This window comes from Grus americana, chromosome 6 (assembly GCF_028858705.1).
Source record: "Grus americana isolate bGruAme1 chromosome 6, bGruAme1.mat, whole genome shotgun sequence".
NCBI classification, from domain to species: domain Eukaryota; kingdom Metazoa; phylum Chordata; class Aves; order Gruiformes; family Gruidae; genus Grus; species Grus americana.
In genome coordinates this window covers 37,209,342-37,453,134 of record NC_072857.1, presented here as the reverse complement: position 1 = coordinate 37,453,134, position 243,793 = coordinate 37,209,342, and the positions used below count along the sequence as shown (strand labels likewise).

At 43.4% G+C, this 243,793-nt stretch overlaps 1 protein-coding gene across 50 annotated transcripts; it reads right to left on the bottom strand.

The window, feature by feature from the left end:
- Window positions 1-1,455: 1,455 nt before the first annotated feature.
- On the bottom strand, window positions 1,456-228,268 carry MAP2 (microtubule associated protein 2). 50 transcript variants are annotated; one of them, XM_054829437.1, is made up of 19 exons: window positions 228,152-228,268; window positions 227,925-227,986; window positions 181,152-181,207; window positions 171,099-171,157; window positions 134,350-134,415; window positions 71,006-71,291; window positions 51,073-51,186; window positions 49,233-49,310; window positions 39,597-39,854; window positions 33,456-37,256; window positions 33,003-33,209; window positions 32,477-32,611; window positions 28,192-28,253; window positions 23,485-23,638; window positions 20,933-21,276; window positions 8,341-8,433; window positions 6,718-6,799; window positions 6,111-6,223; window positions 1,456-5,619 (listed from the first exon to the last, which is right to left on the bottom strand). In XM_054829437.1, exons 6-19 carry the CDS (start codon window positions 71,265-71,267, stop codon window positions 5,404-5,406), a joined length of 5,919 nt encoding a protein of 1,972 aa, XP_054685412.1. In that variant the 5' UTR covers window positions 71,268-71,291; window positions 134,350-134,415; window positions 171,099-171,157; window positions 181,152-181,207; window positions 227,925-227,986; window positions 228,152-228,268; the 3' UTR covers window positions 1,456-5,403. The 50 variants fall into 50 exon arrangements, with proteins under 50 accessions (XP_054685412.1, XP_054685414.1, XP_054685406.1 ...); XM_054829439.1 differs by lacking the exons at window positions 227,925-227,986; window positions 228,152-228,268 and adding exons at window positions 101,333-101,392; window positions 227,392-227,543; XM_054829431.1 differs by lacking the exon at window positions 171,099-171,157.
- Between the last annotated feature and the right edge of the window lie 15,525 nt (window positions 228,269-243,793).

Sequence of the window (243,793 nt, the reverse complement as noted above, 5' to 3'; positions counted from 1 at the left end):
CTTTTAGCAGATGATACATTAGTTCTGCCTTGTGCCTAAGCACCCTTAGGAGGGTGCTTCTAATGGATAATTAACACTACTTAATTATTCCTCCAGGTAGTCTGACTGCATTTATTTATGAATATTGCAGCGTTATGTGAAAAGTCCAGCTTGCTCAAGGGCTGGGAAACTTAAAGCAGTCTACTCAGTTGTATCTCCCTCCTACTGCTCAGGCTCCCAGCCACGTTCAGAGGATTCTTCTTCTGTGAGCAACTCCCACTGCTGCTATCCAACTCTACAGAATATGCAAAGCTCACACAGTAGCTGATTCTGAAGCTCTCATTTCACCTGTGTCATTGCACACGGCACAGGCTTGAAACCCCTCCAGGGCTGGCATGGAGGCATCAGAAGCAGCCTTGCTTGAGCAGGTCTAGAGCGGGCAGTGCAAGGGCAGGAAAGCCTGAGGGATGAAGCTTCCGTTTCCCCACACCACAGCCCCCTGCTGAGAAGACACCTGGTCCACACAGGTGGTTTGGGCCAGCACACAAACATTTTCTGGAGTAGTTCTTTGTTCCACCTGCAACACAGAGCCACACTTCTAAGGACCCACCAAGAGATCCAAAATAACAAACTACTTCGGGCTGTTACCCATTAGTTTTTGGGACGACCCCAAGAGCTCATAAGCTGTGGGTTATCCCACAGCTTCCCATTACCTTTGGTCGTCCTCAGCAGGCTGCAGGGAGCCGATCACGCTCATCCGTCGCTGCCGGCCGGGCTGAGCCCCTCACAGAGGGCTGAGAGCGCGCCCTACGGCTATGAGGGGCGAGAGCGCCGCGCCGATCCCCTCACGAGGCCAAACTAACAACTGCTCGGCGACCGTTAACGCCCCCGCGGTATTTATAGCCTGCCGGAGCGCGCGCCCCCCTGCGGGGCCGCGAGGCAGCCGTTGGTCGCGCGAGCTGTGCCGGGCGGCAGCAGCCGTTTCCCTGATGAGGGACGCTCTGGGGAATGGGGTGGCAGCGCCCAGCCCCGCCGCCCCTCACAGCATCGGGACCGTCAAGGGCAGCGGCTCCTGCCCGGCGGGGAGCGAAGAAGGGATGGAGGGCGCCCTGTGGCTCAGCCAAGCAGAAGAAAGCGGTGGAGCCACGACGCAAAACCGTGGCAAGTCCCCACCAGTGCCGGGCCCAGCTCTGTGATAAAGGAATGGCTCTGGCCATGGGCGACACCTTCACACACCTCTGTGCTGAAATATTACCCTGCAGAAGCCGACGCTAGCTGTAAAAACTGATTCTTTTGGCAAGAAATAGCAGGGATTAGCTGAGAAGTATGACTTAATCTGCTCTGACTTCTCCTGGCAAACCTGACTATGCAATACCAGCAGGTGTGTGGTATTTTTTCCAGGGGTGGGGCAGTGATGCATGGTGGTTGAATGCGGGAGGAGCTGTATCACAAACAGTGCAAACAAGACACAAGCAATTAGATGACAAGCGATTTTATTTTGCAAAACAATCACTATACAGCAACAAATACAATTGCAAATCGGATTGAAAAACATGAACTACCTACCACCAGCCATTCAAGAAATGCCTCTTTTAGGGTAACAGGCTCTAGAATTATCAGAAAAAACACAGGTTTGTAACAGCAGACTCTATTCCTTGACATTCCAGCATACAGCATGTTTATTTGTTGGCTTTTTCTCTTTGCTAAAGTTGAAGTGGCTTTTACACGCTTGACTTTTCCAAGTGTGAAACTAATTTACCTTCCTGCAGTGGGAATTGCTGGAGTTGCAGAGGGAGTTGCTTTAGCAATCTGGCTAGCGAGTGAATTCGACACACACCTACGCTAGAAATCTACCTGCGTCGATTTTCACAGCAAATGTGATCTACTCTTCAAGGCATTTGCCTTTGAAGGGACATTTGTACTTGGGTTTATGAACAGTATTTGGTCCAGCATGGAAAAAACTTCTGCTCACATGTGGCAGTCCACACAGGATGCCTTTTGACTCCCTTTGGGTCGTGTATATAGGCAAACATAGATTTGTAAGCAGTCACGATGAGGTTACTACTGTACCTTAGCAGAGCATTGAATGGATAACACCATTTACTGCTGTACAGTGAAAATACACATAAGCCCTTGTGGGCACACAATTTCCCTCATCATCAGTATTAGTTTTCCCTTCACTGTTGCTGGACAGAGGTTTACTCAACTTTGATTTCTTTCAGCTTGTGGTTACATAGAACTCTGCGGATGGGGCAGAAGCACTTTTGTCTCTACAACTTGATGTATTATTAATTTGGGGCTCTCCCCTAGCTATCTAAACAAGGTTTCACCATTCCTTTTGTCTGGGTTATCTCTGCTTTGTTACAGAGTTGGGTCTCAGGCACCCAACACACCTGCTGGCTCAACATGCCTGTGGAAAAGAAACACAACGGATGCAGTTTCCAGGGAGCTGGCTGTATCTTCTTTAGTGGGCATTACATATTTACAAAACCGTTGTTTTTAAAACCAACGCGCTTCTTGAGAAGTTAAGATTAATATGAGCTTTTTCAGTGAACATCTAGAGTCATGTAACATAACTTTTTTTTATTATTTAACAGCACAAAACTCTTGATTTCTTTTCATCTAACTCCACAGCATTCTAGGATTCTTTCTATGGAAGGATGATTACGATTACAAAGGTCTTTGCTTGAATCAAGACAAGAAAGCTCATTTTAATGCATGAAATAAATGACTTGGTATGTTACACCACTCTAACTTTGGACTCATAGGTAGATTAACTAAGCTTCATTTTCTAGAGTATGTCAATTTTAAAAGCAGAATAAAAAAAAAAACTTGAGTCACAGGTTAACACTGTTCTCACTAGCTGGTGTTCAGCTTCAGAGAAGCTGAGGTTCAGTAGTACCATAGACTCTCTCCCACATTGGCAAAAGGCATTTAAAAAAAAAAAAAACCACTGCAAGGCTAATTTATATTAATCAATAGTATGTTCAGAGTAACGTGATATAAATACTGTCTTTTTTTTTCTATTGTTTTTCTAGAAAAATGGGAAGAGGCTTTTAATGCACCTCTCTTGACAGTGTTTCCATGTGAATTCTTAGGATTACTCTAAGCAAAAGTGTAACACAAGGCAGAAATCAGAATCCTCCAGATGCACTTATCACGGTTCTAAAATCACTGTCCTTTGTATAAAACAACCGACTTACAAACAGTATTAGGTACTTTATAGTGTGAAAAAGCTTTTTGCAGAGGTGAAATGTCATGTGTGTGGCTGTTAGGAGTTCACCTTCAGTAAAATTTTTAGAGATGGAACCATTTTGTTTTGTCTTTCTACTGCTGGGACAGCTTAGCCAAAATCCCCCTTTGGTCCACTGAATATTTACTGTCTAGTGACTGTGTGTTTGCTACCTGAATTTAATGATGGGGAATCCTGTGCTATTAATTATTAGAATCCTTCTCCACAGACATAAAAAACTTCTCTATGAGTCTTTTCAGATCAAACCCCAACACACACACGCACACATACAAATTAAGAAGGAAAAAGAACAGATCAAAAGCTTCCAACACACAATGTTAACCTAATACATGTATCAAGTATAGCTCAACTGACAGTGCAAAGTTTAGTTAAGAGATTTCAAAAGGAAAAGATCAAAGAATCTGCAAGAATGTAAACTGGTCATTTCATAATGTCTACTGTACATATAGTATCAGCAGATTATTATCCGCTGATGAGTAATACTACCATATTACCTTCAGTGTTCTCTTAATGTCCGTAAGATAGTGTCAGAGTTTTTCACAGGTAACTCTGTTAGATTGGTTGTTTATGTATCTCTGCCCTTTATCTTTTTTATGCACATGTTTTCTTATACTTTTTATAATCAATATAATCCCATTTTGCTCAGACTTTAAGATGCCCTATTTATTGATGAATCGGTATGGCAACCCAGTGTAGGGAGCTCATTTTATTTATTCTTGTACTATAATTCACAGGCATCTCTGTTACGTTTATCACTGTTATCTGGGTGCCTGAGCGTATACATAAGACATCACTGAAGGAGTGGAAATAACGTCTTAATACTTTTTTCTGTGTTTCAACTTTAGCAAAAGAAAAAAATAAATAAATCTAACATTCACTGTTACTACAGGAGTTTAAGAAAGAAAGAAAGAAAAAGAAAGAAAGAAAGAAAGAAAGAAAGAACCAAACTACTACGGATTTTTTTAAAAATCCAGACTCCAAACTCAGCCATCTTTGGAGACCCTTTTACAAACGTCTGGACCCCACAAAAATCATACCTATGTGAAGAAAGGGAGGGAAGGGAAGCGGGAAGGAATCCTTTTTCTAGCATCACAGAAGAGACTTGCATCTGGCACTAAAACAGGGTCACGGCTTTTAGTTGTTACAGAAAGCAACTTCATGCTAAAATTTTCATCTTTTTTAAATGTATTCTTATGAATAGGGAAAAAAAACCCCGCTAACATCTACTTTTACATACCTAAAATTGCAACACCAAAGGGTGCAATAGACACAGATACTGTGAATAAAGAAGTAGAATATTCAAGTATATGAGGAGGGCGTATCACAAATGGCCACAGAGAAATATATATATCTATAATACTGTATCAAACAGATGGAAAGGATGTGAAACCAGTGGTGCGTACACAAATCTAGCCGCTTAACCAACTTTCTAATCAGACACAAGTCTGTTGGGGTGGAAGTGCTTGCTTTCAACAGCTTTTTTACGTCACTTCCCCAACCACGGTTCAAATGTTTTCAACTACTATTTTTAGTTATTAGTTAAATAATTTAGTGGCTTTTCAGCTATACACTGACATAATTAACGAGGTCCAAAAAAATGTTAATAACTTAATTCAACTTTTGTTCTACTCATTTATACAAAATAACACTTTTTTTTTTTTCATTAAACTTGAATTTCTCTATATGCCCTTCCTTCTGTTAAGCAGACTGTTAATTTAACCTGTAATAACTTACAATGGGCAACTTTTATTTTTTTATTTCCTCATCTATCAACAGAACAGCGAAATGAGCAACTTGGGATATTAACAAGGCTCTTCAGAAAGAGGTGGATGGCCTTCAGGCACATGAAAGGTAAAAATGCATTTTATCATAGTACGGTACTCCATGCAAGACAGAGCAGAGCAACAATAATTGTCCAATGTAACATATTGCAGTTGTATACCCATATAAAGCCAGTGTCCTCCTGTTGTAAATGGAAATCAGGCCAATTTCTGCATCTATTTAATTTTTTGTTGTTGTTGGTTTTTTTAACTGTATGGTAACTACAAGTCTTGGGATGTGACTTAGTTTTAGACATGGTAAAGAATGAATGTAACACCTGCTCTGAGCCCATTCCTGCCAAGAGCCCATGCCTAAATATTATTACTTCATACAACGCGAAATGAGCAAATTCATAAGCCCTGCTTAGCGAGGGCTGCTGTGACATCTTCAGCGAGGGTAGCAAGCTGGGGCGATTCAAGCAGGTTGATGCTTCCAGAGGACGAGACGTTGCTGAGTCTGCGTGGGGAAGCCACGCTGGACCTGCCTGGTGACTGCGTGATGATCTCAGCCCCGTGATCGACACGGGCTTTAGCATGCTCTCTGAAGTTTAGCTTCTGGCTGTCAATCTGCTCCAGGAAAGCAAAGAATTTATTGCATTATATATTCACCAAATTATCTCTTTATAGATCATCATTTGGGTCTCATTTTGTTTACTCTTAAGAACTCTTAGAAGGAGTGAAGGTTCTTCACTCCTTAGAATAATTGAAACTGAAGATTTTTTTCACCTTGTTTAATATACATTGGCTTACTATGTTACACTCTCTTACTACTTCTGTGTCTGATGGATGCAGTAATGAGCAGTACCATTGTTCCTAGCTGTATGAATTTAATAGATGTTTTATGAGCATTGCAATTTGTTTCTGAAATCTGTTTTTTCAAATGCTTGCGGAGTAATCTTACTTTCAAGATGTCTTCCTCCTGTTTCACAAAGCAGTCCTCTGGGATACTCATACTACAAACTTACTAGATCATACCTATGCTGCACAATGATCCCAAACAAGATTTGTCTTTAGGGATAAGTAGTAGGTAGCCTTTTCTCTGACGGCTGTCCCCTTACCTTGACGTTACCACCGCCAGGTACATGGTGGGCATTTTCCAGTGAACCAACTTTAGCCTGAGCTTTTTCTTTGAAATCCAGTTTCACGCTCTCAATTTTCACACGCCCACCTCCTACACAGACAAAGGAAATACAGATTGAGAGACTGGAATGACTCAGGAGAAAGTCTGACCTGACACACAGGGGTGCACTCACGTTACTTCCCTTTTAGTTGAGATCTAATGGTTTTACAGAAGCACAGAATACCACACTGCATGTTCAGTAAAATATAAAATCCTCAACACGCATTCAAATTGTAAGCACGTGCTGCAGCCCTACTGATTTTCATGGGATTTAAGCACATGCTTAAGCATTTTGCTGACTTCAGTACCTTATCAAACTGACATTATGCCACAGCAGCATCCTTCTGCATTTTTAATTGACTCTCTAAACTACGAGGTCCCATACCTTTATGTCTGTATATCTTTAGTTAAGAATATTAGTTTTACTAATAAAATATTTACTTTCTCTTGGACTATAAAAGAGAATGGTATGGTCCATGATTTCTCCTTCACGTAACAGAATTAGGTCTTTGCTTTGTCCCACATCCCAGAAATTCCTACAATACCTGGCTTATGGTGGATATTCTTGAGCGAGCCACACTTCGAAGTCACATGACTCAAGTCGATCTTCTTGGTTACAATTTGTACCTATCAAAAGCACACACACAAAAAAATTACAGGAATGAAAAGAATTAAAAAAAAAAAAGCCAAGCCCTGCAGAGGAAGAGCCCAAGCCTCTACAAACCACTGGAAAAGGAGAGATGGTTAGTAGAAAACAGACCACACCACAAAGGAGGAAACACCTGGATTAATACAGCAAGCTTCCTTCCCACCTAGGGAAATGCCAGAGCTGGGTTAAGCTCTACTATTAGCAAAATGAAGAGGAGGACAAAGCAGATCAGCTTGTGGGTTCTTTCTAAAATGTTTCCGAGCCTCCTTGCAGGGTAGATGCTCCGAAGCCCTGCATGCAGCAGGACCCATCCCATTTGCTTCTGCTCTTGAATGTGCATCCTGGCAACTAGGAATATTTTGGTGACTTTTTTTTCCCCCCTCTACCATCTGTTTCATATTTTTCTGCATCTAAATATAGTGTGCATTTCAGCTCAATCCACTATGGAGAGTCTGATGAGCCTACAAATGTGACTCCTGCAGCTGTACCTGAGCTGGCTGGTTTTCGGCCAGCCAGCTTGGTGGTGCTAACTGCAGAGCAGCAGCACTGCTCTGCCCAGCCAGGCAGCAGCACAGGGACCCTCCCTCCTCCCGCTGCTCTGTGCCCTGCTGCTGGCCACGTTGCCATGACTGTGGTGAGCCCAGCTCAGGAACAGCCACAGAGTGACATTCCTGCCTTGCTGTGCTCCCAGATGCAGCCCGCAATCACAGCACCTGTGTTATCAGGTCTTAAGAAGTTGCAGCCCCTCCAGGCCAGACAAGCGCTCCAGGATGACTGCAATGCCAGTGGTTTGCTCACATCACCAGCAATGACTTAAGCCAGCACTGGTGGCTGTACTGAAACTGTTTGGATCAGATGTGCTCACACCATCAGCTCTTCCATCTGAGGGGAGATCATTTCCATCAGAGGGGTCAGAGCTGCCTTAAGCTATCCCAGCACGACTGTTAGAACTAACGTGTGTCCAGTCATACCCTGAGCAACCTCAGTTTGTTACAATGGAATAATGCTGTGGCATTATCATTAGCACTCAGCACGCTGGCTGATCACACCCTCTTTCTCAGCTTTCTTTGTCCTTATGTTTTATTTTTCTTCTTCTTCCTGTCAGGTTAGCTAAGGACTGACACACTGGAAGATGCCCAGCTGTGAGGCTGGAGTCTCACTGTGAGATGGAGTCTCTTTCTGAAAATGACTTTCTTGGGCAATTCCCATGAAAGGCGCTGAACCATTTTGGCTCACACTGGACTCTTACTGTCAGCACCCTTCGGCATTTAGAGATGACCCTTCATTTCTCATTTCCTTTTCCTGTCCAAGTTCTGGAAATGTGTTGTGCTCTGTGGAGAAAGATCAGGAGGCCACCACTGCATACATAGGGTTCACATGACTACCAGACCAGACTCACATGTGAAACAGTAGCGAGAAGGGAAGTAGTGCTCAGAGGAAGGGAGACGGAGGGGGCTAGCTGTGCAACGAGGGTCACCACAGTGGAGATGCCTGTTCACAGGGTATCTGTACTACTTACATTTCCTCCCCCTGCAGAATGTTTGATGTTATCTCTGGAACCACACCGGGACTGAATATCGCTAAAATCGATCTTCTTGTTTAAAATCCTAACCTAAAAGGAATTGGAGGTAACTTACTATATACCATACACACACACTCCATCAGGGTGTAGGACAAGAGAGCCAGGGTAATTTTGCCTCCTGCTGTGACTCCTTCTTCTGACACTTGTATTAAAATGTGAGAAAGTAAACCACGCCAATCTCTACACTTAGTATGTTAACACAGCATATGTGAATGTACTATGCTGCTCTTTTTTCTACCTCACAAAGTGGTGGTGAAATACAAAGGGGAAAGTTTTTATACTCGGAGATAGGAGTGGTTGCTTTTCCCTGAAAAGCTCAAAGAACTTCTTGCTTGCATGGGCTGACATAGTTCTTGGACAGCCTGTCCTAGGCTCTCTTGAGTGACAGCCAGTGTTTCTGCTGAACTGGCCACAAGGAAAAGATGGAAAACCTCCTTCCCACAGCTCAGCACTCCAGTCTTTGATGCAGAAATCCCAGATCCAGCCAGCTCAGGCGTGAGTTGAAATTCTGAGGTATTTCACCCCTCCTGCCATCCAGCCATAACGGCAGCTACATTCACACAACAGACCTCAGAGTGTCCTGTGAAAAGGGACTGACAAAATTGAAGTCAGAGCTCTCTACTGCTCTCTCTCTTTACAGTTGTTTACTAACAGGCAATGCCAAAAACAACAGCATCTGGAAACCTACAGCTGCAATCACTGTTTCTTGATTTCTGGTGGTGGCCATAAAGTCACAACAACTTTCTGGTGCTAGCAGCACTGTGCTTCTCCTCTGTACTCTTTGCTTCCAACAGAACAAGTACTCACCTTTCCCTTGATGGTGCCAGCCTCCCTTACAGACGCCAGGAGCCCACGTTTTTTCTGTGTTATCTTAGCCATAGATGCACTGCAGGCATACGGCAGTGCCTGGAGGTGAACTCTGCAAAGGGCGGGCCAAGCTGTCCTGTGCTTGACCCCCATGTCAAAGCAGTTCCTCCACCTGGCAGAGCTCAGCTGCCACCAATGATTGTTTTCCTAGGGAATGATGTGCTGCAGGATGGCAGTTACCAGTAAATGGGGACAACTGGGTGCAGGGCACACCCCTGAGTGACACCACTTCCAGACTTCTTTCTAAGCAAGGGCAGGGGATTGTGCTCACTAGTGTTAGGCTTTTCAGGTGTATGGGAAGGCACTTCTGGCCAAGGATGCACCTGCTGCCTTTGCACCAGGAACTTTTACTTACTCAGAGTGCCACCCATGCAGCATATTCTTTCTCTGGGTTAAATATGAAGTCTTTATTCACATTTTATGTTGGATTTTATTTACCTCTACTTTATTAATATACAATATGAATTTACAGAAAGCCACAGAATTTTAGGCATTATCTATTCATTTTTCTAAATGGCACTTGTAGAGCCTTCACTGAGATACTACTTAGAACAGTCCTGTTAGCTGCTGTTGTAGGTAAACCTACAGTAACTGTCCGATATTGAGATAAGAGAGAGGGACAGATACACCAGGGTACCTTATTGTGGCTTCTTACCACTTCAGGAACACAAAGCAGCTGCAAACCAGTTGGAGTGGTCAGTGGGAGGAAGAACAACCCTGTGCAGTTTCTGCTTCCTGGCTTCAGGTCCTCAGGCTGCCTCAGGCTTCCTGATAAATCTGAGACAAATCAGTCTCTCTGTGCCTCACCTCTCCAAACTAGGAAAAGACTATTTGCCCCCTGCAAGGGATATCAGCTTTTGTAGCTCTTTGCTCCTGTGACATTGGATAGCGTCATGTCTAGATAACAAGTCGAATCCTCTGGCACTGAGCACCTGGAATGCACTCCTGACTTAAGCCCAGTAAACTCTGAAGAAGAAATTTTCAGAGGCACACCTTGCAGCTAATGTGAAGAACTTCTTCACAGCAAGCTGTTTTATGGGTGCCCCTCATTACATGTAACGTAACCACTACATCAGTCAAACCATTAGGATGTTAAGTGTTCTCTCACTTTAATTGGTAAAGATCTGTGGTGATGGCATGCTCAGCAATAAGGGTGATGGCGGCACCAGAAAACTCCACAACTAGTAGGTCACCTTCAGAAGGCCATCTTCAGCAGGCAAACTGATTTCTGTCTTTCTGTCTATCTGCTTAATCTGTCCAAGTAAGCCAATGTAGACTGAAACATGAAAGCAAATGCCTTTGGAGTCTTATGCTTGTGCTTTCTCTCAATATACTATTTGTTTAAAAATGTACCGCAGTACCATACAAGACAGGTGTCACATCAGTTACAGAAAGACACATCAGATGTGCAGTCAGATCTGGCTCCCAGAGAGCTTCAGGCCAGGCACAACTGGGCAAAACAGAAAGCCTTCCTAGCACTTTCTGAGCACATCTCTCTCAGCAATGGATCAGCAGCACCTCTTAGCAATGGCCACAGGGATGCATTTGCTCTGAAAATGCTGACTTAGGGGTCATGACAAGACCTCAGCACTGTGGACTGGGAGCCTGTAGCTTAAAATGGAGCCAAAGCAAGGTGGTAAGTTGAGAGGGTGCCTTTCATCAAGTGCCTAAAGGTTGATTTGCACCCGGAAGTCTGACAGTTTATGAGTCTCATGGCCCATGGACCTGGCTAGCAGATATGTAAAGGACCAATCATCTCAATTATCCTCTCTGTCTCACTGGGTGAAATGTGCCCCTGTGTAGAGAGGCCAGCAGGAGACCTATGTATCACTTATGTCCTATGCTAAGGGCTGAAGTGAGCTGAGTGATGTGGATGTGTTGTGCTGGTCATCTGGCACAGGGAGTAACTGCACTGATCCAAGTTTTCGTTGATGATCTGTTTCTCCCTTTCCTGGAATATATCAATATCCCTGCACATATTTAAATCATGACTGCCCTCTATAACTAAGCGTTCTACAAACTAACAGAGCCTTGTTTCCTATAGATTAAGGCTTTAAACTGCTTAATCCCTCCATCCTATATTCTTCAGCAAGCCCCATCCTCTCTTGCCAAGCAATTATCTCCCAAGCTTTCTCCCAGGTCTGCTAGACTGGACAAATAGAAGCCAATACACAACCGGTCAGCTGTTTGTTGTCTGTGATTGTGGAGAAGGGCTGAGTTATAACTGCCTTTACCCCAACGACAGTGTTATACTGAGTCTCTGTTTCGTACCCAGTCAACAGCTACCACCCAACTGGGAGGGACCGCCTGTGTTTCTAACCACTGTTCCCTTGCCAGCACTGGTTGAAATGGGCCAACAAGTTACAAATGAGTTGAGGAAGGCTGAGACTGCCAGCCAGACAGCATGACTGCACGAGCTTTGTTTCCTTTGAGAAATCAGACTGTAAACATGAGAGGGAGAGTACCAGAGGAGGACAGGAACTATTTAGGCTAAAGAGAAACTTTGGCTTGCAAACAAAGAATATAAACTGACTGTGAATTATTTGAAGCTGGAATCTAGAGGGAAATTTGTAACTATCAGAGCAGGGAGGCTCTGGAACGGCCTCCCAAGGGAACAAAGCTATGACAAGAAAATGGTAAACTTTTATGATGGCACTTGATGAAAGGAATTAGATGATGCAGCTGCCTGTGATAGAGACAGCATGAATACCATGACTCACCAGTAAGGTCTCCATGTTCCTTAATGTGTATGTACATCTTGCGTGGGGGTGGAGGTGTGGTAAGGACGTAGATACATGCACTTCAATTGTGCTGCACATTAAATGAAAGATCAAGCCTGCTCCTGCTCTCATTCAGGAAATGGAACATTTTAGTCTGTGGCAGAAACAGGACTGCTTTCTATTCACACTCACTAAACATCCTAACAAGATAATGTCCTGACAGACTCTCTCATAACCCTTGTGCTGACCTACCAGTCTGAAATGGGTACCTTCTGATCTGACGCTGGTTTGCCCAGGTATGCTGGGCAGGGCCTGGAAGTTAGTATTTTGATCAGGACCAAGCTGAGCTTCCTCTGCATTTGTCATATCCATGTGAAGTTAAACCACAGTGGAAAAATTAAGCCTTACAGACAATGCTGGGTTTATTCCACAAAACCACATTGCCCAAAGAAAAACTGGCTTCTGTCTGAAGCCCTGACAGTCTGACAGACCTTACCTCCTCTCTGTCCTCTGATTACTCCTCAGCAACAGTCCAGAATTGAAGCCCAGGGCAGCCTGTGTGCCAAGGTGCACACAGTATAGCCTCACTGACTCACACTACTTCTTAGGTAGGGCCCAGCAGGAATCAGACACTGTGTTCCAGTACCTTCTGGGCTGTTTGAATGCTATCTGTCAAAGTAGTGGGAGATGCAGGGCTTGAGAGACTGCTAGGAAACCAAGTGTTGAAGGTATTTTTCTCAGAGTTCATTTAGATGAGGCATATATTGATCTGCACACAGGAGGCTAAACTAACTCCCTTCCTACATACAGTGGCCCAACTGGCAATCTAAACAGGAAGGGGTTGTGGTCCAAGGGCAACATCTACACTAGACCAGAGAGGATGTTTTTTCGTTAAGCTGGATAACATGAGGAGAAGAAACAGGCTAGCAATACCTGTGAATCTCCCAGTTAGATATATGCTGCCCTAAGGCTTTTCACAGGAAGTGAATTTGGATTCCTGGATTTCAAAGTCTCTATATACAACAGTCTCCAGTCCAGGGGCCTTGGGCAGCCCCTCCTCTGTCAGTACTGCACCACTGGGTTCAAGATGAGCACAAATTTGTAGAAACACTGAGTGAAGGCAGTGAAATGCAAGAGAGAATTTAGTTCAGTTGTGCCTCATGCCTAAAGACAATATCAATGACTGAAACCTGCTTACAAAAGAATTATGTTCCACTGCTGCCTAGAATAATTCAGTTCAGCTGCTTTTTCACAAAAGGGAAAGCCCCTAACGTCGGCATCTGGGCAGAGAATCCATGAACAGCTTCCCTCCCGTGGCTTAGTACACTGGTACACACCAAAGACACTCGAAGAACAAAAATTGTGATGCTGATGAAATTACAAGCTCTGAATATAATTTCCAAGAAGCTGATGACTTATGTTCTCCCTGCCTTGCAGTTATGGCCTCTGAGAAGCTCTACCACAAACACCATGCCTAAAGCATTTAAAAACACTGTAGCTTGGCTCCACTTGCCATTTGAACGTACTGTGGGGCTGTCATATTGGAAAAAGCTCCCAGACTCCTAACAACTTATCAAAAAGGGCAGGTTCCTCCTACTTACCACAGCATCACAGTAATTTTGACACAGCTACATCCCAGGAAGTAGACATTATTTCGGTGTTTGGTCTCCTGGTTAACACAGGGACTGTGAGACAAGAATTGGTCTTGCATAGGAAGCAAGGTTAAGGTTAAAACCTGATTAGAATCAAGAGGCAGTTCTAAGTGCTTTCAAATCTATATGCTGCCCAGGACAGATGATACTACAGTTTTCATGCTCCTGGCAGAGGCTACAGGTAGAGGAAAGGGAGAGGGAATGGTATTTATTTGGCCTAGCAAAGCCCTTGAAGAGAAAGACTGCCTCAGACTTTCCACATCTACAAACACAGCCTGCGATCGTGTTCAGCCTTTGCACTCCAAATTACTGGATACACACACTACTGAAGCTGCCAGCCTACAGGCCAGTGAGATTCAAAATAAAAGACTGTGCTGGACATAGCATGGACAAAATAATGTACCATCCTCATCTTGCTCTTAGCAAAGGGTGAACAAGATAAGGTCACATTTCTGACTTCTAAGATGTACCCAGAGGCAGACACTGAGCATGTAATATTTCAGCCTGAACAGTTAAACTGTGAAACAATTACAACTGAAAATAGGTACTTTCAACGGGAAGTATCAGTAAAATAGAAGAGATGGCTTGCAACCGGCCATGTCTTTAATACTCGCTTAGGACGATGGCTGATTTACAAGCTTCTTTCTACCTATTTGCAAATCACTGTATTCATTTAATTAATAAGGTGGCCACAGTGAACCAGGCACGTCCCTATCAATAAAGGGAGAAAGGCCTACAGAGAAACACTGAGAGGTTTTACATAATTATGCTGGGAAATACAAAGTGAAACGACCACTTTCCATGCCAAAGAGTCTACAGTCCAGAGACAACAGCTGAATTTAACAGACAGCTCAAGCAAGTGCAAGTTCCACGTCAGATGAACTGTAACATGTTCTGCAATTACACTCCTCATTAAATCTGGGGAGCTGATCAAAAGAATGGTAAAAGAAATTGAAGGAGGTTCATGCACAACAAAAAAGATCCTGAGAGGTCAATTAATGCAGCTAAAACACAGGATCCTTGTTTTAGTACTCCTTTAAACAAAAAGCCAACCAAATAGATTTTGCTAAACTACAAAGTTTGATACTTAAATTTCAGAGGCAACAGTCTCTATTCACGGAAAGAGTACTAACAGCTTCGAATATCAAGTACTGAGCATCAAGTATCATAGTTTTCGAATTGGGTTCTGTGTCTTTAAGAATGGATGGGTTTTGAGTCACTATGTCTGGATTTTCTTTACTCCAGCATAATAAATTAGGCTGTTCAGTTCAAGTTTAAAAAAACCCAAAATCTTCTGTTTACCTCTTCATGCAAGCTGGCTTTCCCAAAGCTCAGCAGATATGTCCCTTAGCATCTCTTTTTATTGTTCAAATCCAAATTTCCAAGATAAAAATTATGGGGTTTATCCTTTCCTTTCCTGCCATTTCCCATCTAGCAAAATAAACTCTTTTTCTCACCTTTCTGTGCAAGACAGAACACTATTACATGACTCAACAGTTGTGATCCAGATTATGTATTGCCTGAACATTTTTCCCAGAAGAACAACCTTCCTCATTTTATTGCCAAAATCTAGACTAGTTAAGAGCTCAGCTGAAAATGCCTCCTCTGCTGAACTTGCCACTGTGATGACTCAGACTTTCACAGCAATTTATTTCCTGGTAATTTCAATCTACTCTAGAAAAAAATACAGCTTTGCCCCTTGCTATTAACAAGAGACCAACAACGTATGGTACATCATGGACAGGATTTATCTCCTCTAACATTAGCCAGCTAAGAGTTGGAACTGGTTGCTTAAGCTGCCATTGTAGTCAGTGGAAAGATACCAAATCCTCCAGAAAGTGATACTTTCAATTCTAGCTAGACAGATCGAACACACGCCATCTGACTGGCAGAAATTGGTGCGCTGCTGCTAGCTGCCTTCAAAAGAGGGAGAAGCACTGGCTTATGGCTACTGCAGTTGGTGGAAGTTTTGTTACTGGTTAGAGCCCCATCAGGCAGCTTGGGACCCTCCTGACTGTGGTTCACATTTTGTCCTTGATGAGCACAGTACAAATGTTACAGCTGGTTGAGGCACAGCAGTGATGTTACTTTGCCCCAGCCACACAGAAAGTAAATGTCAGATCTGGATAGAAAGTCCTAACTCCCTGCTGATTTCCACCAACCAAACACCCTTCCTCAAAGAAACCTTCTGAAACTTGTAGATCCTGGCAATGATTGCTTCATTTTTCTAAAATACGAGTCAGGAAGAAAGATCTTGCTTTTTATCCAGAATAATTCAAGGCTTAAGTGTACAGACTGTACTTGGGCAAGCCTTCCATTAAAGGAGTGCAGTTTGAACACAGGAGCTGCAAGATGTTATTTCTGTACAATCTGCAATGATCAACCAAAATTCTAAAATTCAGAAACTTAAAAATTAAGGTTTTGAGCTGTGACAGAGTTCTGAAGGTGTGCCTGAAACCTCTAATTTCTCTGTGTGTTTGTAGATCTGCAATTAACAAGGGATGAATTAGTTTCTAATTTTCAGGCCAGAACAAAACCCTTCAAATATCTTGCAAATCCACAACACTGGGAACATATAAAGGAAACAAAAGCAAACTGACAGAGACTAATTTATCTTACAGTTATGAACTGTTGATTTGGTAAATGCACAGACTTATTCAATGAAGGCAGCTAACAGTGCAGAAACAATTGCCTTCCAGTCTCTCATTAGCTAAGTACTTTAACAACAGCCACATTACAATGTCAATCCACATCTCTCTACACAGCTGCCTGCTGCGGCTCTGGTTGAAGAAAGCACCAAAGCTTGAACCTTATAAGCTCATTTATGTTCATTACTGTCCAGAGCAGAGACATTCTCTTAACCTGAGTCAAAGTGGTTTTGGCTCAATTATGCTGCAGATCACAACGGACTGTAGAAAAAGTGCATGATGTGTCAGAAGGAGATAGGAGACAGAATGGGACCCAGCAACAGCTCAGATTGCATGTTTTGTTAGGACTGTATTCTCCACTACCTTTTAGGACAGCCTTCATCAGCCAGTGTACCAATAGCATATGGTCTAGATCTTCAGATTAATTTTTGGGCCATCATCAGTGTTCATAACGTGGTGCAAAGACATGTGAAACAGGATGAAGAGGAGTTATAAGATGCTGTCTCAAGGGGAACTTGCTGAATACCATTTTGACCTGGAGTTCTCCCAGGAGGTGCTCGGCTCTTGTTGAGTCACCAGACCTGTCTGTCTCTGCACTGACTTTGCAACCTGGCAGGTGGTATCTGAGGCAGGGAACACTCCAGCAACCTGGGTCGAAGTTGTGATGATGGGGGTGTGTGGGAGGGTGTTGTGGGGGAATCTCTCCTGCCATCCAAACTGGTTTTGAAGCTATCAAAACATTGTGCAAAGATGATGACAGATATCCATCCAAGCTCCACCTCTGCCCAGCTCTGAGATGTCTTATCCTTCCCTGTGCTGGTCTATTTTATCATCTAATGCATGTTCTCCTTGCCAGCATTTTTGTGGTTTCTGGACAGATTCTACTGAATAGTGGTGTCATTGATCTATGCAGACTTTCGGACCCATGACTAATTGCACTTTTCTACAGTTTAGGGAAGATGGTGAAGTTCGTTCTTAATATTCCTAAAAATCTTCAAAGAACACTTCATTCTTCAACATGGCTTAGGTATTTCATTTTTCTATGTGTCATCTAACTTCTTACAAGGTGCCTAGCTGTTACTATAATTAGTGATATTTTAAACCTTATGCATGGCATTCTAGTCTGTACAGCTCCATTCACTTTGAGGAAGCTATTTGATTCACATCCACTTAAGTTCTTGCCCATGGCTGAGTGTTCATGTACACATTTTAAGATTAAATTAAAAGAAATCTAGGTTGGCTTTAACCTTGGTTGCTGGCCTATGATGGTTCATAAATACTCTGCCTCGTCAGTAATGAAAAGATTCAGTTGGTGCACTTTTGTAGTCTGATACAGTACGAACCACATCCATAGACAGAATTCCTAGAAAAAAAATCCAAACAGAGAAGAAAAACCCCATTCTTGGCATCTGAAAGAAATTTTCAACCCCTTCCCCCAGTTCCCCCATGCTTCCCTTGGGCTGTCTGAGAAATAACAGATGCAAATGGGTTACTTTTGAAAGCACAGCATTTCCTCCACAGCTGATGCGGTGTGAAAATCCATCTGAAGCCCAGCAGACGTACCCATGAGCAAGTCGCCTCTGAGCTTTGCCAAGAATGATACATTTCACTGTACTCTACTATAAAGAGAAAACCAGACAACCACCTACTGGCTGCATCACAGAGCAGAGAAGGCCTCATTTCTCCAGACTGCAGAATACCAATTAAACACATCTCAAGCCATCTATTCCTAGTAGGAGCTTAATGCAGTGCAAAGTTAGCTTGCTTCTTCCCCCAGAAGAATGCTCCTTTTTAAGCAGGCTCTTTTTTCCCCCCACCTTGTCAGGTAGAGTGATTTCTCTCCTTTTCTTTGTTTCTGTGGCTGGCAAGTCAGCTGAAGTAAAATCAGTCTGCTGTCTGATGAGTTTTTGATGAAATTCAAGGCTGAAGCACTGCATTTCTTGATTTATTTAGCATTCAGACATCCCCTGCTTCTTCATTTCTATACCTCAGCCTCTGGCAGTTTCAGAGTGCGGCTGCCTTCTCCAGGACAGCTGTAAGCTAAGAAAAGACCTTGTGCGAGGTTCAGATATGCCTCTTGTAAAAGGATAGTCTGTCTCCAAATGCCACTTTTGGGCTGCATATCTGTATTCCTTTAGTGATCTGCATGTCATGCTTATGTACTTGCCCAGATATATGCTGGCTTTTTGTCTCCTTGTTTTTTGTGTGGTTATTGCTATCAGCACTTCCAGTTCAGGTTATAAAACTTGAGCAGCTTTCTCTTTGTTTCATGTATCATCACTAAGAGCAGATAGCAGATAACAGCTCATTTCAGCCAGTGCAGTATTTGGCACCAGACATTAAAGAAGTGAGCAGACACAAGGAAATGAAATTAGCTTTCATGTGTTCCTCTCACAGACCCTATAAAATTCAACTGCAGAAATTGGAAAAGAATTAATCCTAAAACCTCTTGTCTAGACTGAGCAACTATGGCATAATGGAGACATAAAGGAAAAAACTCATGAGTCTCTCTTTGCCCAACCCGCAGCTGAGTGGCCACATACTGCTGGGAATTAAAGAATGCTCTAGCTTCAGTGACATCACATCCACTCAGCAGATTTCCCCTGTGATTTCCAAAAGAGCGGAATTCCAACTGCTGTGCCATTCTTCACCACCCAGCAAAGACTCTGCAACTCTGTAGAACTGCTACAGAAATCTAGGCACGGTGTTTACAAAGAAATACAATTTCCTGTGGCCCCCCAGTCCTGTACGGTTGTTAGAGTCCACAGAGAGTAACAGGGAGGAGGAGGATAGGCTAACATGGTGCTGGTTTCCAGCCCCATGTCCAGCAGCTGGGCTTGTTATGAGGAATGCTAATCCAGATGCAGTCTGAGCTTGTGTTCCAAGCATCCTGGAGCCCCTGTGCACCCTGACCATCTGCTACGCAATATGTCAAATGGGAGTTCAACTCCCACATGAAATAATTACACGGACACTTGTCAAAATAAAGGCAGAAGAACCTTTGCTGAGGCATTATCTTGACTTTATCTGAGTAGCTGGCTGCTGTCCAAACCCTGGAAAGCCCTGAATATGTTAATTTACCATGAAAACAGGATCAACACCGCAGAGATACCTGTTTAATATATGAACCTGGTTTTTTTCCTCTGGAAGACCTGCAGTAGTCATAGGGTTGCAATGTAAAGTTTTGATCCAAATTATTATTTTTTTACTGAGACAGCATTAAGCAAACTTCACTGTTCTGTATGTTCCACTATGTATTCCAAATCTCATACATGTATATAAAATTATCTAATCTGGAAACACTGTGCAACCCAGCTTTCTGGAATGTCTTGTTTTCAGGACAGCTGAATGGGGGAGCATGTTATTCACCATGACGTCCTGTCCCTGGAGGTACTTGAGAAGTGAACCTTTCCTAAAGCACTCACACTGCCACTGCTATAAAGCAGCGGTCTCAGGGAAGTAAAAGGGATCTGGGGGCACTGGGTGTTTTTGTCATGGAGTTGTGTCCAGAATCAGGACGAAATGCGCACAGATACTTTTTACAAAAAAACAAAAAAACCCAAACAAACCCAACATAATTGTTTACATCCACAAAATTGAGTTGTCCATATTTTTAGCATAGATGTTGGTAAGCTATATTCTTTTTTCTCATTCAGCCTCTTTGTTTCTAAATAAAATAGGATTTATTTGAGGTTATAAATGGTTTTATAACTCTTTAAATATTAATAAAATAGACCGCTTCATCCTGTAAGCTAGAACAACAGTTTTCCAAATAGAAAATTTGTCCTTTCCAAAGTTGGGTAAGTTCTGTCTGTAGTAACGGGGGATTTTGCTACCCTACACACATGTTCAGTCTTTAGCTGAAAGCAATCCTCATGACAACACGCTTCGTTGCATAACTGCAAGATAGGAAACTATCTCTTTTTTCAGCTTTTAATTGCATTAACATGTCCCTGAATTCTTGTTCTTTCAGACAGGGAGAAGAGAAAATCCTGATCTGCCTTTTTATACACTCACCTTTTCTTATTTTCTATACATTTGTATGTTTATATACATCCTCTAGTTTATAGAATTTAAGCCCTGTTCCTGTTTATTCAAACCCTGCAGCAAGAAAAAGTTAAGTCTAATATCTGTCCCCTCCCATAATCTTTATCTTGGGGTGGATTTATCAGGTTAGAGACTGCAGCCCTCATTAACATCACCCAACACAACGCACACGCCATGTAAAATGACACAGGAAAAGGTCATGGTGCTGGATATCTTGCTAACATCAATCTAGGCTGAATTTGAACTTGCTTGAATTAAAACAAACCTCTTTCATTGGTTGCTATTGATGAAGACTAACTAAGCAGCAACTGCTGTGACTCAGGCCGAAACGTATTTATGGCATGGAGTGCAAACACTTGCTTGAAGTTGTTCAGCTGATCTCAGTGAGGTACTGTTAGTTTTGAGGTGACAAGATAGTTTTCTGAAGATTGTCCTAGCCCCTGCCATTTAACATCACTTAAACAACCAATGTATATGGACAACAGAAGCAGCGTTTGCCAGGCAACTCAAAATAGGTCCATTCCCATACCTGTCCCAAAGGTGCACACATAAGACTAAATCACATACCCATGAACATAAAGAGTGGAATGCTCACCTGTCCCCCTTTAGGCTGGTATTTGATGTTATCCGTTGATCCAATTTTGGACCTGACGTTCTTGAGGTCAGGTAGAGGCTGATTAATAACTCGTAGCTGCTTCGGAGTGGCTGGAGATTTAGGAGGAGTGCGAATTATGGCAACTTTTTTCTCGGTAGGTACCAGTATGGCAGATTTGGGTGTCCCTGGAGTGTGTGGGGTTCTGGAGTAGCTGGGTGTCCCTGGAGTGCCTGGGGTACGGGAGGCATAGCTTGGTGGCGTCCCTGGAGTGATGGCAGTGGAGCCAGGAGTAGTGGGAGTAGAAGTTCCACTTTTTCCTGTTCTGCTACGAATTGGTTCTGATCCTACAGGCAAGAATAAAAAAACCAGCATTAGACCCACAGAAATACAGCTGCTCTTCCCTCTGCACCTCCCAAGACTGCATCCCTGTGTGCCAAGCAAGATAAAGCTCTAAGATGGTTGTACTAGTGCTGGAACAGCTGGATGTCTGCCTCTGTGTCTTACTTTGCTAATCAACCTGCCAGCAGTTACCTTCTTACATGTGGTTGAGCTGGTAAATTACCCACATGGTGTCTGAGCTCTCAGTTCTGTAACACAGGTGTGCTTCCCACAACACCTATATCCTGCAAAGCTCACTAAACAGGGCACGGCATCACATCGGTTTCTGTCTTGGGGAAGGACTAGAAGCACCCTTGGAATCTAACCTTTGGGACTTGATCTGACAGCCTGACTAGCCAGTAAGAATGCTGTCACCAATTTCAATGGATTTGGGTGTTAAACTAGAGAGTGGGGAAAATTCCGACTGTAACCCTGAAACTGAAGGCCCCGAGTGCCTGGGCTGCTGCTGGTCACATACCACTGCTGGTAATCTGGTGTCTGCAGCTGAACCCTGGGTGAGCATTCAGCTGATGAACAAGTCATAGCTCTGTTGTGTGGATGGGCAGATGCCCCTCACGTTCAATTGCTATTTTACATTAGTGCAGTGAAAGAACACAATTACAGAAGGCAACCTTGATTAAAAGTCACATGCTAGTTACATCTGCGTGGCAAGTTAAAAATAATAAATACTGCAACATTTTGTAGCGGCTCCATTCAGCGTTTATGGCATTGCCAGTCCTCTTCACCGAGCACAAGAACCAGTTTAGTAGTGGCATCGTGCTTTCTGCAGCCAACTCTGCTGGCAACTCTCAAACACAAATGAACAGAAGCCGAGACACCTCCATATGCTGCTTAAAGCAAAGCTTTGCTGAGAATACTCAGGGAGAGCAAGACCAAACCCAGCCCCACAGCCCGGGAACCCCAATGCCGAATGGGTGCCTGTATGTTTTCATCTTTAAAGCGTTCAGGAATTATAAATCCAATTGGAATCTCTAAAGCATCCAGTGGGATCAGTCAAAATCTTAACTGTTTATTAATCATTCTGTTTATTTAATGGTGGTGGACCAAATGCAATGCACTGCTGCCCCTTGGGTCCAGGAGAAACTCTTTGCTGTACGTGACTCATTAGACAGATTGAACATATTCCACTCTCACCTCCAGTTTCCCTGAATGTTTTCTTTTTTTTCCCAACCAACCCTAAACCAGAACCTTCTCACTATACCAACTGAGACAGAAAGGGAAGACTTTTTTTCCCAGCTCCCTGCAGCTTTGGTATATCTATTTTTCATTCCTTAGCCTTTCACCACACTGGCAAATGCTCCATGGCCTCTTACTCCTAGTCAGCTCCACTTGCAAAAGGTCTCTGTTTTACCTTTGGAGCATCACCCAAGAATTTCAAAGGACTTTTTTTGTAGAATTTAATCATCTACTTTCCCTTAAGGTGTCTTAAAAGTGGCTGAAATTGGTTTCTAAAGAGAGAAACCAGAGGAATTCCTATTGGAAAGCAGGGAGCCACATCCAGGTTCTGAGGCCTGGGCTGAATGCAAATCTATCTAAAAATTCTGGGGGTATTTGGTAAAATTCTCTCTGTCCTGTAATTTCTTTTGGCTTGTGATTTGGTAACATTGATCTTTGTAAAAGGACCTTGCTGGTTTACTATCCTAACTTCCCCCAGTGAGTCACTCCACTAGCTAACATCTCAATTCTCAGCAGTTTTTACCCTAAGATTAGAGCACAGGGAGATCATTACTGTGAAACAGCAAGTTAATGACTGTAATATTAGGTTCACTTTTCCGAGAATATTCTATATTGTCTATTTCAGGTTTGTCTCATTTTTCTTGCTGCTGTTTGTAAATGTCCTCTGTTAAGTATCTTACCCAGCTCTGAGCTCCCTGCAAAGGGATTTTCTAATATTAGTGATAAGTCTGAACAGCAGTCCTAGCTCTGGGCATTGCAGACTGTGGAAAGGGTGCATCCTGTCCCTGGTTTCAAGCCTTCGCTACTCAGCACTTGGTATCTGAACAAAAACAGTCTGTGGGGCTCTGATTTCCAACAGCATACCCCAGACCTACCATTTGCGTAAAAGGTAGGGACACATGATGCAATGTGACAAATCCAACAAGGGTGGGAGACATTCATAGCAGTAGGAGAGGGTTAATATGCAAAAAACATACGGGTGGTTCGTCGTACTGAAGAGGAAAGGGAAGCTGTGAGGGAGAGAGAATTCTCCTCCCTGTCTCGGTCTCCTGATACACCTCTTCGAGGAGGAAGGATAGAGGAAGGTCTTGGTAGAGAGGAACGCTTTTCGGGACTCTTGCTTACTCCATCCTAGTAGCAGCAAAATAAAAAAAAGGAAGGTTTAGTTTTTCAAAACTCACTCTCTTGGCTGTGATTTCTCTCAGCCTATATACAGAGGGGGAAACCTCATCCTATGGGTCTAGTTTACTACTCACAAAGGAAGCTGGGGGGATCCAGCCACCTCCCATGCTCTGCTTAGCTCCCTGGTGCCTCTTTACTGCATCAAAACACCCAACAGTCATCTTCTGAGCTACTTAAGACAGATACAGATACTCTTGGATCCAAATATGGATGGATTCCACATTTTGTTCTTAATAAGGAACAAGTGTTTTTTAGTGCTAGTGGAAAGTAAAAAATTCTCTGGAGCTCAGGTGTGAAGTTCTCATCTAAATTTACCTGCAAAGTAACTGCAGTACTGGTGCCCAGAATACACCCCACACGATATTGCCAGGTGATGCGAGATTTTTGCATTTTCAAACACTAACTTGTAATTTTTTTTTTTTACAGAGAAAACTTTTTAGCTACAGCTTATTTTTTGAGTGTAGACTGGTGTCTTCTCTTATTTCCTTGCATACTCATCTTTTTACTTTTTGAAATCAGCAGATATCTTCTTTTTACCAGAGTTAGAGCAACGGGCATGTACGTTAGATTACTTTTGAACTTATGGGATGGGCAGCCCAAGACAGTCTTGCATAAGCAGATAGTGCTCCCAAAGGCAAATATGATGATGGTCCCAACCAGTAAAAGACACACCAAGCATAGCGTTACACAGAAAATGGAGTCAATAGTGAAAATGGTTTTTAAATGGGGATAGTCATGAACTCAGCATCGAGTAGATTTGAAACACAAGTGAAATGTAAACATGGGGAAGCTAGGATGGCCTGCCAAACATCTCTTTAAATTTATACTGCAACTTCTTCAACATGGTTGCATGTATAGACTAAATTAGGTTCCTAGAACATTTGGCTTCTGCCTTTATTGCTGGTGATTAGAACTGTACCCTCCTACACTGGGGATTGAATTTGTTTTCAGAGAATATTAGCTGATTGAAAATTACGTTTTTTAAACTTGGAAGGCACATTAGTACTTCTGTTCTTTGCCGCTTACCCCTGTGCAAATGGGTGCAACTTCTTAGCAGTCAATGAAGCAGCATCCATATCATCAATAGAAAGAAGGTATATCCTTCTAGTTATAACTTATTTCACTTATGTTTCCTCTGGAGAATCTCCTTTGGTTTTTATCCATTTTGTAGCGTGACAATCAGTTTTCCTGCCACTGGATCTAAGTTATCCCACGTAAGCTTCACAGAGAATTACTCAAACCCAGTGAGGAGAGAATGTGATCCACGGAATTCACCTACACATCTCCAAGCTAACTCTCTCTACCAACTCTGCTACCTTACCTTAGCATCTGATTTTGAGTAGGGCAAGCAGTCTCTTGGGCCTGCTGAGGAGGGCCGTACATAATAACTGTCTGTATCGAGAAAAGTGGCCCTTTTAGTAGTTAATGAGCAAGCTGAGCTGGGTCTTGGAGGAAGCAATGACTTTGCTCTAGACTTTGAGGCAGGAATCTTTGACAAAGAGGCAGTCTAGTCATGAGAAAACAAACAAAAGAAAACACAACATGAAGCTGGACAAAATGAAAACACATGCAACGTGGACCAAAAAAAAAGAAAAAAAAAGCCAAGCTATGAATTAATACTTTTCCTGTGTCTGGTAATGGTGTCTATGCAGTTCTGACATGCATGAAAGTTTTAGTTCTGTGTTGTGTGACTGATTCTAGCAAGTGACTTTTTCTGCAAATGCTATTTTTGTCTTCTGTTAATAGGACAAAACTGGTGTGAGGTATGGCATTTAACTGGTACAACTGCTGGTTGGCTGCATTAGAAGCGAGTGCAAAACTACAGGAGCACCAAGAGATCCTAGTCCTTTAAAACTAAGCGTGCGTTTGAAATATATCCCTCCAGGCTACAGGCAAGAATAAACCAGTGGGAATCTTAAAAGCAAAGTTACACCAGTATTCCTAGACTTTCTCAGTGTTCAAGAAAAGGTGTCCTAATTACTCCTCATGTTGTCTTTATTAGAAAATGAGAAAAGAATGGGTTGTCAGCTCTCTACTTAAAGGCATCTGGCTTAGGCTACATATCTAGCCTACAGAAGACTGAAGCTGGTGTGCTGAATGTCACCCGGGACATCTTTGACATGATTAAGAGTTGCCGAACTGTGTAACAATTCCAGGCCTACAACACAGTTCAGTTTTCTGAACTTGAGACATAACTAAGCATGCACAGTTTGAGGCGCAAATGTTCATTCAGTGGTTTTTGCTTTTTTCAACTTACAGGTCATGCAAAATGTTTCCCCTAAAAAGACAGGTAAACCCTCACAGATTGAGATTCAAGGCACAATGTAGAGGCCCCATCCTTTTCACTCACATTGCACAGTGTCCTCCGTGAATATGTGCATCTAATGGGGATGCTAGAGATGGACAAGACTGAGACCTTTCAACGGAACAGCTGGGGAAAAGGCATAATCTTGAGCTAATGCACTGCTCCGAGATTATTAGAGTCTAGATCCCCTTGGTGTTATTCAGGGAGTGAGGCACTTTTTAGCCTTGTTGGGCCAGATTCTGCTGCTATTACCCAGATTTCAGTGACATGCTCAAGACCAGTACAGCAAGCAAAGAAACCAAATGCCTCAATCCCTGCCTGCGCTTTACCCAGAAAACTATTCTTCTTCTCTGTTAGCAATACATTACCTTTGACCTCTGTTATAATTCATGTTGCTGGAAGTGCCAGCTGCCCACAGGACAAAGATCTACGTAACCCTAAGACTCAGGGATTGCTGAAATTGGGATGCAGAAACCTCACTTTATTTCAGAGGTATTCCTAACACATGGCTCATGGTTTCAGCATCTTGCTACCGCAGGTACACAGCTCCTTCCAGCAGATGGAACTGCTCAGCCTTTCCTGAATGTGTTCTGCAAAGCAGTAGGTGAACTAGTTTGAGGATGGATAACAAAACTGACCGGATTGGATGATCTAACATTACCAGTGGAGAGGAAAAGGCTGCACTTGAAGGACAAAGCTGAGAATCAGGAAGAAACACAACAACAAAAAGGGAGAGGTCTTTATAAAAGCAGAGGTGAAGCCAAGGCACAGAAGAGAAAACATCTGAGAGATACGCGTGCGGCAACTGGAGAAGTGAGGCAACAGGGAGAGAAAGGGAGCAGGGGACAAACTTGTGATCTTTGACATAACGTAAGGGACAGGAATAAGAAAGGTGTACTGAAAGTCGATAATTTCAGAGAATTATTTTGCCGTGCTTGTACTTAGAGCACTCCATGAACACAGATGACTCTGAAAATGGGCTAGCATTGACTTCTCTTGCTTAGGTGTTGATCATTCCCCAAGACAGACAATAATAAACCATACCGTTGGCTCAGACCAGAAACCTGTCCAGATACTTCTTACTGTACTAGTAAAGAAGCTCTAGCAGTTTCTCAGTAATGAGCTGAAATGGGTCAGACCTGAAAAAACAGATGAAATCCCAGAGTCCATGGCTGAATTCAGGTCTAAATTTCACAGCTCCTCCAAAGCCTCCAATCAATTATGCTGCTATCATTATTAGCAATTTCTTATGATTCATAAATAACGTACAACACTTGAGGCCAAATTTTTTGTTCTCCAAAGAACTGATGATCTGGTTAGACAGATGAAACAAGTCAGTCGTGGAATATATTAGGAAATTTAGAGGAATCCTAAGGAATTTCTGCATTGTTAATGATGGCTAATAATGACAAAGTATTGTGCTGCAGATGCGAATTAGCATGTGTCAGTGTCCTGTAAGAGAGTTGCATAGGGGATGGTGAAAGTAGGTTGGTTTCCTAGGGATTTTGGAGTGGTGGGACAGGAGGAGTGCAGGGTCAGCACAGGAGCAGGGTGGAGAGGCACTGCAGCATTTGCTGAAGGAAACTCAACAGAGGAGAGGCAGACACAGGGAGCAGAACAGGCTGCAGAGCAGCTGAAGGTAGGGCACGTAACTGTCAGGTTAAAACAGACAGAAATCAGCAATCCAGGAAACAGCCATTCAGAAATCACCTAATTGCATATAAAATGCTATTGGCCAATAACTTCTACACAGGCATGACCTCTACAGAATGCATGGCTATGTAAGGGTGCATCAGAAGACATCCAGCAAGTCCTGGGGAGGGTTTCTGCCTGCACAGCAATCACACAAGGTGGCAGTACGGGTCGGGTGCTGCAGAAAGGGCCAAGGTACAGAGTTTATCCCGGCGGATGACCTCACTCAAAATGCTGAACAACATCCAACTCCTGCAGTTTGGAGTCTGTGTGCCCGTATGTGATGCAAACTGTCATCATCTACTACTCGGGACTGTAATTCAGAGGTTAGTCAAGAAAGGTGGTTTTAATTACCCTTTTAAATGAATAATGAATATGGCAAACAAATTCTAAATGGAACACAAATTTCAAATGGAACACAGTTACTTACTGAATTAACATAAAAAGATGTGAAATAAGGACAAAATGAGATTATAAAGATGAATGATAAGCGGATTTTACTCACTGAGAGTTTTTCCTTTGCTTGTTTAAATACACCAGGAGCCTGGTTTGTTTCACCACCTGCTGCTGAGAGACCCAAAGAAAGACTTGATAGTTAAAAACAATAATAATAAGCATTTCCACTTAGTACACTTGTTAGAACAATTAAATGCCTTAGAACTACTGTGCAAAGCAATTACCGTGTGAACTACTCTCAGTGAACTGTATGCAGAAATGTACCTGCCTTAAAAATGTCCTATATTTATCATACTTGAGGTAAAATGGTATTCAACACATTTCAAACAAATGAAAAATTTGTGTTTATGTTCTTAGAAGTCTAGAAACTACAGTAAACAGTTCAAGAAATAGTTGACAATTACTCTAATACTGAACGTCAATCCTCAGATACCTTAGCACCCTGATTTTCAAGACTGTCTTCTAAAAATCAGGGTCCTTTAAGTAATCCATAAATGAAAATTTTAAGAGAGGCCCCTGAAATCACCACTCTTCAAAATATTAGCTAACTTTGCTAATGGAAAGAGAGATTCACTGTTGAATTATCATTCTAGTTGCATCAACAAGGCCAGTGTGCTGTGGGTCAACTAAGCCTTCAGACTTTAGCAATTCAAATTATATCTGGGACATCAAGTATGTAAATCAGTAGTTCATTTATCTGATACAACATGGTTTGAGGTAAGATTTTTCTCTCTGACTTAGATTCCATCCTTATTAAAAGTTTTGGAAAGGGGCAGCTTTTCAGAAAGCAGGCTATTAGTTTCACCCCAATGCTGCTCAGGACAAAATCTGTCACACAAAAACTAAATGTGAAATCATTTGGCCAGGATGCCCTTACTAAATGCAGAAGCAGTCACAGATTACAACCTTTTGCTGTAAAGCCAACTGTTTTCCAACTGTAAACCCAATACCCAATGCATCATAGAGGACAGAAACAATTAATTTTCTCCTTTCCCTGTGCAGTTCCCAGGCATGGTGAGGAGATCCCTGGTTTTCTGCCACACTTTCCACTCTAATTCTGCCCTCTTAATATAATTTTATTGCTGGTTTTGGGGTTTGGTTTTGGTTTTTTTTTAAATTGAAGGAGCAGGAAAGAAAACTTGTGAGGAGGAAAATAATATATATAACTGCATACTTCAGTTCTTCTGAATTTGTAACAGGGGTAAGTACAGCACAGCCCTCCTGCATCACATTTTACCACATCTGTTACTGCTGGTTTTGGTCACTTTTGCGTCTCTTCTAAATAATCACAAATAGCTTCTTTCCTCCTTCCCTTGGCATTGAACCCTACCCAGCCACCACTATGAAGCGGAAAGAATAGCTGTGCTGCTTGCGCTGACTTACCCAAAAGCACCGCAACTTCTCCATCTGAACAACAGATCTCTACAGGCTCTGCTGCCAGTTTAAATACACAATAAACCTGTTTTACCTCAGGGGGTGACCCCAGAGTTGAAGACAAGGAACGGAAGCCTATCACATAGTGACTCCCACTCATAGCCAGGTAATTGTCCTGGCCGTGCCACCATAAACACTCCTCTGATGGCACAACTGCAGCGGCATCTCACAGCCACTAACAAAACACGAGTGAGATTGGGGTTTCACTCAGAGAACTACACCACTCAAGGCAAAGACTTCACAACTCTTTCCTCAGAGTTGGCCATGCAGTTTCTTTTTCAAATGGCAAGGACAAATCTCTGAAAAAGCAGTCTCTCCCTTGTGGATATGGAGCTGTAAGTTACCAGTATTTGCCAGTGACATGGCAATTTTTTTCTGGTATTGAAGGGAAATAGGGGAAAGATGTCATTTCCCGGGCCACCACACAGGAAATATGAGCAAATATTAATTTTTTTGTAGACACTTGTATTTTATGACTGGACATGTTTTGTTTTAAAGTCACAGAAAATGCAACACGAAGGTTTCAACTGACTGCAATACACTCAAAGCTGTATAGACTACACTGCCAAGGGACTTTTGGTGGGGCTCCACTGGCCAGCTATCACTAAAGCTCCAAACAGGACACACACTGGCAGTCAAAATTGGCTTCAAGAAATAGTGCTGTATTTTACATAAAAGGACAAAGGTGACAGAGACAATGTCCCTCTAAATTCCAGATCCTGGAAAGAGCTGGATGACTGGTTCAAGCTCAGGGATATGTAGGCTGACATATGGCCACCTACACTCTTAGTGTGCAGTGCTGTGTGATATCCTTTCACATGGCCTCCCCTCAAGTCCTATCAGTGAGTATAAAAAGGTGAGGTAGAAGAAAATAAGGGACAATGTGAATTTTCTGGCAACACTGGGCATGGTGAAACATTCTAAGAGATATTTTTGTTCACTTTGTGGTGTGGTTCAAGCTCCTATGCTCTAAAGCCCAAACCTCAAAGTTCAACTCACATCACTGCAAATTTTATGATCAATCTGAGCCCATTATTTTGATTGCTCTCCATCTCAGGATTTAAATGTACTGGGAGGTCATTTTTGTATTACATTTTTCACTTTGACTAATATATCTGCTTCACTAGGTGTTAGAGAGAGAGAGAAAAAGGTCTGACAGTTGCTGGGCAGCACGCATTTAAGGCAGTGGGCAGATTCCCTTATGTGAGTCTATCGGTATGACTCAGGCCTCTCTGGGATGCTACTGAGCCAGAAGAGTTCAGAGGAGTCAGTGGTAGAGTACCTGAGGGCAAGACAGCACTGACCACATGGCTACAGAAGTGTAGACAAAGTTGAGAACACTACAAAGCCGACACTTTTTCCCCCCACTTCCACCGCTTATTGAACCCCCTGGGTCTTTTCAAAGAATATGTGAATTACGGGTCCTAACTTCTGAGCTGATCAGGCTGTGCTTCAGCAAACAGCAAGAGATAGCAAGAAGAGTTGTTTTAATCCTTTTTTAAAAATTCCTCACTCTTGGGTAGCTCTGGTCCACAGTGCAAGTTAGGACAGCCCAGAGACTGCAAACTGAGGAAGAGTTATCTCTGCAACAGAGGGGCCTGGATCAGCATTTCCTTCCCTGGCTCCATTTCTTGTGAGGGGGGAAGGAAAAGCACCAGAATCCCACACAGGAGCAAGGCGATGGGACCAAATATTTAGTTCTGTTGTCCTAATGGAATACAACCAGGAGACAATACACACTTCACACAGATGAGGCACGATATTAAAGCTACCCTTGTGTAACTATCCTTTTACTGTATTTTCACTAGTCAGACCTCCATACTGAGACTGGTCTAAATTAGAACAGGAGTGACTCATTGGTGCAAAACTAGATGGGAGTGACTTCTTATGAACACTTTTGGTATTGCACTGTTTTACTATAGGATAGGTAATAAATCCTGTTCTTAATTTCTAAGCCATGAGAAGAGGCCGCTGTAGTTCTGCATTGCTGAGTATGGTGGTTCTCTTACTAGCCCTAGTTTCACTCACAAACAACTGCACTGCAGCATGCGGCTATGTTACATGACAGAAAACCTGGCCTCTTTTAGCAAAATTTTTCTTTTTTTTTTTTTAAAGATCACCAGAAAAATCAAGAAGTTCATCTTTCCACCCAGAACACACAGTAACAAGTAATATGATGAAAATGCTGAAAGTGTTCTTTTTCATCCTCTAAATTATGATACACCTATCAAGATGTAACAGGAATCATTTGTTTCATCCTTTCATCTTCCTGTACCAAATATTAAGATTTTTGCTTGGAATGCATTCGTAGTATGAGCCCAGATTTCTTCTCTCTCAGCTTCATGCTGCATGTGGCTGGATTCCCCCTGTGGATTTTGACTGTACAGCATAAACATCAGTGACAGATTGGGAAGTGTCAATGCAGATAACATCAATCAACAAAATATAAGTCTGAAACACTTCTTATTATGCATGAGAGTAAAAAAGCAAAATAATGGAAATGCATACCATGGTTTAAGCTGCCAACATTTTCCCACCAGAAAAAAAAAAAGGCATAATAAAAAAAAAAAAACCAACAAAAAACCACCGAACAAAATGATGAGTAGAGATTCCTACAACATCACACTATAAGCACGATGCCAAGTTACAACCACAGCACTTAGAAGTCCAAGCAATGACAAGCATACATGATCATGGCCTCCATTAAATAAACAAATACCGGGAAAGAAAGAAGAAAAGAAAAATGATGCAAAACACTAAAAAAGCAATACTATTTGTGAAGACTGATATTCTTGGAGGAAAAAATAAAAAATAGAGAAGCTGCTATAGCCATGAAATTTACCAAAAGAAAAAGTCTATGTTTGCCAGCCACATTGCATAACTGAACAGAACGCAGTCACCTGTCTGCTTCCGTTTAACACAGGAGAGATGAGTTGGTCTAGTATATTTGATAGCAGGTTTTAAAATGATTTTCCTGGAGGGAGAGTGGGCCTGAACTTCAGTTTTTTTAGCAAGTTCAGCTTTCTTATACACTGCTATGGACAAGAAAACACAAAAACACACAATCAGGAAAAAAACAGCAAACACTTTCATGTGACAATACATCAAGTGGCAGGCCCACTGCTCCACAACTCCAACCTGATGTGTCGCTTCTACTGGGGTGAAGAAATCCTAAGTGGAAGAGGGGGAGCACTGGTGCATTAACCTCAGATGTGTTACCCAGTGATCAGTGGGGATGCCTACAATTGAAACGGGACCGGTGGAGCAGTGAGCCTTGCACATGGCTTTTCATATAGTTGTACAATATCTCATTAAAAAGCACTACCGTTAATACTGTAAAGGTACACATCATCTACCACAGAGTAACCGGATAGTACTGTATAACAGTTAAAAAAAAAAAATTGTAATAGGGAGTGTTAAATGAACCTTTTTTCCTTCTCACTTCATCTCTGGAGAGTGTGCTAGGTTCCTTTTTAGCTATTTTCCTTTCAGGAGTAGAAATCCTGCCTCTCCCAGTTTTAAAAGGTTTCTCTTTTTTATGCTTATCAAGAGATGATCTTCGCAATTCTCTCTCTGCCTTCTCCTCTTTAGGAACAGTCTCTAACTGTTCAGTCATGATGCTCCTATCATCATCTGTAGGATCAGAGCAAATTATAACAACAAACAAAAGATTAGTGACAAATGTTAACAATACTGCGGTGGAGCAGGGAAAAAATAGTTGAAGACAGAGCAGACGGATTAATAAAAAAGGCAGACTATTTTACCATTTTTCTGAAACATGCTGAGATTACTATTACAACTATAATAATTTTGCTTTTTGATCATTATGATTTGGAAGCAAAAATATTTAACAGACAAAACAGAAAGGATAATGCACACCTTGAGTATCTGCCCAGAGACTGTCTGTGTCCATGATGGAGTCATCGATTGTTGTTTCATCTTTGTAATCATCACATGTCTCTGTCTTGTAGTCGGTGAGCAGGATTTCTTCTCTCTGGGGCGAAGCAGGAGCTTCTGGGGAGCCCTCCTTGGGCTCAACTTGAATGTCAGCCACTTCCTCAACCTCCAGCTCCTCTTCAGCCTGGGAGTCCCCTGTTTCGATGTCTTCCTGCTGAGTAGCAGCAAAGCGCACACTGTGAGAAGCAGATTCACCCTCATCAACTGTTGTCTGCACCACTGTGATAAAGTCATCCTCTACCGTCACCACTGATTCAATAATGCCTTTCAGTTCAGGCACAGCTTCTGGGCTACCCTTGGCTAGCATTTCTTCAGCAGTAGGTTTCCCAAAGTCTATTTCTGGGGGCATTTCTGACATAAGGTGCTGTTTATCCTCTTCTTTTTCTTCTTGCCCTACTTCTATCTCTTCTTCCTCATGTTCTTCCCCTTTTGCAGCCCCAGGTGTCACTTCACATGGCAGCAGCTTTTGCATTTCCGTAGGTTTCACTGCTGTATCAGGAATTTTTTCAGTTCCTTCTGCTGGCTGTGGTATGCTCTCCATCTGAATCTCAGCAGGCTCTTCTTGGAGAGGCTCAGCTTTTGGAAGCTCCACAGAAGGCTCCTTTGCTGGTAACTCTGCAGGTGTCTCTTCCCCAGCCATGGGAGGTTTTGGAGGTTCTGCTTTGATATCCTCTGGTTTCAGGGATTCTCCATTCAAACCTTCTTGGCCTTGATCATGCTCTCCACTAGATTCATAAGATTCCTCTTTATCAACTGCCTCCTGATGTACCAGATCGGGCTTAGTAACTTTTTCCTTAATTTCTGTTTCAGACAGTTTGGTGCTGTCCTTCACATAACTAGGCTCGGTCTTGGAAAGTACATCTGCATCCTTTGCTTCTCTGGACAAGATGGTCTGATCTTTCTGTTGAATGTCTTTGGGTTCAGGCTCTGCTCTTTTAACCGGGGCTTTGTCCTTCCCTGAAGGGAGAGAAACAACCTCACTGACCTTCATATCTAACTGACTCTGATACTCTTGGTCAGCTCTCCTTGCAGCCACTTCCAAATCGTGCTTTATAGCATTGTAATCTGGTTTTATTGGAGCTTCTATCTCAGCTATTTCAGGAACAACACTAAGAGTCTTCTCCTTCTCCATCAACAAAGAAATGGCATCCTTTTCTATTGCCATCTCTGAAGCTGATATTCTGTCATACATGGTATCATCGGTTACATGAACTTTGTCAGCCACTCTTTCTTCTTTCATTTCTAAGATTGCCTCAGGTCTTGTCTTCTCTGGCTCTGCACCTTCAATGGGATAGACCTCTTTAGAGTCAACTTGATCTTCACTTTTTTCTAGCACAGTATCCAGCTTCTCTTTTTTCTCCTGCTCAAAGTCCCTTGGCAGAATGGACTCGCCAGTGGCATGCTGACCCAAGTCTTTTTCACCGAGGAATTCTTCTTTCGATTTTTCAGCTGCTGCCAGCTTCACTTCTATTAAAGACAGGTCGGGAGCCAGGCCACGTCTCAGTTTTTCATCTGTGCCTTCATAAAAGGGACAAGTTTCGCTTGTCAAATTCTCACTGTCCTGAACTGGAGAAGGGAGTGGGACTGTGTACTTATTGAAAACACAGTAGCCCAAGTCTTCTAGCTGACTTTCAGCTTTTAGAGTAACGTGGTTTTCATCTGTCACAGGTGGCAGGGCTGTGCTGCTGTCTTCCACAACAGCATCGGAAGGAACTGACTTCTTCTGTGCCATTTCAGCATCTGCACTCACAGAGGCTAATCTAGATCGTGTCCCTGCTAAGTCTAACATTTCAGGCAGGTCAGGAGCCAGGACAGCCCCATTTTTGTAATATTCTTTGGCCAGGAAAGGTGATTCAACCAAGGTCTCAGGCTGGACTTTTTCTTCTGCCATTGCTTTTTCTTCTTCGATGTGCTCATCTTCCTCTCTGCTATCAATAGGGAAGCAGGGGGCCCTCTCCAATGCTGGTGTGGTTGCTGGCAAGTAGTCATCACCTTCATCCATACTTCCACTAGTGTTAGTTAGAATATCTGAAGCAAGGGGAGAAAGATCATGTGCACGACCAAAGCTAAATCCTAGAGCTATTGAATCCAAGCAGGACATGGGCAAGTTAATAGACATACTTCTCTGCTCAATTGCAGATCTCCCCCCAAGTCCTAAGCTCCTGCTCAAAGTTAGGTCATCTTTATTTTTACTGTGGAGTTCTCTCTTATCCCCATAGACTTTGGGGTCAATAGTGAACATTCTTTCCGTTGGGGAACTTGGTTCTTCAGATTTGTCTGGTGTAAAGCTCTGAGCCAGGGTACTGTACCCTATTTCATGAGCAGGCCCACTCTGCTGCTGATCCAATTCTGTCTGTAATTCTTCCTCCTCTTCCTCTTTGTCTTCAGGTATTAGACGATCTGTCTGATAAGGCTCATACACGCTCTCTTTAGCGGCACTTAGCTCATAGTAATCACTGCCTTGTTTCAGAGCATCTGCTTTGAAGGCTTCCTCTTTCAGAGCAGAGGTTTCAAAATACTTCGACATTCCCGATCGATCCTCCTCTTCTTTCATTTGATGAGGAGCTGAAACACCTGTCTTATCCTCCTTGGTATCTTTTTTAACATCTTTCTCTTGAGAAGGTTCTAGAGTAGGAGTCTTGTCAGTGGTTAAACTTGGTACCTCAGGGGCCTTCTCTGTTATTCCGGATAACTGAGTGGTAGCAGGGTGCTCTACTGTTTTCTCAAGGGTCAGTTCATGGCTTAACTTGGCTGGGGATACCTGTGTGCTTGGCTGGACCTCCTCTTCTGTGTCTACTGTTGCTGGGAGCCCACTTCGGTCCATTTCTTTTTCTGCTTTGAGAATATCGGGTGACTTTTTAGCTTCATCATCCTTTTGAAAGTCTGCTTTGTCTAGGGAAAGTGACTTAACTTCAGGTTTTGTGGTAAATTTACCATCATCTAATATTCGAGCCTCCCCTTTATCATAGAAGTCATACCTTTCTTCCTCATCACTCTCATCCTTGGTCAGGTCCTTTTCCTCCCCCCATGCAGGGATTTTCTGGGTGCTTGGTGTTTTCAGGCCATCTACAGTTACTACTGAGACTTCTTGCAGAGCTAACGTCCTGTCTCTGTGGATCTGTTCATCTTTAGTGAGATCTTTGGCAAATGGTTGGTCAGTGGGTTCCTGTTTTGTTTTGGAACTGTCTTTGAGTGGAAGCTCCTGGGGGACAGCAGGAGATGGGCCTGAAGGAAGTTCACTTTTGGCCGCTTCTGCCTTGAGTTCTGATAGCAACAGAGAACTTTCACCATGGCTGATGGCAAGATCTTGGACATCTTTAAGGTCGTCTTTCAATTTCATAGACATAGCTTGGTCGGATGATGAGGGCACATCTGCAGTCCTTTCTTCTGTTTTGCTCCCTTTAGGCAGTTCAGAGGACAAGTCCCTTTGTTCTTGAGAAGCAGGAGCCTTGGCAGCAAGTTCTGCAAAACTGGCTTCCCCTTTTTTTTGTGAATCAGTTTCCAAGACCTGTTCTGATAGAGGTGAAGGCATTTTTTCTTTGTCTTTGCTCTGTGAATCCTTTTTATCTATAGCCTCTGTTTTTGCTGGCTGTGGAACTAAGGCATCGTGTTTAGGTTGCTCACCAGTCTTACTCTCTTTCCCAGATTCATGTTGCTTTGTGTCTAATGGTTCTGCTGTGAAAGGGCGTGCGCCCTCCTGGACACGGAATTCCATCTTCGTGGCTGCAAGTAAATCTGAAGTAGTTTGTTTGGGTTTTATAGCAAAATTATTTAAAGCACTTACAGGCAGGCAGTCATGTGGCTTACAACAACATCTTGGTATGAATGATGGAAAGGAGGGAGAAAGATGCAAACATGCAGCAAGGCCATCCACCTAGAAATCTGCTTTAAAGTGTTAAACTCTACTTTCCTTTCAATACATGAGGTTTTATAGTGAAAATGTGGGTTGCACACACATAAATATGTGACCACTGAAATGAGATGATTTCACGTGACTTCATCTTCATGGTTTGCATACAACAGTAAAACCACAAGTAATCCTCGCTTCATTGGTATACTTTCTTGGACTCCGTAACTTGTGTTAGTTTTGAGTTAGTAAAGTCTGCAAGATGAAGTCCAATCAGTAGTATTTTTGAGTGTTGATGACATACGTAGTTATACATTTCTATATCTATTTTACATTTTTCCTCTACATGCAGCCTAAACTAAAGAAATAATGCGTATAAAGGTTTTGCAAGTGTCAGAAGAGGCTGTTGGGTTGGGTTTTTTTTTTAATTGCACCAACTTTTGACATTTACTCTTTGGCAAATGACAAAATTCTCACTGCTGTCATGAAACTGGTATGTGTCAACCAGCAACAGAGCTATTGATAGTCCCAGATCTTGAAGGTCTGGTCTTCAAAATGGCCAGCCATCTTCAGCTGTAACTGAAGTCAAAGAATACTTGGCATGTTTCAATGACTGTAGATCAGGCCCTAATTAAAGCTAATTTGAAGCTAAAAATGCTAATCTTATAGGCTGCCACTATATTTTTAGAGAGTAATACCTACTTAAGTTTTTTTAATACATGCTCTGTTAATCATTAATAGCTTGTTCTTTTTTAATATCCTATGGAAAACAATGATTCCTATCATATGGAAATCTTCCTATCATGGAAAATGTGAAGAGAGATACTGCAGAATGTGGCAGAAATTTCAGCCATAATCTGTAAAAAAAGTTTTATGAGTTTTTTCTAAAGCTTATTACAACAGGCATTGGGTCAAATCCATGGAGCTTTCTTTTTGCTCTGACGAATCTGAATTTTTCAGACCAATTAGTATCAAAGTATTGGTCATTCTTTAAACATTTGCATATGTTAACATTTAGTCAAAAAAGCAACTGCCATTCTAAATTCTACAGGTAGGAAAACCAGAGGTCTACCTCTACAGTAATTTTGCTCCTTTATGTTTTTGCATTTGGTGACTTACTTGCAAACTCTATGAAGTATAAAAGCACGGCCATTGAGTTGACATCATCCTCATTTCACAGAAATTAAATAGCTAGACACTGACTTTATGTATCCTACTGTGCCTCTCACTGTAGTGCAAATGAACAATACCAATGGCATCAAAATATATTCTGACTGCCAAAGGAATTTAATATTCTTTAGCTGGGTCAGCCAGAACACCACCCTCCCAAATGCAGCATTTCTTAGCCAGGTAGTGAATGGGTACATCACTACTCCATAGCATGTGTCTTTACACCTTGTTGCACTGGCTGAAGAGAAATACCATTAAAAGGAAAATCTTGAAGCCTAGTTCTTACATACTGACAGACAATTGATTGCAGTAAATATTTGGTTCAGTAAGCAGATCAGAACTTCACCCTACGCACCCAATCCTAAACTTCACTATGAAGGCAAACATCCCAGTGGAAGTGATGGAGGTTTTGCCTGACCAAGGCACTCCAGCCAGGTTAAACATTTGTAATAAGGTAAGACACACAAAAGATCAGAGTTCTGGCGATGATCGAGAGGAGGGGTGGACTGCAATGAACGGCAGGGATATGACATAAGGAGCGATAGCTTTAGGGAAGCTAAACCGGAATGCACTGAAGCACACACACAAAAAAAACCCCAAAAACCTGCACACTGCAAATGAAAACATTTCTACAGTTTAAGCCTCTTTATGTCATAGTCAAAGTCAATAAATCTACTTTTTGAAAGAAAAGCAGATGAATCTCTGCACCAAAAAGAAAAAAATATACATAGATTAGCAATGTGACTGGCAAACACATCTGAGATGAGGGGAAAAAGGCTTACGCAGAGGAATCAGCTTAGCTGCAAAGCGTATTTTATCATGGCAAAGTAAAAAAATCAGGAATCAGCCGCAGTGGTGGGAAACCATGTTGTCATACAGCACCTATGCAGGCATATTATCTGCTACACACTCTTCAAGCATAATAACAAGCGCAGTCATACTAATAAATGGGAAGAACAGGAAATGAAGCAGCCTTGGAAAGCACTGAAGAAAGCTGGAGCAGGATTCACCGGCAGCAAACACATGCAAACCTAAGGAGGACACACCTTCCTCGGCCAAGGAAGAGGATGTGTCTTTCGGGGGCGTTTCCGCCACAGCAGTTACACTCTCCCTGCTGGATGCCACACTTGGCACTTTGTCTTCACGACACACTTTGGCCTCCAAACCCGAATCCAACTGACCCTCACAGACGCCCTTTGCCTGGTCCGAAGGCTCAATAGGCCCATGCTCTTTCCCCAGTTGCTTCCCAGGAAGAGCAGCAGGTTTCGCTTCCACAGCCATCGAACTCTTTACTGGTTCTTCTTCTTGGGGATGGAAAAAGGAGGCGACATCAACACCAACAGTAAACACCAAGCACATAGCTCAACAGGACTGCTTTTGAGTAACACTTTCAGCTCTGAACATTTCAGATTTAAGTGTGTCAAAGGACTGCTAGTATCCAGCCCATTTTAGTCACTGTGGAACTGAATTTTCCTTGGGAGAAAAAACCAAACCAAACCACCTATCTCCCCCAGAGAAGCACGTTTATGCTGTAAGATGAGAGCTGAAAGTGTTTCACAGGTATACCTCTCCCAAAAATGACTATGGGTCAAATATTCATTGCAAATGGAGATGGTATTGAATGACAGATGGCCCCGACAACACCGATCCATCAATGAGCTCAAAGTACACTGAAATTTTTCTGATAAATGTGCTGTTTAATCCAGTGCAAGACATTCAGTTGACATGGAAGAACGTATGATGCATTAATTTCTGTCCACTGACCTTGGCAATACTGACTGCTAAATTCCAGCAAGTCAATCTATCACATGGACCCTGGATTTGGCAAAATATTGAGCCACACTTCCATAGTCTCAATAAGCCTTGGGCATAGCTGATAACTAATGGTTTTGCAAGAATTCAGCCAAGATTCCTACACTGAGCAGGTTGATAAACAGTTTCTCCCTTAGGCTGCCTGACGTCTGAACCCAGTACGCAAAAATCACAGACATAACACAAGGACTCTTCATTTTCTTTTCTGTTTTCCCACTAGCCTCCAGGCTCCTCACCACCAATTAAGCCAAAAAAACTAACGAGTGCAATATAACTATTTGTTCATCTGAATTTCTAAAATACATCATTCAGCCTATGGGCTGTTAGGATCAGTATAGCAGTATCAAGAGCAGTCTTTACTCATGTCATGGCAGAAGAATGATTAACAAAGTCTCTCTTCTGGCCTGTACTGCTGCCATTGCTACTCAGACAGAATATTACTGTGTTCTATTAGTATCCGTTCTAAGAAGAAGTCAGGATTAAGTGTGAAACCTTTGATTCAGCAACACACCTAAGCAGCTCACCAGCAGCCATGCTGCAGTCAAGCTGATGACCCCCCTGGGTTTAAAGCGTCTCACACTTAAGGACTTTGCTGAATCAGACTTAGAACAAAGTGTTTTTTTCAGACCTGGAAGTGGTTGTATCCAGCCTCTTGGTACTAAAGTAAAACCTCTTTACAAGGGCTTGATTTTTCTCCCGAGATCAGCCCGGTTAAAACCAGACAATCAACCATCCACTTCAGTTATGGCCATTAAGAATTAAGTTTTAAGGAACATAAACACTATCTGAGGCTGAGAAAATATCGCTATGTAAAGTACAACACATTATTAATAACATATAAAAATGTAATTAAGGTTAGATACTATATCTTAAATTAACAGAAGCGAAAAGATTCAAAATCAGAACTGGACCAATACCTGGGTGTTAGAGGGGTATTTACACATGGGCAGATTGTAAAAGCAGCCTGGTTGAACAGCAGGTGTCCAGCTACAAGAGGCCCTGACTTGAACAACTTGCTTTGCTTTTTCCACATTTACGTAGTTTTGCACATGCATCCCTTTCAATTAAAAAAATTTAATGAAAGCCTCTAATTTTACTCTGAGAAATTTCAGGTATATACCTCCATTTCCTGAGACACTTCACACAATGCCACATGATTTAAACTAATTACTCACCAGAGTAGAAAGTTATCCCTGAGTTAATGAAGGAATCCTACAGACTGCCTTTGTGCAGCAGACTCTTTTATGCCAAACAGACTGCTTGCTTACAGGCAGCAAGTAAGGAGGGTTGTTTCTTAATGTCTATCTTTTCACTGATGATCCAGTTTATTTCCCCCTTTCCCCCCACCCCGCATAGATGTTCTGAGATCTCATGGATACGTATGACCAAAAGGAAGCTGTCCATGATTTAACCAATCCAGGAGTGCTGTTAAGTGCAGCTATAGGCACCCAGCTACAGTAAGGCTACTCCTTAGCTTCAGGCAGACATGCAGACATTAACAATCTTCAGTTATTAGCGCTCATCTCTTCCTGGTGCTGTTGCAGCATTAGGCTATATTATCCTGTTAATCCTGAACAACTCTTTTTTCTTGAAATGACCCAGTGAGCAACTTCAGGTATACACCTCCATCCTCCTGAGACACAAACCTTCAGAGGATTCAGTGCTGTCTTTAACTTCAGCTCCTGTGTCCCAAGATTGAGTTACTCAAATGCTGCAAGATGAAATGTGATCTGTTTTGCCTTGGAGAAGTCAGTATTCCTGTTAGTCACTGAAATAGATTCTCCCTTGGTTCCTCAAAAGTCATTTCACTTTTATGTAACCCCCACTGATAAAATAACACTTACTGATGTGCTCAGGCTGTAGAAAAAGGGGGTACAGAAACACAGTACTTTTTTTCTCTCCTTGTTTGCAGTCAGCTGTCACAATGTGAACTGGGTGTATCCACAAAACCACTAGAGATCAAACATGATCCAATGTTGCCTGACGTCACCTGTGTATACTGGGGTAAAACTTATCTCCTTTGCCTACTGGAGAATTAAAGACCTTCCACTATTATCTTTGGTATAGACATAGGGTTTTCCCCATTGTGTTCACAACTGACTTACCTCCAGAAACAATCTTTTGGCCTACTTTGCACACTGTTCTTGGCAGCGATCCTCTGTCACAAAGAACAAATTAGCTTACGCTTCTTTTAACTAGCTGCTCTTTTTGCTTCTGCTATAAGCCAGGCCAGTAGACCGAGAGCCCCGATTTAAGCAGGGACCATGGTTTCATTGACCCCAAAGTTGCATTCATTGCTCACGCTGCGGCTTCACTTTGAGATGGAGAAACTCTGAAGGGGCATCACTTCCATGTGGGGAGAAAACACAACGAGGTTTCCCTCCCCAGAAAGCAGCAATCCCAGGCACATATATAATGGAATGGATGGCAGGTGGGTAGAGGGGAAGAGGAACAAAATGGGACCATGCTCTGTTCACCTTCATCATGGCCCAACAAGACCTCTGTGCTCTTCACTGTGGCACTGGGATGTGTACTAGAGCCAGCCCACTCCGAGCTGAACAAAGGGTGTTCATAGTACTCCTCATCCGAATTGTACGGCTCATCATCAGGCACAGACACTGAAATGGAGGGGGCCAGGTGTTTACGCCACTCCCTGCCGGCAGCAGGCCCACAGCTGGGGCAGTGCTGTAGCGGTCCCACCTTATCCTCTGCCCCTTCATCTACAAATAGACACACACAGACAAAAGCTGCAGGACAGACAGACAGAGAAAAGACAAGACAGGATGGACACATGCACCAGTGACACTAGCCGCTATGTGATACTACAGAGTGGATGAAATCAGCCAGGCGACAGGTTAACGCAGGATGGAGGGATGAGGCAGCTGTGCATTTTAACACACAGGCCACATATGCAGCATTGCCTACAGTGTTTACGAACATTGGAAACCAACTACGGAAATAAATGAATTTCAAAACTATACACTCATTGTTTAGAGGAACACATATTGTACACAAACCACAACTTGCACTGATACTCATATGTAGTGTACAGCTGACTGACTGTATTAAAAACCTCTGAAGTATCCTGACAAAGTTGTATCCCTCATAGTCATCAGGTGAAGTACTTGAAAGTGAAATTTTAAAGTCCTTTAATTAAAAAGCAAACGGGCTTACACTTTGGCCAATGGTGGGGTTTTTTTCACTGTGTCTATCTCAAATTCCCCACTTCCTTCTTTTCCCTATAAATAACATTTAAACAACCAAAGAAACCCTTCCCCAAATAGCTAGCTACCTTTTTTCCTGATAAAGGCCACATAAAGCTGCTCACAGCAATCTCTGTTAGTCCTATATTTTATGCTGTTGTGTCATATTTCTGTGGGTGAACTAGCTCCCACCTTGGTGTTTGCCAATGCTTTGGAGTGACAGCTTTATTCACCCATCACTGTAGCATCGCAGATAATCACATAATCATCTCAGGACTACACCAGCTACTGACAGCTACAGGGAGGGGGAGCTTGGGCTGGTTTTTGCAAGACAAAGAAAAATAATACTGCCCAATAAAAATGACTGGCCTGCCATCTGATTCATACAAACCTAAAGGGAGACTTGAGAGCTCGTGTAAGCTAAGGTGCCCTCTCACCATGAATAAAGCTATGAAAAACTAAACATCTAGCCCTGGAGAAAATACATTTAAGCCCATTCTCTGTGTATGACAACTGGCAGTTTGACAAACACTGCAGTCATGGGATGCCTTCAGCAGCTGCAGCTATCCCACTGGACTTCCTACTAGCTTCAAGAACAAGTCCATGCCTGGTGTCCCTGGCCTTTCTCCAGGCAATTACAACTTAAAGAGTTTCCCCAGAGCCTCCAAAACTTTCCTCTTGGATCCAAAACACAGAGTCACAAAGCGAGGTTTTAACCCTGGCTGCGTAACAGATACTAACCAGACCTCTGTGTGTGACCTGAAAACACGATGGCTCACAAATGCTGCTGTAACTACCATTACCCAAGTCTTGGAAAGCAATTTTTATTCAAACCAATTTCATCTATAAGAGCTCTAAGGTTCTTCCTGGCAAATAACAGTAAGTTTTCAGTTTCTTTCTATAGCACACCATGACAAGATAACATCTGTGTCTTTAAAAAAAGCACCCTCTGCTTTCTGCAGCAACATGGCAGCAAGTGTCCTGTAATGTAACCACACGTATTTCTTCTGCCTGGGAAAAGAATGCTGTAGTATCAACCCACTCAGGCTCAATTGCCCACAAAAAGGAAGAAAAATTATTCATCAATGGCAATATTCATAGCTCCAATGTGCATCATTGTGCTGCAAAAGAAAGATTATCCACGTTTAAGATTCTGTGACAGCCCAGTGGCTGACCAGGACTGAAGATATGCTATGTGCACATACATAAACATCGCCCGTGGAACTTCATTTAAGAGAACCGTTCTCACAATTTCTTTCAGGGCACAAAGAGCGCCTGAACCACTTTTGTTTATTGCTTCACTCTTGTAGTGGAAGCCAAACCCCAGATTCAGGGGTTTATGCATGTTTAAAAGAGGTAGGTGTGGAAAGATAAGCCAGCAACCTGCTTCTGCCAAGCAGGAAGCTCTGCAGAGCAATGCAATGGGAAATGCTAGACCCAGTGCTGTACCTGAGCTCCCCACCTTTCACTAGTACTTCAGGGCCAGCAGCAAGGTTGCAGGAAGCATCTTGATCCACTTGCAGTGCAGAACCCATGGATTTCTTCTCCACAGAAGCTTCTACAAAATTCAGTGACAGCTTTGAGGGGGCTCACAGTTTGCAAAAGGCTAGTCACAGGGGGTGAGGACACGTCTCAGGATGCAAGAGAGCAGGAATCAACTCCCTCCTAACCCTGAGGAGATTCAAAACTACAACTCCTGCTTCTTTGCAGGGTGCCCTCACACTAGTCCATGTATTACTGTGGATAAGAGCGGAAAGGCTTGATGCATTTGCCACCTCTTCTGATGGAACTGGGACATTGTCAAGAAAAGAATGGAAGGTTGATACAGTCAGAAGCAGAACGTGGAGAAGGAGGATGTGCAAAAGGGGAGGTTCTCCTTCCAGCCGTGGGTCGTATTTATCTGGGTCCCTTCAGAAGTAAAATGCATCAACAAGAGTGAGGATGAAACCCCAGGCCTTCTCTATACTGATGCAAACGAAGCTGAAAATTCCTTCTTTATAGGCTCTGAAGGGATTGTAGGCAAGCAAATATGAGCCTTGCCTCTGCTCCTTAAAACTACAGGAACTGACAACAGCAAAAATGCTTAATACAGATTATTGTGATGATGGTCCAAAACCATTAGGAGTGCAAAGTCTAGTACTGTCTGTGGCTATTACAGATTTGCATTGTTTATTTATTGGTTTTAATAAAGATATTTTCAAAATTACTGCGGATAATTTCATTAACAGGATAATGATGTCTTTAAAAGAGGATATGCTTTTATTTTGGCAACAAGAAAAATCCTTTCTTTCTTATTTTAGTCCCTTCCAATAGTTCTTTTTCATCTCAAAGCATGGGAAAAAATCCCCAATGTATTCTGAAGTCCAAGATTAAAATCACTTCTCACATAGGCTACTTCTGCCTTAGCTTCCAGGTATCTTTTGAAAATGCCTTTCAAGAAGTAATTTTCACTGTAAATAGATCCACTTTTATAGGACACTTGGTTCCTTTCAGTTTGCAAAAGATTCTTATTTGGTATACAAAGCCTAATCTAAAATGCTTATTTCAAAATGGAAGACAGTCCATCAAAGGCATCCTTCTATCTTGTAACATTTAGAAAATTTTTTTACTTGAAGACGTTATTGACCATTGTCAAAAGGTGCAGAGCACAAAAGAAATGCCAAGTTGGCAACAGAATATCACATCAGCCCTGCGTGAACAGATACAACTGATAAAATGATTAGATGGTGTTAGGGAAAAATTCATTTCCTGAGCAAAATTATGTTATTTATAGTTGAAATACATGAAATAATTTCAATAAGGCAAATTAGTTATCTTACCTTCTGCAGCAGTAAAAAGGGACAGGCTCATTTGAACGTTTTTCTGCAGCCAAATGAAAGAAACCTACATGCACTGACTCCTTTCTCTCATGAAATACACATGACCCACAAACCTCTCCGTCTTTTTTTTTTTTTTTTTAATTTGTGTTTGCTGCATGGCTGGCCACATCCACCTTTGTCATGTCTACAACAGTGATTTCCTTCCTACTATGACTGAAGGAAGTCTCTCTTGGATTCAGAGCAATGCAACGCACACTGACAAGGGCATTAGGAAAAAGAGTAGGGGGGGAAAAAAAGGAGGCCTGAGGTAGATACACACCCCAAGTGCTCGCCTTTTTTATTCAACAACTGCAGAACTGGGTTAAATTCATAAATTGTATTCTACTGAGCAGAAAGAGACAGACAGACAATGTAAAGGTGCATGAGGATGGATAGCCAGATGGTATAGGGAACTGAAGGTTTAAACAAGTACAGTAAAATTGGGTCAAACCCTACTGAGGCAAACTCTCTGAATGAGAGCTATGCCCGAATAAAAGTGACAGGTCTGGCTCACTCAAGTCAGCAAAAGCTCCACTTACCCACAGAAAGTAAGGACCACATCTTCCAACTCAGAGTGGAGCACAAGATTTTTACTACCATTAACTACACTGAATTGACAACACTGATATTTTGGGAAAACACAACATAATATACTTCTGGTGAATTTTGTTTTTAAAAAGTTCCTTCTGTTCATCAACAAACTCTACTGTGAGTTCCAGTTTCAGACCTGGACATAAACAAGAAGCTTCCAGCAGAGTGCATTAATGACTCGGCATGTCATTTCTGTCCATAGTTCTCTTACAAACCTACATTTTTAGGATTTATACAGGCCATCTGCTCTGAAAAATGAAGAGCTGAATCAAAATCTTGTCATGGAAAAATCTCTTTTGACTAACATTAAAGGAAATGATTTGAATGTTTTAGAAAACTGTGGCATTGCGTAAATCATCAAAACGTCTCCCAAACACTGACCTTTCAGTCCTTGCAACCACCCCTGCGGGGTAGGTAAGTAAGTGCTATTACATTAACTCAATTCTACATGCAAGGAAAGAGAAAAACAAGGATGTTAAGTGACTTGCTGAGTCATGGGCACAGCTGGGAACAGCACAGTCCGGTAGTTCATAATAACCTCGAGTCGTATAGTGTTTTGCCACCTTCTTGTGTTAATACAACTAGCAAAAGGGTTTCCATTTGCTTGGGGGGCAATCTACAACCTTCTGTCAATTAATCAATAAGAGTGCTTTATAAAATCCTAAAATACATGTAAATAATACTGCTCATAGAAACAGTAGGCAAAGCTAATCCTCAACTAAGGATGTATGATGTAAGAACCTCGACACTGGCCTGAAGGAGAAGCAGCAGCCCTTTATTGTGATGTGAACCCCCCCCCCAACCAAAAAGCATATGCTGAACTAGTCAAGTGAACTACATATTAAAAAATAGTGGTAAAACCCTGGTAACAATTCTAAAAGACTTTGCTAATGCCCTACTGACTTCCTTTTCAGTTAGTTTTGATTGCAATTACCTCTGGGTGATGAGTCCAGGAACTCATTGTATTATTTTTTTAATCAAACAATGTGCAAATGTTTTTTAAAAAGATCAAGAATCAATTAATCAAATTTTTTTTCTACTGGTTACTAACTGCATCCAGCAGGTATTTCCAGTACAGTGGACTGACACATGTTGTTGTTAACACAGCCTGTAATTGCATTATCTCAAAAATGACCGCAGGATGGAACATGCCTTATTGCAATGTCCTGATAAACTGAGAGTCAGGCTATGTTAGCACATGAAATAGAAACCGTCCGCTTGCAAAATTAGTAGAGGCTCTGTGTTAAAATACCAACAAAGTTTGTTCAGCAGATAAGAAATTATTTTCATGCACTTATTTAACAAAAAGAAAGAAAAAACGCTAAAAGAAAATCCAAGAAGGAAATAAATGGACACATAAAAACGCTCTTGACATGGCAGAGTTAAACTGACAGTCCCCTAGAGATTCTGAACCCAAATCCTTCCCTCGTATCCACGTGGTGTGGGTCAGTTTTAAGATATTGCTGCCTCCCTGTACTGATGGCCTCGATACAGCAGTCATCTTCCGTTGAACAAAGCACTGACACATGCTTACCATTGCGACTTCATTGGGATTTAGGCCTCTGCTTAAAATTAAGCCAATGCTTAAGTTCTTTGCTGGAGTGGATTTTAGCAGGAGGAAAATTCAGTGATCATAGGCTCCTGAAATTGAACATTCATTGTGCAGGACAGAGTAGAAATTTGCTTTGTGAGACTAGAATTTGCCTCCTACGCTCCGTGTACAGAATCCCCAATACACGTAGGCATTGCAGCATGAATTACAGGTCAAAGACCAAAGAAATGATCCAACTCTGAATCTCCTTGCTTTCATGTATTTAAGATTCCAAAAACAAAGCTAATGATAATTAAAAAAAGCAGCCAAACAAATCCAAAGAAAATAAAGATGACCCATACTGAATCACAGTTTTGATGACCACATTGGGACAGCAGACATTTTGGGTCATATTGCATATAACAGATAAAAAGGTAAGTATCACCATCTTTTTTTCTTTAATATGGATGTACTTAACATATCCTGTCAGTTACCTCTGTGCATATGTGTCTACCTCATCCACGCACTGCAGTCTGTTTGCAGATGGGGAGTTTCTGCTGGGGAATGCCTTATCTTTTCACATGAAGCTGCAGAGAGTATCTCCATTTTCTGATTCCCCCATCTTTTAGATTCAAGTCTCATCCCTCTGCTGACAGCTGAGCACTGCAACGTCCGGGAGACCCTTACCTTCCTCCAGAGCTCCAGTCTGCTCGGAAGCTGGCGACGGAGGCGGGGAAGGAGGCAGGTTGGCTGACTCTTCGACTGCTAGAAATCAAACAGTGAAAATGAGATACAGCAATTAATTCCCAGGAGACCGACGCTTGACACAAGCTGCAGTCAGCCTGTTCTGCCCAGCTGAGAGAATTATTCAATGGGAATTGTGCCTAGTGGGTTTTCAGATAGACCCTTTCAGAATACACAGATTTTTAAAGTTATAATAAAAGGATTTCTTTTTTAGGTGGTATGAATTATTTTCAAAATTCTGGTCATAGAGTACAATACAAAAATCAAGTACGAAATTATCTTTTAACCAGTACTGCCACTTAGAAAACCTTCAGTCACCCAAGGCAACAACAATAAAGCATCTGAGCATGAGAGATTTTATAAATTCACACTGACTATCAGAAACTGGCATCCAATCTCTTCAATTTACCTTGAATACATGAACAAAAAACATTCTGCATGCTTTTTTTTTTCCTGCTACTGAGTTCAAGGTTGATCACAGAATACATGCGAACATTGCTTGTCTAAATGCAAAAGACATCAGCATAGGTAACTTATGTCAGCCATGACATATCAGTGATTCAGCTGAGCAAGGCGCAGTGAATCTTAGATGCACTTAGACTAGGTTTTAGATTAATTCCCAGTCACAAAACTAGATGCTGAAAACAGATGATGGTTTTTCAATTATTTCAATTCAAGTATGATGAAATCCTAAACAAACTGCTTGTTAAATGAACTCAGCATAACCTCTGCATCTGATTTCATACCAATCACTTTGAGAAATTTTTTCTTTAAGGACAGATCCACTACCAGGGCTTAAACAATTTTAAAACAAAACAAAACAAAAAACCCTCCACAAAACCAAAACAAAACCCTAAGAAATCTGTTTTAACTGATCTTTCTTATAAATTGCACCTCTCAACAGGCAGATCTCAGTTTCTGATTCAGGGCTTTTTCCTGAGCATAGAAGGGCCAATTTCAAAGCCCCAGCAGATTTTGCCAAGCCTCCTCCTATTGATTTCCATGTGGTTTGGAAGAGACCCTTATGTGACTTGTCATTAAGATGTGCTGTCCACGAACAGGGTATTTATATCTTCAGCACAATGTAATTTTACCTGCACCTATTGAACGCTCGCTGACTACAGGAACTGTAACGCCAACCGTTGCTCACTGAAGACATACCTCTCGCAGTATTTTTAAAATGTCTTATCTAACTAGATGGAACTGAATATCCATTTCGCCTCACCCAGGCCCCAGGGAAACAATCTGTGCTTAAATATGTATGAAGTGTTTTGCAGAACTGGGGTCTTTCAGGTAAAATTGAGCCTCTCTAAAGAAGGGAATTACCAAGCAGCACATCTCCCTGCTACAGTTCAAAATAAGTTCAACGAAGCAAAAGACCTTGGGAATCAAATTTCCAACAAATATTCTAAATTACTCATTGACTTTAATTCATTCCAAAGCAGGGTCCAGCCACTGTACCGAAAAAAGCAGAGTGCCTGTAGGGGAAGATACCACAAGGCATGATTTTGATTTGATCACAATGTACAAGTGCTCAGCAGAACTTATCCCGGGGCAGGCTTGCAAGACTTGCCTTACCTCAGGACAGAGTACGGCCTTTCTCTGGCCTTTGGTGTACGTGTTTCCATCTACTGTGAAAGTGTTCTGGTGGGGAGGAAGCACCGTAGGTACCAGTGGCTGTATACTTACCTTTTATACACACAGCTGTAACTTTTTTGTAATATACGCACACAAAACATTTGCAGACACAAGGATACTTTGAACACTCTTCATCTCGTTTTACCTAAAGGTAGTGGTCCAGGCTGATCTTTGTGCTGGGCTTCTTTTTCCTGTTCGCCTTTCAGGACTGCTACAGCTTCAGCTGTTACTACTTCTACTATCCTTGCAGACACTTCTTCTGTGGCAGCAGCAAAGTTAGAAAAAACAAAGAAAAGTATACTAATGAGAACGATGTTTTAAAATTATGAAGATTAGCTTAATAAAAAATGGAGGCTGACAATCCATTTTTAGAAGGTAATCTTTTTTTCTGAAATACAACCAAATCATTAAAAATAAAATAGAAGGACCAGATATTCCAAAGATCTCAGTGGAAAATGCTGAGTATTTAGAAAAAAAAGGGCCCCAAGCCTTTACAGTAAGATGCACAAAGCATCATTATTAACTGCTCGCTCTTAGTTCTGTTAGGGACAATGCACAGCAACTGCAAAATTTTAAGATAATCATTTATTAAATGTCTAGAAATTTTTTTTGCAGGTACTGTTTTGCAAACGGGTAGAATGGCCAGCTGAGTAATGGGATTTCTTGACATTTAATATATGGAGTTAGCTGCATTCTTACATCTACTTTGGATGATAATTCCTCCTCATCAGCACACAGTTAGTATGCATCAAAGGCATTTCCCAGACAGACATCTAAGGATATGCATATGAGAGACTTGAAACAGAAGGGCCAAATACCATTTCCGTATGACTAAAACGTATACTTTGGCCTCCTCACCCCTTTTAAGACTGCAACACAAAGCTTTATTTAAACAGTAGATCTGAATACCGTGCAGAGGGATGGCAGAGGATGACATTTGTTTGGTGGGATGAGCTGTCAGGCCCTGATCTCAGACACAGGCTCAGCTCCCGGCCGCTCGCTCTCGCCGTGTTTGGCACAGGGAAGGGGGACACGTGCGGAGCTGGCTGAGGCACAGCATGCTTGACAGCTGAGCGTCCTGGGACCCGTGCTTCGCTCTTCCCCACCATCTCAATGTCGGAGAGGGGCTGAGGAACCGGGTGCTCTGGTGATCAGAGGATGGCAGTGGGACCACACGGAGTAAGTACTTCCAAAACTGAGAAATTATATCTCATCTTGGCTCTAGACCCACTCGAAGGTGCAGTGAAATGCCATCAGGCACACAACTGCATGTGGAAGTAACCAGAGAGGCTTCCTGCCCTAAGGGCACTTCAGGCACCTTTGATCGAGCAAACCAAGGCCTTAAGGGTTGGTCCAGCAGAACCATCTACAAAGGAATTTGGAGAGAAAGGTTCTGTTTTCTCAGCTGTGTATTAGCCCACTCTCCCTTACTCATTAATCAACATATTCCTTCCTCTCATAGCCAAGCTCAGTGGAAATAAACCCGTTCACTCTCCAGCTACTTCTGAGTGCTGGCTGAGAGTTGTTTCAGATGCAGGGCCTGGGGACCCGACATGGAGCCAAGCCCTAGGGAGGCAACAAGCTGCACGGCCGTGGGCCCACCAGCTCCACAGCTGGGCACGCACCTGAGAACAGAGCAAGAATATCAGTGCTGCTCCACCCCTCGCATGTAGACAGAGGTTTGTTACAGCAGACGGCAATACACCCTGCTCCTGCCAGGAGACATTGGCAGAGCCCCCATTAATCACCATCCCAAGGGCAGGAATAAAAGCTCTCTGCTCGCCCATTACCGTGTCCTTCAGGCAAGGACTGCCTGGGAAGGAGAAGTATTTTTAAATCAATGCCCTACATGTAACTTTACAGCGACCACCCTAACAAGGGATGCTGTCCATTAGATTAATAATGATGATTTCTTCTCACTGTTAGTACTCTTATGGAATTCCTTTGTACTTTTAATGTAAAGTTATTCCTCTTCATTTGTCCTTTAGAAAAGCTGATTTCTTCCTCCCAAAAGGCACAGATGTGAGTTACTTTCACAGTCATGTCTGTCTAAAACCAAAGCGCTACGTTAATCTCTCTTTTGCAGAAACTATGTAATGAGAGATTAAAAAATCCCACCCACTGGCAAAGAACATTTATAATTGTTGGTATTTATATCTTACAATTCACTTCCCTCCTGACTGGTCGCCAGGAGGGCGGTGACTGCAGTAGTTTTATTGGCTGCAGCCAATAGCAAGAGTGGATGGATGAGTATGTCAGAACTACCACCAAGCAATGACAAAAATAAGCTGATTTAAAAAACTGTTAGCCCAAGAATACATGAGTATAAACTTGCCAAGGATAAATTCAGACTAGAAATCTGAAGACTGAAGTTCTGGCAGTCTTCCACATAGCAGGAAACAACTCAACTGGTTTTGAGACGGAGCTTGATACATTTACAAAATGGACTACTTATGATATAGATGCCTGTATTAGCAGGACACTGCGTATGGCAGCTCTAGTTCTCTGTCCCTCTATTCAACAACACGCCCCTAGAATGAGACGAAACTACACTTGGTTGTTAAGCAGATCGAATCGAGCACCATAACCCCATAAATCAAGTCATGCATGAGGCTAGTCCTATGGACCAAAGAATGGGGATATTGATTTAAAGCCCATCAGTCTTCCCAGCTGCCTTCCCTGCACCTCATTTTGGGTTTTTTCAAATTTCTCCTGCTTCCACGCCTGTTGGATGCTGGGGGTGCTTCTCAGCACCTCTTGGTTCCTTCCTCTTGTGAGAAACATGGCAGAGGTACCTCCCAGACTGTCACGTGGTGTTGCCGTTGCAGAGCAGTGGACTGGACACAAACAGTCCCTCGGAATCATTACAGGTCCTGACCACTCCCTGTGTTGTGAGGCACATGCAGGCTGCAAAGCATAAGTGACGCCGGAGAAAACTGGGAGACAAACCTGTGCCTTGGCCCATCCTCTTCGTGCTGCAGCACCTTGCATGGGTGGGACGCGCGGGTAGGAAACAAACTGCTCTTCCATAAAGTGTCCTTTGATACTCGCTATATCCCTGTTCAGATTCTGCTCTTTCAGAACGGGAAATATTCTCCACATGAAATTTTAAGAAAAAGCTCCAATTAATTTTTCAGATATAGAATATGCAAATGTATACCACATTTAGTACCCTGGAGCATATCCAAAGGAAACCCACTCGGTCACCTGCTCTCCATCACTCAAGCTACTGCAAGCCTCCTCCCAGCAAGGTAACACAAATCCCTATTCAAAATAGCCTCCTTTATTACAGAATTTATACTTGCTTGCACCTGGTTCTGGCATGCAAATGGGCTCTCCAAGGCTGGAAGACAGTTCCTGCCTTCTTGGCTCTCTTCCTGATTTAATCTGCTTGGGACAAAGATTATCTTCCACAGAGAGATATGCCTAGGGGTGAAAGGTGGCCTCCCAAAAGTTGGAAATTTCAATTTCAAGCTATGCAAAATGAGTAAATAAAAATACAAATGGCCTCTGGGTTTTGGATTTGGGTTTTTGTTTGGTTGGGCTTTTTTAATCAAGAAAGACTCACTTCTGAACACTCTGTTGATGGATATTTTGGGTGACACAGGAGGCACAGACAGTTCGCCAGAAGAGCAGTGCTTTTGCTATACATGACTGCTGCGAAAGGACAGACATTTTTGTACTAATGGACACTATAAATAGCAGATCCAATGGGTAAGTCAAATCCTCACAGGGCAGCTATTGAGACTCTTCATAGTTTCCTTATGGTTCAGTTAAAGTTCAAGGAAGCCTAATGATAAAGAAGAAGAAAAAGGAGAGTTAACCAGCCTGGATGCCAGGCAAATTCTTCACAGCCTAAAAGCTCTGGGTTCATTAGAGATAGTTTTGCTTGTAGAGATTTATTTTCCCTCTCTTTAAGCACACGGACATTCTCTGACTCTACTTTGTGCCACAAAAATGGCACTAAGAAACGACAAGTAACACCAAATATATGTTTCTTAAAGGCAACAGCAATCTTAGCTTCACATGAGACTCCAGCACAATGAAGAACGGCAACGTGGCTTTCCTTTGCATTTTGTGGAGAGTAAAATGCTGTTCCTTTTTACCAAGATGTCAGCTGCTCATGATACAGGACACAGACTGAGTCTCCCAGTCCGATTTCAGGGAATGCAGTACCCAAAAATACAGGCGGTCCTTGAATGTGATGTCCCATAATGGAGAGGAGACACTGTGAAAGATCCTCAGCACGAGCTTACAAAAGCCCCCTGACAACAAGCAGGCTGAGCCAAGAGGCCAGGAGCTAACACAGAAGGATGAGGATTCTACTGCTCCCTTAAAGGTTGTCACTTCAGACCAAGCTCCAATGGGGCCGTCACGTCAAGTCTGCCCAGTTGCTACTAGTGCCATGGCTGCTCTCTGGCAGGAACAGGACTGTCCTGCTGAGAGGGCAGCCGTCTGAATTGGGCACTACACTAATTTAAACCAAAATTAAAACTCAAACCAGTAAGTACTCACTGCTCCCGGTCTCGGAAGCCAGCCCAATTCTTCTACAAAGTATGACAAACCCCAGTCTCCAGCATGCCAAATCGGGACATCTGGAGTCTCCATGCCCCACACATAACTCAGGGGCACAAACAGGAGATGCTGAACCAGCTGCTGATGGTATGGGGAGCCACAGTCTGTCTTTGCTGGATTTAGGTGGCCTCCTGCCTCCAAAAGCTGCTGCCCTGCTCATAAGCATACCCAAGGGCACAACAGCTGCCCAATCCCCACCCCAGCTTGCTCTGGCATCAACATTTAAACAGCAGTAGGTGTCATCTGGACACCTGAGACAGACCCCTTCACTGATGGATACTCACCCAGGAGCCATTAAGCAAGGTTACATGCCAGAGCATGGCTACAGCTGAGCCAAATATCTGGGATCAGACCCTGTGGAAGGTCAAGGTGTTGTGCCAAAGCCCTCCTTCATTTCTTATTGATGCTGCTGCAGTTGTCAATGGACTGCAGATGTCTCCACTGGCACCTAAATCCATTACCTACAGTACTTCGATTTCCTAGGAAACCTTTCCAGTCCATTAAGTTTTTTAGCAGACAGGTTTACCAGCCCCAGAGACAGATGTAGAGATGATGGCAAGAGTCTTTAAAAAAAGATGTCTGAGCTTTCACCAAATATTTCCAGAAAATTGTTAGAAATAATTGGCAACTATAAAGGCAAGAGAAAAAATTAGATCTGTGACACATCTCTGCAGCGGCATGTGGTGTCTGCTCCCTTTGTGCCCTTTTTCATGGTTTTTCTTCAGCCTCAGGCACTTTTTCTCTTTCTCTTCCAACCTACCATAACCTCAGGCTCAATCCGTTGAGGAGCTGTGTTTGCTATGAACACCACTTCCTAGCTGAAACTGCTCAGGCTCAGGTATTTGCCTCCAACAGCCTTCATCCAGCAGTACCTTTTATCTTCTTCTCTTTCCCTCTTACCCCTCGATGCAACACTGCATTATTATTCTGAGGATTGTTTTTGACAGCAGAAACTTCCTATGGGCAGGGCTTACAGCATCTTCCTGCCTCACAGAGATGTGCCCCGGCGCTGCCGCAGGGATCCTGCTGGCAGAGGAGCCGGGGCTGGTACGGCTCTCCCTGGGGAAGGGCTGGCTCGTCAGCTCACATAACAACGTCTGTGATTTCTCAGGCCAGAGTTGCCCCAGTCAGACCAGAGTTTGTCTCCCCAGCTCTTCTCCTTCCCCAACTGCAGCCGCCTGTGTTTCATTACTGCTGTTCAGCAGTTTGCTCAGCCCACCTATCACTTCTTCCCACCTGAGCACCCATTTCACACAGACAGGGAGAGCTCCTCCTGAAAAAGCAATTCGTGTCCCCACAATTTCTCAGGGACACTCTTCCCAGACTGGAGCAGCATCACTCCCCTCTCTTTCCAGCCGATACCACTGGCAGTGGATTTGCCGTAGCCATGCAAGATGCCATCTGGTCTCTGCAAAGCAGAACTTGTTTAAGGCATAAACAAAGTTTAACGTGCTGGAACTGCATGGCACAACAAATGCTCCAGGAGAAAACCAAAGGAAAGCGATGATAGGAAGGAGGTACAGAGAGGAGGAGACTGAAAATTGTGTCAAAACTTCACATGCATTCACAATGTCACCCCTCAGACGCCTACCAAGAAAATTAACAGTGAGCTCGGCTAAAGCAAAGGGTGATTAACACTCCTGGAGCACTGAGGCTAAAACAGGGATAAAGAAAGATGCAAACAGATGGAAAGGATAAAATAATATGTTTCATTAATTTTGCTGCATTTTAGGGAAGAAACACAGGCAGAGAACAGCAAAAGGCTTAGCTACATGTGTGCTTGCAAAATAGGGAAAACAAAGCAATTTCAGTCAAAATGTCCCTGTCAAAATCCTCAGTGGGGTGCAGAGCAGTTTCCAAGGCAACCAGCACTAATTGTTGGCACAGTGGAATCAAGTCAACAACAAAAGCACAGAGCAACCTGCGCTGCTTAGTGAGGCAAAATACCCCAAAGATATTCCTGCAGAAAGGAAAGATACAAAGCGGCTATTTGCTATCTTTAACAATTTGAAAAGCAAACAGGACCTATGGATTCCCCCCCCCCCACCCCGGGTACTGTAATTCCAGGTGCAGCAGAACTATAAACCAAATAGCTATTCGATTTGTTTAGAGGCATTAGCCAGTCCCCTAAGGACAGGTCCTGAATTCACACCCAGCTCTACTGGAAGATGGTGGGCTCTTGTTTGAGTCAAGACTGCTGAAACACCGGGGAAAAGATGACCTGGGCTTCACCCACTGATATTTCTGATGGAAAAAAACAAAGACACATCTTGGACTTCTATCACTGGAATCGTGACAACTCTAGGTACTGCCTTTTACACTTGGATTAAAAGAGAAATGCACAGCAGCAATCAAAGCAGTATGAGTAAATTATATAAAACCCAAATAATGCCAACAGATTAGTGCTTGCAATTGAAGAAAAAAGCAGTAACATAGCTTTACAGAATTCAAATATTTGCTCTCAAATGGCTTTTGTGAATGTAAATATTTTGCTGTAAGTACGTCCTTGATCTAGATGTTGGCAATATCAACAGTAATTGGCAGGAGGTATGAAGGCAAATAATGGGAACATCAGCTTTTAAATTAAATGAAACCACAACACAACTGACAAGTATCATTTCCCTAATAAACTCATTGACTTTAAGCTATCATAGCATCGACGAGGATAGTGACAGATTAATTCAGTCACCAGGATTTACCAGCTAACCAACTGAACAGGTCAGAAAAGGCTTGTATTTTGGGAAAGAAAGAGCTTTGATTGTTCAAATGCTTTGAAACTCAAAGGTATAAACACTCAGACTACCTTTGGGGAAAGACGTATTGCAGTGACTATGTGAAAACAGCATGTACAGAGGAGCTACAGCTGGATACCCAGCACAGCAGCTTCAGGCCCTGGTGCGCCCCACAGCAAACAGCTAATGCCTCTATATTTTGGGGTACTTCAGGTACTCAACAGCCCCTCCTGCCTTCTCCTTAAACTCAAGATTGTAAATCTGACTTGCCATCATCCAGCTCCTTAACATATCTGCTTTACAACAGAGTAAATCTGGTGCAAAATCAGTGTCCTGGCTAGAGCTGAGCTGTGCTGGACCGGTCATGCTCTGGTACAGATGAACAGGAGGCTGCAGGGCAGTTTGGCTGTGCACCCCTGGCTGCTCCACAGCATCAGGGGCAGCAGCAACCCAGAGCTCGGGCTGCCTGTCCTTGGAACACTCCCACACCTTCTGTGTGTACTTCACCTCCACTGCCTGACTGCATTTTCCTGATCACCTTCTACAGCGAGAGAATTGGACAGATAGTCCAAATCTCCAAGTAGCAAAATCCAAAGTGAATTCATGCTAGGAGTTAGGAGCAATTCAGAAAGCTCCAGTGAGCCTCCTCCTCCGCTCCCCAACAGCCCTGTGCCTCTACCCTGCTGTCTAGCAGTTGTAAAACAGAACACCAAGGGATCCGTCCCCACACACCCCTCACCCCCTTGAAATATCACAGTCTGTTAAAAAGGAGTCATACCAATGTCAGTACAATAAAGCAATGCTTTTAAAATGAGCCCTCATTACTGCAAATTCTTGCTCCGTGTGCATCCCCTGAGTCCTATCTTCTTAAGTCTACTGCCTGGAACAAAATATTTACTACTGTCAGCATTTCCCCAGCCAAGTCAGAGGTGGGAAAAGCTAATCAGGTCCGTTTTGTCTGATGCATTGGCAACACAATTTAAAGCTAACATGCAATATTGAAGCAAACACCACCAGACCCTCAGCCAGGGCAACACAGGCAGGTCCCACTGCCTTTCCCAGGACTTGCTGTCAGCTAAAAGCATCACTTGCACATACAAAGCAGCTATAGCTATCTTTCATTAAACATGAACTCCTTAGGACTCATGCGGTAGAAACCACTTCAAAACAAAGAAACGGATATTTAATCCTTTGAGTGTCAGTAAATACACGTAACACGTAACTCACTCTAAAAATCAATATTTGTTTTGAATTTCAGTACAAGTTAAGATTTTAAACAAATAGGCTTTTAAGAACTAATTCACTTTTAATATAAATGGGAGAATAGCCCATAGAAGTCAGTGGAGCTTCAGCCACCTACAGCAGGAGGTGACATGTCCCTTAAAGTTCATTTTTAGCTCCTTTTGAGCTGATTTTAAACACTTCTGTAAAAAGATCACAGGAAGCACCGTAAAAAGAATTCAAAGTATGCTACACAAACTGCTGAATTTAAGTTTAAAATTAACATTAACCTGTGCATGCATCATGTGGGATTTCTAGTTGTGCCTGGTCAGAAGGACTGAAGATCATTCTGTCAATGCAACAGAATTTTTGTTCATCCCATCAGGGGATATGGCGACACATAAAACGCAGCAATACCATGCCCTGCTCACCCTTGGGCTCACGCTGCCAGTCCAATCCTGCTTAACCAGCTAGCTCTGCAATGCAGCAGCAGCTGCATGGCTGATCTCTTCCCAGCTCTGCTTCCCAGCCTAGCCCTGTGCCTCTTCCAAGACAGACGTCTGCCTTCTGCTGACCATGAGGAACGGTGTTGCGTACTTACAAACGTGTGAGCATTCCCACACACAGGCAGAGTGGGACAGGTCCCACGTCACATACAAATTAACCCAGTCCTGCAGAGGTCATGACGTGGATGGGTTTTCAGAGCAGTTCTCAGCCCTGCTCAGCAGTTCTGCCATCTCTCCCCTCCTCTTGTGGCACTGCCCCAGTGGAAGGGAGCCTTGTCTCCGCTGGGTCACCGTCTCTGACCGAAACTCATACCTGGCTGCTCACACAGCCTGTTCGCGTCCACTGCCTGCCCACCCTTGGAGACTACTGGCTCATACCTCTAAGTGTGCAAAGTGATTAGGAAAGAGAAACACACACCTACTCTTGCAGAAGAAAGGTGCAAGAGATAAACATAAAAGCCCTCAGTGCACCTTCTGAACTACCTCTTACACTTTTTCTGACACACCTGTCTTCTCTGGGCACTTACACACCTGCAAGCTTTTGCAGCCACAGTGATGGGGACATCTGGGTGCTGTGGGGAGAGCTGAGACCAGGGTTTGGGTCACAGCAGCCACAGGGAGGGGTCTGCATCCAAAGGCTCTCAAGTGTACAGAAAATGAGAAGTGGCTGTGGAAATTCAAGGTCACAGAGGAGCTACACTGGATGGCTGGGATAAAGCTGGGAGTACACAGAGAGAACAAGAAAAAAAAAAAGCCAGAGGCAACGTGAGAAAAGAGAAGAAAAGAAGGAAAAGCTGACAGAGCAATTGTTTAGAATGACAATATAGTCTTAAATAGAGAGAAAGGATGACAGTGAAAGGAAAGAGAAAGCAACTCATGACAGGACCAGCTAAGGATTAGCTCCCTTTGCAGCTCACCAACGCCCTGCGCAGGCTGCGTTACCCTGGATTTGGCACATGACCTGGCTTTGGGGTAAAAAGTAATAGTCACAGCTGAAGCCTTTTTCTTCTCTAATATGTGGTGCAAGACTATGGATGAAAACAGTTTGGGTACGTCAGCAAGACTGCCACATCTACGCAGCACTGGCAGCTGATACTTCTGCTCTTCTTTATTACTGTACATCTCGCCAGATGCACGGGCTGCATGGACGGAGGACCAGACTGTAAATTAGTTTTATCATAACTGCCATAGGCTATATGGGTTGCTGTACCAAACTGATCATATATCACTATGAATTAGTCTCAAGGAAAGAAATAGGAACAAAAAAGTGGAAAACCTTGGGTTTATTTTCCCCTCCCAAAGTATAAAGTGCCTCCAAGTGAAACTGATTTCCATGAAGTATTCAATCTACTCAGTCCTGAGTGAAAATGACTCTCTGGGAAGCAGCTAACAGGTTTTCCTGCCTTGGAGATAATGGTATCTCTCAGTTATTTTTCCATATACTGCATGCAATTAAAGTATTCAAGTTTTGACCAGGTATTTTCCACACATAGGAGAATGGCTCACTCACATGATCTAGCGTACACATCTGGGGTGCGCTGAGGTTCCTGCACTTTTTGTATGTCTTGAGGAGTGCCTCAGTAATAACAACCCCCCCCTCCCCAAAACCCAACTAAGACTGCATTTCTAAACCATCACCTCAGAATGGGTTTTCCAAGCACCACTGACTTTCTCTGCAGTCGGTCTGCGAAACAGCACAGGAAAACGTAAATGTTTTGTTCAGCACCTCCCAAGTCAAAATGACACTGTCAAAACCAGCACGTAGCCCTCTCTCTTTGAGTCCTGCCTTTGATTTTCCAGATGGTGGTACAGACAGACACTGGATCATCAGTGCTCATCTGCCAGCTAATGCCAGCCGCTTGATGCTGCTTTCCATCCCTTCAGCTGGCAAAGGCAAGCAAACCTGTATTAATGATAAGGATTTAAAGTGAGCAGTTAATCTACCAGTAGCGACTCCATGAAATAGAAAAACCCAAACCAAACATCAGTACATGTTAGGATTTGCTGTCCTTACACTCAGGATATGAATATAGCATGCAAATAGATGATTTCTTTCTGTATATTGTAACCTCACAGACTAAAACAGCAGAGAAGACAAAGAGAGGGGTTTTATCCCTGGCTTTCTTCTAATCTTCGAGTTCCTCGCTCAAATTAAAACTCAGATTGCCTTAGCATTCCAATTTTAATACAGAGTAGCTCATCGGGGTTAGAGAGAGAGAGATATATATGCACTAATTTATTGGTTTGATTATCTCACACGCTTATTTTTCACTGTAGATATGCCCCAAAGTATTATTTCCTTTCCATTTCCACGAGAGCCATGCCTCAGTGAGGACAGCAGAGCGAGGTCCCCATTGCAAAGTGCTCCCAGTCTCCTCACCTACCCTGTCTCTCTTAACCTTGAGAAGCAAATGCTTAGAGGAAAAGGGAAAAAAGAAATAATCCCACTTTCCTTTGTCAGACAGCCTGGCTGTGGCTCAGAGCTGTTACAGAGAGGCAGTGCACTCCTGAATGCTAAATAAGCTCCCAGGCTACATACTTTCTCTCAGCAGAGCTTAAAAAGAGATCTCACTCCGCGCAGGGACGTGTTGGCATGGCAACACAGAAAAAAGAAATCAGCAATGCCTGGCACTCCTCGCAGGAGCAGCAGACAGTTTGTGCGACTCTCATTTTTGTAAGTGATCTGATGGCACCTACCTCCTCTCTGCCCAAGGTTAACCCCGTGCCCGGCAGCATGTGGAAGGGCAGACGTCCAGCCCGCGTGCTGGAAGAACCTGCCTCCATCACCTGGGGACGGCGGGGAGCTGTGCCTTGCGCTGGGATAACCTGTGGTCAGCCAGAGCTGGGAAGCGCACCAAGCCACACGCATCAGCTTCCGTAATGGGGAAAGGGGAGGGAGGGATTTGCAAAGCGTGGGGGTGAGTCAGTTTATGACCGCGGGTCCAGACTCTGGTGCTCCACAGCATGTGAGACCCTGAGAGCTGATAATTGCCTGTGCACAGGGTGAGGGGCCACGAAATGAGGTGGGCAATGCCCACCAGCACATGCCAGGCTGTCACCTAAGAACCTGATGCTTCCCTTTCAAGGTGACTTTGGAGAAGAGGTTGGCATTTCAGCTCTGCCTGAAACGAGAGCAGCTGTGTGTCTGCAAAACAAGGCTCTGTTTTTTGGTAATGAACCTTCCTCCAAATCTTCCTGCCCTCGGATCAAAACTGGAATGGAAAATTATATGCTGGCACAGTCCCCAGCGATACCACTTCGCAGCTGCAATCGCAAAGACCTCTGCTCACTGCCAAATATCGCCCAGTACTCCTGCATGCCCTTCCTGCTGCCATCCTGGGGATGGAGAGCATGATGGCTTCCCTTTAGATGTGACAGGGAAGAGCCATGGAAGCACTCCACCTCCACCTTTCTGCAAGGGGCAGAGCTGAGCCGAGGGCAGGAGCTGGCAGAGGGGCAGCATGTAGCCCGGCACAAGGGCTGAGCCGCCTGCCCATGTGCTGCAGCCCTCCTGTGGGACCTGTGTGCCCTTTCTCCTGGCTTTTACAAGCCTTACCTACTTTACGTAATTCATATATGCACAAGCTGTCTCCTGCCACATGCTGAAAAGGACTCCAGCATAACAGGCCATGATTTAGAATGTGGCCTCTGGACACAGCTCAGCTCATGCTAGCGCTGGAGGGTCAAAATCCTGCCCATGGAAACAGCAAAGTCTGCATTTACAGCCCCCACCAGGGCAGGCAGCCAATCATGGATGCTGGGGAGGAAGGGCAGAGGAGAAAAGACAATGGGCAAATTTTTGTCCACAAAATGGAAGACAGCAAAAATTTAACTCCAGGATGCATTCCATATTTGACGGGATATTCATCCTGCAGCAGCAATAGCTATCCCGGCTACAGCAGCCCTCCAAGAATGGCTGCAGATGTTTTCAAAAGGCAACTTCGATAAACAGCACTCATGGCGCACAGTCTGAATTACTGGTGTGGTTGGAACAACATGTTATGAAATAGATTTCCTCCATATCCCGGCCTTGTTGCTCCTTGTTGCATCTCCGAGGTTATTATCGATTACGTTTTCTGAGAACACTGACGGCACCAAGTGAGCGCTGGTTGCCAGGCCAACACACTCACAGGCGTTTTGCTCTTACTCCTTAAGGAAGCACAGCTGCTTATGCAATTCCCTCTTATGATGCTTGTACCATAACAAGAAAACACCAAAGTGAATGAAAACACCAACAGGGAGCCCAAAGAAAATAGTTGGTTGATGCCTTCTCTTGGCCAGATTCAATGCTGACGTGGCATGATGGAGCAGTTGACTCTAACAGTGTTACTGTACCTGGTTTGAGATACAGTTTTCAGAAGTGAACCTGAACCACACACTGACATTATCAGAAGAGCTTTAGGGATAAGAGAGACCGATGGCGGAACTTCCCAAAGTGTCTGACTCCCAGCCATAGGAGTCAATGGCACCTGCACACTGGCTTATCTCACCCCGCTCCCTTTCAGGCAACAATTTTTCCCTGCTTGCACTGCCCAAAACTGTGCCAGACCTTCCAGCTCCTCCCAATACATTTCAGTCACAGACTGACTGATTTCTGAAGTCCCAACAGGAGGTGGGAGGGCAGAGCCAGCCCCTCAGAGAGGTTATGGTTGGACAAAATGGGATGTATTACTGGATTTAGTGACTGATAGCGCCAGCCACAGAAAAAGCTGCAGAGACTATTCTCTGCAGCAGTTATTGAGTATTTAAAGTCAGTGAGAAGATAGCTGTGTTGGGAACACATGGGAAAAGATGGAATTTCTGTGGATTCATTCTTGGTCCTCTGCATAGAAGAGCTGAGAAGGATCTCTACAGCAAGCTTAACAGAGAATGGTAAAAACCCCATTTTTCTACAAGTGCCCCAAAGACAGCTTGCTGCCTCCACCTATGTCGTCTTCAGCAACATAATTTGAACATGTCTAAAAATATTCCAATATTGTGTCCCAGAAAATGACACTTGTATTACTCTTAACACAGAGAAGAAAAGTTTCAGAAGTCTGGTATGTTTGCCTGTATCTAAACTGGCAAAGATGATGGGGCACAGTAATTACTGTCACATTTCCTGGGCAAAGGGAGGGAGATCAAAATGCCTAATTAACAGCTTCTTTCCCATGGGAGCCATCAATGACATGGTAAGATGCATTCTTCCACCTTTGTGAAATAAACAACTGAAACAGGACAAACACAGCAATTACATTTATCTTTGAACGTCATTGATTTTGCATCCTCCTGTGCATTTTGTCCATGTTGCTCAAGACATGCTGCTTGCTGGAAATGCACATCTGATACAACGGCTGGGAGGCACCTTTGAGGAACAGGCATTCAGGGAGCTTGTGAGGGGCTCTGGTAACTCCAGGAGGGCTTGGGCAGCAGCAGGACAGCCAGTACAAACAGCCAAATGAAAGGAAAGCTCTGACAAAGCAGTCCTGTTGGAAAGAAAGACTAAAAAAGCCTCTGTACAAAGAAGGCCTGTTTGTATGTTTACTGGCAGTGCCATCTGCGTATTATCACTTGTATGGCGAGAGAGAGAGGAAGACACACAAAGGAAAAGAAGATAAAATGAGAAGTAACTAGAGGGGGGGAAAAACCATTAACACACCATGGGACCAAGTGATGACGTGGTGCAGTTTCAGCCTGGAGAGGCTGCCGTGACCCCTTGCACAGAGCTACAATCCCTGCGCCCGCACAGCTTGCCATCACAGCTCTGGTCCTGGCCCTCGTAGCCTGAGCACCCTGAGTCAGCAGAACTAAGCATCACGGTGATTTTCTAACAGTACAGTGGTGGCGAGGGCCAGGAACAAGATTCTCTTTACCTAAAGAGTGGCTACGACAAGGCAAGGCTAGGAAAGACAATGGGTACAGGCTGTTTCCTTGACACACTGCCAGGTGGCTGAAACCAGCACTATCCCTCTCTTCACCATGGCTTTTTTGCATAGCCAACCTAAAGGGACTCCGCACCTCTGCTCAAGTATTTACTGGCCATGACCAGGCAGTCATTCAGGCTGACATTCCCTGCAGCTTATTTAAATACGCTTACTTAAAGAGTAGCTGGTCACAGGAATAGATTTGTTGCAGATGCCCATTTAGTCTGACTGAACAAAGCCTAAAACAAATGGCTGAATTCGGATAAATTACATTCAGGGCTCTAACATGAATTGCCCCTTGCCACTTTTCTCCTCAGCTGTTCCCTGCAGATTGTGCTGTTCCTGCTGCCTGATTCCTCTCCTCTCTGGGGTCGTATCTGCCATCATGCAAAAGCTGTGTTGGCTCCGGATAAACGGATAAAACCGAACCTCTTTCTATTGTCCTTACCTTACCTTCAATTTTGCCTTCTTTTCCTGCTCTCCCTTTGCTCCCTCACAGCTTTCATCTCACCAGCTCTTGGCCCTTCACCTCTCCTCGTTCTCCCGCTGATGGGTCTGCTCCCCCACCCCTCAGCCCACTGCTGCCACTTCTTCATTCCTCTTCACTAGAGCTCCCCCCTCGTTCTGCTCCACTGACAGACTAACACGTACCAGTAGGGGGGTCCCCCCAGCCACCAAAAATCCCAGCCTCTCATTTATCTGTCATCAGCTCCCTCTCACCCACCTTTCCTACGATTCAAGGGCTCTGAAAAACAAGGCAGGAGCACTCAACCTGCAGTCGGTCCACTGTGCTGTGTCAGGAAGTCTGCTACAGTTTTCCGGCAGTCTCTTTGCATCTCACATGATTTGAGTACCCTGCCAATTAACAAAGGGCTCTGTTTGTCACTCTGGCAGGACGCGTTACTGTCCTTAACACTGACTGATATCAGGACAGAGCCACATCCTGAGCCTCTGGTAAGAGGATTTCAGGAAATGCTTTCCCTTCATCCGTCAAAAAAAGAATTCATGAAATAACTGTGTGAAAACCATAGCCAAACCCCCTCTGATTTTAGACCTGAATTTGGCATATAATGAAGAAAGCACTCAATCAGCTGAGTCACTGTACATAAAGACATATTGTAGAAGATGCTTCACAATGCATCTAACTGCTTTTACCCCTAATTATATAAATTTGACAGGTTAGTCATTATATTACTGAAAAGAAAAAGAAATGCATTTTAAGTGTAAAAAACCAAACCTTTGCAGCTTGATGTTCCTTGCAAGACAAATACGATGGATTGTGTTGAATTTCTGGTTCCCAGAGAACGCTGCAGCACATCTGTACTGCTCCTCAACGCTTCCTCCCAGTTAGTTGACCACTTTTCAGTAAGCAAAGGAAAGGCTGACACTCTTGTATCTCATTGTAAGTCAAACACATCCTGTGCTCTACCATGGGGTCCAATCCAAAGCTTTTCACATCAGCCCACTTCAGAGTGAGTTTCTGAAGATTACTCTATCACGCCTCCTTTGCAGCACACATCTCATGTGACGTGAAAATGTTTGGCTTGATAAGAGCTACAGATCTCATCCTCCCCTCTTAGTGCTTCCAAATCCTCACTAAAGATGCTGCGTGTGTGTGCAGGTGAGAAAGGACACGAACCGGCATGGATCAGGGAGAGCACACTGAAACTCGGTGGATCTCGGGCTGTGGGGTGCTGCAGACCACCCCAAAAGCAAGGTGTCTTCAGGAGCCCCTTGGGAGCAGCATGGGACTTGTGGCTGGCAGAGGCACAGGGCTGAGGACGGAGGGGGGCTGAGCTGGTCTGCCAGGGGCAGTCCAAGTCTAAATGCAAATATATATACACACAAATACATAATATTATATATACACAAATACATATAAAAAGGAATAGCTGCTTTACCACCCTTACTTATATCACATCCATAACAGCTTCCGACGCACTGTGCCAAAAAACCCAGCCTATTCTCTCTCACGTATCTGCTTGTGACTTCAGTGGACACCGGATCAGGCCCTGAGGCTGCCCTGTCCACAGCACCATGCACTCTCCCACGTTCCCATCGGTCCATTTGAAAGGAGGGCATTGATGTGTCTCCATAATGCAGCCATTACCAGCACGATACCGAGACAGATCAATCAAAGGCAACACAACAGCCAGATTCAGAGGCTTCCAAAATTGAGGTCAGACTCAATAACTCTTAGACAGACGCCAAGAGAGAGAGACACATATATACAGGAAGGCAAATTTTAACTGTGCAAACCTAAAAACGTCACTTGCAGTGATGGATTGGATGCGTTTTGGCAAGAACTGTTATTTCCTCCCCCATTACCACCCCTCGCCTCTGCACCAGTGTTAGCAGAAGGTGCCTTTGTCCCGGTGGCCTGACTCTAACCTTTCCCTTAACACACAGCCCTCAGATTTTACAGCACGAGCCCTGCAGATGGGTGCCCTGCTGCTTTGCTGTGCTCCGAAGGGACTATTGCACTGCTGCAGAATACCTTTCCCTACGGGAGGCCCATTTTGTGACTAACCCCCAGCTTCCAGGTCAGTCAGGTGCCAGAGAGCTTCCTTATGTGAAACGCTTCAAAATGTAACTGAGCTCTCATCAGCAGGGATGGGGCAACAGGCAGCTGCCTGGGAAATGCCCTGTCTATACTACTGCTCCGCTGTGGATGAGCTGGTTGTTGCAGTTGCTGGGGATTTATGGACTCCGACACAAATGCTGAAAAGCCAGAGGTTTTCCTAGGTTGTGGTGCTGGACTTGCACCAGGGAAAAGAAAAATCCCTGTAAATCCACTCAAACCCACAGTTTGGCTTAATTATCTCAGTCGACCTTGGCTTCCTGTGCATTTTCTCCTTAGCTGTTTGGAGTCAGTAAGCTAATGCAAATGATTAAATGATTCACATTATTGGTAATTGCATGTATCAGAGTGGCATTTTAAAACTCTACCTGATACAACACCCCACTGCAGTTAAAATTTTCAAGCAAACACAGCAAAGATGACTGAATTTGATGGCGAATGGAAATCCTGATTTCAAGATCAAACACCAAAAATCCACCTCTAAACTTTCTGCTTCACAACACATTAAGCACATCCAGCTAGTAAATACTAGCGTAAGATGGCAACGCACGCCCCGGTACCTTTCTATCACCACAGTAAGATGCCAACAGGTTTCTCCTTCAAAAAGAGAAAAATGATTAAAAATATATCTTAAGTATTCTAAGATGGTTTATGTTGCATTAATTAAATACTGGCTTAACCAGTGTGTGAGTGTGCAGTGCACAAGCTTCCAGAGAGCTAGAAATTCATGCATGAAGGGAAGCAGTTTTAGGGACTTTTCTGGTGTTCAAGGACAGAGAAAGATGCCACGAGATAAGCTATATTAAGACTCCCAAACAAAACCCGTATGTATCGACAGTAAATCTCCACACCAGAGATATTGCAATCTAAGCAGACAGTGAGAAAAAAGCAGGGGAGGAGGAAATGGGGCCACAACGTGGTGACTGAAGCAAACTTCACCCTGATCTAGGGCAGTCTTGTTCTTGGCAAGTGTATGTCCCCAGTCCCGCTGCCTCCTCTAGACTATACCGTCTCATTTTTACTTGTTCCGCTGTTTAACCCCTTGCCTCAAAAAGCAACACGAAAATACACTACTACGATGCCCACTGATGGGCAGCAGCAGTTCCCACCTCCTCTCACCCACTAGCTGCAAACTCTTCAAACATTCAAGTCTCTCTCGGACACTGACAACTGCACAGCTTGAGACAGCCTGAGAAGAGCATTTCTCTCTCCTCTTTCTAAGGAGAGGAAATTTCTCTTCATTCCCTAAAGTTATTCCCACTTCTCTATGTGTATGGGTGGGACTTGTCCAAGGTTGAGTGAAAAATCTGTGGCAAAGAAGAGAAACAGGCTCAGTCTTCCCACGGCCCACGCCAAGCCCTAAGAACTGCAGCATCTTACCTCTGTGATTCCTGTACATCTGCTCCTGCTTATTTGCTGGCTAAGCGTAGCACAAAGTTGGGTTACAGCAAAGAGACAAGACCTTGCTATCATATCCCCAAATTATCATCAACAGTGTGCTCACCTGAATGCTTACATAGGATTTCTTTTACCTTTGGCTTTCGAGTTTTGGTTATCCACCAGAAGAGACTCTTAAAATTTAAACCCATTTACTTTTAGCAGAGAGATCCATTTCCAGCACAATTGCTTATGAAATGACCGTAGGGTCCAAGAGCCTTAAAATTCTCCAGCTGCTGAGAAATTATGGATAGCATCTCCAAATGCTGTCAACAGCCAACAAAGATTGCTAGAAAGATCTCTTTAGCATGCATGGATGGATGCATTAAGGGCAGTTGTGTCTGTACAAGAAAAATTCCTCCTGCACTGTGCATTTGGGGTTTAAGGTGGGAACTATGCACAGAGAGAATTAGCATTTACTTCTAAAACAGGAAACGTGCTTTGCATATTTCATTTTGACACAGTCACACTTCCCCCCCCCCCCCAAATAAAAAGCTGAATCCTAAAATCCTAACTTAGTTTACAAATAGACAAAGCCCCAGTGAGTATCCAGTGAAATATGTCAGGGCAAGGGTGAAAAAATGCTGATGCTGAATTGTGGTATTCCCAGTCAGATTGAGCAACACATTATTCTGCAAATAGTTGGTGGTTTCAAGAAGGTGTTGTTACTTCTGAGCAACAGCAGCAGAACTCATCCTTCATGCACACACAAACGCATGCAAGAGCAACATGAGCTATCCGTGCACAACAGCTGAGTGGTTTTCTACTCCCTCCCAGTCCAGAGGAGCTGAGTGGCTGCTCTACACCAGCCTGTTCTCTCGTCTCCAGAGAGGTGACCCTGTCCCACCTACCAAGACACACTAAGGCACCATCCTGCCTTTCCTGAAGTCTTCTCGGAGCACTGCCCAGGATCCTGGGTAAGGATGCAAGCTGTGCAAACCCAGATGAAGACGCAGCCTTTGCTGTGAAGAGCTAGCGCCCTTCCAAGGCACACGCTCCTTCATGTCAGTTCCCCTGTGCCCCGGGGCACGCTTGGCTCCAGCTAGCATTTTCCCTTGGAGATCATCCTCCAGCGGTCTCTGCAGAGCCCCATGTTTCAGGGCAGGGCATCGAGGCGTGTTACCTGCGGTCTCCCTGTCCCCCGCTGACAGCTCTCCATTGATCCCGTTCTCTTTGGTCTGTGCGTACGTCCCCGGCTGCTCGTGGCTGCCCAGCCCTGGCTCCTCGTCCTCTTGGTAGGGAAATCCATTGGCGCTTCTGACCAGTCCGGCACCTGCGCCACCCTGTTCCTTAATTTCAGGTGAATGTGGGTGTGAAGAAGCCTCTGTTAGCTGACCTGAAGTCCAGTGCGGTGCCTTGGCTTCATCTTTCCTATCCTCCGCCATGGTTCCTTGCCTTCACCACTTGGCCTGTAACGACATTAGCAGGAGAGATCAGCTCCGAGCAGGTGACTATGCCCCTGGCCGGCAGGCAGCAACCGGGTGCAGCACAGGCACGTTACCAGCAGTGCTGCCAGGAAAACTCGTGTCCGGCAGATGAGAGAGGGTTTAAATGCAGAATTGTCTCTGCTTGTCTTTCCTGGGTGTAAGCAAACTGCTTTAAAATCAGAACAAACCACAAGCGGTAAAAATTATCAGTCAGGTCCTCTCTGACTCCACATGCCTTGCAATTATTAGCACCAGTTTCTTGAGGGCTGCCCTTTTGTTAACCTGATTTTAACTCATTAATTACAGTTAAATGTCGACCCACTTAATGAGAAGTGAATCGGTCGTCATAACGCAGTAACATCTTCCAGGGGTGCTAAAGGGAAGAATGCCACAACTGCTAAAGGAAAGCGAAGCTGCTATTGCAACGTTCATTGCAGTTGCAAAGAGCGGGTGCTGTTCGGGCTCAGAACCACAGGGCGATGCGTCCTCTGTGGCACGTGGATTCTGCTGCTAGCCATGACAGAAACCACGCCTGGGAACATTCACTGGGTTCCCGAACAGATGTGCTATTTGACCCTGTTTATATCCCCTCTTACTTGCTGTTTTGTGAAGATTCACACTCATTCCCTTTTGTCCAAAACAGCCCGTGAGGAACAGTTGTTTCCCACACAAGCATTTGCATTCTCTTATGACTATCAGTATTTATACATAAACAAACCTAATCATTATTTGTTGCTTCACATGTATTTCACTGCTGTTAATTAGCTCTCATTTGTCCAAGCCAGGAAAAGAACTCACTGCACAAGCCATAGGCTTTGACTATTCCTCACAGAAAAATGTAGTAGTAGCTCCTCAATCAGTAAGCCTAGGAAGACAACAAATCATAATTTGTGTTTTGATGATACGGTAACCTCTGGGTGGGGTGAAGAAAGGCTTGACCTGAACTAGCTACTTCAAAGTGAAAACCAGCAGGCCTTTTCCAAAAGCACTTGGCACCCTCTTTTTCCTGGGAGAAAAAGCACCACCACATCTAAAAGAAATCAGCTGAACAGAGTCAACCAGCCACGTATTGCAGAAGCTGAGCAGTCTAGAAAAAAGGGCACTAAACTGGATGGTGCATATATTCTGCAGACATTTAACAAAAACCAATCAGACAAACCAGAAAACCTCCCTAGTTTCCACAGAGTTAGGTCAGTTTGCAGAAAAACTCTAAACAAGAGAAAAAGCTATTGTTATTTGGCAGATAATAATTCACAATTGATAACTCGACCCCCTTCTGATTGGATATTACTGCTTAATAATAATGGCTTTCAGAGGTACTTCAAAAAAAATCACGATGAACCATGAAAATTAGATTTCTTTCATGATAAATACGTGACCCAAACTGTAGTTCCACCCCAAAAAGGACTAATAACTCTTTTGCTTCCTGGTGAAATCATAGTGTTTTGGGAGGTGCAGCTCTGTCTGCTCTCACCCTGACCCAGCGCCATTCCTTGGGGATAACTAATTGCATAAAGACTGCAGGAGCAGGTGAAACTTCAAGTCCAGTGTTTCCTCTGAGCAGCAGTGAAAATGGTGGGCTGAGCAGCATTATAAAACTCGGTGGCAATGAGACGTGCCTCAACCAACCACAGAAACTGTAAACATACTCCACATCCCTTTGGCTTCCCCTCCTCCTTTACCCTGACGGGAGACTCATCAGTGAGCCATTCGCCATACACAGCAAGAGCCTTAACGCAGCCATCTCAAATCATGCCAGAAGAGCTGGTGGGGTAATTACGGAGGAGAGAGCCCAAGCTGGGTAAAGACCATCTCCTGCATACCAAAGAGAGAACCTTCTGTCTCTAGGTCTGTTTACTGCGTGACACTAGAGAACATTTTCTGATCGGAGCCTTTCCAAGGGCTCTGAGGCCGTGGGACAAACATCTCCCTTTGTACAGAAATGAGCAGCACGCATCCAAAGACACGGATGTTTGGGGTCCGAGGACTGAACAGAACCTGTTCTGGGAAAAAAAGGAGACATTCTCATCTATGTCCCTTGAGGAAGTTCAGGAAAAAAAGAAAAAATAGAACCCCAAACTCAAGCTCACAGCTTTCCTCACCAATCCAGTGGGCTTTGAACCTGACAGCAAGCCCCAGGAACAGCATGAACCTGCCCATCAGCTTCAGCAGCTCAGCTCCTGGGTCATCCAGGAGAGGAGCCCAGAGCCTCTTGCAGGGAGACGGAAGGTTACACAAGACCTGAGCGTGGGGAACGTGGTTCTGAAAATCACTGGGATGAACGTAACAGTTATTATCCCAGCACCACAGTTTGGAGGCTATTATCCCTGAAGTGCCCTCCCCAGTTCCAGGCAGACGCTCCCTGTTTCACTTGAAGCTCTTGAGGAAGGATATTCACATCCTTACAATGGACTGTGCCACAGAAGTCCTCTGTGAAAGTAACAGAAGTGCTTTTATCTTTAAAAATAAATACAGTGGGCAGGCTTCAATGAGAGCTGTGTGTATCTGGAGGCAAAATTTGGCTCAGTATTTATAATAGATGGTTACAGAGTGAAACATGGATGAATTCATTCTTGACTCTCTGTTATTCATCAAGTGCTCTCAGAGTTTATAACGGTAGTAGAAACACAGCGAGTGAGTCACACAATGCATCTTTGTACTCAGCAATTTAGCAACAACTATCTGCTGTACGGCGTGATTCATCCACAGCTCAGGTTCAAATCCAGAATACACAGGTGTGCTTTTTACCATCAGGTTAGTTGTTTTTCTGTCATTTCGTTAGCATACCATGGAATTATATTAATCAGGTAATTCAAATATTGACACAGAAATACCAAGAGTGGACAAACATTATGGCAGAATTTAAATAGCATTAGGTATATAAAAAGAAGAAACCTGGAATAGTTTGGACAATCTAGGGAAATATAGTACTTCAGGGAAGCAAAAAGTTCGTCTTTCCACTATCATTTTCTTATTCTTTGCATAAACTGCAATGAAGGCTTTCAAAAAAATATCAGAAAAGAAGGCACAGCCAGCCCTTTAAAATGTCACGTTGCTTAGTTAAAAATTTATTTGGGTATTTATGAGCCTTTTTCCCTGCCCATTATAGCAGAACCTCAATGCCAGAGAATATATAGCAACAATCTTACTAGTATGTTCTCACTAGTGTTCTCACTGTTTTTCTTGTCCATCAGCTGAAGTTAGTGGCTCCACCAGGAGCTGCAGCAGCAAGAAGACACTTCACAGACCTTAAATTCATGTCCTTGTAACTCAGGCAGTGCACCAGGGATGGCATTATGGATCCAAACTGGACATCCTGCCTTCTAAACTAATAACTTGTAGCACAGATGATGGTAAAACCAAATCCCCCCATCCTGTTTAGCCATTTGGGAACTGTATACAGACAAAAAAATACTTAAATAACTTGGAATTAACACAGAGGGACAAACCTCGTGGGGAACATGTGGTCCAACTTTGCAGTTACCTCCTCCTTTCATAGGCACAGTACAAATGTCTCTTAACCCATATGCTCTTTTAAGTAATACCAGCTCCTGCTGGCATGGTTGGGTTGAACCAAGCCTGAGTGCTTTGAACTCAACACACAACAAATTACCCACAGTAATACACCATGAGAGCATGATATGCAAAGGCCAAGATAATGCTGATTTAAACATCCTGCCGTGCTAGCTGTCCTTTGATATATTTCATGAGTACCTCTTGCAGAATCATCTTAGCATTATATTAACATTGCCTTTGCATTTAAGCAGATGAAATTTCTATGAATTTCACTCTTTAAGAAAACAGAATTAGGCCAATAGCTATGGATTTTGCCAATAACCTGCCTTCCTGCTTCAAGCCTTGCCTTCACCTACTCCTGTGTCTATGAGCCCATTCACAGGGAAATGAGGCTATTTTATTTCAGGGAAGCTAATTCATTAACTAAGAGAAACATCCACCTGGACACATGGAGGAAGAGCTACAATTCCAGTTCAGGGAAGAGAATAACACCGGAAGGTTCCTAAAAGGAGAGACAATAGACTCCCCAAAAAAGAAAAACAAACCCTGGCAGAGGGCATGGCCAGATCCTGAGCTCAGTGGGAGGGACAGGGGAAGTGTCACCTTCTCCCTTCGCTCCAGGGCCAAATCCTGCTTCCCAGAGGGCTATGTAGCTCAGATGCACCGTAGCACTGCCTTGGCTGCCCTGCTCCTGAGTCTGGAGCCAGGAGAGGGTGGGGATTGCTCTGTGCAGGCAGGCTGGGGTGCAGAGATATGGCTAGCAGGACCTCAGGTACCCAGGGCTTCCAAAACTCCTGAATGAGACTGCCTAAAAGAGAACTTTTTAGAAAATTTAAGAAATTCAGATAATTTCTTTCCGACAAAAGATATTTATGAGGTGAGGTGTTCATAAATTTTTGAAGAAAAGAGAGCTCCAAGAAGTAGAGAAGAATGAAATTGAGATGTGTCTAAAATGAGTTACACTTAAAAAAAAAAAAAACCAACCACAAAACATTAACACCCCCCCCCCCATCCTTCCTTAGTGTAAAAAAACAAATCTAAGTTATACTGGTGCAATCTAACTTACACTGGTACAAAACCAAGAAAACCTTTAATTCACGTTCACGTACCAACTGGCCAGTTTGGATGATGTGTCTGAATATTAATTATCAGGCACTGTGGACTAAAAGGTCCCAAGGGAATTTGCCAGTAAATTTAACTTACCGACAACTCATGTCTAGAAGAGCCAAGGAAAGCAGGTCAGTATCAGAAGGCCAGAATAGAAACAAGAGACAGAAGCTGGGAAATCTAGATGGACAAATTCCAATAACGTCCTGCCACCAAAAAGCTCAGCCTCTAGTATGCAGTACCCAAACCCTATTGGTGCTATTGTCTTCAGAGACTCCACATATTTACAAAACACGAGGGATAATTCTGGATGCCATGAACATGTGGAAAGCTTTGCACCCAAACTGCGCCCTTTCATTTCAGTTAAGATGCATCTTCTCTCAAATTAATTTGATTATTTTTGGATGTGAGCAGTGTGCCTCACAATGATCAAAAAGAATCGCAGCAAACAGCATAGATGGGGAGAAAGTCTCATGGTGTCTGACAGGGAACGTTAGCTTCCCTCTTACTTAAAATGCACAGTCATGGTCCACAAGCTGCTAGATGATTAACAAAAGATACCACTTGATCCTAAATGTTTAAGTACTATAATTCTAGTAATACGGTATATTATTAGGCAGAATTATACATTCTCTCAATTGAAGCCATTCTACCTCTCAAGCCTAATAAAAGACATACAGGTTTCTCTGGTAATTTATAACAAATATTATTTATTTCTTCCTTGTCCACTGCTTGAGCTATTAGCTTGCAGCAAGATCCATCTTTCTAGACAATACAAGCAAGACCATCCCTTCAAATGCTGCCTTGCATTTGTTAAAAAAGCAGGCAGTGTTCATCTTCTCACATTTGTATGAGTGTTTGGTGGTTTTTAAAGGCTTTTGCATTTCCACACTGCAAACAGTTAGTGAATAGTCACATATTCTTTGTAGAAAGTCCTTTTGATTGTACCTTGGATTACAAAACGGATGAAAACTAATGGATGGCGCCTGCACCAGAGGATGAACAAAGGAAGCTCGCTGTGGAAAGATCAAGAAAATTTACCGCAATCTGCACCCTTGCCAGAGCTGAGAACGAGGGATGGCTGCAGCCTCCGAAGCAGTACAATCAAACCTGCAGCGCTGGCACGGCAGAGCGAGAGCGGAGCGCCAGAGGAGCAGCCGCTCCTTCCTGCATGGTGTCCTGCCCTGTGGGTGCACAGATTTAAACCCCTCTTGGAGTTTCCCACGGCTGGGCATCGGCAGAGGCAGGCAGGTGGGAAGGGTGGGTCACTCCATCGCAGGAGCTGCACGGCTCCTGATGAAGGGGAATGCTTTCGCTTGGAGAAATAGAAATCTGTCAAAGTCCCCATGCTCTGTACTGAGTGACAAACCCTGTGTGGCCAGGCGGTACACCTAGGTGGTGGTGTACAGGAGGGCTGAGATACAGCACCATTGCAGTTCTGTTGGAAGCAAACAGGCCATCCTGCTGCAGAACACAGGACCGGGTAAACATATGAGAACAAGTCTTTCAGCTGCCACTCCTGACCGATAGAGCTCTTCCTCCCTGGGGAAGGTATTCATTCCTCTGGGCTGCTGGAAAGCAGAGCATTACTGAGCCGACCTGCTGTCGGATGCTCCCCTCCTGAAGACACATAGCTGCCCGGCACGCAGGGCTGCCCTTGCTCAGGGACTGCATCAACTTGCTCAAACGTAAAAAATCTAAAACCAGATACCCTTCTCTCTCGCAATGGTGAAATCATGGTACTAGCAGCTTCTGCCTGCAAAAACATCATCTACCATAGAGCTCACTTCTAGCTAAAGGCTAGAAGAATCACTGCAACACTCCCTCCTGCTCCAACACCCCCCTCCCCCCTTTTTGATAAACTGTTTCTATCCACCATGCTGCATTTTTACACCATTTACCATTCATCAAACACCCTCACACACACTAATGATAATTGCTTCCTGCAGGAGAGAGGAAAGGCGTTTTAGCTGGTGAAGGAGATGGTAACCGTAACAACAGCACCATGACAACTGTAAGTGATATCTGAAACAAGAAATAAAGCAAAAACTTATTACCAATAAACTTGGTCCATGACAAGGATGGCAAAGGCACCAAAGAAGCAACAGCAGTCAGTAAAGGTGCCAACATGAAGAAACACAAGTCTCTGGATTAAACTGCACACAATCCTTCTGGAAATTTTAAGATGAGACACCATGACAGTCTTGCCTTGTCTTGATCAGTAAACAGAGAAGGCAGTTCCCGCTCAATCTTACCTGAGATCTCTCCTGCCTCAGGGAGCTGGAGGGGCTGAAGGATGGAGGGAGTGCTGCCGGGAAGCTGGGATGTTTCCTGGCAGCCAGAAGACTCCCAAATTTCTCAGTGAAGTCTTTTGTTTCCAGGAGACTCGTTGAAACAAGTCCTGAACAAGGATGGGATTGCTCCCAGGGGAACACCTCAGAGTGAGACACACCACATTGATTTTTCCACCAAGCACGGTTTCAAATAGGCATCGTGAGCCCCCTCCGTGCACTTCAGAGAAGGCATTGCAGTTGGCAGGCTTGTTTGAAACACGAGGCTCTGCAGCCGTTAGCCAGCAACCATCTAAACAACCTGTGCCAACCCCGGCAGAGAAAAAGATTCACCAACACTTGTGGCTACATTGGCTTCGTCACCCTCAATGGAGGGGGCACGGAGGGCAGAAAAAGCAGCGTAAACAAACAGCACTGGCTCCAAGCGCTGCGTACAGATAATAGAGTTATTCTGGGTGTGATCAGACGGGAAAACATTCAAAGAAGCAGCTGCGCTACGGGACCCTCTCGGGGCTTTTCTGGGGGAATTCTGCACACCAGTTTGCTACACAGGATTGACCCAGGAGGGCATGCTGAAGTGGTCTTTCCCCATCGTCACCCTCTGCAGAGTTTCCCTCTGCTAACCTCCTTGCTTTCAAAGCACTGGAATAATGTAACTGGAAACTAAAACTTCCTACATAGTACACTCTGGTTCTTCCACAGTACGAATAAATGGAGATTTTCAACTCGCTATTTAAGACTTTGTGAAATAAACACTTGGCTCAACAACTTAGTCCTTTGTATTTTTACAGTCTATTTTTCTCTACCAAAGTAATCATAAAAAATTGCCCCACTTATTGCAAATACATTTTCAAAAATCTAGGAAGAACAGAGGAAACTTTTAGTTTAAGGAGATGATTTTAAAGGGAAAAGGAGATTCAGATAGCATCCAGGAAAAATGTCTCCAATAGAAAAAAACATCTCTGTTCTGTGTATTTCCCTCTTACCACAGTGGTCACTTCAAACCTCAACAAGAAAACAGCTGAAAATCCATAACAACAACACAGCCGAGCTGGAAGATGGGCTATATAAGACAAGGGTGCTCAAACTACTACTTAAGAGGAAAAAAATCTTCATCAGTCAGGGAAGAAGTATACAACTTGATATAACCAAGTTGCAGGCTAGGGGAAAAAACCCCACGGCAGAACTACCAGAAATACTCACATATACATCACACTAAAAGCACTGTGGCTGCCAACATTTCACAAGTTTGGCCAGCTGAAATCTTGTCAGAACCAAACACCAGCTGGCTAATAAAAATTAACATTGAATGCTTGGTTCCCCTCCCCACTGCAACTGCCATTATGATTTTCAGCACTTATAAACGGCTGAAACAAAGTCATCTTCTGCTTATTTATCACGCAGGTACAGAAGGTGATGGCAGCACACACTACCCAGTTCTAATTCTTAGACTCATCTTTTCAAGTCTGTTGCTTGAAGGAGTGCCAGCCAAACTGTGTATTTGCTACGGCTACTGCAGACAGGCTACATAGCTACGAGCTTCCTTTGCTCTCAAATCACGCTCGTCAATACTTCTATTTGGATAGAAAGGCTGGAGGGAAATTTTACAGGATTTTTTTTCCCCCCACACTGACCTTACTAAGACACATTGATTTGATGTTGCATCTCTTCTCTCAAGAGACTGCACGATAGTTGACGGCTCACATTAGGTAGCAAGGAATTAATTAATTATGCTAATTGTTACTTGCATATTCTCCACGTAGGACAGGTCTAGGCTCTTGCCAGCTTCAGTGGAGCTACTCTGCGTGCAGGTGAGGCAAACTGGGCCGTTTAGCAGAGAGGTGCTACAAACTGAACTGCTAAGCAAAAACTCACATGACAAAATCTCACTTAGCCAGAATAAGCACTTTAACTACACTGATGCATCTCTTCCTTCTCTGCATACATGAATTACTTTCACATCCCTTATTTCTTCCAGTTTCACCAAGATCTCATCAAGCATGACACATTTTCACACGATCTTAACTATACTCAGTGAGCTTTTAATTAGAAAAAAAATGCTGCCTCTACAAATGTATCTGCATTTTTTGATTTTTCAAAGGTCTTACCTAACTTTTAAAAGAAATTCCACCCTTGCTACAGTACAATCTTTGAAAATACCTAGATGCTATCTTTGGGAACATCATCAAGTCAGCTACTACAAATGGTAAAAAGCACATCCTGGGCTAATTTCTGGCAGATAATTGTAAATACATGCAGGAGAACCATCCTACAGCAAAAATCTGGAATGCAGCATTTGCACCACAGTCTAGCTCTCTGTGCCCTCTCCAGGGCCATGGACCCCCAAAAAAGGGGTAGCTCAGTAACTCCAGGGCTGGACTTTCTGATCCAGCTGCCATCCCAACCTAATTCTGTGCTTCCATATACGGAAGTAAAGGTACACGGTCAATTATACCACAACCGGACAAGCGACACAAAGATGCTGACGGGAAAACGAAGTGTGGAGGTTATAACTGGAAAGATCCCTAAAGGCACATGTTGCTCCAGTTTGTTTGGGTAAAAATTCTTGCTCAGGTGAAAAAAGTTTTCTCCCCAGGTTAAGGGCAGCAGGTTATTTTTTTTTTTTTTGCTGAGAATGCTTTTAGCTTCACTTCGTAATACTCAGACACACCAGGCAATCATGCCAGGCACACCGTGGAAGCAGAAGCATCTTATTGTCTAACAGAGGCATTGTTTATTCATGCTGAAAAAGAGCATCAGACAGAAGAAAGCTTGTTCCGAGGTCACTCCATCCAGACTCACTTAAGCATCTTGACTCTCAGTTTTGTGGCCAGAAAACCTTAGAGGCAGGGGCCCAGGAACCCATTACAGCCAACAGAAGGCAATGCTTTTAACTGCAGCACAAAAAAAAAAAAACAACCCTCCACCAAACAACTGTAAATAAATAAATAAAAATACAGAGACAAAGGGTTGGAAAACCAATAGGGAAAGAGGTTATTTGCAAAGTCTGCTGGCTTCTATATTTACAGCAAACTTGGCATGGATAAGCTAGTGCTAGAATTTTCTTTCCTAGGGAATGTCTGAGCAGTGACTGTTGTGCTTAAAAACCTTGGTCCTACAGAAGTCATAGGATTATTTCATCCCTTCATATTATTTTCTAACCAACAATGTTACAAAGGACTTCTTTTAACTTAAATATACCCTCATGCTTGTATGACTTAAAAATACACTGTCCACCCACATTCAGCCACCCACTTGTATGACCCGTGACTGCATTCTCAAACAAATAAAATAATCTCTCCCTACCTGGAAATGAGAATACCCAGAAATCTTTTGTGCTCTTAAACACTCTAGACAATAAAATCACAATATTTGGGATATAATTTTATCATGTGGTAGCTTTTCCCTGCCAAATCTTTACTGAACCAAGCCCAGAGCATACAAAAGAAAAGCGAGGAGCCACTCCTCCAGCCTGCTCAGGCACAGGGGCAGGAGGGCAGGGAGGGCAGAGAGGACAGAGCCAGTATTGAAGGAACCTGAAGCCACAGGAGTTGATTTTGCAGCCCCTTGCTTTCAGAGGAAGTTTTTTCCCTCAAAAGTGCTTCGATTAAGATCTTGGAATGTGCAATGAAACAGAAAAGAGGAGTTTATATGCCCCTGCTTCTATTTTAACTATAGTGATTTTGTTTTAAGTTTAATTTTTAACTCCTTGGTTTTTTGAATTAAGAAAATTAAGGTATCTAAATTGTGAGGAGGAATCAAGTCACTGAGTCATTCAGCCTTTCTGAAATCTTAATTGCAGGACTTGCTGTCACAGCAAAGACCTATTTCAGAGACTCACTTCCTCCCCAAGCTCCCATGGGTGTATGCAATTACCTGATTCTTGCTACAGGTTGGGTTTAACCTTGTTCTGCTGCCACCCTTTTTCTTCCCACCCTGTGCTGAGAGGCTGACGTACATATGTGAAGTCAGCGGTGTTCTCCTGGGATAAGATGAAGAATGAACGAGTTTTGTGGGAGGTAAAGAGCATGCTGGGGTGTAGGAAAGGGTAAGAAAGTTACATTGGATGAAGAAAGTGCATGTCAAGAATGATAAAATGTGACTGATGAACAAATTCAGTAACTGAGGAAAAAGTCTGGAAAAAACCCAAGCCATGGGGCTGAATGTGTGTTGGTTTAATATGAAGAGACAGCCAGGGGGAAGGAGAGAAGCTAGGATTTGCCATCTCCAATCAAACCACACAGTCTAGACTCCTGCCACAAGTAGTGGCCAGCACGAGCTGCTCCACACGGAGAGGAAGAAGCTTCACAGAGTTTCGGTCTCACATCAGCATGTTCTCAATGCACCAAGTCTCCAACCGGTGACATAGACCTACTGATTTCCATCAGAACCAGGTGCCTACATGTCTATGAGGATCCAGATCATCATGCTCTTTCCAATACAAGCAGTGTATACAGAAGATACCCTCAAGGTGACTTTCTGGACTGCTGTCAGAGATTTCCATTAAAAGGAAAGCAGGACACAAAAAGCACAATGGGATACAGGACATGCAGAGCATTGATGGACACAGAAAATTCATGCATGCATTTATGTGTTCAGGTGCTTCTGATGTCTTTTCTGAAAGATAACCAGGATCCAACATATGAGTCATCTTGAATTTCTCTGTATTTTTTCTTTTGCAAAGACTTTCAGCAGCATTAATGCTGATGTTGGTTTAGGATGCCTGAAAGCATTAAGTATTAATCACAGATGAAATACAGTAGACCTGGAAAAGGTACAGAGAGCTCAATGAGGATGAACAAAGATCTGGAGAAGCTTCTGTGCAAGGAATGACTAAACAGGCTATGACTGTTCATCCTGGGAAAGAGGGGAATGGGACAGACATTTATAAAAATACGTGCAGCACAGAGAAGATAAGCAGAGAAAACAAACAATCACTCTCTCCATGAAGAGCTATGGTACATCAAATAGAACTCGCTGCTGGCAGGCTCTCTGCAAATGAATGGTGATTCTTCCCACTGTAGGGAATTACACTGTGCAGGAGGTGGTATATGATAGAAGTTCATGTAGGTTCAAAAGGCAACTGCTGAATTTTGCTTCTGTTAATTTGCCCATGGTTTCTCAATTTGAGAGCCTCTTCTGGGAAAGGAATGCTTTTACCATGTAGATAACATCTAGATCTAACGTGGCTTAGAGGTTTTATTTGCTATTATAATATTGATGTTAAATAATTGGGTGGATTCCTGTCACTGATTTTTAAAGGCAACCCTTCTCCATCAAGTGTGATGAAATGCCACAGTTCTTGCTAAGTGTCACAATGTTTAACAAACTCTAAATGAAAATGCACTGTATGACATAGAATGTATTACACTGTAAATGAAAAGCACTTATTGCACAGCCAGGCTCTAGCAAACAAACAGCTTTGTTGACCTGATAAGTTTCTAACTGAAACACAACATTACATGCCAGACATGTTTTTCCATATCCCTCTGCTGATGCAGCAAAACCAGGCTCTGCAGACTATGTCTTGCCACTCATGTGGGGCTGGTTCACTCGTGTGGGGGTGCTCATTTCAACCCTTTCCGCAGAATCAACTTGACCATCACATGCTAAAAATCTACAGACAGCACACAGTTTCACTGAGCTAATGATAAGGTTGGGGACCTCAACAGGAAGATCAGCTGAGAAAAGTGTTCTGGGGTAGGGGTTACACTGAAGAGAAAAAGCACACGAGCAGCTCCAAAGACAGATGGCCCTTCCAGAAGGACCTGGTTATGTATCCAGAGCTGCCACTTGTAAGAGGTCTCATGAGATACTATACGTAAATGTTTTATAGATGAGATGCTCGAAGCTGCAACAGCATAAGCAAAGTCTTGTATGTTTTCCTTTTTCATTTAGGGCAAGCAGTCTGAAACACATGCCCCACCACTGACCTCCGCTCTGACCCAGAGGGGCTGTCTCTGGTTGAAAAGATGATTCATTCACTCTGCTAGAAGGGCTGAATGAATAGGCAGTATTCAGACTGCAGAGCGCTTATCACTTGGGATTCCCTCAAAATTTAGGTCTGACATGACTAGGTCAGTAACCACACGCTTTTGTTCCTAGCTCCTTGAACAGAAACGTCTCTTTGCATCCTTCAATGGTTCCCACAAATCAGGTCGATTTTTATGGCTTGCTAATTATTACTGCTAGACTTCTGCTGGGCTTCAGGATGAAAAGAAGTGCATTTCTGAAAGCTCAGGGCACAAAACTTACAGAATAAATCACTGTCTATCTGGCAGCAACAAAATCCAGCCATGGCAGTTGCTTAAATATACACATCTGGATAGTGCTGAACTTTATTTGTTTAGGAATAGAAAGTTTTGTTCTGCTTTTGTTGACAGAGCATATTAAAGACTGCCAAAAATGCAAAAATAGAAAAAGAAGTAACTGTCACAAACTGGATTTTGTCTAGAGGTGCATCAACATATATCACACGTACCAAGCTATTGGAAATGACATTAAGGTTGCAAGGTTACACCTCAGGAGTTTGGCTGTGAAAGAAATGAGAGCTGACTGCATAATTATAACTGGGTCCCCTTCTGCATATGTACTAAACTACTGCCTACTTCAAGAAACAGATTTTGTTTTTCCCATTTCCTCTGCCTAGGTTATCCCAGCCCCCACTGCATCAGCTTCCCAGCCCAGCCCAGGTATTGCCCCTGTGGGCTCCAGTCCCTCAGCCAGGGCCCGTCCACATTTGCTGTCCAGACTATAGCTTTCAGCACTGCAAACTTTCAAAGTTTTATCCTCCTCATACCAAGGTACACTTTCAGATCCTCTCCTGCAGGTTTCATCTCAAGCAGCAGTTTCTTCACTCCCATTCCTCTATTATCTCCCAGTTTTTCCTCCTGGACTTCTCATCCAGTCCCTCTCTACAACATGCCTTCTATCTCGTTGCTTACCCATCCTTACCTCATCCATGTATCCTTTATCAGAGCTGTCTCTTCTGCCCTTGACCCCCTGCTGCTTGGGTTGCCTCTGCATTTGAAAGTGCAGACTTCCTCCTCTCCCAGAGACTATATGCAAAGGAGAAGCAGCTTATTCTTTTTTTTTTACCCCCACTCACAGTGATAGGACATGACAAATTGAGCTGGTCAGACTCAGGAAGGTTGGAAGCAGCAGAGACTCTAGGCAAGCCTCTCCTGACACTCAGCAAACTTTCAAAAGATACATTGTCCCCTCTTCAACAACGAGGATGCTAGAGAGCTTCACAGACAAGACCTTGAGTTAAAACAGCAAACCTGGCTTCCTCAACCCAGCCTGCAAAGGCAGCCTTGCTCTAGGAAAAGCCTAAACCACAAGAAGTTTGGTGAAGTAGTAACAGAAACAGGGTCTTACAATGGAAAGTAGCAAGCCACCTTAGCTGGCAGCCTCACCTGTAACACCACAATAAACAAATGGACCGTGTGTGAAGAGATGTGTATGTTATGCTCAGAAATGCACTAGCAGATAAGATCGCCGTATCCATAGTGATGACAAGCGATGCACTGGCAGTACCGCAAGCCAGAGCGATGGTCTGAATTGAAGCACAGAGTGTAGAGAGACCTGGAAAGACTTTTCCAGAGAGGCAGACAACTGTTCTTTATATCCCCTGAAAGAAAGTACAGGTTCAATCAGGGGAAAGCATAAGAGGTCCCAGCAAATGCATGGCTATACCCTCTTCATCAGCAGAGGGCTGCCTGCCATTCAGATCTGGGCTCTATTCCTGCCCGAACTCCTGCTGCTGCTGGAGTGGCTCTGGGGAAGAGCCGGATTGGATGTTGGGGCTGCAAAGGCTTTGGACTCTATGGGCCCCTCCTGCAGAGGGTAATGCAGTGTTCATGCCCCCTGTTAAGGATCACATAATCTCTGGTCATGTCTTCTGGCGCTGCCACCACTACGCATCTGAGCCCTAGCCGCTCTCCTCAGGTGGGTCCCAGCCATCCAAAGGGGCCTCCCTCTAATCTCTTATCTCAGCAAGCTAGTGCTGAGTAACAGGCAGCAAGATACTTGTCCCAGATCCTGTCTCAAAGGTGCAAAATGGCCTGAATTTACTCAGCCTGGACCCTGAACTGAGATTTGTCCCAGCCAGAACCCAGGCTGCAGCCCAAAAAAATCATACTGAGGTTCCTCACAGCCCACGGGACACACCACATGCAGAACAGCAGGGCACCTTGTTTTGAAGTCCAGATATCCATCTCCAAAAATGTTCCAAAGTGATAAACAACCATTGCTTTCTCTGCATTTAGACTTACACCACGTGGAACAAAAGAGGTCCCACATGAAATGCTGGGCACCCCTACAAAACTGCAAAGAACGTGCCCATGAAGAAACAGGCACTAAATGCAGTAAGCTACAAATGAACTGCCCCAGCACCAGGCTGTCCCTCTTCAGTCTCATTCCTCTCTCATCCCCTCTCCAGGCACAAGAGAGGACATGCCTCAGTGTATGGCTGATGTCTAGCCTCACGCCAATTTTGAAACACCCCTATGGTCAGTGTTAAATGCTCACAGATGAAAACACTGGTTCAGGCATTGAGACTTCCTGATCAATTTACAGATTGTGAAAGTCTCCTCCCACTTCCCACCTGATTTCTGCACTGTATTAGGCTGAGCTGGCATTTGGGGGTGTTTTTCCAGGGTACAGTATCGAGGTATTTTCCAGCATCGCTAGGTACCCTACATATGCACTGTCAAGAACAAGGAAATGATAAAAAACACTTTTTTTTTTTTTTTTTTAACCACAATACTTACATACTATAAAAAGGACTCTGCTGCTGTCCTCTCAGCAGTTACCAGTTTAAAATACTTTACATGAGTGAGGCTGCAGCACAAATGAGAATAAAACCCTAAAGCTCCTTTTCCTGAAGCACTGCTAGGATCAAACCTTATTGTGCACATACCAACTGGCAGAGATTTTCAGTGAGGATTTACTCTGGTGCTTTGTCAGTGTTGCGGGAATATTACAAAAGTCAGTAGATTTTTATGGAAGCAAATTTTTCCTTGTCCTTCGAAGAGGCACCTTATTCAATACAGAAGGATTTAATGTGCAGGATACTCCAAAACTGCAATCCTCAACACATTTCAATTTTCTTTAAATTTCTGAACCTTTTAGAGGGGCTTTATGCAGTGAAGTGGGAATTGTTAATGTCAGGCTAATAAAGACTACAAAATCCACATTGTTATATTTGACATAAAGCCCGTGCTCAAGTGCAAAAAATTACCATTTAAAAGATACAGTTGATATTTCAAACATCAACCACGCAAATGACATGCTCCTTTGAAGAATATATTGCGCTTTACTTTGTTGTACTGCTTCCAAGGAGCATTGCTCATAACCATTTGCAGCTTCTGAAATGAGGGTGGTATTCTTCCTTTTCCCACAGCAAGAAATGACTACTGAGACAACACGTTTTTAAATAGAAGGCTTCTTTCTATCAATAGTAAATGCAAAGGTGACAGGAAGTTACTGTATAATCAGTTCCCTCCGTATAGCTAATATTTCATTGCTCTCTTTGTTTCCTAGTATAAAAACCAACATGGCTCTATTTTCTTTGGCTCTTGACCTTTTACTGCTTTCTCTACTGATTTACCTGTTCAGAATCCCAGGAGGTCTTAACATGAAAGATTTCCAAAATCAATGGGGAGTTATGAACACTGTCCAATGTTCTCCTTATCACACTAGAATAATCTTCCACGGCAAGAAAGGCACAGAAGGAGTTAAGGAGGATCAGTACAGCGCTCACAGTCTTCTGCTCAAATTCCCAGACCGGTTCTCAGTCAGTGGCATGCAAAATGGTCAGGGAAAATACTCTGAAGACATGGCATTAAGACACTTCTCACTCCATCTCTTCAAACTTCAGATTAAAAAAAAATAAAATCATCGCAACTTAATTCCTAACATTCATTTTTCCATTTCAGAAATTGCTGAACAAGGAAGTTACAAGATCATAAAAATGGGGGGCAGCTGCAAAGCCCAGTGCTGTAGCCATGCTAGAAAATACATTAAGGTCCCTGGACTGTCCCATCTCGGCAAATCATTGTGAAGTGTTTATACAAGGCTAAATTAGACAGGAAAGGGACTTTTATGCACTTTTATACACTAAAACGAATAACCAGTTCCTTTGCAGCAAAAAGACTAAGCATCTAACATGTTCTTGAGGAGGAGGAAGAGCGGAGCAGTCTGGCCTTGCTGCAAAGCAGATCAATACCTGTGTGGAAGACCAGGGAGAGAAGGAGAGCTTTCATCCCCGTAGCCGAGAGGTTTCTGTCCTTTCTCAACCCCTGCCGCATTCTGTCTTACTGGCAATCCTGGTATTTCTGTAAATCCTACTTTCAACACTTTTCTGAAGGTGTGGGCTTGGTCTTACTGACAGAGCCAGACATGTCTATGCTGGGAGATCACCAATGAGCATTAACCATCCCTCACACAGAACTCTTGAGACAAGGTTGTAGCTCTTCTGCAGGTAAGCTGGGAAGGACATTTGGGGTGTTACAGTGCTAAATCCTACACTGTTAATATCCTGTAGGCAAGCTGTAGTAAAAAAAAAAAAAAAACCACCACATAAAAATCACTGGAACTTCATTGCCATACGTATTTAAGAGCAGGAAGTAGCCAATACATTTACACATAGTAAATCAAATTCTTTTCTCAGCAGCTAAGAGTGAGTCGTATCTTACTTTTCCTGACACCCCCACAGGATTACTGACTTGCATTCCCTTGTTCACTGCATATCTGCAGGACTGCAAATATATTGCAGTATAAATTCATTAAGTGAATTCATAACACAGAAAGCATCAAACGCAATTGAACTTGGCAAAGCAGCAGACCATCTAGTGATGAGACACGATTGCCTAATTTCCATGAGTTAGCATGTTTTAGCCATGTGGAGCTTTCCAGATCAATTCATTAACAGAAAGCAAAGCCTTCAATTCAGATCCTCCCCAATTTCACTTTAACCCCTTCTTGCTGCTTTTCTCTATGTCTATTTGTACATATGGAAATAAATGAAAACTCCATACAGCATTCCACAGCTTCTCATGCATTTTCATGTGTGTTTTGATGGGGGCTCATGTTCACGATAGTGAATCAAAACATCCGTCAATAAAACTGCCTGTCTCAGGAATTATAAACGTGACATAACCATGATACCAGAATACCTCTAAAAGAATGAAAAAGCAACGTAAGGAGTACATTACACATTACTTTAATTGCACCCTCTTTACAGAAAAGACAACAATAGAACCTGGTAAAAAGATGACGAAGATTTTCTGCATTCAGCAACACCTCCTTCCATTTTACTTCCCTTGTCATCTCTGCACCAGAAACACTGAAATAACCAGCATCACTGCAGTTGTAAAGACTTAACGCCCACCTCAAGCACATACAGAAAAAAAACCCTAATTTTGTAGGCTTCAGTGCTTTTAAATTATGTTTGTTACCATGAGAACTTGATTAAAATGCCACCCACAAGCTTGCAGAAAGGAAGAAAAACAACAACAACAACAAAAATCTACTTTTAATCAGTGGTAGTACACTTGCTGCATTGCAGCATTTTCATAAGCTCCACAACGTTCTGCAGTGAGAGGCAGCAGAGATGCCCAGACAGATATATTTTGCTGAATACTTTATTCTGGAAAAAATTTAGCTGACAGTATGGTTGTCATCCAGTACTATTACGCAATATTCCATTTGAGGAAGACAAAGAACACATACATGTTCTGCAACATGGTACAAGGCTTGATTTGAAAACAAGACAATTACATGTATATGCAAGGCGAGGGCAACTCTGACAGCTGCTCAGGACAACGATTTATTTTTGGTGATATCTGAGATAAATCAAAGCTATGAAACATTGGTTTCTTCTTAATTTTATCCATTTGCTAGCTTTATAACTTTTGGCTGATTTTTATATATATAAATTTCTGGAAATTCAAATGACAGCACTGTAGCATCTAAGCTTTTCTTTTTTTTTTTCTTTTTAATTTACAGTCTCATCATCTTTGGATTAATGGCTATGGACACAGCATTACTGCAGTTTGACTAGGAGCCAGAATTTGCAGAACAGGCACCCCAAGCCTGCAGCTACTTCAAAGCAGATAATTAGCAGTGTGGCTCAATCAAGAGCCAGTAATAAACTACATAAAGTAGCTTGTTCAGTGGTGTACATGTTAAATGCCACAGCTGATGTGGACTATAGGAACAGCATGCAGCCAGCGGTGGGCTAGGAAGGGGAAGAGTTTCACACCGCTGATGAGAATAACTTACTAGCCACTTACTCAAGGAGTCATCTCACATAGCTCTCTAAAAAAAACAAACCTGTATCTACTCATCCACAGGAGGGAAACCACTGCTACTGAATTAAGATACTGGCCAGGCTGTATCCCATTTAAAGTGAGAACAGAATGAATTTCCTCACGAAAGGTGAATCACCCTCTCGAGGACACTGTCCGTCCCAGAGCATCAGGCATTCCTTAGACTTCAAACGAATCAGCTCTAAGAAGAAAAATCTATCAGTCAGAGAGGGATGGCATGCACTACCCCAGAAACCCTGGCTACCATCTTGTCAAGAGGGAAATGGAAACTGAGCTGAAAGAAGGGGAAAAAGTATCCACTGATACAACTTCACTGGAGTAGGCAGGTCTCCCAATTCTTCACCTGCATCTTTATACATTAGCAGTTGGTCTATCCATTTTGAATGTTATATTTAAATGTGTATATTTGCAGCTGTACTTTGACCTGTCATGAGTTAAGCATCACGGATGATAAAGCATTCTTTTCCAGAGGAGGTAACAAATCTATGAACCTGCAGCAGGGGACACCCTAAAAGACGGTGTCCTATTTGAATTGCTCAGGCTGCCTGGGGACATGGCACCACACAGGCCAGGGGAGGCACAAATGTCCTCTGGTGACACCAGAGGCTCTCAGCCATGTAGTAAAATAAAAGCATGCTTGCTTGAACTCAGGTGGTCACACAGGGAGTATATAATATCCCCTATTAGGCAAGATCCTAAAGGAGATCTTTTTAATCACTGTCAATTGATTTTTTGGGGAAGAATTCTATGCAGCATCATCACAAGTGATTTCAGTGTAGTCTACAGAACTACCCTGACTTACTCCAGCTCTGAATCTGGCATCCACCTGCTGCCTGGAGCTCCCACCTCCCCCCTTACTGCTCCCACTCACTTACAGGACTGACTCCCACCAACTTCCATGGTATAGACACCATGCAGGCAAAACGTGAGCAAAGCTTGGCCCTATATACACAGGCAATGGGCATATCATAGCCAAGGATGAAACACGGTGCAAAGAGGGACACAGAGCAATCAGAATTGCAGTAGCCATGGTTGAGCTCTGTACAGTCTGCTTTCACACCTAGGATGCACAATGCTGTGGACGTGCCAGTTTAGGGCAGCTCAGACAGCCCCTTGGCTCAATGGCATCACTTTCCTATTTTTTTTCTCTTTTCCTTCTCTCTCTCTTTCTGCTAATTGCAGTGAATCTGAGATCATGCTCCCATAGGATTGCAAAGACAGGAGGAAGAATGTAACCATCATCCAAAACTCCCAGTGAGGAAAACCAAAATTTCTATTCTTTGTGTTCAACGCAAAGCTTGGCTTACTGTTCATAGACATGGATTTTCCAGGAGATTAACAACATTAGCAATTATAAGGTACTTTATTTAAAGAGATTTCCCTTTTATTATCTACAGACTGCTAAGACTATGATTGTTTCACCTCTTCTCTGGATTATTGTTAATTTATTATTTGCTGGCAATTTATCTTCTTCCATTAGGCATTAGCTAGATAGAATTTGCTAAAATGGACCAAAGGATGAAGAAATCCATGCACAGATTTAAGTGCCTTCAAGATTATCTCACTCACATAGAGATTTTCTTCCTTCTACCCCTGTGGTATAACAGCAGCGATTCCTATAATCACAAGGATTTTTCAAAAGACAGAACAGTTTTATGGTTAAGGCACTGAGATACAACTTCAGAGTTCAGTCCAGGGCTCTGTTGTTCACCTGCTCCATGACCTTGAAATTATGAATAAATAGGCCTGTGCCTCAGTTCTCCCAGCTGCAAAACATGGATTATAATGTTCACGCTCTCTGTAACTTGCCTATTTATGCTGCAAACCCCTCAGGGCAAGGGCTGTCTCTTCCCATATGTGTGAGGATGCTCTGGCTCCCAACCAAAGCCTTCAGATCCAGATTTCAGAAAGTTTTGCTCAAGGAAGGACATTTACCAGACACAGCATCTGCCTGAAGGCAGCACAACAAACTTTTTTAGCCACAAAGAGGAGACCCAAGAGGAGAGGACTGCAACACTGGTCCCTGATGCCACAGCCTGAGCTGCTTCTTGAGCACGTTGGGGAAGCAGAGGGATCCAGGATGCCGTAATGCCTGCTTGACAGCTCTGGGGACAGCGACAGCCCTGAGCTTTGGCTAACATCTCCAGCCCCTGGGAGCCTGGAAGCTCAGCCCTGGCCCTGCTGAAAGGGACCCTGATCCCTTAAAACTCTCGATGATCAGCTGGGGCTATCAAGAGCAGCCACCATTTAAAATATGTATGGGAAGTCTCTGATGAAGGCTGCAGCCCACAAACTACATTAAGGAGTCCCTGGTGTTGATGTTAGCATAAAAACAAACGAAAATGCAGATTCTTACTTCAACTCCATAGGGCTGCTGGTCTGACCAACTCGGTTGTTTCTAAATGACTTAATTCACAGAATCTCCATAACACTTCCCCCTCTCTTTCCTCCAGGGATCTATATAAAGCTTTCTGCATTTCTTCTTCTGATGGATGCTCATTTCTAAAAATACTTTTACAAAGAACTGCCTTTAGTAGCAATTAAAAATATGACACAACGTAGTGCCAGAATCCATTTAAGAAAACATAAATCACAAGGTATGCATCAAGTCCCTGATACCAACCTGCCTCCACAACTACATAACAGGTCCTTAAAATTTCTCCCTGACATTAAACCAGTACTGTCAACCCCCAGCTCGATTTTGCTGGTTAACTCAGCTGAAGATGTGTGAATGTACAAGTAATCCAAAAATACTTGCTCCCTAATTCTCACATTATGTTTGTGCTCTGGTTTCCTGTCTCCGCCTGTCTGCTGTGTCTATCCACATCCATAATTGTGAATCACACCGGCCAGTTTCTATCATGTTTGACAGAAGATACTAAGCTCCTACCTACCACCTTAGGAAATCCACAGAGGAGAGAGAAGATATTAATGCCTCTATGAAGGAAAATACAAGGAGAAGAGCTCAGCCCTTATTCCTTCTGCTTGACAGTGTTCTGGTGGTCTAATCAGAAGATGTGGAGCTCACATGCAGCTATAGCATATGCTCTTTCTGGCCCAATTAACCGTCTAAGCAATGACAGGTAGAGGATGAAACAGGTGCTGGTTAACCTACAGTGGTAAGTCACTGCAGAGAGGACATAAAAAGTTGCTGAGAAAATGCTACGTGGAACTCAAATTAAGGCAGGAGATCCCAAAGGTCCAAGGAGTAAATGGAGATAATTTGGTGAAGAATCAGGAGGAAAAAAAACAACCAAAAAAACCACAAGGCAAGAGAGCTGGGGAGGCAGGGAAGAACCAAGTGCTGTGGGTATGAAGGATCACAGGAGAGAGCATGAATCTTTCACCGGGAACCAAGGGGATGAGAAACTAGTGGTACCTGGTACCACAGGAATACAGGGGCTGGAGAGTTAGGGGTAGACTGCAGGTAGTGTGGTGGAAAAGGTCATGAGTTGTGAGTAGAGCCCCGACACTGGATACCACCCCACACTGACAAATAATACACATTATTTTAATTCACAAATTAATTTAGCTGTCAACACCATTTCCAGCAGCAAGCTGAACTCAAACCAAGACGACAACCTGACTTCAGGCATTTCAAAGTACAGATTTGCTCTGAAAGGTACATTTCAGATTGCAAGAGAAGGCACTTTCATGACTTTACCAGATTCTCCTCACTCAGGCCAGAAATGAATAGCTTTTCTCGACTTCATTTAGTGTTTTTATTGCTAGCTGAAGCCAGTTATCCAAACATTCAGAACCTGGGGCGGGGCTGGGGGGGGGGGAGGGGGAAAATCCAGCTCCATTTTAAGACTAACATGTAGATTAGTTTTTAATGGCGCTGAACTATTTTGTCCATTTCTGTTACTTGCTACACTGGCCAATATGCAGAAATACAGAGCTGCATTAGTAACTGGACCTTTGCTGTATTAGAGAGAAAAATATTCCCAATGGGAAACATGCTAAAACAGCAGAGACAGGCTAGAGATGAAGCTGGCCTCGTGTATTTTACAACCCATAACACACCAGATTTTGAGTCAGAAAACCCAAGCAATTTAGGAGCAGATCCCTTGTTAGCTGCATAATGTATGTGCTTTCATGCTGATATGTCCCAGGTGAACTGCAGCACGTGAGTATGGTTTTCCATCTACAATTTCCCAGCATGAACTACGGAGTCTCTAAGCTACTAATTACACTGACAATTACGGTCTCACTAGCGTGCTGTCTGGCTGCTTATACCTCCACGCCTCTTCACAGATTTGACTGTAAGCTCTTTGGGGTCTGGAACAACTCTGCTGTTTGAGCACACAGCATCTAACACAACAGTGATCTCATGCAGACTTGGACACCTAGTCACTAATATTATGGTAGCTACAGCAGTGAATCATGAAGCATTAACAAGAATCACAGCAAAAGCTGTTGCACACAGTAGCTGGTTCCCAGGCATGCCGCCATTAACCCTAGACTTGAGCCTGTTGCGCCTAATTCTGTTTCATTACGCTCACAGAACAGAAATATAATTCTTCTGTGTTCTTATGATTTTTAGCAGCAAAACTGATGCAAGAGTAATTGTATAAGCACGCAAAATATTTTCTTTTTGCACCAAAAAAAGTCATAACTAAACTAAGGATACCAGGGAGTTACTATTAAGAGTATGCTGCCGAAAAAATCTTACAGACGTAGGTACAGGTAACATAATGAATTGTTGACAAAGGACTACTGATAAAAGTGGCTTGCAATCTATTCCAGATATCCCACACAGACATGGCAAAAGACAGAGCAACAGACAAACTTACAATTTTATTACAAAAACATCCTGAAGCTTTCTGATTTAGAATTCAAGGATGATTTGGAAAACAATTAAGAGAACAAGGTGTGTGTAATGTCAGGATCTCCCTTTTCACATGAAGACCTCACTTGTACATGAAGTACATGGCATATTACATCCCTCTCCCTGCATAATTATTGCAGATGCCCAGCGTGTCATGGCCAGAGATCGGACTGAATTATAACTTCTTGCTTCAGAAGGGACCACAGTCTCGGAAGGATTAAAAATCAGGGGAAAAAAATAATGACTCATCTCAAGGATGACAACTATAATAATTTTTGGTCACGATTATGAAGAGTTTTCTTTCATCAGCTATGCTGGAAAGAACATTATGATTCAAACATCTGTTCTTCTCATAAGCTTCACTCCTCAATACAAATGAATCTGTGTCTCTCTCAAACTCCTCTCCCAGAGAATGCTCACGGCACTCCCATTACTCCCACTATCTCTTTCAAAAGCATTTTTACTAACATAACTGCTTAAATACACGTAACTCAGGCTTAACTCTGAGCATCAGGTTTCCCAGCACTGAACGTAACAGGGTTGGAAGTGCTTAGGCATTCGGTGACTCGCACTACAAAGCCATTTACAGTTATCAAGTGGGAATGGGATCATTTTTTCCACAAGTGCTTCGCAGGCAGCACTGACTTCCAGCCCCCCCTCAGCACTGACAGGCGAGGGCACATCCCTGTGCGCTGTATCCCAGTCCTGATGCCAGCCAGAACCAGATGCTTCACGGAAAAGGTGTAGGATGCTATGGACAAAAGTGGTTTTAGACAGCGGCAGGGTTTGCTGTGAAGATAAACAAGGGATGGCTAGTAGGTCAGACCACTGGAGGAGGCAAGTGATACAAGGCCTTTCTGAGCAGGTCACCAGCCTGGTTGCACCCTGATGGATAGCATAAGCTGACCGACAGAGATGCCCTCCAGTTCATGTGAATGAAGGGCTGGCACACCCACCACATGGCATAGACTGTATACCTTTCAAAAATTAAACTGTAATTTTTAGAACTGTGGGTAATTCCTTTTTCATACAGCCATAAAGCTATAATTCTTGGCAAGATGTATTTTTAAAAGGATGTACGTGGCAAAAATTCAACTGCCTTTAGGAAAGCTGAGCTCCTACCTCCATGGTGCTGAGTCTCCTTTCCCTCCACATGACTCAGGGCACAAAACTCACAGTCGTGAGAATTCAACATTAGCACATTGGACTAGATGTCGAGCTACAGGAAGTATTATGTTGTCTTTACTGTTGGAGATGCAAAAGAAAACATACCTCTCAACTGACATTTCCCTCTTCCTCTCCCCTCCTGGTCTCTCTGGCCCACCTCCTGCATCCCAGGAGTTGGGGAGATTTTTAGTAAAAAGCCACAGCAAGTCATACAACCTCTGCCTGTCAATTCCTACCTGAACAATCTTGCTTCTTGGCTGTAAACAAGTTTTAAGCATCTACTAGTGACTCAGCCTGCTAGATAGGATTATTACTAACACCACCACCACCATCATCATTATTTACTAGTGACAGAGGACATTCTCCTTCCTTTCCATTGCTTAACAACCACGCCTGAATCCTTTCAAAATGTAGCAAATGCTACCTTTGATAGTTGATAAATACAAGTAACACAGTGCTCTGCCTTTACAGCTTATGTTCAAAACAGGTGTTTTCACAGGAGAGAGGGTACGGATAACGGGTATTAAGATGATCAGAAGAAACAAGGAAGAAGACAGGTTGATTATAAAATCAACGACAGCCCTTCTTTTCAAAGGAGGAAAGAGGTAGATTGATGATAAGGGATAAACACAAAGGAGGAAAAAAAACAAAGGCTAGTTTTGTAAAAGAACCCTATGGCCGTTGATAAATTTTAGCTGGGAGCTAGGGAGAGGTTTCTAGCAAGCTTTGAGATTGCAGAACAGCATACCGGTTGGCAGGAGACTAATTTTAAGAGGGAAGCTGATGAAAGAGGATTGGATGCCACGTGGGCTGTGACAGCAGGCATGCCAAGATGCAGCCCTGTGTCAGAACCACTCAGGTGGGGATGCCTCCTTACAGCCCTCCCAAAGCCAAACAGGAGACACTCAAGCCAGCTGCAGAGGATAAGAGAAGACAATCCCAATAACAGCACTAAGTTCTATCTTGCACTCTGCCCACTTATGATCTTTCCCTGACCATTTTCCCCTCTGCTATAATGCAAAAGGTGTCCTTCAACATGAGGCATTGCTACAAAGACCATTGAGAAAAAGAATAAGTAAGCAAAATGAAAAAGGAGAACATCATCATCTCTGGAGTTGTTGACTCTCTAGAAATCCAGACATTTCATCTGCAGGTACTACAAGAAATCCTTCTAGCAGGTATCATTTTGCATCCCTTTTCCTAAAAACTGTTTTAATCATTGCTCACTAACATCTTTCTGTACAATGTTAATTTCCAACCAGAGGTGAGGGAAATTGCTAAGCCAGATATACAAGCTATGGTGTATTTAAAGCACAGTCATTTAAGGTGTACTTAGCTCTCTACAGAATTAATCTGAAGAGGTTCCAACCTAATCAAACAAAATATCGATACACAAACATTCACCCTGAGTACACCACAGATTCACCTTGGCCTCATGCCGTCCTCAAGCCTCTGCTCAATGTGGCTGCTGCCAAGCACTGTCCCTACCTAGGTGCCTCTCCTGAGTACATTCACAGTAGAAAAAGAGCTGCAAGTAATGCTTATACTTAAAATGCTACTCAAAATTATTAGGAATCTCAATGTGACAGAGCCTGTGGAGGGTGTTAGAGTTCCCCCTCCTTCTCAGAGGTCTAGGCCCCAGGTCTAGGCAGAGTCCAGGTAAGCAGGCTGTCTTGGTAACTCCTTGTTGCAGAGCACCTTCCTAAACCAGCTCTCAGGCAGAGACAGCACAACGAAAAGCTCACGTCAGAAAGACACGCTGAGTTTGCTTGCAGTATGCAGGGCATCATGAGTACCGGTGACCAGCATGAAGAGACACTGCAGCAGCCCCAGAATCATCAGATGAAAACCCACAGTATCAGAGAGTGCCATAACACTGCCAAAGCCAAGCCCTCAGCTCCAAACACTGCAAACAGGCTGCACTGACACTGTGGCTCAGAGATGTGAGCTTTATCACCCATCCCTGTAGCCCTCTGTGCCACCTTGCTGGTTCTGCTACTCCTCCTCCTCATTCAATAGCCCAGCCTTGGGGGATGCTCTTACACACAAGAGGCAATGCCACAGTCTCCTTTTCCTGAGCCCCTACCTCCCTTATCACATCTTTCCCCTGTCATCCACCTGCTGCACATTATTTCTACTGCTGGTTCTCACTGTTTTCACTGTTACTTTTAGTCACTACAGAGACAAAGGGACAAAGGACAGACAGCAATGCTCACAAGACATTAACTCCTCGTTTTTTCCTCCTAACCACTGATGCAGTGACCCTGTATAGAAAATGCTAGTTACGACCTACGACTGTTTCCCTCTCTTTTAATTTCAAACAGACTTGTTCACTTCTTAAACCATCCGTGGCATCCCAGCAGCACCAAGAGGCTACAGAGCACTACACGGACATGCTATTTCAAGAGCAGTAATTTAGGCCTGTCAGTTAAAGATGGGACTTGCGGAGACAATTTAAGCTTTGCACAGTAGACATCTGAGAATTTATTTTATCACCAGTGGAATATTATCAATGGAGAAACAGTGAATGCAATAAAACTGCCCGTTACTTTTAAGTTTTAGAGGCTAATTTAATTCTTCATTTAGTACTTGCACCCTGCTGCAAGGGTATTCTGGGGCCATGGGAAAATTCCTGAAGCGTGCAGGATCACTGCAAGCAGCGCCTTATGCTGCCCTCCGCCCTGGCAGACGCTGGCAGGGAGCCAGCCTGCAGGCACACTGGGCTGCTCTACATGCTGGCTGCCCTCAGGGAGCCTGACGTGAGCGAATGCTGGGGCTGGGACGGCTCCTGCCCTGCTGCAGTTCGCTGTCCAGAAGGCAAATGCTCCTGCCCAAACTGCTGGGCTGCTTGTGCCATGCTTTCCAAGAGGAGTAGCACTAAAACTATTTACAAGACACCCTAAACCTCAGGCACGCCAGCAGCACATGTCTCAGGGACAGGAGAGCCTCACACACGCAGTCTTTATCTGACTCCCACAGCCCATGGCAGGTCTGTGCTGCCACGGCTTGCAAAGGAGAAAAGTTTGCGGATGAGAAGTGAACTGCCCGGTACTTGTGTGTGCGCTTTATACAGCCTGGAAACCTACAGGGTCAAATTTGATCCTTGATTTCCATTTCCTTCAAACTCATAGGGCCAGGAGAGACTGCATGCAGAAGTAAATGAAGGGGCTGGTCAGGAAACAGATAGATTTATGGACTTATAAAAGCTCAAAAAGTCCAAAACCACTCTCATACCCAATACATACACAAATAAGTGCACATACACACAGACCTCAGATCATATACTATTACAGATTTCTCATTCTGTAGCTTGCCTTCCTTTAAAGCCGTGCTTGACCTTTCCATTTTTTCATTAAGTATCTTGGCAGACTCAGAAGCATGGCACAGACCATTTGGGGGGGAATAAGGAAGATTCATTTTGCTCACAAAAGAGCAGAAAAAACACAAGAGATTTAAAAATACCCCATAATCCTATAGTCTGTTCTCTGTAAACCAAATCCTTGCCACACTTTTCAGATGTAAAAAAATGACAGCTTGTGAAATTTCAGTAAAATAAGGTCCAGAACGGACTGCACACTGACTGATGGATATCCCAAATAATCACTCATTATTAATTGCTTTTTCCCCCGCTTAATTATAATCTCACAGAAGAAATATGTTTTAAACTGGCATAATACAGCACCTTTTTATTAACAACAATGCAGAGGAGGTAATTTTTACCAGCTGAATAAAACTTTTGTGTGTGTGTTTGTGCTAGTCCTCAAAGGATGCAGAGCTTAAACCTTCTCCAGTCGCTGAGCTGAGAGGAGATCCTGGGAAGGGGACCACCATCCCAGTATGCCTTACATTTCACCCTCCATGAGCATCCACAGGCATCTCCTGAGCTCACTGAAACCCTGTTGTTTAGCTTGTGTTGTAAGGCCAGAGCGAACACAACACTTCACCCCAAAAGAATGGCAGTATTTCACCCTGCCCTGCCCAAGTGAAGTCACAACAGCAGAAACTTGGGCACTTTGCCACCTTACCCTGCCCTCCTGCATTTCATCTTTATGCTTCATAGCAAGCCTTTCAATTGAAACCCATTCCCTGAAGTTCAGTATTATGCCTTTAGCATTTCAAACTGATGCTTGCGAGAACAGAAACTATGCTCACTTGTAAATTAAACTGAAATAAATACATTTGTATAAGGAAATATTGGCAATACAATCTGCTCATCCACATGACAGAGGCAGCACAGGCTCTCTCTAACGCTTGTTTTCAGATCTCTTGAAAGTTTTCTCTTTCCCAAAGAGGAGGAAAAGTGTGGTTCTTTGATCTAACCCAACCATTTTTGATTCTGGAGATGAGGCAGTATTATGCTTGCCCATACTCTGCCAAACTGTTCTCCTGTTTTTTGTGGTACGACTCGCTGCAGCAGAAGGCCATGACAAACCAGAGCAGTGTGCAGCAATACCATCACCTCTCTCATATGCTTTGCCTTTGTATCAACGTCATCTTAGGCCCTTGCCACCCATAGTTGTAAGCAGGTACTTGCTAAGCCAAAAGCAAGACGACAGCTGCTTTGACAATGGGTAAGGTGGCTCCCATCAGACACAGGAGGCTTTCAAAATAAAAAACAAGAAGAATTACAGAAGCGGGAACTAACCCCAGAAAAATAAAGTGTTCCAGGAGCTAAAGGAGTTGTTTAGTCTGTTTTTTTCCCTCTTTTCTCAAGCCTCCCTGGCCTGTTGAAGCAGCCTCCTTGTGCAACTATGCTAACAAGTAAAAAGGTCATACCTGTTTAAGTAGATGATAGGATGCTGTGTCTGGTTGTTAAACAAGGGAAACTCACTGTTCCTATGAAGAAATAGAGAGAAATACGCACTCTATTTAGTCTCTATTCAGTGAATTTAGAATAAACAACACTGTAAGGACTATAAGATGCTCGTCCACAGGGAGATCTGGCGGGGCTGCTACATGCATCATCTCTGCTGTGGAAGGATCTCAAGCAGGAAACAAGGAAAGTGTTTACAAAGATGCCCAGAAAGGAAGAAGAGCAAGAGCCCCCCCGCTGACTTCCCAGTATGACACTTCAGAGCAGCTGAAAATACCAATGCAGGGTACTCCTCCAATTACTTCTTAAAACTGTTTTTCTGGCCTCACTTGTATAGCAGAGTATCTTAAGGTTTCATCAGTTTATCTGAGATAGTAAAGGTCAACACAGATGTTACTACCCCTTCTGTGACCCTCTTTACTCTGTGAGAAATGCTTAGACACTAAATGTAGTTAGCCTGTTGAAATAACCTCCTCTGCACGTCCTGGTACACACTCTCTCTCCTTATTTGATCAGAGCACAGTGGGAAAACATTACAGATGTGAGCAGCAAATGGACGCTGCAGCAACTGCAAACAGGGAGAAAGGGGCCTCCTTGCCACGTGTGTCTTGGAGTATCCCCTAAGTATTATGGGGACAGCCAGTACTATCACCTACATTTAAGGTTGCCCCGTTCCTTGCCTCTCAGATTCTTGTAACTTTGTGATTTTAATTGTTCAGAAGTTAATTTCCTATATATGATACCTGACTCAAGCTAAATCTCTGGTTTGGGAGGTCTTTGTTTTAACGCTTCAGCAAGAATGGGCCAGGCATTTCTAAGAACTACATTAGTGAGAAATACGTGACTAAAACCTAGTTAAAAAGAAGGATAGTATTAAGGTAACAGTAAACCAAACCAAGATGCAAGTATGCAATTAAAGAGAATCATAGTGCATACATACAAAGGGGACGAACCTTAAGCTGGAGAACAGCTCAAGCTTTTCCTATTTCCAAGCCTGGACTCTCATTCTTCAACACTGAGTTAGTCTCCTTACCTGCACGATGTCACTGGCATGGGGCGGTGCTAACTACAGCTTTTCACCAGTTTGCCCAGTTAACACCCAGCAAGAACTGAAAGATTTTGCTGCCTTGAAAGGGGAAGGTTTCAGACGGTTCTGACAGCAAATAAATGGAAGCGATCGCTCCACCTTACTGCAGAGACTGTCAGCAGAGTGTAGCATTCACTTACATGCAATAGTTACCCTAAATGAGCTATGTGGAAATGAGGCTCCAGCCAGCATCAATTCTATCCACCCGCAGGATGAAGAGGAATGTTAAAATAAGCTAATTAAATTTGCTCTGGCTCAGCAGAAAGATCGATGTTCTCGACAGCTGAGTGTTCAGCACTCAGCGTCCCAATAGCCCTCTGATGTGTCACCGATGCAAAATAATGCCACGTAGTCAGAATCAGAGGAGGTGGATGCATGTCTCCTGAGAGGTAAATGCAGAAGACAGAGGCATTCGACAGGGACATTAACAGAAGGAGGGACATACCTACAACAAATCCCAGGTGACCAGATGGAATTTTCAATTAATTTTAAAAAAAAAAAAAAAAGATTAGGTTAGTACTTTCACATTGTCTACTATAGCAGCATTGAGTAGTCTGAACTGAAACCCTCAATCACCTCTCTGCTAAAGGTGGTTTATCACACTAAATGTGTGCCAGCAGCAGAATACCAAAATACCAGACAATCGAAGTACAAGATGCCAGAAGCGGGCAGCACTTTTGCTACCCCAGGAATTTGCTGGGGATAGGCTGTAATCAGCATTTCTACCTCTTGCTGACGAGGAAGAAAATGAGATGTTTCAAAGATTCTTCACCTAGAAAACAGGAGAGACCCCCACCCACACAGAGGAGCCAACAACTACATATTCAGGGCAGTTATTTAGAAAGGAACAAGTTAAATATTAAGTGCCTGGTCAGCACCCGGCACCACAGGTATGAATGGGATTTTCCACTTCCTATGAGCATCTTCTAATAATCACAGCTCAGAACGTGTTAGGAAGGGTTTCTTTTTTGTTTTCTCCCTGACCCTCTTGCTTCAGACAGAAATCCCTGAAGAACCTGTCCCAATAAGGAATTCATTGAAATTGGCACAGTCTTTAGAAAAGCTTCGTGCTTTGATGAAGGGACATGCTGGCTTGTCGATGCCCTGGAGCCAGAACCACAGGGGACGGCGTCTTGGCTGCTCTAAACGTCACCTTTCCCAAGGGACAGGGCACAAAACAGATGAGTTCTTTTTCACTCCTAATGGAAGCTGCCATTAGGAGACCCTTCAATCTTGGATATGGAAGCCTTTATCAGATCATGCAAGCTTATCATAGTGAAGAAACCTTGCTTAAGTCTTGTTCACAGATACAGTCTGGTAAGTGAAAGTGCATGCTAAATGCACTTAAGTACATTGTACAGATTTTCTGTTGATGCAGACTAACACAAGTCTAGACAGCTCTAGGCTGGATGCACTCCAAACTAGCATAAAATAGATAGGGATACCCATTTATTCTGGCTCTGCCATTCGCCTGTGGGTAGAGCACGTCACCGACTGCATCTTACTTCCCCTGTTGTACACATTAGGGATTGCATTTCCTTCTTTTTGTTAAGCGCTTTGACATCTACCTATAAAATTGATAGGAAAAAACCAAGGTGCATATACATACACATGCACAACAGAGGACTAAGGCTCTCTTCTATGCACAAGGTATTTGTAACTATTCTTCACTAATGTGCACCCACTCCTGGCTTCTCCTTTTATTAAATTTTCAAAACCAACTGGCTTGATAGATTTATACATTTTATTCAAGAGAAAAAAAAAATGTATCTCTTACAGGAGCCATTTCTCTTTCTTTAATTTTGGGGGGTGTTTCAAAGACTCCTACCAAACCATGCACCTGTTTAGTTATCTGTGATGAAAATGATAAGGACTGAAAGTGCATACACTTCCTAAGCTGTTCCACTTCTTCCCCTCAGAAAGGAGCTGTGCTCTCATCTTGAGGGGTTAGACCATCCACCCGAGGCCCTGACTCGGCCTTGCACAGATCTGTTTGCTTCACCGAGCCGCCTGCAGAATTGCACATTTAAGACCATAAACTCTTCAGTCTGGGAGATACATATTCCCCCAGAGCAGCACGCAAGCAATGATAAAAACCTAAATTACCACAAATTACTTTTAAGCATTTAGTGTTTTGCCCAACAACGCATTATACACGTTAGTCTGCAAACACTAAGGCTGCAAATGGATCCGATCCATTAGCACCAAAAAGCTTTCTACATAGCTTTTTCCTTTTAGAGTACACTCTTCTCCTTCCTTCTATTTCCCACCCCCCTCATGCTTTCCCCTTGGCAGCAGAGGCTTAAAATAAGATAACAAACATCTTTCAAAGGGATGCAAAGAAAAATAATCTGATATCTGGAGGGCAGAATTCACAACACATTTATTATTCAGTTTCCAAAGTGCTAGGGACTGAAGGTCAAATATATCCGAATTTCAGCTGGTGCTGATGTGGATAGCGAATGCCTTTAAAGCACTGCAGCTAAAGGAGGCGATCCAGAGTCCAGGTTATGCTGGTGTAAACTGCTGACAATCAGCAGAAGTCAGCGGCTTACCCTGGCTGGAGATGTGGCCTAGAAATTCAGAAAGGACTGCAGTTGGATGGTGCCTCAACTGGAGAATCGAGAGTCCAGTGCCACCCTGACCAAGAAAAACCCGTACCAAATTTTCACCATCAGTTTGAATGGGCGTTAAGCAGCAAGATAACTCGGTACTCTCCTAGAACATGTCTACCTCTGACAGCTGGCTTAGCAGCACTGTTAGGAAGTATTCCCTTTTGATCCAGCTGATCTAGAAAAAGTTTTAATGCTGCAAAAAACAAGCAATGCTGACCTTGCCATCACAAATTTATTTATTTTAAAGCTATTAAATTGCTTCTGTATTACAAATGACTGGATTACTGCCCACCCGCTAAAGTAGCGCTGCTTGTCCAGTGACTACAGAAATTTCCTTTTCACTGTAATATCCACTTCAAATTTTTCAGCAGGTTAAAAGAAATTTAAAAAACCCTTCAACTTGAGAAAAGTCTACTCATGGGGAAAAGCATCTTGGGGCTGTAACTGCTAGTCTGAGCAGCTCACAGCCGTGAAGGTAGAGTCAGAGTCAGGCTTGGTTATGACTGTGAGGAAGAGATGGGAGAGATTAAAAGCTCTCTCAGCATCCAAGAATCTTGGGTAACTGGAGCCTGAAATACGCTGCAGACAGGAGACACTGTTCAATCATTTATGGAAATCAAGGTTAGCAGTGTCAGCATAGTTGGCTTGGGAGGAAAGAGTTTCCTCACCCTCTTGGCACAGAAGTAACTTGGCTACATTAGTAGCTGCCAGTAAGTAAGGAATAAAGAAAGGAAACAGAGAAGGACAAGGAAAGCAAAGGATAAAATGAGTACATCAATATTTTCACAGCTTGCATACAGCAGCCCAGCTAGGACCCCAAGGGGGTTTATGTTTCAGGAACCTCGGAGACAGAGACAATTGCTACAGTTGATGAAAATATACGGTGTCTGGGTTTTACAAATGCTGTCTCTAATAGTGTATCTGATTTTATAACTAGCAGGGAAAGAAACTGTTCTGACGACAATTACTGCTGAGGCATTTGAGGCATTTTGCCCTGTTTACTGGCATAGACCTGTCATCAACACTCCATTTCTCTTAACTACAGCTTACTTCCTTTGTAGTTGCTCAGTGAGGATAGGTCTGGGGGCTGTTTTCCTGGTCTTGTCAAGATGAATTTTAATGCATGCTGCTTGAAAGATGTGCCACCTGCTATTTTATATCTATAATTTATTGTATAATGAGTTCCTATAAATTCTTATGATAGCTTAAGAGACTTGTAAAATGAATTGCTGGCCTATTTTTTTCTCAGTTCGTCAGCAAAGCAGAAAGAGCTCAGGTCACTTTGAGTTCCTCCAGACACCCCCTTCAGCCGCAGCTCTGGCTTCCTCCACAGAAGAATCTGGCCTCAGGAAAAGGGCTGTTATAAGACTCTCGCTGCTAACACTGAGAGATACTGCCATAGCAAATGTACCACAGTTTTTGCCATTTGCTTGAAGAAGCCTCAGCTATTTCAGACACCCATTAAACTATTGTACGGACACAAGCTAAGTCTTCACATGCTGGAAAGGAAAAGCTCACGAGAGACTCCTTTCCGGACAAGGATTGCCTGCTACAGTCATTTAGTGAAACGGAAGCCAGCCACCCTGTGTGTTAGTAGCCAAGATAAAGTGAAACCTTTCACCTGTTAGGGGCACACTGTCCGCACCTTAATATCACGCACCAGAAGACATGTTTCCACACTTTGGTCTAGCACCACACACACAGAGCTCCCATTGGAAACTGGAGACTTTTCCATTTGGGACATTACATCTCCTCTATCTCTTGGGGCCAAGACCTTGCCAAACGCTAATAGTAAGTTTGTAGGAAGTGACTGCGATTTCTTTTTTTTTTTTAATGAACAGGAAAATAAAATAACCTACTTCAGAATAAGGGTACTATATTACATGCATCTTATTAAACACTACATTTAATCTGCCTTTGGACTATCAGCACTTTCTGAAACAAGCCATAGCCTTCAGTAAGCTTATGGATGCAAAACCAAAGTGTGTGTTGAAATGGGACTGTTCCCAAGCAGAGCTCTTGCAGTGAATAAAGCCAGGACGTGCCAAGATTGCAGAGGGCTTTCTGTCTCAGTCATGAGTGACAGACACCATCAACAGAAAAAATCAGCCATTGCCTTTCATCTCCTTACAAAAGCCTCGACAGCCAAGCTGTTGCAAACCAACAGTATAGGAGTCTTTCCCTCAGACATCACGGTAATTCAGGGGGAGGAGAAGGGGAGGGAGGAGAGGAGGGAAGAAGAGGGCCTGAGGAACTGAGACAAAGCACCGCAATGAGATCCTCTTGCTTGAGGATCCTTTTCTAACATACCAGTTCTGTTCATCCTGCAGATTTTCCTGTGATATACTAGGCAGACAGAAAATTTCCTCAATACATCCTATACTCAAGTCAACAGTATTTTAGAGGTGTGGTGGAAATGCAAAGTCATGTCACTACTTTTTGGCTTGGGTCGGGTTTACTTTTGTTGTCACTGTGATATTATACATTGTGTCAATTAAACTTCAGAAGATGATTCTGATGAAAAAGTAATAAAATCTCATTCTACAGGTTTGTAGACTGAGAGATTTCCTGTGGGTAGCAGGGTAGGTTACTGCCTGAGACAGAGAGAAACCCAAGGTGTCTTAGCTCCTGCCTCTAATAATATGGTCAAATATAGATTCTCAGCATCGCCCCAACGTAACACAGTGTGTAACTCCGTACTCCCATAGTAACCAAGTGCAGCCTTTTCGCAGCGTGCCTGTTAACACAAACTACATGATGCCAGAAGAGCAACAGCTCAGGATTCAGGGCTGCTCTGGGGCTGTATGGGGAAGTCATGTTAGCCTACAGCTAGTCCACAGGTTCCTGTAATCAGCTGGCTGTATGTTATCTCTAATTTTAAATGCTCTGAAGTTAACTTTAAGGAGTGGAGAGCAGGCTGTGCAAATTGTGTGGTACCCATGGTAACTGAGTTTAAGCTGTGGCTTTGCACTGAGATGGATATATTTGAGATAATAAGGCCCAAAGCACGAGATTAAATAAGGAAGGGACACAAGACATTGGCTAGAACACATCCTCGAAGGCACAGCTCCAATGTTGTGGCATATGTGCCACCAGAGATGCCCAAGATAAACACAAATGGCATAAAAACATTGCCTGAAGACCTCCACCTGGGAACAAACGTGACAGCGGATGTGCTACAGGTTAGCAGGCATTCCAAGCCTTCTTTTGCAGAAATTTTAGTACCATACTTTGGGTTTCTGCTTCTTCCTTTTCCCCAGTTTAGAGCATCCCAGCCAAGCAGCGGTGTGGCAGTGCTGATCACATCCCAGGGCGCATTCTGGAAGTTTTACTGGCACTATTTTGGAAGGAACCACATCACTTTGCTTGTGATCGTATTGACAGACCCATTTCACACGCATCCCACTAATACACACGCTTACCATGCACCATACAACTGCAGCGCAAAAGAGGCTTTAAATCTTTTATCTTCTAAATCACCTCTAAACCGCTTATCTCCATTAGCAATCTGGAATGCACAAGTCACCTGTCAGAGGGTGAAGGGGAATTAAGTAAAGCAAAGTCTTCCGGTAGTAGAGAACTGGAAGCTTTTTGCTTGCTTCGCTGGGGATTTTCTGGACATCCTCGCCGTCATTTCTCACCTGAATGTCTGCACCTCAGGAGTCACAAGAAACATCCGCCGCCACCTCCTGCACATCCCAGCCAGGCACCCCATGGACAGCATCTAGAAATTGTTATCAGTCTAATTAGGACATATCACACCAGCTTGGAAGCTGCTAAGCGGGACAGCCCAGCAAACTACTTCCTCGTTCAGCTTCAGAGGTTCTGGGGAAGCCCGTGAGGTGCCAGATGCTTTCACAAAAAGACATCCACAGACTGGACTTCAACCCTGGTGAGTGCCAACCTCCCTTTTGTGCCAGGGTAGAGCTCACCGGGGGAACCAGAAACCATGACCAAGACCTCACCGGGGTCTGCAGTGAGAATGCACAGAGAGGTGACTTAGGAGAGGGCAGGGGCTGACAGCAGCCCTTGAGGACAGAATCACCACCATCCCCCTGCTCTGGATAGACACAGTCTAACCAAGGCAGTTGTCCTGGTTAAGTCGCAGTTGTCCCAGGCCAACTGCTTAACTCTGCTGCAGGAAGCGCCCTGCCTGGTAGCCAGAGGGATGGAGACATCGTGTGTGAGGAACATCTGAAGTCATTACAGTGAATGCTGCCGGGTTTTGTCTGTCAGTCATGGGAGAACCACTGCACAAACAGCCAGACACAGCCACTAGGAACTGTACCCTCCATGAAGCCACCTGTAGTGGAAGGAGACAAAGACTTGCGCATATGCATGACTTCCTGTAATTCAGTAAGAAGCATGGAAGTTTTTCTATAAGAAGTAACAGTCTTTGAAAAAAAAAAATCGTCTCCTTTTCACTCGGACATCTATCCCCAAATCTGAAACACAGCATCACTTTATTTTCTGCTTGACCAGCATCAATGCTCACGAGAGTGGACTGTTTCTCCCAGGCCAGGGACTGCTGAAGCAACCGCACCTGCCATAAAATTCCTCTTAACATGCATCTGGTTCCTGCTTTGTGGAAAAACTAGTAACCTGCTGATGACTTAAGTAAATGAGCAATGTTCAATGCCAGAGAGAATATGATCCCATGATCAGCCAGGAAGAGAAGTTTCCATTGTGAAACAGGACTCGCCAGCAGTTGCATATTCAGCCCCAGAACACAGGGTGGTTGGAACCAGCACATCCACATCCAGCCTTGCCCCTTTCTCCTGCGTTCCCCTCATTCCACTGCCCACCTGTCTTTTACCTCCTCCTTGCTAAACTCTTAAGAGCAGCAAACTCAAATGACATTTGCCTAACATCAGGCATTTGGTAAGAAATGCCAATTTTATTAGAAGATCAGTGATGCTTATGAAACACAGGTCCCACAAGTGCCACAGCTGAACGGTCCCCAGAGGTGTGACAGTAGGAAAATTGTCCAAAGACACTGAAGAACAATAGTTCTCCAGTCCCTAAGAGTCTCCGTCCCTGAATTCCCTAAAACCAAAAGCTCTTACTTTTGTATCTAATAAAGAAATTAAAAAAATATTGGCAAAATATTGAAAGGCCTTGCCTGTTTGCAGTAGAGTACAGGTGGGTTCAGTTGATAAGAATTCAGGCATAGCCATTTCACTGTATGCAGGTAAGAAATCTGTAAATATACTGATGGGACTAGGCAGAGGGCTGTCATAAAACGGGATTTTGAGCCGGAGTGCAGGCTCCAAAACAGAGTGTGGGTGCTTCCTGAGAGGCTGTCAAGGCCAGCTTCACATCTTCTCTCCAAAATGGACACGTAAACAATTTCTAGTCACAGAGTTTAGACCATTATACTCAGCAAGTCTGTCACCCTCCATTATGCAATTAGTAAAAAGTCTGGAGCCCAACTCGCAGCAGAAACCTCTGACTCCTCCATTCCCCCGGGGCCCACGAACACCCACTCCCCAGCTCCTTTATCCTCCACAGGCCCTGGGAGATGCAGTCCCACACAACCTCCTGCCACTCACCCAAGTCCCCAGCCAGGCTCAATGCTAACCAGCATCAACATACCATCTCTATAACAAGCGGGCACAAAGGGCCAGCCTCTCAGCTGGGAGTGGCGATCACACTTCCCAGCTGTGTTTGCGGTTTGTGGGCACTTGGAAGCACATCCTGTCATAAATCCACTCTACCTGTTTGGTCTTGCAAGAAATCCTACTTCATTTTCAGGTTCTTTCTGCCTAGGATGTGGGCAGCAGGGCTGGAATGAAACACTGTGCCCATAAATAAAGCTAATGACACAAGTCTTGCTGCTACCCACTTGATTAATAACTTTTTTCCCTCCTCTCTCTCATTTTTTTATTTTAAATTGCTGATTCTTTTGCTTCTAAAGAAACTGCGGACTGGCCTTCTCCACATGCTGGTAAACGGGCAAATATTGGCATGGCCCTCCCACACTATGGGGACCTTCTCAGCTCCAGCAGCAGCAGAAGCCCAGGCTGAGCCAGCACCCCACAACATAAGTGGATCAGCCTTGCTGAAGAAAGAGGATTTTCAGCTGGGCTGAGGTGCCAGGCACAGCAGTTACGCTGCTTTTGAAATCTGAGTGTTTCCTTACTGAGCTGCACTGAACCAGGTAGGAATTCTCCGGGATAGATCAGCACTGCTTACCAATGCCCAGACCTGGCAGGGATCACCTTGCCAGGTCCCACAAGGTTTTTGAAATGTTTTCTCAATCCAAGCTCAACAGCATAAAAAAAAAAAAAAAATCTCATCACTGCACATTTCAGAGTAGGTCAACTGAAATGTTTCAACTGTGTTTTACTTAGGGATTTTTGAGTTCAGTTTTCCTTCATGAATTTGAGCTATTCATTTTATGCACTGTTTTTTTCTGCTAAAAAAAAAAAAGTTTGATTAGAAAAACTTCATTTAGCTCAACTTCCTAGCTTCAACATCAACTCCAAACCTAAGTCTGGGAAACAAGTCCCTTGTTACTTTGCCCAAAGATAAGACAGGAAAAACTGACCTGCTTTCATCTGGGAGAAGAGTTTGCTGTGAGGACTCTCTCATATATTCAAAGCACTTGTTTATTTGAAAATTATGTAGTTCCTGTGAAACCAAATGTGCTGTATTCAATAGCTTAAGCTATAAGTCATAAAAGCCAAATTCAGCAGACTATATGTTATTAAGAAATAAGGATCCAGATGGCCAGCTAAGGTCAAGCTGAGGCCAGCATACCCATAAAGAATACACACTTGTGTGTCCTTATTAAAGTTTAGGGATTTAGTAAAAACAGGAGTGTTCTCCTTTTGGAGCACTCATTTCAGATAATTTTGTTTAATAAAATACCCTACATCTTTCACAAAGTTTAAAATAACTAGAAGCTGCCAGAAGTGGGAGATCAATGTACTATGGTTTCACAGGAACTGCTGCACCTTTTTTCTTCACATAATTAAAAAATAATGCTAACTTGTAACTACTTTTTGTTAGAAGACAGAAGCTGTGTTGAAGATCCTGCATTTTGGGCAGACTTCCTGTGGCTCAGGGTCTAGAAATCCTATAGAAATCAGTACCGCCTCCTCTTTTACAGCCATCTGCTCAGCTAAGATGAGCCTGTGACAGCGACCGCCTCTAGCTGCAGATCTGTCATCATTTACTGCTTCACAAAGCTCAAGTGGTCGATACCTGGTGCTGAAGACTGCGCTTCCTGGCCACTGTGGGTCACACAGAGAAATCACCAGACGAAGGAGTAATCATCACTGCCTGTTACTGCCCACCACCTCACTGCTAACCTAACATGGGATTTGGCTTTTAAGACCAGGAATCTGCAAATCCACAGGCAACTTTTTGCAAATTATGGAGGTTTTGAGCATCAGCTGAGATCAGGTTAATGTGAAAGGCCTTGGTTCCACAATAAGTTTAAGAGATGGACTGGTGAGCACTGATCTGTTGTGGCTTCCAGGGTGAAGCTCTGCACCTCACCACAGGCTTCGCCTGCAGCTGCCCCAGGGCAGGCAGGGGTCTCTACCACGTGGATTCAGCGAGAGCAGCCTCGGATCCTGTTTGATATCAACACTGCCCAACAGAGAACTAATTAACAGCTGATAGCATTGTGACATGAGACTAGTGCAAGACGAAGCAGTGAAATAGAAACCAGATGAAGTTCAAAGGGTCCTGGTGCTGTCTCAAATCCCCACAGTATATCCCCATCCCTCCTCTGAAAATCCTGGTGCCACTGACTGGACAAAATGAGACAAACTCACCATGAGCCTCAATAGCCAGCACTGCAGGAGGCACAGACCGTACTGCTGGCCAAAATGCTAACAGTTCCTCCTCACTATTTTCTATCACCCTTTCTCTGATAATTCCCTTTATTTATGAGCAGTTCAATAGTGTGTTCCATTATTATACTTTAATTGGCTTATGATTAAGCAAGCAGGCAGTGCTAAGGAGATGAGAAACCATGGTGCAACACAGTAGAAAGCATTAGATGCCTTATTTCCTCCCTCAAAAAGAACTGTATGGTGCATCTGAAAACAGCAAGTGGCAAGCCAACAAGAAAAGCAGGGCAAATACAGATTTCTACCCTCTTGAAACTAAATCCCTGTGAAGAAAATTATTATTCTCTCTCAGCACCACATGCTTCTGATAGTATCAAAATGCATTAAAATAACAATGCCTTTTCCTAAGCTGACCAATCTCAGGAAATGATTTACAGGCTGAAAGCTGTGCTTCACTTGCTGGAGACTACATAAGTACCAGGCTGCACCGGTTATTCACAGCACCACACTTTCTCTAACAAAAGACAACACTGATTGCAATTACTTTCATGAAGACAGAACAAGTCAAAAATAGTGTTTTCACCTTAAGATTTCACACTTTATGGGTCATAGCAAAGCCATTAACACCAAACACTTGTTGGAACAATTTTAAAAACAAGTATTTTATTACCTAATTTACTTGGTGAACTTGTCCCTTTTTCAGAGCTAGCATGTAAAACTTTGGAAACTTTCAAAACAGAAGCTCATTACTCAGAAGTGCGTGATAGCTTCCTTAAAACACTACGCTGTGTTACAGAAATACCTTGATAAAGATTAAAGTGACTGAAAACCAAAGGTTACCGACCCATTTGACCACAAGGGCTGCAGCCTTCTGTGACAGAGAATTTCAGGTACTTTAGCACAATTTAGGCCTCATGCTAAATGAGTCACACATAGTATGGAAAGTCCTAAAGAAAACTCAGTTATATAGAGACTCGCACTTCTGCCCACCTGGCAGGTACTTTACATTCCTGATCCACTTTCAATCACACATTTGAAAATGGATTCACAGATCTGGAGACAACATTATGGAACAATAGAAATCCCATTTTCTGTTTAAAACCACTCGTGTACAGCAAAAAAAAACACAATAAGGAGAATCTCAATTTCTGCATTGATGCATTTGCTAACAAAACCTTTACTTTCTATTTTGAGGATATTACAATTTAAAAAACCACTCTATAGCTCAAAAACTATTTCCATAAATGTAAAGAGATACTAGATCTACTTAGAAGAAGATGAACCATACTACTTAGAGATATAACATGATGCCACAAGTAAAGGTCTTACTTTCATTTCTACAATCATGTTCTGCCCATCACATGCAACACTTGCAGTCCTTGGTCCAACATTCAGGGATTGCTCCTGGTGGAGCATGTCAGGCAATGAACTCTGCTGAGGACAAACTTCTGCGCTAGAAAAGGATAAGCAAGGTGAGTCATAGATCAAAGCCTCCTTAGCCAAGAGGAACAGCAAACTTCCATGGTGGCTGTGCAAAGGCAGAAAGCCCTGGCACATGCTCCCAGAGCTAAAAGAGGTGGCTTTTTCTGTACACACGGAGGATACTACCAGATTCCCAGCAAGGTGATTAGTCAGACACCTCTCAGTGCTGCCAGATACTATAGCCACAGGTTCCCTTTGTCAGGAGCACAGAGCCACGCGCTGTTGGAGAGCAGCTGCCAGAGTCAGTTCGTACAACCCTGTGTCTCCTGAGCTCAGGATGAGCCCCATCTCACTTACGGAGTCAGCCCTGCACTGCAGCTTACGGAGCTCCCTCAGGTGGAACTAAGCCAGCTCAAGCTTTTCTAGCTGTCGTCTTGCAGATCAGGACCAAGGAGTAAGGGGCCTGAACTCTGAGAAAAAGATTTTCTTTTCAACCACAGGACCTGAAAGACTTCATTTTTTTCAGCAGACTGCCATTGAGCTCTGTATCCTATGGTTCCCTCAGCTCTAATCATCCGAGCAAGTACCAACAACCTTGCAGGATCCGATCCTACTTATTTCTAGTTTATACCTACGTGCTAAATACATCCTTAACACATTCAGGCTTTGGCTGAGAGTAGGACCCATTACAGTAGACAGTGCACACACTGGGAAAAAGTGTTGGTCCTTGAAGAGTTTATAGCCCAATATAGACAGAAAATAGAAAAGGAAACCCCAGTTATTACCATGTACTTGTATTTATGACACAGAGGCTCTCTATAGTAAACAAACAACTTGTAATTCAGCATCAGTGCAGACTATGTTCATATATAAGTTATACAACAGGAAAGTTATCTGCCTTTGGAATTCCATAACCTGTCTCTTGTTCCTCAGGTGTCGCTCTATCGCCTGCTCCCTGCCTCTGACTTTTGTGGATTATCTGTGGATTCATTTTCAAGGAAAATAGTTTTAAGAACTGTGTTGTATTGTGCCCATTTTTTTTTTTTTAAAGATTATGAATTGAGGCAACGAATATAAAATGCCTTGCCTGAAAACATGCACAGGATCTATAGCACATCAGGGAAGGGGATGCAAGATTTTTCTGAGTTTCAATCTGAGCTCTAACAACAGAATCACCACTCCCACTTAGCTAAGGGCTGCAGTCTCTGTGTGCAGTAAACAGGTCATGTGAGCCATAGGCCTGAAGTTTATCTTAAGCTCCTTTAACAGCACTACTCATCAGTCAAAGGAAAACGTGTGACCTTTTGTGACATCTCTCTGGAAGGAGCTTTCATGTCTGTTGCTCTGAGATGATTAGAAGACATGGTATTTTGAATGCAAACTAAGAAATCCCAGTGCTCCGCTGCTTCTTATTCTCAGGCATTAAGAAATAGATTTCTCTGGGTTTTGCAGGAATTGAGGAAATATATGAAAACAGGAAAGAAGCAACGGAGTAGCAGGGAGCTTTGTCTGGCCCCTCCTTCTTCTCGCTGCTTGAAGTCTCACTCTTCTGCTGAAGGGCACTCTCCAGCCACATACTGATCAGAAAAAGTTGCCTGGAGACTGGAGGAAGCAATGGCCAAACCAGAGGTGTGGAAGGAATGAAAACCTTGCTCAGTCAGCTATTACAAATGGACAGCCACTCCTTATTCCAACCTGTCCCTCTGAGCATGGACTAGGACATTTTGCTGAACAAGAGCTTCCCCCCCCCCCCCCCCCCCCCCCCGCAAAAAGAATGATCATCTGCCTCTTCATCAGACTGGCCATGATGTGGTAATGTTTTCTCTCTCCTGCTGGATGAGGACCCAACTGTGTAAGGAAGGAGGATATCCAGTAACAGATATGCAGCACACATGCTCCCTCCTTTGAGGAGATGGTCTCCCCAGTTTTAAGTGTGCTTTGGGGATGATGCCATAAGACTACGGGAACAGGGCTGGGTCGGATCTGCCAATGAAAGGATGATACCTTATCTGGTAAAGGCATCACCAGATGTCAGAAAGATAAAACTGTGCCTTATTAATACAATTGCACCTAACAATCACACTTGCGATCCTCTACACTTACCTGGTCAGAACTGTATCTCTGCCTAAAGAGGTATATTGTCACTTGACCCAACTCAAAACAGCCACAGTGACCTAAATAGCACAACTCTAGATCGCACCAGCCAAGGGTACGGTCTCAAAGCAGAAGCTAGTTTAGGTACACTTCAAAGTTCGATCACCAGTATAATACCTGGTCACAGCAGCAGAACTGTCAGTGCTCCTGGAAACTACACAGCATCTAAACTGAGCCCCCTTGAGGTTATTGAGGTAGTATCCGCCTTTATTAAGGTTTCATTCCTTCAACTCCATTGCATCCACATGTATAGGGCCAATTTTCTGATGACCCCTCATTACTGAGCTGGCTTATTTCCCAGAAAACATATGCCATGTGAAGCGGCTCACCCCAAATCACTCCAAAACAATTAAAACTGGTTTAGAAATGAATTGCCTTTTGGCTGAGCATATTTTTGTGAAGCTGTATTTTGCTCTCCTTATTGACTGTCATGTTTTTTCGTGCCCTTGCTATACCCCAGTCATGGGGGCATTAGCCTGAAATTACTTGAGGGAAACTACAGTGTTCCCTCCTGTGGCCAAAGAGCCCAGAGAAGGTGAGTGCTGCAGGCTGTACCCCATCCCAGTTTAATGATGGGGATAGTGGAAGACAGGAATTAAAGTTCAAAGGCCTACTACCAACATCTGCTAAGTCCAGTCTGACTTAGAAAAGGTAGAACTACAGCATGGTGCTCTTCACTCAGGAAAAATAAAAGCATAAAGAGAGGAGAGGCTGCCACCAAAATAACACTACCAAAAATTTGTGTCTGAATTCTGTAGAGACATATGGTGTCCCAGTAACAGGCTCCACCAGAAGTAAATACGGACACAACTCATCCTGAACACGTGTGACAGTGGGCCATAAAGTCTGGGAAACAGAAGACAGAATGAATCTCCTGTAACCCAGTACATGTGCTTGGTGTAACAAGATAAATAATCGATTTGCCTTAATTACACTACATTCGCCTGCTGTCCTGCAACCTCTACTTGACAACTGCACAGCTAGGTGAAACCAAGCCCTTATGTATCAGTAATTACTGGGTAAAAGTTTAATTTTGCTATATTCTATATCTCAGCGGCTCACTCTGAAGAGCTAGCCATGGTATTTTCAATTCAGACGGATATAGGAGATGGCATACCTTACTCATAGCTTCACAAGGAAGAGCTTGGATACGTGAAGAGGATTTAACCAACCAGCACAAACTCCAAGGAAACAGGAGGAGAGAAATGCTGAAATAAAGACTGAGTACACACTTGGTATGAAAATAAGTTTAAAGCAAGAAAATACTACTACTAAACAATTACCTGTATTTATGTGTGTCCTTGTAATAAATTTGCTTCAGCTATCTTCAGTTGTTGATTACCAATCAATGAAGAAACACAGTCTCACTAACACTACTCCATGTGGCTGGTTTAATACTAAGAGACTAATGGGTGCTTATATGCCTCAAGAGGTTAGAAGAGGAGACTTGTTCTTTCAGATAAACTGCATGTTGCAAATTACTTGTTCCAATCCTATTATTCCTAAGAAAAATAAAGTAACTGGTTCAAAGAAACAATCAATCTACCCTAATCTTGCCGCCAATAGAAAAAATCTTGCAGAAGATATTTTATCATCTGAACTATTAATTGAACTACGCTGCACATGAGGCAATGCCTTGCATGGTGAGGGCTGGTGTGTGTCTTGGCTTCCAGAGATAAATTAAGAGCCACAAAGGCACAAAAGGCTTATTTCCTATTGCAGCTTATGCATAAGCAAAAGGGTAATTGCCTTTGCACAAGGGCAACTGTGGCCTCGCGGACCCCTCTGAGAATGAGGCTTGCCTCCCTACACCTACGTATCAGGGGACAGCTAAGTCCCAACTCCCCTCCTGCTACTCACAGGTGAAATCACAGCAGCAGAAAGATGCATCTCTCCGTGTGGCTCCCAAGCTGCTTGCAACCGTCCCACCTGGTACCACAGGACAATCCTGAGGAGCATGATGTACCAATTACCTTTTTGCCCCCCAATCTAACACTATCACACCGGTTCCAAAGGGAAGAACTTCTTGATTATAACTGAGCCAGAAGGATCCCCTCTGCTAGAAGTTGTTTCCATAACATTAGTTTTTACTACTGATTATTAATAGATCGAACTGATGGAAAATAATTTCCAAAAGTGAGACAGTTTAACAGGAAACCAGCATCAACTGGCAACAGTTAAAGGAGCTCACGAGGGAGTGAAAGGGGATATTCACTGTGGTCTGTCCTATGAAAGCCCTGAGTTCAAATCTTGTGTCCAACTTCCAGCATTCTCCAACAGCTGAGAAGATGCACAAATGGGGACTAATCACTTCTAACATATTCTGAAATCCTGAAACATTTACAAGACAGCTAAAAGCCTTCTCAAAAGTCTGCACCATTTTCACATTGTTAATAAGCCCCATTCTGCATAAACACACATCCTTGGTGGGTTTATGGAGAACATATGTAGGGACTTCTGCCACTGGGATTTCCATAGATGGAAAGAGTAAATAACACACAGAAAGGAACTACACTGTAGGAAACAGTGCCCTAATTTTGACGGCATATGCTTTAATGTACTGTTTGCAAACCAGTCAATAAAATCACACAAATCTGTTTGAATATGGAAATGAAAGCATTTCAATGTAAGTTTAATTTTTAAGGTTGAGCCCACACAGCGGCATGTGTTGTTAGTAAACCACTTGGAAGAAATATAATTTATTTTAAACAGCCTTTTTGGTATTTCCCCCCACCATTCTTACCTTTAAACATTCAACTAAGTCCATCACAATTACTGCCTACATATTCATTACAATTACGTAGATATGAAAATTAAAACATCTTAATTTGTATAAGCATAGCATATATCTAAACACCTCCACATTCACACCACAACTACACCTTAACCAGCAATGTATGGGATGTCATTATACCAATTTACTAAAGATGATCAACCAGAAAATAAGACACCACCAGAAAATGCAGAGGTCTAGAGCTTTTTAGATGTAAGGGTTGTATTACAAGTGTATCTGTAGCAGCCATGCGCATTTTAGAGGAAATGGCAATTTGTGAACGAAAGCAAACCAAAGCTCTACCAGCTCACCATGAGTAACTAGAAGGTGTATTTTAGTAGTTAATATTAAACAATAAATTTTCCCATTCTGCCAACATCATTAACATCACTTTTTCAGCATAATGACAGCCTCTGACAAGAGACTCTGTGGTGACAATTCCAATTAACTTTCCTCATCTTTATCTCACAGGTCACCTGTTAAAAAATGCATGTTTACTCCGTCTTCTCTCAGAACAAGACTGACTGCAGCGGAAGTGAAGTGTTCTTCTAAGTCAAGTAGGTCAGGCAGTCTCAGCTCTGCTTTGTACAAGTCACTCTGCATCTTGTGCACACTGTCATTTGACATGCCTTCCTCCCCAGCTTCCAGGCTGAGCTGCCTTGTGCCCTGCAGACAGGCTGCCTCTCCTTCCCTTAGCAGTGAAAAGGGACCCAAAGAGCCACTGTCTGCACCTACAGACCTCAGCAAAAAGAGCTCCCACTAGCAAGAGCAGCCTTTCTCATGCCAGTATCTAAATTAGCCCAGTATACTCTCTTCACTGATTAAAGCAGCTCCTGGGAGGCCCAATACAAAACCCACTGAAGCTGGTAAAAGTCTTTACTTTGGTTTCAAAGGCTTTGAACCAAGTTCTGCTGATACCATCATACACTTCCCACAAGACACACAAGGGGAAGAGGGGGAGAATCTGTTTTAATCTAATCCCACATTCTCCTGACCTTAAGGAAAGAGCGTTCAAAAGGACCACTGTTACATCAAGTGTGCCTAGGACCTAAGAGGTGATTTCAGGAGTCCATCACAAGCTGATTTCACAGCTGTGGTGCATGGTGCAGTGACAGCTACCAGCTGAAGACACCAACCCAGTGCCAATGTGGTGAATATCCTCAGAGGAAGCAAATCTGTTTTCCTTTTGGATGCAGTTGTGCACAGAGGCTGTTTCTAGGAGCTGAGAATTTGCCCCTGTGGACATCACCTCCAGTCCCTTTCCCGCTCCCAGGGAGAGAGTTCTCTCCCAAAAGGGAACTCATACATCAAGGCTGAGACCACACAGAGCGTCGTTATCTGTGTGATTACGATACCAAACAAGTACCCACATCACATCAAAATCTCTACAGACATAAGAAACAGATGGACTGAAAAGGAGGGGCGTGGTCTCAGAATGAAGGAAACTTCAGAGTTTCTTAGATTGTGTAACAAAAAAAATGTGCGTTTATTTATCCATAGCCCCTTAATGTATGCTTGGGTCAAATGGTACAGTTTTGCACACAGACAAGCCTAGAAGAACCGACTGCATACAAACACACACAAATTCACCTCATGCCACAGCAAGGTTAGATGATTCAAGAAGGAGAACAAACAGCAGGAAGGTGAAGCTGCATATTCACCGAAAGGGTTGTCAAGCATTGGAACAGCCTGCCCAGGAAAGTGGTTGAGTCACCACCCCTGGAGGTATTTAAAAGACGTGGTGCTTAGGGACATGGTTTAGTGGTTGGACTTGGCAGTGCTAGGTTAACGGTTGGACCTGATGAGCTTTACAGCCTTTTCCAACCAAAATGATTCTATGATTAAAGTGCTAAGATCAGTTATTAGATCTCAACTCTCTGAGGGAGTACAGAAAACAGTAGTATGGAGTTCATTGCCTTGAGTCCAGGAGCATTTCTCTTTGTAGGGCCTTCAGTATCAACAACTGGGTCTTTATTAGGCCAGAAAACAACTAAACCCAGGCCTTTGGATAGCTCTGCCTCAATACAATCAAATAGGATTCACCCTTGAAGTGGCTTTCCTGGCAGTTTCAAGACCCAAGGGGCCCACAGGAGTTTCATATAAGAGATGCTGTTCAATACAGCTTTGGCCCCAATATCAAGTTTTTTTGACAGTAAAAAGTGTTCATTTCTGGTGTTTTAAATATCACAGTAAAAGCATTTGCCATTTCTGCTTATACAAGCGCTTGCTAGGCTAGTGCCCTCCCATGCTACGGACTGCAGTGTTTTGCTTGCTCCAAAAAACAAAGCACTGTCACTTACCAATTTGCACTTACCCCATCAACAGCGCATTCTCACAGCAATGCCTGCAACCTGCAAATCCCCTGGGAGGTCTGCAATCCTTTTGCAAGATCTAGGTCCAATCTTGACAAGTGACTGACCTAGTCATTCTAGTTTCAAGCTAATATAGGGCATGTACAGGCTTCAGGTACCTAAAATATATGCATTTATACAGTTATCTACCTCATAGCCTCCAGATACATGAAGGTTTTGGGGTTTTCCACACATTTTCTAGGTAAGAAAACCAAGTAATGTAGTCAGGTGTGAAGGCAGGAATTAAATGACTCATCCCAAGTTACAGAGCCATCAGTGAAAGATCTAGGAGAAAACTGCCTTCATGCAAGCAATTTTGTGTAACATCTAGAGAACTCTTTATGATCAGCACTGTAGACTTGCCCCGTCACATGAGCTACTTAAAGTTTGTGGATTGCTCCTTCATTTCCATCCTCCTCCTCTCCCCCTCCCAGAAACTGCAACTGATCCCAGGTAAGCAGGATGAAATCACTGGGGTTTGCAAGGATCACCAGCTGCATGAATGGAGCCTAGAAAGACAAAATACAGACCTGAAACACTGAAGTGAGGAAAATCCTAAAGGCAAGATGACCTGAGCAACAGTCGGCAAACAAGCAATTGCTGCTGGACAAACTCCAAGCATCTGTTTCCGCAGGCACCCAAGAGATGCGGCAGCAGGCCCCCATAGCAGTGCTGTGATCAGTGTGCTGCAAGCCCTGGGAACACCTGAGTTCCTGACCGTTACATTTTACATACACAGTTCAGGGGATTCTGAACTTGCACGGGTTAACCTCTGTCTGGGGATGACAAACACCTTCAGAAATCTTCCAGAATATTCCCGCTTTCTTGCACTTTCTAAAATTCTCATGACTTGCACAGTTTGTCAAAGGGAAGAATTTCACTTAGGCACTTCAATGTTTGCAGCCCTTTAAAAAGTCTTCAGTGCTGATGTTGAGAACACCTGGATAGAACAGATCAATAAAACATGAACTGCGGACCTACTCCTGTTCCCACTCGCATGCAGTGCTGCAGACCTTCTGCAGCTGCTGCACGTAACTGGCTTTGGACTTGGTCCAGAGACGCAAAGACCTTCAGTCTGCTCAGCACTGCCATGCAGACAGCAGAACCAGCCGCCGGCTTATGAATCAGTACTATCTCCTGACAGCAGGTAAGCAGACTGACTTGGATACAAACTGGCACAATGAACAGTGTCTACAATATGTTACACATTTGCCATTAAATTTTTATTACTGTAAGCCAGTAAAACTCCTTCTTCAAGTCTCTCAACTCTTGCTAGCAAAATTTTTTACAGAGTTCCCTGAAGCATCTTCCATGTCTGACACTTGTTCTTCTCCAAATCTTGCATTTATTTCCCTCCTAATACATTAAATCATAAAACGTGTTTCGGCTTTCAATGCTTAGTGCTCCAGCTATTGTTTATATGGTTACCGTCTCCTGTTTAAACCAAAGCGCTCTACTAAAGTGTAGTGATTAATCAGGATGATAAATGCTGCAGTAAGGCCCCTGCTATCAATCACGTTTCTTGCAGAGAAGCACTCATGCCAAAAAGGGGGGGGGAAAGGCTCATTTACCACTATTGTAGTAAGATTATTTTCTGTTAAGAAAAGTGACAGCTCCTTTATCTGACAATGAATGCAGACTGACCAGCAGTTTAGAGACCTAGTAAGATAAGGTTAAAGATAATAATAAACCAAAGTTATCCTGTGTGAAAGAGGACAGATGGCAGCCACACAATAGCCATCAAGTCTATTTAAACAGATAAGTAGTCCTCCTACGCCCACCCCAGCTTGAGACACGTTGATTCAAAGACCGACTCTCATCGCATGGAGCCCTCTAACCTGAAACAGGTGCAGAGGTCACGGTTTTTCCTTCCACGCTCTCATTTACAAATTTGCCCATTCTCTCCATCAAGCACAAAATAAGCAAAGCCCGGGACAGATGCTCCTGCCCAGCAGTGATAAGCTACGCCTCTGTGTCTTGCAAACACATGCACAGGACCCTGGGACAAAGCAGCACAGCTCTGGGAAAGGCAGAGGAGCGCTGCATCGGAAACGCAGTGGCCGGTCTGGCAATTCCAGCGCTTCATCAGATTTCTGAGCCCTGGCAGAGACGACCTACCACAGATAGCAGAGGGATACACAAGTGACGCCCATTTAACTTCAGAGATGCAGGCTGTCCCCAGGAAGACTTTGTCTATAGAGAGAGAGAACCAGTGACAGATACAGGGAAAAAGGAACAGAAAACCAGTGTCAGCTGGGGCAGCCAGAGCAGGCAGGCTGCAGTGAATTTTGAATGACATGGATTGGTGAAAGACTTAATTCCACTAAGCAGCCAAGGGCCTCAGATCCAAGGCCAATTTCTGTTATGGGGAGCATTTTACCAAAAGCAAAAGGTGCTGATGAGCCTGAGAAACCAGGAGCCAGAGACAAGCAGAAAAGCTGGAGGGGAGACATCGGAGTGCTGGGGAGACAGGCCAGCTCAGCAAGTTTCTGTGAAGTCTGTGGGCGCTTCCCCCTCAGACACTGCAAGACTGGGGCTTTTAATATTGCAAGGATTATTCCAATCCATGGGCTTAACCTTCCTACAGCAAACCTGCACAGAGACAGAGTGCCACTGTCTTTCTGCTGGAAGGCAGTCTATCAATGCAGCCTGGCCAGTCAGCATTTCAGGTGCGGCCAGCAGCTACAGCTTCTTGCAGGGCCGAGTGCCTCTGGTTCCCACCTGACAGACATCCTGCACTGCTTCCTCTTTACATAACGTCCGTCTTCAGATGATCTCTGCAAGCAGCATTGGTGGGAAACAAAAGTGCTCTGGATTCAGTTCTCAAAAACACTCACGGCTGTAAATCCTCAAAAGCCTTTTTAAGCTCTGTCATAACATATGACTTTCTTTCCCATCACATAGTTTATTGTACAGCTATTTTTCCCTTGTTTTAAGAGGAAAGGGGACATAACCGCAAGGAAGTGTATTAGCACTGTAACATGAATTGAATCCAAAGGTGATAACATTTTTTTGGCAGAATGCATATGAGCAGTTTGGGCCCCTCATTACATTTAGTAAACTATACAAACAGAACTACGGGCAGAAAGGAGATGCCCACATCTGGGACTACCCTTCCCTACAAGTCTAGCCTAAGGCTTTTCAAGTCAACAGCCAATTCCATAGATGCTAGATTAGGCCCAGTAAGAGTATTTTTAAAATTATTTTATCAATTTGTATTTCAGAACACCTAAATAACCTTTTGCCTGACAAGAGAGAAACAACTATCTCCCCTTTGACAGATGGGGAAAGCTAAAAAAAAAACAAAAACCAAAACAAACAAAAAACCCCCACACAACACCACACCACCAAAAAACCCCAACATCCCAAACACTGGGTTTTTATAAACTGAGTGGAATTCTGAGTGAGTGAAAGAAGGTATGCTCCTTTTTTCCCCTAACATTACGAATTTAAAGTCTGCTTTTCTGTATTATTTACACACACAGGCCAAATTCATATTTGGTTACAGAAGGAAGCAGATTTGTTCCAGGAATTAGTTTGTCCACAATACTTATTCCAACAGACCTCCTAAAAATACTTCTAACTCCAGCACTCCTTCACCAATATTAGGAAGAAGAGTTTGGTTTGGTATTTCTCCTGCCTATTTGGATACTGCAGAAAGGCATTTTATGGGTCAAGACAATGTTATTACCAGGAATCCTCATAATAAATAGAGCTCTGGAAAATGTAAATGCAAACACTAACAAAAAGTAAGTGAACATGTGGACACAGATGCAATGATTTGCCTGTATCCCCTTCCTTATGTCTCACTGCTTTTCTCCATTTCTAATTACATGTTGGTATTTTAGGGGGAAAAAAATCACAAATATTTTGCAAAGCTGACACCACAGCTGAATACTTATGCTTGCCTGCTGGGCACAGATTAACCTTTAACAAATGAAGAACAAAAAATAGCTTTTGGATTGTGCAGTCAAGAAGTATTTTGTAGCGCAGACGCGACGGTATCAAATGGCAATCCAAAAGGTAAGTGAAGTGGCTCCAGTGCTCAAGATGTCTCTGGAACAGGAAAAAAGAAAAAAGGAAAAAAAAGAAAAAAGGACAAGACAGACAGTCTTGTTGCTACATCTCTCAAATTGGCGTCAGGAAAAGACTTGGGCCCAAGTTTTACTCAGGAGTGCTGCAAGGTCTTCACCAAAAGGTGCGATTGCCATTGCAGGAGGGCTGGTGTCCCAGTCCCGGAGTGACACAGCTGGCAGCAGTAATGGTGGCCTTCACATGCAGTGAAGAACGATGTCACCAGCATGGAGACAGCAGAGTTGGAAGGCACCTCCTGGCCACATGCAGACCCTGCTCCCTAAAGGCATCCATGTATACAGCTTGCATAGTCTAACTGCAGCAATGCAGCTGCATGGAGCCTTCTGCCTGGAGGATCTTGACCTGCACCTGGGCTGAGCACAAACTCCCAGGAGCATGGGTTGTTACACTTGAAGCACCCTTCTGCTGCTGCTGCCCTGAGTTCAGTATGCTAGATGAAACTAAACACATTGCATCTCCTGCAAAAATACATGAACGAGGAATGACAGCACACAAAAAAGGCAGGGTCTAAGTGTTGGTAGATCTGTAAATATCACTCTGAGGTGAAACAGTTACAGGACGACAGTAATAAAAATAACAGGATTCTGCCATAATAACAATATGCTCACAAAAAAACCTCCCAAGAATCCTTCCTAGCCAGTCCCATTGTACTCAGGGCCATACAGCCACATCACACTAAAAGGTCTATGAAGATCAAAATCTCTGACTACCCTGCTCTTACACCCTCCCTTGGCAAACACAACACTGAGGGCACACAGCAGACTGAGTGGGGACCAGTGAGATGCACACAGTTCAGAACGACACACTCTGTCTCCTTTTGTCTGTGATATAGCCACGGAGAACCCTTTTTTCTTTGAAAAAAAATTCAAATATTCTTTAGTAAGTTCTTTCTGGGAGTTATTCTTGGTTTGTATACTGTTTGCGAGCCACATGGATGAGTTGCTTGTATCATGGAGCATGGTTTCCATCCCTTCTGTTCTATAATTAATCACTGAAGTGCTCAAGTTTCCTGCTTGTAATGCACACAATTGCATTGAAAGATTTTACACATGCTGGCTAGTTATACAAATGTAAAACTACTTTTAGTAGTCGTATACACATTAGTCTTGAATTTACCTTTTCATAATTACTTCTACAAGCGTTCACCGAAAGACATTTTTACTAATGGACACTAAATACAACAAACCCAAGAATAAGCACATTCATTTAAATACTGAGAGGCATTTTGTGTATTTTGCAGGAAAGGTTGCTGCAGTAAGCAATTCTGTCCGTGTCTCACGGCTGCTGTTACAAATACTGCTGTTCTTATCATTCATTACGTAACACTGCCACTACAAATAATAGCACCAATTCTTACTTTAATGACCATTAATATGCTCAGTTGTATTGCAGCAGTACTTCGTGGCAACTTTCCAAGTAAAAGGATTCAAGTCTCCTAGGCACTGCACATCCATCCAAGGAGAAAGCAAGCTCCTGCTCAGGAGGACAGCAACAGCAGTTCTGAGTACAGTGAGCCCACAGCACCAGGCACTGAAAGCACAAACCTCTGCAGATCCCAGCAGGTTTTGAAGAGAGACAGGGGCCCCTTTGGTACATGTATAGGACTATGGGGTGAAGGAGAGATCACAGAGTTTTCTATCTCAGATTTCCATCTTCTCTGAGGGCATTCAGCACACTACTGAGCATCCCAATTTGTTGCTTTAACTTCTATCTTATCATGACTATAAAAAAAACATTATCAGTGCAATCTTGACTCATTATTTGGCATCTAATGTTCCTTTAGCTTTATCATCATGTTGCTAAACCCAAGAAAAGATTACTCAACTGTTGTCTTGTCCTTTAGATATTCAGAGCATACAGTGTAGGAGCTGCACACCGGCTCTAGCAGAACATGTGTTATGAGTAAGGAGCTCACTGCACAGCACATTCAGCTGCACTTTGTTTCACTTAAAAATGAAGCATGCATGTTTCACATTTCCTATAAACTTTAGAAATAGACAAGATCAACAGTCAGACTACAGTCAACTTTGCCAGGAGCATGGGGAAGTCACCGGAGCAGTATGTCATTGGGTCGGGGATCTGTCCTCACTGGACAGCTGATCCTGAGAGTGGCTGAGCACCTCCGTGGCTGGCCAGGATTACACCCCGCTGTAGCATCAGGATGAGGCCTGGCAACACAAACTTACTGGCATACACTTAATATGCAGCAGTAACTAAGCCTTGATCTAACATCAAGTTATCAATACAGGTATCAGCCATCTTGAATCATTATAACCTTGATTTATACTGCATTAAGTTAATATGGAGCAGCCCAACAGCAATCCATCAGCCAGGCCACCGCAATCACATTAAGAAGTGCTGAGAAGGGTTTTGGGCTGATGCAAGTAAATCCACCATTAAACAGATTTCAGTTAAAATGCTGCGACTATAGAAATCCTAAAGCAGGTAGTTCTGTCTGAAATTATTAAACATTACTAGGTTTTTCCCTCCTCTGACCCCAGTCAGAGACCACTTCAGGTGGACTGTGACTGCAAACTGGGTTTTTACGCCTTTGCTTTCAGACAGAAATGAAAGCAAGCCAGTGCTACCGATGCGACTGCTCCCCGGTGTGCTCAGGGCTAGATACAAGGGAAGAAAGGTGCAGAAGTACTGAATCCTGGACAGGGCATCCTGGTTTCCAGGGCTAGAGTGTCCAAAGGCAGAACTGAATCAATCTCCAGATCCTTACAGCCCTGTGTTTTCCACTCCCACTGCCCTTTCTCCACAATATCTCAGTCTCAAATATTTTAAAAAATAGCAGGGGAATTTGGAAAATCCACACTGGGAAGAGAGACCTATATGCCTGTGAAACTCCAAATTGACTCTACTGACATCTTGACTTGGAAATTACCAGCACAGAAATGCCAATAAAACCCTAACGCTCTTCTCAACACTCACAGACGATGTATAATAAAGTTGCAAGACAGCAGCAGTGACCAGCTCATGCATTACTGCCAGAAGCACACATGAGGCCTGGCAGCATTAGGATATATCGAGCAGGTGAACATTGCTCTTAGCTACCGGGCAGAACTAGGTGCCTTCCCCAGTGCAAAAACAAGGCACCAGTTTAGCACGATTTCCTCTCTGCCATACTACCTATGCAGTGGACTGTGCTGCCCTGTACATGGAGTTGGCAGGGATTTGTCGAGGAACTTTTCAGAGATGTGTTGTGTATTTGTTTCCACATCTGTAACTCAAAAACCTGGAATGAGTGTTTCAGGATGTGCTGCACGTTAAGTCCCCAGAGCTGTCACGCATACCTTTCTCTCCCCAGCCAAACTCTGAGCTATGGATTCCACAATAAGATGAAGTTTTTCAGTATTAAATGCTACAATGCTGTATTGGGTTTGTGTGGCAAGGTTTTGGTAGCAGGGGCACTACAGGGGTGGCTTCTGTGAGAAGCTGCTAGAAGCTTCCCCCGTGTCCGATAGAGCCAATGATGATAATTGGTGAGTGATCTCCCTACCCTTATCTCGACCCACAAGCCTTTTGTTATATTTTCTCTCCCCTGCCTAGCTGAGGAGGGGAGTGACTGAGGTGCTTTGGTGGGCGCTTGGCATCCAGACAGGCTCAAACTACCACAGATGCTGAGCAGCACGGTACGCAAGTCCCTTTGGGCATGTGGATGGAAGCGAATTAGGAACCACAGAGACCCAGGCAACTGGACGATACAGGGAGTTTTACACTGACATTTAAATACACAGTGTTCTGATCTCTCCCGCATTGCTCTCTGTTCCTGTCTCTAGCAGTCATGAACCTCTTTCCCTTGATGATGAAAAGGCTAAAGAAAGGTGCTTTCTTAAATGTGACTCATTTTCTTACAGCCAATTAAGGCATACCTTTGCATTTAAGAGCAAATATACACACGAAGCCAAAAAAAGAAAAGATGAACCCAATTTACTAGTCGCACATACTGAAAAAAATCACCTTATCGCAAGAACCAGGATGACTCAGAAAACAAATGTAAATAGCTTCTGTGATTTAGCACTGACTGACACCCAATGTATTAAAATAAATTGCCCATGATTTCTCGCAAGCTCCATGCTAATGTACTCCATAAAACGTCAGTGAAAACGCAGCAGTGCATAACTATCTAGAGGCTTCACTTGGTGGCAAATAATACAATGAATTGTCCCCTGACCAGGACAGGGAAAGAAAGTTAATCTGCATCTGCAGCCTTTCAGGGAATGTTCCAGGTTTGTTAGGCATGAGTCAGCAGCATTGCTGCTATAGAGGTTTTTTCCTAGCATGTTAATGGCAACAGAGTCTCTTCTGCTTTTCCCAGCTTTGGTATGCTAGCGTCAGTGTCTGTCAGGAAATAGCCACCTTTTGTATAAAATGAGACAGGTGGATTGATTGCCATTATTCATTATCATGTTACAAGTCATCACAGATCTGTATGATCACAATATAATTCTACAGCAAAGAGCTCTACAGGAAGAATGAGTTAAGTTGATGAGTGAAGGTGGGAGAAATGAAGTCTTTTACTAAACGTAATGTAACCTTTTCATTGGTACTGCTATTACAGTAATACCACAACGACCTTTGTTTCTGCAGCCAAGACAAAAGCCATCATACTAAGTTTCATGATCAAATCTTGCACATACGCAGCTTCCTCTAACCAAGGATCTCAATCATTATGCAGAGTTGATGAATACCCCTACTAAGGAATACATTGGTATTTCTTTGTCTGTAAAACAGACAAAGAAAATAAGGAAGAGGAGGACAACACAAGCTCCCAGAAATTAACCTGGCAGCCTACAGTCCTTCTCAGCAACTGCAGGCCTGCACCTAATCACTTCTTCCTCCAGCTGAGGCCATGTCAGCTGCGCTCCAGTCCATCCTCCACTGGATTTCTGTGCTTTGATAGCTATTTTCTTGACAGGTTACATAGGGTCCTCCCTAAAGTTACTAAATCGAACTTCTGCTATCTAACTGTCCTTAACTCTTAATATTTAAACACAGCTAAACAGAGAGTGAAGGACAGAAATCTATTTTCTTCCTAGAAAAGGAAAACAAAGCTGAAACGAGTCCTCCCTTCCCTCAGATGAAGAAAGCACTGACATAACCTCACCAGTTGCTGCCCCTGACTTTCCAGGCAGGCAGTACACGCACAGGATGGCCAGCCAGCACCCTGGAGCAGCTCTAGTGCACACCATGTCCTGCCCCACTCACAGCACAGGGCCACAGGGAAACTGGGGCACTTTGGTGCAAATGGAAAATGTGGCAAGGGAGGAGGGGCACTTTACAAAGATGTAAACCCATAGGAAAACAACTTTCATGCGGATCACGATGAGCCGTTAGCTCCAGTCTTACCCACAGAAAACCAGTTTCATGTGGATTATGTTCTCCCCAGCTCATAATTTTTGAATCCGTTGACCAATTTCAGCCTGCTTTGGTGCCGAAGCAGAGATAACTGTCCTCCTACAAGTCACATAAAACAGATATCCAAGTAGAAGAGACAGACCCTGCAAGTGACCCCTCTCAATGTCCCAACTGAAAGGAAAGCCATAACATAAGAACCTTATTTGCCAATAAAAATTTGCCTAGAAGACAGTCTTTCTAATTGGTAAACCAGCAAGAAAATCTTCACTGAGAAGCATCATCAAGCACAAGACACAAATCAACAGGAAAGTCAGCATCATTAACTCCAATGCTCAAAAAAAATCCAAAACTTGTTTCATGTAATCATAGGACAAGACAACATTAATACTGGTAATCTAACCCTAACCCTAGCAAACAAACTGAGGGTGTTGAGACCCAGCCTAGAACAGCCATAAGCAGACCTCCTCCTTACCTCGTGCTAAGAGAGGGTCGTCTAACAAGTGGGGTTAAAAAACGGATGACAGTCTCAGGACAGAGGCAGACACTGAGGCCCAAGCTCGCTCCTGATGCTGCTCCCTGCAAGAGAGCCCTGGGGAGGAACTGACGCCACGGGTTGCTGCTGAATGCCTGTAGCGCATTTGGTCACCATGCCATTTGTTTAAATGAAAGTGAGTGCCAAACATCACGTCATTCTGGGTGCATGCCCTGGAGTCCACAAACTGTAATCCAACACACCTCATTGCCAGTGCACACTCTGGCTTCTGTTGCCTTTTTGTATCACCTAACTCGATGTTTCTCTTTTGATATTCCAAGCCAAGTTATGCTACCCCTGAGGCTATAGGATTTTTAAATCCTGTCAATCTAGAATTAATTCTCTCCTTACAGAGTAAATGCCCCTTACTTCTACTTCGAGAAAATTATATTGTTTGAAATAATTCCCATTTTTGCCAGCATAACATCTCATGTTCTTCTTTGCAGCCAGAAGGAATGATTTGTAACGTGAATCTTAAAAACCCAGATCAAAGGAGTAGGTTAAAATGACTGATAAATCAGAGGTGTAAGAAATTTATATGTATTGTTTATTTAATAAATAAAAAAACCCCACGACTCTCCCCACTAACTGATTTATTAACAAAATAGCTGACACCCTTTCTTTGTTTTCAGGAGACCATAGAGGACTGATAAGATGCTGTGCACAGGAGATAAGAGACATTTTCATAGGAGATGAAAACCATTCATCCAAGGGGATCACATTGTCAACAAATTTGACTCATTATCTGCAGATACTGTAAAAACTAGGCAGTTATACTCATCTGCTAACAATGCCATCGCTTCTATTCGTGAGATCTCCTTCCTTTCCCCTTCTCCAGTGCTGCAGCAAAACCTTGGATTTTGACATCAAGCCCAGCAAGCAGCGTTAGTCCTTGAGACAGAGTTTGCAAAACATTAATGAAATCAGGATGAGACTGCAGTTTGGCTTGCTGCCCTTGGATAATGGAAGTGAAATTAAAAGTAGAGGGAAGAGAAGGGACTTACTCATAGCTAAAAACAGATCACTGAATGCACTTTTTCAAGAATTAAAGCATTTTATACACTATTTACTTCAGGTTTTTCTGTTTCAATGAGTCTAGTGATAATTGATACCAGGAGGAAATAGTATGAAAAGCAACTAAGAAAAACTAACAAGTAAAGTATTCCTTTGAAGAATTTTATTTAGCCAGGAAAACCTATTAGGTAAGAAGCCTTCTGCCAAAGACAGAAAAAACACAAGGGCCAAGAGAACAGAAAGATTTGTAGAAGAGGAAAACAAGGAATAGAATTATACGTAAGAAAAACAGGAGAGAGAATATCCTGAAAAATTCACAAATGCTTTCCCCCCAGGAAACAGCATCTATCAATCAGCCCTAGCAATTTATTGCAAATAAACTGATTATTCATCACATTGCTGCTAGCAGTGGCCCACGTCCTTGCCAGCACTGATGTTCTGGCTTGGGGTTCCTGCCTGTCTGGGGAGCCAAACTGGACATTTCAGGAGACCAGGCTTTCTCACAGAGTTATCACTATTCCTCATTTACCCAGGCTAGAAACACAACTGCCTTTCCTGAAGAATTTCTCACCTTTGTTTATTTTGGTTTTCAAAAGACCCTCTGAAACTTCAGACTAAAGACACATGCAGATTTTGATTGCTGCTGTACAAACACACATATTCCCTTCCAGGTCTAAATGCAGACTTAAGAAGTATGATCAGCTGTAGGACACTGGGGAAAAACAACACATGATAAAGTCTAGTTTGGAAGGTATTGGGTGAGAACTGGCACCCGAGAAGTTAATGCAATATGGATGTATCTTTTCCCCTCTCTATCAAAGGTGGAGGGAGCAGATTTTCAATCCTGCCTAGGTTTTTTGTTTGGTTGGTTGGTTGTTTTTTTTTTTCTTAAGGGCACAGTCCCCACTGCAAATCTATGAGATCTGTATTCCTTAATCACTTAACACATCTGAAAGTTCAATACAAAGTAAGTCACTTAATGTTTTTTCTTCCGCAGGGTTTTATCTCATCATTTTCTTTACAGCATCAAGGGGTTAAAGCAACCAAAACCAAAGGGTATTAGGGGGAAGAGGATAATACACTACTTCTCTTGGGAACTAGCAATGACACTGTCAAAAAACCAGTCTGCTTCTTTTTGATGCATAGAAATAATTTCTGAAGCGCCAGTAATATGTCAAAAAGCCATCAGACAGATGCTCTTCCAGCACTGCCCCGCCCTGCCAGGCTACTGGAACGCTATACATAAAAACCCGGGGCTGAGACACACGCGGGTTTTGGCGGCAGTGAATGGGTTAAAAGAAGTTTCCCTCCTCCATGAAAGCGATACAGTATGAAACCACCGCTATGCTTTCTGCCCTGTGCCTGATAGATTGTACCTGCTCTGAGAAAGCCAGTAAGTTTAACCCTCTTCTTGCTGATGCCAAAATCAAGATTACCCCACATCCAATATGACTGGAGACAGTTCTGCACCCTCGCTATACTAACACAAGACAATAGACAAGCACTCAGGTTTGTATCTCGCCCTTTGGTAGCTGCAGCTGAAAGCACTAATAGCTAGAGCATATGCGTACACATCAAAAATAACTTTACAGTGCCTGCCAAAACAATTTGAAAATCTATGCAAAGCTGCAACAAAACATAGTTTGACAAAATGAAAAATAACAACTATTGTTTAAATAAAATAATAAAAAAAACCAAACCAAAGAACAGTCCATACCCTGTCTCACATTCATTCCCACAATCACATTCAAATACAGACATGTCCTACCTTTCCGATTTGTGAACAAGCAGATTCCGATCAGTGCGTCACGTCCAAGACTATATACTGGAAAATCTGTTAATATAAAACAAAGGTGGGGAAAAAAAACCAAAAATACTTAATTTGTGCTGAAAAACAGCTTTCAGCTAAGAAAAAAGTTTTTTTCTATTATACAAAGACATCGATGCATAAACATATCCATACAGGTACGTGTGTATGAAGTTGTGTGTGTGTGTGCGCATATAAATATACATTATGTATGCATCAAATATATTTATAAACAAAACCACAGAAGTTTATTACCTATACATTTTAATTCATCCAGGGTGCACCGCTACAGAATTTAATCTACAGCAGATTAAATCCAAAAAGCTACAGCATAAAAGTATAACTCTTTCAAATCCTCAACAAGCAAACAAAGCTGACATTTTTAAAAGAAAATCATTACCAGCTCATATGCTGCCATACCACAAAAGCCTATCCTTAAATAACTGCTGCATAATCATTCTCCTGGAGTGTTGTTATCCATCGGCTCGCTGCCTATCTCCAGACAGACGCAGTCTGCAAGCCACCAGCTTGTATCTACCATGTGTACGTCAGGAAAAGGAAAACTGCAAATTAGAAGAAGTCCCCGCAGTGGTGAAAAGGAAAAGAGGGTGAGTGGGAGAGGAAGAGGGAGTTCACTGGCCACAGAAATTTCGAGAATGATGACAAACCAGCCGGCTCCGCCATCATCCACTTACAATAGGATGCTGCACCTCGCGGCTGCTGAAGCAGTTTGTCAAGGGGTTGCTGGCATCAAATGCCTGACAGGCATTTTAATTGCATCCAACCAAGTGTGTCCCCAGGAATCGGGCCTTTAATCCTATGAATATCATCAACTGGTTTCTTTTGTGCTGCTGCCAAACACACACAGGCACGCACTGCACACAGGCAGTAGTTCGCTCGGTTTCCACTGCGATGCCGATCCAAATCCTAAACAGGTTTTACGGACAGTACACAGTGAAAAGGAGGTCTTGAGGGATTTAGCATTCTCTGCATTATGGATTAGGAGGGCGATTTGCTCTCCCCCTTTATTTTTCGATCTAGTGCTTCTTTTCACGTGTTGGAACCAGCTCATCTATGCTGTTATTTGAGCCTTGCATTTGCATATTCACACCAACAGGAAATAAACCCAGGGAAAACGCAGAAGCGCTGCAGGACTGTAGGAACAAGCAGGGACCCTTCAGGACTAATAGAACGGAGGAACAGAGCTCACTGCATCGTTCAGCTCACAAATGAGTTGCTGTGAGGGGTCCAGTTTTACTGCCACTATTCAGCCATCGTGTCTGCCTTGATCTCACCTCCCTATTCCAAGGCTTTCTCCAGAAAAACATTAACCTGAGTAGGACAAGGGACCTGTGAATTGGGAAACCACCCAGTGTTTTCAGAGGAGACATGGCACAACTGGGGAGGGGCAGCAGAGAAGGGGTAGAGGAACAGGAAGGAATGTGGTTGTTTTGGGGTGTTTTTAAAAAAAAAAAAAAGAGTGAGAAAAAGTTGAAAGATGAACTGGTTTGGTTTTGAGCATTGTAAGCTTGTAATGAAATGGCATAAACAGCAAAGGAGCAGTCAAGAGAAACCAATGAGCCCAACCACACTCAAGGGCTGAAGACAAGCTTAAATTTCTCTGCAGTCAGGACACACAAGCCAACTAGACCCACTTCCCAACAGCACGCTGGTGTTTCTGAGTCCTGTGACAACAGAGCCCTTGAAAGGGAAGGATGTCAACAGGAGAAGGTAACACCTCCCTACCAAAAGTTTGGGAGAGGTCCAACAAACCGCATTTACCTTTGGGAAGGACAAGGGGCCTGCAGGAGTGGAGTAACAAGTCTCCCACAGATTTCCAGGGCTTCTCTCCCAAAACTTTCAGGTAGAGGGCTGCAAAGGGAATTGATTCCCTTCTGTCTTCCCTTACAACCACGACAAGATGACTTTTCACACATCCAAACTTTGCGTTAACCAGAAGTTCCACCCTCATTGCTATAAACAGATCCTACTGTCTTAAAAGCATCTGTCCTGACCTGACAGTTTTCCCCCGCTCTCTAAATCACCACAGCAGTGAGGAAGATGAGGAAATAGAGGAAGGTAGCCCCCAAAGACAACCTATATGGGACAAGGATGATGGTGGAGCAGGTACCGCATGGCGGCAAAAAGGCCTTCAGAAGGAACGGAAAACACGAACAAGAGCAGCACTAGCGCAATTCTTAGACCTTTCCTCTGAGAAAGCCTCCTGTGACTCATCGGAAGGGGTGCCTGCTGCTGCCAAACCTCCCACTGCAGAGCTCATCCTCTGCAGAAACCAAGGAAACTCTAATCCTGTCCTCGTCTTCCTCATCACCATTTGACAGTTGGTGCTTGTTCACAGCATTGCTACCATCCCTCCCTCAATTCTACAGCTCCCCTCCACCAGCCACTCTTCTCCCAAAGCAATCAGGAGCTCTGGGAGGTCCCAGAAACACCACCATAGAGTTGAGATGGTGGAGGGATAGCAAGAAGTCCTGAAAACTGTCCTGTAATTTCTCTCAGCTGTTCCTGATGGACCTGACCTCACGTGGGTTCACAAGGGACTGATACATACTGCCGGGCTGTCCTCTACATGCTGGAGCCCGTGGCTGAATCTTCAACCAGCCATCCAAATCACTTTCTTTCTGCCCATGCAAGCATTTCCAGGGACCCAATCTGCCAAAACCACCCATGGCAAATGGTTTCATCATAAGGTACCGCAAATAAGAGACAATCTTAATAATCAAGTTTGTTCTGGCTGCCCTGCGATATGTCTTTTCATATTGCTATAAAAGCATTTTTGACAAGACAAAAGGCACAGGAGGGAGACAGGGATGAAGAGCCAAATCCAGGTAGATGCTGGAACACAGAGAACACTCAGCCCTGTCTGAGATTTAACCTCACGTTTTCCTGCTCAGCCAGGAAAGCAGGATCAGCCACGAAACAACCTCATCACATAAGATTAATGCACCCCAACACAGTGAAACAGGAACACTTGTGAGCAAATAGAAAATGCAAACATTAGTAAGTTGACAAGTTAAGGTCCTGGAAATGTTTAAATTATGAACTCTTGCTATGTAGCATGCATTTTCAGCACCATACATCTCAAACAGGAATAAAAACATTTACAGTCTCAGTAAAGGAGGTGATGAGACTGTGACTGAAGCCTGGTCTAAACTCTAAAAGATCTGGCATGCTCAGGTTGGTTTTTCTCTTTAATTCTGACATTCATGCAAGACAGTGCTCTCAGTTTCATCACTGTACTCTAGGAGAGCTTAGAAAATCCAGCTGCATACTGAGTTCCTCTGTGAAAGGTGCTGGGCAAAACACGAGACAGCTGCTGTTAGATTACTTCAAGAGCCACAACACAAAAGGGGATAGTGGTAGCATTCTCATTTTCAGGATAATGAAAAAAGAACAATTAATGGGCTTGGGCCCGTCACACACAACCTCTGTTGCCAAACCAGGCTGGAAGACCCTTCCAGAACCTCAGCCTAAGATTTTTCTACCCAAACTACTGCCGAAATCTTGCAACCAGCCTTTACCAAAGGACTTGGGGGTTGCTTGCTTCTTTTTTAGCAAAGACTGGGTGAACATTTTATGCAATGCCTAAAATAGCATCCAATATCATCAGTGATGTAGATTAAGAGGAATAAGCCTACTGAACAGAAACTGCACCACTCTGGTAAAAATAGCCCTGGAACAGGGAATTTTCTTTTTATTTGCTATTGTCTTACCACTTATAACAGTGCTGAGATGGTTGCCTGCTGGAGAGGTTGAGAGAAGACAGATGCTTCACCAGACTCTGTAAATATTGCCTGCTCTTCTGCAGTAGTAATAAACATCAGACTATCCTATTTCACCAGCCATTTGAAGAAACAACCTTGCTTTTCTTTTTTTCCCTCCATGAGGGAAGAAAAACAGAATAGAAGGGCATTAATTAATTCTGGAAAAACACATGCAGTATAACACACTAGCCTTTTCACCAGGGCTACACGGTAAGAAAGGCTGAGGCTGGAGTCACCGTCTGTATCTCTATGGTTACTGATAACGGAGAAGATGAAGGGTGGGGAGGAGTTAGGAAAAGCTGCAGGCTGAGGTAGCAGCTTCTGTGGGTAACAAGGCGCAAAGGATTTCAAGGCAGGTTAGAAAGTTTCAGGATGCAGGGGGACCCTGGGTTTGGTTTTATTCTCCTCCCTCAAAGAACGAGTGTGCAAGAGCTGATCTACCCACCTCGTGCAGCCAACCTCTCGAGAGCCTTTTTCAATTGCACTATTTCCTTTACATTAGTGCTGCCCCCAGCTTTGTATCCAGAGCAGATTTCAACATCTTTATGGGACTTACCTGTCCTTCCTTCCAGGCTACCAATAAAACGGGTCTGTACTGGTGACACTGCCCTTCCCCAGCATCCATGCAAAGGCATCCCTTCACGCCAAGTATCACAGCCAGCTCTCTTGCACTCATTAACCCACCAGCTGACACAACACGGACTTTGGTGCAGCATGGTTACATAAATGAGCCTTCAAAACCCAGGCAAATTATGTCCTGTCTTTCCCCTATCTCAGCTTATTTGTTTTAAACCTGTCAGATATTTTCAGTTATGATCTCTCTTTAGTGAATCCAAGCTGACTCTCCTCAACTAAATAATAAATATGAGGAATACCTAGAAAGGGATCTCCTACTTCCATTTCACCCTGTGCCAGCATGTCACTGAAATCAAGGCAGAAGATGTAGGATATTCAAATCCTTCCCAGTCTGCTTTTCAGAACAACCCATTCTGCACAAACCCTTTGAAGCTACCAGATAAATGCACTGTTGGGCTTTCTTAGGAAATTGTTAGTTTCTAGCTTAGAGACCAGAGAACCACTGAGAGATCACTAAACTCATCCGTGTGTTCCCATCGGCACAGCCTGCAAGCTCCTTGTCACCAACATGCTGGGCCCCGTGATTTCCCCACTATGCCTGGAAGATGATTTCAATTTTCAGTTGGTTCCTTGAGCCTGCAATATCAGAAATAATTCATAGCACCAACACTCCAGCAGAAATCAACACCACTTGAGAGTGCCATGACTTTCCACAAAACCAGATCACTAAAGCACACACATCTATAAGCACAATGTCTTTGGAGGCTGCGAGACAGACCTGTGCAGTCGACCTGGAATTATTAGGAAGCTCAAAGCTTATACGGGCTAACACAAAGCTCCTGAGAGTCCCGAGCCACTGGAGTGTCTACAATAGACTCATTACTGTTTAAAATACATAGGTGAAAGAGGGAGGTTTATTCTTCATTACCATTTTTATTTTTCTTTAATTCCACTTCCTGCAGGGAGCTAAAGTGCATCATTTTTCATTACCACCTACAGTAGTAGCTGTAGTAGTATAGCCACAACAAGCTAGGGTCATAACAGAAGGCAAGTTTTCAGGGAATAGTATTTGCTTTTATCAGAGTGGTGCTGGTGCACACAGCAGTCAAAAGACAAATGATAATTAATCCTCTGGTCTACCATCTTTCCTACAAATCCTCCCTCACACGCCAACAAGAGATGGAGGCAACTCCTGCAGCCACATAAGCATCAAGCCCTGTGAGGGACTCAGGATTCACGACCACCTCCGAGATAAACGGGAGGATGATGGTTTGTCAATCTCTCAGAAACTGAGTTTCTTCTGAATGAAAATGAAGAGTTAAGGTTGTCAGAAAAAGGCAAAGATAGACTGATATAGTTAAAAAACAATGCTTGTGGTGTTGCCTTGACTGTTACAAGGTAACCGACTGCTTTTTGCAATTCCAGTTCTCAAAATCCCCCTTGCCACTACCTGGCTCTCTGCTCCAAAACCTCCTTCCAGCTCTCTTCCACAGGCTGCTTCACACTCACTCCTCCTCTTCCCCCTCTGCTTCCATCACTGCCCTCTCTCCTTCAGGCATCCCTCCTTTACCTCCCTCTTTCTGATATCTCCTCCCAACAACCCTTGACTCCCCCCAACGGGTAATGGACACAGAAAAGTCAAAAGCCTGAATAACGTGTGCTGCATGACATCTGTTGAGCATTGCGTTGCTTATTCTGCTTGCTTGCATCAGTCCTTCTTCCACAGCTTCATCCTGTCTTTAGGGGCAATTCTGCCCTTTGCTCTCAAGCTTGCAGAAGAAAGGGAAGTGATTGCCCAACACACTCACATAAATTCCTGCTTCAGAGAGATGCTTAAACCAGGCTCCTAAAGCTGTATGATCCAAACTCACCAGTTAATGCTGAAAACCACAGTCGACTTCCCATTACACCTCTGCCTAGACCAAGAGACACTCCTGAGAGCATGTAACAGTGGGTACCACCTGGTTCAACCTCAGCCTTAACCTCACCTGGGCCGTAGGTGCTCTGGTAGCCTTGAGTACACACAGCCCTTGTCCCGGTGGGTGTCCACGTGAAAGCCTGTCATACCATGTGCATCTTAGAGACACAATAAGTGTTTCTCCATCCTATCACATGGCTTACGACTAAGAAAATACTGCATATACAAACCCTACCACTTCTCATCTTTTCTCTCTCCTGGCCTACTGAATGGGGTGATGAATGAAGACAAAAACTTGCTTACAGTAAAATATCACAGCTACTGTGCCAGAATTTATTCAAATGTCAGTTTGTACTTCACTTAACCATGTAACCTAAAGTTTTTCAATTAACTATGTCATACCTCGTAACAGAAGCTTTAGTTATTATTCTGTCTTAAATTTATAAATAAAATATTTTAAATTCATGAATCATTTGTTGAATCAGATTTTGCATGACATGCAATCAAAATATAAACTCAAAGCTGGCATGGCCTTAAACATATGTAAAGCAATAACTGCCATGTAAAATACAGAAATTTATCTGTTTTTTCTAATCATAGGGTTTGGGCTGTATTTCAATTTAAATCCCATTTATATTTAGGACAATGTGTAAGCAAACGTTTAAGTTCTGTTTCAGTCAGTGGGATATTGGCATGTAGTGAAATGCAGTACTGAAAACAGGTTTTCCTGAAATGGGTCTGTATTTCAGAGAAAAGGTATTTGCTCCTTCATTTTCATAAGTCAATTTAAAGATCAATTTTTTTCCAGAAATATCTTCCCTAGCAGCTAAGTACTGCCATCCTAAAAGCTGCCAGCTAGTTATTTTTCTCCCATGTCCACGCTTTCCTTCAGGAAATTAAAAAAAAAAAAAAAATGGTTAGCCCTAATAACTCACTGCTTTTCCTCGACAGCAAAACCAACCAGACAGCAGTAGAATTGCAGTAACATGTAGTAACATGTAGCAGAATTGGTTTGAACAGCTTCTCACTTAGCAGCGCTTTATGTAACAAAGGCAGTCAGGCAGAAACCCATGGAAGAGCTACCAGCAGCTGAGCCGCGCGGAGGGGAGGCAGCTCTGTCCCCACTGCAAAGGAGAGACAACAAAAGCTGCCTTATGAGAACTCTGCTGACTAGTCAGCCTGACCCACATGGGCGCAGATGTGATGCTGCCAGCATGATGCAACAGCTTACTCCCTCTTCGCGTGGGCATCCAGGTCCTTTGCGCAGAGATGAGCCCGTCCAATAGCTGTCCTTCACAGACTGCAGATTTCCAGTAAAACCAACCTATAATTAATAGCCACTTTGACCTCTAAGACAAAGCCCAGCTAAAACCACCAGAAGCCCTCCCTTGACTTCAGTGCATTTGGATCAGAACTTGTATTTCACGTGCACTCTTGAAGCACTCCAGATAAAGGCAAGGGCTGGCAGCGTGTGCACTGCGCGTTACAGATACCCTCTTTGCAGAGGACCCCGTTGCAAAGGGCTTCTTAATGGATTTTGACTGTTGTATTTACTGTGAAATGAACATAGCAGATACTGCAGGCTAATTCATTAGCTACTTGTGATTGATTCTTGTTTTCATCACCATAAAAGCAGATTTCCTGTGGTTAACATAATGATCGCGAGTCCCTCTTTGCTTACACACATTTAAGTCAGCCATAGTTCCACTGAGTCCACAGCAGTTGCTACATCAAGACTAAAATGGCTTTAATGACTGGAGACTTGGATTGGGTAACTTAAACATAGGTTTCATTCACCCTGGTCTCACAGCGCTGTCCAAAATGATTTTTAAGCTCTTTGTACATGAGAATTACTTCCCTCATCTCTACCAGGTAGTTACCTCGAGGGTGAAAAGCAGCAGCTGTTTAACAGCGTTCAGTTATACTGCCCATGAGCTCAGGGTATGAAGCAAAGAGTGCCAGATCCAATCACCATCACCAGAGAGACTTTTGGGAGGTGTAACGTGATTATAGTCAAATCTGGTTTATCAGAATGGGATGGAAAACAAGAAAGTCATTAGGCAAAAACAGAATTTCAGATAAATGAAGGACTTTGGAACTTATCTGATATACCTCAAGGGACATGACCTTCTTTTAGATGAAGTAGTAGTTTGATCAACGGCATTTTAGATGACAGGCCTGAATGGCTGCACTGCCAGTAAGTCAGGGAACTTCTCCTGTTTCAACAACTGCCACGGGATTTCTTGCTACTGTAAGCCATACAGACACTGGTTTATGCTGCATTCAAAGGACGGTGCTGTTTAGCAGAGGAGAGATCTCACAGTAACACTAGGGCACCAATAAAAATACTATCCAGAATTAAAAGGGGAGAAGGCAGAGGTGAGGACTGAGAGAGAAATTGTCGGTCTCGGCTCCTCTATCATCCTCCCTGGGTTTATTTGGAAGATTTCCATTCAGATTGGCAGGCAACAGAAGAAAGCACAAATAGCTCAAAAGATAAGCATTTATGCTCTGTGGAAGGCTCCCAAGATATACAGAACAAGAAAGGAAAGACAGAAATAGGAGAGTTTAGCTGCTTTAACAACAAACTCTACCAGTACAGAAGAAGAATATACTAAGCATTTTAAGAGCCTGAACACTCAAATAAAAATCATACAAAAACCAGAGACAAACATCATGTAATTAAGGGACAGCAAAAGCACAGGAATATAATCAGAAAAGCTAAAGAACAAAATGAATTACAATTAGCAAGGAACATAAAAGGCAACCAAAAAAGATTCAATACGGTCTGAAAAGCAGACAGGGCAAGTCACAGTTCAGCAGAGAGGCACAGCAAAGATGATGCACAGAAGGGTACGATTCAACATATTCAACATTTGCCTCAATTTTCACAAGTAAGATCAACAGTGAGCAAATATTGCATGCAATTAATTTTAAAAAGAAGCAGAACCTTGGGTCAGAATAGGAAAGAACAGCTTAAGAAACACTCAAAACAAGTTAGATGCAGCTCAGAAAATTTTGTGAAACCTCCTTGACTCAAGCAGAGTATTTAAGGTTTCAGAACAGATCCCAGAGAAGATTAAACATTGCACTCTCTCTTGAAAGGAAGCCATGGGAAAGTACAAACCAGTCAGTTAAACCTCATCCTTGCAAAGACTTTGGAAAAAATAAACAAGTTGTTTACAAGCACCTACAGGACAAGAGCACGACTGAAAAAAATACTGCTGGCAATATGAGTTTGTCAATAACAAATCCCAACAAATTAATCTCATTCCCTCCTGATTTTGCATTTATAAAATTTGGGTTTGACCTCAAGTTGGGATGAGCTTGTCACACTTAGGAAAGCATCATCAAAAACTAAGATCATTGTTGCATACTGCAGAGCATCTCCCAAATCTAAAAGCAGGAAATAAAGACAGAAAAGGACTGAACAGCATATTGAGAGATGAAGCCTCAAACACATATTAGACAAATCAGGAGTAAGTAGCTAGGCAGTAGCTTGGCAGAAAAAGGCTTACTGTGGGGGAAAAAAAAAAAAAAAAAGACAAATCGTGGTTTTATTTACCCTAATGGGGATGCTGTCCCTAAAACACTGGGATAATTATTCCATTTTCTTTGTCGATGGTGATGTCTCAGCTGGAGAAGTGCCAAAATTTGGGGTTTGCACAGTAAGAAAGATATTGGCAAAATGGGAAGAGTCCAGATATAAGCAAAAGGGAGTGTTTGGGAAAATGTTCTAATCTTTCCTTGTAAAGCACATGTTTTCAGATAAGTTTCTCTAAAGTACAGAAAAACAAACAGTAATAAAAATCTTCCAGGGTATATAATTTGTGAAGATAAAGCTAGCAAGCATTTACACTCTAAATAAACAGGGAGGGATGGGGGAATAAAAGAGGAATTCACAGGGCTAATTAAGAGCAAAGATGATTTTTTTGGTGAGGTATTTAAAAAAAACCTGCTACTAAGGAAGGTCAAACTATTTATGTATTTATTTTTAGAAAAAGAGCACCAAGGACAGTGCCTAGACACCCTGGCATCTTCCTGGGAGTGTATGAGGATCCTGTTGTCCTATCCTACCGGTGCCTGGTTTCTATAACCCCAGCCCCCAGCAAAATTCACCTGGGCCACAGGACTGACTTATATTGCCTTCTCTCCATCCTTCGGCGAGCTTCCTGACAAGCCAAATCAGGATCACTGGTGCAGAGCATGGCACTGCACCAACACTGCTCCCTCTGCACCTTTTTAATCCGGCCCGCTATGGTGCTGGGGACCTCAGCCGCTACGGTTTAGAAAGCCACAAAGCCTACAGCTCCAGGGACACTGGGGCTGGAAAAGACATGCCAAAGGGAGCACGGCACTGCACCAACATTGCTCCCACTACATTGACATGGGCTCTCAGAGGAGGAGACAGGTGTGACAAGCCCTGCAGCTCTTCCATGTGAATCCCACCTACCGCTGCCCTCTTTGCTGCTGGAGCACCTCAGTGGGGTGAGGTGGGGAGGGCACCATGCCTAGCCCTTGCCTCTCCACAGTGCCATTGAGATCGTAAGTTAGGGCCTGGGAGCAACCAGTTTTACCGGGTCCTGCCATCCCCCAGACTTCCAGCTGCTCCACAGAATGGGACTGGTTCAGAGGAAGGTGTTTGTCCACTTGTTAACATGAAAGTAAAGACAGATGAACACAGATGCTCCTAGCATTTGCAAGAAGGCTCCCTGCCTCTTTTTAAAAGGGTTCAAAAATCAAAATCAGTCCTTGGGGCATGATGGCTCTTATCTTTGAGCAAAAACCCCAATCAACAATGCAGAACCTGTGAGTGAAAAAACAGGAGCGCAACACTATTAAAAAAGACTGCTGAAGGAACGAAGAGGAGAGAATAAATGGAATAACTAATACACATTTGCTCCAAGGTTCTCTCTGCACCAATTGGCAAAAAGAATACAACTGAATCATTAATAATTGAAGGAACTTGAAGACAAAGGCATTTTTAGCCAGCACTAGATAAAGGGATGAAAGAGGGCTGTAATGAGAATTCTGACGATGGTATCATTTGGGGGGCTGGGAAGGAGGGGGTTATATTTAAAAGAAATAGTTCCTTTGTAAAATGAGAGCAAGCATTCTCATTACTAATGCAGACAGATACATCTGAAAGACCTTATTCAGCTGATGGTGTCACTGAACACCCTTTTGGACACAAGCTCTCCACTAACAATATTAAACAAGGATAGGAGACTGCTGTAGCAAAATATAAAGTGTCACTTGTTTATATTTTTTAGCCTCATAAATCATTAAGGGAGGAATATTAACAAGCATCCAGCCTTCTGAGCTTTTCTTAACTGGCGATTCTCTGCAAAGCTTGAGCTTTCATGGCTTTTGGAAGTTGGCCCTGCAGACCAAGTAAGGACCAACCTTACTAGCGAAACGCACTGGCATCCCTTTTTGGGAGCCCAGTCTTGGACAGAGGAATTTCCACCAATACCTTTTAAAGGCCATCAGCAGTGGAGTCAGGCACACTCACATCTGCCTCTGGTTCAAAGCCTTGAGTTTTGCACAAGACAGTTTCTGAGCAACCAAACTGTGCAGAGACACAAACAAAGAGCACATTAATTTTACTGGCTCGCTGCCATATTTGGGGGGAAAGATGTTCATGAAACTCAGTACGACTGAAATGCATTGTTTTTATTATAAAGAATAAAAAGCTACACCTTGAAAAACAGTATAGAAAAGATCAGATAAGTTTCCTTGGAGGAGGGAAAAGAAAAAGAAAAAACCAAAACCCAACCCACAACTCTGCATCATCTGCAGAAAGGACTACTAGCAACCTGTCATGAACCAAAAGCGCACACCATCAGGGTAACCAACTCCAAATTAAGTATTGATATATTCGCCCAAAAAGCTATTCTTGCAAACCTTTCCAAGTCCCAGGAATACAGTAGTGCAAACCACAAAGGCATTCTCAGAATTACACTATAACATCATCACTCACCACAGCTAAGTCAACGGGAAACAACCAATCCGCTACTCTGCAAGAAGTTAAGACAGAAAATGCAACAGAGCACCACAACATCACACAACCTGTCTGGAGTCCCACCTGAACAAAAGCCGTAAATGAGGAGGGTGGCCCTCTTGCAGCTGTTCACACTCAAAGGACTTCTTCCTAACTCCACATAAAGATTACATTTTTTGGTCTACTAGCTTTGCTCAAGTCACCTTCTGCTGTCCTCTGAGCATCCCCACTGCAATCAGCAGGATGACTGGAGCTGTAACAGCTACTCAACCCAGGTAAGTGTGGCCGGACAGACTCTACAGAGCCTGTTCTTGGCTGCACACTGCACGTACAAGCATGGAGCCACAGATGCGATACAGACAGAATCCAGTTTATGAGGACAGTGGGGTTTTATTTGCATTATCTTCTTTCAGCTGCTGAGGATCTGTAACACGTATACTCACCTTTGTATCTCCAGGCTTTTGGGCACTATGTTATTTTCCTGAGACTCCCTGGGATCATCACTCTTTGCAGATCTTGCTGCAAGCTTGGAACACTTAGCCTGCTGTGCCATGGCTCAGCAGCATTTCAGTGAGCAGAGAGGGAGCTCCAGAGGCCAATTCACCCCACCTACCTCAGTACAAGTCTCCCACAAAGACACACACTTACCTCCCACAACTGCAGAGCCTTCACTCTAGCTCAGACTAGAAACTGAACCCCAAGAGAGCTCAAGTACATTAAACTTGGGATTCACCTCACTTAATAGTAGCCCTTATTCACAGGACTTGCAAATTGCCTAATATTTTGTACTGCCCTCATTAATATTTTTTAATTGCTTTCCAGTCAATGCAAACCAAAAGCCTCAGAATTTGGATAACTGGCAACATCTTTCTGCAACATTTCATTGCTTACACTCTTCTGCCTGACGGCGCTTTCACAGGACAAGAGACATGCTCAACACGTGGCCCCAGCCAGGTCATCCTGCACGTGGCAGAAATGCTCACTCCCCACCATGCCCTAAACCCACACAGTGCCCTCGGTGCATCCTTCGCCGCTCTCCTCCACGCTCTCACTCTCATTCCCCCTCATCCTCTGCCCCACTTCACCCTAAGCAGACCAAGTGCTGCTTAATCATCTCACAGCAGTGTCATGAGACCCAAATGATGTTTTGTAGCACATACCTCAATCCTCAAGAGAAAGCTGTTTAGTACATGTGCTAGACCTCGTTGTCAAACTGCTTGCAAAATTTCCATAAGCATGCCATTGGGGCCAGCAAAATGGAGCAGTGTTTTCTCTCCTTTTTCCCCACCTAACCTTAAAGCCTTTTACCTCGTCTCCTTACATCCCCTTCAACAAGGGAGAAACCAAGTGTAGGAGCTTTCTCTATATAAACCTTTATTTTATTGATAAGAACACACACATGCATTGGTTCAGATTGACTCCAACATATAGCCAAGACAGAAATAACTGAACACTATTTTATTTTGTTATGCCTTGGTAGAAATGATTTTACACTTCAGTAACTTGAAAAACAAGTCACTGTGACCAGCAAATGCCTTCTACCCCGCAACATGCAAACTGATGAGCAGAAGGCAGAGTGCAAAAGGCAGGTATCACTTGATAAAAATCTCCTGACAGCATGCCCCTAACATCCATGCACTGAGCAGGTGCTTGCCATCTGATAGAGAGCTTGGAGAACAAGATAAGCTAAAAAACTTAAGGCTTTTTTTGCTACCTCATTTTATTTTTATTTAACTACCACTCCACATGTCGCTATTTCATTTCTGTGGCTCACGGTTTTGCCCCTTTAGAAGACCAAAAGACTCTCTCATCCTGAAATAATCTTTCACTCCTGAAAAGCACTGGACTGAATCTCTTTATTTCCCCCTGGGTACACCAGGGGTAGTGACAGCTGATCCTTGCCTGCACGGCCCAGTCAGTTGTTGTTATTTTCCTTCTGAAGCCACAAAGACTCTTCAGGAGTGAAAGCTCTAAGTGCAAGGGCACTGTCCAAACACCTGCTAAGAACTGAATGTATGAGATGAGATAATGGGTGGGAGGAGAGAGGATGTAAGGGGCACAGTGGCTCGCTGGAACCAGAGGCAAGAGCCCAGTCCAGCTCCTGCATTGCTGCCCTGACTTCCAGAAACTGCGAGAAAAGATTCCTGTAACCTAGCTTTTCCCCATGTTTAGGCTTCCTTACCCACTAGCAGGGCAAGAGATTATTGTATTGTTTACATTTTATTTACACTGCAGCAGCTTGAGGCCTCAGTCCCAAACCAGCCCCAGAGTACAAGGTGCTGCATCCGCTTGCACCAAGCTTATCAGCTGCACAGTAAACAAATGACAATGTATATACAGATGGACAACACCTGCCAGCTGCAGGATGAGGTGGCATCTCAGCTGGGCGCTGGCAGTGCACTTTCAGCTGGCACTGCATGACGCAGGAATCCTCTGGGGACAGCAAGGTGGCTTGGCTGCCATAAGATGCTTCCTCACACCTCCCAGTCCACGTGGAAGGGAGGCAGGAAAGAAAGCAAAGAGGACGCAGCTTGAAAATCAGCAGCAAGTTCTGTATGGTCTGGGAACAGGACTAACATGCACACAGAACCCCTGTGAGCAAAGAGCAGTCAGGTCCAAACCACTTACAGTTCACACTGACCTTGGCCAAACAAGTCTAATGTCTCTAGTGGTCTCTCTAAGTGAAAGCCAAACCCCTGATATAGCCAGGTCCCTTCAAGATCTTAAAAACCAAAGATGACTAGCCCACAGAATTCTTTAAGATAAGAAAAACAGAAAAGAAAAAGGGATTTAAAAAAAATAATTCTGTCTTACCTGAAGATTCAGAGAAATGACGCTGCACTAAGTGAAGCCCAACCCTACATCAATACACTGCTGACAGTCTGGCTGCTCTCAGGGAAAAGCTGGTCTGAGCAAAGCCTGACCTCAGGGACCAGAGTCTGGGAAGACAGAGGAGAAGCCCCTCCAGGCAAACCTCTCCCCGGCGAGCTTCCACGAAAGGCCCAGCATTCACCAACAAGGGATAGATGGCACAGAGCAAAGCCCAAGCTGACAGACAGGCTTATTCGTTTACTTGCTGTTTATTATGTATAAAGCACGGCGCCACCTGCTTCACTATATCCTTCAAAAGGCTGTAGCAGCGAGGAGCAAGGCAGCCTGTTTGCCATCCTCCTGCTGCACAGCATGGGCAAGGCAGGCTGCTCTGTATGGAGGGTAGGCTGCCCCTTCCCCGAGAGCACCCACGGTGAAGGGGTCAGGGTGCTGAGCAGGCAGGGAGGGACAGAGCCAGGGGAACAAGAACAGAAAACGGCTGAGAACAGCAGAGCACTCATCTCACAGGTCCCACTGTAGGCTGTGCACTGGCACTGCCAGCGAGGGGAATGAGTATACTTCAGAGTCAGGAGGGAAGTGAGATTTCGGCCGTGCTCAGGAGAACACCCATTATCCTGGCTGTAACTGGAGCGTTGCCCGAGCTGGACAGTGCTTACTGGTGTGCAGCAGTCTGGCTGCTCCAGCAACCTTGGCAAGAGAAGGGAACTGCAACATTTGCAGGATAGAAAGTCACTGCTTCCAGGGCCGATTCTCCTTCTTCTAAAAGGGTTGTTCCCCAGACTGAGGAAAACTACCTTGGTGTCAAAGCATTAAGTAAGATTGAGGCCCAGGTCACTGAAGAAGTTTCTTTACTGATTTCAGAGCTAGGTGGCTTCAAATGAGGAGACATGACAGCCTTAGAAAGGGCGCCTTGAGGTTGCCACCAAATGCAACAAAGCTGTAAGCTACAGGAGTGTTCACTGAACATGTGCACATCTCGTGTGGTTTTGGGGATCCCAATATTAGATCAATCACTCATCCCATCCCACCACTGACTACTGCCATCCTCTCCCACATACACGCCCAGTTTGAGTGGTTGGTAATGCCTCAGTGAAGCCCTGTAGAATCAAATGCTAGAGAACTTCATATATATATGTATGTATGTGTGTATATATATACACACACCCCCCACATAACTGTGAAACACCCCATCTGCTCACGTTACAACACTTAACGCATGCAATTAACTGAACTGAAATGGCATAAGGATCTGGATCAGTCAGTGTCTTTTTCCCTGACTCCCACTATTTCCACCTTCCTCTCACCCTAACATATGGAATGCCATATGAATTACTGAATGGATCATGCTAAAACCAGAGCATGTAAAATCTATTTTTGATACAGATTACGGGGGGATATTGTCAGTCCGTGGTGCAGCATTGTTTGCCTTACAAGCTTGGTCTGTCACTACTTCTGGCAAGCCCCACTTCCAGCACTGACAACTAATCTCCAAACTCTTAAATATTTTTCCTCAGTGCTCCAGAATAAAACTCAGTTTCCTTCTAAGTTCCTTGGCAGGAATTTTGCAGGAATAGCAGGTCAGGTGAGAGTTAGTGCACTGCAGTTTTTCCAGCCTGCTGCTGCCCTTCTGAAGCACCCATGAGATGCTTAACAAGGATGCCCAGTTTTCACTGTCAAAGCTAGCAAGGTATCTATTAATCAAATGTGTAGGGCTGTTAACCTGAGCTTGTGTGAAAAGTCAGAGACACACAAATCATGTGCTGCCCCAAGAAATAGCTGGAGAAGAGTCCATACATTTTTTTGTCCTCTGGTACAAGCTGAGAGGGTACAGCTTTTTTATTCCCTCTTTGAAAGCCCCTCCACTCTAAGGAGCCACAACAAGGTCAAAGTCTTGGCAGGACAAATAACTGGAGCAACCTGGTTTGTTTGTATGCTGATAATTAAATCCTGATGCAAAGCTAAGCAGACTCACAGTAAAGATCCAGCAGACAGACACAAAAGTACAAAATCTCTTTACAAGGCCACAGCAAGCTCTAGCAGGCATTTTAAAGCCAAGGCAGGTCAGGTCAGCCAGGTATTTATTAGCTCTGAGTGGCCCATGCTACCTCAGTGTTAGCATACATTACCTGAAATTGCAATGGTTATCAAGAACTGCTTTTTCTCCTACCCTTGAAAACCAATTAAATCATTACCAATCTCATCTTTACAGCCAAATGCACCATCAGCAGTGCAGACTCAATCCAAACCCAATGTCAGATAAAAGTTTTCAGGTGAGGTCATACAGAATTAGAGGGAACATGTGCCAAAAGAAAGTGATTTCTGGACAGTAACTCCTCCTTTCCTTTTAGCCTCATCAGAATCAAGCTCCACTGGAAGCATTTTCTTCCACAATGAATTTAACAATTCTGAGAAGAGCAACTCACACACACAGAGGACCATGTGGATGCACAGTTTCTAACTGATTCCAGAAACGATGCTCACTTTTGCATATTAGATTTTACCTGAGGAAATGCAGGTGCTGCCTAGGCAAAATAGGAGGCTAGGACCAATCCAGCATTTCCAGCTCTGGCTGGAGATGAACAAGCCAGTGGTTCACAGAGTTCCCAGCAGTTAGGGAAGAGAAGCGGGGTGCACCGAAGCAGCTTTAAAAGTGTTTAACAAAGCAGAAACTGGAACTGATGTGTCATAAACCACTATCAATTACCATGAAACTGTTACTTCATTTTAATGTACCACAAATCTAAGCATGCCTCTCCAGGGTACCACCATTTCATAAGCAGAGGCAGCTTAGAGCCTCACACTTAAAAATGTTTTCACAGGTTTCCTTTTCCATCAATGAGAAAGAAACTCCCAGTCATTCCTTCCTGGTTACTCTCTGCAGGACTCTGAAACTTCAGAAATGCTTTCACATCTTTCCCTGCGACACTGAAATTTCTTGGCAAGCCTGTGCTTTCTTGTGTATCTGCAGCAGATCAGGGCTTTCACCCTTTAGGTACAAACTCCCCTTCCTCTCCACCACTCTGCACTTATAGACATTTATTTCGCTTTCCCTGATATAACCACAGATCAAAGGATCCAAAGCATTTTAAAGCAGGGCCAGGATCAGACGTGGATTAGGCATCCATGTAAAGAAATAGAGAGATCTTGTGCTCCAAGAAAAGTTGTCTTCTCATCGGACTGGTGCATATAAAAAAGCAGGTTTCTATTCCTCCTTCTCCAGAGGAGGTAGGGAGGAAAAAGGTGGGCACTTATCTCTTATGGTCAATGTGGCCAAACTCGATTGGGAAGGAGGCCCAAGCTGAGAGACAGTCACCAGGAAAAGCCAGTAAGAAATGAAGCCCTCAAGAAGCAGCAGGGCTCAGGAGAGGCAGTGTGCCTGAGACAGAGCCCAAGGAGAAAGACACCTGGTCTCCGCGGCTAAGGCATTGCCTTCACTCAGAGCGATGCCTCACATCGCAGCAGAGCCCCCGGTCTGGTCGCTGAAGCTCCCCCAGCCCGTATGTTCCTCTGGCTCACAAAGTGTGATATGCTATGCCTCCCCTTTGGCGGGGGGCACAGGGGGAGAGAGAAGGGGGCAAATCAATTCAGAAGCTTTTGGCAGGCACATGAGTAACAAAATAAAGCCAGAAGTTATGTAGAGCAGACCTGCACTGCCAAATGAAGTCACAAGCGGCTTAGTTCAGATTTGAGTCTTTTAAAAAAAATTATTATTGTTGTTATTATTATTAGCATTTGGCAAAAGGAGTCAGGAAATACCTTGCTGGTGATGTCTGCTTCTCCCAGCACAAGCTAGTTTGGAATGCTGAATAGCTTACCCTGAAAAAGGGAGAACCACGCTATTTCCGAGCCCCTGACTTCTACTGCCATTTATTTAAGTAGCATTGCAATAATTTTATTTGTGCTTTTATTTTCTAAGTTATTACATGATGAGAACAAATCTTCCCAAGAATATTCTTTTTTTTTTTTTTTTTCTCCTCTATTAACTGGACACGGTCTCAGGGAGAGAGGAAAATTTCCCAACACACACTGGTGAAAGTCAAGTTCAAACTAACAGGAAAAAGCCTGTGTTCACTTAAAAGCCTTATAAAGAAAAGAATCCTGAAAGAATCCTGTCTTTCAGATATGTAAACACAAAACTAGAATTCACTGGTTCATCTGAAAAATGAAATACACTGTCTCACTGCAGGATATAAATAACTCCCAGTTAAGCCAATGTGAATGACTTGCTCCCTGCAGCAGCAGAACGTATGGTCTAACAGGGCATCTAATTTTGAAGGAACCTCTTTTTAACCTCTGCGCAAAGAAGTTTAAGCTTAAGGAGGATGAAAAATATGTATGTTACTTACCAAAAAGGCCCAGTTTAGCAATATATAGAGTATCAAATTCATAGAACACTAAGCAAGCCACCTACAAACCTCTTGCTTGAAGTGAAAGCCAAAAATACAGTGCTCCCTTTGACAGAACATACCCGTCCATCTGTTTGCTGCTTCAGGTCAGATTAACTGCAGCTTTCTAGAAAGCTAAATAAACTTTACCTAAAGGGACCCTCAAAACACTGACACGTGACTTTGGCCAGCTTTCTTCCTCCTCTCCAGAGTTTGTAGCCACAGTCTCCTGTGCCACTGCCAAGAGACTCACCACACTTCCCGCAGCAGCACTTCCTCGCACCAGGCTGTGCCGCCAAATGCTGTATCTTCAACATCTTATCAAAAAGCAGTTGGATGCTTCTCCTGGGTGGACCCCAGGATCAGATTTCTCCATGTCTGCAAGTTGAGCTTTTTTCAGAAGTCTGGCTGCTGGTAGAAAGAAGCTGTACGCTTATGTTTCACCGCATCACAACAGGGTCCCATTTGCACAATCACATGCAAAGTAGCATTTTGTACTCTCCTGAGCACAAACAGTTTCTAGGGTCAAGCAACCTTTAATCCAACAGCCTGATGCCAATGTCATGAATCAACATAATAAATATTCAGATAAATATAATTACTGTGAATGTTTCACTCACACGATGTTGGAAAACCATGACTAAGTCCTTGAAAGAACAGGACTTCTGCCATCTCAAACGACAGAGAGCCTCTATAGGTGCTTGTACTAGTTATCTACCCAGGCTGAATGGGACACCAGCACTCTCCACCCAGCACATTGCACTGGCCACTTTCAATAAATCAACATTCAACTTAACTCATTCATCTGTGCTTGTCCTAATTTGCAAAGATGCATGTTACCTCTCCTTTCTAACAACTACTAAAAGCTGACGGCTGTTTACATCACTGCATAGAAGACTATTTCATAACATATTAGGTTACTGAAGGAACAAGGTCCTTCAAGAGCATTATCAGCATAATACCTGTGACTTTAAATGCAAAACTAAACTTACTGAAAACTGTCCTTACTTAACTAAACCTGTAGCAGATGCAAACAATAGAACCTGGGCACAAGAAACATGAAATGCACTTCCTGAGGAACATACCTGAAACAGTTTCTTAAACATCCTGTATAAATAGCTGCTTCAGAAGCAGCTCTTATGCATGAGTGTTTAAGAAACCACTGTTATTTCAGAGATGGCATTATGTGCTTTACGAGGCTACATGCCTGAATCGGCTCTGTTCTAATGTTTTACAAACCGCACAAAATTCATTGTCGTTCATTCTTATACCACCATAAATTCTTGACAGAATCACAGCTCTGGTAACCAGCCATTTGCATATTCCTATTTCACATCTTGGCCTCACCTACGCATTTTCTCATAGGCATGGCTACAGAAACCGCAGGTACAGGCTCTATATGGAAGCAGGAATTGCTAGATTTATAGTCACTACTAAACCAAATGAGCAGCCAGTGAACCAACCAAGGCAGCCTGATGCATCGTAATAGCTACCATGTTGTGTGTAGCTCCTGTGGTTAGCCGAAAGATAAAACTTAAATCACACCACCTACCCAGTTCTTCAAGAAGAAATAGGGCAAGAGAAGCCACAAAAAAGCCAGGCACAAGTTGTTTGATGATACCAATAACCATTCAAAGCGTATTGTCACAAACTGGTGTCAAGCCTACCAAATTACTCAGGAGCACTTGCTAAATAAACATGGACCATTTTGTTGTAGCAGCCTTTTCCACCCTACACTTAGGTGTCACACTTGTGCAAACGCATCAGCACCAGACAGCTCCCCCTGCTTGCTCACTCTAGGACAAGTGCTTCCTCTCACTTACAGATGATAAGGTTTGCTCTTGAAGCCCAGACTCTCACAAACACAAATGTTCACAGCGATGCTGCTACAGCCATGTACACATGCCCCAGCGAAGCCTTTAGCCCAGAAGAGACACCACCATAAGCAGCATGCTGAAGTGGCCCTGTGATTCCCTCTGCTATGTCCCCACAACCCTGCATAGGACCGTGAAGGGCTGTAAGAAATTCACATGCAAAGAGTAAACTAATACAGAGCACAAAGTAACTTGCTTAAGTAGTCACCACATTGTCACACAGCCTACTCACTGTTAAATCACCATTCCTTTACCTCTGTGGTAGAGTTGAGGCACATCTACATGTATAAAAAAACCCCATAAATATCTACAGGATTGTGGGCTGGTGCGAAAGTCCTAATGCCTGAATCCAAGTAGGTTTGCTATATGGCAGAAGTGCTGTACTTGTGTTACAGAAAGACGAGTCTCTCAATGGCAGCTGGGTGTTCATTCATTTACATGCCCAGCAGAGCCAGTGCCAGGCTGCATGATAAGGATTAGGGCAGCCACACGGCAGGCCAGGATGGTGCAAAGCACCACATTTGTTCCTGAATCAAATGCAGTTCTGCCCTTTTTCAACTTCCCTTTCCACCTCTCATTGTCCCTCTAAGCTGAAATATATAAACTCCAGTTTGACAGAACCGCAGGGAAACGCAAGGACACAAACATGTTATTCACAATCCAGAAAATCTGTCTTCTGAATTAGAAGCAGCCAAAGGCTGAATTCTCCAAGGCAACTTGCTCTGAGTACTTGATGTGGCCAAGGATAAAGCTGACAGGGCAGAAAAAAAGCTCAGATTTAAGCAATCAATTGCTGAGCCGCTGAACCGAATACAACTGTGGATAGGACTGCAGAACATTGCAAGACACATTTTAGTTTCATTTGTGCATCAGCAGCATCCCCCTCCTCACCTGTGTCATACAGCTGCCTGCAGAGCTGTCAAAGCCAATGCAGCTCCTCTGTAAATGCTATGGACTGATAGCCATTTCTCTGTGAGGATTATTTGGAGTTTGTTCCCTTTAGCTATCCAGTTTACTGCAGCAATGAAAATAACTCTACTTCAATAAAGCAAGGCCTATACAGAAAGACTAAATTAACAGGAGTTAAGTTCAGACAATACTGAAGAGATGTTAAGTATCATATCCAAACACCTATGGGATTACTGTGCAGAACAGAGAACACGTGCAGTGGATATGAAAAATAGGTCTACCAGAGCACCAAGAATCCAGGTAGTATCGGAAGAAATTTTCTATCAGTAAGGACAGCGAATCAAAAGTAAAGCAGGACTAGCACCAGTGTGTGCACTGCAGCAAGGTAACTGGGGAACAAGCTCTAACTTCTGGCTAACCAACTTCCTTCACCCACCCAAATACTTTTATTTGCAGCTTTGACAGCTCCCAACACAGCTGCTGCTCCTCGCCATTATTGTGATTTTCAATTTAAAACATCATCATTTCACCGTGCTGCTACATTCCCTCTGAGCTAATATCCTGCTGCTAGGGGCAGCAAAGAGCCTTTCTCCTAGATTTTAACCTTCCATTTTCTGTGATGTGCAATGCACCACGGGGTGCATATTGCTACACTGCAGAAAGTTTTAATTCAGAAGCAATCCCATGAACACCTTCTTGGCACTAGCTGGGTCATTTGGTGAGAAAAAGCAGCTAGGAAAGCATAAGAAAAACACTATATATGCCACAAAAAGACCAATCATTTCTTCAAGCAGCAGGGTGCTATTAGATGACAAAGTCTTGTCTCCCTTGCAATGTCTGTCTGTAGCAAAAAGGCTAGAGGCAGCTCTGTGCCGATTTCACCCCAGCAGGCAGCAGCAGGGCTACGCCAAGACAGATCTGGTGGAGCACAGAGGCACTTTGGCTGATGGAGAAAAACCACCACGTTGTTGTCTCAGGGCCACCCCCAGTGCTGCAAGATCTCTGTCAGGGATCCCAGTCAGGGTCACGTTAAAAGGCGCCATCTGTCCCTGTGCCCTCATCTCTGCCACAGTGGGACTGCTCCTTACGTAAGGCGCTTCCCAAGCTGGACAGAGAAGCCCTTTAACACACTGGTGTCCCATCCAATCCTCCTCCCAGCAAAGAGTTTAATGAGGGCTGTTTTCAAGCAAGGTTAGGAGGAAAACAATTATCTTTTTTATTTGTATGAACACAGAAAGTAATTGAGCAGAGCATGGAGGAGTGGGCAGAAGGGAAAGAGAATACATGGCCTTTTTCCTCCTCCTGCCTGTAGCTCAAGAGCCTTAGAAGTACTGGGGTAAATACTTGAGTTCAAGGGATGCACAGTATCTGAACTAGAAAAATATGAAAAGAAAGTGCAATAAAAACATCCACAAAACCTTCCAGCCTTTTTTCTTGACTATTTAGCAGGTTTATTTGGGTTTTGCCACTCCCATCCCCCAATCAAAGAGAAATTGCAATGAAACTGAAACTTTCTGTCCAATCACAAAATTTTTCTTTCCTGAAATTTCTAATAGTGAACTAGTCAGGCCAACATGAAAAACATCCTTGTAGGGAACGTGGAGTTAATGATTTGCTCAACAGGGAAGGATTTAATTTGCCTCCTTCACACCAAGGCTTGGCACAGCTTACATGCCTCACTAGCAGTACCCAAAAAAATTCAACCTTTCAACCACCAAACTCATGATGGTGCTCACTTGTTCTGCAGAAGTTATCGACTCATAACCTTACATTCTCTATCATCTCTTCACAAGTACAGCTTCTCCCAGCCTTATGCTCACCCAGGACTGGGCTTCTTACCAGCACTGCTCTGTGGAGGTGCAGCCCTCTCCCCATGTTTTGCTCACTTGTTGCAAGGCCAGACGGGATGCTGTGGTGCCCTGTTGAGAGGACACTGCCAGAGCAAGCGCAGCCACTCGAGCACCATCTGGCTCGCAGGGCTGCTTCCCAGGAGCTGCTCCGCTTCAGTAGCTCTCTTCCCCGCCAGCGCCTGCCATGGCTGCGGCAAGGCAAAGCAGACACCTTTCTAAAAGGGATTAATGTCTCGGCACCAACTTGGCCTAATAAGCAGAAAACAAACGATGCTACAGCTCTGTCCTGCATGCTGCCACCCTACCCTGCACCAAACAAGGGCTGTGGCAGTGCACAATGCTGCCAGTCTGCCCTCTCTGCACTCTGCTTGTGTATTGACTCATGAAGCTCAACCAGCAGGCACTGCTCTGAATAGCTGCTCTTAGTTCTCCTGTTTTCCCACAAAGGAAACGCTCCTTTCCATCTACGCTTGCATTGCTCCCTTGGCACAACAGCATTCCACCTGAGCACTTTTGTGACCAAGTGTATGGTAGGTTACACCTGTTAAGCCAAACATTACTACTGCTTATTTTGATTGCAACAGCATTTAGGAAACAGCTGAAAATGGGGCTGCATCGTACCAGGTACTGTACAAACACACAGAAAGATTATTTATATAGATATGTAGTTGTTGCATAGTGTCAGTGCTTTTGTGGAAAATGAGCAGTAAAAGCATATCACAAACAGATTTTCTAGCAACTCCAGGACCTCTTCTTTGGTGGGGTAAAAATGCTATTTTGCATGAAGTTATATGCACCTATTTTTATTTGGTGGGAACTTGTGTTGCAGAAAAGATTTCATATCTTGAAAACGTTGGTATTATTGAAAGACAGAGGAAGACCTCTGTCCAAAGATTTTGCTATCTCAGTCATCATTAAATATCAAGGCAGGAGGGGGGGGGGGGATGGGACACCACAAAACAACACAACTGCATTTATATGGCATAAATACACAGTTTCTCTAGAAAGAAACTATAACTGCCGCAACTTCTGTTTAAAACAGCAGATTGTTTTATTATTTTAGATTACTTGGGCTAGAGGGTAAAATCCTAGATACGGCAGAGAGTTAGCATTTTATACCAGGATGTTGTGTGTGTTTGTTGTTAAAGTATCTCTCGTTTCAAACACAAGTAAAACAAAGTACACACTTCCTAAATAACGTTAAGAGACAAGTACCCCAGTGTGTTTAGCATCAGTTTGAAAATTGCTGCAAGGGATGGGTCAAAAACATGATTTTGAATGGAATGATTTCTCCCTTTTAACATTTTTTTAAAATGTCTCTGGAAATGAAAAGGACTATTCACAACTTCGAAAGGATTGTCTAGGGAATTCTGTCCTGTTTCCCCCACCTATACTGGTTTTATACTCCGGGCAGGTTTTAATACTGAGCAAATTATCCAAACTCTTACCATACTACACACACAAAAAAAAATAAAACAAACACACTCAAATGCAGAAATCATGCCTTTTGGTGATTTTTTTTCCTCCATGGGAAAATACGCAAGAGCATAACAGCAATAACATCCTTCCTTTCACACAATTCTTGTAGCTGCTGAGCACTGCGTGAGGTCCCCTTCATCCTCACTTACTTCAGTGAAAGTTCCTACAGCATCCTTTGGGATAAAGTCCTTAAACACTGAGTTTACAAAGCATTTAAGCATCTGTGTAACTTAGGCGCTTGGGCAATACATCCTCACTTAGCAGATCACTTAAAGCACTTACAGTAAATCATGTGCTTGGTGGCTTCTCTGACTCAAGGCTTTAATGTTACATCTTTACAGGACTATCCAGCTTCCATAGTGTGACTGAAATAGAGCTAACAGCTCCAGATTTTACAGACCAAAGATGGCTTTGCTTTTTGAAGACAGTATGGTTAACAGCGTATGCATGCCATAAATCTATTATGTGCAGTACATAAAAAGCTCTGATTGGGATTAGATGTTGGCATGTGTCATTAACTCGCTGTTAAAAGAAATAAATATATGTGTTTAAAGTGACAAGGAACCTTTGGAAATCAGCAGTAAATAAAAGTACTCTTCAGGATGGGCACAATGGACATAGCACGATGGATGTAGCAGCAAATTCACTACTATGTACCTGAATCTCTGCAAACAGCAATGCATCTTTGTCTGCTACACTTTTCAATCATAGATTAGTCCTGGTTTTGCTCTAGTTTACTGGCTCTTGTCACCATGGCAACACATCTAAAACTACCAGATACTTACCCCTCTCCCTTCCTGCAGCCAACTTGAAACAGCTTTGGAGTTGTTTACATGGCTTTTATTTAGACATCTCCCCCACATGCACATCTCCAAACACTGAGTTACTACAGGTGCTCCAAACAGCAAGGCTCTGTATTTTGCCCTCTGCAGGTCCCAAGGTTAATGGTCTATATGATTTACTTCTGGCATTGATTTCTGCACACCATTGGAGCTGTGTGTCAACTACTTAACAGTTTTCATCACGAACCCACCAGAGTCATTGGCAGGCCTGCTGCTGATTTAGTTACTGCTGTTCCCATTCATCTAGTAATCAAACAAAATAATCCTTATTTTAAAAAATAAAAATTGGCTCTGAACTCCCAGGCATCAGTCTGGTGTACTGATCCTTTATCACCTAGGTTTGGAAGTGGCAACAGAGTCCTTAATGATGACGACTTATCTTCACCAGTTATAATACTTTTTCTTTCCCCAGATGAGCAATGGTAAAATCTCTATTTTTTAACCTAGAAATGCTGTAGACAGGAGAGCAACCCAGATTTTCTGTACACAGAAGCTAGCTAGGACACAAGAGAGCATTGGCTGAAGAGAAAACTGAGCCAGCAAGATGCACAGGCAGGACCAAGCCGTCCTCGGAAAGCCCCAAAGGAACAGAGGACACTAAGCACATGGCTACACCATCAGTTAAGAGCCTGCTGTCAGATCAGACTCACCCACCATCCATATTGTAAATCCCTGGTTCACGCTAAGAGGATGCTTCAACCCAAGCTCTTTGGACAGAGAGATTAGTCATATTCAGCATCTTAGCACAGGCCCAGACTATTGATGTGATCTGGATGGCTTTGGTATGGGAAAGGCAAAGCAAGCTACTGACGGCCCACCAGCACATTGGAGAAGATGGCTCCACCTAAGCACATTTTAGATGCTTTGATCCAGACATAAAGCCAGGCTCTGGCCAGCCACAGTGAGGCCTGATGTGCTGGAGCCTGCTTCTTATTTCACATTGCAAAACCACCCAGAGCTAAGACAGGTCCAAGAACTACCATGAAAAGGCAACACTTTCCTAGACCACCATGATGAAACATCAACATCTGAGATCGGGCCCCCCCAGTGGAGGGAAGGAGAAGGCAATTTGAGATGAGGTAACTCACAGACTGGAAACATGCCAAATGAAACACACAGTCAGAAAACTAAGGAGAGCACAAAGCAAACTACTTTATAAAAAGCAAGAGTCCTTGTGCATTCCCAGAACAGAATCTCAGACTAGTTGAGGCTAAGCAGGGACCTCCAGAGATCGTCTAAGTCCAACCCTCTCTGCACAAGCACGGTTGCATTTGTTCATATCAGCAACTATTTGTCCAGAAGCAACCCATTTAAAATAACCCTTTGGTCCAGTTCAATTAGAAATGCAATTAAAAAAAAAATAAAATCACAGTCCTGCATGTTAATTGGTCAGGCCAGTGGATGTTAGTCCCTTCCCACTTGAAAACAATGATTTCCACCTTCATTATGAATCGTATCACAAGCCCTTGGCTTTACACAGCCCTTAGCTAAACTTGTACCTAGTCTTGAACTTAATATCTGGGACACTACTTTGATGTATTCCTCAGGAGTACCCTAAAAGCACTTTCTGTTACACATAAGAGTATGAGCAAATGAGTCAGCATGCACTGGGTGTGAACTTGCATTGTTCTTTACTCCCTGTTCATTTATGTAGGTGTAAGTCAAGAACAACCCCACTGCTGTCAACTGAATTATGTCAAAGAAAGTGCACACAGCCTTCCAAATGGAAGACGCAGTATCATGTTTTATAGCTTGCATAAAACACCGCACGTCATTATAGGCTCACAAAACCATGAGTGGTTTATGTACTATTTATTAAACCATACTTGCTGTCCTAATACAAGAGCAACACAAAACCAGGTAAAAGTCTTCCATACAAATGCAAGCCTGTGTGCTTTCTGAAGTCCTGCTAAAGCTTACACTAACACACACCCCCCTTCCGTTAAAAGGATTAGGAGAAAAAGAAACTGAAAGAAAAAAAAAAAGAAATGGAAAAGGATCCAAGACAGAACTCTGAGATGCATAGCAGGTAAGGAAATAAAAAGCATACATCAAGGATTGTGATTTTTAGAAATCCAGGGATCAGTTCTCAGTGCCAGCTTCATGCCTGGGCAGTCCGATGGGGGCGCACAGAGCACTTGCTTTAGCAGAAAAGTCTCCAAAGTAATTGCCAGCAAAGCCACCCCTTTGCCAACCGCCACACACATGCCAGGAAAGCAAGGCTATGGCTGGCATCCTTGCTGAGAATCTCAGCTCCTCACAGAGGTCTCATCACTGCATTCCTTGCTATGAGACCCTGCATCAAGCTGGAGCAGCCCCTTGCTGACACTTGGGGAAAGCCTCTCTGAGGCTCACCACTCCCCTGCCTGTAAAGCATCTTGTATCCTTTGATGCTTTGCATGAGTAGAAGACAAGAGAGATGCCTTGGTGACTTGAAGGGTAGAAATGAAAGGTAGTACTCAGTATTGTTAAACTGGAAGGGCAGCTGCCTAAAGGCCAGAAACTGGGTAGATAAAACCACCTATTTGCATGAGTCCTTGTGGCATCACTTTGATAATGGTTTTCTACTTTTGAAAGGCAGCAGGAGCTTTGGAGAAATCAACCACTCAAGGCCTTTGATGTTTCTCAATTAGCTGAATCAACACTAGGACAGCTCTGGAAGTATTGGCACAAACTGGCTTCCACCTACAGAAGCACAAAACCTCTTTCCCTCCTCTGAGAATTTTCAAGCTCCTGAAGAACCTGCCTCAACTGTCTGGTCCACATCTGCATTCACAGATATCTCCTGGATGGATCCTGTACGCCTCACTTACAGCACTTATTCCCCTGCCCCATGGAGAACATTTAAAATCAGAGCAGGGAGGGGGACAGAATTCTACAGTTCAAATCAGTCTAAAGTCAAACAAGAAATCTGTGCATTTCCAAAGATGGGGGTAATAGTGAGCAGTTCAGTTTTGCCAAGGAAAAAGCTGTGCAGGTTAACATGCACACACACCAAGCCTGTACCATCTGAAGCTTCAAGTGTCTGAGCTGCAATTAGGAAGGAATTGTCTCTCTCATCTGGTGTGTTGTTAAACAGCTGTAGAGTTCCTCCTCTGGTAGTATAAACATACTTTTTCTTTAGAGAGATGTAATTTGGGTTACGCAGGAGAGATTTTAAAAAAAAAAAAAAAAAAGTAGTGTCCTTCCTATGCTCTCAATGCACTATGTGGATGATGTTTGGGATGTAGACATTGCCAGATTGGAATGGACCTGTGTTTCCTCCAAGCTTGTATCCCATCCCCAGACATAGTGTACTCCAGACACTGTAACAGATCATCTCCATTTAATTTTTTTTTTTTTTTTTGCACATTTTGTTCCATTCACTCTGCAGGTTCACTGACTGTGAGGTTGATGTTCTCAGGACAGCAGTGGAATTCAGTAACATCCCTTCTGCACAACCAGAAACCCAGAGCAGAAGGATGTTTAAACAGACAGCAACATTCACACCTAACAGTTCTGGCCACAGCCTAGAAAAAAAGGTCTTATGTTGGAGTATAACTTTAATCATGTATGCAATCCCCTAGAGTCTATTTATGGGCTTGAAAATTAAGACTGTACTTGATTATTTTTCTGGAGGGAGGAACCCTATGATTTCCTAAAGTGATGGGAAATAGCAGCGTTCCAAGGCAACTATTTACTTTATTATTTAATGTCCACATTCCTCAGTTTAGCACTTCAAAAAATAAATGCCTTTAAACAGTCCACCTGCAGCACTAGCTATACAATTGATTCAGTATGTTCCAGTCATCCATGGTTATTTAAGTGCAAAATGAAATCAGAACAAAAACACAACAGAAGCAAACACCTCTGGAGTTCAGAAATAACAAAAAGCCCCTCCTGTTCTTTAAGATATTTTCCACTCATACCAAAGTATTTGTTGCTAGAATGAAAGTGAATGAGGCCCTTCCAGCCCAAAGGTGATTTACAAAACAGTTCATGGAAGAAAAAAAAAAGAAAAAAGGGATTCAGAACAGAAGTGTCATCTTGCTAATAACTATTGTTTCTCTATTGAATAGTTTTTCCATTAGTGAGGATGATTCACAGCAAACACCCCTGCCAGCCTCTCCCCAGCAGTACTTAGTCAAAATGATGTTGCAGCTCTCAGAAATAACATGCAATAACCATATTATTTCCTGCAATGCAATGTCAGCCCCGAGTCCATTGCTCTTGCTGTGAAGGCTGCAGCTGTGCCTAACGAAGACCAGAAACACTCCCCCTGCTCCCCAGCAATGCTTCAAAGCAAAGGTGGCACCTTGTCAAGAGGGCAGAAGTCACACCTCTTCTCAAATCTGCCACTCTGATGATTTCTTGCCATTGTAGCACAAAAAATTTGCCAACTTTTCATGTTAAAAAGGGCCATTTCAGCACACACTTTTCTGGATGTAATTTATTTCTTCAAAATACATGGAAGCATTTGTTCACTGAAAACTAACAAGTGTCTTAGTGGCTTGAAGGACCGGTACCCAGAAACCACAGGAAAAACCTGAAGGCAATTTGACAAATACTTCCTCTTTCCAAGATCAGAGGACCAGATGTGTTCATCCCAGAGCAGCCGGGTTAATAAACATTTAAAACATAATCAACAACTGTTCAAGACACAAATGTAATGGGAAGAAAATGCAACTGTTGCTAGATCCGACTTGTACAAACTGTGCTTCAGATGTCAAATGACACCTAGGACTAAGTTCTCAGCATCTTTTGTCAACTGTTTCTATCTATGAGAAAGCAGGGATGTTCATCTTCCTAATTAAGTATCTGATTACCCTATTGTGGGCACAAACCAGTGTAACTGTTTGCAAGCACCAAAACACACATCATCCTCTGTCCTTTGGTTAGGAAACCCACCCTTTGCCCTGCGCATATGCTGCATTCTTCTGGCATTTTGCTTGCAGAATATGCAGCTTTCTTGATCCTGTCCAAAGATGCGATGTGCAGAACTGGGGGGGGGGGGGGGGCAGGGGCGAAGCATGCCTGAAGAAGGACCAAATCTTTTCCAAGTAAGGCCACAGCACTCCAACGCTGACAGTATCATCTGTGGAACAGTAACTGTCACGGCATTACCCTGCTTTCCTCCTCTTGTATTTCTAGGAGTCTGGCTATCAGAATGCCTTTCAAGCACAATTTCTAACATCATAAAGTCGTATCTCCAACCCACTCTCCTGCATGACGTTAACTGTTTTTTGAAAGGTTCCCAGATTCCTAAAGTCTTGGGAAAACGTTCAAACAATCTGAGATTGGTTTTAAATACACACATGCCTTGCAGCATGACGTTTCTATAACTGCAGCCAAGATTTCCCTTTACTTTAATGAAAAGTGACTGTTCTAAATGACTCCTCTCTCACATCTTCTACCCTCCTGCCCTCCTACTTGGATCTCCTTTCATTTCCTCACTCTGCCCATACGTTCAGACCTCTTTCACTGACACAGTGCTTTAGATTACTGGATTCCTTTTTCACCCTCGGTGTAAGTCCCCCAGCTTTATTCACTAGAGCCAGGTGAATTATCAAGCCTGCTACTGCAACTACTTACATGTTCACAGACCCTTATTCACGTAACATGGTACATCAATCTAAGTGTTTGCAGTGTCAGGAACAAAACAATTTTGGCTATAGTAATACAGAATTACTTGGACCTGGCTTTAGCTTGGCAACAATAACCAGCACAGCAAAGGCTTCGCTCTCATCTGCTCCCATCAGCTGATGCTGACTTTATGATGTGGCTCAAAAGCTTTAATTAAACATCATCAGGATACACATTATCTTCACAGATTTTGTTGGTGCCTTTTAAAACTGTAGCCTGGCTGGGTGTAAGAACCATTATAGTAACAGATTGCCAAATGGAAACATCCTTTTTTTTTTTTTTTTTTTTAATAAAAAAAGGAAAGAAACTGGGGGGAGAAAAAAAAAAAGAAGAAAAAGGTGGTAAAAATAGAACTGGCTGGAAACCAGAGACCACAAGAGGAGCTGGCTTACAGGAAATTGCCCTCATCAGTTACTAGATGGGAAATTTTTTCCCATGTATTACACGGATCATGCAGAGACAGGATGGTTTTACACACACTCAAAAAAGTGTATTATCTCAGGATGACCTAGCTTGCCATCTTGTATGGTTGGGGAGAAGGGGAATGGAGAGGCTGTTCCTTTTCTGTCCATACCAGCAAAGCTGAAAGAATCCCAGAAGACGCTTTGTCCATTGCAGTAGCAAGTGTCAGTGACTTAAAATAAGAACACTTAAACGTTTCGGCCAACATAAAGCATCAACAAACTCTACAAAACAGTAACAGATACACCATGAAACAGAGGTGTAGAGACCCTGACTTCAGTGTTTCTACTCCTATGAGGGAGTATTATTCATAGTAATAATGTCTCATTTGTTCAGGTCTTTACATGCTGTTTCATTGCAGAAGTATTACTCCAGTTTTCACTGTGCCACTCTAATTGAGCTTAATAGCATATTACTTAGCAAGAGCTACAGGCAAAGCTTACCTATTGCCTTTTAATACAAAAATGCTACATTTCCTAACTTGCCAATACAAGTGGCTTTGTCACAGAATGAGCAAGTGTTTGCACAAATGTGGCTGCTGTTGCATGATGGGTTCTAAGCCATGAATGAACAAATAGCTAAATCTCCTCCCAAACAGACAGCTTTTGTGATGTGCAATCATAATCACAATTTGGCTCTATCGTCTGGCTGGGACTTCAAGCAGCTTTTACTAGTTACTCCTCGGTGCTCTGCAGGCAGTAAACTGTAGGCTTCTCTCAAAAAAATGCCAAACTATTCACTGACAATTTGGTTTTGTTTATGAAACCAGTTCTCCAAACAGCAATGCTGCTAATACACATGTAACAACAGCACGCTTGCTCCACAGTTCTGCAGCATGGTTAAGTGTATCATTAGCCCCATTTTTATATTGCTTGAGGTCACCTGGGAAGTCAACAGCAGAGCTGGGTTTTGAACACAGCCCACCTGAACGCTACTCTCCCTTTTTGTTGGCCATGAGACCGACATGCACAGTAATACCATACGGTGCTCTGCCTGTATCACTGTCCAAAACCAGTCATGGTCACAAAGATTCCTTCTACATACACAGCAAGCTTTGGATCAATCCTGCTATCGCATTACTAAAGAGCGAGAAAAGCCAAGACCGTTTTCTACCACTTGCTGAGCTTCCATCACCTCACTGACTTTTTTTTTTTAAGGCCGATTCTAGTATTTCCATTACGTGGCTCAAAATTGTCATTCCTAGAAGAGCCATTCACCAGTTTGGACTAGGTAATTCCACTATCCCCAGCATCTTTTTTCTATATTTCTTAAGGACCACATTCTGCCCCCCATACACATACCAACTACCACCTTCTTCCCCAAACGCATGGCTGTCGAGAATCTACAAGGTATTGTAAAGTATAAAAACTGTGAAAAAAGATCATGAAGTTTTTCACTAGTTCTTTACACGCTGGCTGTGCTGTACGAACTTTATCACAGCAAATTCCCCATCAACTCAAACAAATACGTAAGGAATAGCCACTCACTGTCAGGCCTGTTCTCCTTGTCAAGGACGACACCAGCATACATCACCTCTGGAATCACATCTACAGGGAGCTCTGGCACTGCCCCTGTCCTGTCCTACAGCACGGCTCATTTACCTGGCTCTGAGCACTGACCTTATGGTCTTTTTTATTTCCTAGCTGCTGCACTCCCTGCAGCTTACACCATCCCCAGTCTAACCTCATGATGGTAAATAGTCACAGCCTGTGTTCTGCGCTCAGGCAAAATTTTCATCTGCACTGCTTCATCTGGCATAATTTTCCTGGATTTTGTTATTTCTGCCTGAATAAGCTATTTCCTCATCTCTGCATGATTTTTTTTTAAGGTTCTTATCTCTATTTAATGTCTTTTCCACCCCATCTCCTTCAGTACCCAGGAAGCCTACGGACACCTGAGCAGCTAACCTGTTATAGATAAGAACACCCCTGCTATTTACCAATTTGTTTCAAAGCAGAATCCTATAAAAATCTCTGCTCTGCCCTGAGGAGCAGAAGAAAGGTCACGCCTTCTACTGTTTTCCTGCTGATAATCCAAGCAATCTTTCCTGTTCAATTTGCGATCACCGCTCAAAGGTCCTGCAGTTTAAAAGCACATCCTGGCACAATGCAGCACCCATGCATTATGCAAGACCCTGACGAGATACACAATCACAGGGGATCTGTGGAGAGACACAGCACCCCATAAAATACAGACTGGTCTCTGCACACAGGGACAAGCATAGCCGCCATCTCCCAAGAACTCACCAACACACCTGTCCACTGGCCACCAGTGAAGAGGGTCTGCAGCATACTTTTTAATCAAGTGGAGATCAGAAAACATCTCTACAGGAGGGCAAGATTTAAACAAGAGAATCAAAGACAGTTTTAAATCAAAGTGGCAAACGTGATGATTCCCACGCAAAGAGTCTATCGGCACACATATTGAGATACGCAGAGTTCATGTAATCCTACAAAACTAGGCAGCCTATTTGCAGAAGAAATCAATTGGAGCTGAACAAAGCAGCTTTTCTAGAAATGCAAGCACTGACATTTTACAGGCTGCTTCTTAGGAACATGGATTTATTTCATAGTCAAAATATTTTGTCCAATCTGCCTGCGGAACAGGCCAGGAACAATCTGACCAGACCAGGTCCCAAGCCCTTTCATTAGCACAGCAGCTTCACCTTTGTTTATCCCCTGCTCAAAGGGGTCTATTTTCAGACTCCTAAGGTAGATGACAGCTTCCTGAGATCTGTTGCTCTTGTGAAAGTTGATATGAAAACCACACTGTGGGCTAACATCTCCTGAGAATCTCTTCATTATGTATGCATCTGCAAACACAAAACTCAGAATTTCACCCCACTTCCCCGTGTCTTCCAATTCTACACATGGCACTGCTGAACCTATACCTGAATCCCAACTTCCAACTGCCGTATAAAGCTAATTAGGAAGTTAATACTGCTTCCTGATGAAGGCAGACAACCTAACAGAGGCAGGACAGTGTCTACTCTGCACCATTACAGACAAGGACATACTGACCACCCCTTAGCCTTACAGCAAGGGTTCAGCTACACCAACCTGGCTACAGGGCTGAGCCACATTGCCCTTTCTGGTAGAAGGTTCAGCAAAATGCCACCCCCTGCTCTGGCTCCTAAGGGCTCTGCACAAAGGGGAAATAGAGGATTTGCACATAGGCCAGCAGTATTTCCAGACCTGTAGGGCTAAGCTTAGGTTTCCCTGCTCAAAGACTCTAAACCGATGTTTAAAACTGAAAAATACCCCACTGCTTTTTGAAAACTTCTGGACCAGCTCTCAGTCAGTCCGTTTTGTCTAAATGTCCCTCTGCCTTTTTTCTTTTTTTCCCCTTGCAAGACCAAGTTCTATCCACAAAGTCATGCACTTTAAAAATGTCCTGAACCCACAAATCACAGTTGCTGTGCCCAGGCACATGATTCATAACTACAATAAAATTGTCTGAGGCTTGCCTACTCTCTTCTGCACTGACACTAATTCTAAAGATTAAAAATGAGATGCAGATTGCTTCTTGTGCAAATATACTCTGTAACCTTCATGAGAGCTGGGTAACCTTCAGTCTCAGCTTCATTCTTTACCTGCAAAACATGTACCATACAGGTAAGTTACTACCCTTAGCATCTCCCATGCATCTCTTCTCTCCATCATTAAGCTGAATTACAGCAAAATACAAAACTCATTCACACTCAGAGAAGAGCTCCAAGATCATACATTTTTGTAACATCAGTGTCTCCAGACACAGGCTGGAGAAAGTAGCTTCTGGAAACACCACACGGAACAGAAGCCTTCTTAAGGCAGCCCTTAACCTGTTGCTTATGGACAGATACTCACTCAGGTTACAGAGCAGCAAAGAAGCACTCCAAGAGCCTACAATAAGGCTGGTCACAACCGTCTGATATCCTTCAGCTAAAGCTGCAGACAGCATGACGTTCACATTTGAATATGACCAAAGAGATTACAGTTTAAAAAAAAGACTGCACCAACTACGTCAGTGGCCAGTGTCTGTGATCTGTCAAAAAAATACTGCTTCCAAAAAGGAGTGATGTATCTTCAAAATTCACCTTTTCAGCTGGGAATACAGGAGATGCTTACACACACAACAGCAGCCCCCCAGTGCCAGTAAGAGCTTTCACTCTTCTCACAGGCATAAGGACTCACTGAAGAAGGGTGAGTGAAGTCAGCATGAAGGAAACAGACATCCTGCTCCTGACTTCCATCTAAAAAAAAAAAAAAATAATCAGAGTTTGCCTCTACCCCAAGTAAATTTATTGACCACACAACTTGTCCAGGCAACCTGTGGGGTCTAAATGGCACATCCCCTGTGAAACCCATGGGTCTCCAACCAGGCAGCCCCTCCACATACTGCTCAGCTGAATTTGAGCCTTCTTGCCTCAGAGAACAGGCTGCAAGGTCCACCCAGCTTTACACCTGCTGCTTTCATTGCAGCCACACGATACAGAAGAGAGTTGACTTCAGGGGTCGCAACAGTGGTGCCCTCCCACCAAGAGGAGCTGGGGACTCCCCCCATTTATTTTTGATTGCTCTCTGGCCTTTCCAGCCAGGAGCGATACAAGGACTTAGGCAGTGGGAGTTCATCAATCAGGTCCGAGCGGGGAGCTGGGTACGACAACGGGTAAGCAGCTTCTGTTTGCACATTGGTTTTTATCATCTTCCTGAGTGGGGGGGGTTTGCTTCATTACAGTAGCCAAGAAAATACAGAGTTGCTTCGACTGAGGTACAGCAGAACACACTTTCTTTTCCTTTACCTTTTTTCTTTCAAATGTTTGCAGTTACCCCAAAGAACACAGTGAAAAAAGTAACATTTCTGCGCAGAGACAAATAGACTACAGGATTTCTCCAAACTGCAAATTATTTTATTATTTGTTAAGGATTAGCAGTGCTGTAGAGACAGACTAAACACTTCAAACTCAGCTCTAGATTTTGTTTTGAAATATCCTTTAAATGAAAGGTGTTCTCCCCTGTACTGCACTTGTAAAAACAGAATCACTTTTATCTATTCACTGAGAGACCAGAAAACTATTTTAAAAAGGGAGGGAATTGCCCATGGCAGGCAGAAACAAACAAGTCAAGTTCCCGTGCAACAGTACTTTTATGAGACTTACTTCTTCATCTCACACTGTGACAGATGAATACTGAAAGCAATCTTACATCTTGTTCCATCAGCACACGAGACACCTAATAAATCCCAAGATGTAGAAAACACCCAGAAGGCCTTTTTTTTCCTGTTTCTTTTGGCTGCATTATTACAGGCAATAGTTACTATATTCATGCTACCGCCCCTTCTGCCCTTGCAGAAATAATAGGCAAACAATGTGAAAAATACAAAAGATACCAGGGGAAAACCTAATTGCTACGTTTTGTGTAAATATAGGACATCCTTCAGGCATCTGTCTGGCTCGTACAGGATCCAGTGCTATTCTTTCCCGAATGGCTTGATCCAAGTAATTCATTTTCTTAAATGGTTTATTTGCATAAGACTGCGAGACACCTGACAGCAGGCAAAAAGCAGCCACAGCAGCAGGTGCTGCACTGATCTCAGGCCTCGGTGCTGATTAACACCGGCAGAGATACTGATCCTGAGGAATACATAATCGCTGCTCATGGCCCGCGACTGTTTTCCTAGCCCTGGTAGCTTGCACACAGGCACTTCTTTTTCAGCCCCAGACAACACAGCAAAACTAAAGGGCCTGCCATGGGATGGCAGCCTGGGGCTTCTGCTGCCCACACAGCCTACAACAGCGCTCCAGACGGCCTGGAAAGGCAAAACAAAGACGCTAGACCCTGCTGGCAGAGTTTCTGATGGATTCAGGAAGGCCAGACTTCACACAGGGGAAACGTTAATCCCATGGAAAGCAAGAAATAATCATGGAGACACGTTGCTGTGTGATGTCTTCCCAGCCCTTCACACTGAACCAAAGCTGAGGTTCCTCAAAGATGAGTCCTCACACCGCTACCGTAACTGGCTATTGCTTTAAATTTGGTAGGCATTACACTCCGAGGCAATTTGACTAGCCTGACCAAAAAGAAAGCAAACCCTCCACCATATGCTCACCACTACCGCCAGCCTCTGAGACCCGCAATAATGAGAACAGCATAAAGGCTTTCCTGTTGCTATGTTACAGATGTTGCTTGGTATCTTCATGGTGCATTTCTGAGACTCAAGAGCCTGTTTCCTGGCTGTTACAAATGCATGTGGGTGCAAGTCTGTTGAAATCAATGGAGCTACAGCAATTTCAGAGATAAATAAGCATCTGGCCCTGATGCTTCGAGCTTTCTAGCACAAACACAACATGCACAATTGCATTCTGATATGAAGAGCTTAAGCACAGCCATCTTCAGTTTCAGCTCTTGCTTATTATGAAAATGCGTAATTGTTAATACAAAAATACTAGTAGAATCAGTCAGAATTGTATTTAAAAGTTCAAGCTTTCCAGGTCAGCTCCCACAGCTAACATATGAAACTTGCCTTTGTATTTGCTTGAGAAAAGCAACAGTTTCCTGGTTGATGGGTTGGGGTCCATATTTTCTCCTTCTGAGCACAGCATAATATGTCTCAGATGCATGCATCCCTGTTCTAATTAGAAACAAAATAAAAATGTATACATGTATCTGTCCATACTGTTACTTTAGCACTATGGAGCTATTTCTTAGTTGTTAGATGAGGATAAGCTGTTAATTAAGATGTACAGTGGAAACAGACACTTTGATGGAAGAGACAACAAAGCACTGCATGGGGCTCAGGAGATTGGAGTCTGATCCCGGCTGGGCTGCAGACTTGCCTACTGTCTGCAGATAATATTAATGTCTTGAGACGTGCCTCATTTCCTTGCATGCAAACTGGAGATACTAATGCTCCTTTGTACTTCAGAAATGGATCTCCAAGGAGGCTCGCTCCTCTTTAACCCTCTGTCTGCCTCAGCTCTGGAACTAAACACCCTCATGAAAGAGTAACGTAGCATTTTTCTGGCTCCGTAAGGAGCTGCATGCTGCTGGGGAACATAGGCTTCCCTCTACCCACAGTCTTGTACCATGAGTTCAAACTCATTTATGACTCAGTGCAGGTTTGGTTTTGGAAACAGTCAACCCCTGCACCTTTCCATTCACCTCCCCATCCCACTCCATGGCAAGGATTTTGGGGCAGACACTATTCCCTGACTGGTATTTTTCCAAACCAGCCTCAAGTCCAAAAGCCCTTCCCCAATGCAAGCATTTAACCACACAGAATCTTGCCTCCCATCTGGCTCCTATCCCCACTGCATGTATTCCCAGAACCTTTTCTAAAGGAAGATCATAATTTAGTTCAGCAGGTATCTCAAAGAAAAGAAGAAAAAAGAAGAAAAAAAAAAAAAAGCAGCACCACTGTGCTGCGCTGTATCTTCCCTAGCTCTGACCTTTTCATTCAAGTAGCTGCAAAGAGTAGTCTAAGTGCAACAGCTCAACCATAAGCACATGAATGAGTTGAATTCTTGCCTAAAATTCTGTGCCACAGCGAAATCTCTCCTAGGACTGCACTTAAAAACTGAGGATTGGGATTTTCACATTTTCAGCCACACAATTCCACTCGACTCTTGTTGAGAAGAAGGGCCTTTGGAAGCCTTAGCTCAAAGCAATCACCACTGCAGCATCAAAGTGTGAGATAACAGCATTTATATCATGGCTAGCAATGCAAAGCACTGTGTTGTACAGCATTTTGATTGTAGCCCTACCTGAGATGGTAAAGCAGGTGTACCAGCAAAGTGTAAATAGCCTCTTGTGCAATAATGGTTAAATAAGAATGACAATGCATGGACCTCTACACAAGTGTTTTCCTCTTTTTTGGTTAGGGTCAAAAACTCTATGAGGTCCCATTCATGCCCAACTCTCAACTCCTAGGCTAACGTTCCCCATACTGACTCAGACTGCGCTCCCTAGAAGCATAGGGCTGACTTGATTTCATCAGGATGCAAGACACCAGTCCTAAGCAGGCTAGGAATTATAAACCTAATGACTTGACAAAGTTATTTCAGCTACACACAAATACCCAGAGGAGAGGTAACAGAAGACATATGATTTGTGTATCCTGAAAAGCATTACGTGTTTAGTTCATACAGTAAAATAACCAGATCATTATAATAGTAAAAATGCAAATCAGTTCCAAGCAAAAGCAGTGGGGACTTGGGAAAAGTTTTAAAGTGAAATAACTCTTGACTTTATACATTGTTCAGACAAATGAATTGAAGCTCAGACAGATGAATTCTACAATTCACCTTTCAAAGTCTGAAAATCGAGAATTTGGTGAATGGCTTCCGTTAATCCTACATGCTTCCAAGGCAAGAAGTGACATTAAAAGAGATACTATAATGCCTTTAGATAATGAGGCAAGTTTATGCTTGCAGTAGTCAAGAGCTGGAAGAAAAACCACCAATTCTTCCTATGACTGTAATTTCTCCTCTCTCAGGATGTCATCCCTTGTCCTACACACCTGGCCACATGGCAAATCTGACATTCCCTTTAGGCAGAGCTGCACTGAGACCCTTCATACTGCCCTATCAGATCAAATAGCTTTAACTCTGGTTCTGTTGTTACTGGTACCAGGTGGGGGAAAAAAAAAAAAAAAAAAACCTACAAGTGACTTTATGGGAGAAAGGAAAGACTCTTAACATATTGCCTGTTGAGTGGTAACAGTTCCAGAAATGTGTGAAGACATAAGGAATGGAGATAAAAATCTATGAACAGGATATGAGTCGGTACTGTAAGTAACTGAAAAGCTTCTATTTCTGAGTGCTACACACTGAAGTGCTTTCTCCCCACCAATAACAAAGGATATTCAAGTCATAAAGGCATTATAGCCACTATGCTCAAAGACTGTAAGTGAAGCAAACCTTGCAGATAGAGATAACATCTCCTACAGCTGGGGGGAAGAAAAAAAAAACCCACCAAGCTAAGCTTTCGGGAATAGACACTTTTATCCATGTCTTTACCACTCACCTGCAAACTTGCCTGTTTTTCCTGCTGCATCAGATAATCTCATAAAAGATGTTTTCTCTCTCCAAAGAGACTTATCTTGCTTAATTTAAACTTTTCAGGTTAGAATTAAAGGGCATAACGTCTCTTCTTTAATACTGTCTCGGAAGACGTCACTGCTGTATTACAAAGAAAGGGCCTGGCTCCTACTCCCATTGAAGTCAAGAGCAAAACTCCCACTCATTGCTACAGAAAAGGATCTTATCAAAATTGTTATTATCCTACTGGCGCTCAGCTTCCTAGTATAGCATGCAGGAGGTAACAAGGGATATGTTTTTACCGTACTGAATTACTAAAGAATAAAATAAAAAAAAATATTGTAAGGGCCTACTGGCTGGTCTAGCAATTTATTCCACATAAATGAACTACATCGGAGTGTTTGAAGATTGAGTATTAAGTAGAAGCAGACACTTGCAGTTCTACAATATGTTGTTTCCTTTTTAAAAGAGTTGTGTACCACCTGTTCCTTCCATTTGCTGTTTTTTCCTGAAGACATTGCTGGCAATGAAATTAGTCATCGAAAAACAACCCACAAACACTTACTTGGTTAACTAACTAGCACTCGGGAGCTGCTGGCGCCAATAAGAACAACTTCCTCAGATACTCCCCCAATAAATATTTTTCTAGCCCTCCCTCTGGGTTTCACACCTGGTCTTTGGTAGAACATTAACTCAAGCATTTGCTACTGCTCAGAAAATTGCCGTTTTTTTAACTCTGCATCTTTATACACTATATACAATCTCAATGAAAAACAAAGTGGCCCTTAAAAAGAGCACCTATTTTTGTACATTCGTAATCTTGGGCTTTGAATTCAGTGAGTGGGGTTTGGACACGTAGTCCAAATGCCCAGATGCACTTGAAAGAACAAAAAAAACAAGCCAGTTCTGCTGCTGTGCAGTATCGACATACTTGTGCTGACTTCAGTAGAGCCATGACAATTACAAATCCAGTCCATTAGACTTAATACTGCAAGTATAGCTGGTTCAGAGTCATATGGGTGCCAGCTGGCTTGCCTGCACTACTGGAGAAAAGATACTACAGCCACAACCCTCATTCAACACGTCCCACTTCGTTTCCTTCCTGGCATGGGTCCTAGGGCAGACGGGCTTCCCTGGTCCCCATCCAACCCACAGGCTTCTGGAGAGGAGGGCGTCACGCAGGCACCCTTCCTGCTTTTCCATGTACGAACACAGGTCTGCAAGGCGTGCTCTTGGTCCACCAGACAGGGCTGGTTAACATCGCAGTTTGATGGCCCCCATTCTAAACTGTTGGATGCAGCCCAGGACACGTGTTTTTCTAACTCTTCAGCATACTGGCCAGACCACAGCCATCCTGCCACCCAAGGCTAACAGGAGTGCCCCACTGAGAGCGCGAGGCAGCACGCTGTACATCCTGGCAAAGCACTACTGGGGGCGACCACCACAAGAGATCTCTAGATGGAGAAACTCTGCCCCTCTCTACCCCGCATGAGAGGAGCACTTGGAACAACAATACAAGGAGCACTTCCAAACAGCTGGATTTTTTTTTTTTTTTGGTAAGCTCAAGTTCCTTGTGACTTCAACATGAACAGCCAAGGCTCAGCCTAAATAGCTTCTGCCTCACGTGACCCTCTAAGGTATTTCACAACCTTGAGTATCAAACCAAAGGATGCTGGATGTGATGTCAATGCCTTCAACAGAGAAGCAGGTCTGGCTTTCTCTTTTCCTTTTTTATTTTATCACAACGAGAAGAATATCACACAGGAAATCTGTAACAGAGAAGGGAATGGACCTAAGGATAACATCCTTGGGTTTTTGGCCACATGGGCCGTCCTCACTCCCCTGTACCACACACATGGCATTGCCTTCCTCCTTAGGAACCTCTGCTGTGGGATCTCTTTGCATTCCGAATCCCTTTACACTTCCTGTTCCCAGAAGCAGAGAAAGAGACTAGTAGTGATGAGCATGTGAGCAGCTCCAGAAAACAACTTGAAGTGCATAATCTGGAAACTAGAGAACCAGTACACCCTGGTGCAATGACACTTCGATTTCTCTAAGAGATCAGGTGCCTTGTTACAATCATTTATTTGTTATGCTATAGCAGACCACTTTTACAAGATAAATGGCCCAAAAGAGCAGCAGTTTTGAAGAAAGAAGCACAAAAGACTCCATAGTATAAGTAGTGATCACAGTTCTCATATCACTCTTTTAACAGTGTAGAGGTAAATGCTCAGCTAGATCTGTTTATAGGGCTTGTAAGAACATCAGCTCACTCAGTTTCTTCATACCTCACATTCAACACAGAACAGAGGCATCCAAAAAACTAAAAGCTTTTTCTAGATTCAGTAGAGAGAGAGGTGAAAAATGGCTCCAACATATGTGGAGAAAATGGCTCAACCATATGTGACCTTCATGGGCCTCCTCAGATGCTAATCTACAGACTCTGCAGGAGGAGAGCAGGGCAAGCACGCTTCTTGTGAGCAGTAGCCACCCAAGGGCCTAGTGTTTAGCTAGGCAATGCAGGCCTTTGGGCTTTTGATAAGATTCTCTCCATTTTTTTTGTTCCTACCACATGGAAATTCACCATGAATTAATACAGGTCTGGGAACTATTTCCTACATACACTCATGTTCTTCCCGTGAAATATTCTGATAAGGTTTAAAACATGGTTTTGTTGCTTTTTTTTTTTCAGATTCTCAGTAAAACACAACTGTTGCGCTTACATGTCATGTTTTGTTTTGATGATTTGGTTTTATTACCCAGCAAGTGTGAAAAATTAGGTAATATTTAGGTTGAACACGTGCCTGAGTTTGCAGAGACAGGCCTGAGACAAATGGTCTTGCTTTCATTCCTTTGTGCAAGATACACAACTGCTGTACATGATGAGCAAGGAGGAGAGGGAAGGTGCTTTGGTGCAGCCAAGAAAGCAATGCAACCAAATCAGACCAAGAAATGCGTGAAGATTTTTTCTGTGCCATTATGTGGGCTGTGTACAAGGTTAAGAGAAGGTTATAAAGGAGGGCTATCAAGACAAAAGGGACGTTTAGCGTGCTGTGATTTCAACATGCCTTAGATTCACGCAGAAGAGGGAAAGAAAATAGTATCATATAGAAGAACTAACAAGATTCAAAGTTTAAAGTGTTTATTCAGCCTTGGTCTGGGGCTGTTCTTGCAGCCTGCACTCACTGTTTGATCAGCTTACTAAAATGGGATTTAGGCAACCAATTATTTAATTAAAGAGAAGCTTTTTTGCTCTCTCCATTTATGCAAGAACATCTCATCTCCACATGATAAATCGAGCAGCTCACACACAGCTGAAAGTACCCCTATTCTGGGCAGAGAGAGTATTGGATTACGACTCACTTCGAAGAGCGGACAGGAGTTTGCCTACCCCTTTCAGCTAACCGCTCAGCCTGCACTGACTTTCTTGGTTACATGCATCGCTGTTTGTGATGAGCCTTTGGTGAGACCACACAGCACATCCAACACCTGCCATCAAAACTTTTGAAGCTCAGACTTGCACCAGTGAATTAAAATGCAGAATGAACTCTCCTCAACTTCACCGTTGTTCTTTGCAAAGAGCATCCACCAAACAGCTTCCTCTACGCTTTAAGCTCAGGTCCTCAAATCGCTCTCTTTTATTAGTTATTGGGCTTGGCCTCATTACAGCTTTGAAAGACCCAGCTCTTCCTGACCACTTAACTTTTTGCCTAATGAGTCATGTTCAATGACACACAGAGGCTGACAAGGAGCAACTAGAAGAAGCGTCTTGCACTCACTGAAATAAAAGCTAGACCTTTTCTTGCCAGACAAGGATTAATACCACAAGCAGGACCCTGGCAGTTTCATTTCAAGTATGTTGACAACTGGAGGCTTCCTCATAAATTTTCACACCTCACCTATTTCACTGCCTTCCACAAATACATGAGACAAGGCTTACAAGACTATGGCAATTCTTTTTAGCATCTTGAAAATACAAACAGTACATCTGCACTGCAGCCCTTCACAGTTATAATGCAGTATTTCAGAGCTGGCAACAATCTCTGCACTCTGAAACACCTAGCAGAGATACTGCTGCTCTGCACTGAAATACTCCTGCTTACTCTCCTGCTGTGGACATGTACTCTAGAAAGACTCATGCCTTCGGACACAGGAAAAAAGAACTATCACCTCCAAGAGAAAAATGACAGGCTGCAGTAAAAGCAGCAATGCTGTGGCCGGAAGAAACTGCCCCCCAGCACACAGACGACGGATCTCCTGTTTTTTACTGCATTCCCCACCCTAGAAAGGAGGAGGACAAGAATCAGCTCCAGGAAAGAAAAAAACAAAACCTATGACTTCATCGTGGCTGTGCAGTGTCACCAGATAAACCTGGTGCTTGAAAACTCTAAGTAGCTGAGATCAGCACACTTCCTGGCTGAAGGGGAATGATCAAATAATTGTTCTTACAACAACCACTGGATAAAGTGAAAATGGTATTGACTGGCTCTCTTTGTCTTGTTTTTCACTTGAGCCAATCAAATAACCAAAAGCTGTCTACACCCGTTACACAAACCCTCCTCTGAATAGATAATGCCAGGGTGCAGTGGGAAATCCAGGGATCAGCATTTCTTTGCATCTGTGCTGCATTGCAAGTTTCCGTATTCTGTAAACAACCTCAATAAAACATTTCAACAAAGCAGAGCAACGAACCCTCAAACAAGGTGAGCATGTGGTGACTGATAAGACGAGTACTCAGCACATGTTGCGGAGAATATTTTTGGCAACCATGAACCCTAAGTTTGAAGTGTGAGAAGAGGAAAATGCCACATCACAGATTCAGCTGGCAGTGCTTGCACTCAGCAGCACCAGCTTTTGGATAGCTGAGCTTGTACTGCCAATAGGACGTTTCCTACAGAAAACAGATACCTGCACAAAACAGCTGGGAAAAATCCCAATGCGCTTTTATTTTCACCTGTTTCCACCTCTGTGCCATAAACACCTTCACTATACAGCCCAGGAAATGTATGTATTCTCTTTGTTTAAAACACCACCAAAACACATAACACGCGTACATGTGGAGATAGGAGGAGTCCTGTCCAACTATCTAGTTTTGTTTGAACAAGCCACAGAGATTCATTAGGCAATTCATCCTAGTAAAGTCGAGATGTACAGCATTTCCAGTGCTCTGGAATGACTGATACGAGACTGACAAAACCAGAAAACCCACCTTGTGTCGTTGTCACGTTGTCAGTCACGGGATATTTTAGTTCAGGTTTCCACAATCTGAAACAAAGCAAAAGGTCTCCGTTAGTGGCAGCTATTCAGGGAAAAGGTTCTCATTTTATTACATGAATTAAAGAGTCACAAATTGCAGCATGGGATTAACAAAGTATCTTCCTTCTCTGCTTTTGGTAACATGTGCAAAGTCACACCAGGCTCTCCTTTCCAGTGCCTAGAACCTCTCCTGCCATCATAGCTCGCATCCCTTTGTATGCATCAGACCGTGTCCCACTGAAGAACTTGGGCCTTCAGAATGCCTGGTCTCATATAAAGTGGATATCCACAGAAAAGCAGATTCCACTGAAACATGGGCTACACTGATGGTTTCTGTTAGGATCAGAATTTCACAGAAACAACTAAACCTCTTCTTCTTCCTCTTCAGAAAGGATAAGATCTGCAGGCAGAAGACCTTTCACATATCCACATTCACTGTGGATGATTCACTAAAAGTTACAGAAGATGGTAACAGCAACAACCAAAAGTACAAGGAGCCAGCAAACAAAGAACATGATAATATGACCTCAATTTACCAAAAGCTTCCTTGTTTCCAGGAATCCCACAGTTATACCACACAGTAGAAAATGATGTGCTTACAAGCTGCAGACTAGACTGATGGGACCTATAAATTGAATATCATGTAATTGAGTATCATGTACCATGGAAAAGTTACAGTGGGGAAATAGTGCTGAGCAGTCACAGAGCAGAACTCTCTCTGGTGCTACAGCTGCTTATTGCATGACCTTGGTTGTATCCTTAACTACTCTGTGCTCTAGTTACTACCGTATCTTACAATGAGTATAATATCATCGCAACAGCATAAATGAGGATTAATTACTGCTTTGCAAATCCTGGGAAGGGCTGGGGCAGGGGAGAAGCACCTGTAAAGTGTAAATTGTTGGTATTTATGAATTGCATTGAAGGAGAGAGGACAGACTTCCCTTCCCAGCTTCAAGCCAATAGCCAGCAAATGGACCATTTTCCAGTACTATCACCCTTAATCAGCATGCACCCTACCCACAGAATTAACTTCTGCCAGAACATGGGTAACAAAAAACAAAACAAAAAAAACCCCCAAAACAAACAAACAAAAAAATCACAGCTGAAAAAAGCTATATAAGATATTCACTGCTTGACAGGGGAAGGGTGTGGAGAAGATAAATGCTAGCAGGAATAAAAACACTTTGTATTTTTAGTCAACTTTGCTATGTCCCACTGTACCCATGAACATAGGGATTGCCACTGAAAGGAATGGGAGTCTTGTCTCTGACTATCAAACTTAGAAATTAAGCATTTCATTTCACAGAAAGGTAGTGAAGGGCAGATTCAGTGTCTTGCCAAAGTTAACATGAGGCAGGGAGCAGAAAGCAAGGACCCCATCTCTACCTCCTGCTTTTAAGCATGGGGCAACTTTCTGTAAGGAAAAAAAGACTAAGTCTGTATTGCACATTGCTGTCATAACTGAGGAAAAAGATGGAGGTGTAACCAGGAGAAAAGCAGAAGAAAACTCAAGCTCAACTATTTATTCTTTCCTCCCAATACCAGAAAATGAAAAGTCAGTTCTTATAATATGCTGGCCAGGCGTGGTCCCTATTATCTTTGGTTAATTCCATATGTCTGAGAAGGAAATCAGCTCTAAGCCGGTTAGACTTGCTAAATGAGATTTGTCTAAGGCCCCACCCCCAGGGTGCAGTGTCATGCACCAAAGATTTGGCATTCTCTAGGAAGATGCTACTTGTCCAGACACTGCTGTTTATGGTCAGCAAAACCCAACCATCTAACAAGTCATATGTAAGATTCCCCTCTTGAGCAAAACCCCACTCAGCACCTCCTAATCTCTGAGGAGCTCCCAGTCCATATCCAAAGCAAGAGATGAGTAGGGATGTACCAGCAGGATCCCTTTTATAAAGCTTCTGAGGAGCATATGATAGACAAGCACACAACCCTGGCACCTCCAGCAAGCAGAACTTCCAGCATCTTTAAGTCCACAATGTGTACTCCTTGAGAGACTGTACATACATCCTAATATCTTGGGTCATGATAAAAGGGAAACAGACTTGATGCTAGCAAGATAATACGGCTGTGAAACACCGATCAGACACCCATTTACTTTTCTGCTACAGTTACACTCAGTTAAGTCTGCTTCAGGAACCTCAGGATTCTCAGAATCACAGCCCTGACTCATGCAGCCTGTGGTGAACACCCAGGACATGTTTAGGAAAAGACTACTAATAAATAAAGTACCATGCCAATTGCTCGTCTCGGAGAAAACACAATTAGCACTGCTACATGTTGGCATTTTGTCTTCTGAATACTTGTTGGCTAATAAAATCTGGAGTTGTTTTTCAAGAACACGCCTATATGGAATAATTTATCTACCCCTTTCCTGTAACTACAGTGGCATTTGCTAATGCTGTCAGCTTTTATGTGAAGTTGGTGTTCCTGCAAAGAGTCACACTGACAGATCTGGTTAGCAAAGTCTTTCACTAACAGCGCTCCAGTAACACACGGGAGGAAAATAAAGTTGTCCAGTATTTCCAATCTTTCAGCCTACAACAGCCCCAAGAGAGGGGCACGTGCTACGAAGACAGCTATGCTTGTCCAAAATATCCATTGGCACAGCGGGACACATCCATATTTTCTAACACCCTGGGTACGTTTCATTTCAGAAGACGGAGTTGGTTTGGCTAAAAGGGAGAAACTGTTTGAAAAATCTGAAGGCAGGAGATGGATTGGGTAATGGTGATCATGAAATGACAACACCAGCTATTCCAACAGAGGGAAGGAACGAGTGCAGCAGATTCAAGGTGGTGAATCTCAGAGAAACAGATTTCAAGTAACTCTGCACAGGTCAGCGGGGCTTCATGGGAGGCCAGTAGAGTGCGGGAAAGCTACAAGTGCTGGAGAGAGAAAAAAGATACAAAGGTGAACTACTCTGGTAAAAGAAAGCTGGGACATTGAGTAACTACAGTGCTGACCAAAACAGAGAGATATGTTTAAAGAATATTAAGAAGAGACTCATGTAGGTAAGTCAGCTGAAACAGACGAAATTAAACTACAATTTTATATGGAAAAAAACCAAAACCCGCCCAAAAACCAAAAAACCATACCAACCCCAAAACAAACCAGCCACACACTAATAGATGAAACCACTGACACTGCAACTCATGGGAGATAGGGGAAGTCCTAAAGTGCTGCCCAAAGGCAAGCACGGGACCACCATAAAAAGGAAAGAGGATGATGACAACCACAGGGAACTAGAGACCTGTCAGTCTAACTCGGATTCCTGAAACAAATCATGAATCAATTATAAATACCCAAAAGATGGTTAGATGATCAAAATCAGCAAATCTGCTTCTGTAAAGAACCAACCAACACAAACTCGTCTAATCTAGTTTTCTCTTACAGTACAGCATATTTACTGGACAAAGAGCAGCACAGACATGCTATGCTCTTCAGGGGTTTGAATGAGTTCTCAAACGGGTGAGTCTGAGGCTCACTTCTTTGCAATGTTTTGTGTGACTAGCCAGAAGAAAGCACTGAGCCGAGTCAGTTTACAAGTATTTCACTAAGTCCAAAATCATCACCTTGAAACTCAATGATGCAAAGGCTATAGCAGTGCTGCTGCAGAAGCAGCAAAAAGAAATGTTTCAGCATAGTTTCATCCACCAACATCTCAGATGAAGCCCAAGGGGCTGAGCCCAGGTACACAACTTTGCACAGCAGGAGCTGGCGTGCAAACCCACATTCTTCTTTGCTGTGCTGACACTTAGGTGGAGGCAAGTCACACCCCACAGAAAAGCAAAGTGAACAACTGGATATTCAGCTTCCACAGAGTTTCCAGAGCTGCTCTGTCAGAGCCATCAACCCAGTACTGTTAACTGTTGTCTGCAACAGACATGCCTTAACACAGGAGATAATCCCCCAAAGTATAAAGCTAGCAGTTGCTCAGCATGTCTGAAAGACTTGCAAAGGAGATTTAGGCTAATCTAACTAAATTAGGAACCTACTGAAGCTGTACACCACCTTCACTGGACAGTTAAAAAGAACCAGGTAAACAGGATGGGGATATCTCAGGGAACCTGCCTCCACAACCAAGGTCTGCATTTTATCTCTTGCGATTCCTTCCAGCCTTGTGCATTTACCTTTCTTTGATCTGCCCACTGCAGATAATGGACAGTCCAAGATTTTTGGATGTTTGCCTGTCTGCATGTGATGAAGGTGAGCAGCAGGACCTGTGAATATACCCTGAAAATACACTAGGCTAATTCACATTTTGAACTGAGGTTCACATTTGAAGCCTACTGCTGTAGCCCATTCACAGCAGTCTGTGTGAAGGAAGAACAAATGAATCTTCTGTTTCTTTAAAAAGCCAGAAATTTCAAAACCCACTTTAATTGGAGTAAGACTGTTCCTCATCTGCTATGGTACTTTTGATAGTGTCTCTTACCATATCTTGTGAAATGAAAAGTTTAATGAGTTCTAAAAACCCCAGGATATTTCAGATTGTTTACACACGAAAAACGATCTATGGCTCAGAGCTGAAGAGGGAGTAACGTAACAGATCTGTGGTGCATCTTCCCTGCTGTGCAAAAAAGCAGCAGATACACATTCAATATAATTAATGGAAGCTGAGAACCTAGTTTCCCAGGAGCTATACGGAGCGCATACCCTTTCAACTTTAATCTCCCAGTTTCAGGGACAGGAATTCACACCAAAACTACATAGCACACTGTTGGTACTTCTGCAGTGACAGAACCTCAAAGCTTCTGTTTGGTTCTTTGACTGATCCTGTTATCCTTTTGCCATTTTTTAATGCTTAAAAACATTTTCAAAGGTGCAACTTGACACACTGCAAGGGTACCAACAGTGCAAGAAAATATGTAACAAAAAAATATAATTGACTTTCAAGAGCAATCGGTGTTGCTCTAACACTGCTCCTATTCAAGTAAATTCTTTATTCTCTCAGGACAAAGCACTTCTGTTAGTATGAACCTGCAAGTTCTGAATTGCTTCCTATTCTCATTCCCAGACAATATCTTCCTCTCAGCAATTCTGATTTCCAGGGACTTTATCCAGGATCTGTACAGTTGCAAGTAAAATTAAACCTTTTATTACCTCCTTAGCCAATTTTCAATTTATTGACATCAACACTATAAGAGATAACATGGTTGGAAGCTTTCTGTGAGGAAAAAATTACCTGAAACTTTCTTCTTCTTCCATGAGATTTCCTACTGAAAAGCCTGACGCCTAGCTAGGAAAGATCAGCACAGCTCTACCAAAATGCCAGAGAATGTCACTGATTCATGGTGGCTGAAGATCAGTCTTGGACGCATGTCTTGGGGAACCACAACGTGAGTTGTTTCTGTCTCTGTAGTGATGAAAACATGCCTGTAAATTATCTTTGCTTTCTTCAGCTGCCAGAGAAACTACACGTTCCCCTTCTCTCCCTAAAACAAATCCTTGAGCATTGCTCCTGTTACTCTTACAACATCTGGTCCTGAGCCCACAAAGTCAATTGGAACTTCACCACTGACCACTGCTTGCCAGTCACATTACCACGCTCAGCCCTGCCAATCACAACTTTTTCAAGAGGAAGCATTAAATGAACAGTTTCCCTCTGTCTTACAGGCTCCTACTATTTTAATGTTCAAACACCTCCCAGCCTACAGTCTTCTTCCCAATTCTTCTATGATATAGGAAAGGATTAGTTATCCCAGTACAGAAGAGCAACCGAGGCACAGAGAGATTATTTACCGCAAGTTCCCAAGCAAACCTTTGAAAACACACACAGACCTCAATTCAGATGACATCTGTCACACAGCCTCAGCTGATGCTAATGGTACTTGTTAAACAGGCTCACAGCCACAGCACAACTTTATATTTCAGAACCTTACGAACTTTTCAAATTCCTAAACATGTGACACAGCAAGATAATGGAAGTACAACAGATACAGAAAAGTCAGTATTTTCAAGAGTCTTAAACAGTTTGCAGAAAACAAAAAGAATGAAGACATGCACTGAAAATACAGGAGAAAAAAAGAAAACACCAAGTGGCTGTTCCCAAATGGAGCAACATCCATACCATGAACTTAATGAGGCAGGAGTTCTGTGGAAACAAGTAATAATGTGATCCCATAATTAAAGACTGCTTTATAATACGTATGCAGAAGGCTGCCACAAAGACTGCACAAACACCCTTTATTCTAGTATTTCCTGAAATGAGCCATTTGACTCGGCAATGTTAAAAGGTTCCTTTAACAGCTTTTTCAGTCTGCAATACATCATCTAGAGGTCAAGTGCATTAAGAATCTGAGTAACATTTTGTGCTGCAACATGACAAAAGAGGCACTGTCTGAGCTGCAAGGGCTGACTAGCACTCAATCTATTTCTACTGCCATACTAGAAACATACGTGGAAGTGTACAGAACTTGGAATTTATTAAAAAAACTTTTTAAATAAGTTTTTTTTTTATTCTGAATAAAATATATAAATATTTAAGTCTTTGGTGGCCTCCTAGTCCCTGTATGAATGACAGTGGCATCACAGAAACAGCACATTAACAACAGTACCCAGTCTAAAGGTTAATTGGGGAAGACAAGGACACATAGCAGGGCTTTCTGGGTGCCTCACCCAGAGACCTCAGTCACAAGTAACAATGGCAAGCTGATTCAAATCTGGCTTAGAAATCCCATTTTTTTCCAGATTTATTAACTTTTAATTAGTAGGCACAAGCATCACTCTAGTTTTAAATAATCCTTCCTTGGGAAGTGACATTATCTCTACTGTGTTTGTATTTCAGCCCAGGAAGAATGCACTTTTTCTTTTATTAAAAGGGCTGACAGTAACATAATTAATGAGCAGCTTTGAATGTGATGTTCTTTTAAAACCCTCTATTCAAGATCAGAATGCTGTTTGTAATTATAGGTGATGAGCAAAGAGCTTGTCTTGGTACATTTCAAAGTGCTACATATATAATTCATCTCCAGCTTTTTTTTTTTTTTTTTTTTTTTTAAGGTAGAGATTTTCAAAGGTTCAAGGGGCTTTCAGAATGGAAGGGTTTGATCTAACAGAGGCTGGTCACTCAAAGCAGATTCTCAGAAAACTGCTCCAATAGCCCTAAGCTGAACACTGTGGCAACTATTCACATGAGCAAAAAAGGAAACGGAGGTCCAAACCAGCAAGCTGTGATTCATGAAAGTAGTTCTTAATCATGCAAGCAGCCCTGGTAACCTCAGTGGGTCCTACCACATAACCATTTGTAAAACCAAGACGTACTGAGCATAGGGCTCAAGGAATCCCATGCAACATTTCCACTGACGCTTTTTGGTTCTAGAACAGTCTCTTTGACAGCATATTTTTTTCCAAAGATACAAGGAAAGCACTTGGGAGCAAGCAAGTACAGCTGCAGCATTAAATAAATTACAATACATTTGTCGAAACTCTAGACCATGTGTTGATTTGAGATACAGAAGGTGCATGCAATGTTAACCTAATCACACAGGCAGAAGCCACTTCAAGTAATTATATTCAGGACCCACATCAAAGAGAGCTGAGGGTTTATGAAAGCTGCACATCTTCTGGTCCTCAACATTTGGGTGCGCACATATGTATGTATGTGTGTATGTGTATATATACACAGTGCAATTACATAAACTTTTTTTTTTAGAAGGAGAGATAGGAAGGGAAAGCACATGGAAAAGGCAAGGCAGCCAGGACACAAACATCTGAAGAGCAAATATATTGAAAATTAAACATTCTATTCAATTATAGTAGGTTCTACAAGTATTTTCTGAACACTGGCTCCTATAAGCACAAGACTGCCACTGAACCAGAATGACCACTTCCACCCTCTGAGGTGAAACCAAGAGCACACCTGATCTGAGCCTTCATGCCACGTGAATTTATACCTGCAAAGCATGTAGCCATGGTCCCACTTTTAAAGAGGTTTAATTTTTATTTTTTTTTAATCCTGTATCACAGTAACTCTGACACTGAGTCCTTCTGCAGTGGCTGAAGCATACACTATGTCAGGATAATGCTCTGTGCTGGCTGCCAAAGATTGAATCAAGCTAATCAGCTGTGCGCTGTTACATGCTGATGTTGACACTTCAAGGAATCACAAAATATTCAGTTCAACTCATTAATCTTTTAATGCCACTTCCCATCAATCACAGAGCTCACTGTAATTGCAGGTTTCAAAAAGCACCAATAAGATTATTAACAGAGCAATGCAGAGGACAGCACAAGAAGAAAAGGCCTTCAGATGCCAAGTCATTTCTATGCAAAGCCTGCACTAATGGCTGCTATCTCCTCATACTCATGAAATGTCAAACCACAGGCAGAATTACCTGTATGTGGTCCACAGAGGTATAGTAAGCCAACAAGCTGCAAGAGCATACTGCAAGCATAAACCATTTCCCAGGTGCAATACTACTCCCTAAATTTAAGTACAGGCACCTCATATTACAAAGGTTGAGTCCAGAAACTCCACTGCTGACCATTCAGTCGCTGAACATTTGAGGCAGGGACCCAGTTCCGCTGCTCACCTCTGCCTCCACCAACCTGCTCTGACCTGCTGAGCAGGCACCGGAACATACGGGACTTGCAGGAAGCTTGACTTAATGACTGCAGTCTCACTGCACCCTTCCACACTTGCAGCTAGTTTTTCTCTATGTACAGTGAGCATACAATTCTTCAGAAAAGAATTTGTCACCTCTTACTGGTAAGTCCCATCATTCAATTTTCAGTTTCTGTCTGCGCTATACTGGCTCTACGTTTTAGGCTTTCTCTCCCATTCACCTCTCCCAATTTACTATGCAGCATTTTGCAATCTCTCAGCAATGCAGACAAGTCACTTCCTACCTTTGTCCTTCCATCACTCTTCTTGATTAACATTAGTGAGACATACACTGGCTTCGGGTGGCTGGACACCTTTGGCCTAAACAAATTGAGGCAGACACTCTCTAGGACACTCGGGCAAGAATCTTCGGGGTGCCAATATATTTGAAAATTACATACAGCAAATAAGTGTATGCTCTTCTGTCCAGGTCTCAGGTTTTTTTCCCCCATCTCCTCCTCTCGTGTTGAGTGTGATCTTACTCACACACACTGACCCCAGGAATACTGTAGGATACATGGCCCCAGCGTAAAGTCACGGAACACATCAGGAGGCATGTGTGCTGTCAGGTAACCCTGATACGGGTGTTTACTCCACCACTTCATGCCAGTGTTTAAAATCAGCTGTCTTTGGCTAGGATACTCAGTCCTCAAGTACTTGTCATCACCCACTTGGGCAAACTACACTGTTCCAGAATTTCTCCCTCAGGTTTCAATCCTCAATAGGTTGCTCTGCAAATGTAACACTTTTTCCAGTCTACTTGCAATCCTCAAGTACCTTTTCCATACAACGCTTAACTGTAGCAATGTGCTGGTGTGAGGCCAGTTAAGCCAAGTGCTGTAACAGCAGAGGGGTACCACCATCACCACTAAACAGATAAGGCACAAGATCTCCTGAGTTATTTTCCTCACAATCCCCACGATTTCTCTTCTTAGCACCGACATCCCAACTGTTCCACCTTACAAAGTTCAAGATACAAACACTCATAGTTCAATACAAAGATTACTTTCCCCATCAGCTGAATGCAACAAAGTCCTGCCATCCATGGCTCTCAGGCAGACATGGGATCTGTGCACTTGAGAGGCAGAATTTCTGTTCTAAAGCCCTACACATAACACTGCATAGCCGTAATTACCTCACATAGGACTCTCCTGCACTTGACCGTCGAAGAAAGAGCATTCAATAGAGCAAATTACCAAGCAACAATCAGCAAACAGCACTCAAGTCAAATGCAATCATGGTTACATACATGAGCACATTGAGTTGATGATGTCTTTAAGGCTAGAGGCTATTTTGCACTGCCCCCAGCTCAAAGGCAAATATGCCAGCAGTAATGGTAATTGAACCAAAGAACTGAATAATTCTGCCCTAAGGAGAGAACACGTGGTAAAGGTTGAATCAAAAGCCAGAGCATCCCCAGTAAGAGATGCCTTCAGCACCTGCTGTTACCTGCAAGTCACTCGAGCACTGTGAATAGATCCTGTTCAACCCAGATGACGCACATTGTCCAGGCGCAGCAGAGGAAACCATCAGAACAGCATGGCAGGTCTAACATTGCTGCAGCAGAACAAAGCAGTACTGCAGGCAAGCACAACCACCAACCACATATTCGGCACACAAGACTTGGTTGTGTGGTCACAGCCTGTGTATTTTCTTCCATTCACATTTACTCCGCAAACGTCAGCCTTAAGACAAGGCATAGAACCAGAGTACAACATCCCAACTGAGACCATAAATCAAAAACTAAACGACAAGCAAGGAGATTGCACCTCACCATCCCCATCAGTGAACACTGTTTCCACTTTTCCTTTTTTTGAAGAAAAAGAGATGGGTAAATAAAAAAAGAATCAATCAATGGTTGCTGGAGGTTTTATTCGTTTCCACATGTTTTTTCTTTACAGGAAAATCATTATCATCTTACCCACTGTTAACTCCAATGACAATTGCTTTTACCATTCATACCTGTCCAGGACAGCAGTTCTGGTTCCTATCCAACACTTAAAATATTTGTCTATATACTCTATCCCTGTAAATATCTGAATCACCTTAATTATTCAGTAATCTGCTACAACAAGGATTTCTTTAGAGAAGATCTGCTAACCATGGTATATATGGAATCTATTTCAGCAAAGGATTTATTTTGTCAGATTAGAAAATAAATTGGAAAGCAAGAGTAATTTTAACAAGATAATGCATGTGTTACACCACTTATTTAGACTTCTTAGCTTTACAGTAAAAAAATTTTAAAAACGTGGTAGCACCTGGACAGACCATAGAATGCAAATGCCTTATCACCCTTCAAAAAAACCCCCCATCTTCAAATATTCAGCCCCTTTTGAAGAGGGTAATAGGAACCACAGTACTAGTTATACCCAAAATAAGATCTAGAATGGGAATGGTAAACCATATTCTTTGACCACACTCAATTCACCAAGCAGAATCTAAGAGATTTCTGCAACTAAGAAGGAAAAAGCTAAATCTTGCTGCACAGAGAGCATCTTTTCCTTGCATCTATCTAGTTTGGGTACTTTGCAACTGATCCACTGAGGAGGTTTTATATAGACACACACACACACACACACGCCTCAAAATACAGTGCTGGCTGCTTCCCTGCAGAACCACAAACTGGATATCCTCCCCAGACACCTGGAACATCCTTGTGGATTTACAAGAGCAGAAACCACAGCTGTCCAGCTAAACACACAGCAGCAGCTTTGGATGACTACCAAATACATCTTTACTCAGGCCAGGGAAAACTGTCCTGAATCACAGTGTGGGGCCCTGCCCTACCCTGAGATTTTCCACTTCCATCGCGCTGTGGGTAAGCGCAGAGCTGCTCCAGGACAATGCGGCGGGCAGCAAGAGCAGGCCTGGCCTGTGGCCGTGCCAGTGCCCAGCCGGCACAGAAGGGCATCCTGTACAAAGGCGGCTGCTGAGCACGCAACCCGCTCTTGCAGCAACAGCCTCTGAAGAGAAATAAAAGCAAGAAGGTGGCTGCGGCCTGACTAATCCTGTAATCAAATAAACTCTTAACAGCTCTCTGGTGGTGTGTAATGCTTGTGGAAGAATTACACAGCTCTTGTGAAAAATTATAAATTGCATCTGCTTTTCTTCTGGGGTTTTGAGGATAATTTTATTCTTTTCTTTACCTTGAAAAAAAAGATTTCAATTTTTCTTTAATATACTTTTACAAAAGTTTAAAGTTCATCTAAATGGCAATCTTCCAATTAAAAAAAAAATTGACTGAGTGGTATTGGTAATATTTAATCATTATTAAGGTATTTAACACAACAAAACCAGTCAGTGGATTTCTTCCCCTCATTGCAAATACCTCACCATGAGCTTCCAGAGTCTTGTCCACCTACTAAAGTAGATGCTCCATAACAAGCAGCTAAACTTTCAAATTACCCAATGTTGCAGGAAAGCTTATACACATGAATTATACTTTATAACAGGAAGAGGAACAGTCTATAAATTGTATGTGCGATTTCCAAAAGACAGATTATATTCAGCATTAAACTTTTAGACAACAGCAAAGGAAGAATAAGCAGAATAACTAGAATACTCATTCAAACTGTGTGCTACAAGGGGAAATAAAGAATTTTCACGCGATAATCTGTTTGACAATAATATAACCGCCAATGTTGTTTTCTAGCAATATACAGTGAAAAATGCTTAATTCTATTTATTATATTAAAAACAATGTCTGTGCTTGCAAGTGTCCTTGGGAAAAGGTGCACAATGTACTCTTTTTTTCTGCAAAGGCCATGGGGAAAAAGAAAATGAAGTATCTCAGTACCTTCTGCATCCCTGTGATGCTGTAACCAAGGTGGCTAATTAATGAGGCTGTCTCAGCAGCTGTCATAAAAATATTACTTTTTTTTTTTGTTCTTCAGGATAGGCTTACTGCACTGTGACCCATTTAAAACTTTCAAGCAAATACCAGAGGATGATTTTTTTAATAAATCTAGTTTTATCCAGATAGAAAAAAAGCAACCACAGGAACACACTCTTTTTCGATTATGTCTTGTCTGCAGCTTACAACAGGTAAAGTCTTGGAAAATTTTATTGCTCAGATAAAACCAGCAAAAAGCTTTCCATTTTGACTCAAGTCTCCTTAATTTTCAGGGTTGCTTGTTTTTCTTTGCCCAGCAATAAAGGACAGATTTTCTGAATTTCAAACCATTTGCAAACAATGTGCAAGTAGTTCAAAGAAAGAAAGATTTTAAAAAAAAAAAAAAAAAAAAAAAAAAAAAAAAAAAGAGTCATTTCCCCTAAATTTTGCTGGTGAAAGTTTACCATTCTTTTGACCCCACCAGAAATGCTTGTTTATATTAATCAAGCCATCCTCATTAAGGTACATAAAATCAATTTCAGCAACAATTCTATACTGTATCTTTTAAGATATTTATTAGCAATGATAAGATCCTATTGCCACAAAAAGAATTTACATCACTAAATTTTAAAATACTATTTTTGAAACTTGTCCAGACACAAATGTTTCAGATTTTTCTAAATTAGCTCCTATAATAACATGACAAACTGAAAACATTCCCAGCCATTTCAGCGTTGCATACAGATGTAGTGAAGAATGTTATCCACATCCTCCCCTTCAGCCTGCTTTTTGCACACAAAAGTCAAATACGTGTAGAGTTTTCAGGATCTTTGTTTTCTATTTTATAAACTGCTCCTGACAATTATTTCTTCAATCTCGATTTTCCCCAATGGAAATCCCTCGATTTCTTTATCGAACATACCAAAGTTTTAAAAAGAGATTCTATGTTCAAACCATTAAAGGAGCTTCCTTTGCAAATAGAACCTTCTGGGGAAAATGTATTTTATTCACTCCTTCTGTTGTTCTTACTTTGTTGTTGATGCTACTTAATTCACCACAAATAGATGCTTGACAAGTGTCTTGCCCTCTGCCCCAGATAAATGTTTTGAAACTAGAAAAGATACCAGTACTTGGGTGTTTGGGGTTTTTTTTTTTCCCCTATGAGATTTTGCAGTATATTATACATTAGCAAACCTCACCAGCTTAAAGAAAAAAATCTCCATGCGGTACAATGGTAGGGTGGCAGAGATAGTCATAACTCCTCCTCAACCTTCTTTTTTATGGCATCTCTATCAGGTCGGCAATAGACGAGGAGAAAGCAGGGCGCTCCACCCAGACAACACAGCAGGAAAAACTGGATACTCCTCAGAGCAATCACTGCAGAGCTGGGAACCTGACCACAGCTTTCCTTTCCATTCTCAAATGAAAAGCAATATAAGGAAAGGTAAGACATCTCTTAGAAGTGCATGTATTTATATTTTATACATTTAAGTGCTACATCTTTTATATTCTGTGCTTTTCTAAAACACACAAGGGTTTTGCCTCTAACTACCATATACTACAGTCTCAGTGCTTGGGACAGCTGGGATATTCTGTTTAGTAGACATTTCTTGATCCTTCCATCGTTTTCCCATTGGCACAGCCACTCTTAGCCATTCAGGCAGCCACAGTATATTACAGCATCTTATTTCCATTTACCCTTGAATGATCAAAACGATATTTCAGAAGTATACAATAAAAATATTTAAAAGTAACAGACATTTGAAAAGATAAAAATAAACAGAGGTACTGGCACAATGCCACACCGCCATTCCATCTTGTCTCCTGGGTGTGAGAAGTGCATTGGATATGGCACATCCCCTGTTTTCAGCCACTGTTTACACCTTCAAATGGTCTTCCCAGCATGTTACTCCATGAATTTTTATTTCACTTTAGGTATTATTTGAGAGAAAGCCTCAAAGTGGACCAGTACAACTGTTTCATCTCTCATTTCCTAAAAATGACACTGACATTGGCGTTTGCCTAGTCCTCTCCCTGTACCTGCAGCATACACCTCCAAAACTAAAAGAAAAACAAAGCAGCAAAGCAGTGCTACTGCACCATCACCTGTATGACCTCAAATATAGGGTCTGAAACACAATCAGAATAACTCACCGGCTTTTGGAGCCCTTACCACAACTGTGCCCAGCTGCCTCACTGCCACCAAGTCACTCTCACAGCAGAACAGATCAGAGGAGTCCTGTGTGATGGAATGCTAAGGTGGCTGCTCTGACCACAGAGCCCAGAACCACATTTGGCACTGCATCCCAGAAGCTGTACAGCTGCAATAGTGCAGCATTTGCTCAGAGGCTAATTGCCTTCACATCTCCTTTAATATCCCCACTTCTGGGTCTTGGACTACATCAGGGATCTCTGCATCATAAAGCATGCCATTTTGCTGGCTACATATGGTCACCTAAATTGAGTTTATATACAAAACAATGACCAAACCTAGCTTTCCAGGGTCCAGGTGCAATTCAGTGCCCTATTTCTCAGAGCAGAACTCCAAACCCGGCTTTTATTCTTTCACAGAACTTCAGTGTAACAGGAATACAGTTCTCCGTCAAAGTATGCAGACTGTTAAATAGCATTTGTCCTTGTTCAACTTAATTTGCAAAATCCCAAATCCAGTTTTACAACTGATTTTAAATGCATCTGTCATCCAGTGGGCAACATCTGCTGCACATTGCTAAGACCTGCTTCTGCTGTACAGGAAGGAAGTTTGTTACTGCTGCTGCCAGCTTTGAAACTGGGTTGGTTTTCAGCTAAAAGGTGGTCTTGGCTGCACACAACTAGGTGGCACGTGCACAAGTAAAACTAGTTGCGTCAGTGCAAAGCCAAGCCCAGCAATAACCCAGTCACGCACAGAACTTCTCACTAGTCCTCCTTGCTAACCTGACTCCTCATCTAGCTCTCACTACCATGAAAACAACCATAAGGGGATTAAAGCACAGATGTCTCGCTGCCTTCCTCTCCTCACCCTTAAAATCTAACTATTAGGCTGGCCTGATTTATACAAGAAAAAAATTTTTAAAATTCCTTGTTTGCCAGCATATACTACCCCTGGCGATGCCAAGAGTTTCAGACAAGTTTGTGATTCAAAGACCATGAAGAACTAGACGCAATGCTTGAAGCGGAAAACTACTCTCTCTTTCAAATGCAGATAAAATACAAATTGATTTAAACTAATATAAACTTAATTAGACTCTGTAATAGTTAGGTTAAAACATCATGAGCATCCTATTTGGGTATCCAGGGCTGTCTGGCATATTTAGGCTAATGAGCATCATTACTTTTTGACCTCTCTTTTCAAGTGTGCCCAGCAATGTGCTGGGGATCTGTGGGAATGACAGGACATGGGGCTATTCAACAGGATGGGACCAAAGAACCGACACTATGGGAGATGGGGAAGCAAAGTAGGAAGAGAGTATGGCAAAAGACCAATAAACAGAACAATCTAAAAAGGAAAAGGTAAAAAATTTTTATGCAGAAGGGAAACAACTCCTGCAGATCCTCTGAAAAGAAATTCCTTTCAGTAGAAAGAGGCACCACAAAGATTAACTTGAGAGAAAGCCCAGATATGGTACAGTGTGGTGAGCAGCTGGTATAACATCACACCTCATTACCCACCAACACTAATGTGAACAGCTCACACCTGGTCCTCAGTCATTTTGGAGCAGAGTTCACAGTTCTGCTATTAACACAGGAGCTGTTGCAACCCAATTCTTAAGAAGTACCATTAGCCAAAGACAAAAATTTTCAGCCCCTCTGAAAGCAAAACTAGTAAGGGATAGCTCTAACCAGCTCAGGGAAGAAACCAGCTTCTGCAGCCCACCAAAGGCAGCTATCCCTCTTCAAGGGAAGGAGTACATGTGCAGGTTTGGGACAACAGAAAGTAAACATTTCACTGATGCTTGGAGATAGCAGGGCATGGCAGTCAGCAGGTCTGGCTTATACACAATACATCCCTCACCCCCAAATAACTCTGAGTGAATCGGCACCCAGCACCCCTCCATCCTTGTCCTACTTTGATGTCAGTTGTCCAGAAGTACAATTTACATCCTACAAGTCTTTATGTTGTCTAGCCTCGGCAGCCTCCCTTGCAGCTTGTAGATGCTGCTACAGCACAAACAGATTTATAGCAAGGTCGCTTAGCATCCAGCATCCATGTACGCTATGTGAAAATTTAAGTCCCAATTTCAAGAGTCACTTAAACACTTCTCGGACTTGCTGCAACTCAGCAGGGTCCACTTGACATCTCTCTGCAGGCACTAAGATTTCCACAGTGCTACTTCACTTCTCCTATAGTGGCTAAATGAAAAAAGGGAAAGCTCTGCTTTAGGAGGTAAATAATATCTCCAAGTCCAGTAAGAGAAATAATAAATACGTACATAACCTCGAACATATAAGAACATACCCTAAATACTGATAAAGTTTGAGTTTTGCTGCCATCAGTGACCTTCTGTCCTAAATCAGTTGCTGAAATCCAAGCTGATTTTCTTCTCTGTTCTTTTGGCTTTTAGACAGTTCTGACAGTCCCATTACTGCTGCCTTATCTCCTCCTTGTGCCTTCTCATCAGGGCAAATATTTATTTTTATTTCTTAACTGTGTATGCAGTTTTCATTACTAGCAGAAGACACTTCAGAAGGATTAACAATAATTTCCATACCCATTTGATGGACACACTGCTTTGTTTTCCACTCTAGGAAGGAAAAAAAAAAAGTATTGATTAACTATCATCGACCCCTCTTCAGCTTCTCTTGCAGGAATTGTATTACTGTCTCTTTTACAGTAACAGTTATGCCCTTAAGCCCAATTAAGAATTGGTTTCCTGGATTATAGCTCCAAGAAGGTCAGAATATCAGAGGCCCAAAGGAAAATAGTTATCTCCTTGGAAAATAAATCTTCTTACAAACTTGGGAAACATCTGGCACGGTCCTGTCAGTCTTAGTCAAGAACATCAAAACGTACAAATACGTTTATCAGCAGAAGACTATCTGTGCAGCACACAGTTCGCATTTATGGTATCAGTAATACTGTAAAGGATTGCAAGTCCAGGCAATCAGTAGTTCTACCAGGCACCTCCCCTAATATTTTCAGACTATTACAGAGTACGGAGAGAGAAACCTATCATTTAGTCAGTCCTGAATACTGATTTTTCAAACAAGTAAGAAGCTCTTCTGACTTTGTAAGTGGCAGCAAGGATATACTTGGGGGTTTCACCCTTTTGAAACATATTTAACTGTGCAAACAAACACAAAATCCCAAAGCTAATGAGTGGACCTCATAGGTTATTATTTCCTGCGGGAACCTGACCCATTGTAAAGAGGCAGAAAAACAAAGCAACTGTATCTTAATTGAAATCAGTAATTATTTGATGCAAATGCAATTCATTTAGTATCATGACACTTAGAAGTATGTTTCATTCACCATTCACAGAAGATTACTTTTAATGTCTGCAGTACACTTTTTTTTATCATAATATAATTAGTATCAGTGGAAATACACTTATCATCCTGTTAAGAAAAGGTCAGTGGTATGCAACAACTTACCAAGTGTGAAAATAAAATGCTATCAATTTTTTTGATACCAAACGTATCATGGAGCCACAGATGAAATCAGGACCTCTTGAGTCATGTGCTGCATCATGAATACTATAAGGACTTCTGTTCTGAAGAGTTTCTCATTTAAAGACACCAAACAGACCCCCACTCTCCCAAGAGGAGCAGCACAGCTCCCAGCAGCACTTACCTAAGCAGGGAAGACAGGGAGAGGTGAAGGCAGAGGTCCTGGTAGCCAAGCACCTCCCAAACCTCCCACTTCTCCTCCCGCACAAGCACACCTCCACACACCACAGCTGCTGCTTGGGGCAATACCCAAATACTACATGTTTAGGAAACACCAACATATGTACTTTTAATCCTGACCCAAGCAATGTTAGCAGGATAAGAAAGAGCCCATGCTGAAGAACTAAACAAACATCTCTCTCTACCCAGACACAGTTCTGTTAGTTTTCTTGTTGATGGTTTGGCTGGTTTTGGTTTGTTTCTTCAATGTTTATTTGTCATTGTGTGTGATCCATCTATTCAAATACAACTGCAAAGGATGTATCAATCTTTTTTGTGTAGTAATAACACTAGTACAGCAAAAACAAACACACGTTTTACTCCCAAAGAATGTACTAATACTGAGAAAAGGAAAGTGCTCCTGGCTGAATTCCAGTAGTTTAAGCAAACAGACCCTTAGAAGTTAAACAACATGTTGCCTATAGGCAATGTTGCCTGTGGGAAGCCCTTTAAAACAAAGTTTAGATCTCCTACTCCATCTCCCTTTCTCACTCACCAAGACAGATCAGACACAAATGTTTCTAGAGAATTGTCATTGAGATACTTCCCCAAGACAGAGAAACAATGTGATTTGTTCAGGAAACACATTATGGTAGATTTTTTAAGACCCCATTTTGCTGTGCATGTGAAGCTTTCAGCTCAGGCCACACGGGTCTGCTGTGATACAAGGTGGCTCCAAGGCCCACATCCGTTGGACTGAACTCCAGCGAGAGCCCCTGCCAACTTGGTCATTTTAACTACATCGTCTGCCAGTTTCAGTCCTGAGGAGACATAAGTGAACTAAGGGGCATGGACAGCTGTGACATTATGGTGCCTGACATGGCCTATAAACCTGTCTCAGACTGCAAAGTGTAAAAGAAAGCATAGAACAGCACCAGAGAAATTATGCAGACTAATTTTGTCTGATCAGAAGCTATCAGATAATTTCAGGGGTCAGCAAGATTTCTGCTCTGTTAGAGTGATGGACACACAAATATCATGTTCATATGCTCACATGCCATGTTCATTTGCTAAGGGATACTGGGCACAGCTCAGACCTGGCAGAGAGCCCAAGTGTAGTAATGCACTGGAATGAAGAGATTATTGTGAAAGCAATAAATCTTAATAATATTCTGACGTTAGCCACAAATTAAAGGTGTTGTTTAGCTCAAGTACTTTTTAAGAGCTTCTGAAAGACGTTTTCAACATTTAAAGAAATAAATTTTGTAGTCTAAGCATTTCCATAGCAGATTGCCAAGGAGGTACTAAGATACAAACCAGAAGCCGGTATCGTTCCTCTGTTTTTCTCCCAGGCTCATGCACTTTTCACGTCCTACCTCGCAAAAGTCAGCCTTAACCATGCAGAAGAGATTTAACCTTGGCACAAGCTACAACAGCCAGCAGCTTGATCTTGGTAAAAACATTTGTCACCCACTGACTGGCCAGAGGAGAAAAAAAAAGTAACCTATGATCAGTGGACGTGTTCTGCTGCTGAGAGAGAATAGCTGCAGTGCAGAAACAGCTATTTTGGTCATAAATTGCATGCGGACCCTGTGGTCATTCAGCAGCTAAACTGTAAGCGTCAAACACAACCTGCCTCCTCTTCCTATCTTTGCTGTTATCTTCTATTGACCCATTTGGGCCTGTGTGCCCTGTCTCTTCAGCAAAAACAGTACAGCTCTTTCCCTGGCACCTAAAATTGACTCTTTGCTGGGCTAAGAACATCACATGGAAGAGTCCCTTTTAACAAGCAGGTACGGCATACAAAGATAGGAGAGGAAAAAAACCTACTCTGTTTCAGAAAGCTACTCTGCTGGTTTTGCACATCCACTGATGGTCCCTCACTGTTCTTTACAACTCCACCTGTATGTAAATACTATTATTGTTCAACAACTTACAGCAAACTCCCCAAAACAGAATGGTAGCAGAGAGTGAGCCAGGATGGAGGGTGCACCTGCACACCTGCTTTGCTCTCTCTGTTGAACTCAAAGTCTATGCTAGAACTCAAACTGATGGCTGCACAAGTCACAGCAGAGCTGACTACCCTCAGCACATCTGATCTTCAGCATCAGTTTCCATTCAAGCAGCCATGGTCTCCACACAAACCTAGAATCACAGAACAATACATGCTGGAAGGGCCTCTGGATGTCTCTAGTCCAAGCACCTATCCCAAGCAGGTCACCCAGACCTCATCCAGTTGTGCTTCCAAATACCTCCAGCACTGAAGAGTCTACCACCCCTCACAATCTCTGTTCCACCATGTGACCACCCTCAGGGTACAAAACTTTTTCCTGTATCTACCTGGAATTTCCCCTGTAGCAACTTGCATCCTTTTCCCTGGCCCTTTCATCCTGCGCCTCTGAGAAGAGGTTGGCAGCACCTTTTCCATAGCCTCCCTACCCACCAGGTAGCTAAAAGGCAGCATTGAGACTCCCCCAATAGCCTCCCCTCTTCCAGATGGAAGAAAAGCATTTCTATCTGTCTCTCCTCATACCTTATTGTCCCCTTAATCACCCTAGTGGCCATCTTTTGGGTTCATTCCAGTACATACCAATGTTGTTCTTACACTATGGAACCTCAAACTGCACATAATATTCCAGATGCGAGCTCTCATACTCAGCTGTGATTCTAGAGATCACCGGCCTGAAGGGTGGGCTGTAGCATGTTTCAGCTAAAAGCTATGCACTTGTGTGCACCGAGACACAGAAGTACAATAATTCTGCTTGTTTACAGAAACTGCAGAGTGGAGCTCCCAAAGACAGGTAAAAGATGCCCACCAGAAATTCAGATTTATGTTCTGTCAAACCTTTGCTCTTAACTCACTTTGCACCAAAACCTCTGCTCCCATCATGAAGCATTTTAGAGATTCACTTGCACACACCCTGATGCAGTCTATTACATCTCAACAAAAGCACATATTTTATGGGTAGAAACTCCAGTTTAGAGCTAAATCTTACTGGGAAACAGCACAATAGCTCCCAATGACACATTATACCACTGTTGTGGAATTTCCCCGAGCTGCAGTGGGACATGTGGAGTTCAGGTCTATCAGCACTGCCTGCTGGGACAGACTGTACTTCTCACACCAAAGGGAGCAAATGTTTGAGCTCCCAGCCAAGGAACTCCCTACCAAGAAGAAAACACAATAAAACTTCCCTAAGTGACTCAGAAAGCTGAGCTCGAGTGAAAGGCAAAACCCTCACCAGGTTCTGAAAACAAACTTGAGTCTCTGTGCAGCAAGAACATCTAAATGGCTCAAGAGGTTAGTCTAGTGTCATGTGATCTATTTAGCTAAGTAAGTCTGGAAAAGGAACACATTTCACATATTTCTGATCCCTCACTATTTTTTAGAGGGTTGCAGTCACTTAAAGTAGATTGTTCAGCAGCTGCAACATCTTTAACAAATCGCCAGCATCATTTGGTCAGACACACAGTGAAACCTAAGAACCTCAATAGACTGCATCAGACTTTTCAGGACAACTGCTCAAGTTTGCACACGAGCTATGCAGTTGCTGCTGACAAGCATCTGATCTACTGCATATGGGCAGGTCTAAGTCTGCAGAGAAGGCCTAGTGACATGAGAGGGTACAAATTACAGCATATATTCCTATGCCAGCAAGAACTTAGATGACCCATCCAGTTGTAAGACACTGCTGGTTTATGTCAGCAGAGAATGCTCTTGATTATCACCCGACACATGTAATCCTGGCCAGCAAGTGCAAGGCCCTGAAACTGTCCTGTCTACAATTCAGGTTGGACCAATCCAATTTGTTTTTGATTTACCAACTCATCCATACTAGTTTTCCCAAGTCTTTCAATCTCCCTTCCCAAATTGCCACAGAACTGAAGAGGGACCAAGTATTAGCTGAGGTGTCAGCCTGCAAGTGCTGCTAGTGGCTCTGACTGCAAGCAGTTCCAAAGGCTGAAATGCAAACACTTGCTCTAAATGGAGAGCTGGACATAAACGGCAAGAAAGTTTGTTTTTGTTTTTTTTTTTTTTTAAATTAAACACAAATCTGGTCTTCCTATACTGTCTACAAAAGAAAATGCATCAGTAGCTCTCCAGTCACTACTCCCCAAGCATCATAAACACTATGTTCTACTTCAGATTGCCTTTCCATGAAACTTGAACTCAGCCACTCACATGAATTTGTTGACCCAAGCTAGGTTAGCACAGTTACCACCACACAATAACTCAGTTCATTAAACTGGGAGAGGGAGCCTGCAAAGCCAGGTAGCTCAGCCAGGAATGGGCATCAGTAGCTGAAGCATTAACCTCTGCCACAAGCACAGGTGCCCTAAGAAGAGAACAAACAAGAAAATGTTATTTTGGATGGTACCACAGTATTGCCTGCATCTGCACCTCTCTTCCCTAGGCCTCATTCTGCTGGTCCGCCCAACCCCCATGTAAATGGCCTATGTGAAATTCACTGATGGTGCAATCCAGCTGCTGATGGACAGAAATCCAGGTCACAAGATCTATTATCCACACAGCTGGGCCCTTCAGTGGCAGCATCAGCAAAGAGGCCAAGGACTGAATGGTCACACACCTCAAATGGAAGTGGATGGCTCATCTCCCACTAATTTATTCAGTTATTGATGGAAAATTATTAGTGCATGAATTCATTAACTGTTATTTCTCCACCTTTGAGGCTAGATGAATAATGAAAACAATGATTCACAAATGGCTTATTACAAAAACAGCAAAACAAACACTTATTTAGATGATTGTTTCAGCAACTCCACTTCAAAGTGCCAGGGTGGAGTCTCCAGGTCTGCCTCTGCACAGGAGGATGGTATCTCAGATGTTGTATTCATGCTGCATGTTTGCTGTTCCTGTTTCTCTGTGCTTCCAGGACTATTCCATTCAGCTTCCAGAACAGTGCAAGAATTCATTTTCAAAACAGAAACACATAAATTAACTCTTCATATTAAAGGCACGTATTTGTTTTTCCTTCAGCAAACTCTGCACTCAATATGCCTGACACTATTACTAGTTTACCAAACAAACCACTTGAAGAGAGAATTATTGCAAAGCAGGCTGGAATGACTTCCTGGAGATCACTTGGGTTTTGTCCAAGGCATCGGTTCTCCTCCAGGCGCAGGAAGAAGGGAGACTGGATTGCCACAGTGGAGGCACGGCTTCCCAGAGCAAACCGTTCCTTTTCAAAGGACCCCAGAGGAACCAGAATGGCTCTCTACAGTGTGTGCTGCAGGATAAGGATCTGTATCCACAAACGTGCATCCACACGGCACTGTCACAGGATGCCCACTTGATTAAGAAGCCAGCTCCCACTAAAAGCCAGTGGCGTGCAGGGACACAACCTTAACTGTAACTGTGTCTCTAGAGGGGCAGACAGGTACATGCTAGGATTTACACCACCAACCAGACATCTCACCTCCAAGCACTTCCAGTAAGAGCTAGGATCGGTAGACACGAGGATTGTTTGCAACTACAGGAAGGTTAAGCACACCTAAAAAATGCAACTGGAAATCACCAATGCATTTTAAAAAGTTCTACCCAAACCAGTGAGATTTCAAACAGCAACAGCAAAATTGCATTTCTCCTTTTGACATGGCAGTTCTCACCAAAGAGATCCAACCCTAGATGATAGACTGCTAGGATTTTTTTTAATGTGATATAATCTAAATATAACAATTTGTTTTTATTTTATGATGTGGTTAAAGAAATCTACTCTCAGGAGAACACATCTGAAGCCAACTTTCAATGCTATTTTTTTTTTTATTTTAATTGCCAAGTTATTATTATCCTGTAATCCCTAAAGATATTGAAAGTCCTTATGATGGAGACACAGCCTTAACTACAAAATATTAAATTCTGATATCTGAGCACAGTCAGTTCATTTTTTGGTTGACATCAGATGTTAAAGTAATTACAATTCCCAATTTCCTAAAGTTGCATATCCTTCTTTGTCAGAAAAATACTTGTCCCCATGAACAAAACAAAAAACTCCTGTGACAGGTGGTCTTCACCACTATAACCACCTGATCCAGCAGACAAGCCAGGGCTTTACTATTTTTAGACACTAAATCAACTTCTATTAAACAGAACACCCTTCTTGTTGAGCAGCAAAACCTATTGCTATAGAATGCTTACTTTCATGATGATGGCAGAGATGAGAAATGGGGGAGAAAAAAAGGAGTAAGCTGATTAGATAATTGGAACACAATGCAAATACACTGAAGATAAATTTAATGAGCTTTAGGAAAAGTAAACTGAGTGACAAGTTCACACATTCTCTCCTTCTCTAGTAAAATACAAACTTAACTATGACCACCAAAGCTTTTTTCCTCATTCCATCTCATGAGTGAAATATTGACATATTTCTTGAGAAGAAATATTGTCCCTGTCTCAAGACCTAAAGGCCTCCTTTGGTCTTACACTGCATGGAGGGAATCAACATCAATGGTACCTCCATCAAGGCCCAGGTACTCTGCTTCCCCTCAAGTCCTCCCGGACAACTCAGAGCCCACTGCAGACACAAGGTCTTCAGCCAGGTGGCACCCCAGCAACCCGCATGCCCACTCCACGCAGCTCTGTGCAGTCACCTACCCAGACACTGAGCTGCTCAGAAGGGAAACATTTTACTTTGCATTACATACGAGGGAACACATTATACGCTCAGCAGCAAACCCCAGGAGCTGCATGTGATTTAATGGGACTGTGTACAAAGATATTCAGGATTTGTGTGCATCCCAATTCCCGCAGTGTTTCACTCCTTAGATCCTTTTGAAAATGCCAACCTTACAAGTTTTGGCCCCTACGTCCATACCTGCAAGCATGTAGAAGGCAACAGAGCAATTCACAGAAGAAACAAACATTTGTACTTATTTTCTTTGAGGACTTAGATTTTTCAGGCTAACAAGAAAGATCCTATGCTCAAAAGCTGCTCTACAATCCAAACTATGCAAACTGTAGTCAACACTGCAGATCCAATGGACTGGGAGATATATCTCTTTATTGCAAAACAGAGTAGAAATTTTTGGTTTGGAAGAAAATGACAAAAAAATATCTCTTGCAGCATTAATCATAGTGGGAAGAACAAAGAGAGCACATTGGAAGCAAGGAGCAAACCACATTATCTACACGGTACTGTGTTGGCACAGTTATTCTGACCCATGTGCATTTTTGTGCCATCTTAAGTCATCATTTGCCAGGACTTCTGGGAAAGAATTTGAAGCTAATAATTTTTTTTTCCTCCATACCGAGTGCTGAGGAGTTTTGTGCCTATCCTCCCCTGCCAGAGGTTCAATGTAAAGTCCTTACCTATCAGTACATCATAGAAAGCAAAGAAACACACAAAAGGAGCTTGCTGCTCTCAGAAGGAAGCTGGAAGTCCCAGCTGTACCTCAGTTCCAATTACCCACTTCACCAACTTTTTCTCACAAGAGAATGTCTTCTGACAAAATACACACTCTGATTAAGTAAATTGTGAGGAGTTAATTTGCAGTTCCGCAGTCCCCAGGGGACTTCAAGACCAATCTCCCTGGTGTTTTATCTACAGTAATTTAATAGTTTACATTGTAAGACCTATGGCCTAGGATGAAGATACCAGGACGAATCCCGAGTGCATTATGCACCCTAGTCCCACTGATTCAAAGGCACTACGAGGCCAATTAAAGCAAATAAGATTTAGCAATCCACTACCTGCCCCAATGATTAGTAGAGCAAGCTGTTTTCCCTGCTGGGATCAACAGCTCCACAGCTAACAGCTTCCACCTGCAAGCACATTCAGGCTAGGCATGCAAAGAGGCAAACCCAAATGTGTTCCTCCATTCACATTCCACTTTGCTAAAGTCACTATGCAATTTAATTCCCCACTCCCACAAACAGAGACACACAACATAAGGTGAGCCTTCTAGATTCACACATCCAAATCACTCTGAGCTATGCTAAACACTGTGTCCTCTGCTCCATTTGGGGCTAGATTTTTTAATTTGTTTTCTTCCCACATCCCCTTCCTTTGCTTGCCAGGAACTGAGTCGGTCATTATTACTTCAAGTAATGTTGCCCCAGCCCTGCAGCATCTCAGAGCTCTGAAACAGCAAAGCACTCGTTATGTAGAGTGCACTTGATAACAAGATTAATAAAAACTACACAGCATCTTTAAAGGGCCACCTTGTATCAGCATAGCAAGAGCACAAGCTCTTAACGACAGATAAAAGGAGTTCAAACCAAACAGCCCTAAGAGTCCAGGAAGTTCTAAGCCTCTTCTGCTAGGAATCAATCAAACTGAACAGCCTCTAAAGAGTGTCTCCATTTCCAAGCCATACTATGCAGTGCCAAATATTAAAAAAGTTACTGTCCACGCTCTTTTAAGGAACTCACAATGACCTGAACACTATTTACACAAGTGCCATAATTCATTTTCTATACATAGAACGTCTGAATGAAAAGCATCTTCTTTAGATTTGGTTACATAAATAAAACACTATATTGGGCTGGTCAATATACTGTTGTAAAGCAAATTATTTGTGTGAACTGGTGACAAGCATCCCTCCCACGCTGCATACCACAGAAGGTGTAAATAAGTGTGAAAATTCATTTATCTCCAATCACTAAGAGAAATGAAGTTTCATCAAGGATGAATTTAGCCCAACAATCCTCCCATTATCAAAAAGTAGCATAATTGCTAAAAACTTTTGAGATTCTTTCCTAAGGAAAATGATGCATGTTTGTGCTAATTTTCAGGTTTTGCAACATAGATATCATCAGATAAGACAAAAAAATATTTCATTTACAGGTGAAAGTACGCAACTGCAATGCTTTGACACAGAATACCTGAACACTTTTTTCAGAGCAACTATGAGTAATTCTGCTGAAGTTGTGAGGAGGTGATAAATGACTCGTAGAGTTCTCCAACTGGTTTTCTATGCATATGCTCCAGTTGATAAAACACAACGTACATAAACTAGTACAAGTTTTAGCAGTGAAGACAGCACAGGAAATGTAAATGCCACATGAGCATTTTGGCTAATGTCATTTCTGCCATTCTCAGAGAATCATCAGGAAAGTTTGTTCCTTTTTTCTTCCTTGAGAACAGAAGTACAAGTGTTTATATGAATCAAGAACACCTCCTTTCTTCTCCACCCACATGGACTTGGCAGCATGTCTCAGTATTTTGTGATGTCAGCTTTGAAAAACCTGCATTACATTGCTTCAGGGCCTCTGAGAAAATAAAAACAATTAAACTACACATTGATTTAAGACCTGCCCTTTTCTCCTCTGTGTGCCCTGCATTCAAAGAGAGACTTGTTGGTTTCCCCTAATAAGTCTGGCCCCAATTCAGCTGCTGATTGGAGTTGGCTCATGGGATTAACGTTTATGATATGAACTGATGAACGTTTAGAAATCGGGAGGTCTGTATGGTTACCTGGGCAGTACGTGGTGCTATCAGCAGTGCAGCTGGAAAAAGTGTTAGGGCTTTAAGAACCTAGACCAAAAGGAATATTTTTGAGCTCAAAACTATGAAGGAAATAACAAAACCACCCAGAGATCCTTGCAGGACAGAGGAATTGTGAAGTGCCATTTCCCCCAGAAGACAGTACTCTCCTACCTGCCCACACTAGTTAAAGCAGAGGAGGTGGCTGCCATTTCCATGAGCATTCACTGGCAACTGTCAGTTCAACCAAAGAGCCAAACACAAACTCCTACCTAGGAAGTAACACAGGAGTCCAGGAGCAGGGGAGCGGGAACACAGACAAAAAGCTCAGTTCAAGCATGCCTTTCCTCTCTGGATCCCTTGGCATCAACATGGTTCTCCCTACACATTTAGGAGCATCCCTCAGCTTATTGCACCATAACGCCAGCCAAATCTGCAAGGGCAGATTGAAACCCGCCTTTTTGTTAATACACCTACAATTTCAAATTTATATGCACAGATTCTCTCCTAACATAGGCTGTTCTGAGCAAAGGATGAATTTTGTCCTAAAGGCTTGAAACGCCTAAGGGCAGTGCCACAGCAGGGTATGTTTGAAGGGCAGCAAAGGGAATAATCACACTTTAGGTGCTAATCCTGCAACGTAGCCTACAAGCAGGCTCCTCTTTATCCCTAATGAAGAGGCTGGGACCTCACATGCATGCATTAATGCCACAGATACCTGGTTGTGGCTAGAGGACTAGGTCCTCAATCACAACTGGAAAATACACCCAAAACCAGATTTTGGCCCTGACTGGAAAATGCCAAAATTAAGCTCGGATACAATAAATAGAAATTAACTAATGGCCAACAAGTAATTCAGGCACAGATTTCACTTATACCTAAAGAGTACATCCTGCTCAGTGGCATTTAAGCAGGTGACTTTTCATTGACACATCAAGGTTTATAAGGCCTGCTAGGTATTTTACTGGAAAAATAACTCTATAACACTCATAAAATGATTTCCAGAGATTACAGTCTGGGATCAATTGTTCTATTATCAAGTTCGTAGAATACCATATAAAGAAAGAGCAAACAGAAATATCAGTTACCTTTGAAATTATGTAGTTATATTCTGACCCAGCACAAACCAATCTCTCTCCCTGCTACTTCAGTGGAAAACAGAAAAGAAACACGAATGCTTACCTCTGTGCATGCATATGCACATACTTACATTTTTACATGAATTTGCCTGTTTGTGTTCATGGCCCAAACAGGTTAGAAGCCTCCCTCCTCCTCCCCAAAAGTCACAATGCAAGTTACACGCAATAATTGGCAAGGGACACTGAAGGATCTGCACTTTCTCCCTTTGAAGAAAGATGTTTTAGAGCTGACAGGCCACTGATTTTGTTACACATTGCCCTCGGTCTCCAAGGAATCCCTTCACAGATCCCCATACATCAGCAATTAAGCCACAATCTTTAGCACTGTCTATATGCTGCTCATTTATAGGGCAGTCTAGAAAATTATGGCAAATTTACTATTTCTAATAGATGTAATGAATAAAAGCAAAGAAAAAAGATCTGCAAATCACTATCAATCTCATCCAAGTTATTATTGTCCTTCCCACATGCTCTGTAGAGAATAAACGAAAGCTATAGGCTTGTTATAAAATGGGTGCTGTACTAACTTTACCAACTGAAAATAGAACATCCTTTAATTCTTTGAAGTACGGAATATCTCAGTAGGAGTCAAAGATTGTATTAGTGATGATTATGGGTTCTCCCACAACATACAATATGCCTTCTCAAATTCTTTCAATGGAAGAGGCTAATTAATAATACATGGTTCTTTTCATTGAAATCAAACAGGATCTAGATCACATATCATCTCTTTTCTATCCTTTATTCCTGCTCTCCTGTTGAATTCATACTGAAATTCCAGGCCTGATCTGCTACCCAGGGCCCCTGGTAAAGTCCTCCATGACAGCTACCTTCCTTAAGGACAATAAACCTGTCAGTCAAGAAGCCGAGACTCACAACTGAAGCTAACGTCAGCCTCTCAACAATCAGCTTACAACTGCATAATTTCTCCCACTGCAATGAGAAACAGCTCACAGAACCTTCCCTCTCACAGAGCAACAAACAAAACCTATTCCTTCCATTTAAGGTCCAGTTACAATTTGTACAACCAAAAATGCCACCAAGCCACTGAGGGAAGAGAAATAAGGGGCATACTTATCAATATACACTGTATAAGTTGTGCAGGCGTCAGCATGGCAAGTAGGGCAAAACAGGAAATGAATAAGATTAATAGCTCTTTTCTTGTCAGTTGATTATAAAGATAGTTACAAGATAAATGTTCTTATTTCAATGCGCATGCACAGTTTATTCTGTCATTCTTCATATTTAGAATTTTCCACTGAATAGACAGAGATTATATATACATTATTACACACCGTATTTGACAGACTATCCAAAGACGTTCTTTAAATCAATTTATTTCCTGTGGTACAGTATTACATTATTCTTATTGCAGAAGTCATTACTGTCATAACAAAAGCTTCCTATTTAAAGTCTTTCTATATGTAGAGGAGCTGTTGCTCTAGCATGCGAATGAAGTATGCAGAAGGACTTACAGTCATTCATGTGCATCGGTACAAAACTGAATGAAGTGGCACTGATTGCAGGTAAAACATATTTCACTTGGAAACTGTCCAGGTGACAACTCTCATCTATTAACATTAGTGGCCCTATTGTTGACACTATTTCTATTTCACACCGTCCGAGTATTAGATGCCAGTAGTATTTGTATAAGAAGTTCCATTCAGCTCAGTGGAGTTATATATATATGTGCACACATACATAGGCACATGCATAAATATTTTTAAGAGTAAGGATATACAATGGAACATTTACTGAAAGTTAATAAAAGGCACCTACGCTGATCAGTATGGAAAAGCCTTGGGGAACTTCACTGGGATGCAACTCAGTTCTATAAGAAAATCTGATATCCTCAGCCCTTTGGAAAAAAAATATTCTTCCTGAAGAATTTTTGGTAACTAACAGATGGCATTATGAAACAAGGATAATTCTCTAGTAAAGGGCAGGAGTTGATTTAAAACTTTCACAGAAATGCAGTAATTCTCTATAAAATTCTGTCAGATTCAGGATTAGGCTCTTGTGGAAAGTCACCTCTATTCCACTCTCTTCCCCAAATGACAGGGGGAAAAGAATGCTGAGTCATAGCTCAAGATTGACAAATAGAGGATTTAAAGTAGGATTATATGACTCCAGTATCAAAGCTATTTGCTTAGAATAAGTGACAGTATTAGCCCAGCCAGGCATTTTCCAGTATCTCAAATGACATTTTATAAATATGTCCTTTTCCATCTGACAAACAGCACAGTTTCACCAGTTGTCACCATAAAAATCCAAATGGCAAAACCAAAATTGAACTACAGGTTTTTTAGTAGTTCATCTGCTCTGTTTTCTGCCTCACTAGCTTGGGAGTTTTAATGTGTTAAGAGAGACAATGTGAAAAAAACCACTATTTTAAAGCACTATTCTAACATTATTCATGTTTCAGAGCCATCAAAATTAAACATCAATGTACAGGACCACGTTTAAATCAAACTCAGCACCGCTTAGTAATACTGTTAAAAAGCCAGGCTGAAGGGGTCTTTTTCTGGTTTGAAACTGTGAGCTAGCCTTAGCAATAAAACTCAAGACCATTTAAGATCTCTTTAGATCATGAACATATGTACACATCACATTTACATCAAGAAGGCAAAGTACTTCACGGCATTCCATAGACAAAGTAATATTATAAACATTAACTACCACTATTAAGTGGGTATAAGTTTGAAGTCTTGACTATTCTGTCATTAACATCCCCTAATTACATCACAAGTCTTCGGGGGGGGGGGGGAGGGCGGGGGGGCAGGGGAGAGAGAGGAAAAGAAGCTAAACACCTATCAGGCAAACAGGCCAAAGTTGTCAGACGGACACACACAGGTCTAAGCACCTTTACATAGACATGCAACATTCTCAACAGCTGATTTAGTGTGAAAGCAGGTGCCAAACCCCTAATATAGAAGAACAACAACCACCACAGCCACTCAGTTGCCAGCTAGGAACAAGTCCCAGCCTGCTTCTCCAGGCCCATTCCAACCGAAACTTAGCTCCAATCCTCCCTACTGCTTCATACACACTCAGGCCTCCAGCAAGTTCCACACAGTGTTACAACTAACTCAGACTCCCTGACAAAAATGAGTTTATTGTGCCTGGTTTTCTGCTTTCAATATTTCTGCAAAATATGCTTCTTTCAAGGACTAACCCAAACTCCAGCAGAGCCAAAATAAAGATTCCGACCAAAGGCAAGCCACCTCACAGCTCAATTCACAGAGGTCTTTAGTTTTTAGCAGGCCCACGGCAGTCCCCCATAAGACAAGGCACCCCAGGAGCTCTCCATCCTGACTCTGCAAAATGCTGCACAAAATTACGACAGGATCCATACCAGCATCTTCTGCTCAGTTTAGTACTAATGTATTACTGGAGCAGTAATTCTGTACATTCAGAAGTACAAGTCTTTATCAAGTTTACAAACTGTAGCAGCAGGACGGTAGGGAGAAAAGAACACATGCTTTGTTGTTTGTCAAAGCTTCCCCAAGCTGGAGAGCACCACCAGAGTGTGCAATTGCTAATAGTTCCCGCCCTCATTCACCGCTCAAACACTTCTTCACTGAAGAAAACTGCATACCCCAGCAAACTGAAGCTGCCTGCACCAGACATTGTCTAAAGGAAGTACCCTAATTATGCCTATTTTAGGATTTACATTTTAATTTCAGCTTCAAGACAGCTGGGCTCCTCTCGGGGGAAAACCAACAGCAGCACAGTAAATCCTTCAGACATGTTTCCCCTGCTTTTCTTTCCAAGTTGCTGCTGTGGGGTTTTGCACTGGTTGAAGACACCATCAATGCACAACAAAAGGATATTCTAGCCTCTCTGGGTAACAAACTGTTAATGTGAGGACTGCCTAACCTGGGGCAGTAGCTTTCAAGAACTGAGAAGATTAATTTTTCCTCTCCTGAGGGTAAAATAAGAAATACCATATAGCCTTTCAGATTCAGAGAGATTAGAAAATGAAAAGACTTACTGAACAACTTGATCCACCCTTTCAAGACAAGAGCTGTTCCATATTCATGTGGCTGCCCCGTATCATGTGGTAGGGTGTCATTGGCTTGACTTTAATAAAATACAAACACTTCCATTGCATAATGCAAGTTAGCTCGTCTTTAACAAGGATCTCAGCTACAGAACCGACCCCACAGGTAGCAGCCTTAAAAACTGAAGTGATACCTAAAACTAGTTTTTTTGAGGTGGATTCCTCAAACTCACTGCATGAAATTCACAATAGGCTTTGATATCAACACTAACAAGTAATTAAATAGATATTTCAGTAATAAGCATTTTCACCTTGTGCTTATCAACATTTTAATATGAAAGTGACAAGAGATATACTGTCTGCAAAGAAGCTGCTCAAAGAATATACAGGATAAAAGCCAACAATGCTCTGATTAGTCCATCAACGTCACGACATCAGAAGTAATGAACAACCTCTTCAAGCTTCCTATGGATGCTCCAAAGCATTTCTAAGAAAGGCAATCAGAGTTTACACAGCCCCTGGACTAGCAAAGTTTCTTCTTCACCTATTACTCCCATAACATACCTAAAGACCTTTCAAATCAAGGCAGTGAGCAGGCTAGCAGTGCAAGATGGATTCCGCAAGAGCTGGGAGACAAGAGCTGCCAATTCACAGAAACAACTCCCTCAATAAGAGGCATCTTCCAGTGCAGGAAGACAGCCAAAACCTACCCACGCATCTCAGTACTGCCATGCCCCTTTTACCTGCTGCAGTGGGCAGATGAGTGCAGGGGATGTAGGAGGGAGAGCAGTTTCCTAATGCTCACTTCTGTGCCCCCCCTCTCCCCACAGGGCCAGCCTGAATTACTGACCTACCACATGCCACCAACTGCTGCTGCTGACTGGTCACCAGCACAGAAAGGGTTTGTGTGCTAGCACAGTTCTTCCCAAATCTCTATTTCTCTGCTGATATTATCACAATTCACTCGACAATTTAAAAACCTTCAAGTTTGCCCTTTCTGGATTGCAGGCACACTGAAGGGGAAATATAAAACAACATTAAATACAGGTAAAACATTAGTGTAAGATACTGAGTCAGGCTTATATAAATCACAGCACAAACCACACAGTCCTATCCTACTAATGGTCTGAGCAACCCTTATCTTAGCACACAGAAATATTCAGAGGGAAGTACATAATGCCAGCTGCCCTCAGGAAGTAGAATACCGGTTCCACATTACTGCCATTGCTCACAGCTCTGCTGTCTCCAGCCCACCTGCCACCACCCTGGGCTGCTTTGTGCTGTGACTGAAGTGCATGGGCTCTTTTGTTGGTCACCTAGAAAATAGCACCCATAGCATCTGAGCCCTAACATTTCAAGTAGCTCTAATTCAGCTTTCAGCTCAGTTCTTTGCTCTCTAAAAATAACATGTTTAATTGCAACTGGCTACAATTTTCTAATTCTTTGTGACCCCAAACCTCTAAATCTATTACCCAGAGACAGCCACAGTAATCCTTAATGAAGGTGTGGGTATGATGCAGCATGCTAGGGGCCATCTGGTTACCAGGTGTTTCCTGGCTTAGCTTTTCCTTACAACACACATGCCTTCTCCTCTAATTCCAAGGCAGGCAATTTCTACCTCAGGACAGTCCTTCATTAAAGACACAGGCAAGGGCTTTATTGCAAGCAAGTCAGCTGCAGCACAGCAACATTCAGAACCTGCAGCAGAAAGCCTAGAAGGGCTGTTTATTACTATACATATCTCCCTATGACTACAGCAAAAGACTGCGCCAAGTGTATTTCTGACTGTTAATAGGAAAGGAGCCAAGTGCAACATTTCACTGTAATCCTATGTCTTGTGTCCTTCACTCACAATCAAAAAAAATAAAAATCTTAAAAAGGAAGAGAGCAGGTCTTTTAGAACAGGGCCATTCATATAAAAAGCAGGTGATTTAAAAAGTACTAGGGAAGATTCACGACCAGTGTAATCTGATGTCTTTTAGGGAGCAACTTGTTCAGGGACTTTAGATTCTGTGATCCTTATTTTCAAAACGGAGCATTAACTTCCTTAAAATCCCTGTCTTTCAGACAGGTAAAGGGCTTCCAGCTTTCAGATACACATTTCTGCCCCTCACCTTCACCAGTGCTCTGAAGCATTTTAGAGATCTAGACTGGTAGAAAGTAAGTCATTTTTGCACAGTACTAGCGTTGCCCCAGCTCAACTTCTCGAGCTGGTTTCCCACAGGGTCAGGCAAGGACCAGGCACCGTGGGAGCAAACAGGCACAGGACCTCCAGAGCACCAGCTGAGATAAGCCTTGGCTGCCAAGAGACCGCATCCCAGACTACCAAACTGGAAGGCTTCTCCTGGTTCCCACTATCGAGCTAAGATTTAGTTTGGATAAAGCATCTCACATTTCAGGCAAAACCCAGCAAACATTCACTTGGGCACTTGCCTTGTTCTCGGGAATGGTTTCAGATTGGTTGTATACAAGTACCAGAGTCAGCACGCATAGCAAAATTGTCTCAGTATTTCTCAAACAGGGTAGGGAAAACTGATTTTTGGTTTTTTGCTACAGCAAAGAGAAAAGGCCTTGTGACTCCTTCCAGTGTACAGAAAAGGACTCTGTGCTGGGGAGCTTCAGAGAGTCAGGCTTGAAGCTCCTGCTGGCCTTGGGAATTAGTAGGATAAGAAATAGCAACTGCTGCTGCTCAGCACACAGGGCAGAAATGTCTGCTCTGCCCCAGCAGCCAAAAACCTGCGTTCCCAGGCCTGGGCATAAACACAGTACCCAACAGAACCACTGCTCACAGGCAGCTCCAGCAGCCCGCAGGCCTTGGTGCGGTCTGTAGGTCCGCTAGGCCTCACTGCCTGCAGGGATGTCAGGCCCTCATCAGTTATTGGTGGATACAAAGAGGATGATTTTTGCAAAGACAAGGCTGAAATTTGCCCCATAAAATCCCCACAGGAATAATTTCCAAGCCAAGAAGAGCTTCTCCAGTTCTACCGTGGATCAGGACCTGAGTAAACAGGACAAGCTAAACCCCAAACCAATGGCATACCTGTGATGAACATGCCAGAGGTTCTCACCACTAGCCCAGGGCCCCACCAGCTAGCACACACTGTCTATAGCCCACGATCCAAGCAAGACTCCTGTAAGCTCCTCAGAAGAGGAGCAACCCCCCATTTCAAAACGAGGTCCAGCAGGAGAATATCACAAGTTCTTCTTCCATGGTTTCATCTATATAGTGGGTTTCTTATTTATGTGGAGCTCTGCCCAGAGCTACGTCTCAACGCAAAATGAGTGATTAAACTGAAAAGCAACAAATGGAGAGAGAGAAACACTTAAATGCAGCCAGAGCTACAGCAGAAGGGGAAACTGTCCAGTACCACTACCAGTTGTGAAGTATTTTCAAGTTCAGCTGCGAAGTAAATCCATCATGGAAAGGGAAATATTAACGAGTGATTAGAGACAGAGCACCTTTATTCTTGAGGCACATTTGCTTGCTCATTTGACTATTTGCATATTTTAATATCTTTTAAAAGGAAAGTTTCTGCTAGAAATTATTTTCACAAGCCTCAAAACATTCTTCAAAGAGCTACTCATCTGCTTAGTGACACAGGCATGGGGCAGGGCTTGTTTACTAATCTAGGAGGATTAGGCTTCAATTTAGATCATGCCTTGCCTGCAGGTAAGGGCAGTAGAGCAAACAATAAATACACCAGACTTTCCAACTGCAAAGGCATGAGGGGCACAGAATGCAAAAGAAAGTTATGTTTATGTCATGTTTGGATGGGGAAAAGAGGGGAACACAGGGAGACAGCTGCTTCTTTGTCGTTCAGTCTCTAGAAATCCTGGACAGGCAAATTCTATTCCTACTGCTAGGTCAACTCTGAAAATAAACCTACCAGCTACAGCTGAAACAAGTCTCCACAGCTAGTTTTTCAAATAAAAACACAACACATGCCTCTGACCTCTCTTTTTGCCATTTTAATGCATGCAGAGATCACTCCCCCACTGGAGGAATACTGATTTTTCACTTACCTTACCGCTCCCTTAGGCAAGTGAGAGAAAGCCACCAAAACATTACCAGAGAAAACACAAAACCACACTACATCTAAAATATTCATTCCCTTGCCCATCCCAGGACACTGAAAGATCACTTAACTCCACTGCATACTGCAACAAGCAAAGACACTGGGGCTGACCTTGCAATAACTTAAAATGCAGAAGAAAATTTCACCCTCTTCAGAAAAAAATTACTACTTCTATCAGTATATAAAATGAATTAAAAACAAAGAATAACTCAGATCTTCCAAGTGACTGAAACCTCAGAACTGAAATTCACCTTAAAATGGCAGGGCAGTAAGGGCAAAACAAATCACCTAGTGCTGACCACAGAGGTATTTCAGAGGAATAACCCACAACGCCAACTCTGCAATACCATGTCTTCAAGGAAATAGTTCTTTCTCATCCTAGTAGTAAACATAGCTTCATGTCCTAAAGTACGGAAAACATTAGGTTTGCCCAATATTTTTTTTCAAGTACTTATTCCCTCCTCCTGCTTGTAATAGGCTGTAAAAAAAAAAAAATTCCTAAACCACTTATTTCAAAGTGTAAACAAGTTACTTTAAGTACAGCTTTCACCATCACCATGTTGCTCTGTCCCCATCACTGAAAGAAAATGGAAAATTCATAACCTCACCCAAAAAAAAGGAGTATCTGCCTGAAAACAATCAGTAGCATTTTTATCTGCTGCCTCAGGAAGGTACACACCTTCCACCAATTAAACTCTGCTATTGTCAGCATCTTTGCAAAGAAAAAATTAGTTACAATCGAGGGCTACTCTCTTATAAACAGCAGTTTACATATTCATTTGTGCTGTAAGACAATAAGTAGAATCAAGTTCATAAAGAGATTTCAAAGCAAGGCATGAGGCATTGTTTCAGCAGATACTACTTGACTTACTGTCAGTGTCTCAAAGCCTGAGGTTGCGATAAGGGCTTCAAAGACAGCTTAGTCCAAATGAACCAAAGAACAGCAAACCCCCACAATACTGCCAGCACCTGCACAAGTCAGCACTCACCCAAAAGTCAGTCTCTAAATAGACTCAAGGGCTGTGAGACGGCCGATGGGAAAGGCTTCATTGACTCTGTGCCTGTTGGTAATTACAGGTAACAAGGCAGGTCAGTGCTGGCATCCTGATACCAGCTTTACCATCTAAACAAACACACAACCATTCAGGCATCTGAAGAATCAATATCATAAATATGGTAAAATGAGAAAAGGTGTTTCTAACTTCGAGTGCCTGTAATTATCAATTAAAGCTTTGCAACATATTATTAATTCCACTTATTGCTAACAGTGATGCTGCAAGTGTAAAGTGGGCCAAAACATGCAAAGGCAGGGGGGGAACCCAGCCTAACTGAATTCAGGGGTTTTTTTGACCATAGAAACAGGTTTGTACCAGAGGTCATTCTAAGTGAATGCAATTTGACTACACTTTTTTTTCCAAATGCATTCCACAAAAAGAGTTCTCCACTATTCATATTGAAAGTCATGTTTAAGAGTATTTTTAATCCTGCATTCAAAATACTGACAGTGTTTTACGCAATACTAGTAGCATGCCATTTAAAATGATCCAACCAAAAGGATTGTAAGTATTATGTGTAAATCAATGCTGCTAATTTTGGCAAACTATGGGGAATATAAAATAGATATTAATTTTTCATATTACAAAATGTCTTTTATTTAAAGTCTTAGACATAAATTTATTATATGCTGTAACAGACAGCACTGGCTAATATGAAATGCTTACATTCACTATTTTGCTAAGTCTTATTCAGAAGCACAACCAGCTCTCTACACACCGAAAAGCTTAATTTTGCAGAACAACATGGAATGAAAGCTCTTATTTACCACACTCGATCCCTTGCTCTTTGGAATGAATCACGTTATTAACTGTTCCCACACACACACACAGAGGTTTGTTTGTTTTTAATTACTCTCTCACATATGTTTGTCAACTTTCCCTTTACTACTTCAGTATATACAGTCTCCTTCCTCCTGATTCATGGGTTTCTTCATCATTTTCTTGGGGGAGATTTTCTTTATGGGACATCAAATCAATCATGTTAGAAAAGATGGGGACAAAAAACTAACTTGCCACTTTCCTTCCAGGCACACTTAGCCCCAACCCTAAATGCCAGGTCTGCTCTGGACTCCTAGCAGCACAGACACTAACTCCCAGGGGTGTTCTGAGCATGCTGACAGCCTGTGAAGAGCATCCTTAGGGCCAAACTCTGCCCTGACCAAATCAGTGCAAATCAAGAACAACTCTGATACCAACCTGGAGGAGCTGACTCTCCTAATTCAGAAACCTCCCTCCTATTTTTGTGGCTTTCTCCCTGCACCACATATTTTCTAATACAGGTGCAGAGGAGCACTGAGGGAAGGTAGGGTAGCTCTGCAGATCAGGAAGCATCTTAGGGCTGGCACACCTGGCTTCAGTCTGATTCCCTCCCACCCTAAGCTACAGGTCAACAAGCAGGATGGAATATGAATGACTGAACACCCAGACCACCCCTTGAGCAAGCTCTATTCTTCTTTTCCTTTCCAAATCATTCAACTCCACCCCTGTATCTCTCTTTTTTGAGCCCTGGGATTTTTTTCCTCAGCCTTCTTGAACATTTTCTAACTGCTGAGGGAAATAAAAGCTAGTATGGATTTCAGCATGACTCAAGGGAAGCAGACAAACGCCTAACCGCGTGAACACGGTCTTGCTGCAAACAGGAGCAGCAGCCTGCCTGCCACGCCCTGCAACACAACCACCAAACAGCAGCTTGAGACACCTGAAAAGCACGTCAGGCACCAGCAAACAGGAATTTGTCAGTGAGAGGCACTGTGCATGTGAACATACAGCTGCTGTTCATCGAGCCATAGGCACAGTAGCTCAAACAAAGGTAGCAGCTCTGCTTTCCAAGTGATACCACATGGCCAGAACAGGAATGGGTGCCCAAGCGTACCTTAGCAGGTCATGTGGAAGCAGCTGCAAGAATGGGACAGGGGCTTTAAAAGGCTGTGGGGTCTCTTTGTCCCACAATCGGCCAGGGGACAGTGGAATCACATTAACAGTAGCAAGTGTTAGATGTCGGCATTGGGCGTCATTGCATTGCAGTGTACAGCCTCGGGTCCAGAGTCCAGATAAATTCCCCATGAGGGGATCAGGTCTTTCCGCTCAGACCCAGCCGTCACAGAAAGGCTGCTGCAGAAAACAGAATAACTTGGCACAGAAAGAGCTGGTTACCTAAAGCAAGCCCCAAAACATTAGAATTCAGATCCAGTCCTAAACCCTCCTTGAAGTCAAAGGATTTTGAATGCACAATTTCAGCCCATTTCACAGCAAACACAGAAGAGAGGCTTTCCTCGCAGTCCCCTTCAGTCTGTGAGCTTTCCCAGAGGTTAAGGGGGTCCCTGCACTTAAGGTCTGGCACCTTGCAGTTGCCTGCACTGGCTTAACAAGTTATAGAGATACCTTCTACAGAAAATAAGGAGAACAAAAAAGAGAGAAAGAGAGAGAGAGAGAGAGAGAGAGAGAGAGAGAGAGAGAGGAGACTTTACCTCAAACACAGCCAGGGTTTCTCTGGGCACAGCCTGGACAGCACAGTGGTTGAGCTATGAAGAGAAGGAGGCAGATCTGCACTCACAGCCAGCAGATCTGCGTTTCTGGCTCAGCAGTGAAGCACCTAGGTCACTTTTGAAGATCAACAGCACTTTCTACCATCCATCTCTGGATCAAATTTGGACCAAGGCTGGAGTTTTCAAAAGCATAACCATAACTCAGTTCAGAACCTTTATAATATTCCTACCCTATGTTCTCATTTTGAGATATTTTCTAGCCTTGTTCATCCAAGATCAGAACCTGAAGGAAAGTGGCAGGTTTTGTATGGTGAGGCAGCCCTTCTAACAGACAACGTACATTCCTCAAAATAGAACTGATAGCTCCTAGATTTAAACCAGAAACCAGCCCCTATCATTCTCTCTAGAAAATAAAGTGAAAACATAGGCTTAATTGAATCAATAGGTCTTATAATTAAATGCTGCCAAATTAGCTGACATGATTGGACTGGTGGTTTTCTTTTGGTTTGGGTATTTGTTTTTTTTAATGTTGTTTATCCAGAGGTTACATACACTTTAAATACAGCTAATTTTGCAAACTGCTATTGAAATTGAATTTAAATCTCCCTCAGGGGACTAAATGACAAGTTTCACAAACAGAAAAGTAAGTTTTCATAGACTCAACTCACTGGAAGCTACTGCGATCTAACCGCATTACAGCTAGTAGAAGTACTAACAGAACTCTTCCTACTTCTTGCCAGGGGCTTGACCAACACGAGACAAGGAATATTCCTCAGATCCCTGTACCCATGAGTGCCAATTGTATATCAAGGAGCAGAATTTGCCAGAGGGGCTAAATTCTACCTACAAATCCATAACTTAAGAGTTCACAGGTATAAACTGATTACTTCTCTGAAGGGGAAAAGTACCCCAGATTTTCAATAATGAGAAAACAGAGCTGAAAGGGGCATTGTCTTTTTCCAGATGGTGCAAGTCAGGTGCAGAATCAATGAATTCAACACAGTTATATTGATTTTCTCCACTTAACACTCTTGCTTGTAATAGGGCCATTGTCTCCCTTGTACTATATGAACATACACGTTTTATCTGGAAGATGGATACCACATGCTAAAATAAGCAAATACTTATTACACCACAGAAAGTTAGAAAAACAACACGCGGCGTATTGTAATATTGGTCAAGACTATCAACCAGCACTAACCTGTCTCGCAGATTACAGGAAACAAAGAGATTTGATAAATCTCTGTATTACTGAGGTCGCCCAAGCCTCACCTTTTCACCGTTATTGCTTTCAAACTAGCACACTAACAAAGATGCTAGATACTGAGTACAAACACCAACACTCTGAGACTGCTGCCTCGTTACCATTTTGAGTGATTGTGACAGGCTCCCCCCACCTCTCCAATCAAGACAAAAGAACAAAGATCAGTTTCATCTGTGAGACTGCTGTAAGGAAAAACAGCAGTAAGTATAAAACCATAAGGAGCAACAGCATTAGCTCATCTTTTCTCCTTAATACAGCAGCAAACAATTAGTGTTAAAGTAAAATGGGTCGATCAAGACCTCAAATCTTCTTAACAGCTAGCACAGTCCACCCATGTGGCCAGAACAATCCACATTAACCCCATGGATACATCAGTCCTTTCCCTCCAATACCTAGAAAGCAATTACAATTGTCATATCACATCTCCTTCTAAAACACCTTCCTATATTTTATTAGCATAATGGGTGATTAAAGCCACCCATGAAATAAAAGCTTTTTCCTCTACTGAGGCAGATGGCTTAAGAAACCACCTCTGTTTCCAGCACCAATCCTCTAAATCAGCTCCACCCTATGGAAATCAGTCTCATGCTGTTTTTCATTAGCGCAGATGCACTACAGAACTGCTGCTTATAAGCACACCTGTACATGAAGCGAAAAGAACAGAAGAAAAAGCACCAGCCCTAAATATGTCAAGACCCACCCATACTCTGCCTTAGTGTGTACATGTGTGTTTGGGGAGGGATAAGCAACGTAGTGATTTCATGGAACATTGTTCATTTCCATGCTTTGTCTCAAGGTACTGAGTACCACCAAACATCATCAAGGGTCTTCCACCACTGAGCCCACATACCTCTTTCCCTTTTCAGCAAAAACATTCCCTTTTCAGTTAAAAACATGTTTAACTTTTAAGCATGCTTAAGGCTCACTTTCAAGGGCAATTAAGCATGTGTTTAAACAACTGAATAAATCCAAATGGTCCAAAACAAGCATCTTTGAGTCTTAGGGAACAATTCTGCCTCTCAGCAGAAATTTTATTTCTTCATCAAGTACACACATGGACTTTACGGTAGCACACAAAGAAGATATCCAGATCATCAGATAATTCAGTTTAGAAGGGACCTTGGAAAGTCACCTACCCCTACGACCCCAGGATATTACACCTTTCCAATTTTCTGGCTGTTACTTATTCATGTGCATGTTAACTGCAACACTCCCAGATCCCTTTCTAGGTAAGGCTTCAATTCAGCAACAAATGTCCTGCGGGCAGGAGTGCCTCTTTGGGGAACCCCAATAAAGCCAAGGGGTGCATTTTTTTCTCTTTTGCTGTGAGCCAGAGGTTATACCAGATCAGTTCTCGCTACAGTCACTGCCTGTGCTATAGGCAAAGATTTGTAAGGAACTCAGGCCTTTGGACTGACCCACCATTTATAGAGAAGCACTACTATCAGAGCTTGCTTTTTTTTTTGCTCCCCCCCCCCTTTCTTAAGCTAATTGTCATTTGTCCCATCATGGCAGATCAGATTTCTGCAGCGGCATTACAATTTCTGTTAGTACCTTGTGACTTTGTAGAACTTGCACTAATAAAGAGGTAACTTTCTGAAAGCCATCATCATAAAGTCCTCACAACCTCAATTCTTTTTTGACTTCTCCCTCTTCTCACCCCTTTAAAAAAACAAACCTGTCTCCAACACATGTGTATGACACACCACATTTGGGAGTGATAGTTGAAATAGTCCAGCAGAGTCGGCAATGGGCCTCACCCACCCATTTCTGTGTTCAGGTATTTCTAGCAATTCCCAGGGCTCAGACAACCATTAAATAACCATGGGGCCACAGCCCGCTCTGGTGTCAGCACACATAGCAAATGTTTCCTCTCATGGATCCAGGTATATCATTTAGCAAACAGTAACTCATACAGAAAGCAGCATGACACAGGCTGAAATGGAAGGTATGCTTCTGGAAAAAACATCTAGCAACAAGGGAATTCTTAACCCAGACTGCAGCAATTTATTTTGGTTCTACTACGATCAGATCACTCATGCCCAGGCACAGTACCTCGGGGTCATTAAATGATGACTCTTCTTTATTGTCAGAACACATTTAAAGAGCACAGCTAAGTGGGTACCAACATAACATACCGTAACAATTACATCAGATCTCTAAATCCAGGGTGCAAATGCCACTTTATGTAACAAACTGCATTATAAGCACAATGAACTGCCCTCCATGCTCAAAGTGTGCTAAAATTCTCCACAGAAGAATAGCAACTTTTTATTCTCACGATGACAGCTCTTTGGCTTCTCTCAAACACCCACAGGCAATGCGCAATATGGGTACAACAAATTGTAAAGTTCCATTAACCAAATCCTGTCCCTTGGGTAAAAGATGAGAAGACTGAACTTATGCCACCACACCTCACTGCTGAAATCACCCCTTCCCAGAGCCCCGCTGCACCAGGGCTCACCTGCGTGTTTCATTTCCGTACTAAGCCACTGGCGTTATTTTCAGAGAGTTAGTTTAGCTCACCTGTAAATGTCTGAGCTCCAGAAGGCTGGTACCACATTAAGACTGGGGTCTTGCTCACTGCTGAGTGCATCATCAGTGTTTTGCAAATGGGTGAAATTAAATACGCAGTGGGGAATTCAGTGGTTCCTAGACCCAGGTGCTACAAGGGTGAGTTTGGGCTCCATTTTACACATCACACTCAGAACCTTAGCAGCAGAAATATACACCCAGCCACAAACTTAACTGGACCGTCTCTGTGCTAAATGATGAGAGATTTTAGCACATGCAGGGAAGGTGCCCATTCTCTCATTGTTGGTGAATCACTTCTTAGTGATCTATGAAGTAACGGCAGGGGTAACTTCACTAGGTAATGGGCTCTCAGCACATTCTCTCTCTCTCTGTTCCCAGCAAGGGCTGAGATGCTGTGATCACGTCATCCAGTCGGGAGGGAAGCGAGAGAAGCTACAGAAAATAAATACATTCTGCAGCTGAGCCTCTACTTGGGTGTATTGGATATGAGATGAGTCTAGACATCCCTGCAAGTCTAAACCAGCACAGGTGAAAAGAAACAGGTTCTTTCACAGGGTGAAAACAAAGGTTGAGGGAGAAAATGGGAAGAAACAGAAAGGATATATGCTTCAATCTTGCAAGGAAGAACCCTTCCGAAAACAAAAGGGACAGGTTTTCTGAGCTGTAAGCAGTGCAAATGCTGGACAGCAAATGATTTTTGAGAGAAAGGATGGAGAAAGATTTATTGACACAAGCACAAAGACATGACAAATTATGAAAAGGGATGCTAGAGAACTACAGTAAGCAAGACTTACAAAATACATACAAATATATCCCATTCTACGCATGATTTTACGTTGATGACCACTTATATGTGAAAACCTGCTATTTCATATCAGGAAGAAGCCTACATGAAAACCCACCAATGATCGGTGAATATCTTTATTCAGAGGAAACCTGAAAGTTCCTGCTTAGCACGGGGAAATAAATGATGTCAGTATCTTACATACAGAAAGCAACTCTCCCGGCGTGCGGCACACCCCCTTCTTTCCCAAAAGTGTTTCATAAAGCACATTGTATTCAAATGGCAGGTCGTAATTAGTGTCTCAGACATATACGCAACAAATTGAGGCAAGCAGTCTTTATTTGGTAGGTCACATTCGGCGCAACATTATGGCACCGCAGAGCTGCATATGCTCACGGCTTGTACCTGCAGCACTTCAAGTGAGGCACATTTTGCATAATTTTCTCTTACATAAAAAGGCTTTGTTCTCCATCGCCTCACTGCGGTTACCAGCCTCCCCGTGCAGAGTTGTTTCCTCTCCACGGCTGATCCATTCAATACCGGGCATGATTTTATTAGTTTTTTCCCCTCCCCGATGCAAATTAAAAGCGCTCACAACCATCGCACCCCCTTGTCTCGCACAACGTTCTTTGTTCAGCCTTACAGATCCCTTTAGAGGAGCTTAGGGGTGGGGGCAGGAGAGGACAGAAGGTTACATCCCTTAAGGGGTTTTACAGGCTAGAGATGCTCAAAACCCTTGAAGGCAGTTGGCAAAAGCCGACTGCCCCTACGAAGACAGGCGTTACCGGGGAGCCGCCCCCTCCCTCTACCTCGGACCACGGCTCCGGGATGTCCGCAGGGGCGACCCGCTCAAACTTCGCCCCGACTCCGCCTTCAGTCAGCGACCGCGCCCGGCTGAGGGGGCACGCGCGGGCCCGAGGCCCCCAACGGCTCCCGGCGGCCGCGAGACGGCAGCGCGCGGGCACCCCTCCCAGAGGCGCCGGCCCCGCGCGCCCCTCCGACCCCTCACCCGCCGCCAACGGCGGTTTACGTCCTTCCTTCTCCTCTTCGTCCGACGGGCACCCCCGGCCGGCAATGCCCGCCCGCAGCGGGGCGGCGGCGAGGGGGCTCGGGAGGGTCCTTACCTGAGCGCCGCGGCGGCCGCCGACACCGGGACGCGCTGCCGCGCCGAGGGGCAGAGAGAGGGCGCGCCGCCGCCGTGCCCGCCTCAGCCCGCCCCGCCGCTCTCGGCGCTGTCGCCGGGACGCGGCCGCCTGCGCGCCGCGAGCCCCCGGGACCCGCCTCCCTCCTCCGCCCCCGGCCCCGCCCCGGCCCCGGCGCCGCTCCCGCAGGGTCCCCGGGCTGCCGCCCCGCCCCGCGCCCTGCCCGCCGCCCGCAGCGGCCCCTGCATTGCGGAGGGGGCCCCCGGGCTGCCCCGGTGCCTGTGCGGGGCGCGCTGCCGTCCCCGAGAGCCGCGGGGCGCGCAGTGCCGGCCGGCGGGGAGCTGTTCGGGGTTTACAGGGAGACGGTCGCGCACCGGCGCCGAGGTGCGCCGTGACAGCCGGGCCCGGCCCCCGCCCTGTACCCAGCCCTCAGCCGAACCGGTGTCCCCCTGCCCGGCTCCGCCCGTGGTCGATTGTCCCCACGGTCGTAGAAAAGCATCCCCGAAGTCCCTCACCTGATTTCATTTGGATCTTCCAACGATGCAAGTCTCGGCTCAGTCCGGTTTCTCCTTTTCCTCTGGAGAAAGAGAATGAATAATGGTGAGATAGGTTAAAAACCCACTTTTACAGCACCTCCGAAACGACACTGCTGCTAACTTACAGACTGCTCTTGTAGGGCCAAGCTCTCCAGCTATTTCCTAGAATCCAGCGATAAAAGATATCCGGTTACTTTGTCACTTACCAGCTTCTCAGGCTGAACTTTCCTCCTCAGCCCCTCAGGACATCAATTACTGTTTCTGTATTCCGTAAAGCAGGCAAGGGCAAAGTCATCCCTCATGCGATGCCACGGCTGTGGTGGAGCTACAGCATCGGCTCATCTCACCCTTCCTAGTCAGAATCACTTTGTTTCGGTTCCTTTTGCTGGAGATGAAAGAGTAAAGTGGTAGTCTCTCACCTTTTCTATTTCCTAAACAAATCGGTCTAATGGGTTGGTTAAAATTGAATGTGCAAAAGCCAGTCTGTCAGAATCTTAACCAGCAATTCTGAGTATGTCGGGTATGTATTAGCCTAATAAATGTTTTTGAAACAAGTACTGTGTTTTGATCCAGTAAAGATAAATATTGCTTTTCTTCTTTATATTTGGGTGCCCAGAATCCACATTAAGCATAACCCATACTGCAGTGCAAAAGCTCTAAATGCCAATTTCAGTTTTGTTTCATTTTGCTGCACCACTCTGGGCGAGGACTCTATTTTTTCCAAAGCCTCACTGATTTTAGGTACCCAGCTTGATTTCAAGCGTGATTTTCAGGGATATTGAGCACTCGTTTTCTTCATGAAATTTAGCCGGTGATCTAGAATGTTTCATATCTGTAATTTGGGCCTTACGTGTCTTAGACCGGGTGGTCAAAACGCAGGTTCGGTGTGCTGGTTTCGGCTGGGATAGAGTTAAGCGATTGGCTGCGTGGGGCTTGGTTGCTGGCCGGGGTTAAATCACGACATTCGGGAATATCTGGGCCCCGCCGCTGCTTCTGTTTCTTCAGCTGCAATACAGAGATGGCCATCCCTCAACAACTGCTACATTGGATCATATTCCAGTCCCATGTTAACATCAATAAAGTGATTTGGGGATGCCAAACTACTTTGTTAAATATTTTTATGTATTCGTAGATCAGGAAATTTTCTTGTCCTTTAAACGTCTGAGTCTGTGAGTCAAGGCTACAGACATCTCTTCCAGTCCCTTTCCCGAGCCCTCCTCAGGCTGTTTGGGAGAACTTCCCACCACTGCGTCCCTCTTCTAGCATTTCATCTGTAAATCAGTGGTACGCAAAGGGAGCAGGATCTTGCCAAGAGGACAAAGCCATCATGTTCCCCTCTGGTTACTCACCATCGGTGATGTATATCCATCTGGAGCAGATGCTTCCAGAGGATATGGATTTCCTGCAGGCAGTTTTTCTTCCAGACTGCCGGGAGCAAAGACACGATTCAGTGCAGAAGGAATGTGCAGTGCCTTTTCCCTGCTGTCTTCTTCTGTGTCTCCCCTTGGAGGCCCATGTGGCCATGCAAAGACCTTGATGGAGCTCTTCCCCCAAGCACAGGGACTTTGTCCTTCCTTGCACCACCTAGGTAACGCGAATGTGGGCTTACATAAAGCCTAATCAGAAGGAGCCGTGAGAGGGAACGAGCAGTTGACTTGATCAAGGAGAAACAGCTACACTTCATCGAAATGGAAATTAGGTTTATTTAAAGCTTACGATATCAAAAAAAAAAAAGAAAGGACAGTTTATACTTTTGTGGGAAACAAATACTGCGATGGATATCATGGAAGAGATGTCTTAACAGAAAGACACCAGGTACAATAAATAGACCGTGCACTGCCTATAAGCGTTCCTAGAGATCAGAGGGGTGATATAACTAATCGCAGAAGCACTCAGAATATTCCATGTGCCATGGAGGAATCGAGGTCTCTAGCTCGGATGCAGAACAGTAGCAGCCTGTGTCTTTTCAGCAGCAGCCTGCAGAAAGAGAGGGAAGGTGAATCTGGGAAGTTAGTTATTTGGTTGCAGCTCTCCTTTAAACAATCATCAAAGATGATGAAAAATAAACACAGAAAAAAACAACGTGCATTCGCCATTTTCCCTGATATAATTATCTAGTCAAATTACATTATACTTTGCATTAAATATTCAGCAACAGTGTTGACACTAGACATTTTAAGACAGGAAAAAAATCTTATAATTTATGTTAGATATATTAAAATGCATGCACATATTTTTATTAGAACTATTCATGCAGAGATCAAAAAGCATCATCTCACTAAGAGATAGTGGGGAAAGATTTTTTTTACAAAGGAAAAAGAGATTTTTACATAACCTGAGAAGCAATGAGCTTTATAGTACAGCTTTGACACGCTGAATTACAGATCTCTATATGGAGGTCTGGTAAGTCAAATACAAAGGATTTTTGCTGCCTGCTGAAAGAAAAAGGAATGACATTGTCTATAGCTCTTTTCAGAACAGATTCATTTGAAACAGTGGTTGGGAAATACCGTTTGAAAAGGGACTTGCGTGTCAATACATATACTTCTCTTACTATATAGCTATAATAACAAACCACCGCTGCTCCTCTGACAGTTTATCGAGCTGCAATTGTTGGCAACGTAGGTATTTGGCTTCACTTCAGACTGGGGAAGGAAACATTTAATTTCTCAAAAACACGGTGTGACTCAAGCCTCGGTGCCAATGTCACAACATTGGCTGAGCGAACAGAGCAGTCGAGGCAAAGCCAACTCTTATTTATTCACGATGGGAAGAGCTACAAGCACCAACGAGGATGACGAAGCAATGGAAAGGATGGCTGTGGCCCCTTTACACACTTTCCCCAGTGGCACATTTGCAGTCCCTGGGCACGTTGAACAACTGGTTGAGCAGTTTTTTACCACCTTTCCCCTTGGAAACACCCAGGCTAAGGTCACTGGGGTCCCCAGTACAAGACAGACATGGAGCTGTTGGAGAGAGTCCAGAGGAGGCCACAAAGATGATCAGAGGGCTGGAGCACCTCTCCTATGAAGACAGGCTGAGAGAGTTGGGGTTGTTCAGCCTGGAGAAGAGAAGGCTCTGGGGAGACCTTACAGCAGCCTTCCAGTACCTAAAGGGGTCTGCAAGAAAGCTGGAGGGGGACTGTTTACAAGGGCATGGAGTGACAGGACAAGGGGCAATGGCCTTAAGCTGAAGGAGGGGAGATTTAGATTAGAAAGAAATTCTTCTCTATGAGGGTGGTGAGGCCCTGGCACAGGTTGCCCAGAGAAGCTGTGGATGCCCCGTCCCTGGAAGTGTTCAGGGCCAGGCTAGATGGGGCTTTGGGCAACCTGGGCTAGTGGAGGGTGTCCCTGCCCGCAGCAGGGGGGTTGGAACTAGATGGGCTTTGAGGTCCCTTCCAACCCAAACCGTTCTATGACCGGGAAAGGCCGCTCTCCTGCTTCAGCACTGCTGAGATGTTTCTGTCGGTTGGAAAAGTCTAGGGTCCCTCTAGTGCCCGATGGAGGCAATGGGGAAGAAAGGTAAGCTGAAAAGCTCCTTCATATGATTACCATCCACTAAGCAAAATAAAAGCGTCCACTGAAAATAGTATGTACTGATCCTTGGCTTTGCATAACGAACTATGTTCTGTTTGTTTCTATTTTGGACAGAAACTCAACTGTATCTCAGCTCATATCGTAACATTTCCATGTAAAAGCCTCCCTTTTTCTGCCTATCTCCCATTTGGTAACATTTACCTTTTAAAGATTGTTTTGAGATATTACCTATTTGTAAACAGGAAAGCTTTAAGCAAAGGTGAGATCTAGCCACAGTGGAAGGACTCGTGGCAGAGCAACCCTGCCTTTGTACACCTTTATCATCTTCGGTCTTTTTGTCCAAGGGACTGTAGGTACCTATGTGAATTATGATGGAAGGATTAGCTTCAGGGAGCTGCACTCTAATTTTCTAAATGCTTTTGATGTCAAAAGCCAGCCTCTGCATGAGAAGTAGGATAATTTGAAAGCAGAGAGAGGGTACCAAATACTGGTGCCACCTGCTCTTGGGAACACAAGGAGGCAAGAATTGCAGTAGAGAATGTGCTCCAGCGGACATCTCCGTTTCTCACTGCTGCGATTGAAAGCAAAGGGTCCCCAGGTAACGTGTCGATGTGAAAAACAGATGGTAGAGGTCCCTTAGAGAGTACGCCATTATGTGCGGAACTTCCTTCTTCCGTCATTTACCTAACCTGGCCACTTTTTCCTCCCAGCTCTTGAGGCTTTGTGACATCTTGGTTATGGGGCTGGTTCCTTTGCTGAAGAGGAAAAAGCTGGATGTCAGACCTGTCACGTTAGAGACATCTCACAGGAGGTTTTGAAAACGTATTCAAAAGGAAGCGAGGGGAGTACTGATCCCTGCAGGATTCAGCTGTAGAAAGTTCTTAACTTAAACCAATTTTCCCTGCTTTAACCTATTTTCTGGGGTACAGAGGAACAGTTCAGCTATTAAGTTTCCATCTCCACAAAAATAAAAAAACCCCAAACGCTCTAGGAAAGTAAGATTTGTTGCTCTTAACATTTTCTAGTTATAACAGAAAATTATGATTGCCAGGAAGTAATAAATGCAAGTTTGAGCTTCGGTTGTTTGTTTTGCCATCTCTAGCTTCTCACTAGTACAACCACTGCCTTCTTTATCGGTCCTGAAAGCTGAGGGAATAAAACCACTTCATCATTCAGTCTTACTAGGTCTTCTAATAAAATAGAAACAAAAATAAACATCCACTGACTACCTACAAGATCAAACAGAAGATGAACAGAACACACGTTAAAGTTTAAGCAGTGAAATCTCTTTACACATCCCGTCTATAGCAAAACTATATGAAAAAGTTGCTTTTCAAAATAAATAAGACATATAAGTTACTGAATAGTTAAATTGGTCAGAACATGAGGGATATGCTATTTTTCATATTTAATTTCCTGTTCTAGGGAAAAGTCTGAATTTCTCCAACAGCAGCTACTGAGGATTAGAGACCTTAGAAGGAATCTATTACTGTGCTTGCACGTTTGCACATGGAAGCTCTTCGGTCCTCTGATGCACTGATAGCTTGTTTTATTAACGTGGAATTTTGATAAGGCTGTTTAATATGCTCCTCTTGTTATGTTCAAGCATGTAAATGTTACTGCATTTTCCAAGCCTAAAGCCTAAATTATCAGCTGAAAACAGATTAGCCTAATCAAGTTAGCACCACAATATGGGGCAACATAGTTCATCTTGGGTTTGGGCTTTGTATTTCTCTCTGCCTTCCTAAGAATGAAACACTGATGTTACTTCTTCAGAGAGGGGAGACATTGCAAACAGAATGAGGGGCTATTTTCTCACCAAAGCTGTGGCTTGAGGTTAAGCATCAATACACTTGGGCTCTTTCCCACAACCAAGCTTCAAACTCAGCCCCATGCTCAGCTTTTGTGCAAACAACAGATGTAGTGGTCCGGTCTAGGTTTGAGAACAGCCGCAGCCTGGTCGATGAGCACGCCCATCACATCTTAGCGTGGCAGAAATACTTCCCCAGCCTGAGGAAGGTGATCCTGAGTGCCTGAAGACGACCGGTTGGTTGGCTATGTTATAAAACTGCTCCTCATCCCATGTCATCGTCAGCACAACTCTTACAGTCTGCTCTGTGGATGAAAGATGAGGGGTGGAGTCCTGCGGGGTAGCACACACATGCTGTCTGTAAATTCATGCTAGCTTATGCCCAGATATTTTCCCACAGTTATGTAGCTGCACAAATCAGTACTTCATGTGTGGTTATCCAAACTGAATTACGCGTAAGCGCCTGCTTTAATGAACTGATACACTCGCTGCAGCCAGCTTCAGAAATGCAGCCTGAGCACCTGAACGTTATCTCCTGAAAGCAGAGCTGAAGAACCCGCAGGATCGGCGAAGACTAGTAGCTGTAAACACAGTAACATAGTCACTGCCATGCCAACAGGGGGGTGAAGTTATGTAAAAATATTCCCCAAAAACGGTCGATCAGATCTTATTAAATGTGTTGTCACTACGGGAAAGCAGTGGTTCGTGCAATGCAAGGGGACAAATCACCACTCAGCCTAGCAGTCGCACAACTACCTCTGTTAGTTGGGTTGACGCAGGCTACTGCTTTTTCAATTACGTCTTTGGATTTTATCATTTGAAGAACCTGTACTCCAACCCACTTCAAAAAGGAAAGCCAACAGTGAAGACTGGGGCGCTCATTCCCATAAGGTACCTCAGTCAGTGATCTAAATGAAAAGAGGGGGAAAAAAAAAATCAAAACAAGGATTAATTCTGCCCTGAATGCTGTATTCTGACAAAGGAGCTGCAAGTCAAATGTCAAGCACGTTATAATCAAGGAGCTGATGGGTGGAGAGAGAAGTATATCAGGTGGTTGTGACACCTATAAACATCCATTGTCTGAAGCGACTCCTTGTCATCACTCAGTATTTCTGATTTTCGAAGCATCTGCGGATGCTTGCGCAGACTGGTGTGTTGCCATGGATACCGTGGTGTCAGCGCTGAGGCTGTTAGCAAATGGGCTGATCTGTTTGTGTACCTCCAGAGCGAAAAGAAAGAAAAATCCCATCATTTGTGTGGCTGCTAGCGAAGGGAGCCTGACAGCGAAACAAAATGACTCCGCATTCTGGTTTTCAGAATCTCCTCCTCCTGGAAATGATGGGGTGGTAAAGAGAGGGAAGGTGATGAGGCAAAGGAGTAAGGAGAGCTGTCAAGTGCTTATCAAAACCCCGTCCGCATAGCTCAAGGCAAGGGTCCTTACATGATAACCTCAGCTATATGGTCAAGAAAAAAAAAAAAAATCAACATGAAAGTTTAATAATTCAGTTTCCTAATGGCTTGGCATCACTTTCTATAAGAGCCTAAAAAAAGAACAACAAGGAGGCAAGGCAAAAAGTAGCGATCAATAGACAACGTAACACAGCAGAATAACTTGCTTTGAGCAGTACCCCGGGACCAAGCAATGGATATGCATTATAAAACTACTATTTAGCTAGTATACAGGTAATGCCTTCACCCAGGCACAACTCCACTGCTAAGTGAGAGGCAAAACAGGTTTAGAAGTGACCGGCAAGTGAATACACAGGAAACCAAGTAAAAAACCTGGGCAGCGATCCAGGCTATTTTCAAACTCTGGCTTTTTTGTTGGTGTTAGAACAACCCCATAAGTTACACATATATATGGCACAAATCCTCATGAGCTGCATTCCCATATATTAATGCAGTATTTTATTAGGCAACACCACCAGGCTCTCCCGGTTGATTGCGAGTTTTTGGCTTTTGCCCTAAAGGGAGCTCTGCAAAGGTTTGGCACATCACAGTGTCTTTCACCGAGAGCTTTTCTTGGTTTTGAGTCGGGGTGAAAAAGCACTAAAACTTTCACAGGGGAGGTTTGTTCCTCACTGCTTAATAGCCGTTAACAGTTATTTAACCGTTAACAACAAGAAATAATGACAGCATGAGGTCACCCTCGGTGTACCTTTTCTCAGCAGGGCTGTGTCACTGTGTATGAGCCAGAAATCCAGTGCTCGATATTTTACAGTGAACTCCTCATTTCCTAACTGATCAGGTTTCATTCACGTTGTTTCCCTGCCATAAAACAGAAAACGGAGTTGACCCATTCTGCGGTCAGCCACGGCCTCTTCCCAGGCTCACATCCGTAATGCAAGCACCAAGAGAATTCTCTGGAGATGTGGAAGATCAACAGAAAGCCAAAACTGCAATCCTTGCCCTCCCTGTAGATCCCCTTGGTCTGGCATGATGCTGGAGATGCCAGCAGGGACTTGGTTGCTTTCCAGCTACGGACCAACGCAGCTGGTACCCCTGAGGAAGCTCCTAGAGCACTCCAGCCTCTCCTTGTGGTCTGGCTCTGGGGACGGTCCAGCACTGCCAAGCTGCTGGCTCTTCTCTTTAGTTCCCGCTGCTGACTCACACCAAAGGCAGCTGAACCTCAAGAAAACCTTTTCCCAGGCTACCTTGCCACACAAACTCCGGCCACGGTCACCACAGAGATGAAGCGTGAGTCCTACCAGATTCTGCTGGAGGTTCAGAGAAACCTTCTCCTGAGTTCAGATGAACTGCTGTTAAATTCAGCTGTCGAGCTGAGCACTCACCTCCAGACTGTTAATTAACGTTGCTGGAAGCATAGCGCTGTTGTCTTTCATCTGTAGCTGCCGTAGGAACCAAAAATGTGTCCTGGACAATCGGCGGCATTCGTTTTCATGACACTGCAAAAATGCAATTGCAGTTTGTAGAGATATAAAATAAATCACCTATGCAAACTGGCAGGGAAAAGCTGCGAGGTGTCACTGTTGGGCACACGGATCAATACACAATGCATACGGCCGGTTCTGCCGTTCACATCGATAACACATCACGTAACCTGACCCCAGTAACGAGGGCTTAACTCTGGCAATCAGCGTTTTTCCTCACAGAACCCCCCAAGGAGCTCCTCCCCTACCGCACTGCCCCCTTTCAAGGGCCTTCATTCAATAATTTCCCCCCAAACGCACACATTCCTTAAAATCAGCATCTCTGGCCACAGCCTGCAAACGGCCCAGCCCCAACAAAAGCCAGTGACAACCAGAGCCGCGTAAGCTAAAAACTAACAGCCATGGTTGCTAAAACCTCAGCATTCGGGACCTGGAACACTCCTGCGCATACATTGATGAGCATCCTTTGGGTCTTGTCATATTTGAAATGCTTCGGTGCCTGTTCTGCTCTTATTATAAAATCTGGTAGCTAAGCAACAGTAACCTCAGCTGGGCAGCCCGAAGGATGTGGCGAGGGCGAGTTATCCTGCAGGAAACCTGTCCTCTCCACCAGCTCCGCACCACTGGCACCAGCTAACCCTTACCGTTGACCACATCTCTTAGCGCGTACTTGGCTAAAGAAATCCGGGCTGAAAAGAAACGGGAAACAAGGCAATGAACAGGCAGAGCTGCCTGCGAACGCTATGGGTGCTGCAGAGGGGAGGGTTGGTGTCACGGGGGGGGGGAAAATAAACCTACCTGTGCACAGATGAGGATGTGGCAGGGGTGTCCTGCAGCAGGCAGTGTATGCTGAGACAATTCATAAGGAAGGTATCATTTTGAAGCTGGGTGTGTTAACCATGCTGGGAAAACCTCTACTGACTTCAACGGGCCTCAGATCAACCCCCCAAAAAAATCAGAATCGGCAGGCGAGGTTAGGACAGCAGGTCTACGCTCGCCGTCACTGAGAAACAAACCTCAGCGATCTGCAGGGCTGGGAAATCACGGCCTTCCGTTTGCTGGGGAAAGAAAAGCAGAAGAGCAAGGTTAAAGAAATGCAGATGGGAAAGTTTTCCTAACACTCAAAATAGGAGAAAATCCTGATCCAACCACAGCTGGTCCTAGAACGCCACACCTGACTTGGAGGCTAAAGAGGAATCATGAGAAAGAGCTAAAAAAAACCCCCTTTTATTAAGGGGAGCTATAACTAAAATTTGATGCCATTAGATCATACAATTAAATATTGGCTTGCTTACAGGCCTTTGTATTTTGCCCCACGTAAGAAGGACTGTATCTACAAATGGATGTCTTCTGAGATTTTCTCCTGCAGGATGTTTAACAGCTACTGACATACAAAATAAATCCTTAAAATCTAAACCAAAATTTTTTAATTTACAGAAGTGAATTGAAGGAACTTGTGACTTGATACGGGGACCTACTAAATGTTTGCTACTCAGTGAACTCCCTAAATTCTAAACCCTTCCAGGTAAGTGAAAAATAATTCACTTTAGCTTTCTTCCCTTTCCAGACGAGACGATAAGTGGCACTCTCTGGGTTTTCTGAGGAAATAAAGAGAATACAGAACAGGAAATAGATTAAGCATTGCCATATCATCATTTAAATCACATTAATATGACCCATCCAAAGAAAAAACATTTAGTCTCAGTAGCTCAATTACTTTTGGATCTCAAAAGTTATAGCTGTGCAATACAAAGGCAGAGTCTTTGAGGCAGAAGGCTTGGGACCCATCAGAAGTTCAGAATTTGATGGCCACAATTTGAAAATTACTTTTTTCCTAACACACGACAAACCACCCCAATATAACTTGGTGCTTACAGCAGCCAGAAAAAAAAAAAACCCAAACAATCAACTCCTAAACTTTAGTTCCGTAGATAAGGTCTGGGCTGATTTTCTCAGTTTGCTGAAAAAATGCCTTGTGGAGGCAAAGCACAGCAATGTTAAAGATCCGTTAGAGGTGATGACCTGATTTATTTTTTTTTTTATACAAAAACCAAGAACATAAGGTGTGTGCCAATGTTTGTATGGCAGATTCATTCTAGAAAGTACAGCTTCCTTAGTGTTACCGTCAGGGCCAAATTAAGCGACCTACTTAATGCAACTGCTTTCTTGATCAGACTCACTGATCCTTTCTGACCTCTCCATTAAAGACCTACATGTATCCCAACAGTTGTCTTAGAGAAGACAAAGCATGTAGTTGAAACCTGCAGATTGAGGATAAGGAAAAAAAACCCCAAATGTAAACTGTTACGGTGCTTGAGCTCATTCACCAGCAGCTCGGACATCTGCGCAGGGCAACAGCTGGAAGCCCTAACCTTAGCAGCTGGTCTAGGCTAAGCCATCCCCCCGTTTAGGCAGAGCCCCGAGCCTTTTGGGCTGTCAGCGAGCTTCAAGCCCTTGTGTCGTGGAAGTGCTCTTGAACGTTTTGTCCTATAAAAACTTATTTTCCCCATATCTTGCAGAACAGAAAAAAAAAAAAAATCCGTATAATTTCATTATGTAAAAACGAGTTCCTGTTACCCAAAGGATGCTGCCTCACTCATGAGGGCAGGGGGAGGGTTCAGCCTTCAGCGTGGGTGTCCTGGGCAAGGGAGGAATGAGTCAGCAGCTGCTGGTGGCATTTGGAGATAGCTTCCTCTCATTTCTCTTAGTGCTACCGAAATCCATGATGATATAAGGTGACTCCAGGCTCAGACAGACTCTGATTTCTCAGTGGAGCTCTACCTTGAATTTTCCTTCATTAAATAGATATATATGCACACACATATATTATATACGCATATTAAAAAAAATGGATCCTTCTCCAAGAGCCTAGTAAAATTGATTAAATGGCTCCCACTGGCTTCCTTGGGCACTGGTTCAAAATATTAATCTGATTATCATTATGGCTCAAATTCAGCAAGGTTATTAAGTATATATCTAACTGAAAGCATCTGAACAGTCCTGTTACGATGATTCGTGGATTTAAAAATAGAAATGTGTTTAAATGCTCTCTTGAACTCAGGTCTAAATGAAATCAATACATGTCATGCCTCTTATTCATGAAAAGTTAAAGGAAGATGCATAATTTATTGTGCTCTGTGTATGCATATGTACTTAGCACTGATTATTCTGTAATAGGACCATACATAATTTAAACTATATAGCATCCACTATAGGGGCGGGAGGGAGAAAGAAGTCTTCGTTAAACCCGAAACAGTACACTTTTTGGTGATGTGGGGATTTATTTTGTTCTTTTAAACTACAGATGCCTGGATAATAATTCTGTTCTCGCATGTACAGAAGCCCTTTTCCAGAGAGAAAGCAATCACAGCTTCCTCGCCAGCTCTGGGAAAGGAGCCTGAAACCGGTGCGTGGCTGCAAAGCCAGCGGCCGGGCAGCGCAGGGGTCTGTGCTGGCCTCTGCTGACCACAGGCAATGCCCAAATCACTGCAAGAGCCTCCAGCGCTGCTCAGGACCATCCCTCACCGGCAAAGCTAACAAATCCCTTGTTGCATTTAATGCTGCAGTCAGCTGGACAGGAAAAAAGGGGGCCCTTGGTAGTAAAGCCCACGTTATTTATTCACTGTGGGGGGTAACTGTCATTATTATTGGCATATAAGCCTTTTTTTTTTTTTCCCCCCAGTTCTGGTTCTTGTTTGCCAACGACATCACGCTATCTGTGGGCCTTCCAGTAATACATAAAGGACTTGCTGAGAGAAGCACTCAAGGGCAGACTGAACTGTATTTATGCAAGGAAGCGCATTTCTACTCTGCGATGCACATCGGGGAGCGTGTCATTAACCTGCTTAAAGTCAGCATGTGTTTAAAAGCATTGCTCGGCTGGGAAATGCGTGACACGTTTAGCACCTGCCTCGCACGGATGAGTTTTAAAAGCTTTGCTGCCTTTTATCACAACACGACCCTTCCCTGCCCACGCCTGGAACCGCCTTTGCCTCCCACGGAGAAGGCTGTTCCCAACGATTCGGATACGGCAGCGCAGGCGGCTCTGCCCGAGGCTGCCACCTCCTAACTGCAAGGAGATGGTTCTCCACCCCGGTGGGAGAAAGGGCGAGAGGAAACGGGAGGAAAGAAACCGCTTGGCTTGGTGATGCGGTTAGGGGGAGATCCCTGCGGAGCAGGTTCCCCACCTCTGGAGCTGGCTCCGTGGAGGAGCTGCACCAGGCAGCTCACGCATCCTCTCGCACTTCCCCAAGGACTGCAGCAGAGGGAATTAGCTCTAAAGATGATGCAAGGGGCTGTCTTCATTCAGCGTGGCCACATCTGCCAGTGGGGGTGCGGCAATAAGGCTAAAAAAACCCTGCTGCTTCTCCATCCCATTCTGGATTTCTTTGGCTGCGTGGAAATGAGTTGAGCAACACAACCACCACCAGGTAACAACAGGAAATACTCTGAAACCTCCCTGCTTCCCAGCCCGCGCGCACGCATACACAAATACGCACGGTTCTTGATAAGCAAATAGCTATTAAGCAAATATCAATGCCCCTTTCTTCTCCTGGCCTTCCACAATCACTCAAATAATTGAAATAAAGCGGTCAAGGCCAGACTTACCAACTTTGTCCCGGGCAAAGCTTACAGCATGAAAGTCTCCAGCGGGAGAAAACGCGCGGCGTGCGGTTCTTCCAGGCACGCTCCGTGTCGAGGCCCGTCTCCTGCCAGGCAGCAGAGCTGCTCTGCTCTCGCATGCTGGGGCTCCGCTGCTGGGGAAGAGCAGGACACGCTCCCGGTGATGTTTGGGTCTCACCACGCTGTAAGCGCACGCACGTGATTAAGTCGTGCTCTCAATACGGGGTCACCCTCAAGCAGCTCCTGCAACCCACCTTTTACCTTTCTTATTGTGAACGGGGCTTTCAGCCCACTTTGTTTCATTTTGTTTAGATTCATCTAATTCTTTGTCTCTCTAAGCTTGTGGGAAACAAACAAAAAAAAAATTGCCAGTTTTGATCCAGTTTTGAGTTCAAGCCAATCCAACTGAGATTTGACACGGCTTCTGGCAGATAACGATGAAGTAGGCAAAATTTATTTGAAGAGTTTGGAAAAAAGGCATGAGTAAATTTTTATGTTGCAGAGCATTTGCTCAAAGCGTTCCAGCAGTAGCACTGTGGGGTATAAACATTTGGCACTGTACTCACCGAATGATTAACACCAGAGAGTTAATACATCACCCGTGACTTCCCCATGCCAGTCGTTTAGTAAGCGTGCAATGCTGAACACCCGGCAGACAACAAGCCTCCCAGGTAGCTGCTTGGAAAACACCTCTGGAAAGTCCGTCAGGAATTAGTCCGAGCCACCTGAAACGCAGGAGGCACATGCCTGGCAGGCAAGCGCTGCGCTCCTACACGGGGCCACCTCCCCTGGAAACATCAGACCTGTGCTCAGAGCCCAGAAGTCAACTGGGATAAAAATTTGGACAAATAAGAACAAGCCTAAGGCTGGGACTGAACACGTAGGTCAAAAGGGTACAAGGAACAGGACGCTCTGGAGATGGGTGCTCAATCCCTCCCCGCACTCCCACCAAAGCGTCTTTTTTTTATTCTACGGACGCAGGGGTCGGTAGCGCCGTACTGAAGTCACGAACACAGCTCCGTACGCGCTGCCCATCTCCAGCCCTCTCTGGCCTTGGACGGGTAAGGAAAGGTGGAGAGTTCCCACTCCCTGAGCAAGCCTGAGTACGTCCCCGCTGCCTGCGCTGAGCCCCCGCAGCCCGCGTTGAGTCTGGTCTCCACACGCACGCGCGCGCTTCACCGAACTCGCTGACTTGCTGCGTACGCAGACGGATGCGGTATTACCAAACACCCTGCAAAATAAAAGCTATGAAACCTTTCCTTCCCCCCCCCCCCCCAAAGAAGTAATCTCTAAGTGTTTCTAAAAGTTACGATGCTTCCCCAAAAATAACGTGCACCGCGGTCCTGCGCAGCTACAAAGGCTCGGTGATAGAGGGCGCTGGAAGAACATGAATTTGGTTTTTCAATCCCCGCGTTAAATATTTACCGCTACTTCTCCGTACACACAAAGCGCACTCAAGCAGTATCAGTATTTTAATTATTTCTTACACGCGCATAAATAATATTTTGGAAATCAAAATCAGGAAGACAATGTATTGGGATGTTGCAAGACAGAAAAGGGAATGTTCTCCAGGGTTCAATTCCCGGTGAAAAACTCGGCCGCAGTTGAAAGCGTCCCCCCTTAGCCGAGAGCTGAAGGGTGGGAGCAAGAGGAGGTGGTTGCAGGTTACACACTGACCTCAGCTAATTTCTCCTTTCCTGGGTCCTGAAACCAAGAACATGCTGTTTCTAATTGTAAAGCTGCTAGAACAAAAAATTTTAAATCCCTTTGGCAAGTGTGGTAACAGCAGAGGTCAAGGTCTGTTTGACCCAAACGCCGCGGGGGGTGGTGGGATGGCAAGGCAGCCTCCTGGAGGAGAAGACATCCTTGTGCTACTCCTCCTCCTCCCTATACACCACCATCCCCACAGCACCCGAGAGCAAACTGAGGGAGCTCCTAGAGAGTTTTTCGTGCAGAACTGAAGTGGGAATCATATCATCTTTGTGACACATTAGCTGCGTTATTAAATCCTCAAGATCTGAACCATATTTAATAACACGCTTGTTCCGAGCGGAGGCAGCTCAGCTCCCACTATCAGCCTTTAACCCTCAAAATATTTGTACTGTAGCAGCGAGGTTTGCATGGGCTAAGCAGTAATTAGAAAATTAAAGAAGCGCCAAGGGAAGCTTCCTGAGTGGTTCTGCATTTCCTCATCTAAGTTCACAGGTCAAATAAAATCTGTTGTCCTGTCCTCTAAAAGGAGTTTGATATTTCCTAAAACCCAGTAAGCCAGGGGAGGCTGATGTGGGCAGAAACGCTGACTGCATCGGGGAAGGAAGAACAGCTCCCAGAGCTCACGTTTTAGTTCTGAAGAGCCTTTGAGAAGCGTTAAGGAGTTCTCAGGAGTCTTTTTACAAAAGGCACATTTAAAGGTATGGGGAGGGAAAAAAAAAAAGTGATGTAACAGTAACGATGGCAGCAATTGCTCACGAAGTCGCTGTGGGCACCCTAGCTGGCACGTCACTTGGTGACAGACCCTGCCAGCTCCACGTCCCCTTTCGCTCCGTCCAAGCTCTGCACCCTTTCTACAGACTGACACCCATGAACTCCACCCTGAGCTAATGCCGACGTCATGTCCCACGCAGCTAGTGCCGTTCTCGTTCCCTGTTCCCACCTCCATGGGAAAATAAAAAAAAAAAAAAAAAAGAGATATTTTTACAAAAAAGGAGCAGAGGAACCGAGACAAAGGTGTGCAACGTGCTGCTGAACCAAGTCCTCATCGTCACTTGGTGAGTCTGCACAACTTGTCGTGAATTGTGCAAACATCCCAAACTTCATGGGCTCCATATAGCCTTTTTTACACTTCTTCATTCAGCCTGGGAGATGACAGGTCACAGTTACACACATCCCATTAGTACATATATCTAGCCTTTCCCTAGAAGTTATCCATGTAAGCAAGTAGACTGCTACTCTTGTTTTGGGCAACGTATCCAGTTCTGTTGGCTTGAA

What these genes read in the sequence shown, in the direction of transcription:
- MAP2 (XM_054829437.1), bottom strand. Translation starts at nt 71,267, where the DNA reads ATGGCGGAGGATAGGAAAGATGAAGCCAAGGCACCGCACTGGACTTCA. An exon ending in GACTGGAGCTCTGGAGGAAG is followed by an intron (nt 39,855 to 49,232) that starts GTAAGGGTCTCC and finishes TCCATCCCCAAG; the next exon opens with AAGAAGAACCAGTAAAGAGT. An exon ending in CTGGCGGTGGTAACGTCAAG is followed by an intron (nt 5,620 to 6,110) that starts GTAAGGGGACAG and finishes TTCCTGGAGCAG; the next exon opens with ATTGACAGCCAGAAGCTAAA.